The sequence below is a fragment of the Homo sapiens genome, chromosome 5, assembly GCF_000001405.40.
Source record: "Homo sapiens chromosome 5, GRCh38.p14 Primary Assembly".
NCBI lineage: Eukaryota > Metazoa > Chordata > Mammalia > Primates > Hominidae > Homo > Homo sapiens.
Window position 1 is genome coordinate 116,392,023 of NC_000005.10, and position 288,358 is coordinate 116,680,380.

General features: G+C 41.3%; 1 protein-coding gene, 2 long non-coding RNA genes and 1 pseudogene across 10 annotated transcripts, besides 18 other annotated features; 3 read left to right on the top strand and 1 right to left on the bottom strand.

Moving 5' to 3' along the window:
* Nucleotides 1-51,532: 51,532 nt before the first annotated feature.
* Nucleotides 51,533-182,801, bottom strand: SEMA6A (semaphorin 6A). 8 transcript variants are annotated; one of them, XM_006714663.3, is made up of 20 exons: nucleotides 182,163-182,801; nucleotides 112,823-112,960; nucleotides 110,188-110,305; nucleotides 105,305-105,365; nucleotides 104,229-104,291; nucleotides 103,391-103,492; nucleotides 99,718-99,808; nucleotides 96,866-96,985; nucleotides 96,086-96,174; nucleotides 94,727-94,944; nucleotides 90,422-90,553; nucleotides 88,100-88,255; nucleotides 86,520-86,696; nucleotides 85,992-86,132; nucleotides 85,824-85,904; nucleotides 83,523-83,581; nucleotides 81,051-81,071; nucleotides 76,828-76,893; nucleotides 75,561-75,725; nucleotides 51,533-55,789 (listed from the first exon to the last, which is right to left on the bottom strand). In XM_006714663.3, the coding sequence occupies exons 2-20, from the start codon at nucleotides 112,920-112,922 to the stop codon at nucleotides 54,591-54,593; spliced, it is 3,159 nt and encodes a 1,052-aa protein (XP_006714726.1). In that variant the 5' UTR covers nucleotides 112,923-112,960; nucleotides 182,163-182,801; the 3' UTR covers nucleotides 51,533-54,590. The 8 variants fall into 8 exon arrangements, with proteins under 8 accessions (XP_006714726.1, NP_001287709.1, XP_024301906.1 ...); NM_001300780.2 differs by lacking the exon at nucleotides 76,828-76,893 and adding an exon at nucleotides 80,863-80,913; XM_024446138.2 differs by lacking the exon at nucleotides 182,163-182,801 and adding an exon at nucleotides 180,699-180,802.
* Nucleotides 55,476-79,651, top strand: SEMA6A-AS1 (SEMA6A antisense RNA 1). The gene is made up of 3 exons (NR_109879.1): nucleotides 55,476-55,769; nucleotides 57,606-57,795; nucleotides 79,169-79,651. It is a non-coding gene; the product is annotated as an SEMA6A antisense RNA 1 (long non-coding RNA).
* Nucleotides 62,682-62,761: a silencer, noted in NCBI's record as "silent region_16258". NCBI's record gives its function as "represses an Ori minimal core promoter by ATAC-STARR-seq in GM12878 lymphoblastoid cells {active_cell/tissue: GM12878}" and the evidence as "EXISTENCE:reporter gene assay evidence [ECO:0000049][PMID:35858748]".
* Nucleotides 95,972-97,171: an enhancer, noted in NCBI's record as "CDK7 strongly-dependent group 2 enhancer chr5:115823690-115824889 (GRCh37/hg19 assembly coordinates)". NCBI's record gives its function as "activates an origin of replication core promoter dependent on BRD2, BRD4, P300/CBP, MED14 and CDK7 cofactors, with strong dependence on CDK7, by STARR-seq in HCT116 cells {active_cell/tissue: HCT116}" and the evidence as "EXISTENCE:reporter gene assay evidence [ECO:0000049][PMID:35650434]".
* Nucleotides 125,881-127,080: an enhancer, noted in NCBI's record as "MED14-independent group 3 enhancer chr5:115853599-115854798 (GRCh37/hg19 assembly coordinates)". NCBI's record gives its function as "activates an origin of replication core promoter dependent on BRD2, BRD4, P300/CBP and CDK7 cofactors, and independent of MED14, by STARR-seq in HCT116 cells {active_cell/tissue: HCT116}" and the evidence as "EXISTENCE:reporter gene assay evidence [ECO:0000049][PMID:35650434]".
* Nucleotides 130,802-131,376: an enhancer, noted in NCBI's record as "H3K4me1 hESC enhancer chr5:115858520-115859094 (GRCh37/hg19 assembly coordinates)". NCBI's record gives its function as "activates a minimal SCP1, AML or CMV promoter by ChIP-STARR-seq in primed H9 embryonic stem cells {active_cell/tissue: H9 hESC(primed)}" and the evidence as "EXISTENCE:reporter gene assay evidence [ECO:0000049][PMID:30033119]".
* Nucleotides 131,377-131,949: an enhancer, noted in NCBI's record as "H3K4me1 hESC enhancer chr5:115859095-115859667 (GRCh37/hg19 assembly coordinates)". NCBI's record gives its function as "activates a minimal SCP1, AML or CMV promoter by ChIP-STARR-seq in primed H9 embryonic stem cells {active_cell/tissue: H9 hESC(primed)}" and the evidence as "EXISTENCE:reporter gene assay evidence [ECO:0000049][PMID:30033119]".
* Nucleotides 166,795-167,667: an enhancer, noted in NCBI's record as "H3K27ac-H3K4me1 hESC enhancer chr5:115894513-115895385 (GRCh37/hg19 assembly coordinates)". NCBI's record gives its function as "activates a minimal SCP1, AML or CMV promoter by ChIP-STARR-seq in naive H9 embryonic stem cells {active_cell/tissue: H9 hESC(naive)}" and the evidence as "EXISTENCE:reporter gene assay evidence [ECO:0000049][PMID:30033119]".
* Nucleotides 167,668-168,539: an enhancer, noted in NCBI's record as "H3K27ac-H3K4me1 hESC enhancer chr5:115895386-115896257 (GRCh37/hg19 assembly coordinates)". NCBI's record gives its function as "activates a minimal SCP1, AML or CMV promoter by ChIP-STARR-seq in naive H9 embryonic stem cells {active_cell/tissue: H9 hESC(naive)}" and the evidence as "EXISTENCE:reporter gene assay evidence [ECO:0000049][PMID:30033119]".
* RPS14P8 (ribosomal protein S14 pseudogene 8) lies at nucleotides 170,503-171,042 on the top strand (annotated as a pseudogene).
* Nucleotides 180,078-180,859: an enhancer, noted in NCBI's record as "H3K27ac hESC enhancer chr5:115907796-115908577 (GRCh37/hg19 assembly coordinates)". NCBI's record gives its function as "activates a minimal SCP1, AML or CMV promoter by ChIP-STARR-seq in naive H9 embryonic stem cells {active_cell/tissue: H9 hESC(naive)}" and the evidence as "EXISTENCE:reporter gene assay evidence [ECO:0000049][PMID:30033119]".
* On the top strand, nucleotides 182,396-219,178 carry SEMA6A-AS2 (SEMA6A antisense RNA 2). The gene is made up of 3 exons (NR_147170.1): nucleotides 182,396-182,517; nucleotides 198,953-199,080; nucleotides 217,078-219,178. It is a non-coding gene; the product is annotated as an SEMA6A antisense RNA 2 (long non-coding RNA).
* Nucleotides 182,557-182,636: a silencer, noted in NCBI's record as "silent region_16259". NCBI's record gives its function as "represses an Ori minimal core promoter by ATAC-STARR-seq in GM12878 lymphoblastoid cells {active_cell/tissue: GM12878}" and the evidence as "EXISTENCE:reporter gene assay evidence [ECO:0000049][PMID:35858748]".
* Nucleotides 185,497-186,132: an enhancer, noted in NCBI's record as "H3K4me1 hESC enhancer chr5:115913215-115913850 (GRCh37/hg19 assembly coordinates)". NCBI's record gives its function as "activates a minimal SCP1, AML or CMV promoter by ChIP-STARR-seq in primed H9 embryonic stem cells {active_cell/tissue: H9 hESC(primed)}" and the evidence as "EXISTENCE:reporter gene assay evidence [ECO:0000049][PMID:30033119]".
* Nucleotides 186,133-186,766: an enhancer, noted in NCBI's record as "NANOG-H3K4me1 hESC enhancer chr5:115913851-115914484 (GRCh37/hg19 assembly coordinates)". NCBI's record gives its function as "activates a minimal SCP1, AML or CMV promoter by ChIP-STARR-seq in primed H9 embryonic stem cells {active_cell/tissue: H9 hESC(primed)}" and the evidence as "EXISTENCE:reporter gene assay evidence [ECO:0000049][PMID:30033119]".
* Nucleotides 236,772-237,583: an enhancer, noted in NCBI's record as "OCT4-NANOG hESC enhancer chr5:115964490-115965301 (GRCh37/hg19 assembly coordinates)". NCBI's record gives its function as "activates a minimal SCP1, AML or CMV promoter by ChIP-STARR-seq in naive and primed H9 embryonic stem cells {active_cell/tissue: H9 hESC(naive and primed)}" and the evidence as "EXISTENCE:reporter gene assay evidence [ECO:0000049][PMID:30033119]".
* Nucleotides 241,117-241,246: an enhancer, noted in NCBI's record as "active region_22946". NCBI's record gives its function as "activates an Ori minimal core promoter by ATAC-STARR-seq in GM12878 lymphoblastoid cells {active_cell/tissue: GM12878}" and the evidence as "EXISTENCE:reporter gene assay evidence [ECO:0000049][PMID:35858748]".
* Nucleotides 248,226-248,814: an enhancer, noted in NCBI's record as "NANOG hESC enhancer chr5:115975944-115976532 (GRCh37/hg19 assembly coordinates)". NCBI's record gives its function as "activates a minimal SCP1, AML or CMV promoter by ChIP-STARR-seq in naive H9 embryonic stem cells {active_cell/tissue: H9 hESC(naive)}" and the evidence as "EXISTENCE:reporter gene assay evidence [ECO:0000049][PMID:30033119]".
* Nucleotides 260,311-260,605: a silencer, noted in NCBI's record as "tiled region #8609; K562 Repressive non-DNase unmatched - State 24:Quies". NCBI's record gives its function as "weakly represses a minimal TATA promoter and a strong SV40 promoter by Sharpr-MPRA in K562 cells {active_cell/tissue: K562}" and the evidence as "EXISTENCE:reporter gene assay evidence [ECO:0000049][PMID:27701403]".
* Nucleotides 260,311-260,605: an enhancer, noted in NCBI's record as "tiled region #8609; HepG2 Activating DNase unmatched - State 5:Enh". NCBI's record gives its function as "activates a minimal TATA promoter and a strong SV40 promoter by Sharpr-MPRA in HepG2 cells {active_cell/tissue: HepG2}" and the evidence as "EXISTENCE:reporter gene assay evidence [ECO:0000049][PMID:27701403]".
* Nucleotides 260,540-260,589: an enhancer, noted in NCBI's record as "active region_22947". NCBI's record gives its function as "activates an Ori minimal core promoter by ATAC-STARR-seq in GM12878 lymphoblastoid cells {active_cell/tissue: GM12878}" and the evidence as "EXISTENCE:reporter gene assay evidence [ECO:0000049][PMID:35858748]".
* Nucleotides 268,779-269,279: an enhancer, noted in NCBI's record as "H3K27ac hESC enhancer chr5:115996497-115996997 (GRCh37/hg19 assembly coordinates)". NCBI's record gives its function as "activates a minimal SCP1, AML or CMV promoter by ChIP-STARR-seq in primed H9 embryonic stem cells {active_cell/tissue: H9 hESC(primed)}" and the evidence as "EXISTENCE:reporter gene assay evidence [ECO:0000049][PMID:30033119]".

A 288,358-nucleotide genomic window follows, 5' to 3' on the forward strand; every position in this document is an offset into this window, starting at 1 on the left:
TCTCATTTTTTTTCTGCAACATGCTTAATATTGTCCATTTCAAGGAGGGTATTTGTTATTTTCTTGTAGATTTGTAAGATCTCTTTATTCTTAACACATGTCAGTTGCTGTCTTAGTCGGCTCAGTCTGCTATTACAGACCATAGACTGGTCTATGGTTTAAATTATAAGCCATATACTAGGTGGCTTATAAACAGTAGAAATATATATATTTATATTTATTTTAAATGTTAAGTATATAGATTTTAAAAAACATATATACACACACACACACACACACACACACACACACACACACACACACACACACACACACACACACACTCTCTCACATTCTGGAGGCTGGGAAGTCCAAGAAGAAGGTGCTGGCAGATTGCTGTCTGGTGAAGGCCCACTTCCTGGTTCATGGGCAGCTGTCTTCTCCCTTGGTGGAAGGAATGAAGCAGCTCTCTGGGTTTCTTTTATAAGGGCACCAATCCCATTCATGAGGACACCACCCTCATGACCTAATCACCTCCTAAACGTCCCACCTCCTAATACCATCACACTGGGGGTTAGGATTTCAACATGAAATTTGGGGGATATAACATTCAGTCTATAGTAGTTGCCCAGTTTAGCACTCAGCATTGGCTATCCCTTCTGGCCTGTGTGTTCTGCATCCAGTCCAAGTACAACTACCAGACTAATTTTCGTAAAACTCTAACAAAAAGAGGCTGAATTTAAAAGCCTGCGATTTCCCCATAGTTTCACCCAAAGTTTTCTCTATGTTGTTTATTGGATTGCATTTGCTTTCCCATCTCAACTCAACCAGAAATTTCATTTTTCCCAGCCAATTAAAGCAAGGTCATTCCTACCCCTAAGTTTCCAATTCAGTTGTTCCCATTTCTCAAGTTCTAGATCAAATATCACTTCTTCCAGGAAGTTTCTTTGATTTTTCCAGCTCTCATTGTTCTCCCTTTGCCCTTTGAGCTCCTGGAAAATTTGCTGTCTCTATCACATATTTTAGCAGTTTGGCTAAATATTATTTTATATAATTTGTTCATTCATATGTATTTTTTCATTGATTGAAGAAGGACCCAAGGTTTTTTTTTGCATTTTATTTATTTTTTAATTGACAAAATTGTATATATTTATGGTATGCAATATGGTGTTTTAAAATATGTATACATTGTAGAACAGCTAAATTGAGCTAAATAGTATATGCATTATGTCACATATTTAACATTTCTTTTGTAGTGAGAACACCTCAAATCTACTGTCTTGGCTATTTTCAAGCGTACAATACATCATGATTAACTATAGTCACTATGTTGTATGATCAATCTCAAATCTTGCAGTAATATTTGCAAGGACAGTATTTTTAATATTCCTAAATGTCCTTTAGAGATTGAGGCCAAGATGATCAGTTGTTAACCTGACTGGCTAATTCACTGGTTGAGAAAGAAAGGCCATGAACAATATTTCTGTACTCCAAAGCAAAGCTGGAATGCATAACAATATAGAAGGTAACTAGCAATGATGAATTTTTTTACCTTTTTTTTTTCCGGCAGAACATGTACAACACCCTAGTAAATCAGAGAGCAAGATATTTGAAGGGAGATTAAAAGGATCTTCCTAATGGTATCTGATTCAGCTCCACATTGCATATGCTTCATAAAGAATCATATAAAAGTGGGTAATTCTTTGATTGTCTTTGTAATACTTAGAAGGAGATGTAGGTGTGGTTGGTCCATTGCCAGAAAGCAAGTTTGTCCATTCACCATTTATGAGTATTCATGGGGCCCCAAGAATTGTGGAGGGGCATGAGTATCCAGGTATCACACCAGGGAGATGCTGAGTATGTTGCTGTAAGAGGATTTGGGCTCCGCTTATTCACAATAAGTCATCTGCTAGCAAAACAGCCTTAAGGATATTGACTCCCTCTCAGGGGCAAAACTTTAAAAGGCTACTATGATAATGAAGGCTTTGAATATTTGCTCTAACTTCCTGTGAAGGGATGAATAGAAGAAGGAAAGAAGGAGAAGAGGAGAAAAGAAAGTCTCATTTTGCCACAGGACAGAAAAAGAATGTCTGCAGAGTCTGGGGGGATAGAGGGGGCAGCGTGAAGTGATATTAAGATGAGACCCCCAAGATACAAATCCTAAGCCTGAAGGCAGGTGGGGGCTCTGAGCAGTTTCAAACTTTTCCTTCCTCAGTTTCAGTCCATACAATGAAATGAGGAAAACAGTGGATGTCTCTGGTACTTCACAGAGATATGGCCAGAGTATGATGCCATGAGAATACTGAGGTTTTGTAATAAGGCCAATACCTATTATTTCAGCATGCAGTGATGAAGCTGTCATGACTATTTATTTTGAGAGGAGCTCGGATTGCTTAAGGGCTATCATTCTTCCATCATGGCCACATGAGGCAAAAGTGGGTGTCATTTTACCACGTCTTGTTTCAGATTCTGCAGCTGACAAGGATATGGGAACTTGTTCTTGACCAGAAACTGTGATTATGGAGGGGCCAAAATTATTGCTCACATCTGTGGATCTGTGGCTCTGTGGATTCTACATATTGCAGAAAGAGCAAATCTCTTCTTCAGCCTCAAGGCTCTCTGGAGCTGGCTGCTCTACGTGGTTGTGCCCGGTGAGGCTCCCGGGCATTGCTAGTATGGGCAAGGAGGTAGTGGAACTAGCTGGGGTGTGCTGGGGTGTGCAGAACCACATGAGGTGGTTCTGCAGGTGTCACTGTACCAGGGCCTGGAGGAGCATCTCCCTACAGAGCAGAGGGAGCACAAAGGAGACCCCTGCCTACAAAACTACTCTTTTAAAACCTGAGCCAACCATTATAAATGGAACATTTCACTTACAAACACAGATTTCCTGCTTCTCTTGAAAGGTCAGCCGACCTGAAGACATTGGATGTGCATCCTCTCATGAAGTTGCTGTCCATTTGCTTCAGTTCCCACTTGCCTGCTCCAGTCCCTTCTGATACCTGCTGGAGCTCATAGTGGACTTCAGGGAAGAAAAAAGCGGCCTCCTGGGTGGGAGGTGCCCTCTGCTGCCCCACCCCAACCCCTTTAGAAACAGAACTGGGAACAGAGCACACCGTTAAAAAGAGACCGGGGACTGTTGGGCAGCATGGTTTTCCACACACTCCCCTCTCCCTCTGAAGAAGCAGATGACAGCAGCGAAGATGCACTGAGCTGCTGAGAAGAGTGGATCTGGACGCCACAGCGTTTCCTATTACACACGAGCTCCACGAGAACAATGTAGGCCTGAAGCTTTCCTGAATGGCGGAGCTTGTCCAGGTTTGCCTTCCCAAGTGGAGCAGCAGCACAGCTGGGACTCTGCGGGGTTGGTCCTTAGGCTTTAATTGGAGCAAGGCATTCAGCCCTCCCTGCCTCTTCAGTGAGCACTGCCAGTTTTCAAGGACCCCTGGGACACCTCTTCAGGAGGGAGACAGGAGGAGAGGCACTTCTGTTGCCTGAATCCCCATGGCTTCTGACATTGGCTTTTTTTTTTTTTTTTTTTGCGCTGGAAATATTTTGCATCTGGACGCATCCTGTGCTGCTCTCAGCTAGCTCTTTACAATTCTGCGGCTGTCATGTCTTTTCTGGCTAGGGTGGCTGCGGCTGCTCTGAGGCCTTCTGATAGTTCTTGTTTACCTCCAGGAGGTATTCATTCTTTTAAGACAGGATTATGTAGCACACTCAGCTCTGTGCAAGCTGTTACATTCTTTTCCTGAGGCTAGGCAGCGTCTCCTCCAATTCCCAGGCCTCAGAATGCAAAGAGCCTCCTGAGCCTCCTTCTAGGTTGCACTCTGTCCCCAGAAGGCCCCTACCTCAGGGGGTAACCGAGTATCTGTTTCCACTCTTTTAGAAGCTGGCTTTATGAGGAAGAAAGGCCAGGAAGGGTGAGGTCAAGTGTCCTTGCAAGAGTCAGGGAGAAAATGCTGCCAATTTCTGAAAAGCTAAACACCAATTTGGGAGTCATGCCATAGAACCTGCCTGCAGTTAATGTTCCAGGCAGGCAAAAGCAGCTCATGGCTGTCTGGGAGCATAGGGTTCTGCTTCTCAGAAAGGAAGAATGGAGGAGGTTTATCTTCCTGGAGCACAAGTTAGTAACTATTTTTGGATCATGATTCTCCCAAGATATAAGAAAGCTACGGGCCTTATAAGGTCCCAGTAGAGACCAACAGGGGACTAATAAGGTTCCCAAGAGGGATTCTCATTGGTACAGACACAATACACATGAGGCAGACACATCCCAAATAATTTCAGGAAGTTCTTGGACCCATTCACACCTGATCAAAGCTCAGGTGGGGGTCTGGAGCCCAGGAAAAATTTCTAGTTTTTGTTGGTGGGTGGCACAAAGCCCCAAAGGGCAACTCTTCCCTCCTCAAGCCAAGCAGAGGAGGCCATTTTCTGGGTAATTTAGGTAGAACCTCCTCTCCCTCCCTCAGTATTTCTTTACACTTGGAATTCAAACCAAAAGTATGTTGCTTGCCAGGTAAGTGGCACCTTCTCTGCTGGCCCTAGACTCCTAGGAACCACAGCCATAGGTTTATGCACAGCTCCTGCTGGAGAGGGCTCTGCAATGCTGTGAGGACATGCTCTAATCAACTGAGATTTATGAACTAGAAAATAAATCCTGCAGCACTGACTCTGTGTTTGGCCTATGATAATAAGGGTCCCTTATGGCCTTGAAGCTGATGTCTTTGCACTGATTTATCATGCAGACTGTGGGGAGCCATAGGCCCCCTCTGCTAGCAGAGAAAGGAAGCCTTCTTGGCTACATTTTGAGTACATTTCTCTCCCAGTGGCAGGACAAGCTTCATGGACCCAGACCAAATCCCTTGGCAGTGTTGCTGGTGGTGGCCTTGGCTTGGGGCTGTCTATCAGCTCCAGCACCTGGCCAGAGGCCTGGGGCCAGGCCAGCGATGGGAGGACACTGGATGGGCAACATGAGGTGGTTCTGCAGGCTTCACTGTACCTGGAGAGTTACGGCCCAAAGCCTCAGGGCCAGCCAGAAGGGGGAAAAGGGGTTCCAGTCACACTAAGTTGGGACCCAGATTTGGCCATAGGCAAAGCTGCAGAGCCTGAATTCATTTGTTCTTAACTCTTCCGGCTTCTTTCTCAGCCACCTCTGTGACCACCTGCTTAAATGTATATTCCTCCCGAGGACTGCCCAGCTGCTTTTTGGAAGAGCCCCCACTTTGCTCAGCTCCCACAGCACCCCATACCTCCCTCAAAACATGCACGTTAGTAAAGTTCTTGCTTCAGAATTGAAAGGTGCTTCCACATTTGAGCTTCAAAATGGACCTGTGAAGTAGACAGACTTAGTCCCTGCCTACCTTTTCCCCCAAACTCACCCCTGATTTTACAGATAAGGGATTCAAGATGGTGAGAAGGCAGGGAGTTGGTGTTCATTACACAAAGGTGTGACTTCTGCACAGCCTTTCTTTTGGAGTGAAAAGGGCCTGGATTCAAATTGAGGCCTTGCCCCTGGCTTGCAAGGTTGCCTCTTTAAAGTTTTTTGGACTATTCTAAGTGTTTTCTTTTTTTAATCTATAAAATAGGGATAATATAATACATTGGGACTAATATGAAGATTAAATTAGAAAACATAGCAGGCGTTCAATCATGGGGGTCATACTGGCTGTATCTTCCACAGCCCACACACCGTGTTGTTTTATTTTTTGTTGGTCATATGCCACTCATATGCCATATCTTTCCAGGGCCATTTACCATTAATGATAACCCAATGTGAGCATTTCCCAGGGTCCACACTGAAAGGCCCCAGACTCATTTATTTTGTTTCTATGCTACTTTAAGTAGCATGAACACAAAGGCACTTTCCATTCTCATTGATGTGGCAAATCACTTTGTGCATATTGCCAGAATCTCCTTGATTACTCTCAGGTATGGGTTGGTGGAATATGTTAATATCAAGGCAGACAGAGCAGAGCTAAACATTTCATATTTTCACAATATACATTTTTTTCTTTTAACCCAGAACTCTCTATTAAAGCCTCGTATGACCTCCTGTCCTTTGAGTTTGCAGTTGTCAATTCTACCTCCCATACTCCCACTGTCACAGGTTGGTCAGTCCTCTGATCACACACTTGGCACTCCGTATCACCTACAGAATCAAGTCTCAATCCTTAGTTTGTCTTCTCAACTGTACAAACATTCTGCTTAAGTGGCCAAACACAATCTATGATGCCCACCAAAGGATGCTCTTTCCTCCTGCTGTTCACTCCATCCGCTATGCCTTCTTCACCAGCATCCCCACTGCCCTGCCTTCCCAGATAGAATTTCCTTTCCAAAGTCCTCTCTCATCCATAGCTCAAAGCAACCTCCCTCCCTCAGAAGCCCCTAGCACTTAATTGTGTCTTTCGTATACTATTTAATCACTTTCTACTTTGGAGAGTATTCATTTATTCTAATCTACCTGGTTTAGCACCTCTCTCATGGAAATCTCCTTGAAGGCAAATTCCCTGCCTTATTTATCTTTGTAGCCTCATGATACCAAGCACAATACCCTTCACATGTTTTCAGATGAATTAGTGAATTAAATAGATAGATTAAAAATGTTTAAGTACGGAATAAAATGGTGGAACTAGTTTGAATGATTGAAACGTGTGAATATACTTGAAGCAATGTAGTCATATTACTTTTAAGTATATGTCTTCAACTAGGCTGATCTAGTCTTGCTTTAGCCATATCTTTAGGGAACCTGTTTTAATGAATAATTAATTTATTATTAATATTATATACATAATTTATACGTACTTTGTGCTTCTAAAATACTTCCCAGCTCTTTGGAATGTCTTTTCCCCCCAAAGTATTTTCATATTTCTATTGAAAATAGAAATCTGGTTTACACTATTAATTTTTTGTTCCATAGATTGTGCGTAGATATTTCAGCCCAACTCCTGTCTGAATGACCAAAATACATTTGGCAAAACACCAGTCCTGAGAGAAGCTCCATGAGAACAATGTATTTTGTGATCAAATACTTTTAGGAAATAGTGTGTCCTGTTCCTTCCTCTTGGAGATTGCCATGTACTAGTTTTCTATAGGAATGCTGCTTTATTGGGTTCCACAGTAGGGAGGTTTTCGTTTTTACTGACCTCTTATCTATATGAGTAGGCTTCCTCTTCAATGCAGTCACCATTTGTTGGACTAGAGGGTGTGGATTCATTTCTGAAGGCCCCTTCCTGCTCACACTGTGTCCCCCATAGAGGGGACAGACAGAGCTCTCCCTATTCCACTCAGCTCCACTCACTGCCGCCCTTGCCATGCCCACCTCCCACCACAGGCAAATTGCAGTCTCCCACCTTCCCTTCCAAGCCTTTCTAGTAGGTAATTTTAGGTTAAACCATATGAAATTGACAGTAGTCGATCATCTTGTTATCCTAAAAATGGCAGTTTCACATAGTTCAATTCAATGCTTCTTCTCTCGCTTCAGTGACACTCCATTCAGGGTAATGGACAAGATGGAGTTTGCAGAGGCGAGGAAAACACCTGTTCTGTATGGGTGCCTCTCACACCACCTCTCTGATCATCTTCTTCAGCTCCCTTTTTGGAAGCTCCTCTTCTCATTCCTCAGGTAAGAATGTTTTCCACAGCTCCACTTCATTTGGTCCTTGCCTCTTAATACTCAGAGCTCTTCCCCTCACAGTTTCAACTGGCCACTTCGCAGACCCCACAGCTAACCTCACTCTCTCCTGAGATACAGCCCTACATTTTACACTGCCAAGGAGGCACTGCCATAGTCTTGCACAGAGGAAAAGAATGTGATGGTTGTGTCCCACCCTGCGATGGCCCCCACCCACCAAGACCAGAGTGTGGATGGACTGGCACACCTTTCTTCCGCTAGAGACATAGCTGAGGCCCCTGCTCCCCCACCCCCAAAAGGTGTCATGGTTCAATGGCTCTGTGTCCTTCATACAAGTCCCTTCAGGCAGTGACTGTCAGGCAGAGGGTAAATCTCTTTCTACAGACAGGAAACTGAGGCACTGAGGAGTAAAACACCTATTAAGCATAGCAGACAAGGCAGGAGCCTTGCTCAAGGCCAGAGCTCAAGCAATATTAGCTTGAATTAAAAAAAAAACAAACAATGAATTAAAAACCAGCTCTCTTGTTGGTAATGGCATAATTATCATGTGATCATGTGATCACTGCCTACAATATGATTTGAGGGGCCCCAGGAGACCGTGAGGCCTTGCCCAGTGGGGAATGGGTTCCATAACCAAGTGGACAAATCATGCTGGACACATCAGAACACATTTCTGGCTTCAGCTACCTGAGGAATGAAATATTCTCATATGTGTGGTGGTCATATTTTATGCAACAGATGCTGTTTTGAGGGTCTTGCATAACTCAAGACAAATTTTCCCATAGCAATAAATGTAAAGTGGGATGTGTTCCAGGAGAACATAAATCTCTAATTATTGTGTTGCCTTTTTGCTTTAAAGCTGCTTTTTATTTTCTTAGCATTATTTTTAATAATTTGCAGAGCCTTTTCCCACATTAACAGCATATCAGAGAGTGAGGATGGGCTTCATTGTGGCGTTTTACCACATGTAACTTCCTTCGCAAAGATTTTGATTTGGGAGAGATTTTTATCAGCTTTAGCATGAACATCCGCATTCAGGAGTCTTTTAGATGATACCACTCTAATAGATTTTTTAAAGATCATAAATTATATCAGTAAAGATTATAATATTAGCAAAATAGTCACACAGATACTTACAAATTCTTTGCTATATGTAAACAGTAACAAGATTGACAGACGACAGAGCCTGGAAAAGGATGGCTGGCATTTCTGTGGCCTAATGCATGGGAAAAGTATATACTGTTTCCAAGACCTTTGCCAGTCTTGGAATTCTGCAATTCTTGCTGGTTTTTTTTTTTTTTTTTTAATTTTGGAGGATTGTCATTGATTCCAATTCTGTGTATAATATGAGACTTTACCAATACTATTCTATATGGCATGGCTTCATAGCTGCACAATTAAAATCTTTATGAAATGTGGTCATGCTGTGATAAGTAAAGAGGGCCACATGTGCCCTGTCATTTGGTCTCCACTGACAACAAGACAATGAAAACCAATAAACTGCCCCTTCTGCCCCCACTGCAAAACACCCAGGAGGGACATTCTAAGTGTGTGGATTCCCTGAATAGCTCTAGGGCAGGGGCTCTCAAAATGTGGTCCCTGATCAGCAACATTAGGCCCCACTGCGGGTCTAGTTGCAATGGAGATTCTGATTCAGTACTGCTGAGGTGGAGACTGAGAGATTCTGCCTTCCTCATGAGCCCTCAAGGGATGCAGATGCTGCTGGTCCACGGACCACACTTTGAGTAGCAAGGCTGTGGAGTGCTTTGGGGGCCCTTCTCTGCCTCCCATAGCTCTTCACTTGCAAGTTCCTAAATCTACCTTTATTGTACCATTAAAAAAAAAAAGGTTTAATGCAGCTGAAGTAACAGTATCAGTGATGAATTCTTCCTCAGGACAAAATAACTGATGACTTGCAAAGCACTCTCTCTTTTTGATGATGGAGGGAGGATGAGGGCCCTGACTTTGACCTGGGCGGGAAGCCTGATAAAGGAGTCTAGGTAAGCCGGAATCACTTTTGAAGACTTGACTGATCATTCTGTGCAGGGCCAGCCGAACACGTACTAGGGACCACTGCAGCTTAGAATGTCTCAAGTTTCGTGCTGCTTTTGTTATTTAATATGTCTGACTTCATATAAAGGAGCTTTGTTTAGGGGTGTGAGCTAATTGAGCATCAAGGTATATGATATAGACATTGCCCTCAAGGAATGTAATGGAATTTTTAACTGTTTCCAGAACAAGACTTAAGCAAACGATCTCTGTTCAGAAACCACAGCGATTCGTTTTCCGTTTTTAAGTACTTTTTCATTCTAGACAGCGAAGTTGAAAATCATGAAGGAGCATGCTTTCTTCTCCAAAAGCCATGGGTCCATTCTGTGTCAGAATATATTCACCTTCTTGGGGAAATGAGATGACAACTAATTTTCACATAAAATTCATTTTGTTATTTACACAAAGTCCAGCAGGCAATATGCAGTGACGAAGTAGCTGTGCGTGGGATTACTGAGATTGATTTTTCTTCTTTAAACATCCCTTTAACTGTGGATTTAATGATGTTTATACAGTAAAAAACATTCATTTTAGAAGGCCAAATAGTCTCTGAACTGTTTCTATTGTGCATTGTATTGGTAGGGATAGAATAAGCTCATTATTCCCATACAGTCAGGAGAGCGGAAAGTGATTAAACCTTTTGATAAGAAGATAAATGATAGGAAATCCATCTGAAAGCCCACACTGCCCCGAGTCAGAGTTTCCACATGGAGCTAGCACAAAGCCTTCCTTCTGTGCAGGGCGCCCTGGGCAGCCTCATCCTTCCAGCTGTTGTCCCACGTTGGCTGTGACACTTCTAGAGATTCACACCTGGGGCAGTAGTGTTTCCTGAAAGCAAGACCCCGGAGACTAGGCCAGGCTCCTTGCTATGCTCCACTTCAATACTCATCACTCTTGGGAGGATTTGTTGAATGTGTGCTTCCCTGGTGCTATGTACTCCCAGATGTCAGAGATTGTGTCTCATCTGCACAGTCTGTCACATGAGGGTATTTGCTGGGTGGATGGATGGATGGATGGATGGATGAATTGATGGATAGAAGGACAGACATATGGACAGACAGGTGGAAGGAAGGATGGATGGAACCTTATCAAGCTTTAAAGAAGTCTTCATTGAATGCTTGGCCCTAGGCCAGACCTCTAGTTCTAGGGCTGGTAAATGGTAAACTTGGACATAGTCCTGCCTTCTCATTAGACTAGTAAGCTGCATAAGTCCCTTGCCCCTCCAAGGCATAGGCTTCTCATTGGGGAAGTCAGGGGAAGCCCATCTTTCTCAGGAAGTTTGTGTGACCACAGTGATTTATGTGATGATGCATTGAAAATTATATCCATCCATCCCTATGCTGTCAAACAGCTTGAACCACCTTCAGCGTGTCCATTTCTGGCCCCAGAACTTTCGTTCAGGGCCTTGAAGGCACTCAGGGCACGCGGACCCTCCAGCTCCCAACTCCCTCTCACTTCATCTCAGGCCATGGCAGAGCGAGATATGAACTGCCAATCCCAAGTTTAATCTCCATTAAGCAAGGAGTTGAGTTCAGAGATTACAGAAATCCCTCTCTGTTTGTGTCAGAGCGCACCTACCCACCATTGCTGTGCTTTCACTCTTCCAGTAAGGGATTGAGGGATTCGACTTGGGACTGGCCAACCACCAGGATGAACTGATGCTTCACTGAAGCTTCAAAGTTTTGTGTAGCAGGGATACAGATTTTTAAACATCTAGTTGTCGTTTCTCTAAGGAAAACCTTTTTCTTTTCTTATGTACAAGAAAATAAACAAAACAAGAGAAAATCCCCAAACTTCACATTAGGATTTCTTTTGTTGTTTGTTTATATTTAATTCTATTTTATTTTAAGTTCCGGGATACATGTGCAGGACGTGCAGGTTTGCACATTAGACTTTCTACTTATGCTCTTGATCTCGTCTGACAAATTAACAACTTCGTCACTTCCGCAAGCCTTATTAAGCCCTCTTTACTTTTGGAATTAATTGTGATGGGTTGACAGAACTCCAGAGAGCATTGAAGAATAGATTTGACTCTATTGCCAGCTTACTCTAAATTTGTCTCACTCATGTGAAAGCAATGGCACTTTGTAATCTGGAATCAGGAATTTATCAAATTAGAGCTTTCTCTAGTGTCAGAGTAAATTAGAGCACAAATGATTTTTTTTGAATAATACTAATAAAATGAGGCTGATGGTTCCATTTGCTGTCTTGTATATGAAATGATCTTGTTTACATGAGTTTATTTTTAGCAGACTCTTTACCTAAGAGTTCAGGATAAATTCAGTGTTTGGACCTAAATTTACCCTATTTATACAGGATAGTACATTTTAAAAAGAGATACATCAATGAAATTACTTTGTGCCTACGCAAATCTTTGGTTTAGGAATCAAAAGATATAAGTTCTAATCCTGGTTTTGCCATTTACTTCCTGGCTCTACGTCCAGAGGAGACATCTGCTGTTTTTGCCTGTCTATGGCCCTCCTCCCTGTTTCCAAGTAACAATAGCTCTTTCTCACTCATGGTCCATGTTTTCTTTGGAGCTGATTCCTCCAGCCTTAGGGACATTCAGGGTCATGGTGATTAGTTTAGCACTGGACAATGCAATTTAATCTAGGTTAATGAAATTCAATCTGTGACTTTCACTGGAACTACTGAGAAGAGTAGTTAATTTCACTGAGACTACCCAGTTATTTAGACTATAAGGCTAGAGCCTCTGGTGGCCATTTTTTGTCACCTCATAGAAAGGCAAATGCATTACTAAGAAATGGAGAAATACACATTTTGGACATTAATTGAGCACCTGGCTGTGGCCATATCTGCAACGAGTAATGCTTGGACTTTCCAAATGTTAATAAATGATCCCTTTCCTCTCCAGTTTTCTTTTGTTCTCTCTCCTTTTCTCCCCTCTTTCCTTCCTTCTTTCTTTCCTTCCTTTCTTCCTGTTTCTGGTTTAATTTTGTCATTTGCAATGAAAAGAATAGTGACCTTAGTAAATGCCTTAACCTCTCTGGGCTTTAGTATGTAATTGATAAAATAAAATGAAATGATTTTTTTTTTGTCTAAGAGTATTTATGACTCAAATATACATTCTAGTGAAGCACTTTTGGAAGTATATTTGTTCCAGGACACCGACTAAACATTCAAGGACTGCAAAGAGGCAACACATCTCCAAATGTCTCTCAGCTCTGCCTCCAGGATCAGTGGCTTCATTGTCATTATGGGCCATCTCATATGTCCAGCTAGGTTGGTGAATTGACAAAATGCTGTCACCAAATCACATCTGTACCAGAAGGTGGTAGCTTAATCATTGCTAACACACTGTAATCCCTGAAGAGGAAGTAACTGGTACATTGAATGACTTGAGCTCGGGAGAGTGCAGGCAGGTAATAATTTTATTCTTTCTCACTGTAGATAATTTTTCCCCACTCATGAGACAAATGATCAAGCAAATCCCGTGGATTTTCCTGTCATTCTTAGATAAGAAAAGGTTCTCTGGTCACTTTAAGTTATAAGAATAGTTTAATTTCAATAAACTATTCAGTCTGCCCTAATCATTAAAACTTCAAACTTAATGCAAATCTTAAATCTTCTCTTTCCTCCCATCCTGGGCCTGAGCAGTAGGGGAGGGAGAATGGTTGGCTTCTTCTCCGTTTCCCCTCTGCCTTGTCCTTCTCCTCCTCCCTACATCACCAGGCTGCTTCAGGCTCCTGCGGGGCTTTGAGATGGTGGAGAGGAGACGTAAGGAATTGGAAACTGTCATATTTCACTTCCATAGCCGTAACCCACGTTGTTACCTTCTGGTTGGACAGATTCCCAATGGAGACCTTTCGGTTGGTCTCTGTGTGGGTCATTCTCTCTTTGGAGACTTTAACTGCAGTGGAAATCACCTTTCCTCCTTCAGCCCTTGCTCATTCAGTGCCCCACTGGCCCTGTTGGGTCCCATCTCCCTTCCAGGTGGTCCATATGAGACTGGTCTAAGATTTTGCCAAGCCAGCTCCCTTCCTAGGATCCCATATCTAATCCTTGAAAAACTGCCATCGAGGAAGTGTAATTGGCCCTCAATCTACTCTCTCTACCCTGCCACCCAGGCTGTTTCAGCAAGCTTCTTGCCTGTGGGCTTCTTCAGGTGTGAGTCTGACCCCGCCTGCTGAAGGGGACACAGGTCAAGCTCTCCAAGTGGTTCTTTTAAAGCCTATCTCAGCTGGATTGAAAAGAGGGAAGTCACCCTTCCTTCTCAACCCCAATGCAGGGAGAGAGCATTTGTCCACAAGACTCAGAGCACACTCTCAACTCTCTTGGAAGGAAGGCAGCTTCCTTAACCCCAACCATGTTACAGCCTCTAGGCAGATTATGGCCAGGGGACAAAACTTCATAATGGCTGCCATAGGTGGTCTAGAACTTCACTTTGGATTGGGGCTTTCTTGGCTTCTAATGTTCACTGATACTTCTCAGCCTCTGGAGCCTCAGCCAAAACTGAAACACAGTTGAGTCTCATTGTAACATCCCAGTCCATGCCTCATGGTTCATGTCAGAATTTTCTGGCTCTGCTTCTAACTGTAAGTGGAATGTTCTGGGTGGAGGAGTCTCCCATCCTATCCTTGGGATATTCCCCAAATCATCTCTGTCCAGGAACCAAGAGGATCTAGGCCACAGTGGTTCTAGGAATGAAAAGCATTTACCTTCCACAGGACTATTTCTTCAGATGCCTTTTCCTGTGTTTGGGAGAATTTCAGTCACATCTGATGGGACTTCTAGCCAATCTTACTCTAATATAAATTATTGGTCCTAACACTTTTGTAAGTCAGACTCACAAAAGGAGGCCCAGAGAAGTTAAGTAGCTCTCCCAAGGTCACACAGCAGAACCGTGGCAAGAACCCAAACCACAACCACGAGTCTTTTACTCTGGCCTCTACACCTTGCAAACTCCTTCCTAAGCTCATTATCATCTGTTAAAATCCCATCTCTCATTTTGCACACAGCAGCCGAGATGTCTGTGGATTCATATTAAAAAGAATGCAAACATTTCCAGAATTCATTTCCATTTCCATTTCCAGCTCTGAGGAGGTGTTAACTTCAGAGTACTTCGCTGATCATTTTTTTCTCCAGCAGTAATAATTGTTTTGAAGAACTTGACACACATTTCACCAGGGCTCAGTGCTACTGAGGAGTCCGGGAGCAGTGAGGAACTGAATTCCAAGAGCTAAATTTGCATTGTGCTGCGCCTCTAGAGAAAGCCTAACACCCCAGTCCCATTAACAATAATGATAGGTGTGTGCTAAGCTCTTCTTTTCATGCCAGAAATATATCTCATCCTTTGGGGATCTGTTCCGATCCTTGGCCCTTCTGTGCACCTAACCTCCACAGCATTTGCTCTATAATTTATAAAAGATGTGTGTTGCACCTGGGTGCCTCAGAAAATTTAAAATAATTTAAAAGCATTCAACACAAGCGTTAAATTAAAGCCCCCCAAATCCCTTGCCTGACGAGTGTAATTAAACTCAGACCCACACAGGTGAGTCTTTGAGTACATCCTAGGGATCAGGAGGCCTGGGCTGGGTTTGAGGTAGGAGCAATTCCAGAGATTGGAGGCAGCGAATGATCATTCTGCAGGCAGCATGGCATACTAAGGGGAGACCAGGGAGTTTAAAGATAAAGCTAGAGAGAGCGCCATTATTCCAAGGTGCTCTTCAGTGTAACAGACATAATCTTCTTCATCTTACTACACCTGTCAAGGAGGCCCAGCTTCTACTGCCAGCAAGGTTCATATTGGCTTGCCCTCCAGCTTCTCAGCAGAGCAGGAACATGAAGGAGTCAGAGTTTCTCCTAGTGCTGGTCAGCTTGCTTAGCCAAGGGAGTCTTTGATGTGCAAAGTACTTGAGGCTGGGATCTGAAAAATGTGCTAAAACATTAACAAAAACAACACTTCCCACCCTACCTTAGATTTTATTTTCTAGAGCAGTTATTTTTAAGCCCAAGTCCCTGGAACCTTGGAGTGCCTTGAAAAGCACCAATTTTGGAATGAGAGGGACAGTGGTTTGAATCTTGGCCCTACCACCTACTAAGTGAGTGACCTCCAGCAAGTCACCTCACCCGCCTGCCTCAGTTTCCCAATCTGTAGGGGGCAAGAGGATAACAATGCCCATCCTGCAACAGCTGTCTTAACAGTTAAACAAGATCACATATGTGACTCTGCCTGGCACAGGGCTGGAGAGTGTGAGTTTTCACAATTTCAGAGTTGTCCTATCTCCATGGCACAAGCTGGGTAAATTTATATGATGCTGAATCACTTGGCACATTTTCTTAGAGTGGCAAATCATTCCAGTCTTCCTTCGATTTTCAAATCTAAAAGTGAAGGTTGCTCCCTAAGCTCCCAAGTAAGTACATCCTTGTGCTCCAAGATAATTGAAATTTGGATTCTAGACAAACAAAATCGCTCAATTTAGACAGTAAAGAAAAAGGTGAGCTTAGGACCTGAGTGATCTAGATAATGGCTTTAACTGTGTACTTGGTGGGACTGAAGGCTCCCATTGGGTTAGTCCCTAAAGTTGCACAGTCCAATATGGTAGCCATTAGGCTATTGAGCACTTGAGATGTGGCTAGTCAAAAACCTGTAAGGGATACACATCAGGTTTTGAAGGTTTTAAAGTATTTTATTGAACATTTTTGTATTGATCACAGGTAATATTTTAGATATTGGAAGCCTCAGAACTTAATCCCCAGTGTTGGTGCAGCTTACAGTAACTGGATCTGGAAGGTGTTCCTGGATCCACAGTGACTCAAACGCCTTGGGCAGTAGGGTCAGAAAGTACCTCCAATCCAGCCTGGCGCAGCAACTCCTTCTCCTGTCTTCTTGCTCCTCCCACTACCAACATCTCTCCATATTTCCTGTTTCTATTCTAGAGGGAGAGGTGGAAGATATCAGACTGACCTAGTTAATGTCATCATTTGTAGTTAGAAGAACTTTTCCTCTCAGGCCAAAAGTCGACTGGTCATGTGAGTGTCTCTGAGCCGATCAGCTGTGCTCTTGTGTGGGAAGATCAGCCATAGGATTCAGATTAACCATCTCTGATCAGAGAACAGCCTGGGCCACTTCCCTCCTCTGTGGCTATGAGAGGGACTGGTGCCATGATTGCCTAGTCCAATACACTCAGTGCTTTAAAACTATTAGCTAAATTAAACTCAAGAAAATGAGATCAGTTTCACAGTCTGATAGTGAAAAATGCCCTTGAGCGGAGATTAGGGAGGGAGGCAGTAGTGATTCCTCCATGGCCACGTGGCGGAATCTGACCTCCCTCAGCTCGCTTTTCTCTTTGCACCTGATTGTTGTTTGGATTCGGCACAAAGCACAGAGAGCAGCCCAGGTGAGAATGAGTGGAAATCACGCTGCCTCAGAGAGTGACCTTGTTATGGGCTGAATCATCATCTCCTTTCTAAAGTTCATATGTTGGCCGGGCGCGGTGGCTCACGCCTGTAATCCCAGCACTTTGGGAGGCCGAGGTGGGTGGATCACCTGAGTCAGGAGTTCGAGACCAGCCTGGCCAACATGGTGAAACTCCATCTCTACTAAAAATACAAAAAGTAGCCGGGTGTGGTGGCGCATGCCTGTAATCCCAGCTACTTGGGAGGCTGAGGCAGATGAATTGCTTGAACCCGAGAAGCGTAAGTTGCAGTGAGCTGAGATCATGCCACTGAACTCCAGCCTGGGCAACAGAGCAAGACTCTGTCTCAAAAAAAAAAAAAAAATCATATGTTGAAGTCCTGACTCCACTGCACCCCCCAATCCCACTGCCAGTTACCTCAGAATATGACTGTATTTGGAGATGGGGCCTTTAAAGAGGTAACTGAGTTAAAATGAGGTCATCAGGGTAGGCCCTAATCTAATGTGATTGGTGTCCTTATAAGAAGAGGGGATTAGGACACAGATACACATGGGGGAAGGCCCTATGAAGGCATAGGGAGAAGATGGCCATTACAAGTCAAGGAGGAAGCCTTACAAGAAACCAACCCTGCTGAAACCTTGTTCTCAGACTTCTGGCCACCAAAATAGTGAGAGAAAAAAATTCTGCTGTGTAAGCCACTCAGTCTGTGGTACTTTGTTATGGCAGCCCTAGCAAATGAATATAGCACCCAAAGATGAAACTGCCTCATGTCGAGTTTTTTTCTGTCTGCTCAGCTGCCTGGGCTGCAAACTTGTGACTGATACAGACAGCCCATGAGCTTCTAAGACAGGAAGACAGGTGAGCAGACCACCCAGGTGTTGAGCCCTCCCTACAACCATAGCTGGAGGCACTGGCTGCAGTGGGGAGTCTTCCCATCACGCTTGCTGTGGTGGGACGTCAGCCAGTAGCTCCTTTCTTCTCCATTAGCTCCTGGAGGCCGGCTCCAGTCTCCACACCTGCTGTTTACTTCGTTTTTCCCTTCTGAGTTGGCAGCAGGAATACAAGGACTCCCCTGGCTTCTCAGCAACTGAGATGCAGCCATTTTTGCTTTGAAAGTCAGAAACCTGGGAGATGCAAGAACTATCACCTTTTTGATGGAATAGGCCCAAAAGAGCAGGTGGCAAGGAGGCCAAGTGCCAAGAGAAAGCTTAGTTGTCATCTGAGGCCTTGAAACTTTTAAAGTGATTCAGCAAAGCTGTGTACACAAAACTTTATCAATTATGCATCATAAATAGGTCATTTAAATGCACAATGTGCTAATTGAATATCATTTTAATTCATAGTAATAGAGAATAATTATAGACCCCACCCCCATTTCTTTTCAGAATGCAAAGATGAGCAGAATAAACTGCCCTTGAGAGGCCTTGCAATTGGGGGGAAATCCCCAGCAAATATAGAAATGTGGGTCAGTGGAGAGGTGAGGAATGCTTGGGCTTTTGTCCATCTCTGTTCCTGCCTTTCTCTGCCTGTCCTGTGATTGCAGAAATCTGGTGCAGCAAAGCTTCGTTTCTCCTCTCTGTTGAGTTTTTTAGTTCAAAGAAGGGCCAGTGGGTTTGGCTCCCGATAGTATGTGGCCCCTCTCACCAGCATTGGCCACAGAAGGGCACACTTAGGCATGCAATGTGTGTGCCCAGCACCGCCCTCCACAGAGCCTCTACCTTGACCTCTGTAACCCAGGGCCATCTGGAACCCATAGCCTGGGACAGTGTTGGAATGGTCCTCATATAAACCACTTGCCAGGTGTCTTGTTATAGTGAAAGAAAGCTGTTTAATAAGAAATAGATGGCAGAGAAATTTGGTTTTTAATGAGAACTGAGATGCTTACAGATATTCATTTATAGTGGTTATCTCTGGGAGGGGAAATTACTGGTAATTTTTCAGTTTTCTTTCCTTTTCTTAGTATCAGCATATATTCATTTTCTAACAATAATAAAATAAACAAAGCACATAGATGTTTCCCTTCTTGAATCAGATGCCCTGCACTGTGGCTGTAGTCCATCATCCAAACTGCATGGAGTCCCGGATGGTGTCCAAGTCATGTGACCTGCCAAAGCCCATCACTTGCAGTCCTGTTGCCAAACGGGCCTGTGAGTTGGAGAGAGCATCCGTAGGAGGGAAAATTCAAAATGTAACCTCTGGCAAGGGAGAGGTCCCTGGGCAGAGCAGGCTGAGAAGTAAAGCCTTGGCCGCCTGTTGCAGCTCAACTTTCTCTGCCCTTGTCTGACCCTGTCTCCATCTGTGAGGTCTACTCCTTATGGCTGGTTTCCCCAGTAGTGTAGCAAAATGTTGCTGTCTGTAAGGCCTGGAGGGGCAGGGCTGAAAGGAGTATGGCTGCCTGTGAAAACCACAGCTAAGCCTCTGGCCTTCCCTCCATCTCCATCCCCAACCCCTTCATGGCTGCCGCCCACTCTCCTTCCTCCTCCTGCTGGCTTGTACATTGGAAGGAGGAAGGGAAGGGAACAAGGGAATGAACAGTCAGTATTTGTCAGCTGTGAGCCAAGTGCTCTACATAAAATAAACTGTCTGAATTGTCACAAGAATTCTGGCAGATTGGTGTAGCAATCTACTTCTAAAAATGAGGAAACTAAGAAAGACATAAGATCTAAGTCAATGTATATCATGCAGCGAAGAAATGAGATAGTGAAGATTTGAATGCAGGTCTTCTGACTTTAATATTCAGGCTCATGTCTTGACTTCTGGTGCATCCTTTAGGGTTACAATTAGTTCTAAGACTCTAAGTCTGTGATTTTTCTGAAATTTAGTTTTATGGGCTGAGAGTCCCTTTTGCCTGGCTTTGAGATAGACATCAATAAAGAGACATAGGTATATAGTCTACAGAGAATTATTGTGTAAGAGTAACTGGAAGGTGCCCAAACCAGAGCTAGAGAATTGGAGATAAAGCAGGTTGTGCAGCTTTAACGGCTCTTTCCCTCCCTAGATGAGGCCACCAAGAGAGTGGAGAGAGTGTTGTCTTTCCTCCACCAGCCCCCTCCTCTGGCCCCCTCCCCACTATGGCACCTAGTAATGCTACTTCCTTTAGTAGAAGTTTAAATGGTGTTGAACCGCACTCAAAATAAAGCTGTGAACAGATTACCCTTTTATTTTATGCCCTACTGTGAAGTCTACCCATGAAGTGTATATTAAATCACATAAAACTTGTATCACCACTGTGGCACACTTATAATATAGCTAATTGTTCTTTTAGCATAGTTTGGGAAGTTAGTGTGAGCCTAACTGCCTGGTCACCATTCTTACAAAGCCAACTATAACTTTCTGGGTCCAGCCAGTCAGGGGTGAGAGGTGAAAGCAAGGAAAGCAAAACCGGATACTCTGAAGAAATCCGGTCCAGAGAAGCAGACCTCATTGAAGACCTTAGAGTGATAAGCAGGAGCAGAATTTACCAAATTTCCTTTCTTTCTTTATCATCTCTATGATTTTTGTTATTACAGTAGGTCACTGAGCTGTTATTTATTTAATATTTTAATTTAGATGGACCCACTTTTTTTTTTTTTTCTTGAGACAGGGTCTCACTCTGTCACCCAGGCTGGAGCACAGAGGCATGATCATGGCTCACTGCAGCCTCAACTTCCCAGGACCAAGAGATACTCCCGCCTCAGTCTCCCAAGTAGCTGGGACCACAGGTATGTGCTACCATGCCAAGCTAATTTTTAAATTTTTATAGAGGCAGAGTCTCCCTATGTTGCCCACGCTGATCTCAAACTGTTGAGCTCAAGCAATGCTCCCACCTTAGCCTCCCAAAGTGTTGGGAACACAGGGGTGAGCCACAGCTCCTGGCCTGATAGACTCACTTTTAAAGTATTTTGGTTTCATCTTTAGCAATATTATTCATGAAATTACTTATTAGTTATATGTTTTTCTAAAACACTCTGACATTGGGATATTGGGACATGACATTGGGACATTGACATTGGGACATGACAATAAAAAATGTTTGTGTAGCACTAAAAAATCATCTGAAGTGCCACACTTTGGTAATCAATGCCAAAGGGGACCAAGAACTCTTTCTTCAACTATAGGGAACCCTCTGTACTCAGGGCTCTGAGAACTGGAAGCCCTCAGCTGCTGCCCTGTCACCTTCTCACCACCCTCCCTCTCGGCCGTGGGTGAGGACAGTGCAGGCACCTGCACTGAACTATACCTGGCCAGCTCCCACCCTCTATATAGGAACTGCTTTTCCTGAAAATAAAAGCTAGCTTGATTATAACTTTACCTGCAGTAGCTATATTTTCAGAATCCCAAATCAAGATATATGTTTTGGTCACAGGAAAGAATATCTAAAAGTGAGACAGTCCCAGAAAACATGGGGGAGTGAAGCGGTTGTCCTCAAGTGGCTTGTGAGTGGAAACTCTTCTCCTGCCCCATCATGGGCTTTGTTCTTAGGGGAAAACTGGATCCACCTGGAGACAGTTTGTGCTGTTCGATGCTTGCTGGGTTTTTATGGGCTGGCTATCAAGTGGCTGGGCATTTTCCAAAACTTGAATTCCTTGTTTCTTACTACTTGTTGGCCTTGACACCTGAGGCTCTTTCACAAGCATGCACTACTGTGGTCAAAACTAACTGGAGAGAAAGAGAGAGAGATTGAGGGAGACAGAAAGAGGAGAGAAGAAGAGTGAGAGGAGCTGGGTTGATGCATTAGGCTCGGTAATGGGAGGGATGATAACAGGGGTGGTCAGGAGTTGCCTACCAGTGCCGTTTTCTATCTCCAAGAAGGCTGTGAGGTGGCAGGAAGAAAAAACGAAAGAGCGCCTACTGGGGTGGGAGTCTTTGTAATACTTATGCAAAGAATGGAACTATTTACCATGTGCTTTTCCTGCCACAGTCACCTCAGGACATTTTCTTTGTCTATGTTTGTCAGTTAAGACTCTTGGCTGCAAATGCCAAAAAAAAGCCAGCTCAAATTGTCTTCAGCCAAAACAGAATTATATTGATTCATGTAGGCTGCAATGCACAAGGGGTAGGGTGGCTGAGGCCAAGACAATGTCCTCAAGACTTATTTTCTTTCCATTTTTCAGTGAGTTGGCTTCCGTCTTGACTTTATGTATTTATTTAGAGATAGGGTCTTCCTCTGTGGCCCAGGCTGGTGCGCTGTGATGCAATCATAACTCACTGCAGCCTCCAGCTCCTGAGCTCAGGTGATCCTATCCTCCCACTTCAGCGCCGCTGAGTAGCTGGGACTACAGGTGCATACCACTATGCCTGGCTAATTTTTAAAGTTTTTGTAGAGACAGGATTTCACCATGTTACCCAGGCTGGTTCCAAACTCCTGGCCTCAAGTGATCCTCCAGCCTTGACTTCTCAAAGTGTTGGGATTACAGGCATGAGCCACTGTGCTGGCCTTCTGTCTTGACTTTATATGGTGGTGATAGCCCCTACATTGTTTTTGGTCTCCAAGATTTATTCGGCTCCAATCCAACTTTCTTCAGCATTTTTTTGTTTTTAGAAGATGCAGTGTAGCGAGAAGGTCAAAGACCATTTCCACCAAGTTCAGGGATAGCTCTCCATAGCAAAAGAGGAAGGCTCCTGGAGGGCCATGACCAAGCACTGAACCTGGTTCACAAAGATCCCTTTGGTGGTGTTTGCACCTTGATGTGCAAAACAATTTATGAATTGCCATCACCAAATGAGACTGGGCATACCAGGTTTCTGCTCAGCTTATAAAATATACAATACAAATATGGTGAAAATATTTCTTGAAAGACAACACAACAGCGCTTTGCCATGATTGAGACTTTTGGATACTCCCTCTGGGCCAGACATACCTTGGCCGATGATGTCCTGGCATATGCAGGTGCCGGTGAATTTGTCTCCCACTCCCCTAGCCCCTGCCCCATTCTTCAGGCCATCTCTTTGTTAGGCTTCTCCTTTCTAGCCAACTCTCCTAAATTGTTTTCATTTTGGACTTTCTGCTTTTGTCCCTTAATTTATTTGACTACATAACCCAAACATACAGGCCAAGTAGGAAACCAGAGGGACTTGGTTTAGAATTTCCTGACAAAGAATATGGAATAATTCAAATTTACTGCTAGAGACTGACATTTGTTTTCTTATAGAACCTTTAAAATAAAATCAATATTCTTCATGTATCTGTCTGGAGGAAGGGTCCCAGACAACCTCACAGGTCACCTTTAGTCCTGAGGCTTGACAAACTACAGCATTCTGTCCTGGGCTCCTCCTTCTCCATCCTCCCCTCTCCTAATGGGCTCCTCTGATCTCTGCAACCACCTCCTCTGCCCTGAACGCAGGCCAGCTGCTGACTTGGCTCAGAGAGTCATGGCTTTGCTGCCTGTTTACCTTGGAATAATATAAAATAAAGCTGATTTGACTTTCTCTGGTTTACCAAGAGCTTTTACATTTTATGCACTCTGTCTCATTAGAGATAGCATCTATCCCATTAGATTGCCATAATATTTCCATGAGGAATGCTGAGAATAAGAGTGTTCTGGTTATAATTGCATAACATCCCCAAAACACAGTGCCTGAAAACACCGACGATCATTTACTTACCTCATGGGTTTGCAGATTGGGAAGTGCTCCATGCGGAAGCTCATCTCTGCTCCATGAAGGATAAGCTGAGACAATTTGACTGAGGGCTGGAAGCTGAGCTTCCGAGATGGTTCCCTCACCGGTCTGGCAAGGTGGTGCTGGCCATCCAGCTGGGCTTCTCTGGGGGCTACTTGGGTATCCTTACAGCATGGTAATTGGGTCCCTCGAGCAGGCATTTCTAGAGATGTCATGTGAAAATTTGTGGTTTTAAAGACCTAGATCTGGACACTGGCATAGCAGCATTTGTGCCATGTTCTAATGGTCCTGCTGTCACAAAGCCCAGATGCAAGGGGACGGCACGAAGACCTATACGTCTGAATGGGAAGTGTGCCAGAGAATTTGGGAGCCACATTTTAAAATTGCCAAATTGACCAGAGGGAATTGAAGCTTCAAGTAGTTTAGTGACTTGCCTGTAATCACTTGAGTGGACCCTTTCGAGATGCCCACCCACTTCATTGCCAACTTCTCTGAGATTTGCTGTTTACCCATAGGTGGCCCTGAAGTCCTTTTTATTCTCTGGAACTGGGCATCACATAGGCATTTCCATGTTCTGTGTGAATGGTGCCCCCGACGTTTTACAGTGTTGCCAGCCTGAGAGTCTGACTGTGACTGGCTCCCAGGAATTTGGAATTGGGATGCAGAGAGGCTGGCACTGCAATTGGCTACGGTTAACATTCCTTGAGCTCTGTTTCAAGGTCAGGGGATCTAGGGCCCAGAGCAGGTGGCACCACTGATACGTGTTCAACATGAAGGACATTATTTCTTTTCTCTGGGCCTTAGCCTCCTGTATATGAGGAGGTAAATGATGCTAATAGTCTGTTCTCATGATTCAGTGCAGGTCAGGAATATACAAACTTGGCCTCCTAAAGCATTGTCAACATCTTGTCTCCTGATATTTTGATTCCTGTGCTGGCATTGCCAGAGGACTGAGGAGGGGTAAGAGGTAGTTTATTTTGTGATTGATTCAACAATGTGAGGCCATAGCCTCTCGATTTCAGAGTTGAAGGCTGAGGCTGAGCTCCTAGGTGCTGAGAGCCCCGGGCAATGGACAGCTCCAGTGGGGCCTGCCTTACCTGGCAGGGCTGCTGTGTGGGCCCAAGGAGATCATGGCTGGAAAGAAACTTATCAACAGTGAGGTACTTCATGACATGGCTTTTGGTATCATTGCTATATCCCAGTGGTTCTCAACTGGGGTGAATTTTCCCCCATGGGACAATTGGCAATGTCTGGAGACATTTTTGGTTGTCACAAGGTGAGTGAGAGGGTGCTACTGGCATCTTGTTGGTAGAGGACAGGGATGTTGCCAAACATCCTACAATGCACTGTACAGCCCCCCTTAAATAAAGAATTATCTAACCCAAAATATCAACAATGCTGAGATTGGCAACCCCTGCTATATCTGAATACCCAAAGGGAAATTTTGAACCTTACAATCTGTATTGAATCAAAGTTAGATTACAGCTGGAGTTTTCAATACTAGGCTTTCTAGTTTTCAATACCGTACATAACCTTTCTAGGTTATGGATTTTGTAATCCAGAGATGACAGCTGAAATCCTTGCATTTTGAGTTAATGTCATGAGATTAATTTGGATGTTCACGTTCATACCTCCTTGCCCAAGAGTTCACAAACTTCCAAGATTTTGCAAACTTCCATGTCTGAGTTTCTGGTCATGGTGTGGTGTCTCTGTTATATCCCACATCCACTCAGATGTGAAACTTACCTTTTATCTCAATATCCATTCAAGTGTGAGTATTTTCCTTTATGTGCCTGGGCTCACACATACCCCATCCACACTGGACAATGTGTGTGTGTACAGTACCGTGTTTGTGTGTATATATCAGAAGGAATTGGGATGGAGTTGGAGATTTATAACGCACCAGTATCTCTGTTCTTAAGTTTTTTTACCTGCTGCATTAACGAGCCTGCATGGAACCAAAAGAGTGGCATCAGTGAGTGTGTAGAGTAGAGAGAGAGTGGATATAAGAATAGGTAGCTATGAAAAACATGACATTTGAAAAATGGAGTATTCTGCAAATATGAACAAATTAAAGGAAGTATTTTTCAAACTTTTTTTGAGCATAACTCTCAGGAAAAAACAATCTGATATCTCATCCCTGTATACACGTCAATACAAATAATTTAAACAAAAGTTTCATGGAATAAAACCCCCTTATTACATGCAATGCTCTTGGATATTTTCTTTGCTTTTCTATTTTATTTTGTAAGAATGCAGCAGCTGACTAAACTAACCAGTGGCTCTGACCTCCAGTTTGAAAATATGGCCTAGGGTGATATATGTGGGTAAGAGCCTGGGCCCCATGGTGGGTGAATATGGTGAAGACTAAGGCTGCTGGCACTGAGAAAATTGGGAACTGCAAGACTCCAGTACTCCATGACCATTCACTGTGGCATCAGGTTCTCGGGGTGTTGGTGGGACCTGTGGATCAGGGAACATTTGGAATCTATGAGCCTAAACCATCAGTGAACATAGGGGAGTCATCAGGAGGTCAATGGATGGCTAAAAGGAGAAGGGAGAAAGAGCAGGTTGGAATAAGCCTCAGAGGTTGTGGTTTTCTCTGAATATAGAAGTATTCGTGGTTAGAAGAATCCTGATCATCCTTCCAGGCCCAAGCACTCATGGCACAAAGCACAGCACAGCTGCTCAGCACAGGTGGAAAATCCTTGTTGATGAATTTATTCTTTTGACAAATATTTATTCAGCACCAACTAACTTAATATCTGATCCTTACACTTCTGTGTCCTGTTTTGTTTTTCCTACCAGGATCCTATTCAATCTAAAACTTGATGCTAAGGAACTCACAACTACACCTGGGCACTGTCTGACAACATTATCTTCTTTGTCTCATACCTGCATTCTATATTAACACATAATAAGTCAAATGCAGGAAAGCAATTTAAAAATGGAAACACCCAAAGTTGTTATATGGATCTTGAAAATGGCTTCTGATCCTATCATAACACAGATTCTTAGGATAGAATAGTATAAATCATACAGTCCAAGACTGGTTTAAATGACCGAAAGAGCTCTGGGAATAAGCGAGCAGTGGATTCCCAGTCTAATGATGAAGAACTCAGGTCACTGGACTCCAATTATTCCTTCAAGCATAATGTCTGCGTCAGGTCCATTTAAAACAAAGGCTGCATTTAAAATGATCACAGTTTATTTACCTTTTTCCTGGCTCAATATTCATCTATAGCTCTGAAAGAGACAGAAACGACTCCAGGCTTTGCTCTCTTGGGCTCTAATCTGGTGGCATAATCTGGAGTATGTTAGACCTGGCACGAATCCTGGCTCAGTCACTCACCAGCTTTCCCATGTGATGGGAAATCTACAATTCCCATTTGCAATATTGAGCTTTTGTGAAAAAAACATTTGAGCCTGACACACATAGTAGAGTATCTGGTACAAAGCAGGTATCTAAAAATACTATTTCTTTTGCCATCTTTCCCTTTCTCCTCTGTCCCTGTGGTAGGTGGTAGTGTTATTCTCAATTCTTCACCCTTCTCTGTGTACCATTTACCATGTAACTTTGAAGTTCTTTTAACCAGAGACAGAATATATTTTTCTGCCTTACTGATATTGGGGTTGGCATCTTGATTTGTTTTGGGCTTGGCCATGTGACTTGCTTCAGTCATTGAGATATTGGCAGATATGACACAAGTAGAGGCTTGAAGTGTGTTTTTATGGGTGAGCTCATTCTCTTGCACTCCCACTTTTCACCATGAGAACAACACACTTGAAAACACTTCTGGTTCACAGAGAAGGAGAGACATGTGTGGGAGACCTGGACCCAGCCCACAGCTTGAGTCAAGTGCAGCTGAACGTAGCCCAGATCAGCTGAACCCCAGATGATCTGCAGATGCATAAGAGAGAAATAAGTGCTTGCTGTATGTCTCTGAGTTTATGTAGCATTATTGTAGCAATAGCTAACAGATAACTACATTATAGCTTCCACACTCCTTAATAAATGCTGCATATCTTAAATAGCAGAGAAAGTGACTGTTCCAGGGAAGTGGTAGAACAAAGTGAATCACTGGTGCATAGAAGGGGCTAGAGCTTTATTCTTTTGCTCTGCCCTAAAAACATTTTGTGGTGTCATGTACTGAAACTTCTCCATCTTTGTTTGTATGTAGGGAATATGTTATTAGAATGAAACTGTTTGGACATGGCACTATTTCCTTTGAGGCAGTAATTCCATAATTATTGTTTCTCTAAGAGTAAGGCCAAGCTGTTGTTAATAGATAAAACAAGCACACGTTGTGCAAAATCAGATTGTATTGACTTTGGAAGAAAACAAATTCTTATTGGCTGTTTACTCTTAGGTAAGGTGGCCTGATCTATCAATAGTGGGGAAACTAAAGTGGATCCCTCTATGCATGGGACAGAGCCTACCTTTCTCCACTTTGCAGCCAGCAAAGGAAAGCAGAGGACAAGGGGTATCACTGGGCACCACTCTAGGAAACTTCATTCACTTTTGCCCTACAGGCTTGTCTCCCATGGGAAGGGTTGTATCCAAACAGATAGGGGCAAGAAACTGGAAGAAGCAGAGCATAGAGAGGGGCTACAAAAGAAGGGGGATGGAGCAGAGTCCTAGAGATGACCTGGAGACAGAGTCAGGGACCCTGTGTCAGACCGGGCAGTCAAAGCGCTGTGCGTCAGTGCGGCGCTGAAGGGGTGAGTAAAGACGAGAGTCCAGCTGGAGCTCCACTTACCAAGCCAGGTGTCAGGCTCATAGAGCAGTGGAGCACCATCTAGAAGGGGAGATTTCTTTATTTTTCTAATTCTCACAGAGGCACACCATGAACTAACAGCTGCTCTGGGCAAGAACAAAGCACCGTATGTGTGGGACATCCTCAGAAGGTCCAAACTCTGGCTTTGTTCTCCTACCCCCAACCTTGCATGGGGCAAGGAACAACATTAGTTCAATAAAACCTTGTCTTTGGGCTCATCTACTGTGTCTGCCTTAGGATACCTTCAGTCCAACATCCTGCTGAGTTCAGAGTGGGTGCATTCTGGGTGGTGGTTCTTCCAAAGAGGAAGCACCTGTTTCCTGATCACCTGGCAGCAGCGTCCAGCCCTTTCCCTTTGGACTGCTAGAAGGAGTCCATTACAGACCAGAGACAATTTCCCAAGCTCGAGGGACCATAAAGTGTATTTCTTTGCTGGCTCTGGATCCCCCTTAGGTAATGAGGGACATCCCCCTGTCAGACCGAAAGAAGGAGGGTCCTGACACACTCAGGTTACAAGTCTATTCTATTTCAAAAGTAAAAATTGTTAATTTTTGATTTTGTTTAGAGAACACCCATCTCTGGGTTTCCTAGTTTTATTTCTTTCCTCTATTTGTGTTACATTTGGAGAGAGATCCAAATTTTGTGGGGCCCAACGCTTACACAGCTTGAGGGTCTGCTTGATGAAAAACATAGAAAATAACAATACGACATTAGGTATAGAATTGAATCTTTATAAACTATGAGGCTGGAAAGGGGCGGGTGCAAGTACGGGCCTTGAAGCTTGAGCCTTATCAGCCTCCTGGTATGTCTGTGTCTAACCACATTTGATTCCATTTCTCTCCCCTTTGTGTAGGAGGGTGATAGCCAGGAGCCAGAGCCTTGCTCTGAGGGGAGAGGCAGGAACCCTTCTCCTGGGCTCTCCAGTTTGTTCTCTACTGTGCAGTTGGGGCAGAGTGTCCTGCGGATGGAGCAGGCAGCTCTGCTCTTCAGCATCACCTTGGGGAGGGTGACTGGGGAAGGCTTGGCCAGGCTGCTTGGCAGAGTCATCCTCTTGACCATGAGATGAGTGAGATACTCATGCAGAGGCCTTGGCACATGTCAAATGTTTCCCTCAGCCCTTTGATTGACCCCTCAGTGGAGTGTATTGGTAAAACTACAGGGAGACTCTGTGTATTAGTCCATCCCTGCACTGCTGTAAAGAAATGCCTGAGACTGGGTAATTTATAAAGAGGTTTAAATTGGCTCATGGTTCTGCAGGCTGTACAAGAAGCATGATGCTGGCATCTGCTTGGTTTCTGGGGAGGCCTCAGGAAACTTTCAATCATGGTGGAAGGTGAGGGGGAAGTAGGCACATCTTAAATGGCTAGAGCAGAAGGAGGGAAGGGGGTGGTGGGGGAAGTGGCACACACTTTCAAACAACCAGATCTCATGAGAACTCCCTATTGCAACGACAGCACCAAGATGGGATTGTGTTAAACCATGAGAAACCTTCCCCATGATCCAATCACCTCCCACCAGGCCCCACCTCCAGCACTGAGGATTACATTTCAACATGAGATTTGGGTGGGGACACAGATCCAAACCATATCACGCTGAGATCTGCCAGAAGTGTCTACTGGTGTTTTTTGTTTTCTCAGAGAGCACTTGAAACCTCCCCAAAGGCCATTTTGTCTAAAATAGTCTCTCCCAAGGCTTCCTTTTCTTAAGATGGGCCACACTTTACCATCCTTTCAGGTTAAGAAATGGTAGTAGTTTTTTTTTGTTGTTGTTGTTTTGTTTTTTTGTTCTGTTTTGTGCTGCTAACAAATATAAGGGAAAATAAGAAGGGAAGGTACTTCATTGGATGGTTGTTCGGGCCTTCGAAAGGTCAAAAAAGGAAGCGGGCCAGGTGTGGAAAGCTATATGCCCAGAATTAGTGCACAGCTTTTTCCAGAAGCCTCATTTTATATAAATTGGTTATCTTTTTGCCACTCTCCCAAGAAGGCCCTGATTGGCCTGGCTGCGGTCTAGTGTCCCAGGGTTTGTGACAGACCAGGGCAACCCAACGGATAGTCCCATCAAGGTGGCATAAAATGGTGGAGCCAGGGTTCTGCCAAGGGAATATGAGGGCTTACAAAGCATGAGGAAGAGGCACAGGGGGCACACACTACATGCATACTCTAGGAGCAGAAGCATCTTCTTGTGCAGTCCACCATCAGGGATGACTTTCTTGCAACAGCACCACCTCATCATTAGCTTAATTAACAGATCACAGGAAGTGAGGAGATGGGACTCAGGGCAGTTTGCTGGAAGGGTGGACATCGGGAAGAGTCTGGAACATGGGAAGTGGGTGGTAAGAGGCAAATCTGGGTGGAGGATCCAAGAGGAGGAGAAGAATCTTAACCGCAGAGAGTATAAAGAGTATGAGAAGTTGGTACCAAGTGAGATGGGGAGGTTACAGGGAGGATAATGGGCCCCAATCACAAAATGTGCTGAGTTCCTCAGTTTATCTAGGGAGAGCTCTCACTTTCATCCTGGGATTTTCCCTATTAACAAAGCATTATTGTTTTAAGGTAGTCATTTTCTTAACTTCATCCAGCCATCCCAGTCCAAATGGGGTCAGAGAATAAAGGAGCCAAGGCCCAAGGAGAAAGCAATTTTATCTTTATCAGCTGAGTTTAGAGCTCCGAAGACTATCTCTCCAAGGGATTCTGGGAGATCTGAGGTGTTGCATGGCCAGAGGCAAAGCTGGCCTGAGAGATATTTGTAGAGAAGTCATAAAAGCCATGAGACACTATGAAAGATTGGTTCTCAGGAAGAGCAGAGGGAAAATCAATCTTGTCTGGCTTTTAAAAATGCAAACAAATGTATGATATCATGCAGCCCTGTGGGAGGACTTACTATATCAAGCTGTGGGTCACAATTAATGCTCAGGATCTGCACACAGAGGTCTTGATAGTCATAAAATGAAAGTGTCATGGCTGGATTGCAGCCTGCTCCTACTTCAGGGTTTCTGGCATCATAAATCACTTGTATGTTCAAACTTTGGAAATATTTCCTTTCTTACTAGATCCTTTAGGCTTAGAACACATATAATGAGCAAACTTTCACAATGGCAGGTCCAGTGAAGGACCATAAGCTTGGTCTGGGAGGCTGCTGAGGCTGGTCCTTGAGGAGAGGGATATTTGGTTATTGTCAGAAACTGAGCAGGGGTCAGTGGCACCATCTTTCTTCCTGCACAGAGCTGGAAGAGCAGAGCTGCAGCTTCTTGCCCCCTCCTTTCCTCCCTATACTCCTCCCTAGATTTAGAATAGGTATATTTCTTGTCTACACTGGAACCCACTGTCCTGCAGCCACTGTCCTTGGTCCTCAATCCGTCCTGGGCTCCTGTCCCTCACTCGACTGTGCTGCCCTTGGCTTTTTATTCCACTAGAAAACCACTTTGATCATTTGCACTAATAGGAGCTGGCTACTTTATGTTCTTTTAACTACAGAGAAAAGCAGAAAGTACCTGTGTGTCCTTCACCATGGAATGTATTTTTAGATGACTCACAAATGTGTCTTTTCTTTTTTCCTTCCAAAACTCCTAGATTTATTCTTGGAAGCAGCCCCCTGCTGCTGACTTTACTTCTCTTCTTGGCTGTGTCTAAGGAGGAGCGCTGAGCCAAAGTCCCTCGTTATCTGTTTTATTATGAGAAAGGACATACAGTTCTGCTTTGCAAAAGAACACTGAGCTTGTATGAAATGCCCTTGTTTCAGCGCTGGGTTGCTCCAGGTGAGATGTGTTGACCAGTTCTAGCCTCTTCATAAGCCTGATGGGTATAAATTTGAGGATCTTAAGCAAATGCACAAAACCCAGGATCTGAATTCAGCACTCCCCACTTAAAAACCTCTGATGGTTCCCACACCAAAGGCCAGATTCTTTAGCCTTACATAAAAGGTTCTTCACAATTTAATGGCAGCCAAGTTTTCATGTCTCCACTTGTTTCACCATGACCATGCACTCTGTGCTTCATGCACACCACCTCATTCCTTTTCCCTAAAACTGACAGACCGGCAGGGGTGGCTCATGCCTGTAATCCCAGCAGCACTTTGGGAGGCCAGGGCAGGTGGATCACGAAGTCAGGAGATCCAGACCATCCTGGCCAACACGGTGAAACTCCGTCTCTACTAAAAGTACAAAAAATTAGCCAGGCATGGTGGTGGGTGCCTGTAATCTCAGCTGCTCATAAGGCTGAGGCAGGAAAAGTCGCTTGAACCTAGGAGACGGAGGTTGCAGTGAGCCAAGATCGCACCACTGCACTCCAGCCTGGTGACAGAGTGAGACTCCGTCAAAAACAAAACAAAAAACAAACAAACAAACAAAAACCTGGCTACCCAGTTATGTGCTTTCTTTGCTTGTGGGAGGTGCATGTCTTCAGCTGGGAGTGCCCATCTTCCTCCACCCTGGTCTCCTATGTATTGGTATCCCTCCCAAGTAAAGTTCCTGCCTCCCTTCTGTACTCCAATGCCCAGTGTTCATCTCTGTGCTGGGATCTTATCAAGGTCCATTTCAATTATTTGTTCACATCTGTCTTCCTCACTTGACTTATGAGTTCCCTGAAGGAGGGCATTAGGTTCTTATTCTCACTTTTAAATCTTTAGCCCCAAGTCTGGCTGGAGCCAGTGCCCAGTAAATATTTGATGAGTAAAATAAACAGTTCTACAAGGGCAACGTTCCCTTGGACAACAGAAAATTAGCAATTTTGTAATGGGCACAGGTCCCTTCAGAGGCTGGATGTTCAGGGATATTCTCTTCTCTTTGCCTGGCTCTCTGCTGGCAAAAGGGGCCAGAGTTCTTCAGAGGCTGTTAATGCCTCTCTTGACGATCTGCTTCCTGTTGCTAGCTAAAGACAACTACATGCCATTTTGTTTGCTTTCTTCCTTTCTTTTCTTCTTGGACAGAAGGTTCAGAGCTAAGCCAATGCTTTCTAGTATTATTATTCTACAGACTCCCTCCCGCTATTGCCTCTTCTTCTTGGCTGTTGCCTTCTGACAGTTTCAGAGCTTGTATGGTTCTTTCCTACCTGTACTTTGAATTGAAAGCTATGTCACATCCTTTGGAAGCAGGTGGGGTATAAATAATAAATGAGAGATGAACATATGATACGGTGCACTTATGAAGCTTCACTGCCTGCCAAAGCAAGAAGTTTCCCACCCTGCGTGTAAAGGTGTGCTCCTGGTCCCCTGAGATGCACACCTGGGTTCTGGGTCACACTCAGGAGGCTTCTCCAGAGGGTCTCTCACAAATTTGGGGGATGCGGTTCTGTGTATTCACTGATTCATCTTGAATGTGGATGGACCACCCTGATTTGCCTGCCAGCTCCTTTGAGACCATTAGGTAGGGGATTATGAAAAGATAAGGTGATCACAAAGATGTTAAGACTCACAGTGACCACCTTATATACCATCTCTGGACACACACAATTTTACAATTTCAAGAGGATCAGGGACTGCAGTTTAAAAACCTATTCTTTACAAGATAGCTTAACCAGGACGTCATGCGGATGAATAAATATGCAATAAGTGCGAAGGACATGTTTTAACAGAAGAGTAGTGTGGCAGCTTTGTTTTACCTGCTTTAAAACTTTTTATAATTTAAAAAAGCATAGTACTGGCACAAACACACAAATTAATCAGTGGAATAGAATAAGGAAACAGATCCTTATTTTTGTAGATTTGCAAACAATATATGATACAGGTGATGATAATCCTTAGGGTTCAATCAGAGAAGCAGAACCACTGTCAATACTATAGAGTGGTAGTTCTTAATGGGAATAATTTTGCCCCCCAGCGGACATTTGAAAATGTGTGCAGACATTTTTGTAGTAACAACTAGGTAGAAAAGTGCTAATAGCATTTAGTGGGTAGAGGCCAGAGATGCTGCTAGACATCCTACAATGCATAGGACAACCTCCACAACAAAGAATTATCCAACCCAAAATGTCAATAGTGATGAGGCTGAGAAGCTCTGATATAAAGGATTTATTAGCAGACTTTGACCTCATGCAATGGTGGGAGCCCATGGGGAAGTCTATGCAAGGCTGTAGCTGTGTTCTTAGAGCCTGAGCCACCATAGAGGAGTCTGACTAGCAGTTAGGAAGGAAAGTTGGACACGGAGGGGAGGAGAGAAAGGACAAACTGGCAAAGCAGTAAGGACAAACTGGAATCCATGAGGACAAACTAGAACCTGCTTTTGTCTGTCACCACCTCCAATCTTGATACTGTAAGTGACTTGTAGGAGAAGCTGGTTCCCTGAGCTACGGAGCTGTACAGGCATACCTGGTCTAGGAGTCAGAGAAGCTGAAGAAGGAGATTTGGTGAGAGCTGAAGAAGCTGCAGGTCTGAATGCTGTCCTAAGCTAACATATGCAAGAGCTGGCAACAGCACCTTGAGCCCTACAATGACCTTCAAAACACAATGGCTACTGTGTCATTGCCACCTTCTAGGTTTCTCCTGTAGGCATACCTAACCTGGAGCCACACAGTGAAAGGAATTCTGGAAAACAGAGTTTTAGCTTAGCTAAGTTGACAGAATTCAAAGTCACCATACTGGTATTAGAAGACAGTGGGGAAGTATACCTTACTCAGTAAACTGAGTAAGAACCCCTTGTATTTGTTTGGAAGACAAGAAGATGGAAGCCTTGCCTTATGCACATACAAAAATAAACTTAACAAAATGGAGAAAGTTGATGAAGAAAAGAGAAAACATTCTCTCTTTGTTTTTCTAAGCAAATGCAAATTTGCTTAATTTTACTAATGTTCAGAAACGTGGAAAGTAAAACAACAATGAACCTTCTTACCCACAAGATTGGCCACACTTAAAAAGGTGGAGTCACCTCAGTCAGGGTATGAGGAGAATGGTAATATCATTTGTTATTTGTATGATTGTGAATTATAGGAGCATTTTTGAGTGAATTCCAGAAATAATTATTAATATTGAAATACACATACCCTTTGGCATAGCAATCCAACTTCTGGCAATCTAGTAAATAAAAATAATGTCAATTTTAAAAGGTATACATTCAAAGTTATTATGTATTATAGACTCATTGACATGGGATCAACTAAATACATGATGCTACGTTCTTAAGATTTTTGTAATATGAAGTATAATACTATTATTAACTTGACTGTCTGGCTAATGCACATTATAGGATTCACCATATATGGTTAGTGGGAATATACATAGATACCATGAGAGCAAAAGACCAAGTAAGTGAGGGTCCACGTCAGTGTCAGTGGTTACACTGTGTGTGTGTGTTGTGGGGCTGAGGAGGATGCTGTCCAGGGACAAACATGATACGTAGATATTGATTATATAATGTGTGCTGACTTCAGAGACCTTAACATCCAATGAAATGTGTCCATTTTGGGTTTGAAGAATTTGGGTGCTTGCACATTCTTCCAGGACCATATCTATTGGGACTTTATTTATATAGGCTCTTCCTGTCTTATGGAACAAACCCCTCTATGCCACTCTGCCCCCAAACTCAACCATCAACCCCACTCCTGTAGCCAATTCCTACTCATCCTTTAAGACAGTGTGGGGTCCACCTTCAGTCTCACAGAGGGGAGGGGTCCCTCCTGTGGCTCCTCAATGAGTGTCCTGGAGCCTGATCAGAGCACATGGCTCACTGCATCGCATTAGTCTCTCCACCTGTGTACTTTTTCAGCCCCTAGAACAGCACAGAAAATATGATGTGCAAAGAATGTTTCCTGACTACATGAATCAATTTCAGACTTTCTCACAGACATTTGGGGAAAATACGTTTGTTTTGTGTGTGTGTGTGTGTGTATGTGTGTGGCCACAAGAATTATGCCACAATTCTTGTCAACCAAACACCAAAAATCACCAGAGTGAGGCTTACCCAAGGGGAGAGATGCTAATGATTAAAACTCCATTCCCTACCCACTGCACTCAAGACCCCACATCCCCTCAGCTGTGAATACATTTCACATATTGAGATTTTTTTCCTCCTCATCTGACAGCTAGTGCTCTGATATTCTGGGGAAAAAATATATATGTATTTTTATTTTACCATTAAAGAATAAAGATATATTGAGCACCTACTGAGTCACATTAGCCATGCAGTATGCCATGTTTGTTTAAACACATGCAGGTCCCAGAGGCTGCTTACAGCACTGTCACTCAGCCTAATGGTTTTACACGCAGAGCCTGGATGCTAGAGCAAGCTCAGTAAATTTGTGTTTACAGCCAGCACAGCCCTTCAGAAAAGCTAGGAAAAATCCATTGCTACCTGCGTGTGCTTCACAGGAAAGGGTCCTTGTCTTCTGATCCCTCTGATACCCTCTGTATGCCCAGGTAACACAAGGAAAATGGCTTATGGAGACCCAGTATGGGCTGGACACTTTTCTTAAATTGTCTAATTCAATTATCTCCCATAAACACCCTCTTATTTTTTTTACATGAGGAAATTGAGGCTCAGAAAGTTTAAGCAATTTCTCTAAGCTGCTCAACCTGTAAGTGGTAATTACTGAACTCCAGAATCAGGCTGTGCTCACTCCTTCTGTCCTTAGATGGCACTTGAGAAATTTTCCAGAGGGCAGATATTGCCTCTGTGTGCATGGAGGCTCCAGGGAGCACAGGTAAGCTATGGCCTGCTTGAGCAGCATGGCTACCAGGTCTCCTTGCACAAAGGCCACCACAGTTACAGATCCCAGACTCTGGGCTCCAATCCCAAGTCACAAGGCTGAGACACAGAGAAACTGGCCAATCTCTGCCGGGTGCTTGAACTGGAGAGTGATGTGCTTTGGAAGCTCAGGCTGCCTTTCTAGAGCAGCCACATTAGATCCGTGTGCAGAGACTCAGAGAGTGGTAGTTTTGGGGGCTGAACTAAGTCAGGACACTAGAGTCCAGGGTGCCACAGAAAGAGAAAGTGCCCTGCTTCTTGAATTTGTAATTCTAGGTTTCAGGCCCTCATAAGAACCAGTGAATTCTTGCATCAGGTTCTTTGAGATATAGTCATTGCTCAGTATTTTCAGGGGATTCATTCCAGGACCCCCACAGATATCAAAATCCTCAGATTCTTAAGTCTCTGATATCAAATGGTATAGTATTTGCATGTAACCTATGCACATTCTCCTGCATAATCTAAATAATCTCTAGGTTACTTATGATACCTAATACAGTGTACATGCTATGTAAATAGTTGTTATACTGTATTATTTTAAATTTTGTGTTATTTTTAATTTTTAAAATATTTTCAATTAGTGATTGGTTGAATCCATGGATGCTGAACTTGTGGATATGGAGGGCCTTACTCAATAAACCAGATAAGAGCCCCTTGTATTGGTTTGGAAGACAAGAAGATGGAAGGCTTACCTTATGCACATATAAAAATAAACTTAAGAAAATAGAGAAAGTTGATGAAGAAAAGCAAAAACATTTTTGCACCCTATATCCTCATAACAAATCCCGATTTTACCTAATTAAACTGGGCTGAATACGTTTCTATGATTTGTAATCAAATGAATCTTTATGTATGTCATGCTAGTTTGGCCCCCAAGTTGTACTCTGTCCAGAAGGCCCAGTGACCTGTCCTCATGAGTCACCAATGTCTTCTGGCAGGTCTAGGCTGACCTGGCTGAATAATGATGCCTATAGCCCCACTCGTTTGAGGCAGAAGGCTCATACAGTAGCTTCCACCTCCGGTCTCACCACCATGTGTGCCAATATGTGCTTCTCCCTCAAACTGCACTTAACTCCAGGCCTTACTGGATATAAGTATTTCTAGTGCCTTTATTTCCAGAGCTCCTTCCAACTGACAGCCTGGGCCTGGGCCTTGAAGGGCACTTCCAGTGGGTGTGGCTATGTTCAGGCATGAGCACCAATCATTGAGTACTTCCTTCTAAAGATCCTGGGGAAAAAGGTGTTGATTGATCTGGCTTGGATCACCTGCCCACCACTTTGTTAGGAGAGTACCAGCAAGTTTAATTAATGGTCCCATCAAGATTGTAACAAGGAGAACATTAACTCTCCAAGGAAAGATAGGATGCTGTTGTCAAAAAAAGAAGCCAGGAGACATGACGTCCAAAGGCCCACGGTGCCTAGGAAACCAGCTCAGTTCCGTTCTGCCGCTGCCTGAGGATGTATGTGTTTCTTCATGTTCACTTGCCCCTTATGATACCAAGGCAAACGGGAAGGGTTGCCTTTTTCGTTCCCCACATATCCCACAGGGTGCTTTTAAAATTGGATTTTCTGTCTTCACATGAAGTCCTCATATTCATTTGAATCTAGTTCAACCTGCATTAAAAAAATGTGTCGGGTGGGGTTGCGAGGACCACCCCCCCCCCAAGGCCCTGCCGTGTCGTTCGGCATGAGCTTGGGTCCCATAAGGAGGGTCCGCCTTAAGGAGGACCCTTAAGGAGGACCCCCATAAGCCTGGGTCCACCTTAAGGAGGACCATGGTGTGTGCCAGTCTGCTTTTGCTGGTTTGGAATTTCCCATTTCCCTAGGCTACTCCTCACACAGTGTCCCATCTAAAAAGGCAGTGATTCCATCTGTTTCGATGACCCTCAAGACTCCCACGCAAATTCTCTTCCTCAAAGATTCCAAATGAGAAACAATGGTATTGTTTTCAGCTTGAAGAGGTTTCCTCCCCGAATGTCATGTCTACCCAGACTCAGTGGTTGTGAAGAAAGTTGTGGGGCAAGCTAGCAGGGAGCCCCCCATCCACACTGTCCCCTTAACTCACTGCCTTATCCTCAGGTGAGGCAGGACAGAAGCACCTGCAGAGTGAGGAGTTTTGTTTGAGGCCTCAGCTCCTTCCTCCCCTCACCCACCCACAAAAAGGTTCCAAACTTCTTTAAACCAACATTTTGCTTTTCATCTTAAATTTTTGAATAAGTGAAACTGAAGCTTTGACGCCTTATTTATTTTAAAATCAAATTTAACTCCTTCCCACACAGCCCAGATGTTCCTTCACTTTTCCTATTTTGATTTTCTCTTGACACGAGTAATGAATGGTGGAAATCAAGGCCCATAGAGGTGTCACTGCAGACAGCCTTGTGCCCCTTAACATGTTGCTGACCTGCAGGTTCTCCCAACACTTCATCCTGAGCTTCTCTGCCACCTCCAGCCCCTGATGGTCTTGCATCTGAACTTGGGAAATGTGTTAGTTTGCTAATTCGGGCATGATTCTGTCAGCCTGCATATGCTGGCACATCAGAGACGGGTGAAGAGCCAAAGTATAAATAAAGCTAAAATAAACGGTATTTGAAGACCTTGAAACAGATTAATTTAGACATGGTTTGAAAAAGAGTGGGCTGGCTTCTTCCTCTTAATTTTTTTATTGGGATTTGGGGATTTTTTTTCATGGTAGAGCAAAATGTTCAAATTCTATTTCTTTAATTTCTTATTTCAAATTGTACCAAAGACTAATGAAGGTGCAACTTGGCTCACATTTTCCTTTGTGTAGGGTGGGCACTCAGTTAACAAGAGGACACTCAGGCTGCTGTGTACAAGAGAGTTTGTTCAACTTTCTAGGTTTCCACTGTAAGGAGAGGAAGAAGCAGATATTAAACACTGTTTAAAAAAAATTAAATAAGTAAAGAGGAGCCCTGGTCCTTGAACTACCTCTAAGAGATATCGTATTACATTTTTTCAGTGTTTCCTAGGAAACCAGCTCAGGGTAAAAATGTATTCTTTGTCTTCTGCTCTTTGCAAAATTGTTTGAACCATCATATCTCATAAAAGGTTGCTTCACAGGCAATTTGAACAGCATTAAAAAAAAGCTTAATCTGCAGTTTGCTGCACGAATGAAGGCGATACACCTTTATCGGAGGTTGAATGCTTCAGATTATATTTGCTGAAAATGGATAAGACTGTGCCATTATTTCTGAAGCATCTGTGAAATCAAATCTTGTTGTCTTTTTCTCCTCCAAATCATGAGTCTTCTGCCCCTAACAAACCCAAGTTGCATTAAAAAAAACTCCTAAAATAGTTTTAGAAGATTCTTATCAGCACTTACACAGCAGAGCATTAATGAAGAGAGAAATAAACACCTCTCCGTCTCGTGCTGTCTCTCTCTCTCTCTCAGGCTTGTACTCAGCCAAGATCTCTATGCATCTGCTTAGTCTCCAGAGCTGATGTGCTTGTGTGTCCCTAGTGCCATCATCCAGGTCAGAATTCCTTGATGCCCACTCTGCTTTCTTGGGCTACCTCTGATTTATATTCCACTATCTTTGTGTGTTCAGTTGTTATTGTGGTTTTGCAAATGACTGAGGTACTTGACTGTGTGCTAGGGTGGGGTTCTAGTAAGGGTCAAGGGTTTAGGGTATTAAAAGTTTAATGTTTTGTTTTAAACACTTCAAATGTCATCTACTAACTATATCTTATATGTTAAAGCTCTTTGGAAAACAGAACGAGCATCTCTGCAGTATTGATGTGGTTGTGCACATATGGAATATCTGTGGGATTGGCTGCACGTTGTTATTGTGTATTGTTGGAAGAATGTTGCTAAGCGATTAGTCTGACTCTCTTGTGTTATTAATCACATAGGCTCCTGCAGTGTTGCCTGTCTCTTGGTTTCTGATAGGCACTCTTTGTCACGTTAAAAGGATACCCTGTCCCACTTCACCTAATAAGACAAAATGATTAAAAGCACTGGCTATGGGGTCACCCAAATATATACCATGGGCCCACCAATTACTAACTCGGTGAGTACAGCAAAGTTCTTTAATTTCTCTGGCCTTCAGTTGCCTTATCTGCCAAAGGAAGTAACAAAAGGTACTTACCTAATAGTATTCTTGTGAGGATTAAATGACCTAATGTCCAGAGAACACGTAGCCCGGTTTCTGCAGGACACCTGGTGAGTGTGTAATTTATGCTACAACTATTAGGACAACTATGTTATTCACTAGTAGTAATTTTGTTTAAGTGGTGCATGGATACTCAACCTTTACTATGTTATGTCTAATAATGATAACTCCATTCAGCAAATGATTTATTGTGCCCCTTAATTTACCAGGCTCACTGTAGGCTCTGGGCTTATAAAGGTAAAAAAGATGCAGTTCCTGCCCTTGATATGCTTATAGTCTAATGGGGAAGCAGAGCTTTCCAATGCATTGTATGTTAGAAACCTTTATGCACAGGGTGCTTTGGGAGAGGAGAGAAGAGCACAACACTGCCAGGGAGCTCAGGGAAGGCTTGGGGGAGGCAGGATGCCTAAACCAGCTAACAGGCATGTGCAGTGGTTAATTACTATATACATATATAGCACACATATATATACACATACACATATAGACATATATACACACGCATATATATGCATATGTGTATATATACACACATATTTATATGCATATGTGTGTGTATATATATACACTTTCCCTTTTAAAAAAATTAAAACAATTTAAAAAATTTTAATTGACAGAGATGTTCAAAGTGTACAATGTGAAGATTTAATATGCATATATAGTGTAATCATTACATTAATCAAATTAATTAACACTTATCACCACCCATGCTGTACCTCAGATCCCCAAAACTTATCCATCTTATAACGGAACATTTGTAGCCCTTGACCAACATCTCCCTACTTCCCCTACCCTGTCAGCTCCTGGCTACCACCATTCTACTCTCTACTTCTATGAGTTCAACTGTTTTAAAGTCTACATCTAAGTGAGATCATGCAGTATTTGACTTTCTGTGTCTGATTTATTTCACTTAGCACAATGTCCTGCAGGTTCACCCATGTTGTCGCAAGTGACAGGAGACCCTTGTTCTTTATGGCTGAATAACATTCAGTTGTATATATGTACCAGAATTTGTTTATCCATTTATCCATTAATGGACACTTAGTTTGTATCCAAATCTTCGCTAGTGTGAATGTTGCCGCAATGAACACGGGGGTGCAGGTAGTGCTTCATCATATTGATTTCATTTCCTTTGAATATATGCCCAGAAGTGAGATTGCTGGATCATATGGTAGTTCTATTTTTAATTTTTTTGAGGAACCTCCATACGGTTTTCCATAATGGCTATACTAATTTACAGTTCCACCAACAGTGTACAAGGGGTCCCTTTTTCACACCCTCACCAACACTTGTTATATCTTCTCTTTTTCATAATAGCCATCTTAACAGGTGGGAGGTGATATATCATTGTGGTTTCAACTTGCATTTCTCTGATGATTAGTGATGTTTAGCAGTGTTTAATATAACTGTTGACCATTTGTATGTCTTCTTTGAAAAATGTCTCCTTGTGTCCTTTGTCCAATTTTTAATCAGGTTTTTTTTTTTTGCTTATGAGTTTTGTGAATTCCTTGTATATTTTGGATATTAATCCCTTTTCGGTATATGGTTTGCAAATACTTTCTCCCATTCCTTAGACTGCCTTTTCATTCTGCTGAGTGTTTCCTTTGCTGTGCAGAAGGTTTTCAGTTGTTAGTTTTATGTAGTCACACTTGTCTATTTTTGCTTTTGTTGCCTGGGCTCTTTTCTTTTCTTTTCTTCTCTTTTCTTTTTCTTTTTTTTTTTTTTTTTTTTTTTTTGACAGGGTTTCACTTTGTCACCCAGGCTGGAGTGCAGAGGTGTGATCTTGGCTCACTGCAATCTCCACCTCTCAGGTTAAAGTGATTCTCCTGCCTCAGCCACCTGAGTAGCTAGCATTGCAGCTGTGCACCACTACGTCCGGCTAAGTTATTATATTTTCAGTAGAAATGGGGTTTCACTGTGTTGGCCAGGCTGGTCTTGAACTCCTGGCCTCATATGATCCATCCGCCTCGGGTGGATCCCAAAGTGCTGGGATTACAAGCGTAAGCCACCACACCTGACCCATGCTGTTACTTTCTTATCAGAAAAATCATTGACAAACCATTGTCAAGGAACGTTTTCCCTATGTTTTCTTCTAGGAGTTTTACAGTTTCAGATGTTACGTTTAAGTCTTTAATCTCCCTTGTTTACAACAATAATGCACACTCCTGAATTTCAGAAGAGCACAGGGCCCTGAAGTGTGCATTTTCCAGCCTCCCTTGCTGCTCATTGTGGCCCTGGGATTATGTTCCTGCCCATGGGGTGTGAGCTAAGTGCTCCATGCAACCACTGGGGTTACCCCTTAAAAATGACTCAGCATGCTCTTGCACCCACTCTCTCTTTGGCCTTCCTATTGACTAAGAAATTGGCACAATTAGAAGAGCTGCTTGAACCTGAAATGGAAGCTACTCGCTGAAGACTAAAGAGCTGTCCCACAGTCCTGGACCATGGGCTTCTGGGCTGCTACATGAGAGTGAAATCAATTTCTATCTTTTTTTTTCAGCCTCCGCATTCTGGGATTACAATTTACAAGTCTGTACTTTAATAGACATGAGTATGGTCTCTTGCAATGAATCAGAAATTGGGACATATGTCTTGTACCCCTAGATCTGCCACAAATGAGCAGTGTGCATTTGAGCAACCTCTTATGTCTTGGTTTATTCTTCTTTAAAAGGTGGGTGTTGAACTAGATCTTTCAGCACCATGAGAAGTATAATAATGACCATCACATATTTGGTATAATGCTTTATCGTTGAAATAAGGCAGAGCTTTCTCCTTGTAAAGAATGTCACAAACTCTTGGGACAAGAGACAGGGATAAGTTTAGGACTGAGTAACTGCTACTTCTATCCAGACCATCTGTAGCTCAGAATGGAAACACCTGGGGCCTGGACAGGGCAGCACCACAGATGTGCTTAGGGAAAATGGCTGTGAGTGTACCAGTTCAAAGAGCATGGCACCAAAGTAGACAGGCAAGCCAAGGCCACCAGGTTTCATGTACTCATGTCCATGAGTGTAAGCCTCATGGACCGAACACAAGGAGTGTTTACAATTGTGCTTCCTTCAGTGCACCGTGGGCCTCATTCTCTAGGCCTCAGTGTCCTGGCTGGAGGCAAGAGTTTGGGCTGAGCAGTCAGGAAGAGCACCAGGTGGTAAAGGGAGGCAGAAGTCAGTGAGAATGAGGTAGTAGGGGGAGCTCCACTCCAGAGGCGGGGGCTTAGCATGGGACCAGATTGATGACTAGCTAAAAGAGAGCCTAAGCAGAAGCAGCTTTCAATCTTACACACCCACCAGTAGCCACATCCATTTGTCATTGCCATGGCAACACCTAAAGTGACCATCCCTTTCCATGGCAATGAACCAATGACCCCAAAGTTACTACCTCTGCCCTAGAAATTTCTGCATAAACCACCCCTTAATCTGCATGCAATTACAAGTGGGTATAAATATGACTGGAAACCCCTGAGCTGCTACCCTCTGCCTAAGGGGTAGTCCTGCACTGCAGGAGCAGTCATGGAGCTGTAACACTGCCTCTTCAATTAAGCTGTTTGCTTCTACCTCTGGCTTGCCCTTGAATTCTTTCCTGGGCAAAGCCAAGCACCCTCGTGGGCTAAGCTCCACTTTTGGCTCGCCTGCCCCGCATCAAGAGCACAACCAGCTCTCCCTGGACTCTTCATCTGGGAATGGACAAGGAAGACAGCATTACAGTGTGTGGAGCCCCCCAGGCCTTGATGTGGGCATCACGTGGCTGAGATGGCTTCATCTGTGAAAAGGAGCCAGAACTCTTTATCAGGCTAGGCAGGGCTTTTGTTTAACTGGTCCCTCTGGCTGCTTTTGTTGACAGATAAGGAGTATTTACGGAAGAGAAAAAAGACATTTTCATTATCAGCAGGATGGGAACTCAAAGTCATTTAATTTGAAGATATAGAAGGCTGGGATCTCATTTTATACACCACATTGGAGAAGAGGGGCATATCCTGTTAGAGAAGAGGTGGAACATTCACCTCATTTGACTTTTACACACTCCTGTGAGGTAGGCAGGGCAGCCATCATTAAGTCCATTGCACAGATGAGGAAAATGAGGTGCCAAGAATTTGAATGACTGCCCCAAATGATGACCCACAAATGGTGAGGCCGGCTCAGACTAGAACCCAGGCCCACAAGACTCATGACGTGATGCGTTTTCTTCTAAGCTACTTTGCCTTGTGGGAAGGGAAAACTCCAAGCTGCCAAATTAAGAATCACTGTCCCTAAGGGCTTTAGGGGCTGGCCTTTGTGGGGCTGGTCTTGGAGTACCTTGGCCTCACAACACACCTTCCCCGAGCCGCACTCATCCCTGAGCCCAAATCTGTCTGCTGCTCTGCCTAGGTAATTAGAGAGGATTGTTTTAGGTCACCCTTTCCTGAAGACAAAACAATCCCTTTGGTTTCTCGATTAGAAAGCCCAACAGATTGAGTGACAAGGAAAAGTTTTTGATCTTGCTATTACAGTCACCTAATTAAAATGAGATGCAGATGCTCCAACACCTAGTAATTTTCACCTCACTTACTTTGGCTTCAATTACAGCCCTTCCCTACTGACTTACACTGTTTAAATTACAAAGTTAGAAGGAAATATGACTATTTACCTGTTTCTATTCATACATATAAGTCTAACACATTATCTTTTCTCCCCAAGCATGAAATGTGATCACAGGCCTTCTCTTCACCCTGGAAATGAGGGGAATAAATCTTTGGTTCTTAAATAAAGTTAAACACAAATAAGAATTCAAATCAGCCAACACCTACATCAGTCTTCAAGAGACAACTTTGTTTCACACAACACACACACACACACACACCACTTTGGAATATATAATTTCCTTTCTAAAGTTGACTGGCTATGGACTCTGACCCTTCTGATCAGGGAAAGTTAATTGTTTCCAGAGTAGTTACCTTTATTGAGTACATAATTAAGTAATCATTGCAAGGCAGTTGGAATTACATATATATTTTATACCAGAGCTGCCATAATTGATTGCAACCAAGCCTCCCTATTCACTAAAAAGCATATTTGTGTTCTGAGAAAAGGCTTTGTTTACTACAAACAGGGCTTCAATTGTCTCACAAACAAACAGCAACAAGCAAACACAAAGAGAACAGTGGGAGTTCTAAGGAGAATGCCCATTTTCTCCTCCCTCTGAGTGGAATCTGTCTGAGGTCATCTGTCAAAGGGGTGAGTGGAAGATGCTGGCTTATTCAGAGTGCTGTAGCATAGGTCTGTATGATGACCAGCCAGGGACTGCTGCCCCAAGGGCAGGAGGAAGGCTGGGCACCCAAATTCAAGAAGATGGTGCTGCCTCTCTTGCACCGTGTGCACTTACAGCTCACTAAGTCAAGGAAGGCTTGTCTGTGTCAGTAGCAATGTGGAATGAGGGGTAGCAACATGGAGGAGGAAGACAGGTTCCTAAGCAGAGCTGAGCTCTGCCTTCTGTCTCCTACTGGAAGATTTTTCTAGGCACTCAACCAAATCATTCAATCGTCGATATCAGGGGTAAAGTCGGATGGTTGCTTTGGTACCCATTGTGCCAAAGTGACCATGAAGCTGAAGTGAAATGACAACAGTGGATATTTCTTACATGCCTCTTACTTTCAAACTAACTTTACCTCCGTGTTCTGTGACGGGGAGGCTGGACAAGTTCTTCACCCTTCTGGGTACAGGGCATTTCTTCTTCTCTGCTTTGATTCATCCTGGGTCCTTAGAAGCTTCTTAAAAGTTTTTTTGTGATTATCTGTGGCCTGGGCAGGATGAAGCAGCTACAAAAGCTGAGCCTTTCATCCTTTTTCTTTCACAGAGGCAGTTGGTGTTGCAGCCCCTAAAGTGTCAGGGTGCGCCCCCAGAAGGGAGGTCCTGACTTAGGCTCCAGCTCCCTCTTTTCCTGCTTTGTTGACAGTTCCTAATAACACTGCTGGCATCAGGGCTCTGCAGACGCAGGAAGGAAGAGATGTGTTCTTTAACGATGGAAAAATATTAGAGCACAATGCTCTCAAAATAGAATGTGTGTGCCTAGCCTTTATTTTGGGGACTTTATTGTTGTAACGGTCTCTCCTGGGAAATGCTGTAGGAGACTTTTCCCCTTCACTCAAGCGGAGTAATTGTGTAACCTAAGGTGTCCCCAAGACAGCTGAGGGGGGGTGATGTCGACACACAGGTTTTTGAAATATGACTACATTATTATGTTGATCAGTGCTCAATAGATCCCTTCTCTCTAAACTCCTGTTTCTTTGAAGTGGGGACAATCATATATATGCTGCCCACCCCACTAGGCTGTTATTAGGATTAAGCAATATAATGGACGAGATTGTATCTGCAAGCTGTAAAGTGCTACAAATGCAAAATGTCGTTGCTGGCAATTGGAAGCCCTGCCCCCTTCTAGGGGGTGGGGGGTACCCTTCCACTTTTCATTTTTTATTAAATAAACCTTAGCCATATTACTGAAATTCACACTTCTGCTTTGACATGGGACTAGATGTGCAAAATGTTCAGTATTCATGCCAGAGAACTGATACGAAGTTTTGCTAAGAGCAGCCCACTTTCTCAGCACCCCATAATGTGTGTGGTAAGGACAGTTGTCGTGATGCACAGGAAAAAAGAGAGTAGTTGGCTCATGAAATGGTTGTTCATCATCTTTCTCATCCTGGGAAACCCCTAGGAATCTGCATGAGTTTCTTTCATGTTAGTGTCCTGGCATTTGATATTTTATCCAATGTCACCCTCTTCTGTTTTTTTTTTTTTTTCCTCTTGAAATCCATCAATGAAAAGTGCTTCTGATTTCATGGTTACCCACTTTCCCCCTTCATTAGCTTCCCCTTATTTGGACCATTATTGCAGTCCGTTAGCAGGACGGATGACTTGCTTTGGGAATGACGTTAATGATTCTCAAGAGAGTCTTTTATCTGAAGGTGATTAGGAAGAATGAAAAAGTTGTTAGCTGCCTCAGCCAGTGCCAATGGGCTGGCAGGGACCTGTGTCTCGTCTCCTCTGCAAACGTCCTGGGTCCCATTTCTTAAACCATAGTTTATAACACTCACCTTTGACCAGAAAGTGCTTAGGTGGGACCCATGTTTTACCAGAGAAAGGGTAGAAAGCCCTCCCAAAAGGACCACTTGGTCAGTAGACATGGGTTCCAACCTCTGTGACATTTTTGATACTAGACACCAAGAGGAAAAAGCCCCGTGACATTTGTGCATGCACATGTGTGCATGGATGTGTTTGCAGAGGGGAATGGGAAACCCCCCACCATTCAGCTGCCTCTCTTGATTTGCTCAAATTTCATTTCCATTTGCTAGAGGGACATCTGCACGTTTCCCTGCCAGCCACATTTAATGCACATCAGTTCAGCCCTAACCCTCTGCAGAGGTCAACCGCCCCCTAACTCCAGGCATCCCCGGGGGGGTTAGAGTGAGGGATACACAATACTCTAAATGGAATATTGAAGATCCCCATCTGTCTGGCAGTCCCAATCAATAAATGTGAGCCCTTCCTTCCCACTTCTGTACAAGAGACAAGTCATCACCTGGTTTCAAGACAAGGGAGAGATGCGGGTTTCTAAGAGTTACTGAGTCCAAGCACCCAGCTGTCACAGGGCTGAGCCAGGAAAAGGATTATGCTCTTAATCATGTTATTTTGTTACTAAAGCGTTCTTTTAAATTCCCCTCACCACTTCCCCTCAAGCAAAATGTACCAGTGTCTGAAATTAGAGGTGCTTTTCTGACACTTTTACTTGCTGAATGACTTTTTGTTGAAAGAGCTTTTGTTCAGGCAGTAAAACCTAGGTGCTGGGGTCCAGGAGCATCTTATTTGGCTTCTGCCAAATTACAAGGCTGAACAATGAGACCAGTTTGTGTTTATCTGACATGGGCCTTTAGGAAAACATTCAGGTCCAAGATGTCATCTCTGATTCCATGAAACACCTAGCCTGGTAGCTGCATCAGGACAGCCACTGCTTTGGAGAAACAGTCTAAAAACCTTGTAACAATCAAGCTAGCAAGCAAACACAATTAAAAATCAGGGTTGTCTGAGGCAGTTTTCGTGTCTGAGCAGGGACATCCGGGGGGCCCCAGCTAAAATACTGGCTGCACCTGTTCAGCCTCTTTCACCTCTTCAGCAGCCCAGAACAAAGCTGACTGCAGCAAAAGCCACCAGATCAAGTATCAGGTTGCACTGCAGGGACTTTATACCTCAAGCCCATGTGATCCAAGCTTTTTTCCAACCCCATGCCTTGACCCAAATGAGGGGATCTAGGAAGCCCAGCTTGTGAAGGGTGGGTGTGTATGAAGGGCTTCCTGTGAGAAAGGATGACTGAGAAAGATGCAGATGCTGTCTAGATGGGTGAGCAGGATCAAGTCTTTCTAGCTAGTATTGCTCTACTGATCTGAATGAATTGGGGAAAGAGACCATGAATTTGTCTTCAGAATAGCTGCTCTACCACTAGTTTTGGAGCATGAGCAAATCCTTTCACTCAGTGGACCTCAACTTCCCCCAGTTTTTTGTTTTTTTGTTTTTTTTTGAGATGGAGTCTGCTCTGTTGCCAGGCTGGAGTGCAGTGGCACGATCTTGGCTCACTGCAGCCTCCGCCTGCAGGGTTCAAGTGAGTCCCCTGCCTCAGTCTCCTGAGTAGCTGGGACTCCAGGCACACGCTACCACGCCTGGCTAAATTTTGCCTTTTAGTAGAGGCGGGGTTTCACCATGTTGGCCAGGATGGTCTCGATCTCCTGACCTCGTGATCCGCCCACCTCGGCCTCGCAAAGCTTCCCCCATTTTTAAAATGAAAGGGTCATACTAGAGGTTGGCCATTCTGTCAGTTCTAGATAAGACATTTGGGTATAACCGGGCAGGGCTAACCTGTCAATTACATACAGTGGAAGTTCTTTCTGGCAAAAAGGACTCAGCTCTGTGACTGTTCCTTTTTGCATCTGAAATTGGATGTGCGGTTTTCACTTGTGTTGCTCTCACCCACTTGGCATGCCATCTGGCACACTGCCCAGCTGGCCTGCAGTCCCTCTCTAGGCCAATTCACTTCCCACATTATGGCCAGGTAGCTTTCCCAAGCACAAACGGTGTCTGTTGTTTTATTTACTCCAAAGCAAGGGAGCACTCCACTGCTTCAGCTAAATTCCTAGCATATGGGAACCAGGTCCCTCCTGGCCTGTCTCCAACCACCCTTTCCCAGACTTGCCCTGCCAAGCTCTCACAGATCCTGCACAAGGCCTGCTGAACCTTTTGTTTCCCAAAGAGCACACTTGGTGCCTTTGCAAAGGATGTCCCCTCTGCCTGAGCTAGTTGTTCAGAAAACTTGTTCTTTAAGAACCAGCACAAATATTGTTACCCTAACCTCTAGGGAGCTTCATCAGTACTTTGTTCGTACCTCCAAATGGCAACTACAAGGGCCATGTCGGTCTCTCTTTGCAAATGAGGAGGTAGAAACTATATTCTAGTCAACTTTGTGCCAGGCGCTATGGATGTAATTCAAGAAACACAATTGGAGATGGCAATCTAAAGGTTACTGGGCCACTATAGGTATGAACTGAGGCCTCAACCTGCAGCTTCCCACACTCAACTGACTTAAAGCATCAAAAAAAAAAAAAAAAAATTTCAGAGGGTCAAAAGTAAAATACTGTAGCTGAAGACTTATTTAAATAATTGTTTTAAAAACACCCCTAGAGGAAAACCTGACCTAGGCATTTCATAATGCTCTTTTGCAAAAGAAATAATGCTCTTTTTGCAAAATAATGCTCTTTTTGCCAAAGAAAAATCAAAGGCTGTGTCCCAATATACCTCCAATATACCCTCTGTGTTACAAAAGATAAATGCTAACAAGGAGTAAAATCCAGCCCCCTCCACCTTATTAATATGTAAGAAGACTGAAGTCACATCTGTGCAAGGATCTATTTTTAGTGGACCCTACATACTAAAATCCTAGCCTTGATCTCTTAAACTATCAAGCCTACCATAAATGTTTGATGATGAACAAGCCCATAAAAAGAAAATGCATAAAATGAATAGAAGGAGCCAATGCATGCTCTGCTTTTTAATTACCGGTGGCTTCTGCTAAAATCCTGCTCCAGGCTGGGTTTGAGCAGAGAAACACGTCAATAATTTGGGTGGGGGTGGCTGGGTGTGGACACTGCAAACAAATACATCAAACTATACCGTTATGTATGCTTTGGAAGCCAGATACAAATGGAGGAAAGAGTAGCATCATACCCACAAAGGGTGGGGAGGAGAGCAGCTTAAAAAGGAAAAATTAAGAGATAAATAAAAGCATTCAGGACACAAAAGATAATATAGAACAGTCAGGTTTTATTACTTTTAAGTAATAAAGAGCCTTTTCCTTGCTTTTCTTTTTTCCCTTTTTTTCTTTTCTTTTTTCTTTTCTTACAACATACATTAAGTCGTGAATCAGATGTTAGGGGATGTGGAGATGGAAGGAAAATTGGTGACATCACAATATTTTTACAACTTTACAACAAATATAAATCTGAGTTTGTTGCATCTACCAGTGTCTAGCAAGGGTGGAAAGCAAAGGCACACTCGGGTTTATGGACCCTCCCCCCACACACAGTGGGGAAAAAAACTGGGGAGAAATACTTAAATGCAGAAGACCAGCTCAATACATGTGGGTATTTTAGGGTTAACACCAGAAGTGATGGGTTGTGGGGGTGTAGGAATGTGGATGTAAGTTTTGACACAGGTCTCCTTAACAGCTGAGGCAGTGATGCCTACAAACACTGGACAAGACAGCCGCTTACGTCAATGATGGGTGCTGCACTGCCAGTACTCTCGGGAGTCAAGCATGGGAAAGAAGGGGGCAGGGGGATACAGACCCATCACCTTCCTAATTTCTGCATTTCTAGAGAAAATTCAAGGAAGAAAACAATATTTCAGGTTCTAGGAAATACTTCAGGGTTTCAGGAGACAGAGTTCACAGGATGTGAACATGGATTCCATTACAAAAGCCAAAAAAAAAAAAAGTAAAAACAACAACAACCACCTACTCCTAAACAACAGCAAAACTAATGGACTTTTGGAACAAAGGGCTCTCACCCACCCTCAGCTAAGTACTCAGGTCTGAAGGCAACCACACTGATTATGGAGGCTCCACTTTTTCACTATCCAACTCAAAACTGTCATTGTCAGTCTTTTTTTGAATTCTTTTTAAAGACAAAACTAAACCCAGAAGATCGAACTGGAAATAAAAGCAGACAAAGAGACCACCAAATATACTGTTTAAAAAAACAACAACAACACTGCTCATGGTTTACAGTATGTGGACAGTTCCTTTGTTCATGATAGAGTAAACAAAAGTCCCTTTTGTGTGCTTGAGCAAATGAAAACCAAGAGGAGAAAAACACACACCACCTCCCATCCCCTAAAAACATAATTAACAAAATAAAAAATAAAATAAAAAATCCTTTGCCCCAGTCAACGTTTTTGCAGCATCCATTGTGGTCGGCCTTGTACTTGGAGTTACTCGTTAATCACAGCAGGGACCAGCCTGCCTGCATCTATTTCCATGTCATTTCTTTGTGTGCACTGCACGTGTGTGCTGTGCACATGGCTTGGAGACTCCTCCCAGGTGTCTGCCCAACCGCGCACCGCCTGCTCTCTAGCCAGTGGACGCAGCAGAAAAGAGGAATGGGACGTTAGTCCCTTTTCTGCTAGCAAATAAGGATATCACCGTATTGAAATAATCTAAGGGAAGCAGGGAGCTCTTGAGGATGAAAGGGGATTTGACACACCCACAACAACACTGGGGTCCATGCTTCGCAGCACAGCCAAAGGGTGGTTCCAGTTGGCACAACTAGAAGGCAGTGTGAATTGGAGGGTGTGGTGCTGCCCAGCGTTCTCAGGCTGTCGCATGACAACTATCACCACTGCATTCTTCCATCTGCTTGACTCCAATCTTTCAGAGGGCTGGAAGTGGGGCAGAGGGTGGGGAAGGGAGGGTTAAATAAATATCTGCACTTATTTCAAAAGGGGGAACAGTTGATCATAAAGAGTTTACAAGTGTACACAACTCAAGGTGTAAGGCACAAATTTACATGTGGAAAACAGGCTATTCACAGATGTAACCCCACGAAGAACCCGTGTGATCAAATCATTAATTTATGCAAGGTAGCAGCCAGCATATTAGTTCACACCATTTGTGGATTTTGTTTGCTGTCTCACATGCAAGGTGAAATGGGATGGCATATTGCAAGCTGGTGCCTTCACAGAAAGTCAGAACCATGGACAAAACCATGTTGGCATCAATGAGATATGATGTGCCATTCTAAAAGCTTTCTCTCCTGATTGCTTTAGAAATTAGGATCTGGAAGGACTTTAACATGAATTAGTTTTTTTGCATGTTTATAGGCCAGAGACCTGACCAGGCAATGAACTGATAGATTTAAATAAATATTCCCCTCCTAACTTTTTCCTTTAGCTACAGACCAGACAGTCCAAACACAAAGCTCAGAATTCCAGCTCCAACTTATTTACTCAGTGAATTTATTGTAAAAATAAAGAAACTCAATTATTCCAGTTAATGGATTTCACGTTAAATAGTTTAACTTTCAATGGGCTTTCTGAAGAGCTGTTCATAGGATGATATTTGGAAGAGTCCTTTCCTTAAGGAAAAAAAGGGTGAACAATAAATAAAGAGTTACTTGCGTTAACGGTCACGTTATTTCATTAAAAGAGAGGAGGAGCAGAAATCTATGACATAGTTGCCCAACATGGCATTTATCTGCTGCAACAGAAAGCTGTAACACTGGCGGGCATTTCACAGTATTTGCGCATAGTAAACTTCTGCCATTGTTAAAGTCTGAGTTAGAATTATCAATGAATTCTTTTTTTTTTGTCTTTTTAAATTTTCTTGATTTTAAAAAATGTATTTGTGTTTTGCAGGTTGGAACGCAAACCCAGTCTGGCCACGTCCCGTGAAGTTGTGGACAAAATGTTTCAGTTTCTGTTCACCTCTGTGCGTGTGTGTGTATGTGTTGTGTGCATGTGTGTGTGTGTGTGTGTGTGGGGGTGGGGGATGGGGTAGGTATGTGCTTTTGGCTCATGTTTGTGATGATAACTGAAGTCTTTTGTGGGTCCGACCTGTTGTAGGGTGTGGGGGAAAGTGAAGGAAGAGAATGAAGGTGAGTCCCCGCCGTTGCAAACCTTCACCAAACCACGCGGCCCAGTTTTCGTGAGTACCCCTGTGTCCCAGAGAGGAGGACCCAGCGTCCTCGGCTCTGCCGCAGGCCTTCTTGGTCTGGTGGGTACTCGAGGCAGTTGAGAACCTTGCTGAGCTGAGCGGGCACCTCGCCTTGCCTGCTGGTTCGACACCTGACCCCCTCCCCCTGGGATTATGTACACGCATCATTGGGCTTCATGGATGTGGAAAGGGGAGCAAAGGATGGTTTGGGGGGTACGTCCGGCTTTAGCGAGGGCGTACGCTTCAGCCCCGACCTTGTCAGTGAGTTGTAGGCGTTGAGGCTGGGCTGCCTCGAGACAGTCACGGCCTGGCCAGATGGCTGGGAGCTGTGCACCTGGATGGAGTCCACCCTCTGCGGGGCGGGCGGCGGGTTGTCTCCCCTGCCAAAGCTCTGGTTTCTGGAGAGGTGAGAGGAATTGGAGGAGTTAGTGTTGTTTCTTTTGAGAGTGGTGGCCTGGTGGCTTCTCGTGAGCGAGTTCGTGGGGTAGCTCCTCTTATAGTCAACCCCGTAGGAAGAGGAGTGGTGCATTTCCAGCCGCTTGCTTAGACCGGTCTGAGACAGGGAGGCTCCCGGGGGACCCAGGGAGGCCTCCCGCTGTGGAACTTTGGGGGGCAGGCTGTCCAGGTTCTCCACAAGGTTCACCCCATGGTTGGGACTCTTGCTGCTGAGATGTTCCTTGATGGTCTTATACTCCAGTGTGGCGGCCTGGTCCTCCAGCGCCATCTGGGCCACCTCGCTCATTTTGGGCTGGTCCACGTACTCATGCTGGTAGCCCTGCTGCGTGATGGGCAGGACCACCACGCTGGGGATGTGGCTGGGGGAGGCCCGCAGGGGCAGGTCCGTGGGAATCACAGGGGAGCCCATGGGGGGCATGTCCTTTGTGCAGGCATTGATGAGGTTCTGGTTCCTCTCCCACTCGCGGCTGCCGCGGCTGGGCTTCCGCTTCTGCTGCAGCGTTGGGGTTGACTCTGGGGTGGGGAGGGCCGTCAGGTCCAGGTGGTGCTGGTCTGCTTTAATGAGCATCTTGGCCGTGTTGCCGGGAGTGGCGAGCTTGCCGTTGTGCATGAGTGGCGTGAGGATGGCCTCCGGCTTTGGGTCTTTGGATTGAGTGTCCCCAAAGAGGCCGCTGAGCTTGGTGACGCTGCTCATGGAGCCCCGGCGCGAGTGGGTGAGCTCCTTCTCCTTGCGCTGCACCACAGCCACGTCTTTGCGCCGATGATCACAGACGCAGTAGACGGTGATGCCCGAGAAGACGGCCCCCATGACGAAAGCCAGGATGACTGCAATGGCCAAGAGGGTGACGGGAACCAGCTGGTCGTGGCCTTTGAGGTAACTTTCCCGAATCACTCCTGCAATAGACATCGCATATGGCGTTAAGAAATGAAAGCACACCCCGAGGCTTGTTTTTGCTTGGCATTCACCTTGTTAATTAATAACAGTAGTAAGTGACAACAGCACCTCTGCACAACTTGTCTTCCAAGCTCAGCTTGCCAAACATTAACCAATTAATCCTCCCCAAGCCCCTCGTGTGCAGTATGTAAATGGACTCCATTTGTAGCCTTCTTTGTTGTCTAAAAAAGTGCTGTTCAGGCCGGGCACGGTGACTCACGCCTGTAATCCCAGCACTTTGGGAGGCCGAGGCGGGTGGATCACGAGGTCAGGAGTTGAAGACCAGCCTGGCCAAGATGGTGAAACCCCCGTCTCTACTAAAAAAAAAAAAAAAAAAAAAAAAAATTAGCCAGGCGCGGTGGCGGGGGCTTGTGATCCTAGGTACTCCGGAGGCTGAGGTAGAGAATTGTTTGAACCTGGGAGGTGGAGGTTGCAGTGAAGGGAGATCAGGCCACTGTACTCCAGCCTGGGTGACAGAGCGAGACTCCGTTTCAAAAAAAGAAAGAAAGAAAAGTGCTGTTCACTCTTTCCAGTACCTGCACTTTCTACTCTGCTTCACTCCAGGGAATATGGGAGGTTTTGGCTTTCAAAAGTTATCTTTCTTTCCTTCTTTATGGCTTTTTAACCTTCCCTTCCTAGAACTGGGATAACCAAGTTATCCTGAGTCTGGAGGAAGAGGCAACAATTTTATGCATGTTAGACAAACAAATCACACACTCTGGGCTTCCAGTTGGGATCTTTTCCGACGGCCCCCTTGTGGCCACCGGAGCCTCCGTCTGGGGAAAAGTGTTTGCCTTTTAAGCAACTAGAGGAAAGAGAGTGTGTGTCATTTTTATTTACACTGAGAGAATATAGCTAAAGTTCACAGACTACAAATGTTTGTGCTGATTTTGCATCACCTCTCAAAAAAAAAAAAAAAAAAAAACAGTGCAAACTCAATTTCAGGTAACTATCCTGAATATTTGAATGAAGCTTTCTCACTGGAACTGAAAGAAGATTCAGAAATAAGACCATTTGGGGCCCTGTAGTGGGTTTGAGAAGTGTTAGGTACCATTATTGCACCTAGAGTTTGCTGTCACAGTGGGATTTTTCAGCAGAGCTAATCTCTTCAATTTAATAAAAATTATGTGACTACACCCATCCGTAATCTTACACTACATTAACCAGGATTCAGTGTTTCTGAAGGAAGGTGCTTTCGCTATTCCTGCTTAATCAGCCACCCAGCTGAGTGACTCTAATCAAATGCAAACACAGAAGCTTTTATTTTTTAATACCAAGTGAGAATACACATCACAGTTGTCAGATCTTAAGTGCTTGATGCAGTCGCTAAAAAATAAAATCTCTAATACCTCAATTCCTGCCTCTGGAGAGTGAAAGAACATGAATACATTAGAGGCACTGCATGGGCTGAGGAAATGTAAACATTGTTCCTATTATGGAAATGATAGCAAGACAGAAAAGGTACCTTCTCTGGTCTCGGGAGACGCATTTTTCATCTACTAAATCAACTCTTTCTGGAATATGTTTCATGTATTTTACTGGCAGGTATCAGTGGCACAGAATTAGAATGAAAGGAAATAAAGATCTCTACCCCTTCCCAAGCCCACAACACGCAACCTTAAACTTCTACTGAAATGTTGTCTTTGTCACAGCCGAGACCTTGAAGCTTTCTCATGGGGGTTTTTCTGCTAAAATATTTTGATTTCTGAAGTGATGGTTTTAAAACCCAGAAACCTTAGCCTGAAAAGTACATTCTCTTTTTCTTTCCTTCCTAAGGGTCCTCCTCCCTTCAATTGTGACATCACAGTTGGTTGCTGTGGAAATGATTGTCCTGTGACAAAGGATTGTGACTTAAGTAGAAGCAGCAAATATCTCTTAAGAAATAAAGATTCTGTGATCCAACAAATACCCTTGGTAATAAAAGGCAGTCAAGGCAATTCACCATAAGGAAAGAGTGTACAAGACGGTAAGATATCAAATAATTTTCAAATGTGATACTTTTCAAATATTTCCAGATTTATCTCCATCAGCTTTTAAGGGGTAGAAACTGAGAAGCAAAAAACAGCCGGAAATTTGGCTGTAACTCACACCTTTTATGTGTGAAGCTCCCCAAACAGTGGGGTGTCCTGCATTCAAATATATTTTAGTACCTATTCACCAAGGAAATGTGCTAATGAAAATTTTCTTTCTTAAATTTGCATTTCCTTATTATGCTAAAATAGCTACTGATTTTTCTTCAATTTTGATTATGTATGGGGTTCTACCGAACACCGTTTTTAACCCCCTACATATAATTGCACAAAAATGTACACCTGTGGATAAAATGGTTTTAATTTCTCTCATTGACTTGGTGATTTCAGTGGGAGTTGAACACAGGCTAGACGGCCCCAGTAATGGGGTGGGGGTGTATTAGGTGTTTTTTTCATGGCAATGAGTATTTCATGAAACCCTTCCAGGCTACCAAATTTAGGGGGACTGGATATTCCCAATAAATGTGTATTATAATAGGAAGCTATTTACAATTGACTTTGGCATTCTACAATTTAAACTGCCCTCTCAGTTTAAAAGGAACGTGGAAAGAGTAAAGCTAGAGCAATTCATTGGTTTCACTGGGAAAACTGCAAATTTTTCACATGTATCCATTGCTTCTTAGCCTTACTTTTAGCTCCCAAATATCATTCTTCTTTCATGTCTGAAGGTCCTTGGCTATTTTAGACTCATGAAAGCTACTTATTCTTTCACTGGGAAGAACTCTTTTTTAGTGGATGATATTTGAGTTCAGGTTTTTGGTTGTTAACAAGTTAAGTAGGATCTGACCTTTCAGGAAAATGGTATCTCAGACAGATTTTTTCCCCCGTCTCATTTTGTTATATAAAGAGTGGCCTTAAAAACATTTTTGCATGTCTTCATCTATCCATGGGGAGGCAGAGGGCTTTCCTCATCTGCTTGTGTAAATTCAGAAACGTCCAAAGATGGAAACAGATCAGAGAGTAAGTTGAAAGTGCAGTTGAAGAAGATAAGGTAAACGTTATTTTTGGAAATGCCTTTCAAACTTAAAGCTTTCTGCTTATATCATGAAAAAGGCCAAAGAAGCATTCACAGAAATGATCAAGTCAACTTTGTGGAATAGCCATTGTGAAGGCTTGGAAACAGCAGACTTGTCAGTAGTGGTGATAAAAGCAGCTAGAGAAGATCTCAGTGGGCTTGGAATTGCAGGCTCCCACTTACTGGCTGGGTGACCTTTTGGCAAGTGACTTAACATCTCTGGGCCTCAGTTTTTTTATCTGTAGCATGAGGTGAACACACCTAATCTTACTGCCTTACTGGATTGTTACAAGAATCAAAGGAAATAAAAAATAGGAAAGAGCTTAAATGCTGTAGTTTGCTGGACAAATCTAAAGCTCAAAAGAAGCCACAAAGGAGAAGTGGTGGGTTAGTGGCTCACAGAGGGCTTCCAAGTGATAGTCGCAGCTGCTCCATTGGATTCCATTTGCTATTGGTCTCCCATGGGAGAGGAGTAGACCTGTGCTTCCAGGTCCAAACTTCGTGCCTTCTAAATGTAGTCAAAAAGGTGATATGAGATTTCGAAGCAATATAAGGGAATGCATACTGTTTCAGGATGCCTATAGTTACTGAATTTTGAAATAATTAAAACAACAGAAGTGGAAAATGTTGGCAATTATAGTTGGATTCTCAGTGGAGTGCAAATCCTGGGCAAGTACCACATTTTTTCGGCATTTATAACCCTTGCCATCCACAGAGCTCTTAGTTGGGTAACTCAACAAATGATGGCTGAATAAATGGGTTTTCAATACATTGTAGAGCTATTTTTAAATGAACTTCTAAACTTGGGAGGTAATCTTTAGAGTGACTATCACCCTTGCTTTTGAAGTCATGGAAATAAATTCTATCTCCAATCATATAAAAGAATTTTAATAGTAGCATCTATCAGACAAACAAAAATAAATCTATAATGGTGCTCAGTATTTGCTCAAAACAATAAGAAGAGAAACTATTTCAAAAATGAAATTAGTTCTGGGAAAAATCCAAAAGAGTCGATGACGATAAATGGGTTATTTACAACAACAGAGTGCCCCAGTGGAACTGAATAATTAGAAAAAAAAAAAATGCATCTCTGCAAAGGGCAAAGGGCAAAGGGCAACAGGCTAGAGCTGAGTATCCCTTGCTTCAGATGCTGCCTGGAAGCCCTGGGCAAGTAAAGGGCCCTTGGAGGGTGGTGTACTCCCCTCCGCAGGTATCCTCCCACTGCAGAGAGAACAATCAGAGTTGGCTTCTCTACCCTAGGGTCTTGAAATTCCTTCCTCTGCCAACCCCTGCATCCTCTTCTGCTCTTACCAATTGAAAATGGGGCATTAGTAATGAAAACAGTATTTGAAAAATCCTTTGCATTGATTCATTAACCACCAGCTATTTCTCACCAGTCATAAGGTGCTAAATGGTTAGTCTTTCCACCTTCCTATTGCAGGAAGCAAGGCACACCCTGGCTTAGAGATTTCTCTGAAATCATGTCTTAAATTGGCAGAACTGAGAAAGAATAGAATCTCCACTGTTTTTTTTTTTTTTTCCTGAGGTGAGAGTTTTCAGATGCTGGAGGGAGACCTCAGAGAGGAAATTTGAAGTTCTTTAGAGTCCAAAGCAATGAAAAGATTATGAAGGACCCTGCCCCTAGACCCTGCAACATGTGATTCAAAATAAGAACAATTGTAAACTGAAAACTAAGAGGAAGCCCAATACAATTCTGACTTTTCCTATGATGACCATGTTAATAAATTTTGAAATATCAAACACTACATTCCTTATTTTAAAAAATGTTTTCTAGTAGTCCTGCTCATGGATACTATTCCGTGCAAAGGGAACCTAGCACCAGGCTCTGAGACAATTTGCTTTAGAAATGATGTTTTCCCCTAACTTAGGGTTGGGTTGTTTCTTTATTATCACTCTCCTAGTATAACAAGGTTTTGGCTCCAAGCATCTTTGTGGCTGCCTTCAGCAAACATTTACCAAGCACTGCACTAGGTGTCGGGGAAGGACAATGATGAATGAGGCATAAACCAGCAGGGAAGAAGGCAAGTGCTTGCATACAACTCTGTCCAAAGTGTGGCTATGTCATGAGTTACATCACTTCTGCTTCAACAGTGGGCAAAAGCTTTACATTGGAAATGGCATTTGAGCTAAGCCTTAAAGATGCACAGGATCTTAGCTGGAGCAGAGAGAGCAACAAGAACTGAGCCTTGGAGGGAAGGAAAGGGAAGGCCGTAGTGAGTAATAGCAAATGGTCTAACTCCCTTCTAGTCTGTTAGGCTGGAGGCATGAGCCACCCTTCCATACTCAAGCTTGCTTCATGGCTCTCATACAGGCTGTTCTCTCTGCCTGGAATGTCCCTACTCATTTTCCCACTCATCAGACCCTATCTTTAGGGCTCAGCTTAAATGGGGAAGCCTTCTCTGACTCCTTAGGCCAGTTAAGTTCTTCCTTCTAAAGTGTCCCCAGAGCTCTGCATTCCCTTTATTCTAAAATCATCACTAGTATGATACTTGTTTTTCTCACCTAGACTGCTAAAACTCACCACTGAATCTTCAGGCAGAAAGGTGCTCAGTAAATATCTTTTAAATAAATAGTAAAGGAATGCATACATGAATGAGCACTTGTAGAGAAAATACAAGAGCAAGAGCTAGAAATACCATTTGGAAGGCTGTGGACAGCCTTGAATGATTAAAAAAGAGGTTTAGAAGATCTGCCACTCATAGAAGGAAAGTTCTTGGTTAATTTATCTGCAGTTTCTCTTGCCTGAGAAAGCTAACTTTCGGCTTGCTCTGTTCCACATTGAATCCATTATCGCAAAACTCTTGGCTTCAAAGAGTCAGTATCATTGCATCAAAAGCACAGCTAGTCTACCTGCATTTATTATTACTGTTTTTAAAATTAAAACTCTCAATCTTAAAGTATACTAATGCCCTGCACCTTACACAAATAGCTGGGAGATGTTATCTGTCCTATCAAAATGTGAAGCAAACAGACAAGCAAAAATACGTAAAATTAATCACACCTATTAAGCTAAATACAAAGGAAGAGCTCTACTCACCCCCACCCCAATTACCACCCTAAGCGTGTAAGACACAGGCAACCAGTAACCTAACTCGAAATGGTTAAGTGTGCACTTTCCCCTCTCACCCCCTTTCACTGGACGGCCCGTTTCTGAGCTGCTGTGATATGATGGATGTGTCTGTCTCCATAGTGAAGTGATTAATAGGCATCTGTGTAAAGTGGACCCGGTGACCACAAAGACAACAAAGCCTCTCTGTGTCCTTTAGAGAAATATGCAAAGGCAAAAAGGAGGATGGACATTTCCTCCATCACTGAGCCAGAGAGGGTTTGTGTTGGGTCTGAGAGCTAAGAAAGATGGCAAAACACCAAGAAAAGCCCCGGAGTAGCATCCCCTAAAAATAGATTCTTGATTCTGCTTTATAGTAAGACAAGCCTACAATTTCCTTGAAATCCTCATAACAACTTGAGTGAATGGAATCTAACAGCCCAATTTTTCTTGTTTGCAAATCTTACTGCAACAAAATTCCAGGCTCACGGTCCTGCAAGACAGTATAAATGAATGAACTAATCACTAGCCAAGCATCGCCCCGCTAACCACACAGGGCCCGCTGTAATCCCTATTAAGAAGAGAAGAAAACAAACAAGGGAAAAACCCTAACTGGAGACAATTTATTCTCAAAGCCACACCCCAGCCAGTCGAGGTGACCACGCTGAAAGTGAAATGGGAACTCTCTGTGGTTATCTGGGCAGGAAGCAGCCTTCTTCTTGTCTTACGGCATAATGTGAACCAGATGGCTTAGGAATAAACTGACATGCCAGCAGCCATGGAAATAGGCTTGGAGTTTATAACTTAAAGTTTCCTTTTCCTTTAAGTGTGTGTGTGTGTGTGTGTGCATGTGTGTGTGCGCGTGTGTGTGTATGTATGTGTTTTTCCTGGCAGGCTACAGATTAGGTACCAGGAGGGGCCATGGTCTTCAAGATATATAAAGTTAATGACTGACCATGCCAAAGTGGAGGTAGCTTCCTGGCCTGGCTGTTTAATGTCCTGAATTCAGAAGCTATTTTAAAACTCACATATTGAAATAATGCTTGGAGTGGTTGACTGTAGATGAACCCACTTCCACTTCGATCACCTTTAAAAGTGATGCATTTTTGGTTGGGATGTCATCACAGGGATAGAAGGGAGAATGAGCCTGGAATTCATTCTATTTCATTTTTTTAGAGAAGAAACAGCTTCATTTTTCCCTGTGTGCTGGGAACGCTCAGTTCACTGTTCCTCCACTGCTCTACTGCTTTAGAAATGGCATTGCCAATGGGAGTGCTACAGCCAGAGCACGGGCTGATGTCTAGACTAAGAGTCATGATAAGATAATTTTTAAAAGCCATGCCCTGGAATGCTGGTTTGTGGTTTCATGTGTTAGAACTGTTACTGTCCCCGTAAAGGTAATGATTCTTTTACATTGGCAAAGTTTTAGCAGAGTCTGCAAGGCGTATTTTCCTGCTTTTTGAAGTTTTCTTTCATCAGCTTTCTTAAATAAGACGAGAAACACAACATCTAAGTGATTTCTAAAACCAGACAAAGCATTTCTATTTTCCAACTTCCTGGTCCCATCTTTTTCCTTTACTCTCTCAAAAGGCATCAAAGCCACAAAATGGAGAAGTGGACCTCCTTAAAAAATTGTGAAATTTGGGCAAGTCTTTGCTTGGATTATTTGATTACTTGCTTTGAATTTTCTCTATAAAGCAAAGATAAAACAGATATGAAGAAACAGGTCTGTTTCAATACTGCTAAATCTTCCAACTTGAATTTTCTAGAAATGTAGTTCTTGAGATCTGGGTTAAAGATGAGACTGGGTGTTACTGGTTAAGAACATACACTTTGAGCTCATAAAGACCTGGGTTTGCGTGTTGGCTCTACAAATAGCTAACTGTGTGACTTTGGGTATGTCACTCGGTCTCCAGGCCCCAGTAGTGTTGGCTATAAGATGAGCATTGTTGGAAGGACTAAATAGGTTGAATAAATGAACACAAAGCAGTTGGCATTGTGCAGAAAACGTGTTAATGCTCAATTAATAATGTAAGGACAGTATTTCTAGAATGTTTGACAAGTTGCCTGTCTTGTACAGGGTCCAAGATTAGACTATTTTAAGGCAACACTTTGGTAGGGTTCAACTGTGTTAGCCAAAAGTGTAAAAATAAGGATTTACAACTACAACAAAACCTTGACTAGTGAACTTAAATAAGACAGCCCATCAGCAACGTGGAAAATGTCTGAATCAGTGCCACTCAGCATTAACATCACCTGGAACTAATTAGAGACAGAAATCCTCAAGTCCTGCCCAAAGTTTCAGCCTCAGAATCTCTGGGTTAGGCCCAGAAACCAGAACTCCAGATGATTCTTAAGTTCTCTAAAGCTTGAGACATGCTGTCCTGAAATAACATAAATAATATTCCAGAAAACATATCTAAGGTCTCATTGGATAATTTCTTTACTGTGGGTATCATGCTCTGACAAAGAATAGAAATCGACCTTGTTTTATTGGAAAGACAATCAAATTCCTAACAAACACTTTCCCTTAGTATCTGTCAAAAGCATGGCATATAGCTCAAAATACTGGGCTGCTACTCCTGCAAAAGAATCAACCCAATTTGCTTGCACCAAAACTGCTGAAACAATGCTTGTGGTCTCTATTTGCTCTGGTAGGAAGACTTGGAGGAGAATTTCTAATACTCCTCATCTCTGTAACTGTGGCCGTCAGATAGTGGTTGGTACCACAGAGCTCACGTATGTCCTAGATTGGGTCAGCCCAGGCATAACTGGTTCTCAAGTGCAGAAGAAGCAGAATGCTTGATGGAGCCCACCATTGGACAGAGTGGCTTCCTTTAAAGGCCTGCATCTAATATCATCTCAAAACCCACTCCCTCAACTCAACTTACAGCTATTAAGCAACGTTTGAGAATGGTTTAGGGGATGCCAAAATCTTTACCTTCATCTCTGCATGACTAGACGAGAGAAAAGAAACTCACGAAGGTTCTTCTCCTTTATATTCCCGGGGTGAAAAGAGGGACTTGAGTTCATGTGTCATTCACCAAAGTAAGGTCCTGCTTTATAATAATAAAAGATGCCTAGCACAACAGTTCACTCAACAGAGCTCTGTGCTTATTGATCTGCTGAGTTGAACTGAATCTGCAAATCCATAGAATTACATGAGACATTTTAAGTTACATTAAATTTCTGCTGTGTGCTTTTAAATCATGGAGTGCGAGACCCATCAGCACTTAGGGTATATTTATTACCTTAACAAATGTCAGATGATTGTGTCCAGTGCTATCTATTATTTATGAATAACAAGAGGCTGTAAGACTGGAAATGACATGCTTTAATACGTCCAAAAGGTTAGGCATAATGCAGTTTGCTGCCCTATAAATTTCTCGACACCATTTTCCTTTCTAATAAAGCATTGTCAGTGGTTGACTATACCGAACTTCCATTATTTCTATACTGTTCATAATGACTGCCTCTGATTTCAGTAAAAAAGAAGTAATTGCAGATATCTGTTTGAAAAGGAATGCATCCTTTTAAAAAATATGAAATTTAAAAATAATTGGAGTGGAAAAAAATTTATTACCCCATTAAAAATGAATCTCTTTACAAAGATAGTTGTCAGGCTGTAGACTTATAAGAGCTTAAGAAATATTAATTAAGGGTGACAAACCTTCACATTGCCTGTAATTGGCTTTCTGACACCAATTAAGATCCCATCTACTGTGCACCCAGTATATTTTAATATATCCACTACATTTCGGTAGTATACTTCAGGGCGTTTCCACAATTTAAAGTGCTAAGAGATTTACATATGATGAGGTTCACATGGCTCCTTTCAGTCCCTAGAGAAGCCCATACACTTTGCAAGAGTTTATCTATTACTTGCATAACCTGTATCTCCCTGGAACCAACAAATGAACACACCTTTTTCATCCTCTGTCTTTCCAGGATAATGGCATGCGTGATGTAGTTAGTTTGAGCAAGCCCTACGTAGTTTGAGGCCAGTCTCAGGTATAATGTCAAGAAAAGAGAAGCTATTCTCAGGAAATTACCTGATTTCCACTGTTTTGCCCTCTGTGGACTAGTTTGTCTATGGAGCAGTGAAGTTTGCAAAGTAAAACTTCTAACAAGCCTTTTAAAAAAAACTTGGTGAAACTAGGCTATCAGAAAGAAAGGTCTGAGACAAAGCGGATATTATTTTCCCACTTTTCCACATAATGCAAACTACTAATTGATTCTTCACAATTTTATCGTTAGGACAAAACAAAATCTAGATGAACACAGTGCCGTTGAACCAATTAAAGAGCAAATTTTTAACCACTCCAGATGTTCTGTTAATAAGATCACACTTAACCTAGTCCCCGTAGTCCTTGAAAGTTCCATTAAGCTGTCAGAAAACTTTGTCATTGTGTGTGTTTTTGTAGAAAAGATGGGAGAGAATGGAAAAAGAGACTGAGGGAAAAGGGTGGGGGTAAAGTGTCATGTCAAGTAGATGCAGCTTGAAAAAGTGGCTAGAGATTAAAGGTGAGAAGCACCTCTAGAAGGTGAATTGATTTTTTTAATACCCTAAGGTTTAAGTTGGCGTTTTAAAAGCAAAAGTTCAAGTCTCCATAATCATAATTTAAGTCCTTCATTTTTTGAGAAAATGAATGTTAGGTTAAAAAATAAAAGGTTAGTGGTATCCCTAGAAAAGAAAACTCAAATACGGGTGTGCAAATTCAGGCAGGCAGAGAGATGAAACAGCTTTCTACATGGCTGACATTTAACTTTTTTTTTCCTGCTACCCTTTCCACAATAATCTCATCAAGACCTTAGATAAATTCAGCAAGTTGTCAAAAGGATACAAAATTAATTATATCAAATCTACATCTATGCCCACACTACTGAAAGAACAATTACAGCCTGCCACTTGGGCTTCTCGGCTCTGGACCCTCTCCCCCTGCACACGTTCAAACATGGAAACCCACATCATCCATTTGAGAGCCCAGCACCTGACTTGCTCACAATATCATTTTCCTCAGTCCCTCAAAGAAAAGACGGAGACTACATATAGATTCCTTTTCTCGTAGGTGACCAAGAAATATTAATATAGTAAAAATAAACAGTGGCATCCTGGATTATATTATTAATTAAGCCACCGTGCTCAGCTGAACCCCACTGTTTTAACTAAAGAGAGGAAGAAGTCCAAGTTTGGAGTTCAGCTTGCCTGGGGTTTTACCTAGGATAGAGCTAGATAGGCAAGAAGCATCTACCAGGAAAATGCCAGCGATGTGTAGTAACAGACACTTTAGATCCAAAATTGATGCAAAATTCCATTTCCCAAACTTATTGTGTACATGTAATTAATAACCTAATATGATTAAATGAACAATTTATTATATATGTATCACCTGTCAATCTTGCTATCTTTGTCTTTCCCCACTTCTACCCTCCTGTGGTCCCTTTCTTCCCAACGTCTACCTTCCCATCCTCCACTTCCTGTTGCTAAAGCCAAAACTCCTTGGCATGGCATTTAAGGTTCCAGGCTAGGATTTCAATCTCATTTCCCATTCTAGTCGTCCATACACTTAGTCACCACACACTCCTTGCCTCTTTATTATTACACTCTGTAATTTCACAGTGTGGTATCTTGGTCATGGACTTTATTCAGCTTGGAATGCCCTTCCTCCTGTGAAATCTAACTTTTCCTTCAAGACTTTGAAAGGTCTTTCCTGTGTCCCCCACTTGGAATTAGTTGTGCCACCCCTTAGACTCCCTTAGTACTCTCCCTCCCCCTCTTTCCTTGACTTCCCTTACTGTCAGACTTCACTCTGCCCCAGCATTTAGATCACCTTTGGGTATCCCTCACTAAACTGTAAGCTGTCTGAATATCAGGTTTATGTGAAATTCAAATTAGTATCTTCTGTAACACTCAGCATAAGGTTTACATATAGCACATGTTTGTTCAATTTCTGTTGAATGCAGGAAAAAAGAAACAAAGGAAAGGTTGCTGTCTTGCCTTTCTTTGAGATGAGATTGTCAGCATTATTAAACTATTATTTTTTAGTGCTTTCGGAATTCCAGTTCTACCCCTCCAAAGCCATGAAAATGATAAAAAAATAAAAATAAAAATAAAAAGGAGGGCAGCCATATAATTTAGGAAGGAAAAAGGAATACATATGGTTAACATAACAGCTGTTAAAATTTTGAGGTTAAGTAAAACATAAAAGAACCAATAGTTTTAACCATGCTCCTCTTTAAGAACAATTTGATTTCTGAGCCTTCCTTACTTGAAAGTGGCATTTGAAAGCCTGTTTTCAATAATAATCTTTAAATTACTCTTTATCACATTTCAAACACATATATAATATTTCATAGACATTCTCTGAACTCAAGTATGCTAAGAATATTTTTCGTGGAATAAGATTTTTTCTTAAACATATCAGAATATGGATTATTCTAGATTTCTAAGAGTTAAAGGCCAAATGTAATATATAAATTAGATCTTATATATTCACTGAGTAAGTTATCAGTGACATCTTCTATAGAATTGTCAGGTAGCAAAAAGTTTAAGTACTCTCAGTTAATTCGGATAAACAAAAATGTTTTAGTTAAAAGTATGTCCTATGCAATATTTGCGGTATATTTACACTAACAATTATTTAGTTTTGTTTCAATATTAAAAATATTATTCAGGTGTATCTGCAATTCAAATAAACTGAGCATCCTGTATTTTGCCTAGCAACCCTACTCTTCTTTTCCCAAACAGTGTGCTTTAAATGACTCCCACAAATATTCTTTAAACCCACCCAAACTTTCAGAGGTTAAAATTGTTAATCTCTTTTTTTTTTTTTTTTTTTTGAGACAAAGTCTCCCTCTGTCACCCAGGCTGGAATGCAGTGGCACGATCTCGGCTGACTGCAACCTCCACCTCCCTGGTTCAAGTAATTCCCTTGCCTCAGCTTCCCAAGTAGCTGAGATTACAGGCAGTTTAGAGTAATAAAAATGATGCTAAATCTTTACTCTCTAAAAATTAAACTTTTTAATCTCTAAAAGTTTAGAGCAATAAAAATTATGATAAATCTTTATGGGTCGTGTATAGCACAATTTATAAATAAAATACTGATGAACTAAATATTAAGAACTGTATTTTTCATAGTCAGCAACAATACCAGCTTATGTACCAAATTTCTTACGAACTTTGAAGATGCCTTTCCTCTAACCTTCAAAATCAGAAATAAGTGATCTCTAATTCAAAAGAGTTTTTGGAACCGTCACAATCAATTCACTATCTCTTCGCGTTCCTTGCCTCTGACCATGCACGTTCTACCTGACTCAGTTAATTTTCCATTGTTGAGTGGAAGTGAAAACCCTTACCCTCCCATTATTAGTACTCCCCAAGACAGGAGCCCTTTTTCTGAAGTCTCCTTGAAACTGCCTTGCTCTACTCTCACATTTAAAAACGACTGCAATAGGATCATTTTTACTAATAAAAGGAATGCAAATTAGTATGAGTTTTTTTTTTCTTGAAATAAAGCTTAGGCTTAAAAAAAATAAAAGCCTGAGTTTGCCAACACTCCCACAAAAATTTTAAATATGAGTCTTTTACCAAACATCCATCACTTTCCTCGTCTTCCTTGTCAGGTGATGTGTTATTGCTACAATATTGGTACTGAGGGAAAGAACTGAAGGAAAGGAGCTGAAAAACTGTTTCACAGTTCTATGTCCTTGATGTGTTCAGCCAAGTTGTCTTTACTTGTCTAATATATTTTTTTAAAGTCTGTGGTGTGTGGTTTTGGCATTTCACAAAGAGAATGTTGGTCATAAAGGCCTTTTGGTGTGCTTTTGTGTCTACCTGTGTTCCATCTGTCTGGTGTTTGATATTTCTTGGACAGGAACTACGTCTATCTCTAATACAGCCTCTTACTCTTTATTGGCATCCAAATTGCACCACAGAGCCAGTGATAAATTCTGCTTGAGACACCTCAGAAAATGTTTTTGTTAACGGTAATATTACTGAAGAAATGGCAGAGAAAATTAAGCCCAAGTTTAAGAGTCAGGAAAAGAGGAGAGGCCTATTTTTCTTCCTTTATTACTGTCATCAGGAATAATTTTCTCTGTCCATAAAATCACTTACATATGACTTGATAGGAGCCAAAAAATTACCTTCTGTGTTGGGAGAACCAGGGTGCTTTAAAATCCCAAATCCATTACATTTTAAGCATGGGAGAGTGTTAAAATGTAAGAGTAACCAGGGGGTAGGATCTATGATTAACTATACTCACCTAAAATGAGATTTCTCAGTCTGTTAATAAAGACAGCTGACACTGAAGGCTTGGAACTTAGAATAGGTAAAGTTTGAACGGGAGAAAAGGAGAAGGGTCAAGGGTAAGCTATTGCCAGGCCGGGCAACACTGTGTAGCACAAGAGTCCTTCTGGATATCAGCAAAATAGATGAAAAGTGGAAAGGCTTTTCATCAACTTTCCCTAGGCTACAATTTGAGTAATAACTAGCGGCAGACCACACTAGGGTGCTTGCTGCTGGTGTGGAGAAAAAACTTGCCAGATGCTTAACAAGCCTAGAGTGGCTAATTTCTTATTAGTCTAAATCCATGTTACTTTAAATTTCTATTTCATGAAACTTTCCATCCCCAAACACAAAGCTCAGTAGGTAGCAAAGAAATCAGAAGGGCACTGGATTGTATAATTACAACACTTGGAGTGACGCATGTATTCACTTGGTTTTGCAAGCCCAGCCAGGAGAGGGTATAGTGGTCATCAAACCTCATTCTTCCAAATGTCAGAACAAAGTTCTTGGTAATAGTTTAATCTTCCCTGGACTCCTTCAATTGCTACAGTACACAGTCACCTAAACTTTGGTCATTCAACTACCAATACTACAATTTTAGTCATAACAATGAATCTCACCTACCATATTATTTACTTAGTATTTTTATATCCCTCATAACTCCTGCATTATTTACTTAATATTCTATTTAAATTACCTTTAAAATGTATTTCAAAGGGAAACTTGATATCATTATCACAAATAAAAAAAAAGTGTCACTTTTCAACGATAAAATGTAACCAGTAAAACAAAAATTAACTTAAAGCAAAACAATGTTAATTCCAGCTAGATCCAGTTGGAAGACAAAGCCCCAGTGTAAACCCTATTCTCTCTTTGTCAAAAAGAGATAGTAGCAAGTTTAGGGAGTTGTTAATGAGAAAACACCAAACTGAGACTTTTCCTTTCACATAATCAAGAAGATAACGCAGAAGACTGAAAGAGCATTGAAAAGGGCATAAATTTCCACCACATGACTCAATACTCTTGAAGGCCATCACATCCCTGCCACCTAAATCATGCCATGTAAGGTGCTACTCATCTCCCTCGGAGGAAATACTGCTGTAGGCTACTGCAAATTTAAAGATTAAATAATTAACTATAAAGAGAATTATTGATAACATCTGTGATTTATAAAATTCCATTTAGGATTGTGAGATGTGGACAATACTAATCATCTTTATAGATCTTATGAATCTTACCGGAATATTATTTCCCAAACTAAAAACTGCTTATACAAATAGCTTGTACATTGATTAAAATATATTCAACATTTGCTATCCATTTTAGCTTATTCACTTAATCTCTAATTTAAATTCTGTTTCTGTAATACATCTTATTCTTGTCTTTAATGTGCATATTTTCTGGACTAAATGTAATAATGTGATAATATCTCACTTTAAAGATTTCCCAAAAGATAGAAGCATACTACAACTCTGGCATTTCTGATTAAATGGGAACTGCTCTATATTTACTATTTTGTCTGTTTTCTGAGAGCTCACAAGAACTCTTTATTATAAAATAAAGTCTGAAGTAGGGGATTTTTATTCTATTCAGGATATATTCTTGTGTCCTCATAGCAGTGGTCAGCATTTACATTTTATGTGTATGCTACACAGCTCTCTTGGCTGCTCTGGATGTGGCTGATTTCCTTACATACCTCATAGACTTCTTGGAAATCAGCTTTAAAGTATTGTTACTTTTGGTAAGGAATAAGAGGCACAAGAATAGCTATTTGTTCTCAGTATTGTTTAACCTAAAAAAGAAAGCTCTTATTTCTTTTGCTGTGGGAAGCGGTGGTGGAGAATAAGCCAGATCTAAAAATAAACTGGATTTTCTTTCTTATTTATATGTGATTAGAGCCCCTTTGTAACTACCCATTACGACCTCAATAGTTATAGGAGGAATAAATAATATGTATTTTTTAATGTGGCAAAACCAAGACAGAAGTAGTCAGGGCTGCATCTCATTTATCAACTTGGTGATTAAAGGGCTCGCTCTAGAGGCTCCAGACATCTAGAGAACCAGAGATAAAACAGAGCAGTTGGCTGTGTTTTTACTAATGAATCCAGGGCTTGAAAGATATCAGGCAATTTTAAAGAAAAGCAGCAAGGACAAGAGACATTAGACAAGGCCAGTAGGGTAATGAAGGGCAAGGCCAGTTACTGAGAGAGAAAATTACTTCATTTTCTATGATAATGCTTCCGCGTGCTGTGCAGGTCTCTTCTCACGCTTTGTTAGTATGACTGTATATACATACAGCATCAGAATGCTACTCACGGTGTAGAAGGAAAGAGCCTTGGAACATTCCACAGAGGGGCAGAGGGTTTGGGTCTGTTATTTTGAAAGGGGGAGGCTAAGAACAATGGTAGCAGAAGGGGGTTAGGCTGCAAGGTGAGGAAGGGTGTTTCGACAGAATGTGAGGGACGCACAGGATTAAATCAAGACGAAAGACATAGCAAGGAAAAGAAAGAAAAACGCAGCAAACATACTCTGGAAATGGAGAATTGTTTGGAGGATGAAGTGGACAAAGAATGGGACCAGCTCACTGGCAGTCAGCATATCTGCAGAGTAGAGCCATGGGCATGCCTTGCTCACTGGCATTTTTACCAGTGGCCAAAATAAAATGGGCAATGGACACTTGACTCCTCAGTGAGCTGGTCAGCGGGCACATTTTCTGCTTAGTGAGGAAATGTGATGGATTTTAGAAACAATTCCAGAGTATATTTAGCTCCTAAAGCTGGGGCACACAAATGTCACATTCTCATGAGACAATCGACCCAGTAGAAAGAGCACCCGTCACAGGCCCTTAGAAAACCCATGAAACTCTTGCATCCCGGGAGATGCTGCATACACGGATGTGACATCATTAAGGCACCGACATCAGGGAATGAAAAGAAGCGAGGGCATCACAGATTCGTTCAAGTTAAGGGACGCCATCATGAGTCAGAAAAGGAACAAGACTTTTCCAACGGAGTAACGCCATCACTAAGTCATAACACAGTGCTTGGCAAAATGAAACAAAAGTTGAAAATAAATCATGAACATTAAACAAAAAACAATTTGGAGCAAAATGGAAATTAAAATCATAAAAACTATGATAAAAGGAACATTAAGCTACATCTTTTCTTTAAAATTTCTGCACAACAACTCATTGGCATTGCCCCATCAAACATACAACCAATCACAGAAAAGAAACTCAAATTTGACAGGGCAAGGCAAGGAGTTACTAGCACAAGAACAGTGATCATGTTAAACACCCATGCAGTCACCTCTGCCACCATTGTTTGACAATATGTAGACTGCTTCCAGCTTTGTCAGTATAATAAGACCCAAGAGAATGAACAATGCCGAATTTTAAAATGATGTGTCAAAGTGTTAAATGGACTTTTTGAGAACCTCCATTCCTTGGGGGGAGTTAACGATTAGAGAAAATTCACGCTACCCCTCTCAGTGAAATGAAAAGAAAATTACTGCAACCAACAGCTAGATATTTAGTTGGCATATTTAATGCTTTATTGGAAAGGCTGTTTTATTTTGTTTCAGAAAAAACGCAGTGGGCAAAAACAAAGTGATTTCTACTGAGTTTTCTCTTCTTGAGAATACAGTCAGGACTAGCACATCTGAGGTCAGGAGCCACACATAACAAATAATGGCATATGCTAAGGCTTGTAATCTGTCCGGACAGTTTCTCTTCTACCTGGAGCTTTCTCGGGATGGAAAGAGCAGGGAATCCCTCAAACTGAAAGAAGGAGATGAGACAAAACCAGCTTAAAAAAAAAAAAAAAAAAAAAAAAGATTTGGCCGGGAGCAGCAGCTCAAGCCTGTAATCCCAGCACTTTGGGAAGCCGAGGCGGGTGGATCACCTGAGGTCAGGAGTTCAAGACCAGCCTGGCCAACATGGCAAAACCCTGTCACTACTAAAAAAAAAAAATACAAAAATTAGCCGGGCATGGTGGCGGGCACCTATAATCCCAGCTACTTGGGAAGCTGAGGCAGGGAGAATCTCTTCAACTTGGGAGGCGGAGGTTGCAGTGAGCTGAGATCGCACCACTGCACTCCAGCGTAGGCAACAGAGTAAGACTCCATCTCAAAAAAAAAAAAAAAAAGATTTGAGTCAGGGCTTATTACTAAGAGGAAGTCTATAGAAGAAAATAAAATCAGTTAAGAGGACACGCTCAAGAACAAGACAAAAGGGGCTCCATCTTTATATTTTGACTTGGCAAATAGAGCAGCAGAGTGCCCAGCACTCTCAGGAGATGAGAAGCAAAAAAGCAGATGAAAATGTAGCCTGAGAGTCTGACCGGAAAGCATTGTCTAAAAGTGAAGATGGAGATATGTATGCAGAACACTCTGGGGGAGGGTGCAATAGCGACTGTCTTCCAAGGGTCACAGTGGCTGCTCTGCCCTTGAAACTCAAACTCCCGCTTGGATGAAACTCTTGAAAACATATAGAAGTAAACAATTCTGAATGGGGAGAAACAGCTCAGCAACATAACTGGGCTTTTCAGTCTCTGATTTACAAGACTGTTTTTTGGACAAGTAAAGGCCTCTTTGGTTGCAGCTGCAACTAAAGTAGGATGTGTTACCAGAAGCAGCAAATGGCAAGAAAAGAGATGACATTTCCTGTCTGCAGCTAAGCAAAGAAAGCAAAGGAGAATTTAGGACAGTTCACAGTAGAGTCCCTTTCATTTAGTGTGGCTTCCTTTCCGTTGTAAATGCATAGCAATTCTGCTTGATTAAATAACATATTTTTGTCTTAGCTACTATCCTCTAAGGGCAATTACAGTACGTCTGAGGAACATGGCTCTATTCAAATTCAGCACCATGCAACAGTGAGAGATGCTACCAGCCAGAAAAGACTTTGTCCTGCTATTTCTCAATTCACTGATTAACAGGGCCTTTACTTCAATTGCATTCACTTGCCAAAGCCCGAACTGCATTCCATCACATTATGGTGGGAAAAGACGGTCCAAAAATCACAGAATGAGACTAAGAAGAGTGGCAAGGGATGTCAGAAGCCAGCATCTGCTTCGGGCCAAGCCACACCTTTTTCGGGTAGAGGAAGCTCAGAGGACATATTATTTGTTTTGTGTGGTTTTTCCTTGGTCAGAGAATAATTTAGGATCAAGCCTCACATAGAGGATGGGGTTGCAGTCTTTTTCGAGAAACTTTCAATCATAGCGCATTGGAGGTTCCTTAAATGCTGCCAAAATTCAGCTGGAAGCAGTTACACAGTCCTCCCCACTTTTCCCTCCCTCTCCCCCGAGAGGAAGAGGCATTTCCAAGGCCTTACCCTTCTTGTCTTGGTGATTATGGGAAGACACTGCCCCCAAAGGGTCTGTGCTGTCAGGTGAGTCAAGCAGATGCTTCCAGTCCAGCATTCCTCCCCTAGACTCATACCCCTCTTGAGCCGTCGAATCTGATGTGGTTGTGCTGGGCAAGAGGGAACTGGAATGCCCTGTTTTCATCACAAATACAGTTAGGAAAACATCACCAGAGAGACCCACATTCCCTTTGCGCAGAGGCCTGGAGGTGGGACACCCAAGCTGGCTGTAAGACTGAGAGGAGATGGCCCTAGAAATGACACGGCTTAGTGGTGGTGGTGGTGGTGGTGGTGGTGGTGGTGTGGGGTGTGTTCAGCAGAAAGCCCATTGAACTTGTAGTTAGAAAATGAAGGGCCAGATCCTATCTCTCATACTTGCTGGGTGGGCCTCAGGGAATCACTTAACCTCTTCCTGTGCACCCAGTGGGGATAAAGATACCTCTCGGTGTTGGGAGGATAGTGACATAATGGTGAAAGCATCTTGCACAGTGTCTGACACATAGGTGCTCAAGAAAGGCCAGTGTCCTTCTTTGATATTCCCATGGCAGCACTAAACACAGAAAGTGTCCACTCTGGGAATCCCATTTGTGACCGATGGGGCAGGTTTCTGGTAGTGGGTAAGTCTTGTCCCTATCACAAGTAACTCAGTTACTCTGCACCCTTCCTATGGAGGTTCTACAGTGTGTCTAGTCTTCAGGTTCAACTCAACTTCACAGGCATTCCTCTTTCTGGGATTAGTTAGTGGTTTCCAAAGGGATCTATTCCCACTGTCTTTTCATTGGAATGGAGGCTTCAACGGCTACACGCTATTACGGCTGTCCCTTTTGTGTATTATTTCAATAGATGGTTTCCGTTTCTGAGGCTGCGTTGACTAAAATGATTCAAATTAGAAAAGGATAGATTTCTGAGGTTCAGATAAGCTACCATAGGATAATATGAGAAGAATGGCTAGGTTGAGAGTTACAGCAGAAACTCTAGCCATTTCCTGTGAATTCGTTTGTAAGCTCTCCCTCCATCATTCCACAAGGTTAAATACAGATTGTATCAGGTGCTTTGATCCAAGCTGGCACAATGATACCTGTTCTCTCTGGCAGAAATAAAATATGACCTCCTCGTGATTTTCAAGTGGAGTTATTGGCTTACACAGAACAACCTCTTGAACAATTTTTAAAAGATACAAGGGCAACTACTGTGCATGTATAATTGGTGCCTTTGGTGGAAAGTAGGGCAGACTCACAACAACTCCAAAAGCTCCAGCCTTGAAGTATGATCACCATGCACATGATAAATAAAATATTGGCCTCTAGAAAGACAGATTAAAAGAATAAGTACAGTGCATTCTTTTTTTTTTTTTACAATTATTATTGGAAGTTGGATTTCCCCCCAGGAGACTGTAATATTGCAAATTAGACAAAACATATATAACAAAGATAGCTTTTTATCTTCTTAAAACTTTGATTAGCAGGAAAAAGCAAGCCAAGTGGCTCGTCCATGCTATAGTGACTTCTATGGAGCCACCACACTTAAATGCTGCCACAAAGCTTTGGTAACATTGAAGAGGTCCCTTTCTGTATGGCACTTGTTTGGCTCTCACACAAGTGGGAAACATTCAATTTGTTGAAAATAGTCTGCTTCGTATCCAGCTGCTAAAAGCATGTTCATTTAAAATTCAAGGAATGCTTTATTCTAGACTTTTTGTTTTTACATTTCTGAGGTTCACATCTCATGTCATGATACAGATAAGAGAACAGGGGAAGGAAAATCAGCCTGAGAAATGGAAATATAGAAGTTCCTTTATTTCCTTTCAGCTTACATTGAGGTCTAAAACATAACTTTTTTTTTTCCACTCCTGAATTCAAGACTACTTTAATAAAATATATGGTCAGCCTAAGAGAAAATTCAGTGCCCAGCATAAGCAAATAATTAGAAATAGCTTTGTAGGGAGTTAGAAAGAGAAAGTGGGGAAGAATAAAAAATACCTCCCCTCCAAGTAGCAAGATTTCTTTTACCTGAATTGATACGCATTTTGAGCACTTTCAATTTAACTGTGTTCAAGAGGCAATTTTATGGTAATGCCATAAGTATGGTTTAGGGAGAACATTTCTTAATACGGTAATCTAGGGGAAATATATGCCTAAGGGACACATTCTCTGTAGAAAGATTTCCTGGCCCATATGCTGTGAATACATGGAAAACTCATTGGTAATGGAAAGCTATGGCTATGAGAGGAAATTAATGTGGACCAGATGGTAGTTAGGTAAGAGAATGTTTTACACAAATATGAGAAATCAGTCTCTTCTTCCTATCACTGAAGTGTTAGTCTAATACCCACCACATCTCGATTTTCTATATGTAAATCTAGAGAAACCATGCATCTGATTTACTGGAAAGAAAAAACTGAGCAGCATGAGGTTTGTAATCTTTTAAACTTATGCTTGAGGATAGGAAACACGTGCCAGTGGTGAATTAAACAGTCAGAGAAAGCAATACCTGACTCTCAAAAATTTTAGAACCACCCTGTAAAAGCACCATTAAGCAGCAGTCCTCAGTTTGAATTCAAAGATGTGTTATTACCTCTCCAAGCTTAAAAAAAAATTACAAGGAAACCACTTATATTCCATCTTCTAGTCTGATTTTTAAGGTTGTATTATTTTTGTGCATTCCCTAAGAGACTTTGCAACCAAAATAATGCTACAAAAATAGGCAAACATTTGTGGATGTGATATCATATGTCAATAGATTTGGAATCTATATTTTTGTCTTATCAGTCCAATAAGAAAGGTCACCTTTTAATCAATGGAGCTTATGCTTTATCATTCTCATAAAATACAAATAAATAGGTATATTTTGAAAGTTAACGTTAATGCATCATATTGTTTCTCTATATCTACAAGTCATTGTAATTCCAGAGGTTAGATACCCTTCATACTACTCTAACCTATTAACAATGTTTGTAGACAATTAGACACAAAACAGAGACACTAAATCAATACAAGAGAGGAAGAGAGAAGGAAAATAATCAGGGCCCAATTCACTAAAAGGGATTCTTGCATATGTAACTGGTGTGATACAGAGCTTTTGACAAGCAGAAACTCTGCATCGTTTATTGAAATGATCCCTTTTCCTGGGTTGGGCAGTTCTGGTTTTGTAGTTGGCTCTATGAGCCTACACTCAGCCACAGAGTGCAGGACATGCAGAGGATACAGCTAGAAACAGTGTGCATGCACTTTTTACTTTGGAATTGGCTTTCTTGTCTATATCCATGCTCATACAATTAGCAATTTGTTTCTTCTTTCGATGCTACAAATACAGTGCCCAGTACAGTGCCTAGGACACAGTAGTTGCTCAACAAGTATTTGCCGAATGAATTAGTGAAATCTATTCTGGGTTTATTAACTCCAAAATTAACATCCCTTGCAATGGTTTATTTTAAAAAGTTGCCAATATTTTTGTAAGTACTGTCTGAACCAGCTCTCATTTTGATGGTCAATTAATCATCTAACTGCTTCACACTGAATAGATTTAGCCTGAAATGGATAGGATCATTAGCTGAAAGAAAAATTCCACCTCTTCTTTAGTTGCCTCAAGACCTGAAAATGAATGAGCATCATCCCTTAAAGTGTTAACACGGAAGCATTAATAAGTAAGTACCTTTCCTTTTGTAAAGGAAATAAGAGAGAACATAGCTTAGGTAGTGATTTTTGTTCATAAGAGTATCTCATAGTTTAATTATTCTGTCTATTTAAGAAATTACCTGGGAGTTAAAATTGGTCTTGGTATGATTGATGAATGCTGGGGAGGTTGCTGGTTCAATTCGTTTCAAGATCTTAATTTCTCAAAATCTGATGAAGACTATTCAATTATAGGAAATGATCGCAAAGTATCATATTGGAAAAAAGCAGATGCTAAGTGCGGTTTTTTCCTCAAGGCAGTCTCAACTAGGTGACATTTGCCTTCTGAGCAATTTTTCTTCTAGTCTTTGGTGTTCAATATTCTGGTTTCAATCATAGATGAGGGAACATTAAAGTTGGATGAATTCTGTGGGCTTATCTACTCCACACTGCCTTACTTCACAAGGAGGCCAGTCAGGAGAAACCAAGCACTGTTTTCCATACCTACACAGCTCCAATGTATAAGCCAGTCTTTAAGATATTCAAAAAGGCTATTTATGTATGCTAATTTGACACAGGGAGTGAGAGTTTACAAAGAGCTATTAAACACATTTGTAGCCATCAGGAACTATTTCTTTGGATCATAAACCTGCATTGCTTTCTTTTCCTTCCCCTTTGTTTCTTTTCTTTTCCCTTTTTTAAAATTTATTTTTCTCCCTCCCTTATTTACCTATTTCTGTACTTAAAGACTGTCCTGGATCTGTTGCTTGATTATATATCTTAAACACACAAACTATAAAATGGCTGTGTATACATGAAACTCACAGCTTGCATTATAATGCAGAGGCTTAAATTTGCCATCACATGGATGTTTTTCATATCATACTTTAAAAAAACACATGGATAGTTTACCCTAATAAATATTTGGGGGTACCTTGAGAAATGTAAATGGAACAGCTCCATTTCAACTTCTCATATAAAGAGTTCAGAATATTCTGTTTATGGGCTTAGTAGCTTTGTTTAATATAGTGATTGTGTATTTCAGACCAAGAACAATGAGATAAATCCTGTTTGCACATCATTTCCACTGCGTCACTCTTCCTTGTCTACATTCTGAAGAAATCGCACTGAAAACATATCTAAATATTCATACTCTTTTTGAGCTTAAATTTCAGTGGCCAATTTCATACTATATTGGAAAGTTTTGTCTAATAAGAGCCTGACCTGTGTATCCTGTATAGATTTTCGCCAGCAGAGGGTATTGTCCTGAGTGCCAGCATTTTGGGGGATGGTGAACTGTATCAGCTGAGGAGCTATAGTCTATCAGTTAGGAGCATTATTCCTTTGTCTTGGATATACTTATGTTCAAAAGCAATTTCTTCTCCCTCAAGAACTCATTAAATGTATTCACCAAATTCCCTAAGGTTGGCATATTTCATGTTATCTGGATTAAAAATTTAGGACTCAGTCTCCCACATCAATTGTCTCACATAGGCAGAGTAATTTTTGAAGGACGGTGAAATTAATAAATAATTTTAGTGAATTGGGGCCCTAAAGTAACAAAGAATCTGGTCCATGATGTTTAGGAATGAAAACTATAAACTACTGCTGGATGAATGACTTCACGAATTTAAAAAAAAAAAAAAAATCCGTAAACTGACCATACACTGTGTTGTAAGACATTTCATTATCTGGTAGAGGAGTTGAAATGTCTATAAAAAAATGATGAGGATAAAAAATTAATTAAAAAGAAACTTAAGATTTGAACATACTCAAGAGGATTAATGAAATAGACATTCTCAGATAGGTTTCCACCAGTATGGAATTATGAGAGTAATATCTTCCTTACCATTCAGTGCCACAAAGGAATCTGAAAGACAAAAGGGAGGAGAAGGTTACTTAATGTTTTACGCTCTGCTTGGGGCGACTTACATAAGTGGGAATGAGCTAACACAGAACTATGCCAGCGTATGGTCCCCGATACTAAGTAAGTGCTTTTTAATTTCTGCGTGTAATGTAAGATGCCTTCTACTCAGTCCGATTTCTCACCTCCATATCTCTTCCACCAAGTGAATTTCCTCCAAGTCACTGCCTTTGCCAAGAGGCAGAGAAAATGCAAGAGTTGGCAGACGAAATGGTAACTGCAATTATAGGTGACTTCGAGAGTTTAAACCCTTCTTTATACAGAGGGACATGCATATGCATAAGTGATACCTGGACCACACTTACAAAGAAAACACTTATTCTTTACATTCTCTTTTTACTTCATCCTCACAACCATGCTGTGAGAAACTGTCCAGTGTTACAGTGTTCTGAAATCATCAGGGGTTTTAGTTTGGAAGTTAAAACAAAAAACAAACCCTTACACATATTAGGCAACATATCTGGGTGTGTGCTGTGTGTTGGGGTCAGATCTCTGGTTCACTCAGCCTCTAACACTGGCTCTTTGTGATTTCCTCATTTCCCTTTAAAATCCTGTTAATTTTGTACCAGTTATAATGATTGTACCAGTTAGAGAAATCCTCCCTGAATACCTATGTGGGGATAGGTCTGTCTAATAGAGGTAGTTCATGCTTCAGCAGGAACACGGGGAGAGGAGAAGCCATGAGCAAAGGCAGGCAGGCAGAGGGGCAGCCTTACCTCCTGCCCCGAGCAAGCACCCTTGGCAAGTGCCTCCGCAAGAGTGGGGTTAAAGGTCAAAGGCACACTACAAAGCACGAAGGCAGATCCAGGGGCTTGCTTGACCACTAAGATTACTCTGGAAATAAAGAGTAAAGCACAGGGTTGGGACCTGAGAGCGTCCCCTATGCTACATACAGAGGCTTCCTTAGGTTCTTCTGCCTGAGAACACAGATAAGGGTGTGAGCCTACTGGTATAGTGGACATTTTATAGACACAGTACCAACCATCTTTACATGTTTCACGTATTTTCTGATTTGATCCAAATCTACACCCCTATTTTTCTACAGACACCACTATTGCAAGTAATATAAATATGATGAAAATAGCTCATTAACATCAGCTAACTAAGCTGTTAATAAAGCGTGCACGCATGCACACACACACACACACACACACACACACACATCTTAAAACCTGTTTCCTTGCAAATAAAGCTATAATGCACCAAGATGATTAAGGTCCACTGATCAAACATCAAACTATTTCCCTGATACGGATGAACGCACACACGTAACATACATCTTTTAGTGATGACACTTCTCCTATGCTTATTTATTAACTCATCAATTTTGTGTGTAAGACATAATAAGAATTTTTGCCAATATATAATATTTGTAAATGAAAAATATGTATATGGCAAAGATTTGGAGATAAGTCTGCCTTTAGCCCTCTTTATTTGATTATAACTAATCTCTAAAAAAGATAAGGTAGAAAGTTGAATGACACTTTAGAGTCTGAAATTTCAGTACTTATGACTGAAAGATTTAGAGTTATGTCCGTGACTTCCGTTATAGAATCAAATATCAGGATAATATAGCTTCATTCCCTTAGAAGCTATTATTTGGTGCCATTTTGAATGCAAGCTTCTTGAAATTCAGCATATATAACATTCGAAACAGCACAAACTAAACATATTTTCCAAGAGTATGGTATTATTCTTTAAATTAGCATTAATAAAGCATTTTCAGGAGAATATTGATATTAATCGGGTCACATGACAACTGGGCAGAAATTTGAGCCAGATCCTTTACGTAAAGTTCTAACTAAAATGTTACCATTTAATAACTATCTCTGAGATTTACATAGTAGGCCAATTCCTATAAAAAGATTATTTTGAATTGCCTTGTACTTGTGGGTTATTTCTGAAATTTTTTTTCCTATTACATATGGTAATAGACACAAATCTAATTTAAAAACATAATTGCTTTTGTTAGTCGATATGTTCAAGAATAAAACAGGCCCACTCAATTAAAAAGCTAGAGTACAATGATCAATCTTATTATTATTTGGCGGAAAATGACAGTATAAAAGCATGTTTTTAAAAACAGCAAAACTGTCATTTTGTAATGGAAATGCTGATTTAACTTACTGCTTTGCTACAATTAATATCCTCTAGGGTGAATTTTTTCCCCTGCATTAGAATTAATGAAATAGGTGCCAGCATTTATAGTGACAACATTGACAACACTGGCTTTAGAACGCACTGCTTTCTTTGTTTGGTATTTAGAAGATGATTTCCGTCATTTACGCATGCTTTAGTGTCAGCTGCACTCAGTTCCACATGTGAGCTGATGTTTCTAGGCCATTCACTGAAAGCATCTTTGCCCAAAGATAAAAATGGATAAAAGACTGTACTTACTGTGACAGTCCCCCAGACCATCTGTATTGCCACGCTCTATGTCCTGCTCAAAAGTCAGTCTTTTAAAAAAGGAAGGGAAAGAGAGACAGAAATGAATACAATAACGTGAGTCTTCAGAAATGAGTCAAGCTTCACTAAAGACAGTAACACAGTTTGATAAATTGAGTGGCAGGTGCAAAAAAGAAATACATAACAGCTTTAAAATTTATCTCTGAAGTTTATAGAAACGAGTCTTAGGTGACTCTCCAAAGAGAAGCCATGGTTTAAGCAGTGAATTCAGATATTATTCAGGGAGATAATTAGCTTGCAGATTATTTACATCCTTCTTTACTCTAATTCTCTGAGCATTTCTTAAACATTTAAGAAGTTTAGATGTTAAAATACACGCCTCATAGAAACAATATGGAAGTCTATAAATTAAAAAGAAAAATCTTTTTTTCTCTATTCTCTTTTTCACTCCTACCCTTGCCTTCCTAGGCAAGGTTTTTTGCCTAGACATTTATCTAGCCAAAAACTTGGACGATAAAGTGTTCAAAGGTCCAAGTGAGGGGACAGGAGCCGGTGGTGCATTTTGTGGAGACTGCTTGGTTATTTGTTCACTCCCAGCCCTGCCCCAGTCCTTGGGAGTATTACTCTCATTCTCTTTGACATGCTCATGTTTCTTCCAAGTCTACTAGGTCACCATTGGGCTGTACAAGCAACATGACATTAACAAAACCAATTTTAATAAAAGCTATTTTGATTTTTAAAATAAGCACACCAGAGTCACCTTCCTTTGGGGGCACTTTGTACATATTCCCATAATATAATTGAAACTCTTATTTTGCAACTGCTTTCAGAGTTTATTTATGAGCCGTATAGGAAAACTATTTTGAAAGTCACAGCTTGATCTAATAATCCACCGTGTTTGGTTTCTAATCTTTTTTGCCACATTAAAAATCAAATCCCTCAAAAGATGAAGATTTCTAGTGGTAATGACAGCCAATATTCATCATGCCCTGGAGCCCACTCTCCAAAGGGAACGCCCCATGTTTTAAGCAATGCCAGCATCATTGAAATATGAATGCAAACCTTAAGGAAACTATTTTGGGGTTCTTATATTGACTTAACAATAATTTTTTAAAATTCAGTCTTATAGCCTTCGGTCACATGTTGAACATAGAAAGGACATAGGTCATCTCATAGCTCCCCTCACCATGCTTTGTGATCCTTTCTCCTCCACCTTGAGGGTTCCCATGCAAAGGTACAGAGCTCTAAGATTATAGCATGTCAATAATGCTACTTGCAAAGCTGTTCTAATAATATACAGAGACTCAACCTTTTGCATTAGTCAAATTTCTAGGTCAGATTTTATAGTTATCATCAGCTCTGTTTACGAGAGTACTTGTCCTCAAATTATGCAGGTAGTGGTCATCAGATATGCCCTTGATCTGTTTGTTTAGCTATTCTGAAATAGGAAGGGAGGCTCACAGTGATTTAAAGATGGTTCTGTTCCCCCTTTGGATCTGAGGAGGTTGAAGAAATGGCTGTGTTGAAGAAAGATCTGTGCTGTCTAACCTCCTAAACTGCCTGCCACAACCCATCAAAGATAAACATTGAATACTTCTGCAAATTTATTTTGGATTTCACATCCACTGAAGTAAAAGCATAAAAAGAAACCTCTTAGCTAATGCCATCTAAGCATTTAAAGCCAGGGTAACAATTTTAAACACCAAAATCATAGGCATGGTGGACTGGCCTCATCTAGCTGATCTGTTGGAGAACTGCCAAGAATTGATTGACGGCCTGATGAGTAATAGGGTCAACTGTTCTTCAGCGCAGGAAAAGGTTTATTGGATGTATACACCATGCTTGCAGTACAATTACATTGCTTAACAAATGTTCTGCAATTTCTTCTCAGCCCTGCACAGTCAATTACAAAAGCCGGTTTTGCTATGGCTGGACAAACCACTCACTAATCTAATTGGTATCCTATTGCTCCTTTTCTCTGCTTTTCTCCCACCATGATGATCAAGGCAGGCACCTTCTTGTCTCTCTCTCCAGGGAATACATTGAAGCCCACTGTGTTTCCATTCTGTGTTTTTAATCAGTCCGAGGATGATTAATCAATTGGAAATCTGCCACATGTGATGTGGTGAGGCTCTATGAAATGGGAAAGGGTAGGAGAAAGGCTGACAGTCCCGTTGCTGGAGTTTGCACAGAAAGCTGTGTGGTGGTGTGTGTGAGCAGAGCAAATCTTACATCTAGAATACACCTTGGCTGGAAGCCACTTCACCCTCTCCCACACCTCAGGCTGCCTACCTGCTGTTGGGTGATAAATGGCTGCAGGCACCACCTTCCTTTATCCATCCACAATATGGGTCTCTGGAGGCAATACAGGTTCTGCAGGAAGAGGATGACCATGAGCTACCTAGGACTGTTTCCTAGCCACCATGGACTTTCTAATTGTCAATGAGGCAAAATACATACTTTTTACACTTCCCATGTCGTTCACACCGGCCAAGGGGAACCTTTATCACACAGGTAGAGAACGCAACATACAGAGAGCTGCTTGCTCTGTCCAGCTGCATGCCCATGATCCTTTTGTCTTCGACTCCATCATAGCTGCATCTAATTTCATCAGGCAAGATAATATCATTAATAGACTCTTCTCTTTTTCTCGGCCCCACCCTCACATCCCACTTCCCAGCCCACAAGGCAATCTCTTAATCTAACTGGCGGTGAAACAAACAAACCCTTCTGCTCTTGCACACACGTAAACACACACATGTATATGTATCTATATAAACACACACACATATATGTATCTATATAAACACACACACACACATTGGCAAGGAGAAAATAATGCTTTTTAGGTGTTAAATTTTTACAAACAGCACTAAAAAGTCATCTAAAAATGCATAAAACCTCAGTCGGTCATGATTTTCTCTGAATGAAAGGGGCCATAATAGCATAACAAATAATTACTAAGAAAGAACCAAATATTCCACTTACTTTTCAGAGTTGTAAACACTCATCTCCTCCAGGAAAAGGCTGTCATTTAGAAAACCACTATTTCCTATTCTGGCCAAAAACTTCAAGATGATTCCCTTCTCTGATCCCAGAAAAACCACAGTGTGATTCTGATATGGCCCAGCAGCTGTGTCCACTGCAATTTTGGTAAGGCGGTATCTAAAATGACAGGACCACATTTCTTATCTCTTTGTTGGTCTATCATTAAAGTGTTCCCTGTTCCACTTCAAACAGCTGCGACATAGCCTTCTAGTAATAACCTCAAGAAAAATATATGCATATAAATAATGTTCTCAAGTGGTTCTGGCCCTTTATTTCCATTTGCAGAGCACTAGTGTGGCTCCAAAGGGGAGGAAGGAGGTGTGAGAGAGTGTGTGTGTGTGTGTGTGTGTGTGTGTGTGTGTTTGCAGGCCAAGTACTATAATAGCCAAAACCACCTGAAACCACTTAGCAATAATCCCCTTCATGAACAAGGAAAAGACTAATGTCTCCTATGAGGAGGGTAAGAAGTAATAAGAAATTCATTTAACCTTTAATTTAACATTGAAAAGCAATGACTGCGATTTCTCCATACTCTTCCTCTGAGATACAAGGCCTTCATCAACAAAATGTTTGATTGGAAAGCTTTCTGAAGGATGAGGAGGTAGGGTGCTAATGGCACTACTAAAAACTGTAAGGACCTGCAAGCCAAACAATATCCATTTAAAGCTAAAGGTGAAGGGCATACCTGGGATAAGTCCTACTAGCAATTTGCTTTCTCTGAAATCCCTTGGACATTTGACACTCCATGGGGACCTAGTTGTCCTAAGCACCATAGCTGGAACCAGAAAACATAGACCCTCCTGCAAGTTATATACCATGGTTTCCATTTTGTGTGCCAGAGCTATTACAGTGCTTTAATATGTTTTAATAAAGTCATAGTATAAAAATAGTGGTAAAGTTAATTAACATTTTGTTTGATGGCTACCACAGTGGGATGGTACTTGGGAAAGCCTGTTGAACTGCTTGGAAATAAGCTCTGAATAAATACAAGGAAGAGTTTTTTAATACTACCACAGATCTCTAATTGGCTGTCCCTTCGCTGTTGGCCACCAGTTCAGAAAAAGAATATTAAACTATGAATCCTTCACACCAGCAAATGTGGTATCTGTGCTCTGTGTGACAGCAAACAATCCATGAGCCATGCTCAGGTGGAATCTGCTGCAAGTTTTGTAATCATTTCCAACCAATCAGGTATCCACATCCATTCACTGGTTCTCCTTCACTGCTCCTCTATTTTTGCACAGATTGGATCAATGGGCTAATCCAGAAGGAAAGGTATTTCCTTCCTCTAATTGCTGGCATGTGTCCAACTAGCCTGAAAATATTGGAACTCTTCTCCCTGGGAATGTGTGTATAGGGGTTTAGTGGTATCCAACCAATCGGCCACCATTTCACAGCTGAATGAATGCCCAGGATAGCAGAAGATGTTTGTGGCATTTCAAAGCATGATCCACTGATTGGTTCTCCGACATGAGATGAAGTTAGGAAATCCATCAGGACACGGTTTGTTTGACACCCACCTGACCATTGTTCTCAGGAACCATGGCCTGTTGAAGATGGAGGGCACTGCCTCATCCATGAGCGGGTGCGTCTTGATGAAGTTCAGGGTATCATCAGGGAACTCATTGGAGGTTGCATATCTTTCTAAGGAGGATGAGCCAGCACAGCAACCTGGCCTAAAATGAAACAAAGGGTGAGGAAGGAGGGAGCTTATTTTCTGCCTTATGGCAAATTCTTTGAATGAACTGCTTCTCTAAGCATCTGGAATGGAGGAGAATGTACTGCAGCCTGAGAGGAGGAAGTTGAACAATGCAGAATGCCACCAAGCACAATATGCTGAGATTTCCTCTGAGCCGCCTCCTCATTTCTGAGGAGCCTCAGCCAGCACAGTTCAGCCTCAGCTGGGGGCAGGCTGGCTTCCTCCCAGAAGCACAAACAAACCTCAGTAAACAGTGATGGAGCTTGAAACAAGTGAGTGAGTGTGGTTTGCACATATCTCGGGGATGGTTTTACTTATCCAAAAAGGCTGCTAGAGATTCCTCATGCATTTACTCTACAGAGGGAAAGAATTAGGTTGACGTTTTCGCAAGTGTAGAAAGAAAAGACTCTCCAAAACTCACCAGGGTATGTGCCAGCAAGACTCCGTGTAATCATGTTTCATTACCTGGGGCTCGCTCAGAGAACATTTTGGTTTTGTTTCTTATTGTTGTTTTTATTTTTGTTTGATTTTGGCAGGTATGAAAAGCCAATTATATCAGATTCTTTCCTGAAAGGTCATTTCTTGTCATTGAATGACGACCATAAAAATTTGCTTCTACAAGAAATTCTATGGTTTCAGGAGTCAAGGGTCATCCCAGCAAAGTCAGATTAGGGAAACACTGAAACCCATCTTGTCCAGACACCTGGTTTGCCTGGGTGGTGCAGAAGAGGAGATTGGACCCTCACGACACCAGCATGAACCACTCCTATGTCCACACTGTCTCAAGGCACTAACCCAGCCAGCCCCGTAGAGCATCCTGACTGCTGCAAGAGGGACGAGGCAGGCATGTGGAAGGATGTTTAATTAAACTCACTGCCATTAGTAGAAAATCACTTAAAGTATGTGTGCTGGTATTGGTTGAGTGACACCATCTTTACATACCAAGGAGAGGGTATTACATAAGAACTTACTGAAACCTGATCCCTCAGGCTGAACTCCCCTTCCTGCTAGAAGGAACTATCTAGAACTATCTAGAAGGTAGTTAACAATCCCAGGCAATGACTTAAGACTATCTGTCTGAGGTTGCTGGGGTGTGCTTTTCACACCTAGTCTGCTCTCCATAAGTAACAGAATATCAACATGCCAGATAATTCAGGTAATGAAGATGGATGAGTTTCTCCTCTGGGTTTAAGTGGTTCGTATTATCTAAGTTAGTTCATGTAAGTGTACTTGGCTAGGTATGTTGTGGGGAGGACTGGAGGTTGCGGAAGAGAGTTGAAAAACAAAAAAATTAGTAAGACATTGGGCTTCCTTCCAGAGGCACACAACTCCTGGGGAAGACAGACACCATGGGTTGTTTCTATGAAACTTGGAGTGCAAATGCTGCAATGGAGGTGTGAGTGCGTGCCACAGAAGAGAGGCACGCAAAGGGCTTAGCGGGGACTTCCCTCCTGTCCCAGTTAGGATGAATTAGCCTGTTTGGGAAGAGACTACATAGGACTGAGAGGTCTCTGGGTTGCCTCTGGACCATAGTATCCCATGAAAAGAATTCTAAGCCATGATTTGGGGAGGAGGACACTGCACTGTATTTGGACCCAAAACAGACCAAAACCTGGCAGACCAGAGACATCTTAATGGTCCACTGTACCCGCTGGATTCTTCTCACCCTCGGTCTAGAGTCCTAGACTGAGCTCTGATCCAGCTTGGTCACAAATCCGGAAAACACTATTTATATTTCATATTTTATTTGGGTTTAAAGACATGGGTCTCTATAAAATTGAAAGGAAGCATAAAGAAGCAGCGGAAATCACCACCCCCAACCCCCGCTATTGAACTTGTACAATACCCTTTACCTCTCCAGGCCTCAGTTTTCCCAACTATAAGCCAGTGACACCTCAGATGGTTTCCACCATTGTAGTGTTACGTTGGATAAATAACATATATGGAGGTTAAGCAGAAGACTAGAGGAACATTGGTTTGAGTATATGAGAAGGTAACTTTGGGTTTTGGTTAATGAGATGAAGGCAATCTGCTTGGCTGGCATGGAAGGCACTGGTGCGCAGTTCATAGGATGTTCATTATCAGAGGTGCAAGCTTTGCCATTTCTAAAGTTTAAAATAGCCATATGAATATTTGCACATACCTGGGCTTAGGAACTCGTTCATCAGGAACTGGTGTCCAGGTGGAATCAGGAGACTTCTGTTCCTTGAATCTCCCAGTAAAAACACTGGCAATGTCAAGCATGTCATAGGCACAGACTGCAGACCCAGGGATGCTACAACATGATATTTCACATCAAGTGTTACTCATGCAATGGTTATGCATGTGGTTTGGAACATACTCCAGAGAAACTTTCCTGGTACAGCAAATGAAATTTAAAGTTCATACCTTGGACACTATAAATATAAGGGATCTTAGTACACAAAGAAAATATTTCTCTCAATCAAATTTGCATCAGTTGCCTTAAAGAATGGGGTAGTTATAGGAAGCTCACAGAGAGGAAAAAAACTCTTCATGTCTACATTGCTTCTTGAACTGATTTTATTTATAAAAGAAGAATTGTTGAGCTAGTGATAGAAGTTTCATGAATTCCCTGGTACTAATTATCAGTTAATGACCTCTCTGAAGTCTCTGGAGAGCGTTCTGTGTCACTAATATTGGTGAAAATTTGAAACAAAAATGCTCTCCCATTGTCCACATATTGCTTCTTTGAATTTGGTTTTTCGAGCCAAGAACTTAGGGTGTGAGAATATGTTTGTGGGGAAACCCACACAAATTTTATGTTAGTCTCTGTACATTTAAATTTTTACCTTCCTGATTACTTACGTAAGACTAAACAATTTAAGTTTCTAAAATGCCATCACTTTGCAAATAAAGTACTTTATAAAGTGATAAATAACAATAATGGCCATCAGCTCCACCTATAATTATATCCTTGCCTGGCACCCCTGGAAGGACTTAGGCTTCTTTTTTTAATCAATGATGGGAAGGAATGAATTATTCATTCATCTGGGTGCACAGTTTACATTTGGACCCACATTTGTTTTTGACTAGAGTTGCTCCTTGATTTTGATCAAATAAATTACAGGCACCAGCTGGCCAAGAGTTTTAATCAGGCTTTGAGATAGTGGGTCATTACATGGCAAGAGCGCCCAGGACAAGAGACACGGGTGCCCTGCAGTGTGGGAACATCATCCAGGGCAGGGAATATCATCCAGAGAGAATGATTTTGTCTTGAATTTTGCAAATGTTGAACAGATATAAAAATAACTTCATAAATGATTAGGAGAATTTATTCCATCTTTAATTTCATAAGAAAATTATTGAATAATAATTGCTTAATAATAATTGCTTAAAGCAAGAAATAGGGAGAAGCTTAAAATGCTTATTTAAAATAAGGTGGCAAAATAAATTTTAAATGCTTATAAATTTATACATGTACATATGTTGTTCACAGAATTAAGTGTATAAGACAGTGATAGGCCGGGCGAAGTGGCTCACGCCTATAATCCTGGCACTTTGGGAGGCTGAGGTGGGTGGATAACTTGAGATCATGAGTTCAAGACCAGAGTGGCCAACATGGTGAAACCCCGTCTCTACTAAAAATACAAAAATTAGCCAGGCATGATGGTGGGCACCTGTAATCCCAGCTACTCCGGAGGCTGAAGCAGGAGAATTGCTTGAACCTGGGAAGTGGAGGTTGCAGTGAGCTGAGACTAAGCCACTGCACTCCAGCCTGGGCGACAGAGTGAGACTCTGTCTGAAGAAAAAAAAAAAAAAAAAAAAGACAGTGATTCTCATTTGTTTTGGAATTTCAGAACCTTTGCATTATTTATTTGATTTCGTAACACTCTCATCACATATTCCTTTTCGGAAAGTAACACATTTACATATAGTATTTTCTTTATATATTAAGAAAAATAGGATAAATACTATTTGAAGTATTTTCTGATGCACCTCGTAATAACTAAAGATATCCTAGGGTTTCGTAGTCTTCCTGAGGTTAGAATCAGTTGTGAAATCCTTTCTTCCTCCTTCCTTACATTTCTCTCCTTCGTTCCTTTCTTTCCTTTCAATTTTCCTTCATTCCTTCCCATCTTCCGTTCATTCAACATATGTTTATAGAACCCCTACTTAAGGCAGTAAGTGCACCACAAACAACATAGGGTCTTGCCCTCAGTTGGCTCACACTTCAGTGTGGAGGCAAATATAAGAATAATGACAAAAATAAGGAGAATTGCTTGAACAAGGAGGCGGAGGTTGCAGCGAGTAGAGATGGCTCATTGCACTCCAGCCTGGGTGACAGAGCGAGACTCCGTCTCAGGAAAAAAAAAATAATAATAATAATAACAAAAATCATAACAACAACATCTTCAGGACGGTCTGGTAAGAGCAGAGTATGAAAGAAGTATGCACAAGGTCCCATAGGAGGTGACTAGCTGACATTTGAAGTACCCGCAGGGTTTTAGTGGGCAGATGTTGGTCAGGTGGGCAAATCTCGCAGAAAGCAATGAATGAGCAAAGCATGGCACATTCAAGGAGCAGATCTTTGCTCCGATCAGCCCATGGCACAGGCTGCATGGCAGAGGATGGGAGGGGATGAACTAGAGAAGGAAATGGGGCCAGACCCTGTGGGGGCTTGTGTGTCATGCCAGAGAGCTAGGGCTTTATCCTCAGGGCAAATGGATTTGAAACAATTTGACATGACCAAGTTTGCATGTGTAAAGCATGAAGTAGAGGGATGAAACCAGAGAAAGTGAAAACAGAGGGACTATAATTTATAGATGACAATGGGTATGTATATTTTTAGGTGGGTACAGATTACCAAACAAATATGATTTCTGAGACTGCATAATCATGCACTAAGTGGATATTTCTTAGGGGCCGTTTAAGAAAATACTGTAAATGGAGTTATCTATAATATTTAAGGGCTTACTACTATATTGTAATCACAAAGTAACCCACACCCTTAAAAAACAAGACAAAACAAACAAAACAAAACAGAAACTAGAAAACTAGAACTGGTCTTAGATTCCGGTAGCCCCTGCATTTCCATGTGCCAAGACAGTATACTTTTTCAAAATCCTAGAGAGATAGGCTCTGATGTATGAGCAATAAAAGCCTGAATTTTTAAATATCGTTTTTATCCACAAGTCTAAAAATCCCTACAGATGTTTAAAGCTTACTTATATCTAACTGAATACTTCTTGGTGCAATACGGGTTCGTATTTTCATATTATTTTCAGTGGGGAGCTTGACTCTCATCCGCTGTATAATTGAGGAACATGATTTCATCCTTCATGAAGTTTGCTCTGTTCTTAAGCATTTCTTTCTAGATGTTATCCTTTAGTTTTATCATTTTGGTGCCTGTCATTTAGGCACTCATCAAGTTCTTAAAAGTTTTTGTAAAAAGTTTTATAATTCAAAGCAAAACAGTATTACTAGAGGAACATACTCAATACAGAACACCCAAAATTCTGCACAGAAATGAGAACACAGTGCATGAATTTAGATTTCACGACCATGCACACTGTTAGGATCATTTTCACACAACAATACGAGGACTCTGAAATCTTGTTGGCTTAACAGAGAGCTGAGTACTAAGGAAAAACACTAATGCTTATCTTCCTTCTGTTCTATACACATTTTCACTGCTCTAGGAACAATTACCAGTGCATCATTTAGTTGCTCAAAGTCTTAGTTTTAAGTAAATACAAAAATAGGAGTGACTAGGCTGACACTCATAATTTGTAGGTACAATGTTTGATGATTTATAAATTCTCACTAGAGCCTTCCAGAGTCAGATTCTGGTGCTGTGGTTGGGGTCTGGGTTGTGGCCCAACTTGGTGAGTGAGCTTGCCCAAGGGTGGCTTTGTTGGACAGGTTAATAACCAAAGTCCTTTATCTTGAATCCTAGATTTCACCCTGTAGCAATTTAATACATTTCCAATGTTTTAACTTCAAAAGGTACTGATCCCGTCATGAGAATATTAAAAGTCAAATACTGCAAATTATTAGATGACCTAGAAGAGACAGGACGAACATTCTTGAGTTCCAAACTGCCTCTTCCATCTACTGACTACTTAGACCAGGTAGTATAATATGTCGAGCTCACTTTCCTTAAGTGGAAAAAGAAGACAATATTATCTAGTTTCTAGGATTACTAGAAGGATTTATAAATAACACATAAAAAGTGTTTATATACCAGGCTTATATAAATAGAAGATATTGTCATAATTTATCTAATTACTTCCCCTAAAACCTAACTTAATAGTGCTTATAAACTACTTTTAATTTGTTGATGAAAACTAAGTGTTAAGTGCTTCTTAGCTACACACAATGAATGCAATTTTCAGTCAGTTGCAAATATGGTTTATTAGAAGAGAACCCCCTGGGAGAAGGAAGCCAGGAAGAATTGATGAGGTCAACACAGCTAGGGCATGATTACCTGTTATAAGGTGTAGAAAACGTTGCCAGGACAACATCACGCCCGTTGATACGAATCACATCTGTAACTGCCTGGAGAATGTTGAAATAAAAATGAGAGTCTCCAGGAACTGAGCAGTTCAAGCGCGCCTTCAGGAACGACGTCCACTGTTTCTCCAGGACTCTTTGAGATCCTCCCATATCATTCTTACAAACCTGAGCCACTCTTGGGAAAACTACCTGCAGAGGAAAAACACATAGGGAAAATTAAATGCATTCATTTTGCAAGGAGATCTTAGTAGAATCTGCATTCCTTGAAAACAGAAACAAAACAACAAGGTGCTTAATACTGTTTCTAAAATCAGTAACAAAAAAAAAAAAGAAAGAAAAGAAAAAAAGAGGAAAACTCAGCATTAGAGTAGCATGTTTTAAAAGATAAGGCTGTGGCATTTAATACAGAGTCATAAATCCTTCAGGGAATCAGCTCCGAGCCACATAAAGTCATTTCCATACAGACTGCTTAGCTTTTTATTTCCTCAAACAAAAGCACACTTTGTATGCACAATCTCTGCCATCCTCACTAGCTGCCTCTGGGCCCTGAATCTGTGCAAGCCACCCTGGCATTCTATGTTACCCTCCAACTTAGGGACCTTGATCTACTCTCTGGTAAAAAGAACTAAAATGGACATCCCCTAAGTGTTGTATATTGCTTTTTGCAATAAAGACAAAAATCAAAACTCAATTTGATTAAAGATACTGCATAGTTACAGTCTCTGTGGAGCAACTCAATTAAGAAAAAAAAAACAAAACTGTTGAGTATACCTGGAAACCACATCTCAAGACACTTGAATCTCGGGCCAGGTGCGGAGGCTCATGTCTGTAATCCCAGCATTTTGGGAGGCTGCAGCAGGTGAAATTACTTGAGGTCAGGAGTTCGAGACCACCCTGCCAACATGGCGAAACCCTGTCTCTACTAAAAATAAAAAAATTAGCTGGGCACGGTGGCGCATGCCTGTAATCCCAGCTACTCGGGAGGCTGAGGCAGGAGAATCACTTGAACCCGGGAGGTAGAGGTTGCAGAGAGCCGAGATTGTACCACTGCACTCCAGCCTGGGCAACTGAGTAAGACTCCGTCTCAAAAAGAAAAAAAAGATACTTGAATCTCAGCATGAAACCAACCAAACATAAATTTTCCATAGAAATACTTAAGAAATTTCCTGCGATTTCGTTACTGTTCTGAAACAGCAGATAGGGCCTCCAGACCGCACTCTGTTATTAGATTTATGGCTCTCATTTCAAGATCATTTATAACAACATTTGACCAAAGGTGTGGGTTTCTGAAAATGTTACAAACTGAGCCAAGGACAGCATCCCCTCTTACCTTTCCCATGGTGTTATACTCCACTGCTATTTCCCTGAAGAAGAAGTAGATATAATCTCCGTAATCCACGGCTTGAACAAAGTATGGTTCTGTAGACAAACAGGCACTTTAATTGGGAACATGTCAAACAGAGTTAACAGAATTTCAATCAAGTGTAGCCAAAGACATGTTATTAATTAAAAGTGTAGCACCATTAGACATTTGGTTAACACTAACCATTTCAAATGACTTCACACATGCAAGTGCTGGTGATTTCACAAGGCATTCACACTTACACATTATCTCTTTCAGAAGCTTTGCAATCAACAATGAAGAAATATGGAATTTTGCATATCTCTGTAATTTTATTTTCCACAATGGAATGCCCCTATTACAGAGAAGATTTTGTATACATTGCCTTGTCACCCTGACTCATACAGGGTTGTGAATAGCTTTTCTCCTCTTCTCCACCACCTCCAAGCCCCTGTCCCCTTCCATGAATACATTGTTCAGTTCTTTTCATGCAGAACTCAGAAATGAGAGCTTGAAGCAAGAAAACATGAATGTAATGTATTCTATTGTTGTGGCATTGGTAGTTTTGTTAATACTCCAGAAACTCAGGGGAAGGAAAAAAGGGAGGTAAATAAATCAGTTGAAGCCAAAGATGCAATTTACATGTTTCTGTCTGTCAGAAGCCATTACTCAAATGAAGATACAGTCTGGTCCCTCCAGACTCTAAATCTCCCACAAGATGTGTATTCCCCTCCCCTCCGACCCTCCTTCTTTTAATTGTTTGTTCACCTTTCAACCATTTTGAATCGTGCTTGACGGTCCGCAGGGTAGGGCTTTCTCCAAGACTCCGGTAAATGACTGCGTCAATGGCAAGGAAGTCAGTCACTGTGGCTGAGTATAGTTTTCCATCTTAGAAGAAAAAGAAAAGAGGTGAACAGGGTGGGAGCAAGTCAGTGGGGGTGGAGGAATAATAAAGACATCCCCTAGATTGCTTTCCAACATCAGGCAAATGAGATAGCACAACTGGGAAAAATCCAAGAGTCGCTGGGAAAACTCTTGGCCCACATTCCTAACCATTTTAAATTGGGATCATGAGAGATGAAACATTTTTCATTTTAAAATTGCATGGCAATTTTTTTTAAGCGGCAGCAGCAGCAGCAGCTCAGGGAACAGGGTAGATGAAAGATGTCTGCTTCACTTGATTAGCTGGACCTTGACTGAAACCTCAAGGCCAAGGATCCTTGGACACTACTACTGCCACCACACCATGGTAAACTGGATTAGGTGAGAGCCCAGGGAAAGATAGATGCTGATTGTGTCCCCAGAAATTTTAGGCACATGCATAAGTAAAGAAGTCCTCAGCCTGATCAGGTGAGAGAAGTTGAAGAGAGAGGGTTCATAAGCAAAAACGGGCTGACTAAATTGCTACTGTCCTGAGAGTAACAGCTCCTCTTGACCTCAGGCTTGACAGTTCACTAAACCCTCGCAATCTGGTTTCAATAACAGGTATTTGCTTCCGCATCTCCAAAGTCACAAACTAAAAACATTCCGAAACACAGCTTGGCTAAAGCCAAGAAGAAAGGGGAAGGGGTTACGCTGAGTTCAAATAGGTCTTTCTTTAGTAATTCATGCTTTGGGGGAGATACGATTGAGGGTAGATCCCAGGCATAAGAGAATAAAGCAGACTGAAGATTAGTCTCTAGACCTTTTTGGTTCCTTCCTGGCTCAGCAAACACTCTGCCAACAAATAATCAAAAGGGGTGTTCTAGAATAGCAAAATCTATGTTGATTACATGGAAACAAGAATTATATTCAAAATAAAAAAATTACTTCCGTGATTCACTTTTAGTGGATTGCAGATATTCATTAGTTGTATGTCAAAGTGACTTACATACAACATAGTACTGTTCAAGCTCTTTTATATGTAGTGTAAACATAATGGTTTATTGTTTTGTTTGTTTTAAAAAAACTCATATCCAAATATATTTAAACAAAGATCTCGATGTCTGTCTTTGGTCTTAAAATAATTAAAATTTGTCCAGGTTCAATTTAGAGATGTCTTAATATCTGCAATATTAACAGCTATATATCAATAAGTTTTGGTAGATTTAAACTGCAGAGAGCAAACCTTTAAATTGGCCCAAAAAATATCTACGAATCATAACTTTTCTTATGGATTTTGAGCCCCAGGTCATAAAGACATTCTTTATATAAGACTATAGAATATGTATTCTATATTCCTATAGCCCCGCCTTGGCCTCCTACAGTGCTGGGATTACAGGTGAGAGCTACCACTCCTGGCCCTACAGTTAAATTTAAATTCTCCCCTGCAGCCCACATTCTCCAAGGCCCCAACTAATGCAGGTTCCAAGTGTCAGTGAGGACCTCCAGCAGTAGTCATGTACTTGGGAGTATGCTCAAGTACTCTTTCCACTAGCCTTGCTCATACCTTACAAATAGGTCTACAAGACTTTGTATTCTTGACGGAACTGCTTCTCAGTAATCCTGTGCTCTCATTTAGGGGGAGAACCCGAGGAACCTGCCCTTCTTAACTTGACAATCTATCACTGCAGATCCAGGCCCACAAATGAATGACACTGAGGGAGAGGTTCAGGAAGCCAGGAACTAATCTTGTTTCATAATCAAAGCCCTAGGGTCCCTCATCCAGCTAGTATGTGCCAGTTTTTAGCTGTTGTGATGGAAATTATAGCTAACTGCTTTATTACAAGCTATAAGAATCACTATTATACCAACACTTCTCTTACACCCACCTCCACATACACAGCTGGTAATGAATTCCTAAATAAATTTCTAATTAAAGCACACAAACTCATACACAAAAATCCCACTACATCTGAAAATGATGGTCTGTTTGCTATTTCTTTATATCTTTTGCAGTGGAAAGAAGGAGTAGTGTTGGGGAGTAGAGGTCAGCCTAAGCAATTAGCACCCTCCCCTCACCCACCATAGTCTTTTGGTCAGAGATGGGTGTGTAACCTAATCAGGTCAATGATATTTGAGAAGATGTTTGTTGGAAGCTTGGGGGTATGTGGCCTCATTGCTCTGAGAGAGCTTCCAGAGGCTTCCTTTTGTTTCTTTCCCTTTCTTTTCTATATGTGGACAGGAAGACATGTAGCCCTAATTGGGGCTGGCAGTCATCCTCTGACTGTGAGAACCACCAGTCTCATCATGAGGTCGACATAGAGCATGGGAATGAAAAGGAGCTGCCTCCCGGATGACACTGTTGAGTTGTTGAACCTAGCCAATCCCAAAGTCCATCCTACCTTAAACAATAAAGGCACATCAGTAGGGGATTTTAAATTTAATTTTTTTTTTTTACATTGGTGGTTTGAGGTGGGATTTTCTATTATTTGAGCCCAAACATTCCCTAACTGATCCATCACATGTTCAGCGCTATGCTGTTATCCTTTCCTGAAGGCACAAACACATGGGTAAGTGAAGCAAAGACTTGCAAAAGTACAATTTTCATACTAATTTCAAACAGAAAGGCATTCTTAATTACAGTATTCACCAGAGAATCAAAGCACAACTGTGACTCCACGAATCCTCTAGAGCAGATTCACAGTGACAGGATGAAACAAGCAAAAGCAAGTGCAACGAGGAGAAATCAGGTCGCTTACCTGCAAACAGTGCAACGTTGGCATGTTTGGCATCATATGGGCATCTGGCCATTCCGCTGAATTCATCCCCGAATGGTTCCAATGTATCCATCTAAATGAAATAATCAGACTTAATTACAAACAACAACCTTTTCTTTTGCCCTAAACCCTCAGAAATAATTTCCAGGATGTGACAGGCCTTTTGTAATCTGTAATCACTTTGAGATGGACCCTGTTGAAGCCACTTTTAAACTGTAGTTGAGAATCACATAAAATAGCTGTGTTAAAAACATATTTTTAGGGGAAAGATGGTCAAATCAGACATTCTTTCAAGCAGTGTACTCTTCCACCCAGCACATTTTTTTATGAAAGTCCTTTTCAGATATTTTATACCAACCAAGAGCTTTTTGTTGAACTCTGACAGACTCTGTGGTCTGTGGGTCTGGCATGTATTCAAAAATGATGCTTAGCACACAGTGATGCAACGGAAATGCCCTTATCCTAAGCTGTGCACGCTCTAATCCTAGCAAGGAGGAAACAATAGACAAGGGGTATATGGTTTTCTTTATAATGTAACTAACCTAAAAAAAAAAAAAAAGTGGCTATACCTATAGCTGGTCAAAGGCAAGAAGTAGTGAAGTACAAATGTTTCGGTTTGTGAGGTTGGAAAGGTCCAGAGGCAAAAGCCATGGTGACTTCCTCTTTCCAAGAAGTGAAAACTAACCCTTGAAGCAGTCATCAAATCTTAGACTTCACAGCAGCAGCTCCTGGGAAGTTAAACAGCTATCAGGTACAGATAATTATACAAAGACCCAGCCTGATTTTTGCAGAAGTTCAAAAGGTTTAGAGAATAGGAGGAAAAAGGCAGGGAGTGCACTTTTAGATTTATAGTGGGTAGCCTTCAAAGCTCTCCCCTAGATAATCTTGATAATCTAATTTGGGGCTATAACCTTTCTAACACATTCAGCTTACTTGTGTTATAAAAATTAATATAGATCAGGGCATGGTAGAGAGGCAGATACTGAAAATTTGTCACTCTCTTGCTTCATGTCACTCTAATCAACTTGATGCTTGTGTGCTATGATAAGACTTGGGTTTTTCACTGGAAGACTGGTCATTGTTTTCACTTTGAACCTTTGTCCTGATCTGTTGATAAAAAGCACTTAAGACAGAAGCTGTCGTTTTCCCTGCAGCCAAATACATTATGTCCCATATCATCAGCAATGTCACACTGTCCCCTGAGTCTAAAAATACACTTTTCTGAGCAATGCCAAGGGTTCTTACTACCATTCACAGCGCTAGGCATATTGTTGGGAACTGAGCATGAGCAACATCCCATCTGTGGCTTCTGAGAGGCCTGGGCTACTGGAGCATGTCTCAGCAGGTGTGGCAAGAACAAGCAAGAGGTGACGGCATTATTATAAGTGTAGAATCATGGGAAATGGAACATGTACAGGAAGAATAAGCCAGACCATTCATGGCCTGTATATTACTGTGCCAAGAAAACCTGTACTTTGTCATAAAAGATAGCTTTCCATCTAGGGAATTCCTTGGGATTTGTTAGAAGCATTAATCTTAATGAGTCCTAAACAATGACAAACAGGGATGGAATATTAAGTGGTAAATTAAAGTTGAAACCTTATCTGTATGCTGTCACTAGCTAGAGTAAATGCTGGGCTAGACTGGCTACCTCTATTATAAACTGATGAATCTTGTCTTTATACTTAAAAACTTGATCTTTGGTTTATGACAGACCTGTATGTATTAATTAATTTTGATTTTTAAAAAATATTGCATTAAAAATCTAACATCTTAATTACGGAATTTTTTGGTGAACCCTTCTATTTTGTGCCTGAGCCACATGCCTCACTTGCTCCACCCTAATCCTGGCCCTGTTGGTGCCCATTTCCAAGTGTAAGATGGAAGATAAGTATGAGGGTCAAACAGACCCTCCCTTCACTGTACATGCCAAAAAAAGACAGGGGGTTTTTCTGGTGAGCTTGTTGGTGCGGATTCCAGCCTATCATTGCTTTTCTCATTCTTCCCACTCCTAGGGTTTCACTTTATGATGATGAAACCCAAATCTATATTTCTCTCCACATCTGTCTCTAAACCAAAGCTTACTGATCCATCTTCTTGCTAGATAGCTCTATTCATGTCCTATAGGCAGTGCCGTTCACAGTGCTTGGCATTCTCATACTGTGCAAAATGGAGCCCATACCTTCACACTCCCCCAACCCCCAACCCCAATCTCACAACTCTTCCTTTATTTCCTGTCTGAATTGGTGGCAGCCCCATCCATCTACTCGCCAAGAGATGGCCTAGCAGTCATTCTTGACTCACCTCTCTCTCTCTTTATCCTGTGCTTATCTATTATTAAATCCTACCGGTTTGGTTTTATCTATTCTCTTCCCTTCATCCCTGGGGCTATCTACATCTCCAGTTTTTTCTGTTAACACTTGTCATTTCACAGTCACACAATTCAGAATCAAATGAGATTTCTCAAGCTCAATAGGCCATTTCTTACTCCATGCCTTTGTTCATGCTGTTCCCTGCTAACTGGAATGCTTTTCTTCCTTCATTTGGCTAACTTCTCCTTACCCTTTAAGACAAAGGTTAGGCATTGCCTCATTCAGTGCTTTACAAAAATTAATTAAACGCCTGTTTGGGAGGCACTATGTTAGGTTCTGGAGAATCACAGATGTGATCCCTGCCCTTGTAGAGCCTGTGTTTCTTAAGGGCGGTGGTATTTGTGTTCCCGATGTGGGAACAACAGGTAGGAAAGTTTGAAGACACGGGGTCATCCTCTGAAGCTTTCCCAGACTCCTCACCTCATGCATGGCAGGAACTTTTGTGTTGTGCTTCCATAATCCATTGCATGATGTCACCATGGCAGCAACCCCATGAAATTGTTGTTTTCTTCTCCCTGCCTGGCTTCCCTAAGGGTTGAGGCCTCCTGTCTGTCTTTACAACCTCAGCGATGGGCCACAGTAGAAACACAGTACATGTTTCCTGAGACAAAGGCTGGCAGAAAGATGTACAAGGAAGGCTAACAGTGGTGCAGCCAAGACCTCAGATCACTGCCACCTCTGCTTCCAGGCCTGGCGAGGTCCCTGCTCCTTCATCAGCACCTCTGTTAGCTGCATCAAAACCAGCTAGATTTACTAACTCTTTAAGAGGGCTTTTTCCAGCCCTTGCATAAAGCCAAAGTAAGCAAGGCCGTGGTCAAGAAAGCTGAGTGCTCAATGGAATTAAATTCCTGTGTTCTTGTAGGAAAGTCTACGGTTTCAAATGCCGTGCTTTTGAGATACCTTTTAGAATAGAAATCACTCACCATATAAGTGTGCTTTTGTGCTCAGAGGTTAGATAGTGGGGTGGGAGGGAGAAAAAAAATAGAGGAAATCCACATGGTGTACGTGGTAAGTATGTCAGTCTTCTGAACAATAGAGAAAAGGGTCTTACAGAAACTAACTTTGCTAGGCAGGCTCTTTAAAGATGTGTCAATCAATCCTGAACAAACAGGAAGCTTAGAAGCCTGCTTAGGATCACTCATGTGGAGCAATACATTAAGTTGAACAAGTGAGAGGAACTCAGGTGGTGTTGAATTACCCCTCTTAGGTTGCTGCAGGTACAATCACAGTAAATTATGAAATGCCTCCTGGCAGTGTGGTTCCAACCGACAAATAGCATTTACCTTATAGTTTCTGCAGGAAGGGTTGAAGGCATTAGTTCCACAGACAAACAATGCATCATCGTTTTTCTTTAGAAGAACTTTAATAAAGTTGTGGCACTCATCCTGAAAAATAATTCAAACTGTTTTGTATCATGTCCATTCAGTACAGAAACTGATTCTTCACTGTATGCCATGGTTGGCTGACAGTAAGGTTAAAGTGGAGGTGGCTGAGGACTTCTCCCATTAAAAGTTCAAGTTCTTCCTGATGTTAACCACAAGATGATGCCGACATCAACGATTACTCTTTCAACGTAAATAAAAACAAAGCATAGAATGGAAGATTGTGTGTTTATTTTATGTCACAAAAGGAAGGCAAGCCTGGAAATGCCAACCTCCCATCATATTAATTTTAATGCCAGATGCTCCAGCGTTCCCTGATGTACAAAGCTGCTGGTTGAAGTGTGTTTTTATGTTGTTATATGACCACAGGCACAAAACCCTGCATGTCTGCGGCAGCCTTTTATGAGCTCTTCCACAGACTCCCTGTGGGCCTTGGACTGCGGAGGTGGGCATCGGCGTACACTCAGAAGACAAGACTCTGGGCAGCCGGCTTTGTGTCCATAATCCTGTGTGCGCCTAAGTAGTTCATGATGCAGGCCTAGCAGCTGTTGTAATGTTTCATCACATTAAAAGCAAACTATTTTTGCAAATTAAAGCCTTCAGTAAGTTGATGAAAAAAGCAATTACTGAGGGAAAAAGGAAAAAGCACAATCCATTCTACATCACGGTCTATGGCTGGAGATAACAGTCAAAAACTTAACCCAAAGTGGCAGCTGCAGGAGAAATGAAAATTGCCTACCTTATGTTTTCCCTTCATTCTGCATGTGTCTACATCGGCCTGTCTAGATTTCCATGTCAGTTTCTGCAGGGATCAAGAAAGAAATCAATTAGAGCCCAGAGGTTGTTGCGTTTGATTTTAGAAGTAAGAGTTCCCTTGGGGAGACTAAAGGCTGAACATATATTTATTGAAAGCTTTCTGCACCCTTTCTCCATGATTAATTCACCGTAACAACAAAAGATTCCAGATGAAAACGTCCGTTTAATTTTGAACTCCTATCTATTCATTAAACCACAAAATGGTCTTCTTCTGTTTGAGATAAAGATGAAGGAGAAAAGAAAGAAGAATAAACAAGAGTGTGGAAATTTTTCATAAACTATCCAAATTAATTTGCCAAATTATGCTCATTTGGATAAAATATATGTCCTTGCCCTTTCCTTTCAGTTGATAAATCAATTTTTATAAAGAAGGCTTTTTTCTTAAAATACAGAAGTCATTTTCTTAAACATAAAGAGGACATTCACTCTAGGTGGACAAAGATTTAATTCAGGTTATACTCCTTCACATAGATTAATGGACTGAAGGGATCTTCTACTCCTATGGCACAGGTTTTATTAACTAAAATATCCCCATGTGGAGTTATGAGGAAAGCTTAGGTTATACTTTATGTCTGTCTGAAATGGGTAACGATCAAGTTCCTGAACCACAGCAGTCAAATCAAACTTAATACTGCAAGACATGGAAATATAACATTGAAACCTTTGTAGAATACATTTGTGGAACAAAATTTTACTTATGAAAACTGATGTTTTCCTGGATAAATGAGGCAATATTTTTATAAAAGAAATGTAGAAATTATGTAAAACTTCAAAATGTATATGTACACATATATTTGATGAATAAAATATGAAGTACATAACTGTTTCTGAACATGTATCAAATCCTAACCTATTCCCTAATTAGGATTTCACAAAATGCATGTTGGCATCTCTAAATTATGATTAGCTACATCATCTTAATGCACTTAAAATACATATTCTGTTCAAGAACTATCCAAAGGTCCTTCATTTTACAAATATAGTTTTAAAACAACTTACTTTGCTACAATAAATTTCTTCCGTGTGTGATGTGTCTATATCAACAGTATAAATATGGTCCCTATAGGCAAAGAAAAATTAATACAAGGTCAAACACAGAGTCAAAACAGTTCATTTTCTGCTTAATGAGTTATGTCTTATCAGGGCAGATAAGCCCATATCCATGTTCATGATATCCACATGCAAGAAGAAAAGAGCGCAGCCTTCAAGAGATGTCTCCGGATCCCATTTAGCACCTTCTGATAAATCATGGCATTGTGCTCCAAGGAACACCGTTTATGAAAACTTTCCTGTATTAGCTCTTCTCTCTGACACTAGAACTATAGCATCTGCATATATGTAGCTCAGAAGGGAGGGCTCTGAAAGTTAAATTGGCCCAAAGACTAGAACACAGATGGATTCGTGTGCCCTTTCATTATCTTCAAATACACGTACCAAATACTTGGTATTCAACATGCCACATCTGTTCATCAAGAGGGCTAACAAAAAAAATGATCTCCATCGCCCTCTCTCTTTTGAAAATATATTTCCATCTTAACTGTGACTATTTGATCGACAGGATGGATGACGACAAAGGTAAAATTATTTCCAGAAGCCACTCTTTTCCCTCATAATGATGGTCAATTAAAGTCTAAAATGTACTTAAGCTAAAGTTTACATTTCTTGCTTCTGTTCACCTTCCTGTTTTGCTGAGAATTGGGTTGTCTTTACAATTTGCTGCCAATCTAGCCTTGGAAGGGGAGAAAGAGAATCAGCAGCTCAGGTGTGGGGCTATATTTAAACATCCCCTTCTGTGTGAGCTGAGTACAAGGGCGTTTTTGTCTGGAATTTGTAAGAAAGAAAAGAAAAGAACTACACTCAACAGAGGAGATGGGGGGCTACTGAGGGAAAGCAAAACAGCTCATTTTCCCTTGAAATAACATTGACTTTCTCTAAAATGCAGGAAGTCCTGGGGCTGAAAAATTACCCACAGCTTTAAACCAGGACCTCGTCTCCCATACAGACTTTTAAGTCCCCTCGTTACTTAAAAGAAAGAGCGGGGAGGTGATAAGAAAGGAATTATTTGCAGGATTCACATATACATATATATAATTTTTTTCAGTTCATGGGAAATCTGTTTGCTTTTTGTTTTAGGAAAAATACAACAGAGAAAGATAACAGGCCGACTCACGTGAATATAAAACGAGCGGGAAGGGCAGTTGGCTTAGAAAATTCCCTTGCCAGCTACTGTGAGTGTGCATGGGGGGAGGGGGTGGAAGGGGGTGGAAGGGCGTGGTAAGGGGTGGAGGAGTAGGGGCCTGTTTTGTAAATTGCTGAATAGGCAAGTTTCTTCAAACTTCAGTAGGCTGCCAGAATCACCCTGCCCTTTAATTTCAAGGCAGTTTTATTGCATTTGTTTATTACTTGCTTGACTTTATTGGTGGTGCTGTGGTCAGACTCATTATTGGAATGGAATTGCCTATTACTTTGCTATCAGGTTTGAGATGACTCGAGGCTTTTCCTTGCCTGCCTCCCCTCAGAACTTAAGTTTGAGCTGAACATATGAATTGTAAATGAACAACTGATTAATATGCATTGGCAGCTCCTCAGAAAGCTCTCAGATTGCCCCCTTTTGGCATGGCCTGTTTATGTTAATTAGCAGTTTAGAGATTAAAAAAGAAGAGGAATTTACAAAGTGGATAATAATAAAGCAGAATTGAAAGGGGTTCTTGCCACCAACCCTCACTCAGTCCCCCGGGTTCTGGATGGGACTTGGCTTGCGATTGCTGACAGCAATTGTCTAGAAGAACTGGGAAGCCTTTTAAACACAGAATTCTGTGAATGAAATCTTCTTTTGGACAATGACAATCTTTTTCAATATCCAAAAGCTCACATGGCCCTAGCAAATAAAAATGGTGCTTTATGGTAAACCACAGACCAGGGTCAGGGGTCATTCCCAACCATCTTAGTGTACATCCCAGGTCTCATATGCTGTTCTTCCTGAATTAAGTTATTTGAACATAAACTGACTTAATCCTAGGACTTCCTCTTCCCCCTCCAGCAAGCACCACTGAATTGTGTTGCCATGGCTTGAACCTGGGCGGGCGGGGGTTGGCCGGGGGGTGGGGTGCGGGGAGGGATTTAGCTTTAAATCGTGTTACTTGCTGCCTAGAAACCTAGATCTCTCAGAGCAATGTTGAGAAGTGTAAAATTAAAGTGAATTAAAGTTGGAAGTGTAAAAATAAAGTGTAAAATTAAAAGGAGAGAAGAGGTCCTAAATATGGTGGGCATGGAACTCCTTTAAGAATTTTTCTAAGGTTGTCTGTTGAGAGGAAGTGGCTGCGTATGGTGTGAAAACAAACATGTCAATGCTACAGTGATACAAACTTGACCTTTAGTAAAGATGAGCTTATTTGATAGTTTCAAATATTAGTGTGTTTCTTCTTTTTATCCTTCTTTTCCTTTCCTTCCTTGGGGTGAGGAGTTAGAATAAAACTGTCTTGGTTTTAATGAGCTAGACTAATGGTCACTTTTAAGTCTGCATAGTACCTTGCTCCTAACACTCATGTAGCCCTGGGACCTATGGTCCACGCCCTGCTAAATCATCGAGTACAAGGGCAGTCTGTTATACCATTTTTTCCCCCGGAAACTCAACTGGAAAGTGAACAATTCACAAGAGATTCTTAAGTCAACCTATTTCTCACAGATTCAATGTTTTATCATTTGTTTTGATCAGCCCTTAGATAATTGAGTATGTCATTTTCCAACCCTATTACGTTTAGGAAAATAAAAATGACATCTAAGAAGGAGCTGGTATTCTATCAGAGAGGTGACTACTGAGCATCTTATGGAAATGCTTTATAATGGCTACTCATAATGACCATGTTCTTGGGCAACAGCTATTACAAGGGTATTCTCAGGACAAACAGTACCAGCTCTATTCCTCAGTATGCAGCATAGTACAGGGAATGACAGCATGGACTCTAGAGCGAGACCATCCTGGTTCAAATCCTGCCTCTGTCATTTTGGCCCCATCATTTCACCTATCTGTCCCTTGGATTCCTCCTATAAGACATGGGAATAATAATAGCTCCTTCTTGTAGGGTTGTTTCCAGGATTGGATGAATTGACATTCATAAAGAATCTACAGCTATGTTTGTGAATTGTATGTGCAGAGCATACTAGTTGTATATACTGTATAAGTATTTGTAAAGTAAAACTTTAGGAAAGTATTTGGACATTGCTTCCTGTAGCCAAGTTAGGGGCAGTTTCAGGATGTTTTAGTCTAGCCCCTTTTTTTTTTAACTTTATGTTGCACAGCTTATCACCTCAGAACATCTAAGTGCTTTAGAAGAATCAACCACTGTTATTTACTTGTTCTTTCCTTATGCCAGATAGAAACGATCTCCAATTCTAGACCGGGCATGGTGGCTCACACCTGTAATTCCGGCACTTTGAGAGGTCGAGGCGGGTGGACCACTTGAAGGTCAGGAGTTTGAGACCAGCCTGGCTAACATGGTGGAACCCCATCTCTACTAAAAATACAAAAATTAGCTGGGCGTGGTGGCGGGCACCTGTAGTCCCAGCTACTCAGGAGGCTGAGGCAGGAGAATTGCTTTAACCCTGGTGCGGGGGAGGAGGTTGCAGTGAGCTGAGATCGCGCCACTGCACTCCAGCCTGGACGATGGGAGTGAAACCCTGTCTCAAAAAAAAGCATAATCTTCATTTCTTCTCCCCAGTGTGAAATGATTAAACAGTGTAGAGCCAGGAAAGACCACAGGGGACACTACAAGATAGTGCTCCATGTTGCTGTTCATTTGGAATTATTTTGAATAGCTACACACTCCCAAAATGGAGGATCATATATTGTTGGACTCCTTAGGGACTTCATTAAGGTAATCAAATACAACATCTCATTTGGCAGAGGATACTTATGGCCAGACAACTTGTGGTCCGGCTAAATTAAGAGCAGAATTATAACAAAAGCCTAAATTTATGTGATCCCTGTTTGAGCCGTATTCTTACCATGCCATTCAGCCTTAAGACATCAGCCTGTCTGTCTAAATAACATTTCCCCAATGGATGAGTATTTTTTTTTTACTAAAACCAAATAAAAACCTTCTGAAATATATATAATGCTTTCTTTGGTTGTCATTGCCGTTCTTTCAAAGTGATGATATAGATTATCAATGATATATATGTTAACTGCAAAAATACAAATAGGTTTAATGCACACACCTACATTCACACTATATAATACATGTTTACACATTCACCTTAATTTAACAAATAAGTATTAGGCCAGATGAAGTGGTTCATGCCTGTAATCCCAGCACTTTGGGAGGCCGAGGTGGGTGAATCACCTGAGGTCAGGAGTTCAAGACCAGCCTGACCAACATAGTGAAACCCTGTCTCTACTAAAAATACCAAATTAGCCAGGCGTGGTGGTGCATGCCTGTTACAACAGCTACTTGGGAGGCTGAGGCAAGAGAATTGCTTGAACCCAGGAGAGGGAGGCTTCAGTGAGCTGAGATTGCACCACTGCACTCCAGCCTGGGCAACAAAGAACGAAAACTCCATCTCAAACAAACAAACAGAGTATTAAGGAGCAGAGCATTCTAATGGGTGCTTGAATAAATATTTGCATATATGTTCAAGATAAACAGTGGATTATTTGAGTGTAAGTGCCCAAATATGCTATTATTTCTATTTAAATCCACATAGGGTTAAACAGACACAGACAATTTTGAAATAATGATTGCTTGATAAGTTAAAGGAGGCTTTAAGTTAAATAACACTCTATTTAGAAACCTCAAGATCTTAAAAATAATGCATAGCTGGTAAATTTAGGACCTTGGGCTTTTGGACACTCTCAAGGCAGACATGGGGAAAAGGCCCCTTACCTAGCAGCAATGTAGAGGGTTCCGTTCATGATCATAATCATCTGGATGTCCAGCCTGTGCCTCTGTGTGGTGTTCCGTCCTGGCTTGTGGCCCACAAACACCGGATACTGTTTTGTATCTGTGAAAAGAGGAGATGGGGCAAGAAAGGAAAAGCAAATCAAGCCAGGAATTGACAGGGTAGGGAGGGGAGGGAGACAGGTCACAAAAGAAACCCGTGTTTAAGTCAGACCATGCCACCATTTTCCATTTCCATATGAGTCTGTTATTTTAGGAAATATGATAGAAGAGTGCTCCTTAAGGTTCATCAAGTTACACTTTCATTTCTAGATAATTATAAGCCTGGATTTATATTTCTAAGTGTCACAATTTTTGATTTGTCTCTCTTTCTCAGGGCTCAACTCGCTAGTGAACCCTTTGCATGAAGGTGCTCTTTTCTTCCACAGTTTTCTTTTCATCTTCTGTAGAGCTAAGCCTGAGGGGGCAGTCTGCCAAAGATCTTGTCTCGGGACAAAACTATTTCAAAGCAGCCTTCCCATCAATCACCACAAATGCAATGTGGTCTGGAGGCGAGAGCCCTTGTCCAGGAGCCAGAAGAAAAATACAGTCTCCACAGGCGTCCAGTTGGAATAATCCACTATTGAAGGCAGCCCCTGAGAGGTTGGTTGGCATTCTAGGAACTGTGGGAAGTTCACCCTTGAGTTAAGCAATTGGCTAACAATTTCACAGAGATGTGGGCTTTGACAGGACAGGGTCAAACTGAGTGTAGCCAGTCAGGTGATCTGAAATTTTCCCTGACTTGGTGAGTCAATGAGCATATTTCTCTTTTCCTACACTTCTCTTTGGCTGAGAGTGGCCAATCTGTATTGAGATCTGGCCTTTAAAAATACCTACATCTCAACATCTCTGCCTTTACACCTACGATCTCCAGAGCACTGGCGAGCCTCCAGACAAACTCAGGAGGAAAGAAAGATGAGCCACATTTAAAAGGCACTTGTTTTCTGGAGAGGGGTGGGGGTGTAAATGATGACTAGAAAACCATTCACAGATTTATGCTTCGACCCTCACTTTACACCCTTGTAGTATCTGACCATTACTCACAGTGGGTATCTTATCAGGAGCCTTACTATATTTTATTTACAAGGGAGCTTGGTATAAGACAATCTTGTGCTTTCCCTTCCACTGCTTTGAAATTTCATGTACCCATTCATCAAGGAGATTGCTAAAACAACTCAAATGTCTCTACGATCATGGATTTGAGTGATCACTGAAGGGTGGCTTACAGTAGTCCATTTGGGCTGGAGTCCCTTCTTTTTTTTTTTTTGAGACAGAGTCTCGCTCTGTCATAAGGCTGGAGTGCAGTGGTGTGATCTCGGCTTACTACACTCTCCGCCTCCCCAGTTCAAGGTATTCCGCTGCCTCAGCCTCCTGTAGCTGGAACTACAGGCATGCACCACCATGCCCAGCTGATTTTTTTTTCTTTTGTATTTTAGTAGAGACAGTTTTCACCATGTTGGCCAGGATGGTCTCCATCCTCTGACCTCATGATCCGCCCACCTCGGCCTCCCAAAGTGCTGGGATTACAGGCGTAAGCCACCGCGCCCTGCCCTGGAGTCCCTTCTATACTCGGGCATCCAAGACAGAAAACTTACCTCAAATGGAAATAAATAAATGTTTATTAAGTTTGGAACCTTGAGTTAGGTGGACTCTGCTATTTCAGGAATGATGAACTTGAACTACACATTTGGTCTTAATAATGCCCTTTGACTCTGGACTCTAATTGTTTTGTGTGTCAGTTTTGCTACCTCATTTTCTTCCAACCCAGAAAGAACAGCTGAACACTGGGCATATTTGGATCTCCTTAGTATTGCATATTAATGTTAGACACCTTTGTATGGCTCACTCAGTGTTTGTTTTGGGGTCATTACTATGAAAAGAGATATTTAGGAAAAAAATGCTCTCTTACATTTTTACTGTAATAAAATACTTAAGCCTTTTGAAGGGCATGAAAAAAAAGTGGTAAATTGAATGTTCCATCCAACACATAGGCAGGACTCTCCTCTTTTGAGGAGACAGCTGAATTCTTAATCATGTTAGTATCTACTCCTGACAATGAAGCAGAGACCAAAGGAAAGTTATAAACAGTTAAAATGGGTCCTCTATAAATTAATTTCTCTTTACCAAAGTCTATTAACTATGTAACTTCTAAGTCCAAAAAAAATTTTTCTCTGAAGTACTCCAAAATGGTCATTACTTTTTGTTCATATTTTGCAACAGTCCGGATATATGAATTATATATAAAAGCGAGTAATACTGCCAATACCCAGATCATAGCGATATTCTCCCACAGAGCTGATTTTAAGGCATGAACACGGCAGCCTCGATGTAGTAGCTGAGACTTCATCAGGGTTACGAGGGGCGTTTCAAATCCTCACACGTGTCCCCACAACAACATCTGATGGAGTTATAGAAAAATCATCCTATCAATTTGACTAGACTTGAATTAGCCACCTTTGCCACATACAGAGGACTAATAAGTCACCTATTCTATTTCATTTTTCAGTTTTATTTTTTGCTAGGCTGATTCAGGCTAAAATGTTCTCAAAGGGAGACACTGAGTGAGACCATGGGTACTTACAGTTGCCATGCGAAATACTGATTGGCTCAGAATCTTCTGGGAAACCAGCCCCAGCAAAGTGTAGCAGTGTGAAATATAGCAGCAAGGCTTCTGACCTCATAGTAGTTCAGCGGGGAGACTTTATTTCTCTACTTCACCCTGCCAAAAAGTAAAGAACAGATTTTTTTCCAAGTCAGCTTTGTTCAATGCCATAAAATGAAATACCCTGAAAGATAAATTCGAGAGAAAAAAAGGCTTCTGCTTTACATCTTCTACATGGTAAATTCGTTGATTTTTGTGTTTGGAACTTGTACCCGTTACCTACTGCTACCTCCTTCCCCACGCATCTGAGCCCTTTTGCAAAGTTTCTCCAATATGGAACAAAGAGCTTTAGTTCCTTTATCCTGAGCCATCTTTAGGCTTTTATAGATGGCTATTTCACAGTCATGAAACTCTGCCTTCAAAATCACTCAGAAATTTGAGGTGACTGCCAATATTGAAAAATAGGAGATTTCTGATATTAATCTAGATTTTTCAGCTTCTTTGTAAAAATCAAAATACCTGCCATACTGACCTAAATGACAGTTTCCCTTTGGCACCACTTCCAACACACAGGTACACAGACACACGCACGCGCACACACACACACACACACACACACATCTATAACTCATCCTGTTTACTAATTTCCATTACCTGCTTGACTTCTTAATTGAGATATTCACCCCTGACTTATGTCATTCTACAGTGACTTAGGCATAAATAAATAAAATCACACAATCTATAAAGAGAAGTAGGCAGATCCTTTCACACTCTGAAGATTACTACAAGGAGAATCTGAAACTGCATTCTGAAACGGTATTGTTGATTTAAAAAGTCATATCTCTATATATTTTGGTCTCAATACTTCCTTGCAGTGAAATCGTAGTGAATAAAAATGTCAGATATACTGTTCTACCCATCTGTATTTTCTTGACGAAGCTCTTTATGTGCAGAAAAATTCTCCTAAATCTTGGAAATAAAAACAATCCCATGTGGGACTGCTGGATACAGTGAAAAAAAAAAAAAGACTCATAATACAGTAAATATCACTTAATTCTCAGGCATATTGCAAATAAGCATTGCTCTATCATGAAAATTAATGTAAAATGAGGATTTCTTTTCATCTTTCCAGAGCAGTAAACTCTTTGAAGTACCTGCCAAAGATTATCTTTTTTGAACAAAGCTATTTTACAGTAATCCATCAATCATTTAAGATTTGTGTGTAGAAATGTCAAACTTAGTAACCTAGATGTCTTTGAAAGTTAATTTGGCAAACTGCTAACTTACGCTTTTTGGAACACCATTTTGATTATATACCTATGTCTCTTTTCTTCATGCCAAGAAAGTATTAATCAGTCCCAAGTGTTGCACTGTAACTTATAATTTCACACACACAGCTGGGTCTTAATCATTTCTTCAATTGAAAAGTGCACATTAATTAATTTGCTTTATCTTGAAAATCAAAGAGGGAGACAGATTGAGAGAAAAGCCTAAACAATTCCATGTCTCCATCTCTGATGTGTACATTAAAATTAAACTTTAAATGATTACTTGTTCATAAGGGTGAACCATTATGAAGAGACATAAACATGTATTTATTAGACAGGTGAAAAGCAAGAGTCTACTCATTCATTTATTTGCCAGTTCTTCCTATCCTAGAAAATCTGAACTCAAAGGAAAGAAGCTCTGAAGTGCCCTGATTTGCTTCTCATGGCTCCTGTTCAGTACAGCATTAAAGGGCAGAAATAAATAACAAAAGTAAAACATAAACAAGACACCAGTCAGCTGTTAGATTTTAGGAGAGAAAGCATCTGGCGGGAGGGGGAGGGGGAGGGGTCAGGGAGAACTGGCAACTTTTACCAGGAGCTCAAGAATAGTATTATAAAGAAGCATATTGCCTCAGAGAATTTGCAGCATATAATGAAAGAAAGGAAACTCAAAAGGCTAATTCTCATTCCTTTAGAAATGTTTAGAGATGTATGTATGCTTTTAAGGCTTAATTTTTCTTGACATGACAAACGAGTCTCCATCCTTCAACAACTGCATTCATCTTTGTACAAATGTCCTATAAGCTAACAAGACAATGTCCTGCTACTTTATTATATCCCCCAATTTTAATTTTTTCCATCTTAAGATTGCATGTGTCAAATGCAAAATTCTCAACCCCAGAAGCTGGCAGGAAGAGCAATGCATGCAGAAGAAATCTGTTATGCAAGTCAGTGGCTATTCTGGCTATCCCTGCAGCCAGCATCATTTAAGTATCTCCAGGTTTACAGCAGGGCTCTCTGCCAGGAAAAATAGCTGTTTTATATGTCTTTCTATCATTATATCATCAGGTAGTTAACATGTACATCATACGGGTGAAAGTGCTCTGGAAGTATTGGTTAATCTTGGTCAGTCCACATGAACACTTTAAAATTTTCTTCAGTTGAAGTTTTGATGTATTATTCCCTTTCTACTCAATTTTGGGCCCTAACCCTTGTAAATATGTAGACAATAAATTTTCTTGTTGAAATGATTACTTTGCGGAGGGATCCCAATTCCATAACATTGTCATTTCTCATCCAAAGAACACAGGCTTGAGTCTCAGGATTCCTAAGATGACGCAATACAGACTTGCACCAGCCCAGGAGAACAAAAACCAGAACTTAACACTGAGTTTATAAACCTTGAGTGAGCAGTGTTGCTGCAATTTAAGAGGCTGTTTAAGTCACTTTCAAAACTTTGAAAAGTGCTACCCACATGTAGCATATTTATAGGTATCTGCAAACATTTGTCGATTTCCCTGTCTGTGACTGTGCTTATATAGGCTAAATATAACTTAGACTTAAGCAGCTATTCAGAAAATTAGATAAAGGAAGACTGTCAATATAAGGATTCTAAATGAAAACATTTACTTCATAAGTAAGCCTATTATATCTGAATTTTCCATCTACTTGTCTCAGCCTTTCACTCTCCTTAGCCTGAAGTGAAATGGCCTTTGTAAAACATACCATTACTACAAAGTTATAATCCTAATTTGCCCCAAACCCCCAAATTCACAGAAAACCTTAAGAACATTCTTCATTTTAATAGGCATCTGCTTGGTGAATTTGTCAGGTCTATTTAGGTTCATCTGAAACTAATTTGTATTGACTTTCTACACCCAAATTTTTTTTCACAATAATTTTTCCCTACAGTTTTTAAGCCCAAATTGGATCACAGAACTGTGATGTACAAATGGTGTTGTGATTATTGGTTGCCATGAGCCAAATGAACCATGCAGAATGCTAATTGGGCAGGAAACCAGCTTTCAGGTACTCCAGATTGAAGACGAAACAAAGGAGACCAAAAGGACTGTCTGAAAACCGTGTGAATGCATTCACGCTGATAAATTTTTTAAAAATAATAAATTCTTTTCAATTACTAGAGCTTCCATTTATGCGCACCCTTACCTCCCACACCCTTGATGTACAGCGGGTCATTGTGTCAGCCAAGCATGAAGCAAAAGGGATGGCAGCGGAGCTGGAAATGATTACAAAGTCAGAGAATGAGTCCATCAATTGCCACATCTTACTTCTAATGAGTCAGTTTAACAAGCCACGAGGACTGGGAAGCCATGACAAGTGGACCCAGCCAGAGTACCACGCAGGCTCACCCCTGACACTAGTTCTAATCCTCTGCCCAACTATTCCTCCAAATCCTGCCCTGGAAAATTCTACGGGGGCTCACAAACTCGTAGTACCTGGCAGAAGCTGACTCAGAGAGAAGAAAACAACTAAATTAGCAATATTGAGGGAAAAATAGGAGATTTAACAAACTCCAGATTTTTGACTTCTTAAAAAAAATCAGAGGTTTGGCTTTGCTAGTCCAAGACCCCACCTGACAAAACTCTGGAGTTGAGCATTGGCTGCCCCAAATAGGGCTCTCTCCAGACGGAAACATTCCCACTCCTTCCCACTCTCTTAGGAGGCCTTCCTTACCCATTAACCTCACCTGCCTGCCCTTGAAGGTTCTGAGGGAACCTTTATACTACCCAGGTACAGGACATCAACGTTGCTGCGTGAGGTATTCTGTTCCTCTTGACCATCATCTGCAAGTGGCTGAGCAGCCTTAGCAAGTGGACCATGTGGAACCCACTGTCTATACACACAAATTAATGAACACTGCTTGTTTTAGAGACCCGGCTGGGCTGCCCCACCAACTGTCTACATGTCCGGTTGCAGCAAACGGTGCATAAATGCTTGGTGCATCAAGTTGCATGGAGGACTTGACTGTATGAATACAATTTGTGTCTGATTTGGTAGACATGGCAGCATCTTCCAGAATGTTGGCACACAAGGAACATTTTAATAATAAGTGATAGTGACGTGAAAAATAATATATCTGGATTTGCAAATACAAAATGCTTTTAACAACTCCAAGTGTGGGCTTGAAATAAAAAGGAAATGATAATAGTGGCACTATTTTTCCCTGAGCAAAGTCACTTACTACCATGTTTCAGTAATTCTTTTAAAAAGCTCATTTTCTAATATCATATGAAGTTTTAAAGATAACCAACAATTCATGCTGTCATTAACAGAGGGAAGAGCACATTAATGGCGTTGACCTTGGGCAAGTTAGTCAGCCTCACTAGCTCCTAGTCTCCTCACCTGTAAAATGAAAGGATATGAAATGTAATAGTCTATAAGATTCCTCCGGCTCTGTGATGGTACTGTTCTAAGGGATTCTGCCCCAGTGAAGAAGGGTGTCTCTGTGTGTGTGAGAGAGAGAGAGAGAGCATGCGATTAGGAAGGATGGTACAGGGAGTGGCCTGCCTCTGGGTCATGTAACACATTCCAAAGCCAGGAACATCACCTGGAGAGATGAGGTAGGGGCGGCAGGGGGAATAAGGGGACCCAGGCTGAGGTGGGGTGAGGTGCTGGACCTCCACACAGCTTTCCTCTTTGTCCTAAAGGCACTGGAAATGTAGTTGGGCTCTTGTTGTTGTGTCAGCCACTCTCTGAGATCACCACAGAGGGCAGGCAGAGAAAGTTCTATGCAGTGGGGCAAGTGACCTTTCCAAAACAAACTGGGGAACAGGGCTCATTTTTCCCTCTACACTCTTTCCTGGTTGCTCCTAAGCAGCATGTGGTTTGGAAACTCTAGGGATAATCAGCGTGTCAATGTGTGGTACTGTTTGTGGCAAGCATGAGGGGTAGAACGAACTCTCTTCCATGTAGCTCTCACTGGACTGCAATAGGCACATCATGAAAAGTGGTGAAAAGTTCATCAAGCGAGAGCAAAGAAATCCCAGCATGCTATACTGCCTAGTCTCAACTTCAGGACCCAGTTCAAGTAGATAAGCAGTTCTAATCTGACCACAGAGAACACTGTTGTTACCATGTAATCTTATTTAGACTTCAGTTGAGTTTTACACTAAATCTAAAATTTTCATTTTTATTAACTCAAATTTTTGGACCTCATCATCTTTGTCTGTACAGTGTGACTGCCTCCAAAAGTGAATTGAAATTGATTTAAAAACTCCTACGTGACATCAAACTATTGCAATAACATAGGAGAGCAGAAAAGAGCAGGGGGTGAAACCTGGGCTTTGAAACCCTCTGCCCCCTTACTAGCTGGGACCTCTAGCAAGATGCTTAAGCTCTATGAGCCTCAGTTTCCCCTTCTTCATATGGGTAAAATAGTGTCTTGGAGACTCTCCATAGTCCTCAATAAATGTTTATTTATTCTTCAGCTGAGACACTAAAAATTACTTTTTAATAGCTTTTCTTGGACTCCTTACAAAATTCTCGGGGAGGTCCTAGATTAGCTTCTAGTGTTCTACTGCTTCAGTGAGAGAAGTCTCCTTCTCTCCCTCCCTCCTTCTCTCTCCCCCACCCACTTCAAGTCACTAAGCTTCTTATCTCTGGAGGTGGTCACTTGGAGAGGCTGGAAAGTTTGTCTTGGGAGTCACACAAACATGGTGTGGTTTTTAAAAAATGTAAATCATGGCACTCACACTAATGCAAAGAAATATAATGATGTGGAAAATAAAGAAAGGACTGGGTGGAAGTGGGGGTCTACTGAGTATCTTCTGTGTGCAAGGTACATATGCCTATTACTTTATTGAAACAGCACAGCAACCCAGAGAGACAGGCCTTATTATCTGTGTTGTAAACACAAGAGTAAACTGCAATTCAGGGAGGTTAAGTAACATGTCTAGGCAGCACATAGTAAATACAGTCGTCCTTCAGTATCTGTGAGGGATTGGTCCCAGGACCTCCCAAAGATTCCAAAATCTGGGGATGCTCAAGTCCCTTGAATAAAATGATATAGTTTTTGTATGTAACCTATACACATCCTCCTGTATACTTAAATCATCTCTAGATTATTTATAATACATAATACAATGTAAATGCTATGTAAATCATTGTTTCACTGTATTGCTTAGGGAAAAGCAACAAGAAAAAGAAGTCTGTAGATGTCCAGTACAGATGCAATTTTTTAAAAAAAAATTTCTATCAGCGGTTGGTTGAATCCACTGCTGTGGAACCCACGGATAGAGAGGGCCAACTATATTTACAGCACAGTAGTCAAAGGGTAAAGACAAAACTCAAAGCCAGGTCTGTATAATGCCAAAGTTTATGTCCTTCCCAAGGCATTAAAGAAAAAGGAACAGAAGAAAGGTTGGAAAGAGAAAGGTGATGGCATAAAAGGAAACTGCACTTAAGTTCATATATAGGCTGATGCATCTATGCTTATGTGGACGAAGTGGCTGAAAGTCCCTAATGGCTTCGGTGATAAAAATCTATAAAGGGAGTACACAGTTGCTCCCAAACATGTAGGCATGCAAAGCCTCATTCCACTTTATGGCCCTGTGATTGCAGCCTTAAGGTGATAGAAAGATGCAAATGCTTCTCAACCAGTTTTAGGAGAAATTGATTCTCTCATGAACACCACTGTGTTAAGTGGAGCCACTTGCCTGCTTGCAGCCTCCCTCAACCGTGATGTTTTAACATCAACACATCATAGAGAACAGTGTCATTTGCAAAGGGTAAGAAAGAAGTTGCCTGCTTCAGTAGCTGATAGGATAAACAGATGTGGACATATCTCAAGTGAGTAAGGAACCTCTGTCCAGAGAGAGATGGGAAAGCAGGTGTTTTTGCTGAATATCCAGCTGGAGACCTGCTTCACAGAGGCTGGAACTGCTGATCATTCTTGCACCAGAGGAAAATTTAAAGAAGTAATGAGTGTTTAAATAGTAGGTATCCTTCACTGACCTGGACAGCTCTGTTTCAAGGACCGCAGCATTAAGAGGGTGCTGCTGTCCACAAGATGCAGAGCTGGGTCAAAGAACACATCCCATCGTAATTAGAAACAACCTGGGCCCATTGATCCTGTTTGAAACCTTTATTGTACCCAGTTTGCAGGAACCACGAGGGCCGCCTGTTCAGTGATATTTGCATTAAGATATAAGGTTCGGGCAAATGAGAAAAATAGCTCCAGCCTCTTAATAAAGCATCTGGTCTTTCTTTCCTCCTTCTCTCAGCCATTAAGAGAGACATAAAAGCACCCATTTTGGAGGAAAGGGAAATGCCACAGACCTAACTTCAACACATTTTGGAGAGTGATGATGGCATTCAATGGAGGATAATAATAAATATCGACTGGGTGTAATAGATGTTCCATTTTAGATCTGAAACCACTATCACAAAAACGTAGAAAAACTGAATTCGTAAGTACTTCTAGAAAAAAATATCTTTTCAAAAAATAAAGGTTGGTTGTATACGTATTATCTTTTGAGGGAGAAGGCAAGTCTTTTCTTTCAGATGATTCTGTTATGTTCGTTTTCTTTCTCTCTACCCACCACCCCCACCCCAAACACACAGCCCTGAGCCAATGCAGTTTACTTGGATGTTTATTGCACATTTATTGCACTTTACTTGGATGTTTCAGATACAGTCTCATGGCCCACTGGGACTCTGCTGCTATAGTCACGACCTTAGTAGGCCTGAAAGTATTGTGGCAAACTCTGTCTTTATCTCAAAAGTCTGCAACAGTCTCAACCAGGCTTACCTGTGGTATGCTCTAGCTTTTTGCCATCACCATCTTTGTAAACGTTCTTTGTTTGTTTGTTGTTGGCTTAAAGGTGGCTACTTTGTTTTGAATTTTATTTTTACTTTTTGTGGGTACAAGGTAGGTGTATATATTTACGGGGTACATGAGATGTTTTGATACAGACATGCAATGCATAATAATCACATCAGGGTAAATGGGGCTATCCATTATAAAGGCAGCTATCTTTTTTTTTTTCCCCCGCGACGGAGTTTCGCTCTTGTTGTCCAGCCTGGAGTGTAATGGCGCGATCTCGGCTCACCACAACCTCTGCCTCCCAGGTTCAAGTGATTCTCCTGCTCCAGCCTCCTGAGTAGCTGGGATTATAGGCATACATCACCATGCTCAGCTAATTTTGTATTTTTAGTAGAGACGGGGTTTCTCCATGTTGGTCAGGCTGGTCTCAAACTCCCAACCTCAGGTGATCTGCCCGCCTCAGCCTCCCAAAGTGCTAGGAGTACAGGTGTGAGCCACCGTACCCGGCAAGGCAGCTAATTTTTACCTCTTAATCTAAACCTTTAGTTTTAGAATTCCAGACCTGATTTTGTACAATTCCTCTGGAAAACTCTACTTACATGTATGGCTTACTTGTAAAACTCACACAGTATGTCCCCAGACTGTAATCATTACCTTCATTCCCAAACCTTCCTCTTGATTTTCTTTTTTTTTTTTTTTAATTTCCAACTTTTATTTTAAGTTCAGGGATACATGGGCAGGATGCTCAGGTTTGTTACATAGGTAAGCGTGTGTCATGGTGGTTTGCGGCACAGGTCATCCCATCGCCCAAGTATTAAGCCCAGCATCCACGAGCTATTCTTCCCGATGCTCTCCCTCCTTCCATGCCCTGCCCTCTGACAGGCCTGAGTGTGTGCTGTTCTTCCCCGTGTGTCCATTTGTTCTCATCATTTAGCTCCCACTTGTAAGTAAGAACATGCGGTATTTGGTTTTCTGTTCTTGTGTTAGTTTGCTAAGGATAATGGCCTCCAGCTCCATCCATGTCCCTGCAAAGGACATGACCTTGTTTCTTTTAATGGCTGCATAGTATTCCATCATGTATATGTACCACTTTCTTTATCTAGTCTATCACTGATGGGCATTTAGGTTGATTCCATGTCTTTGCTATTGTGAACAATAGCAGTGCTGCACTGAACATATACGTGCATGTGTCTTTATATCAGAACAATTTATATTCCTTTGGGTATATACCCAGTAACGAGATTGCTGGGTCGAATGGTATTTCTGCCTCTGTCTTTGAGCAATCACTACACTGTCTTCCAGAATGGTTGAACTAATTTACACTCCCACCAACAGTGTAAAAGCGTTCCTTTTGCTCCACAACCTTGCTAGTATCTGTCGTTTTTTTACTTTTTAATAATAGCCTGGTGTGAGATGGTATCTGATTGTGGTTTTGATTTGCATTTCTCTAATGATCAGTGATTTTGAGCTTTCTTCCATGTTGCTGGCCACATGTATGTCTTCTTTGAGAAGTGTCTGTTCATGTCCTTTACCCACTTTTTAATGGGGTTGTTTGTTTTTTTCTTGTAAACTTGTGTAAACTGTTTACAATATTGCTGAACTCGGACATCTGCTTCAGATGCAGAAACAAATGCCTCCTATAATTTGCTGTTAAGAAAACTGAGGTCCAAAAAGGTCACTTGCCGAATGTAGGACAGCTCAAAAGTGGCAAAGATGAGCAGCAGCTGAGAACTCCTGACTTCTCTTAGTGAGCTCTTTCCCTGCCTTATGCTACTTTCAGAAGGGAGCCAAAATTCATTCACTTCTCCTTGGCTTGCTGCCTGATGTTCATTACTACCACTGCCTGATTTCCATCTTACCAACTCCCTGTTTTCTACTGGGAGGCTCTGTGCTAAGATGCTGATGCAGATAGAGATGGAAACAGCCCCTCCCCTTGCATCACCCCCAGGACCTCACTATTCAGTGGATGGGCCCCATAGCTTTTGCTCATTATTCCAAAATAGAACACATACACAAATTAACAATAATCTTCCAAAAAGAAATTATTACTCTGTTGCCAAGAATACCACCTGGAAAGTGAAGATGTTGCAGAGGCATGTAAGGTGGGATGACTGGCAAAGGCTTCTGGTTGGAGAAAGCCTTAGAGGGTTGCATGACTGTTCACTGTGGAGGGGGCAGGTGGGAACTAAGACATTTCAGGTAGAAGGGCCAGGCCAAGACAGCAGCGTGTTAAAACAGACAACTCCATGCTTATTGGATTTGTAGACACTCAAATTAGACTAGTTCATTCTTTGCTTAAGGAATTTCAAGCATTTGTCTGAAGTAATGGATGGATGTTTTCCTTTAACTGAAAGTTTGGTTTAAAATATTACAGCTGAGAATAAAGATTGTGTCTGATTACTATTTTTTCTAAGAATATGACAGAGAAGAAGGGGTGGGGGAAGCTCTGAAGTATAAGCTCAGAATATTGGTATTTATTTGCTTGAGGTGTTGAGTATATGGGTTATTTTTGCGTTGCTCTCCCTAACTTTTTCTTTGTAATTTTATTAAAAATGAAGCAAACTGCAAAAAATAGTATGCCTGAATCCAAGCATTTTTCCTAGCCAGTAAAAAGATATCTGGAGAGTGACTTTAAAGGAGCAAACCAGAGATATTTTAGCACCTAGAGTTTTCCACATACCTTTGTCAAAGTCCTTAGAGGATTTAAACTAAAATAAAGCAATTGCTGAACTTTGACAGGACGACTCTCCCTAATAATTTCTCCTCTGTTTACTCTCAGTATAGTTAATAGAAATACAATCTCCCAGTCACAACTTGAACCTTCCTGATCTCCACTCTGCCTGGGATTGCTCAGGCCTAAACGGCTGCAGGGATGTGTTCTTTCCCCAGTTTTAGAGTAGAAGTCAACTTCAAACCTGGCTCCTACAGAATTAATAACAACCTGCAAGTCGCTCCGTTGAGCTCTGAATAACAGCCCCAAATAACAATGTCATCAGTCACGAATGATTTAAACTTTGACCTAACCCTATAAATCCTTACTGTTTTCTTGTTGTTTGTCAACATTTTTGGTAAGACAGTCTCAAGATCAGGAAGAAAGTGAAAACATTTCCTTGAACTAAAATGTTGGCATCAGGTCCTTTGGTGTTTGCTGCCTGTGTCAGCCCTCATTGTATTTCCTGCCTCTTTCGATGAGCTCTGATGCTTTCCCAGAACCCTGAAAGCCAAAAATAGAGTTTCTATTTGATTACAAGCTTCTGATTATACAAAAAGAGGCATAATATCATTTCAGGATCTGCTCCATAACCAAGCATGATATTGATGCTGACTGGTGCTTATCATCAGTAAAGTATCTATATACACAGTACATTTTCTGTTCATCTGTGTATGTCCAGACACATCGAGAACAGACATGATATGGAAGAATTATATCTTGAATTTCTATAATTTTCCCACATTTTTGGGGAAATTCATTTCGTTTATCCGAAAAAAGCCTGCTTTATGTCTCAGTGAGCTCAGTGAAAACTGCAAACCCACACATTTTAACCTATTATTAAATTTGATAGATATTTCAGGTTTTTTTTTCTGAAAATTACTAATATCTTTATTGGCTTTGCTCATTTACTTTTATGTAAAAAGTGACTCATTAGCCTGGCTTGATTTACTTAGCAAAATAACGTAGGTGTTTTCCAAAGGCAGTTTATCAGTTTGAATTGTGGTGGAGAGAAGACGATTCACTAGGTGCCTCTTCCCAAACCAGAGTCAACTCTAGGATACCACCGCATAAAATGTTCATTTGCTTTTAATGTGAAATCTTATCTTTGGAATTAATAATTATCCCCAAACATCCTGAAAATATGCTTCCTTAGAGCGAATGAAAATAAATTCTACGAAATTATAGGTTTGTTTGAATGTCTCTACCACTTGATGACTTGACTCCTTAAACAGGTGACTTCAGGGTCACCGCACAAACAGAACAGTCCTGTTCTTTGGCAGCATCTGGAGGAATCATTTTGGTGTTCATTGTTTTTGAAGTCTGCCCTGAGGCTCCTTAAGTTTAAAGAAAAATACGATTTGCTATCCCCTGTTTCTCTAGATCTGGATGAGGCCAAGTTCATTTCAGGAGTATAGGTACACAATTTCTTATCTGCAATTACAAACAAAACAAAAACAAACCCTGAAAACCAAAATGTTTTTTCTACTCATTGTGTGACAAGCTTGAGTTGGCATGAGACCATTTGTAGTCCTTATTTATCCCTCTTAGGATGAATATTTATGCATTTTGCTGCAAATTATGAACAGGTATGATTATTAAAAATTGCTCCAGACTCCACTGGTGTATGTTTCCCATGTTACTTTTCCAAAATCTAAAAAATTTCAAAAAAAAAAAAGATTGGGACACTACATGCCTTCGTTCCTAAAGAGATTAAAAACAGGATATAAAGTGATGGAGAAAGGAAATCCTTGAGAGTAAATTCCCAACACTGGTTTTGCTAAAATGAGAACGTCTCTTAATTATTCCACAGTGTGTTGTGAAATTCTCACAGAATTTAAAAAAAAAAGTAATCTGATTTCACATATTTTTAAAAGTGTATGTCGTATCATACTTGCAAGAATAATTCAGAGATGAGGAATTGCTGACTGAGTTACTTATTTTTCATTTCCTATGTTCTGGGCTTATAATGACAGTTTTCCAGGCCCCTCTCCAGACAAAGGACCGACAAGAACAGACTTCCACAAAATAAGTGATGTTCCCAGAGCAGATGTAATCTTGGTAGCAAGGTCCCAAAGCCTCTCCTAAGTAAGTGATATCATCCAGAAGCAGCAGAAGTGACTGCCTCCCCAGGCTCAGCAACCCCTCCACCTGAGTGAGCTGCATTTCTTCCCATCTGATGGCCAACTACAAGGGAGTCAGCACTCCTTCCTCTCTCTGTAGAAAATGGACAGACTTCACAGGCTTTTTGTGCACTTGGTGATGGTGTCTCCAAAGGAGATTCCATGATGTCAGAGCCTGTAATCATTTTCTCCCCAATGGAATATGCCTGGTCACGGCATTTTCCAATCCCTGGCATCAGAAGCAATTGTCAACTGGCAGTATCTGCCCTCTGCTTTGTTACAGGTACCTGCCTTTAATTTTCAAATATCTGTAATTTTCTTTTGATGAATAACCCCAGAAGTTTAGGAACTAGTTACTAAAATTAAGAATTTGGATTTCTGGAATATTTGGGGAGGACAACTGTTATCTTGGACAACAGGTAGGGGTGGTAGAGAAGGAAGACAGACTCTCCTATTCCTCTCTGAGGTGCCCTCCACTGGCTGTCCCTCACCTTTCTTTCTCCCAAAGTGGACACTGGGCGTCAGACAACAACGTAATCAATTTTAAGTCTGAAATAAAATGGAGGCAAATGGTTAATATCAGATAACTTGGATACAAGGTTAATTACTGCAATCCAATTATCAGGAGGGAAGACAGCACATGAATATCACCAATTAACCCCTAAATCAAATTTAAAAATCACCATTCCCATAATTAATAGCACAGCAATCACTTTAATTACCATCTCTGCCAGACCAGAATAAGGAGGAAAAGTGAAATTATCCAATAAGTTTGAGTGTGACAAGAAGAAACCAAACTAAAGTGCTGAGGGTCAGACAAAAGAGAGGTGATAAATCAGAGAGAAAGTGAGTGTGAGACACACACCCAGCCCTGCAGGCATGCCTAGGCGTGTCACTCTAGCATAGCACAAGGATCCCTGCACGTGTGTGCTTGCCTTTCTTTGGGAGGAAATGGAGGCACAGAAAATGGATAAACGTCTCTAGAAGCTACTTAGCCCTGGTTACTGGGAAGCAGAGAGGTCAACCTGCATCATCCAGGCTTTCACTAGTAAGGATTTCAAGTTCTGAGCAATGAGAAGGAAAATACACACCTATGGAACACATGGAGAGTAACAACACATGAACGTCTTTCAAAGAGGAGATTCCCCACGTTCACTTTGAATAACTAAAAGACTAAGGCAGAATGACTTTTTTCTCAAACACGGTATTTTCCTACTGGGTTAACATAGTCTTTATCTCTCCTAAGAGTTAAAAAAAAAAAAGTCATTCTAAAATGTTATGCAAGAATAGGCAGATGTGTTCTTCACATATCTATTTAATCAGCTCTTTCCAGCAGCACTAAGACATGAAAGAAAGGTTGAGTGTCGTCCAGAATCCTCAATGAGAAGAGAGCAAAGTGCTGTGTTGAGCTCCAGTCTTGCAAGATTCCCCAAGCTGGAACACTGCTCCACTATTTGGAAGTAAGGGAGCTAAGGGCACCTCCTCCATTCTCACACAAAAGGTACATTTGAGGAGTCATTATCAATAATTTTTCCAATTTTTTGAAAGTAATTCTATTCCAAAGGAACACTGCTTTTGTACACCACAGGGTACTTTTTTAGTGTTTTGGGAGGTACAAGCAAGAACATGAGATGTGAGAAAATATCGTACAAGTGTGTAGGCATTGAAAGGATGTTCCTTTGACTGTTCAATTAAACCCAGAAACAGCTTTTGTTAGTAATTTTCCTGTACTCATTCATTCACTCATCGAATTCAGTCACTTTAGAAATGGCTGAGTTTCTAATATGTGCAGGCAAGGCACTGTGCGGGAACAGTGCGGATATTGGGGTCATGGGCTCACCCATGGGTTCTGCCCTTGGGAAGTCTCCAGACCACTGCAGACTATACATAAGTGGCTATAACGATGCTGTGTGTACACACACACACACACACACACACACACGCACACACATACATTATACATATAATACAGACTTACATAAAACACTGTGAGTTAAGAGGACCAAGAGACGTAATATCCAAGTATGGATTCTATTTCCAAAGTACATGCCAAATCTGCCCACTTCCCTATGTTCTACCTACAATCCTCTTAATCTAACCTAACCTCAGCTCCTGCCTCATGACAATTGCTATCTACTTAGTCTTTCTACTTCCACTTGGCCCTCCTTCAGTTTAATCTCCACACAGCAATCAATGGTCTTTTAGAAACATAGATCATGTTATGTCCTCCCTTCCATAAAGCCTTCCAGTGGCTTCTTAATGTATTAACAACAAAATTAAACCCTCTATTCTGGGCACAAAAGGCACCACCCAACTGGTTGACCCCATCATGTTCCATTCCCACTCTGTTCCAGCCCCTGTGCCTTGCTTTCCTCAAATGCACAAGCTCTCATTCCTGCCTCATGGACTTTCTGCTCTCTCACCTTGGAATGATCTTTCTTCCAAGATCATAAAATGTCACTTCCTCAGACAGGCCTTCCCTGAGCCCCCAAAGCAGCCTGATGCTTTTTTTTTTTTTTTTCATCACTTTATTCTACATTTCTGCAATGGATTTGTTCCTAATTGAGATTTTCACTTGCTTTTGTCTGTTCCTCCCCTCCACTAGAATGTAAGCTCTATGTGGGTAAATTGGTCTTATTAATCACTGTATCCCTCCCATTCAAGAACAAAGTCTAATGTACAGTAAACTCTTAACAAATATTCATTAAATAGTGAATGAAGCTCTAAAAAAAGAGTATCAGGACAATTTCTGAAAAATCAGTACTAAAACAAGGAAAAGGGGAGATGCAAGGGGCAGAGACTGGCATTTTTCAGATATCTGAAGAGAAACCTAGAGGACAGTTGTGAGGGTAGACCTAAGATCAATGGGTAGAAACTATAAAGATGATTTCTGCTCAAAATAGGGAGGAACTTTCTAGCAGCCCCTGTAACACACACATGGACTAGCCTACCTAAGGGGATGGGGAGGCCAGATGAGTGCTAGGACAGAAGGAATATTCTCCAGGAATTTAGACGCAGGATGCAGGGCTAGACCAGACAACATTTAGGGTCCCCATGGAGAACCTGACTGCCTATGGTTCTTGGATCCTCTGACAAGTCTTTCCTCCCACGTAGTGAGGAAGTACTGTTCAGAGCAGGAAGCCACAGATGGTCCAGAAGGATCCTGCTGTGGACTCAAACTCTTGCTGGCAGCTGCTCCTAGGGCTCTGTTGTAATAATGTCCCTGGAATCAAAAGACCAAAAGAAAGTCCTCAGGCTTTGGCCAATCCTCATTCATTGTCTCCCAGTTTGACCAGATTGTATAGGATATAGATCTACAGCCAAAAAGCATTTGCAAGGAGACAGATGGCAAGAACCTAATGAACATCATGGCCAATGACAGAAAGTCTCTAGGGATGGAGACATCCAGCATCTATACAGCTCTACCTCTTTTTCACTACAAAGCCCAGAGGTGTGGATTGTGGAATACAAAGTGAAGCTCTGGTTGTGTGGCCTTCCTGGGACTGTCAAGCACTGGCTTGTTACTAAGGCTCGATTGCCAATGACACACAGACCCCAGGAGATGGTTTAACTCTACTCTTGTCTCAAAGCCCTTCCCAGTGACTCATAACTTTCTTTGACACCAGAACAGCTGGGCCAGCCAGCTGGAGAGAAGACATACAGATGTAGCTGGCTGGAGTTTGAGGGGTAACGGGGCTGTGCAGTCAGCCTAGTATCCTGCAGTGGGCTACAGACTGGAAGTCTCCCCCTCTGCAGACAAGTCATGGGTGGGGACACTGGCTCTGTCATGACCGTCTCTCATCCTTCAACACATGTGTGTTTAGAATAGAAAGCACTGCAGCTCTTCTTCAATGGCCAGTTGGGGGATGTTTTATTTCTTTGGGGAATATTAGATCCTTGAGCCAATCCATCTGGGGAAGGTATGAGAGAGAGTACTCTGGCCAGAACATACCACCTACCCAGATGTCTCGGCGTAAAACAGAACTCAAATGAGAGAATGTGTGAAAGGCTGAGAAGTTAGAGGGGTGAGGGAGAGAAAGAGATCATTTTTGTTTCTGAGAAAAACATTTAAAACAAAGACTGACTACCCTTTCACTAACATAATTTTAGATTAGTTGTTATACACCAGAAAAAAAGTATGAAACATATATGTGTAAAATCCTCATTAGAAATGGCTTGTTTAGGCAACATTGTGCACATTGAAGGTACTTATTAAATATTTGTTGATTTTGATCCAAATAGCTTTGGGTATTTTTAAATATCAGTGCATTCAGTACCCCAGTGATTGTAAAGGGGGCTGTTTTTTGTTAATGAAACTTGAAATACAAGCCAAGATTGACTGATTTTTTAAAGTGTCGTGAATATTGCAGTTCTCATATATAAGCAACTAGTAACAGTGTCTCTGAGGGAGGAGGTGTAGGAGGTCAGATTTGGGTAAGAAACTCACTTTTTATGTTGTACATTTTTATGTTTTATTGACAATATTTTTCTTGTGCATGTGTTTTTTTAGAACAAAATAAAACTAGTTACTATTTTTTAAACTCTTTGTCTCTAGAGGCAAACCTAGAGCTTAGACCTACTGATAACCTGCCAGTTCCCACTAAACTAGAAAGAAAAAAGGATTTTTCCCAGGATCCCGTCTCTTCGCAGTATGGTCAGCCAATAGAAATATTCTGGAATACAGGATGCGGGTGAGGGAATTTATAGGCATTGTGGTGTCAGTAGTGATAATTCTAGTCGATCTGTGATGCAGATGGATGTATATGGTGGCTGGTGGTTTACACAGCACTATAAACCCGCCTGCGTGCCATATGAATGGCTAATTTATTAGCTTTCAAATAAAAATGTAGCAAACTCAGAAAGGCAGGCCACAGTGCAGTCTAACACAAAGAATCAGATGAGCTCAAAGCAAATAACCTTCATATTTTTTATTTTATGCTCCATAAGTGGGATTCCAGTACTGCAGATGGGAACTTTTTTTTTTCTCCCTTCTCTATCTGCACGTTGATTTCTGGGCAGGCACCTGCCCCCTTGTTCTCTGTCTTCACTGGCCTTTCTTCCTGTTCATTTCCTATGGCAAAGGAAGCCCAAATGCTGCTTTTGAAGCATCCCCAAAGGACACCTGACATTTTAAAAGCTGAATGAGTGTCCTCCCCTGAGACAGTCATCTTCGACCATCTCAGAATGACTGCTCCCAGAGAAGACAGGAGATTGACTAAACTAGAGAGAAAAGAAAGAATTCATCAGGAGAGCGAGGAGGGCAGTGTGGAGAGGTGCCCACTGTGCAAGGATGTGGTCAATGAGTTTCCTCCATCCCATCCCAGTACCCTTTCTGGGAACTGAGCTGCACATGACCACCTCCTCTTTTCTCTTTTTATTCATTTATTCAACTAACACTGAGCTAAGCACTAAGAAAGGAGCAAAGGCATGTTTCCTCCTTTTTTGGTTCTCCTTCTCCTCAGAGCTGAGTCTATTTTGACCACTTTGAGGTTGCTTTTCTCACCGGGTGGGTCACATTATGCTTTTTCTCTTGGGGTTTAAGGTCTTACTGGGGTGGGAGACAGCAGTTTCTTTTCTTTTTGAGACAGGGTCTTGCTCTGCTGCCCAGGCTGAAGTGCAGTGATGCAATCTCTGCTCACTGCAACCTCCACCTCTCGGGTTCAAGCGATTCTCCTGCCTCAGCCTCCCGAGTCTGAGACTACAGGCACGCGCCACCATGCCCAGCTAATTTTTGTATTTTTTGTAGAGACGGGATTTCATCATGTTGCCGAGGCCGGTCTCGAACTCCTGGGCTCAAGTGATCCACCCGCCTCAGTCTCCCAAAGTGTTGGGATTACATGCATGAGCCACTGCACCCGGCCTAGACAGCAGTTTCATATTTTTATGCAAAAATATGCATAAAACTGAGTATAGACCAGTGCTTTCCAAACTTGCCTGCACATTGGAATCACCTAGAGAGCTTCAAAAATTAAAGATGTCTGTGTTCCATACCCAGAGATTTTGACTTAAGTGGCTTGGGTGTGACCTGGGCTGTGAAAAATTTTAGTAGAACCCCAGGTGATTCTAGTGAGTAGACAAATATCGGAGCCGCTGATACAAATACAAATGGCATCCATATTACAATCCTAATCCCTTTCATTTCAATGCCTTCAGCCACAGCCAGGGATAATTAGCCATGATTCAAAAACCTTTACTTGTGCCAGCTGCATGGAGTGGCTTTAAAAATATCTAAGTTTATTTCATGTCCAATAACAACTGGACATTGAAACCTACCCTCATGCCAACCCACTTACAGAATATAATTTAATCCATTAAAAATTACAGGGAGGCATACAGAAACTTCTTTTCCAGCATGGGGCGTGCAAAGTATTTCTAATGCAAACACAGACAATAGGTATGTTTTCTTTTATGACAAGGTTGAAATAAAGCAGACCTAATGATCCCACCCAGATGCTGTGGAGAAGAAGCCATGTGAATACTGCACGAGGAAGCCTATCTCCCAGCCTTATCAAACCCACTTTTCTCTTCAACTGTGCCCTGGTAACCTGGGAAATATAAATTTTGATTACTGATTGCTGCATTGTTAGTAACTGACTATTTATCATCAGTAGCTGGTCACCAGTGTCAGTCCAGACTTAATTATCTCAGCTGAAGGGAAAGTAACCCCATGAAAGAATTGTTTTCCAATTAAAGCAGCATGGAACATGTGATTTGTCTCTCTGACCATATCCAGTTCATACTCCTTTTCAAGTTATTTGTATTGTCTTCTTTTCCTCATTACAAGCTCGGGTTGTGAATCTTAGGTTCCCTAGCAAGAAACACATAAATATCAAGAGGGCAGCTGTCAGACCTTTAAAAAAAAAAAATCATGAACAGTCACCACCAAAAACATTACAGTAATTACAGAGTTTCCACTAGCAAATGCTACACTTAGGGTTAAAGACATCTTTCAACATAACCATTTATTTTCATAGGTTCCTAACCTCCTATAGAATGTGTGTATAATTACATGGGTATGTATACACACACACACACACAGACACACACACACACACAATTTTTAGAGCTTATTCTTTAGGGGTTAGGATCAGATGCTCTATGCTGTGTTATAGCTATTGGGTCAATGACAAGGAAACAAGGAAACCATTTTTCTACTAGCACAAGTATTTTAGGTAAAGATCTAGACAATGGCATCTCTGAACTCTTCATTTTTCTTATCTTGTTTTTGCCATTAGTTTGATATTTATTTTGCATGTCTGCCCATTTGCCTATCTAGACAATTCTTTATTCCTGGAGCAAGGACAAAAGTTTATCTTCTCTGTGACTAACTCAACCCTGATCACTTTGTAAACATGGCCTTTGAAGTCTGGGTTGTTTAAGAAAATATTTATTCAGCACCTACTGTGTGCCAGGCATGTTCCCGACACTGAGTATTCCCCATGAACAGAAGAGGTCTCTGCTTTCATGGAGCTTATATTCTAGTGGGCTTCCACCCTAGTCCTTCCATTAGTGGCTGAGTGGCCTTGGGTTATTTAATCTGTGTAAGGCTCAGGTTTCTGTGCTCTAAAGTGGGATAATGATGTTTTCCCTTCGTACAGCTGTTATTAGGATAAAGAGCTCCTGGCCCATGAAGAGTTATTTAATTAATGTAAGCTTCCATTTTCTTCTCAGTCTCCTGTATCCTTTGAGTTTCACTGGAAACTCAAAGTATCCTCACCTTTCAGCATTTTGAATTTTGTATACTTGTTTCCTATACCTATATACCATCCCTTGTTTCCTAAAAACATTTTCCTACTGTAGTTCCAATTTCCCCCTGTCCTCAAAACTTCCCACCCACAGCCTTCTGTGTCTTGCACTGGAGCTGCCTATATTTCTTAGAAGATGGTAACGGCAGTTTGGTGTTTAACCAAAATTTTGTGGAAACTTAAATTATTCCTTTGGGAAAAAGAGGGCACATTTTTCAGTACCGTGCCAATGTAAAAAGGAGGAATAGCCTATAGTCATTGGTGGTAAGTCATTATCTACTTGGCTTGTAGTTCTCTTCCCAACTGCATTACAAACACCTCAAAGGGAGGGGCCGTTTTACTTCTATTTACTTTCAGCAATTCAAATTAAGCATTTATTGTCTATATGAGCAAGGAACTGTTTCAGGTGCTGTGGCCAGTACAAAGATGAAGGCTGGCTGGAGGAAGCAGCATTTAAAAACCTCTCTGGAATCTTTTCACCTAGCAGCCAGCTGCCCTAGGTTAAGAATATATACCAGAATTTCAATAAACTGCCCCTAACAGAAAGTTTTAAGAATTTTTCACTCTTCGATTGACTTGGGTGGGTGGGTGAGGGCTTTGGAGGGATGGCTCTTATTGGATCTTCCTTTGCCTTTTCCCCCCTTCTTTTTTATCCTTTGTGTCTTGAACTACTCTTCCCATGACTATGGTTTTTCTTTTCAATCATTTTCCTATTAACAGCCCCTCCCCACTCCACTTTTCTATCCTTTCCCTTTTCTGCCTTGTGAATTTCTACCCTTTTCTTAAGACACTCTTCAAACATCACCTTCTCTGTGAAGTCTCCCCTGATTCCCACTGACAACTAACCACTAATGTCTCTCTTTTTTCTTTCGAAATACTTGAGTGAGCTCTATCATAGCAATCAAATTGACATTATTTGTTTACTAATCTATCCACACCATTAGTGAACCTGGCAAGGGCAAATGAATGTTTGATTGGTAAACAAACGGATCAATGAATGATCTAAAATACAATCCCTGTCCTCAGAGGATTTACAAATTATGGGGTAGACAGGTATACCAATAAAAAGCTGCAAAATAAAGTATAAACACATACGTCGTATAAGAAAGAAAAACGCTATAGATTTTAAGTTTTAACTTTTCCAAGGGGCTTATATTACTTACTTAGCTCACTTTATAATGAACTGTCGCCCTTGAAGAAGTTACTATAGATTGCACTAGGCTTTCTTTTTTAAAGGCCTTAGTGCTAGCTCAAAACTCCTGTTCTATATACACGCCCAGGTAACGCACATCAGACTGACACCCAGCATTTGCCTTTCTACTTGCAAATACAGGTCTTGAAATATACATGAAATGTAAGATGCTGGTATTCTTACAGTAACACAGCAGTTTCACATTCTATGAAATCCCTGACCTAGTTACATTGCTGAGGGCACAGCTTAAGTGCATATAATGCCCAGCATGAGGAAAAAACTGTTATCTTGAGAAAAGTAAATTTTGCATTCCCCAAGTTCTGTATTTTTAAATCTGTGACCTTAATATTACATTAGATATTTTATTCAATTATATGGACAATGAAATAAGAACTGAGAAAGATATAGCTGGCCCCGAATCTCCTGGGTGTGAAAAGATGATATTTATTGTGTCTACTCCCGACAATAAAGTTTAAACTGTTACTTAAAGCTCCAGCAAAATATCAATTCAAACACAAGTTAATTCTTCACAGTCATACTTAACATTATATATTTTTTTCTGAACTAAAAAAAAAGAAGCAATTGAATATTTCTGCCCTAAAAAATGGATAGAGTTGGATCTTTCAAAATGTTGGAAAAAGAAAATTAAACATGGCCAAAAGACGAATATTGCCAAATTAAACAAATGGATTTGGGGTTTGCAAAATAAAATAAACTATTCCTAATGCTTCAATACGAGGAAATACATGCGCTTTTTTCTACTTGCATGGAAGTATTTCTCACATAAGCACTTTCAAAACAATGATCTTTTATACCCAATAAGCCATGAAAAGTTGAAAGTATAAGGGAGGTTGAGGAAGAAATTCTTATCCACCTTCTTCCTAAGAGCTGATGTCCTGTGTGCTGGGAGAAAGAAGTCGGTAATGTGTACGTTTAACCTCAAATGTATACAAATGTTTTTCTAACATATTCTTTGTGGTTCAACAATTCTTTTATTTTTTCTTGTCAAACCAGTTGGTTCTAATGAGTCTAATGATTAGTCTTCGTAGTCAGAGTTAACAGTATAACGTGACAGTTAGTAACGACTTTCAGTTAAAAGTCAACCCTGTGATGCACAAAACCTTGGATAAGATTAAATTTTAACAGCTTCCAACTAATCTAAAGGCAGAAGTCCAACTCAGGTGTTACTATTTTAATAACACTCAAATCTAAAAAGCATAAAGCAAATGCATATTAAAAGAAGAACAAAGATGCGAATTAGAGAACCAAACAAAGGAAGGAAAACAATACAGGTTTTTCCTTAATTAACAACTTTTGCAAGACATAAGTTGCAGATACAATTTCCTGTAGGTCATATCATTTAGGTGAATCTAGTTGTAAAGCAATTTAGAACTCTCCAGGAACAGTAGAGTTTAAATAACTAACCAACAAATGTGCAGTCTTTTCTTTTGCTTCCTTTTCCTTTCTTCGCTTCCTTAACAATTGGAAAAATATTCTTAAATTATTAATATAGTACCCGATTTGCTTCTCATTTCCCAATTTCATTCATTGAAACTAAAAGTAAATAGCAAGCCTTAGTAAACTTCCAGCCAGGTTTCTTGCTTACAAATATAATGTGGATTTCTGGAAGTGCCCAGTTAAAGGGAAGTACAATCCCACAGACCCCAGTACCTTGCTGACCAATGCCTCCTGCCCAGCCCCATCCTCATTCGCCTTTACAATATCAAGCTGATACTGCAGAAGCAGTTGATTGTCAGGAGAGCCAGCTCAGGTAAATTAACTTAATGAAACAGATGACTTTGTATGTATTGAAACTGACTAGGCGCTCAAATATCCACTCAGCTAATGAGCTTGCGATAGGACCCTGGCAGAGGTGTCATCATTCTGCCACTAAAAGCCTTTCTGCAGCCCTGCATCCTATCTTCCTGTCTGAAAAGCAGGCAGAAGCTTAACAGCCGCCAAGCTTCCAAAATGCAAACAGCAGCAGTTGCCTAAGTTGTGATTGATGGTACACAAAAATACATGGCTACTTCACAGATATTCTAGCCTGCAACAAATTAGGGATCTAAACCTTTGTGCTAGGCAGATAGCCAGTGTATTGTGGGGGACTGCTGTGGCTCTATAATTATATCCAGCCTGATAATCATCCGTTCTACCGCTGTGAATGGCTGTACCCTGGGACTTTAATTTCGCCGTCCCCTTCCAGCAGATAATGCCTGACCCTGTGTCACTTTGACTGTGAAACACATGAAAAAGACAAATGAGTTTTTCTCTGACCATGTTAAATTAACTAACGGATTCAAGTTGTGAAACTGGCATAATAATAAGCCAAGGCTCTGCTGGTACTGGGTGGACATTCAGACAGTCTCTAAGGGTGTTATTAACCTCATGCATGAAAACAAAACACAAACACCAAAAAAGAATCTGGCCAGTGTGAATAAAGAGTCTGTTTAGTGTGAATAGGGATTAACCAAATATTTTATATTCCAACCAGTTATTTTAGTATTTTGAGACACAGCTATAAGAGAGTGTTGAATTACTAGAGGTGAGGAAGGATGGGAAGAAGGAGAGCTTGCTAGAGGTTGGTTAACAGATACAAAAGTACAGCTAGATAGGAGGAATTAATCCTAGTGTTCTATAGCACTGTAGGGTGACTATAATGAACAACAACAACCTATTGTATATTTTCAAACAGCTAGAAAAGCAGATTTTGAATGTTCCTAACACAAAAACACAGTAAATGTTTGAGGTGATGGAAATGCTAATTACCCTGATTTGATCCTTACACGTTGTATACATGTATCAAAATTTCACACAGTATCCCATAAATATGTACAATTTTTATGTGACAATTTAAAATAATAATAAAGGAGGGAAAAAAGAAGACCACGCAGCTGGAGAACATCAGAAGCAGGATTAAAACTCAGTTTTCAATGGTTCCAAAACCATGAAGAATTTCCACAAATCCACACTGTTTCAAAAAAGAAAGAGAAAGAAAGAGTTGTTTTATGGTTTAAAACTAGGCATTAGCTGAAGGCAAACTAACACAGGAACAGAAAACCAAATACTGCATGTTCTCACTTATAAGCAGGAGCCAGACACTGAGTACACATGGACACAAAGATGGAAACAATAAACACGGGAGGCTGCTTGAGGGCGGGTTGGGGGAAGGAGCATAGGTTGGAAGGTTACCTATTGGGTACTATGCTCACTACCTGGGTGACGGGATCATTCATATACCAAGCCTCAATGACACACAATTTACCCATGTAACAAGCCTGCATGTATACCCTCGGAACCTAAAATAAAAGTAGAAGAAAAAATAAAAATAATGACAACAACAACAACAAAAATTAGGCATTAATTGAACGATTTTATAATCAACATTTCCCTCTTTTCTTTCAGAGTTGTATTTTGTTTTCCCAATCAGAAAGTGGCTATAATTCAATATCCTTGAAGATATACTCATTTGAACTAAATGTTGTAAATGTTAAATATCTTAGAAGAGAAATATCTCAGTGTTTACATTACTTTCATGCCAACATAAAAAGGCACTATTGCTTCCAGTAATTAGTAAAAGACATTATAATCTGTACGGAGAGTAATTGTGCAAATTCCAGTCTTGTAGTTATGTAGGCACTCCCTGTTATGCATGGTCTTAATTTTTAATATGTATTTTCTCTTAGCTCACTAAAATATCACGGATTTCATATTAATGCAGCTGAAAAGATAAATGTCCTTTCCCATGTTCCCATCAGAGGTCTGTGTGTTCTGGGAGGTTAAAAAATTATAACTCAGCTGTTCCATACCGTATTAAGATTGAAATCTGGCATCCCAGATGTGAATTTGTTTCCAAAATGAAACAGAATCTGGTAAGCTTTTTTTAAGAGAAAAAAATATTTTAGAAGCTTATTTTTAAAGTAGACTCATATTGCGTTCATGGGTGCTTTTAAGATAAAACTGTATACAGTTTTATTTAAAACTGTTTGGACTTCTGATGGGTAAAACCCCACATTTATCTAAAATTTTTACCTTTAAAAACAGGCCAATGAAAATGCAGAAGTTGTATTACCTTTCTTAATCAGTGACCAAAAATACATGCTTGCCTTTTCTTTAGGTGGTATATTTTCAAAAAAGCTCTCTCTGCCCAAGAGGAATTTATTTTTGCAAAGTAATATTTTATTGTGTGTTTACTGTATGACAGACACAGACCTAGCTCTTGATGTGTAATGACTCACTTAATCCTCACAATAGCTTTAGATATATGCCATTATTATCCCCATTTGACAGATAAGGAGACTTCCCAAGGTCACCTGCTAACTAGTAAGTTGGGGAACAGGGATTTGAACCTGGGACAAACTGGCTCTGAAGCTCACATTCTTAAGTACTATGTGTATTGCCCCTCTGATCATAGTCATTTCCCTAATCTTACCTTCACTAAACATTTAATAAGTGCCAATTAATCTATGTGCAGGGCACTATACTAGAGTTGAGTGTGGGGTTGGGGGAGGCGGTGGGGATTGGGGGGATCCAGAGTAGAGAAAAGGGGTCAATAAAGTTTTTTTAAAAAATGCAATCTCTACACAGTTCTGCAGGTCAGATGGACATGACTCAATGACTACAACACAAAGTAAACGCTGCACTTTGCAGATTGGTCCCTCCAGCTTTTGGGAATTGTAGGACCTGTAGTGCAGTGTCTCTGAGGCACGTGGAGCCCTCTGGATGTTTCACCCGGGCCCAATCTACCTTGTGTAAAGGCCCTCCTGTTCGACTGGAGACATTTCCCAGGACCTTCCTAAAAACATTCAAAATCTGGTGGTGAAAGTCCTTGTGTAAAATTTTGACGCTAGGTGTCCTCCATCCCTTGCTCCTGTTAGATATAGTGATTCCCAAGTTTCTCTTCAAAGAATACTTGGGGGAAGGGGGTTCTTGTTGAATTATTTCAGTATGTTCAGCCCTCTTATTCTTTGATTCTCCATTTTAAAGTTTAACGTCCTGGTTCTGTTTGCCCCCTTGCTTCTAGTTTCAGTAAACCTTTTCCACCAGTTTTAATCAGTAGTTCACATCTGTTCCCCTGGTCACCTGCTCTGTCCTGACTCATCCCAGTCACCTGCTTTGACCTGAGTCACCTCTGGTCACCTGCTGTAACCTAAGTCACCTTTAGTTACTTGTTCCTAACTGTCCTTCCCACCAAGCCACTCACCCTGCCACTCTGGCTCATACCCCTGCTCTCTTTAAAAGAGCCAACTGGAATTAGCTGAGACTGTGCAGTCCAACCCTAGCCAATAGGGGAACAACACAGAGGTAGGGACCACCTGCATCAGGAATAAGAACCCCTTCCCCTCCCTTGTTCAAGTGTGCTCTCACCATTACTGTATTTACAAGTCAAACGCTTCTATAGAAGTAAAAATTGCCTTGCTGAGGAAATTAAATTTATGTTCGAGTGCTATTTCTTTGTGGCACCGAGGAACAAGCATTTCTAACATTCCCAACCTCCTGAGTCAACACCATTTCTTGATGTGATTTATGCCAAACACTTAAGACACTGCTGTATTTTGGATGGATCAAGCCTACTTAATCTTTAATCCTAAAGTAGAAAGAAGCAACTGGGGGCCTTCGGTATAGAAAGTGGGGTCAGGCGGCCAACAAAGGGAATATGAATGTATATCCAAGTCACTGAGATACTTTTATGCAGGTGCAAGAAATTTATGTCAAAGTGGCCACAAGACTGTTTAATAGGAGACAGACAAATGTAACTCCATGTTTACTGCTAGAAACCAAAGTTTTGTGTGAAATCTTGAATTTATGGGGAGGGAGAGAGGGTAGCCTGTAACCTGCCTGTTCTTTTTCTGATCCCTCCCCCCCAGTCCTGAACTGCAGGAGATGGAGCCCCTCTGGGCTTCGGTGACCCCATCACTGGGGTGTGTTTATTTGATGGTTGATTTTGCTGTGCTGGACACTCCCTTTCCCATTTTCTAACCATCTTGTAACACATGCTGACTCTTTTCCCTTCCCTTCTCTTTTCCCTAGGAAAATCAATGAATCAGTAAAGACTTATCGGTACTGGAAAAGAAAAAAAAAAGTCCTCTGTATGTCACGGTGCTTTGTTATTCTCTCAAACTCCAGTGGACATTAATAACATCCCTCTGGATGTGGTTGCTCTGAAAGTGCCAGCTCTTAGCATTTTGTCACACTTAGCCAATTGTTAAGGTATCATTAACAGGGACACAGACAGAGATGACAGGTGTAAACAGTTTATAATTTACAAAGTGCAGGATCAGGTTTCTCCACCCCCTCTGCCAAGAGATCACAAACACATCTTAACTTGGCCCTGTGTAGGCATGGCAGAAATTCTTACAGGACTGTTTGAAAATAAATCCTATCACACATCTATTTGGTAAAGTTTTGGCCTTTTGATCTTTTACTGTTAATTCAAACTATGCAAAGCTTTGAGTTAATTGCTAAGTCAACATTTCAAAATGCTCTGTACAACTAAATACACACATGTGCCCTGGAACCCTCTGAATGGGCTTTCTACTCTATGTCATAGATTTCCTTCTTTGTTTTTCCTTTTTTTTTTTTTTTCCACTAGTCGTGCATTGGAGATGGCAGGTTTGAAATGCCTAACAGTTGAAGAGACTCGACACTGCTGCTCTGTGCACAGATGTGGGATTTCTTACACCTTTTTAGTCAGACCTACTTAGCTGCCTTTTGCATTTTTCAATGCTGACATGTTTCAGTAAAACTTTGACTAACTAGAATACTTGGGGGAAGGGGGTTCTGGTTGAATGATTTCCTGGTTAAACTAAAAGTTATTTAGAAAGCCCTTTTTATTGAAAATCTTTCCAAAGTATATCAGCATACTTTTCTCTGGAGCGAGGCGGCACTGTCAGAGAAAAATTGTACAGTATGTAGCTGTTTGGAAGGACTGTGAAACAAATTTAGCAAAGCTGCTAACTGCTTATCACTCCTTTCTCTAGCTGGAAAGCAGCACCTCTCAGTATCCTGAGGTAGCTAAACCCTACTACTCTCTTCAAAATTTATTTTGCCCTTTAAGCAGAAGCCTGGATCTTTATCAGGGGACAAACAAAGGTCCTGGGGCCAGCAGCCCTCACCTTTCATCCCTCACACCTCCAGGCTTCACTCCCTCCAGTCTCCACTTAGGTCCATGGCTGCCTCTCCTTCACCTATGCTGGGAATTCATTCTCTCCAGCCTCCACAAGGCAGCCATCTCTATGCCCTTTCTCTGGTAGTTTCATTCTCTCCCAATTCACTGATACTCCCTAAATATGCCTGTCTCCCTATTCCAAACGAACCTTTCTCTCCACCTTTTCTTCCCTTGAGGGAAAAGTCCTTTCCTTCATTGCCAAACACCTTCCAAGGGTGGGCACAACCTACATTTACTTCCTAACCTCTTATTCATTCTAAAACTATCTTTTTCTTCCTTCTGTAACTTCACCAAAACTACTTTCAAAAAGGCAATCAGACTATCTACTGGATCCTATGGCTTTATCTCAGCAAGCCTTATTGATTCTTCCTAAATTTAACTAGAATTCCTTCCCTTCCCTGTCTTTGCTGCCACCATTTTGTTTTGCTGAAATTCACATGTGTGCAGCATAAATCAGACCATGTCACTCACCTTCAGTGCTTCCCACTGCACTTATAACAACACACAGACTCCACATCTACATGGCTCACAACTCTGATGCTCAGCTCCGGAGAGCTCATGCCTCCTTCTCCACCACATTCCAGCCTGTCTTTTGAGTCCTCAAATATCCTGGAGCACACTCCGCTCCCTCTCCCCAGTGAAGTCTTCCCCTCACTGCTCCTGGCTGGCTTCTCCACCTTCAGGTCTTAGCTTAAATGTTACTGCCTAGGACAGAGCTTCTTTGACCAAATCATCATCTATGTGGGTTCCTGATAGCCCCTCCTCACCACACTGCTCTTTTTAATGTACCCCGTTCTCTCCTTTCATACTAGTGACCAGAAGCTGTAGTGGGAAATGAGCTTGTATGTTTACTGGATGGTTGATCTTTTGTCCCCGCTAGGCTATGAGTTCCTTGAGTCCTTGGATCATGTCCCTTTTTTCACTGGACACCCGCTGCTTAGCCCAGGAATGGGCACGTTATTACTGAATGAATGAATGAACAGATGAAGACTTTATACTTTTCTGCAGAAGGACTGTCTAGAAGGACTACAGAAATCTGACCAGACAAGTAACTCAAAAAAGAGTACCTGAAGAAATTCAAATTTTAGGTTTTGTAGCATTTGAAATGTCAGAAAAGATGCTAACTCATCCTTGCATATACATAAATCAGGCCTCTCAGCCTGGGGAAGAAAAGCATTTAGCATAATACAAATACATATCCTTTTGCAGGAAATACACAAACATTGTGTTGGGAGCAGTGACTAGGATGGCCTGAAGGAAGGAAGGAGGGCAGCCTGGCAATGGACTGCTGCTAGCTCAGTGAGAGGAGCACACAGCACAAAAGCCTGGAAGGAGAAGGAAGTGGAGTGATGGTGGGGAGAGTTTTACCCAGATGGGGAGGCCAAAGTTAGACCAACTAATAAGGTCACTGACCTGCGGGAGAAACAGAGAAGCTGGGTAGAAAGTGGGATGCAGAACTGCAAGTCCTGCACAACACAAAATTGTGTTTGCAGCTGGTTAGGGGAAGAGGACAGAAAGGATTTGGGTGGAGATAAATAGAAACTGCAGTGATGAGCAAAATGCATGGTGGCATGAGGAGGTTGCAGTAAGCATGTATGAGTAAGCAGCAGGAGTTCCTAATAAGTATGTGATCTTTGGAGTTTGAATGATTAGAAACTGTGATCAAGGTAATACCACAGTTATGCTAACTGTCCTATCCTATCAGCTAAGGTTCAAGGGGACCCACAAAGAATCACCATTTATAATAGATGTCCTACTAATTCCATGCGGTCCTGACACACCTTGAAAAACAGGCTAAGACTGAGCTGAGGGGGATGTTGAAAGAGGCAGCACTTTCAACAAATGTCCAGCTATTATATAGGTCATGTTATAACTGCAGGTGTGGAGCTTCTGCTCCAGAGACTGCTCCTATAAATGATTTTGTAAAACAGATTACACCTACTCTCTTGATTTTTCAACAATTCAGATTTTCATATACTGAGACTGCTTAAAGCAGAAGTCTTTTATGCCATTCTAAAGCAAGAAGATATGCTGGTCATTTTGCGTAGCCTTTTAGTTTTTAGGCATTTTTAAAATGCTTAAAAAATTAAATACCAACCCCCAAATAACTCAGTCAACTCAATTCTACTGACTCAAAAGGAAATGGTTTCAGATAAAGATGCCCACATGGCTTTTAGTTCAGCCAGTTCTTTCTAACTACAAGTAACATAATAATTTCCTTTGCATAGGAAAGTTCTTAGAATCATCAGTCATGAAAACAGATGTTGGGCACAGAGGTGAAGCAGCAGCCAGCATCAGTAAATTTGCCATTATTAACCGCCCACCGCCACCCTCAACCCCATTCCCACCCCCTGTTGGAATTGGATTAGCCTTCTGGTATTATTTTAAGAGTGATTGGAATTTAATTTTAGTTAGGAAGAACTGAGTCCATTGTTTACTTACAAACAAAAAAAAAAAGAATCCTCTCTCCAGCACTAGGATTCCTGCTTGGCTGGTTTTAAATAGATGAAGCTAACCAGATATTTACCATCAGCTTGGTGAAGAAAGAGACATTGTCCTGGGGAGCCCGAGTCATGGGAACTCAGTCCACACAGTAACGCATTGCGAACTGTAAGTGGACTATGACCAATCAAAGTCTCACTGTACATTTCACGGAGGTGGGACCAAAAGAGGAAAGAACAAAATCCCCTAAGTGCCAGCATGTTGGGAATGCATCATTGCAATAAAATTGTGAAACTAATGCTGGCAGGCAAACAACAAAAAACAACAACTGCCACAAACTGCAATATGCTTATCAGGGTCTGACCAAGAAGAAAGGCCCCCGATCTTCCACAGAGGACACTGGCACCAGTCCCAGGTCCTGCAACTCTTGAATAGCTCCATGTGCCGTGTTCTCTTCAGGTACTGCATTGTCCGCGGGAGATGTTCTCAGCAGTCAAGGAACAGCTGCACAATGCAAGCAGCCTCTGAATGGTCGAAAAGCTTTTTATTCAGTCCCCGTGTGATTTCTTAAAAAAAAAAAAAAAAAAAAAAAAAAAAGCAAAACTGGTGTTCTTTTGTGCTGTACAAAGGCAGCACTTTGCTGACTCCAAGTTCAAGACTCATGGGCTATTAGGAGAGGAAAGATGGACATTGTATTAGCATGTGTGAAAAAAAGAATAGGCGTTCCTTTAAACCAAGTCCATAATAAGAGCAGCCTGGTATTTGGAACACCTACTTAGCTGGAAGCAGCTCCAACAGCAGTTAGAAGGTAAGTGTTCGCAACAGTTACACACACATGCACACATGCATGCACACATAGAGACCCACCAACAGGGAAACTGCAGCATGTGTTCATAATAAATACATTTCTTGAGAATAGGGCAGTAAAAGAAAATACAATCACAGAAAAGTTAGAACTGGGAAGGATGTGTGAACTAAGAGGCATGTGACCTTACTTTGTAAAGAAGCTGTTCTTCCAGAGAAGTTAAATGACTTACTCAAAGACACATGGATACTTCATCAGATCAAGTTCTTAACACCACTTAGGAAGGATGTCCTGGTGCTTCCTGCTCTGCACGTGAAGCAGTGTTGAGGGGTCTGTGGAGACCAGGTCAGGGGTTCTAGCATCAGTCTAATCTGAACTAGAACCCCTAGGATATATCAGTGCTAGGGGTTCAAGTCCAGGGTTTCCAGTTGCATGACCTAGAGACAAATTCCTTTCTTCTTCAGAGTTTCAACAGATTTAACCCCCAAATGGAGATAAAGTAACTTGTGCCTTTACAGTTGCCACAAAGATTAATTGAACAAAGAGCCAACATTAAATAAATGTTGGTGACTACGCTTATTGCCATTAGGAGTAGCCATAAAGGTGGTATTTTCATCTTCTCAGAAATTTCAATACATTTAGAAAAAAAGAGAGAAAAGAAACAGGAAATACACAGAGAATAACCATATAAGTATGCAAGTAAGCATATGGGGAAAATACAGAGAATTAATATAGACAGGTGGCACAAACAAAAAGTTTAACAGCTTCATCTGCTCCTAAAAACTTGGAACAGGCCAGGTGCGGTGTCTCATGCCTATAATCCCAGCACTTTGGGAGGCCGAGGCGGGCGGATCATGAGGTCAGGAGATCAAGACCATCTTGGCCAACATGGTGAAACCTCGTCTCTACTAAAATACAAAAAATTAGCTGGGTGTGGTGGCGCATGCCTGTAATCTCAGCTACTTGGGAGGCTGAGGCAGGGGAATCGCTTGAACCCGGGAGGCGGAGGTTGCAGTAAGCTGAGATCACGCCACTGCACTCCAGCCTGGCTACAGAGCAAGACTCCATCTCAAAAACAAAGCAAAACAAAACAAAACAAAACAAAACACACAAAAAAAACTTGGACCAAATACTTTACACATGAATATTATGCCTCTGATCCATCTGTATGGGCTCATTGGTTTGAGTTTTTTTTGCAATGATAGGTATTTGTTGATCCTTTAAAAGCATTTTGTCTTCCTCAAAACAATTTATTGCTGAATATTTAATTTCATATTTTTTTTATGAGCAGTGGGTGTCCTCAACTTGGACTGCCAGGACACAACACCACTTTCTGTCCTGAGATGACAGACTCACGTGGAGCCACCTCAGTGTGCTGGGATAATGAATTATTTTCAGGTCCATGTTTTCCAAGGTACTTCTAGCCCTATTATTTTACATATGTCTTGAAGATCGTTCTGCTCAGAGGAACAGAATTTCAATTAGATGTGTTTTTGCCTTCAACAAAAGTTTGAAATTTTTTTATCTGTCCTTAAACTCATTATACATTTGTTAGAATGTACTTCTTAGTAGCTACTCTTTGTGTACTTATATTAAATATACAAATAATACATGGCAACCTTCTAATGATAAAATAAATAAATAAAATAAACATTTTAGACAAAACTAAAGTCCTGCTTGACCATCACCTTGTCACCATCACCATCATCATCTTGAACCTTTCACCCTGCAATACCCCTGGCCTATTCCACAACAGGGGCACCCTATTACCATGCTGTTTCCTATGTATTTTCTAGAGTTTTCTTTTCCTTCTTTGCCTTTGCTTGTTTGTTACAAATATCCTTTTTTTGTAAATAAATTATTGGAGTTGGCATATTTTTCACTGGAAGTAATTCATAGCAACTAAGAAAATATTTTCAATTGTGTGTTTGCAATCAAGCAAATTTTTCTCCATTATATAGAAGATAATTTCAGACATCTACACCCTATTCTTCTTATCTACCACAACCCAATGTCCCCAAAATGGCAGTGCTAGAGTTCAAGCCTAGACAATATTTATTTCTTTGGCCCTAGACAACTTTTCTCAACAGGCTTTTAGCTGTGACGATCTGGGCAAGCTTTATACGGTGGTCCTGCTTCCTAAAGTTGGAGGCAATCCTGGTTTGATTCTGTAATTTTTGTTTTTGTAGCTTTCCTTCTGAAGTATATGTCACATATTCCTAATTCTAAGGTTGCTAAAGATCTATAGACTATTGAGTAGGCACATAATCTGACGTGCTATGAAAGCATTTTCCTTGTTTTGCAATCTGAGAACAAAACAAATCATTGATAGTCATGACTTGTAAGAATCCTCTTGCCTCTGCAGCTGTACTGGGCAGTGTGCAGAGCTTCCATCCTGCTTCTTAGGTTGTACTCCTGAGAAATGGCTCCCTAGATTCTAGTATGGTTAACTTGTCCTTCAGTGCAATACATTTTAATAATTCTGTGCGTGTGTGTGTGTGTGTGTGTGTGTGTGTACTTTCTTTAATTTTACTCCTGTAATCCCCTTCAAATCACACTAAAATATACATAATAACTGATGGATTTCCTTCAACAACTTGATCTTCACCACTAGAATGGTTAAAACCATTTCCATCAGTGGTGGAAATTATTTTTCAGGATTTTTGCAGTTCAGATACTTTACATTTAATTATTATTTTACTTCTGGCCTGAACTTTTTGTTAACCTCTTGGTTTTTATATAAAATTTTAATTATTTAAGTCATGAGTCATGCCAATTTTTCTTCCCAGTGTATCTTAAACTCACAGGAGATATAGAATGCATTTTGCTTTTGTCTGGTTAAAGTAAAGTTTTAGTTTATTGAGTAAATGTACTTGGGAATTTTCTCATCTCACTATTTTCTGTTCGTTTTCCTTTCATTGCAAGTTCTTTTTTTCTTATTTTCTTGCGCTAAACTGCATACGTTTTACAAAACCCCTTTTCTTCCACTGGTTGGTTATGTAAAAGATTGATCTTTATATGCTCAGTCTGATATTTTTTCCAAAAAATGTGATAGGATTCAAATACTCATTATTTTCAAGGCATGTAGTTACATATATAAAACAGTATATTTTAAATTGGGAAAAGTATGCATTATCATGCCTTTGATTCACAATCACTTCAAATACCACTTTAAAAGTAGATGAGTAAAAATTACGGTAAATGCAAACCAAACTAGGCTCTGCCATCAGTACAAACTTATGCTTGCACAGCATGGAGGCTGTTTTCTGTCCCCTGCCTGTATGTTGCTTCCACCATTTGGAGATCTCTATCCCTGGATAAACTCCTGCTTTAGGTGTTCACAAAAGATCCCTTGATTTCTGGCTATAGCTTCAGTTTCTGGCCATTCCTCCTGGGAAGGCCTGGTCCCTTTCATACTGTGAAGTCTAGAAGACATGAATCCCCCCATCATTCCCACATGTCACTTTCATCTCTACTAGAAACATATATGGCAAGATAGGGGCTGGGGGCAGAGTTTGGCCCCACATGTCCCTGTTTGCTTGTAATCAAGCATCCCTCATATTTCCTATAGACTGATGTTGTGTATATGCATGTTAGATACCTATTTCAAGAGTGAGAGAGAGAGGGAAAAAAACTTGGCCCAAACTATCTTTTTTCACTCCAGTGTCTTCCTTGGCAGTTTATTCTCATCTAACTGGCACCAATACCTGCCAACAACTTCTACTTCGGATCAGCATCTTCTGGCACTTAAGATGGTAGTATATTTCTACATGGCTGAATGCAGACAGGAAAAAGTCTTGTGTAAATAATATATTCCATTAGCAATACTGAACTGATGTCAAAGTTCTCGATCCATCTCAAGACAACAGAATTCACAATCATGATAATATTAAGATGACAATGTAAGTGACTTACGGGGGATATTGTTCTGCCGCACTTGATACTATTTGGAAGAAACTACAGGAGTCAAATCTACATCATGTCTTTTTCAGGCTGCAAATGCTTGATAACATTCATGTAGATCAGCGGTGATGGGTGTTGGGGTGGAGGGTAAACACAACAGTTGAATCACATGCTAGCCTGGCTACACAGAATGCTAATTGGTGATATCAACGTGTCCAGTGCATTCTAAATTCAAAGTATGGCAGATTCAAATTAACACCACACATCTTTATCTAAACCTACTGTGTCAGTTTTCAGAAACCCTAGAGGTAAGAGGGGTAAGAATCACCAAAATTCTTATTTATTTTTTTCATGTTTACTAACATTCAATAACACTTGAAAGCAATGTTCTGAAAGGAAGCAACCACATACTAACATGACATAATAAAGTGTTAAACACTGTACATGTTCCTATACTAAGAGGTCACTCACACAAGTTCATTCTGTCAGTACTAAGTTCGCATTATTGTCATTACAAGTTCAAAGACTAATTAATAGTTAGAGCAGGCCGGGTGCAGTGGCTCACACCTGTAATCCCAGCACTTTGGGAAGCTGAGGTGAGCTGATCACCTGAGGTCAGGAGATCGAGACCAGCCTGGCCAACATGGCGCAACCCCATCTCTACTAAAGATACAAAAATTAGCTGGGCGTGGTGGCGTGCACCTGTAATCCCAGCTACTCAGGAGGCTGAGGCAGGAGAATCATTTGAACCTGGGAGGTGGAGGTTGCAGTGAGCTGAGATCACGCCACTGCACTCCAGCCTGGGCGACAGAATGGGACTCCATCTCAAAACAAACAAACAAACAAACAAACAAAAAATAGCGTGAACTCGGTAACATTTTACACATGAATGGGTATCTAGGGAAGAAAAAGAACGTAAGTTCTTTAAGATGCTTTATTTATCCAGTTATGAAGTCTCATGTGCAGAAGCACATGTCATATCTTGGCAAATACATTGGTAGTGCCCATTCATTTTCTTCTCCATGTTATCTAAGGACTCTGTCCCTGCTGCTGGGACAGTATCCTGGGGAACCATCAGGCATTTTGTCTCTTTGTATGCCCTCTTCATTTGAGATACAGAAATTGGTGTAGAATTTTTTTTAAGACTTTGCATAGGGAATCTCAGATAATTATTTCTTACATCCTTTACAGCTGTTACCTGCTAACCAAATCATGTGTCAGTCTGAGAATTGTGCACCAAAGTCTGCTACCATAACTGATCAATATTCTAGTGTTTATATAAGTTAGAATTCTGGACACTTCTTTGAAAAATAAAGTATCTTTTAAAGGACATTCAGCATTACCGTTTTTCTTCTTCATTACTCTATTGCACTTTATTTCTTCCCATGAGATCCCTCCCCGACCTTTTACAGGCATATATCATTTTTAATACCCTTTTCTAAAGGACCCTCGCTGTCCCTTTGTCTTTCATTAATGGGGTCCAGAGAATATTTGTTTTCTTCCCTGTCATTTACTTTAGACTGCAGAGAATTTAAAAGCACCATGGGCCATACATCTACTGCATCAAAGAAATGAAAACAAAATTTAGAAACCCAAAAAAGTCAAATATCACACTCTGCTAGGATTCTAAGAGAATCTGGATTTCTTTGACAGTGAAGTTTGATCATTTGCAGAAAGTGGAGCACCGCAAAACCTGTGAGGGTTACCATTATCTTAAACCCTGGTCAAGCTAGTTTCTGCATCACACTTAGAGAAACAGTAAGTGCCTGGGCTGAACAGCACAGTGCATAAGGAAGTGAGGGCAGCGGCTGTCTTCTGTTCAGGACTATTCTGTTTGCTTCACTTCCCCGGCCTGGCAATCACTTCCTTTAATTCCAGAGGCTGCTACTTCAGCAGCACTTGAACCCTTTCTCTGATTTTTTTTGGGGGGTCATTTTGAAGACAGCATCATTATTTTCCATTTGCAACACTGAGATTCTGTAAGTACATATATTTGAATACTCACAGAGCTCAAATAGCATATCATAAAGTTGAAGAATTTTTTTTCTTCTAAGCTCATAAAATAGTAGCTTTTCTCTTTCAAGAAGATGTCAATTTTATCTTTCAACTACTATGGGAGGGATGATTGGTTTTTCTGTGTTATGACTATAACCGGATTCCTTGAAGACATAGAAGTGCTAACTTTCTACTTCACAACTAACTAAATTTTACTTAATGTTTTTGGAAAATTCTTACAAGGCGCTTGGGTCCAGTAAAACCTCCTCCCCTGCTCTCTCCTACCTGGCCTGTGAGCAAAGCAACCCAGTTCAGAAAAGGTTCTCTCCCACTTCAAACTTCACTATGCTCACGTTTTCACGTTTTCCTATGTTCATGTTCACTGCAGATGTGTATTAAACTTCCATTTTTCTCTTGTTTAGTTTATACTGAAAATACTTTTTTCTTCTTAGAATAATTCTCACTACTCTGGAAACATAACTGGCTACATAGAAATACTGACTAATATAAAAACAATGCTTATCTCTAACATCTAGACCTGTCATCTTTTAGAATAAGGCCAAGAATTTCACCTTTTAATTCACAACGTGGTCAAGACTGATTAATACATGATGACTGTTTAATCTTCTCCAAAGGTTTACAATCCGACTAGTTGCATGACCCTTCAGGGCTGTTTTAACACAGATTAGGTAGCAGAAATACCACTTCCACATGCTGACACAAGTTTGTGCTGGCAGAAGAAAAAGAAAAGTAAATGGGACAATATGATAAGGCAAGCAGATGTGTTTGGATAATGTGGTCAAGCCTCAGTGCTCCTGACCAAGTCTCCAATGTGGTTAAATTGATGCCAAAACTAGCACGTTTTACTTTTACAGTAGACTTTGCAGGCTCTCTCTTCTCTACTTCTCTGTTAAGTTCTTTAGTCTTCTGAACTGCTGTTAAAATACATTTGCAAGGTCTTTGCTTATATGACAGTAAATGTTCTCTGTGGCATTACTAATACAGATTAAATGCACCCTAGTAGAAAATAGGAAAAAAGAATTCTCTTTGGCCCCTAATGAAATAACTGGGGTACTTGAATTTGAAGGCTCACCTTCCAACCACTTCCACTATGGGTGGTCTTTCCTTGTCAAAGTTAGTGTCTAGGATCACTGAGACATTTCCTTTCTGATCCACTTTCCTAAGGCTGGTGGATGCAGCACTGCTTGGATGCGGGGTCTACGGCATGGATGCAGTTTACAGAGGTCTCCTGAGGTCTCCCATCTGCCACACAGGATTGAGGTTTTTTGTTTGTTTGTTTGTTTTGGAGACATGGTCTTACTCTGTCACCTAGACTAGAGTGTAGTATAGCATGATCATGGTTCACTGCAGCCTCGACATCCTGGGCTCAAGCAATCCTCCCACCTCAGCCTCCCGAGTAGCTGAGATGACAGGCATGTGCCACCATGCCCAGCGAAATTTTTGAATATTTTTTTTTTTTAGAGATGGGGGTCTCATTATGTTGCCTAGGCTGGTCTCAAGTTCCTGGGCTCAAGTGATCCTCCCGTCTCAGCTTACCAAAGTGCTGGGATTACAGGCATGAGCCATTGTACCTGGCCAACTGAGATCATTATGTCAAAAAGTTGCAAGGACAAGAACAGATTTGTGATTACTGTGATATCACCATTTCTAGTCAATGTTTCTCTAACTTGGTATTTATTGCCTTTAGACTTTGGCATAAAAGGTGAAGTGGCAGAGGATTTATCTGCAGCCTCACCCTCCACTGATAGAGGCAACTATGCCAGGGGGAAAACAGTTTATTTACATACCACTGTTAAATATAGTGAACCCCAAGCTTCTCTTCAAAGAATCAATATGTCAGTATGTTCAGCTGTCTTATTCTTTGATTCTCCATTTAAAGTTTAACTTCCTGGTTCTCTTTGCCTTCTTGCTTCTAGTTTCAGTAAACAACTTTCCTTCCAGTCCTAATCACTAGCTCACATCTGTTCCCCTGGTCACCTGCTCCATCCTGACTCTTCCCCAACACCAGCTTTGACCTGAGTCACCTCTGGTCACCTGCTCCATCCTGACTCATCCTAGTCACCTGCTCTGACCTAAGTCACCCTTAGTTACCTGTTCCTAACTGTCCTTCCTGCCAAACTACTCACCCCACCACTCTGGCTCATATCCCTGCTCTCTTTGAAATAGCCAGTCGGGTTTAGCTTAGATTGTGCGGTCTGGCTCCAGCCAATGGAGACAGGACACAGTAGCAGGGACAAGCTGCGTAAGGGATAAAAATTGCTTCCCTCGGCCAGGCACGTGGGTCATGCCTGTAATCCCAGCACTTTGGGAGGCTGAGGTGGGCGGATCACCTGAGGTCAGGAGTTCGAGACAAGCCTGGCCAACATGGTCAAATCCCGTCTCTACTAAAAATACAAAAATTACCCAGGCGTGGTGGCAGGCACCTGTAATCCCAGCTACTTGGGAGGCTGAGTCAGGAGAATTGCTTGAACCTGGGAGGTGGAGGTTGTAGTGAGCCGAGATTGCGCCATTGCACTCCAGCCTGGGGGACAAGAGCGAAACTTCATCTTAAAAAAAAAATTGCTTCCCTCCTTTGTTCAGGTGTGCTCTGGCCGTGTTCCATCTGCGAGGAGCACCCTTTCTGCAGAAAGTAAAAATTGCCTTACTGAGAAAATTAATGTTCAAGTGCTATTTCTTTGTGGCACCAGGGAACAAGCATTTGACATTTCTAATACCACCTAGTGGGCTTGGCTGCTATGGAAAAATGGCAGCTCCAAATGGGAAAATGGAGACAAGAACCAATCTAGTCTTTGGATGAAGACTTGGAGATGCCATTCAAAAGAGGTGCTCCGAAGACAGGCATCTTTTTATCCTGCCATCTTCATGGCCCTATCTAGTTCTGCCATTCATCATAACTCTGCAGGGTTAATGGCATAAGTCCTCATTTGCCTTTTAAAGTCAAGGGACACAGTAGAGCTATTTCAGGAGGCTAAGGTGGTTCATTTTGGAAACAAGATGCTTCAGTAAAATAATAAATCATTTCAATAATAAGTATGTGTTGGAAACCAAGGGCAGAATCTTTGTTTACCAGAGTCAAAGCTCTAAAACCTGGTGATAACCATAATCCCAAAGGCCACTGAGATTAGGATCACTCTTCATATTATCAGGCTTTCTTATCTCAGCTCCATTTGCCCACATGGCCTTGGGGCTCTTACGCAAGTACTGGCTTCCTATGACACAGAGTCACAAGCTCAGAGTCACAGGCTTGTAAAGGTCCATGTAATGACTTCCCTGAGACACTCTGATTGCTTTACAACTTGAAAGATAAACTACTAACAAACATCTGTACATGCCTATAATGAGTTAGCTCACTAGCTAAAAAGTCTGCTCCTTCTTTTCCTAGGATAACCCTACTACTGCACCCCACACTGTATGTGTCCTCACATCTTGTGTCCATGTGTTCCTTCAGTCAGTGTCTCTCAAATATGAATGTGTATGCCAATCACCTGAAGATCTTGTTAAAATGCAGATTCATATCCAGGCACTCTGGTATCAGGCCTGAGCATCTACATTTCTAATAAGCTTTTGGGTGATGCTCATGCTGCTGGTTCAGGAGCAAGGCTTTAAGATTACTTGCCAAGCTGACTGTAGGGATGTAACTAGGTAATCACTGGGAGTTCTTTTGTGCAGCCATCAGACCACTGCCTGGAAAGCCCCCACACTCATTACAGATCCTGATCTTAACTCCCCTCCAATGAACATAACAGCACAAGGGAGAATTACAGGGCTTCCAAAACTCAGAGCCTGCAAACTATACTGAGCCCACCCATTTTCCCTGATTCCCTCTCCTCTCACTTTAACCATTACCACCTTTTTATTGCTCATTATCGCTAGTCTGAGCAAACACAGGCTTCAGCCTGATAAGCAATCAACTGACTTTTCCATATAGATTCTCATGAAAAACAAAAAGGAAAGGGAACAAAATGGAAAGGTGTTATATATTGAATTTATTTTAGGTTCCAACCCTATTTTTTTTCCTTAGGCTTATTGTCTGATTTCCATTAAGTCATTTCTGTTTGCTGTTTGCCTTTGAGTCAGATTTTCCTGGTACTCTAAAAGGACTTTAAAACAATTTTTTAAAAATCTATTAGCCTCAACAAAATTTATCTTTTTTGTTCTAGTGGCATTAAGTAAATGCTAGGTAGTACTGTGGACATGCATACAAGTGTCCTGAAGAGGTATAGCATTGATGTTGCTGAAATATCTCATATTCAATTTTATGGAAATCTTTGCTTTGATCCTTCCAAGTCATCTTTATTGAATTGCTAGCCAAAGCATGCACTAAACCCTCTGAATGTATTCATCCTACATTTGTATGTTTCTTTTTAAAGATTCAAACATAGAAAATTAACTCCTAAGAATTTGAAATGCCAGCAAATTTGAGACATGTGTTGTAGAAAATAAGTGGTTCTGACACATTATTAAGGTGAAAAGGCCAGTATTTTTAAAGCATTCATCATTTTCCCCTCATTTTTTAACTATTTCATTAATATTCTCTAAGTAACGTACTGGTTAAAGGCCTTTGTTTTATCTATTAAGGAAGCTTCTGCAACAGAAGCTTTTATTTCATAACAGTATTACTAACAAGCAAGCATTAAGACTGGCCAATAATGTCTTTGGATCTAAACCAGGGGATAAAATCCAATGATGTAAACTGCTATGTATCTGATACTTAAAAAAAAAAAAAAAAAAAAAAAAAGCCAAATGATCCCCTGAGTCAACACCCGTGAATGTAAAGTGTTCTGCAAATAAGGAAGGAACATGATCAGCACTGTTAATTAAGGTATATTATACTCAGATCCTTGCAATATGTAAGCTACACTTTGAGAGGAGCTAAAGTGCTTTTAGGGGCTACAAATTAATGCCATCTCCAAAAGTGCTGAACCTTATCCCCGGCCTCACATTTGTGCTGGGGACTCTGACCTTCATGGTAGCATGGTTATTTTGAAGACCACCTATCCTATCACTTACATTTACATCTGCAAACAGGGATGTCTGGCAGCCCTGAAACTTAATTTCCCACTTTGGGGTTGACCAGTCTTGAATTGGCTCCAAAGCTCTGTGGTATCAATACAGCTGGACACTACAGGCCAGTTATAATGCCTTCGCCTTCCTTGACGGCTTTCTTCTCTTGACTTGAGATTTGATTTATGGACCTTAGTTCTTGTTTCCAGGGAAGGCTATCACACTCTCGATACTGTACATTTAGATGCCATGCCCAAGGTGGCTGAACAGTAGTTCTCCAGACTCACGGTGCATTTCAGTGAACATCACATTTCTCATCACACTGGAGCAGAAAACTTGCTTTGGAGTGGTATATGGAGTGAAGTTCCAAGGTCCTGCTTGGGTTCTGGAGGGTGACTACAGGCTGTGAATACATCTCAGGGTTTCTGGGAGTCAGGAATTATAAAACAGGCTTCATGGTATTTGTGTTACTTTCAAGGCTTTTCTCAACTTATGGTGTATAAATATAATGCTGCATACCACGGAAAAGTTATTGTTGTGTTTAAACAACACATTTTTCATTGATATAGCTTCTTCAGCTCAAGAGTTTTAAGATATGTTTCCAAAAATCCCCTTTCCAATGGGAAAATTGAGGCCAAGGAACAACTGCCCACAGATTAGACCAAGTCAACAGAAGAGATAAGAAGACAACCTTATTCTCTCTGCCTGGATGGCTTCAATTCACCTTAAAACAGTATTGCTTTGCACAGTTCTGTTCTGCAAAAGAGTTTTATCCAATGGCATTATCCAATATCATTTTAAACGCTATGCTTAAATGAATGCTGCCTTGGAAACTAAAAGAATAATAGGACAGGCCTGGCCTTCTCTATCTGCAATTTCTACTTCTAGAAAGAAGTATACAACAAGTAAAGCATGATCTTGTAGATAGAGTACTCTAAACCACTGATTTAAAGGTTCTCAGTGCTAGCTGATGGAAAGACCAAATAAGCACTTTTCAGGCTCTCTGATGAATCAACGAAAAATACAAATAAAAATCACTGTAAGCAAACAACAAAATGGACCTGATAAATCATCTCTTAAAACCTAGATGGAAAAAACATCACATGCTAAATTCCCTTAATATCGCCAGGGACCTACTAAAAGCATACTTTACAAGTCTTTATAAGCCTCTACCATTTGAGGGCCTGAATCTAGAAATAAAAATTTCTCTTGGAGTCAGAGAGGTGAGCATTCATAATGGAATAAGTTCCCCCATTCCATACCCTCCCATAGCGTATGGAGAGCTCGGCACTAGAACAGAAGCACTGAAGCCTGGAGAGGAGAGATTAGAAGCAGGAGGATCTTGATCATGCTTATCTCCTGGAGAAGACCAGACTACCATAAAGCCCTCATGGATTTGGAAGGGGAAACAAGAATGGGGAGCTGGTATGGAGGTAGCTCAAGCTAAAACCCCAGGGACCCATGGTTGTCTATCCTCTGACTGCAGGTTAGGAGGCTAATTTTCTTTTCATCTCCACCAACATTGCCCAGACAAAACAAAATATAAACAGGTGGAAACAGAAGACATGAAATAAGAATAATTTTATTTATAATAAGTGGGAAATTACCCTCTTCTCTTCTAACAAGGCATACATATCCAATTACTGTTAACAGAATGTGCCATATCAGTACTTTTCTGGTGACAACAGGAATGCAGTATACTCTTTATACAAAATTCACAAGGGAGTTTCCCTCCACCAAATCATTCATACTATGTACAAATTATAACACTTTTCAGAGCATTTAGTAGTATACAAACAATAGTCAGAACACACAAACGATACTTATGCACTTTCACAAACACCTCTTTGCCCAAGTGCTACCTGTACGATCGGTCACGGCACACATTCCATTCAATTAGCTGTGACCCAGAAATGCCAGTTACATTGCTCTTGGGCCTTCTAAATGGTCGTCTAAATGATCATGTTTGAGTCAGTGATGGATCCTAACCTTGTACAAGCAGAAAATATGAAACTGCATTGCTTTAGGATTTGAGTGGAAAGGGACTGATGGTTAAAGAGTTAATTTTTTTAGAGGCACTTTAAATCACAGTCATTGTCATTTTAAAATATAAATGTTATACATATCCATTGATTACTTTAGGTCATTCATTTTCAAAATATTTCCTCTTATGGCTACTTCTAAGCATCCTTGGTTTTTATTTTAAAAGCAAAATCAACATATCTACTGAAGGTTAGTCACAAATTTCACATTGTCAGCAATATCTAGTTTATTTTAAGAAAGGAGAGATTACCAAGAAAATGATCCTCTCTAAGGTTATCTGACACCATTTCTCCACCTTTTGGTTCTGAACATTGAAACCATGTCTGTGAAATAATACTCCAAAAGTGCTAATGTTAACAATATCTAATGATACAGGAATCCCATGGCAGGCTCTGAGGGCTGGAAACTTTGCCTTTAACTGGGTTTACTGAACCAATGAGAAGGCAAAAGAGATGCTTTTCTCAGAAATGTTGATCTAATCTTCTTTAAGTACCATTTTTTGAAGGATCTGTCAGCATGTGCCCAGTGGACATCTCTGCACCCTGTAGCCTGGGGACCTTCCACAGCACACAGGTTCTCTGCAGTAATAACAGTAATAACAGTGCTTTAGGTTTACCTGGGCTTCAGGCTTTGTAAAAACAGGACATCATTTGATCTGCACCAAAACTCTGAGAGAAAACTTGGCTTTCTAATAATCTTACACATAAGGAACATTATTCTCAGGATGATTAATTAAATCAGAGGCTGCCAATATTGACTGATCATCACAATCACCTGATGGGCATTGATTCATAGATGCCCATACTTCAGCCCTGGAGATCAGGTTTGTCTTGGGCAACCCAGTACCTCAAGCAGCCTCATGCCTAAAATTCTCACTCTGAAGGATAGGAATCTAACATTGTCAGAAGAGGTCATGGATCAGCACCATTTTCAAACGCTGGCATCCGTTAGCACATTTAACAACTAACACTGCACAAAAGGATCATTAGGGAATAGTCTCTGTTCTTGGAGACCTCAAAGATGAGTGGCTTTATGGAATTCATAAAGCATCACTTAGATGAGGTACACATACAGGTCATGACCAAATAGAACATGGGTGAAATAATCTGAAGGGGAAAAGCAGAGGAAGCGAGTGACATGCAGGGGCTTTGAGAGTAGGGGAGGTGTCAAAATGGATAACGTAGGCAATAACAGCCAAATATGCCCGTGTTACAAGTGTAGAATCAATTCTGCATGATAGTCTTAGCATACACACACACACACACACACACACACACACACACATTCTCTTTGCAGCTCATCCTCTATCAGCAGAAGATTTACCTTTACAAAGCAGAAGATTTGGGGGGAAATATAAAAATAGGAAACACTTATCTAGTGCTTATGATGTAATGGGAACTCAAGGGAATGTATACATATGGACTAATTTAATCCTCACAGCAACCCTATAAGGCAGATGCTATTACTACTCCATCTTACAAAGGAGGAAACTGAGGCCCAAGGAGGTTAAGGAGCTTGCCTGATGTCACACAGCTAGAGAGTGATGGATTTGAACCCAGGCACTGGCTTCTCTGCAGGTCAGTGACATGCAGTCTCTTCTCCCATGCACATAGTTTCATTTGCGGACATCTTTTCATTCCCACCCACCACTAAGTTTTGACCTGATTGTTAAGTTCAGATATAATAGGTATCTCAGAGGTCGTAATCACAACAAGCTTTCTCTTTCAGCTTCCTGTCTGCAATTAAACACAGATGTGCTACAACAACATCAATAATCCCACTAAAGAATTAGTGTGTCTGGACTGACAATGTAACGTATCAGGAGCCATCAACTTTCTGACAGCTATCGTAGGACTTTAAAACATATCTGCCAGATGTTTGTCACAAGGATTCTCCTGAGAACCAGTCACAGGATCTTGTCTGTAGATTCTGACTGCAGTTTTCTACATGAACCTGAAGAAATGGTGACAAAGGAAAATACAGGCATGCCAATCACTACCCACCAAATGTCCCTGACACCAGTCAAAGAATCACTGATTAACCTGGAGAGCACTGCAAGGTGAGCTATAGGCTTGTTCTTGCTCTTTAAAATGTCCTAGAGTGTCTAAAATAACACTATTTACGGCCTAACGCTTCCTCTGATGTACACATTTCCTTTAAAAAAGGATTTTGTAGTCAATCATTTTTTTTCAGTATGTTTTAGCGTGTTAAGTTGAAAATTACAAAGAACAATATTTGGGTAAAGTGATAAAACACATAACTTTACACAGACTAAGTCTTTTTAGTCAAGGGGAGAAGTTCTATTTTTCCAAGCCAGGGTAAAGGCAGGTGCCACAGAGGTCTATGGGAATGAAATGAGATGGTGCATATAAAAAAGCTCTGCAAAACTTTACACTAATTACCTGGCCACTTTCTGGGTCAACTGATGATTTGCTAATAAATGAAATACTCCGGGTTCATTAAAGGGACGCTCTTCTCCATCCTTCAGCATAGCTACACAAGGCCATGGAGCAATTTAGTTAAGCGGCCCGGGCAGTATGAAGGTGAGACAGCCACCGTCTTGTGAGGGAGCATCAGGCCACATCCTCTGTACTGGCAGGAAGGTTCAAAACCGATCTATTTCGGTGAAGGGACAGCTATGGAAAAGCCTATTTACACTTACAGGAAGTGTTACTAATGGGGCACTTTTACAAATCCAATAGAAAATAATTTCATAAGAGGTGCCAAAATGTTGCCAGATGGGACAAAAATGAATACGTTGTCATTCCACCATTGCCAAAATATGCTGGAAAATTTTAAAGAGTAAAATCTTTTGTGGATTGGGTGTAGGGATAAGTTACTAATGATGGCGATCCTGTCTCCAGGAGAAAAGCATCTTCTAGCAAGACAAGGGCCCAAGAGGAGTTGGCCCTGCTCTAGGGAGCATTCGCTCATTGTGAATCTTTGTGAGTCACCAAAGGACACTTCTCCATTTAGAAAAAAGCAAACCGCTTAGAAAACTATAGAGGGAAAATGAGTACATACAGCACATATGCACATACAATATATTATTATTAGACAACTATATTACTTTGAATAATACGTTACATAATTTTGTATCAGATCTATTTTTTGTGACTGTGTTTGGAAAGTTTTATTAACATATTCACTTTAAACACAAATACCTTTCAGTACTTGAAAATCCATTAAGTATAATCTTAGCCAAATTTCTTATAAACCTCAGTGAAACCACCTCTGAACTCCAGGTTCAGTCCCTCAAAGGGATTAAATCTTAAACACACCATCACAACCACAGCTCTGGCGGCTCACACTTGGTGTCATTAGCGTCTATTTAATATGGCAGCTGATGCCTTGTGGTCCCTTGCAAAAGGGGGAGAGCAGAGCCTTGGAGAAAAGTGAATTATAATTGCCTGCCACAGGACTGTGTGGCGCTGCCTGTGACAGCAGCAAATGGGGAAAATAGGAAGGCATTAGAGAAGGTCTGTTGTACTGATGAAGTGGAATTCCTAGAACACACTGTGCTATAAAATGAGATTTGGCTCCACAGTGCTGGGAGCAAACAATGGACTCAATAGTACCCGGCCTTGGTTGCTGGGCATATTCTAGCTCCTTTAGTCAGAGCAGCCTTTCATTCAAAGGAGCAGGAGCCACACTAGAGAATGGGAAAGAGGGGGTGGATTCCTGGTCCAGAGAAATCCTGAGAGTGAGATGTTAGGGGGGAAAAAACCAACATCCTTTCAACCAGGATGAATAGTACCATGATAAGATAGCTTCTCACACTCCATACGATACAGCAACCATGTATACCATTTTTTAAAATAAGTAATTATAGAAATGACTGATAAAATGTGTCCAGCCTGGGTTAATACCAATTGTGTTTTGGAAATATCTGTAGTGGAGCATGGATCGTTCTTAAATCTGTATTCCTGGAGAGGAGTGGGAAAAAGGAGACTTCAATAGGTAATGATAGGAGGAGGGCCACAGAGAGCCCTATAGTAGGAAAGGGCTTTCTACTGTAATAAACAGTAATAAACAGTAACATCAGTAAAAGTGTTTTAAACCATGCATTGTAAAACTACATCCTGCCTTAGAAAGAATTATTATTTGCCGGCACATAGATGGGAACAGATTCCAATAGTATTAATAATAAGCCAGGAGTTAGAGTTTGTTCCCAACTTGCAAAATTCAGAGGAAAAAAAGAGGAGAGAATGCTTACTCAAAAAGTGTCTCTAGCACTAAAAAGACAGTTGAACTGTTGAAATCAAACTTAATTGTATCCTGTACAAGTAGGAGCAAGCCCTATCTAATGATTTATGGGGCATAGTCAAACCAGTTTGCCCCTGAAATATCCACTTTAAAACAGCTTTAGGTTTTTAAAATCCATCTAGCAAAAATATTTGCACAAAACTACATCACAGATAAAATAAAATACACACATTTATTTGGAGGGGTTCATATTAAGATAATACGTAACAATTTGTATAAAGTATTTGTTCAAAAACTACTGCATAGAAACCAACTTTGTGGAGAAAATTCTGCATTTTAAGACTTGCTTTGGTGAGAGGTGGGTGGTGAAGTCCAAATGATCCTTCCTTGGCCTACCTTCTTAAAAGGTTTCAATTAAGTATATACATACAAGCATATATACATATAAAACAAATATTCAGTACCTTTTGGGAGTTTCATGTCAAGAAGCCCTGGAACCAAAAATCTCTGGCTATGGAGAAAGCTCAGTTCCCCAACAGGGCCTCCTCCCTAAGCCAGGAAAGGCAGGCTTGGGCGTTGAGATGGTCAACAGCAGATACAGCCCATTCCTGCCTTATTTGTTGAGATTGTCAGGAGGGTGCCAATTAGTGCCTATTTTGATGAAGCCTTTTGTGTTGTGAACATCTGTCCACTAGCATCTGGTCAGGGTCCAAGTCCATTTCACAAGAAACACCAAACAGCTGTCAGATGGTTCTGACTTTGGGTAAATACCAAATGAACACAATCCTCTCTGCCACCGGGAAGGAGGGGCCCCAGTTCCCATTATCCAGCTCCAGAGACACCCAGTCTCCAAGCTTTTGTTAGCACATTCCCTAACCCCTGACCAACAAGTTCCTTATTTTTGTGAATCAGGCTGTGCCCACCTGAGTAAACTAGAATGGATAAAGCCAAAATTAACTCTTGTTTGCTTGAGAGCTAATGATCAGCCCTTGTTTCTCTTCTTGACTCACCCAACTTCTTTTCTATCTCCTCATTACACCTCAGTGAAGTAGGGGTGAAGGCAGGCTCAGAATAGGGGTTTACTTTCCAATCTATCCACTTTGCTGTTTAGCAGTTCAGCTGTTTGGTTTTGTGAAAGACAAGTGTTTAAACCCCATGACTCAATCTGAAAATTCAGTTTATTGGTACGAGTAGTTAATGCCACATATAACAAAGTTTTATTATATAAAATAAACTTGTTTGTATCTATACATTGGTTTTGAGTCAGACATTAAGTTAACAGAGCCAGGTGCAGTGGCTCATGCCTGTAATCCTAGCTACTTGGGAGGCTGAGGCAGGAGGACCATTTGAAGCCAGGAGTTCTGGAGTAGCCTGAGCAACATGGCAAGACCCCCCCTCAAAAAAAAAAAATTGTAAAAATTATCCAGGCTCGGTGTGCACCTGTAATCCCAGCTACTCAGGAGGATCACTTGAGCCCAGGAGCTCGAGGCTGCAGTAAGCTATGATCATGCCATGCTACTACACTTCAGCTTGGGCAACAGGAGACCAGTCTCTAAAAGATAAATACATATTTTTAAAAAATCTAATTAATTGACAGAGATCTTTGGGCCCTCTTTGTTAGTGAAAATCCCTGAGTATTGTGTTTCCAAATACACAATCTACATTACCTACAATCTAAACACTGCATTCAGAAAACTCACCCAGTGAGGAAATACTTGATATTATGACCTCGGAGTTTCTTCCTCTGAGAACAGAAGACAGGAAGGCTATAGCTCAAGGCACCATGGGCCTGATAAACATAGGCTCCTAACTGGGCACTGGACCCAACAAAGGCAAATAACAACTGTAGCAAAACATAGTCACCTAACTCCTAATGCCTTATTTAATATTTTAGAAATATCCAATAAGATCTAATTTAGCACTCTGCACATAGTAGGCATGTACTATATTTCCTACATAAAATGAAATAATGATTACTTACTTAGTTATTTTAAACCATGCTCTGACACACAAAAGAACATAAAGAGACAGAAACTGGCAGAAAGATTCATCTGGACACTATCATCTCCTCATCATCTTTTTAGTTTTACTTGTCAAGAACCCATATCCTGCTGGTGACAAAAACATTGAATTTAGCTCATTATATTAGGAGGGTTTGGTGTCAAATATTAATAGCTAATTTTTATTGAGTGTTTATGTACCAGACATCATTCTGGTGCATATTGTTTCATTTAATCATCAGACTCCCTTTATGAGGAAGGTACCATTAGTATTTCCCCTTTACAGATGATGAATATGAGGCACAGAGATGTTAAGTAATGTTCCCAAGATCTCACAGCCAATAGAATAGCAACCTCCAGAGCCCATACTTTTAACTACTCTATCATAACACCCCTCTAGAAGAAAAGCTGACTTCCAAGTGTCATTTTGGTGTTCAGCTTCATTTTGTGTGTGTGTAGCGCTAATATGATTTTAGTTGTTCTTCCTGATCTGAGTTTCAGAACTTTGGAAAACCACTGTTACCAGTAACCATTTTTATAGAAAACATGTCAGTCACTCTGCTGCTGTAAGCTGGATGTACTTGGAGTGTTGCAACGTTACCTTCATAATCCACTGAGAATGCCATCATTATACATGCAAAAAATAGCTACTGTGTCTGAAATTTACTCTCCCCACTTTCTGCAGACTCTGGAGTATGCTTATTCTTCATCCAAGAAAAAGCAGAGTTGGCACTACTGTGAGAAAAGTACTTAACACCACCATTTAGGTTGTAGGGTGTGCTTCTCTTCTTAATATCTTTAGAGAATAATCTTTAAAGTGCTTGGATCTACTCTTTGAAGGTTTGTAATAGAAAAATGTGTTGAAGTTTGAGAACTCTTCTCTGAGGACTAATTATATCATAAATTTTGAGGCTGTCTGGTCAAACACATCCCACCCAATGGTGGTTGAAATACTTTTCTTTTTGTTTTTTGAGACAGAGTCTCATTCTGTCTCCCAGGCTGCAGTGCAGTGGTCCAATCTCCACCTCCTGGGCTCAAGCGATTCTCGTGCCTCAGTCTCCCAAGTAGCTGGGATTACAGGCATGAGACACCACTCCTGGCTAATTTTTGTATTTTTAGTAGAGACGGGGTTTTGCCATGTTGCCCAGGCTTGTCTCAAACTCCCGGCCTCAAGCCATTGGCCTGCTTTGGCCTCGCAAAGTGCTTTTCTTAATACTTATAATTTTTATTTAAACTAAAGAAGTTCTTATAGCCTTATTTAGAGAGAGCTTATTTTATCACATGTAGCTTTTTTGCACATACAAAATAGAAAATAAAAGTGAAGTTAATTGGTTAAGGTAGTCCTAAAACCTGTGTTAGACTTGGTATTCCGGATATGGCTTCAATTCAGTCATTGGTGTGTGTTTTTTCCAGTGCTGTCTTCTATGCCATCAAGAGCACTGGTGATGTGCACATTTTAATTTATTCAAAATCTTTCAAACTATGTATCATAAACTTAACACTCTAGCTGCTGACTAGATGGTAGCATTCTGTGTGTTTTGTCACCTTTCCGGGGATCTAAACAAAAGTGGTTGTGCTGAGATTCAGTAACACTAGAGGGCAGCCTCCAAGTAAAGTTAGAAACAAGCGATAGCACAACTATGCAATAATGTGGCACGTAATAGATAAATAATCTATAATTTGGTTTCTCGGCATTATGATACCAACTCAAATATGGTGTCCCAACATTTTTTAAAAATCAAATCGTTCCTTAATGTTTACTTCTAATATGCCTTTAAAATAAGACATCCAAACAAACAGTTTCATAAAGGTTCTCTAGAACCTTTCTAGATATTCAGTTTGTTAAAGCCCCCTGAAAATAGTTGATTTTCCAATCCTGTTTTGTTTTCCTTTTGTTACTCAGCTTCTTTTTAAAATACAGAATGAGAATAAAACATTCATGTTACAAGTTTTATTTAGAAACCCCACAAAGAAAAATGTAACATGAAAGATAAATATAGAATACCCATCTTTTTTAATTTTTACTTTTACTTTAAGTCTTGGGATACATGTGCTGAATGTGCAGGTTTGTTACATAGGTATATATGTGCCACGGTGGTTTGCTGCACCTATCAATCCATCATCTAGGTTTTAAGCCCCGCATGCTTTAGAGAATACCCATCATTTAAGGATTCTTTTTTTTTTTTTTTTTTTTTTTTTGAGACGGAGTCTCGCTCTGTCGCCCAGGCCGGACTGCGGACTGCAGTGGCGCAATCTCGGCTCACTGCAAGCTCCGCTTCCCGGGTTCACGCCATTCTCCTGCCTCAGCCTCCCGAGTAGCTGGGACTACAGGCGCCCGCCACCGCGCCCGGCTAATTTTTTGTATTTTTAGTAGAGACGGGGTTTCACCTTGTTAGCCAGGATGGTCTCGATCTCCTGACCTCATGATCCACCCGCCTCGGCCTCCCAAAGTGCTGGGATTACAGGCGTGAGCCACCGCGCCCGGCCAAGGATTCTTTTAAATAGTATAAAAACAACACAATTTAAGCGTTATTTGTTTTGTGAATTACATCGTCTGCAACACCTCAGTTGCACATGGCAATTTAAGAGACAAACACTCATATAAATATGCCCAACATTGAGCCGGGGGGAGAGGGAGAACACATGTATATCTAATTTCAGAATTTAAAAACTTTCATAAAGTAAAATTGTTTGGAATGAAATAAACAGGAACTAGGTGGCTCCATATATGCCCCGATTTTTACATGAACAGATCATTTAGCGCTTGGTCCTCCTGCCCATTTTTAACAGTGGTTTTTATAGATGCAATGAATGTGCTTCCGTCTTCCTCCTATTAGCCACCTCATATTATGGTATGAACCTCCCTAAAGTTGAAGAGTGGTCCCAACTGCAAGACCAAATGCTACAGTTTAAACATACTCAAAAATTTCAGCAGTCTTTGTGAAGAGCTGAGGGTGAGCACAATAGGACTAGTGAAAGATTCTCTCCCCCAGCCTGGAAGCTTGGGGGGATGAATAACTCCTCCCTCCTCAGGCCCAGTCCGCAAGGCCTGGTGCGTCGCCCAGATAGCAGAAGCAGGAAGACAGCTGGCCGGAAGACAGGTACCCCCTGGAGATTGAGAGGGGCCGTCAGGGTACCACGTAGCAGTTACAGTCAGACTGGGACACTTCCTGTTTACAGAAGACTATAAAACCCCTGCCCCATCCGCACTTGGGGCTGACGCCGTTTTAGGCCTCAGCCCGCCTGGGCTCATTACAACAGCGCGTTACTCCACACCGCCTTGTGTTGTTTGTTGGTGCGCTCTCGGGGTTCGGACCAATACAAGAGCCTTGCAACTAGGTGTTGGACTTTGGTGTTTTGCTTATTATGTGTCACTTAAATACGGTTTATGACAGCAGTTAATTAAATATTTTGTCTGTAAACCTGGGTTCCTGTCCTGGCCAATGCCACAACCATCCACTCAGCTCCCCAGAGGTGATACCTTGGAACCATTTTTTACTCCTTCCCCTCCCTTACCCCACACATCCAACTGGCCTCAAATCCTGTTGGCTGTACCATGCCAACATACCCAGAATCTGTTTCCTTTTTCAACTCACAGTCCTAGCAGATTTATACTTCTAAAACACGGATCTGGTGACATCATCCTCTTGCTGAAAAGCTTCAGCCACCTGCAGCACCCTGGGCAGAGCCCTCCACAAGCTGCCTCAATGCCTCCTCTGTCTTCAGGGCTTCACCACATCACCTTGTCCCTGTGCGTCAGTCACCAGGAGGCCCCTTGCTGTTCTGGGGCCAAGTCCTACATTCCCCACCTCTGGGCTTTGCTCCTGCTTTTCCCTTCACCCCACTGCTCCTCCTCCCCCTTGCCTCCCAAATACGGAGACCTCACTCCGCAATTGAAATGCTTCCTCCTTCAATGGAGCCCAGCCTGACCTCCCAGCTGGACAGAGCCACTTTTGGCCTTCTTAGCATCTTCTGCATTCTGCATTTGGGACAGAGAATAGTCAGGCCTTAGACTAGAAAGACTTTTCACATCTCTACCTTCTTCACTGAAATGTGGGCCGACAGTAGGTACACAGCCAGTAAATTCTGAACTAGTTCATCGCTGCATCTCTGCAGTGTGTAGAACTTTTCCTTGCCAAGAGTAGGTGCTAAATAAATTATCTATTGAATTAAATTGAACTGCTGCTTTCACTAGATCTAGTAGCCTGAACCAGAGTACAATGACTTTTGTCAGAGGGAAGATCCACTTAGGTTGTGCCATGCAGTCTATTTCATTCCTTGCTAAAAACGTGTTTCTGTTTTATAGGTAAGAGTTGCAAGCCCCAGGAGGATATTCCTGACAGAGTATCTAATTCAACCTTCTGTCCCTCCAGTTCTACCCTGCGCCAGGGTCAAAACTGCCACCCTTATGTAACTATTTATTTTTATCCCGACCATAAAATAGGACTAGAATCCCAAATAAAATCACCTACCATTTGCCATTTGATATTTCTTAGGGTGATTTTGACTCAAGACACTCTAAGAACCTCCAGAGACAGTGAGTGTCCCCTCCTAGCAATGGTATTTCACTGAGAAGTAGGAATTTAGGTCCCAGTTGCACTAAAGCCTCAGACGAAATCCTCAAAAAGCTACTTCTAAACTTGTTCTATGTCAGGACTCACTTCTATGTAATAGGAAAAATGTGAGAACTATGATTGGACAATTTTAATATTTTTTTAATTTTAAATATTGAGTACACAACACAGCTATATGGAGGAGCACAAAACTCAGATTCATATGGTTTGGGACCTTGTCCACACCCTTCCCTTACCAGAGGTGTGCTCTTAGGCAAATTACTTGACCTCTTTGAACCTGTTATCTCATCTTTAAATTGGGCATAATAATACCTATCCTGCCTAACCTAGAGGGTTGTGATAAGATGAAATAAGGCAATGTTTATAAACACATTTTGAAAAATACAAGCACTATATAAATAGTCTTTATTATTAATAATAACACCATTAAATACAGTCAGTAAGCTGACTTCTAATTCTAATGTAGAACTCAGCAAGACTCATTTGGGGAAACGTTATCTCCTTACTGGGCAAAACAGCCCTATCTAAACACCTCAAAGCTGGGAGCCAATCTATTCTCTCCCCAACAAGGTGCCACCCAGGAAGGTGTGTTGAGCACTTTAAACATGGCCAAGGAAAAACAATAAAAGATGCAAATACATTATGGTTACTTTCCACAGAACAAGCAAGTTAAGACTAGGTATGGTTGATGACATGCATTGTCCTATTCGTACATTTAAAACTCTTTCATGTTCTACGCAGAATTTGCATTTCAATAACAATGTGATAATGTCAAGTTATTCACAACATTTCAAAGGCTTGTCTTGCACACCTGGCATGTTGGAAGATCTGCTAGAGAACTGGATGTAGCTGTTTTCTAGCAGCAAAGGCAATTACATTGTCCTTTTAATTCTTGGGAACGGATGTGTTTGGGCAATATTAACAGGTTTTGTGTTTTTGACACAACAAAATATGAAAACGAAAGCATCACCCTCGGAGATATCCCTGGAGAATTAATTAACCAGCATATTCAACATGTTGAACTTCCCCTCATCACAACTGAGAGGAAACACCTTGTAGATAAAAGTTGACTTTTTAATAGAAACCTTTCCCTGTACTCTGAACATCCCTTTATAATTTAAAAAAAAAAAGTATCCAAAAGATGTGTTACCTTTTCTCTTGGCTACATGTGAATCTACTCTGCTCTTTCTAACTTTTGACATCTCCTCCTTGGACAAAGGTGGGATCATGCAACAGGGAGGACTTTTTTCTATTAAAAATAAAGCCATACTGCTATGCAGTCAGACACATACTCTAAAAATTATTTTAGACAACCACTACCCTGGAACACAGTACATCAAATATTACGAATCAATTTAATTTCAGTAATTTCTCATTAAGGTGCCTACAGATCAGTAAGTCTAATTGTAAAAGCTAAGCATTTATAATTCATAAGCATAATTACACTAAACTAGATGGGTTATATGCTATTAGGGTTTTGTATAAGCTACAAAATAATTGTTCACAGAGAAATATAATTCATAAATTGGCATTAATATATCATATCTAACCTTTATCAGACCCTCTAGTTAAAAGTTGAATGTAAATAGCACATTAACATCCTAATTCAGGTTTTTGATATTTGTTCTAAAACTCATGACACAGGAAAAAGTACTTTTAATCAAAAATAAGGCCCACTCTTTCCGGTGTGGAGTCTGGAGACAACGTGCAGAAATGGCACCTCGAAAGGGGAAGGAAAAGGAAGAACAGGTCATCAGCCTCTGACCTCAGGTGGCTGACGGAGAAAACATATTTGGTGTCCGCCATATCGTTGCACCCTTCAATGACACTTTTGTCCATGTCACTGATCTTTCTGGCAAAGAAACCCTCTGCCGTGTGACTGGTGGGATGAAGGTGAAGGCAGACCGAGATGAATCTTTGCCATATGCTGCTATGTTGGCTGCCCAGGATATGGCTCAGAGGTGCAAGGAACTGGGTATTACTGCCTTACACATCAAACACCGGGCCACAGGAGGAAATAGGACAAAGACTCCTGGACCTGGGGCCCAGTCGGCCCTCGAGCCCTTGCCCCCTCGGGTATGAAGATGGGGTGGATAGAGGACGTCCCCCCCATCCTCTCTGACAGCACCCGCAGGAAGGGGGGTCGCCGTGGTCGCCATCTGTGAACAAGACAAGACTCCTCAAAATATTTTGTTAATAAATTCCCTTCATGAAAAACAAAGGCCCAATTCTCTACAGTGTCTACAATATTCCCTAGTTGCTATGTTTAGTACTTTATAAAGGGTACACTTGGGCAAAGGAAATGCTGCTAGGTCCAGCACTTCTGCAGTATGCTTTTATTTGAAAGAACTGGGGCACCACTCAAAATCCCATTCAATCTTTGGAAGGAATGGCCTCGAATCCAGCCAGAAGCCAGTAAATATCAGCAATTTTGATAGGTAAATTCCTTTAAAATTAGGAATGGTTCCTCTGAAGATTCAAATACTCCACACCACTTACAAATTTCAGTTGTTCCCCAAGTGATATTTCATTCTTTGTATGACCATTCTGAAATGATGCAGAATCACATTTTTCCTTGTAATGAGAATCTAGTGTGGTTTGCATGGCAAGACAAAGGAAGCAAGTTCATGTCACTACTGGCTGAAAATACTCTACCTAAATACAGCCTCCAAGGCACACAAAAGAAAATCTGTAATCAGAAATCATTAATTAAGGTTAATTAAAGTCCACATTGTATTTGACTGACATCTACACAAAAAGTACTTTTTACTTTTCTTAAGCTACGTGTGCAATGTTGTGTCTAACCCGACACCCAAGAGTAATCACAATCTTGTTATCATTTGAGAGAATGAACTCAATTCAACAAAATTCTTTTTAATGAAAAAAGCTTTGATCTTACTCCCACTGTTCTCCTCCATTCCATGTCTTTTGTTGTTGTTTAAACATCTAGCCTATGCGAATACTGTAAAATGAACAGAACCTATTTTCTTACCCTGCCAAATAATCAGGGGTCCATAATACTGAATTTACAAATGCACATTTTCTTTGCTTCTCAGAGATATCTGAGGGGAGGTGGAGAAGGGCTGGGAGATAATTGAAGCCTCTGGGTGAGCCAGACCACATGATCAAAAACTGCTGTGACACTTAAAGTGTTTCTCCACAAGAAATTCCGGTGCCTAGAAGCCCGGTGAAACCAGTAGCAATTAAGGCCATGTTATCCTTTTAATTTACTTCACATTATTGGCCTCTAAAATCAATCCTTTAATGTGGTTGGGTAACGGATGGGTCAACAAAATAGGCACGTGCATTAAAAATGCTTGTTGATCTTACACAAAAATGTTGGCAGGCTGGATCTGGAGAAATTTAAAACGCTGCCTTGAAGCTCATTCTGAAATAAAAACTAGTCATTTTCTAGTAAAAAGGAAAAAAATGACTGATTTTCTAGATTAGTCCCATTTGTAAGGAATTCAAAGTTTCTTCTTCTAAATCAGCCTAGATTTTCACTTATGCTTTGCATGTCTTGAATTCAACACTGTTTGCTTCCAGTGTGAGATTATTTTATGTTTTAATCTACAAAGGAATTAAATTGCTTGGCTTAGACTGGTAGGAGTCCTTGAAAGTCCACTTGAGAAATGGAAACTGAAACATGAAGTGTACCACTATCCGTTGCACAAGGCCAAATTTGCCAACCAGAAGCAAGCTGTGTTCTGCATCACACGTGAAGCACATAAATCGCCAGAATGTGTGTATGTGTATCACCCTCTTACAGCAATTTACTCCCCAAATCCTTTCTTGACCAAGTCACACAATATATACACCACTGGAGAACATTCTCTAATCAACTCTAAAGTCACAAACCTAAAAAAAAATAGCAAAATATTGAAATTATTAAATAATTGAAAAATGTTCATATACTATTCACGAGTTGACAAAGCAGTAGACCTACAGTCCAAAATGTATGAGCCTTTTGTTGCAAAATACAGTAAAATGGTCTCTAGCTCCTTAGCAATGAGTGTCAAGTGTAAAAAAGGAAAGGTTAAACCTGAAGTAAAGCTCTACATGTTTCCATTGCCAAAATAACACACGGCACACAGCAATCATGATGTCATTTTATTTATTTAGTAATCTGCAAAGCCAAAGCCAAATTATGGAGCAGAAATTTTAAGCAAAGTCATGAATGGCCTCATTTACCTCCACATTTGTGAATAGTCTTAATGAAGAGTTTGCGTCCCTTTGCTTTCTTGTTGAAATATGAAAGTGACATCAGCCTCTGTACTGTATTTTTATTTATTTATTTTTTTTGCCAGCAAGACTGAGCAAGAGGCAAATCCTGGATTAAATACCAGCTGGATGTGCACATAACAAGGTCCAGGGAGACACTCTCAGAAGTTGCCTCTTTTAATCCAACACTGAATTATACGAGAAGCGGTTTTCAGTCTTTCAGAGCACAACTGTCAAAATAACTGCAAGGCTTGCAAGCCCTAGTATATCTCAAACCTTTCCCAAGACACCCCAACACTATGTGAGGCACTGAAACTATGGCAACCGAATAAGAAAGCAGCCTCCATGATTAACAGATGAAGATCCCAGCGACAGTGTCTAGCTAGGGCCATCATTCATGATACAAGAAGAATTAGCACAGAATCCGTCTCGAAAACCATTAACAAGTATTCTTATAAAAATCAACTCCACTGCCATTCTGCCAATATACTTGAGTTTAGAATGCTACAAACAATTTGGTTTCTATTTATCGCTCACTATGCAGGAATGAGAATGTTCTTAGAAACTCAGATGCTCATGTTTTTAAAATAGTGAAAGGCTTAATAGAATGGTTTTCCACCTGGGTATTTTAGGCCTAAGAACAAATACATTGAAAAACCAAAATATGTGAATGAAATCAAGTGGCTCTCTGGGTAGAAAGGAGGAGGGACAGTTGTTGAATTGTTTTGAGTGTTTTTTTGTGGAATGCAATTTTTTGTAAAGCATTCCATTTTCAGGAAAGGAACGTTTCCATTCACCAGCTCAATCAGTATTCTCTCAGTTTCCTCATTCAAGGACAGTAGGAGTCTGGGGGAGGGGCGGGGAAGTGCTGAAGTCGCTGCAATATTAATGAAAAGACTGAATACTTTTCTTTAAAAAACGAATCAGGAATAGGAACAGGGAAAGAAGAATGGATCTATCACAGCTTGTCTGTAAAACCCTCATAGAACATTAAAACATAATTAATACAATCTTTATTTCTTCGTAGTCTCTAACAATGTTTATTTTCCAATGGCATGTTTTCATTGTATTTAATGCCAGATCCTGTTCTGTTCTATAAATGCTTCTAATCAAATCATGGCCAAAGGCTGGTCTTTGAAGCGTAGAGGGGCAGAAGGGCTAAGAAAGGCGTAAACAGCACCAACTTTAGAGCTTCTTCTGCTAAATTTTTTTAATTGGCATGGATTCTTTGAATTTAATGTTCTACAGATGACAATTATAGGTTAGTTGGAAATTCCTAGAAAGCACCTAGGAATATTAAAAGAAAGCTTCAAGTCTAAAGGCTGCATGAGGAAGTATCTATTACTAACAATGCTTTCTAAGCAAAAGTCACCATACTGGCTGCTAAGAAGGATCTGAAACTTCGGTCCTTGCAGCATGTTAATTACTGATTTATCTCACACTCTTTCCATTCTGTTTCCACTTACAGAGTTTGAGAACATTTTATTTCCTAGTTGAAAATAACTGTAACTCTAAGCCATGGAGGCATTCCTGGAAAACATAATGGTAGCAGGGAATTGTGGTGATAACATCAATTTATTTCCCCTTCTGCTGTGCCTTTTAGAAGTCAGATTTTTCTCACTGATAAGAACTTGTATGACTATCATTTGAATCAAATTTCAGGTTTTGTAGTAGTGTGTCTGTCAGCAGAATAACTGCTATCTCTACTGGGGTCAGCCAATTATTTCCTACCTTTGGTGTGGAAGGCAGTAGTTTGCTTTTGCTCCCAAATTGATTTCAAGCTTGGCCAGGGAAGAGTGACCTGGCAGATGCATGCCCAACCTGAAGACCCTCTTGCAGAAGTCCTAGCCACAACCTCCTCAAGGGTTCCAATCAGCAGCCGAGTTTCTCTCCTAAGACAGGTGTGGTCCTTGGGAATTCAACTCATCCCTAAAATTGTCATTATGAGTTGCTTTCAGATTCTAAATGTAGGTGCAGAGTGTACATTTTATTATTAAAATGTTAATAAGTGATAGCTATCATTTTTCAAAAACTATCCCTTGGGCTCCTATTTGATATAAGGCTCTGCTTGTTATTATTATTATTTTTTATATATAGTGGTTTTTTCCTTCCATGTTTTGGGTGTGATATTTCAAATTCCAAAGTTTCCCTGTTTCCTGTTTCCCTGCAAGTGATGTATTCACATGCTTCTCAACTTAAAACCCATGACATTATGGCCTGTTTATGGTATGAATGTTTGTTTCTAGTCCAAAGGTTGTTTTCTTTTGCATCATCTCTTTATATTACAGATTCGTAGCCATTTCCTTTTCTACTATTTCCCCTGCCCCCCAGAATAAAAGTACTATCTGCTTTTTCAAAATCCATTCCTAGGACATTTTTCGTAACTACTGTTACTCAAGTAAAAATAATACCTTATGTTGAATGACTGCTTGTTGTGTGCCCGGCATTGTGACATGCATTTTACAGATGTTAGCACATTTATTCTTCTCAAAACCATAACATTATCATCATACTAGCACTTTGCAAATGAAAACTGAAGGAGAAAGGAAACTGGCATAAAGTCACACTGTTGGTAAATGGCAAAACAAATCCACGTGCATTGTCTGTCAAAAAAGCATGACCTCCGCAATGCCTCTAGAGTTGTCCACTACCTTCCCTCCAACGGTCCCTTCACATTTATTAACCTCACGCCACAAGATCTAACGAATTCGGCCTTGTTATGACAAAGATGGAAACTTCTACTAGTCCTGGTTCACCCTGACATATTAATCGTTACACTGATTTGAACTATTTCAGAATTTAACTGAGCAAAAACAATTATCTTACTTTTAAACTAATTCCTGGCAGAATGGTACTCCTATGACCTTGCCTGATTTAATGATAATGTTGAAAGCAATGTTTCCTTGACATGGTAGGTGTTCTAATTAATAAAGTTGCTATCCATGCTCTAGGTGAACTGTACAATTTCAATGAATTTGAACATATTATTTAGTTGCATAATGTGATTTACATTAAAACTACATGAACAGTGTATATTCTACCAAAAATAATTTAGAAGATGAAGTAGGATCTCTGTTATATCCAGGGTCCAGAGTGGGAAAGAGGGGGTTAACATCAAACTTCCCAAATTTCCACAATGCGTGTAATATTTCACTAAATACATTCACATTCATGATTTCGTATTATTTTCCCAGTAATCCTATAAGTTAGGAAGAATAGGTTTACTATTTATAATTTTCAATTAAAATAATGCAGCCACAGAGAAGTTAAGTGACTTGTCCAAGGTAGTGAGAGTCTGGAACTCAGGTCTTCTTGTCTCCAAGTGCAGGATCCTCAACAGCAGATATACTGTACGGGTACAGGGCAGAAACATGGGTTAATAAAGTATGCTGTATTCTCCTGATAGAAAGTTGAATTTTAAAACTACTATTAGCAAACTCCAAAAAAACATGAACGTTCTATGGCCAGTGGTTAGAATGCAGAACAAATGAGGCCAGGGTCAAAAGCTCAATCCCCACAAATGCTGGCTGTCTTCTTAGCTCTGTTTCTTGGCAAGTTGATTTTACCTAACTCAGACTCCCTCCAGCTACAACCAGGTGTCTCACAGATGTGTGCTCTTGGACACAGGAGGGGACTGGGTGAGAATGTGGGAATGAACAGGCTCCAATCCATCACTACCACTGGAAAAACAACACAGTGAATGTTCCACTAATGATGCATGAGCCATACCACCTATGTGCTTGGAAGATTGTACACACACACACACACACACACACACATTCATGCATGAAGTACACACACACACATGCATGCATGAAGTATCTCATTTGATAAAAACATGATATAGAAAAACAAAGGCAGACAAAATAGATAAAATAAAGACTAGTTGTTTGCAAAAATGATTCACTGTTTATTCATTCAGCAAACACTTGTTATGGATGGCCCATGATGTGCCAGGCACAGCTTTAGGTGCCAGAGTGAATAAAGCCTAAAAATGTCTATCCTTATGGCATTATGTTCTAGTGGAAGACAGAAAATCAACAAGGACAACATATAGTTTGTCAGACTGTGAAAAATGCTAAGAAAAAAATAAGGACTGCCAAGAGGTGGGGAGTGCTGTGGGAAAGAGTAAAGTAAATAAGGGGATCAAAAGGCTTCACTGAGAAAGTGACATTTGAACAGAGACCTGAAGAATATGAGAAGCAAATCATGTAGCTATCTGGGGAAAGAACCATCCCAAGGCATGAAAGAGTAAGTCCTTGCAAAGGACCCCAAGTATATGCCATGCTTGACAGATTCAAGCAAGCCCAAGGGGTGGAGGTCAGAGAGGTTGGAACCTGAGTGCAGATCATGTGGGGCTGCAAAGGCCATAGGAAGGACTTTGGCTTTTATTGGAAGAAGATGGGAAAACATCTGAGCAAAGTAGTGATCTGATCTGGTTTAGTTTAAAAAAAAAATCACTGCTGTGTTTTGGCTGCTGTGTTGAGAAATGGGCAGAGGCAGGAATGCTAGTGGGGAAGCTGGCATGAAAACCTAGCAGGAGAGGACCATGGCTTGGCCAATTTGAGGGCCACAGAGGAGGAACACCTGAAGGAAGCCTGCAGGTATTCCAAAGGTGGAGCCAACAGCATTGCAGCCACAATGGATGTAGGTGTGACAGAGAAGCTTCAAGGAGAACTAAATTTGGGGGCCGGCAACTCAAAGAATGGAGTTGCCATTTACTATGATGGAGAAGACTATGAGAAAGGCAGATATGGGGGAGAAAGATACAGAATTAGGTTTTTTAAACCTAAGTTTGAGATGTCTATTCAGGAGGAGCTACCTACCCACTAAGCATTGGTTATTTGTGAGGTCCAGGAGAGAGGTCTAAGCTGAAGAGGTTATTTGGGAATCATCTGTGTATTATGGTTTTATATGATACCCTCTATTGGTGTAAATGGAATTATTGTAATAAAGTTTTGCAAGAGCTCATCTGTTTCACAAAGCAAGATACCCTTGTGTATAGACTATATGCAGTAGTCCCATGGTGAGAAGTTGTCCTGAACTCCTCCCCTTGAGGTTTGTGTGGTATGACATCTCATTTGCCCATTTCGAAGGGATTAAATGCCTCCCTCCTTTCTCTATCTTACCATATCCCCAAGAGGCAACCATGTGGTCGCCAGCAGAGAATAGCTCAGTTGCTCTTGCAGCACATTTTAAAGCAGATGAGAAAAGCCTTCACGCTGAAATAGAAATATCTCAGAGAAAACTTGGCTCCAAGGCACCCCAAGAGAGTGGGGGGGGTTCCTGATATGGGAGGGCCCAGCAGAACGCCTCAAGGCATCACCTTCCTCAACATGCACAAATGTGGCTGCCATAACACAAAGCTTCTATATAAATATGTCAAGGAGCACTCCTCTACTCTAGGAGGACAGAAAATTGTCTAAACCTAAAGAAGGGTGTGGAGAGGGGCAGTGCAGAGATAGGCTTTCCTAGGCATTGCCTTACACAAATGGCAGATGCTTAATTAAAGCATTTGCAATTAGCTTAGCTTGTTCTGTGATTCCTTCCTGCAAACAAATAAGATGGAGAGACTATATTAGCTCTTGGCAATCTAGTTCTAAAAAAACTTTCATCCCATCATCACTCTTTTGTCCTGTTCTGAAAAGCGCTGAACCACAATGTACACAGAATAAACTATCTGACTTAACTCCTGGTTCAAAATAGTATTTTTCCTTCCATTTCATATAGGAGTGCAACTACCCATTTACTTTTAAAGCATAACTACTTATTTTGAATTTAATACAAGTTCTTAATTTGGATGCCTCATTTTTATTTGGTGAAGATAACAGTCTTCCTAATTCTTGCTACACTTCTGATTCAACACATTAGACTTCACTAGTGCAATGTTACCCGCCTACTCAAAATACAACTGCTATATGTGTTTAATGTTGGAAAAAGCATTTACTAGATTTTGGAAGAACTTGAGGGGTGTGTGTTGTGTGTAAATAAAAAGGTGCACTTATTGCCGCCTTATCATAACCACTCACTTGAAGGCATATATTTTTTTTTTCACTGTAGGGAAAATAAAGAAGTCCACTTTAAGTGGACAAACATGAACCATGTGTGACTATTTATTTCATTCATTCGACATTTACTTGAGTGTTCTATACTGGTTCTTATAAAATTTTTACCTATTTAAGCTTAGTTGTTATGTCCAATAAGTATATTCAGCTGATGGCTCCTCAGAAATGATTTTCGGTATCTGCTTAACATTTACATATGTGGATTATATGCGTTATTGAAAATGTAGCACATCTCTAAAAGGTGATAGCTGCAAAACCTAACATATGGGGAAGGTTGTCACCCACAAACACTGTACATCAGAAACATAAAGTAGAATGCTTCTTTACATCAAGTTGAAAAATGACTCATAACCAAAAGTAAGATTTTAAATTTGATGTTCGTTCTTTTCTGCTTTAAACTGGTTTGCAAAGTGCCTCATTCAAGAACGTCCCAAAACCAAAATAATAACAGGGAGTAAGGGTTACTCAAGATTCAAATAAAAGTTACCATACAAACAAGCATGGGTAAACCAAATTCAAATAGCTAGTGCAATTATTTTTTAATAGATAGTTTAGGTTAATAGGTGGAGACATAGTTCTGCCACTGTATTTAAGGTTAGGTTAATAATTAACTTTGGTGCCTGGAGTAGTTTAATCAAAGCTTACTGTAAATCATAAAACTGCTCCATGTAGACTAAACACAGCATTAAAAAGTCATACAAAATTCTTGCAATCTTGACCGCTGGTAGCCATTTGGGTACGGTATAAAAAAGTGTAGAGTATTTTTAGTCAGAATTAAACATAGGCATCTTTACTTTGGGGAGAAAACATAATTAAATAATTAATTAAACCACCAGTCCTCCCCGCCATCACTGTAGCATACCACAGACTTGATGCCCAAGATGTGTCCACCAGGGGAAGGACGACGAACAATTTCAGGACTAAAGAAAGACAAGGCAAAGGCACTCGACCTTCCCATCCTGGCAAGACTTAAAAACCAGCGCTGGGGGGCATTAAATAGCTTTTCTGAGACCTGCTGGCACAACACTGCAAGTGGGTTAAACGGCTTTTCAGATCTGAGGTAAAGAAAGTTGTGCGTACAAGGGCGAGTGTGTGCGTGTGTGTGTCCATGCACGCCTGTGTTTTAAACCTTTCACAGATCGCATTCAGTAGCGTAAAAAAGCTGAGCGTAAAAAAAGGAGCGATCCCACTGTGGCTGTGCCTGGCCACCGCAGTTCCAAAGCAGCCACCTTTCTCCCAAAGACCGACGCGAAAAAGCCTGCAGGGCTCCCCAGTGCGATACAGGCCGGAGACTCCCTGGAAGTGCTTGCCCCGGCTGTGAAGACAGCGCCTCCAGTCTCCCATTCCTCTCCCGCTCCACGCACACCTGGCTCTGCTTCCTCCCTCCCTGGATAGCCACGCTGGGAAATCGTGCGCAGGGAGCAGATGGCTCGGGATTCTGCACCTGAAGCTGCCTACTTGCAAGCCACTGAGCCCCGGCCTGTGTCCACACGCACCTTCCCCACAGCCTCTGTCCACAGTGGCCGCACCTGCCTCCGGGGTCCTGCTTCCCCATTCATCCCTTCCCCGACTTGTCGAGCAAGTACCGCGGGCCAGGAGGTTCCACTCTCCAAAGGGCCGGGATCTAGCTCCTAGCTGCATCCCGAGCTGTCCGCATGATTCCCTCCAGGTCCGGCTTCCCTCAGACTGCACATGCTGAGCCCCAGTCCGGTCGTGCCTGCCGCCCCTGGCTTTCAGGGAAACTTTCCAGGAGCGCCTGGTCTAGTGACCCCGCCGCTGTAAAGTGGGAGGAGGCGCTGGGCGGAGGGGCGGCGAGGGAGCGGGAAAAACAGCGGAATTCTGTTTCCTTTCCCGACGTCCACAAGCCCGGGACCGCTCCCTGGCTCCCCCCGTGCCGCTCGGGTCTTGCGAGGAGGGAGGAGACCTCAGGATCCTGTTTTGCACCATCTCCCACAGCGAGGAGCTGAGCAAAACGCGGAGAATCGGGACAAGAGACACTTCCCGCCCCAGAAGGATCAGGCAGGGTGGGTGGGCACTGCCCGGCTTACTCTCCAGCGCCCCATTGCCCCCATGGTAGCGCCCTAGGACACAGTGAGGAGTCGGAACAGAGCCCTAGTCTGGGTTTCAAACCCAGGGCCATCTTCTGCCAGGTCTCTCACCCTTCCCCCTCCTGGGTCATCTTTCCAGAGCGAGACCGCGCTGATCTGGGAGGAGGGCGTACCGTGCGCCAGCCCGGTGCAAAGGGCTCGGTGCTTCAGGAGGGACGCAGCCGCGACGGGCTATATCCTTGCCGCTCGGGTTGGGAGCTGCGGCGGGGGACAGGACCCATGGCGGGGGCGCCGCGTCACCCGAACGGCTGCTCCCGGACACTTATTCGAGCAAACAAAGCCCGGAACCTCTGGTGGCAGCGGCCACAGGAGCCAGGATCTCACCGAGAGACAGGGCGCGCGGGTGCCTAGAGCCATTACAAGTTTCTTGCACTCCACGGAGCCCAGCCCAGACCCCACACTGACAACAAAAGATTCTCTCCGCTTCCACACCGTCTCCGCGGAACCCCTTCTCCCACCTGGCACTGGACGAAAACAGCGCTGTTATACCCAACCCCCTCCAGCCCTCGAGGGCAGAACCCCTTCCCCTGCCTTCGACACACCGGGCCAGGGAGCTTCCGAGAATCCCACCATTTAGGGCCCGCTCTGCTCCCTGCTGGGCACGCGGGAGGATGAGCCTTGGGTCTCGCACACACACCCCCAGGAGGAACAGCCATACGCGCCGTCGCGGCCCGGGGCGGCGCCGGGCGTGTGCGCAACGCGGGTGGGAAAGCTCTCGACGTGGAGCCGGACGCACTCTGGGGCGCAGGGCAGAGAGGAAAGGCAGGCAGGGCTCACGGCTGCTCCCCCAGGACCGGGCAAGGCTCGGGAAACAGAGACACAAGACAAAATAAAACGCAGGCACCACAAAGCCGACAGCACGCGCTAGCCACGGCCCCGGGACCCTCAGGCTGGAGTCCAGCTGCCCGGGAGGTGGGGCGCGCCCGGGCGCCCGGGGCGTACCTTTTCGGTGCATCGACGGACAGGCGGCCGGGGCTCGGAGCGAACTGGTACAGCGTGTATCCCATTTAGTAATCCATTATCGAGGGGATCTCTCCGGGCCGCGGGCTGCGCTCTCTCCTTCGCAAGCCTTTGTCATTCCTACATGTGTGCTTGTCTCTTTGGGGGAAATAGTCGCGGCGACTACTTTCTGGGATGCAAACGCGATGTGTTCATCTCCAATGACGAGCGGAGAAGGGGAGAGGAAAAAAGAAGCCAAAAAAAAAAAGAAGAAAAAGAAAAAGAAAACCAACAAGGAAGAGGGTAAATGTTCAAGAAACTCTTCTCCAAATCCAAATTCCACTTGGATTCCACTTCGGTGAGTCCCCTTGGTGGTGTCTGCGCCGATTAACAAGTCATTTCAGGGCGGGGGGCGGGGTGGGGGCTGGGGCAGGGGTGCAAGGCTCTGGCCCGGCTCTGCGGCCGGCAGCGCGGTGCCGCGGGTGTGGTGATGCTGGCCGCTGCTACACGCTGCTAAGCGGGCATCGCGGGCGACCGGCACCGCGGAGGAGCGCCGCTGCTGGGTTCCGAGCGCCTGGGCAGCCGAGTGCGCGGGGAGCGGAGTTGGCTGCAGCCTCACCCCGTGCCGCTCACTACTCCTCTGTCACCGGAGAGGCCGCCGCTCCCGGGCGGAGCCAAGTCCCGGACTGGATTGCGCAGATCGGACTCTCCTTCCGCAACTCCGCCTACTTTGGCTGGCGTCTCCTCCGACCCAAAGGAGAGCTGTGGTGTATGTGAGTGCGAGTGAGCGAGGCAGAGGCGGAGAAACTACGCGGTGTGGCTGCAGGTGGAGCCTTGGACCAACTGGCCAGCGCCGCTTCCTTCCACCAGGATTCCTGGCCCCACCGCGCGCTAGGCGGAGGCTCAGCGGGGGCGACTCTGGCTGGAGCCCAGCCCTCACCTCCCCCACCCCCACATCTGCTCTAGCTAGGAAAAAAAAAAAGAAAAAAAAAATCCCGGACAGCATTGCTGAGTCCTGCCAAATCAGAAAAATAAATAAAAATAGACGTAGTGCAGGAGCGAGTTACAAGAAAGGTTTTGTTCATCGATTTTCTTAAATGGAAAAGTTTTAAAGGATGAGGGTAAGTGAACGGCGAGCTTTTCTGATTCTGATTACTGTTATCAAGAGGTAGATTCCAGAAGCGATGGACGCTCTACGTAGTTAGATGAATTGGATAGAAGCCGGTGCGGTTAAAAATACACTTGGAAGATAAGAACACAGCTATTAATTACGCACATACACACGTTAATAAAGCATGTGAAGTAAGCAAATAAACTACAGTGCAGAGAATGGCGTTTTTAACGACGGCGATCTATTTTAAAACTTAATGAAGTTCACATTTTGTGGACTGGTCTTAGAAATAAGTAAACTTCAGAAATAACACGCATACAATTCCAGTGAGAACCCAAAAGGTTTATGGAAGAAGAAAATCGCAACCACTTCCAAGGCGCTATTGTTATGATCACATGAAGAATGGCAGGCACAGCCTTCTTTCACCACTTGAACTTTCAATAGCTACAAAGTCTTGCAGTTACAGGCTTGTGCCAACTCGTCGGGCCACACCACGTTCCCCTCCCCCTGCCGCTGCGCCCCGAAATCAACTGCGCGCCGCGGCTCTTGCTCCCCAAGGGGGCTTCGCAGATGGTACGGATCCTAGTCGCAACCTTTAAACAAAGTAACATCGGGCGGCCCAGCAGTTCTCGGAGAGATATTTACTAGTCATGGAGTTGGCTGAGAAAAGCAAGTGCGGAGATCGGGGTCTCAGTCCCACTTAGGCCGAGTTTCTTTATATTGGAAACTGTACCTGTTCCCTAATTGGGACTAAGACCACTAATAAGTCCACGTTCCCTCTTTGGTCGCTTCTCTAAGTACAGACATCTGCTTAAGAGGCTTCACGAAGAATAAATGCACATGGGTCAACACCCATTCCCCCCGCACCACTACCACCACCTGGAAAAGGTAGGGAGAATGGTAGGAAAAAAAGAAAAAATCAGTACCCCTGCTGTTCTCCAGAGCTGTCAGCAGGGGCCGCTATCCCCACCTTTCTCGGGCAAAGGCCTCTATAGACCTGGGGTAGTGGGGGGCGCGGCCCTAGGTGCGCGCGCAGCCCCCGCGGCTTCAAGAGCCAGCCTCGGGAGGGGGTTGGGGAGTGTGGGGCGGTGGGTAGGATTGCGCTTTCCCGCGGGTTGGGTGGGGGCCGGCTCCAGGACGTCTCCTCAGAATCCCGCGGGGTTAGGAGAAGGATCTGGCGGCCAAGACGGCTGGATCCCCGGCTGCGCTATTTAACACCCAGATTTTGGCTGATGACTGCAGGGTCAGTGTGAGCTGGTCCCCTGGCTCGTCCGTGCGCCCCAGGCGCGGTACTGCAGCCCCTTCGAAGCTCCGGACCCTTCGGCCTCCGGGGTTTTTTGTCCCGCGCTCCACCCAACCGGGGTCGCCGAGGCTCCTTCTTCGCTCCCCGCCGCCGATTTACATGCTAATTGTGTCTGGGAAAAGTTCTTAAATTGGCAGAATTAGGCAGAGCAAACGAATTGTTTCACAGGCCGAACTAAATTAATTTCGGGTTTAGCTCCTTCCCTTAGAGAAACAAACAATTAAGTTGTTTTATTTGCTTTATGGATATATTGGAAATGCCCCACAACGAGTTTCAGGATATTGTTTAAAGGGACATTATATTCAATATTAATACTTGCATGTTTAATTTGTAGTAACGCTGAGCCAAGAAGCGAGCGATTAAATTTACCTAATTTAAAATTATAGAATACGAGAGTTAAAGAATTGGAGTCTACTTTTCACAGTGAAGAAATACCACCCAGAATCTTCCTGGCAATTACTAGATCCTAGTCTCACCATCCAAGTAGGAGCCCTTCCTTCTGACCACGTGATATTACATTTCCACCTGCCAGAAAAGATGCTCCCGGAGCTGGAAGAAAAGCCAGCTATTGTCAGGCTCCCGAAACCCCCAGGGGAGCACCTGTGGGGAAGCCAGGCTATGAAACCTCATGATGTCATTTCCCCATAAGTGCGCCTCAGACTCACTTCCAGAAGCCTGCAGTAAGTTTTCAGTAAAACCACTGCCCCTTCAAAGCCTTTGAAGTCTGCAATTTATACCCTGTCCCTTCAGGAAAAGAAAGCCAAAGAGTTAAAGAATCACAGAGTGATGAGAAGGTGACTTCAGTGGTTTTTTTTAAAGTGACGTAAAATGGAGTGTTTGAGGCCCTGGTCTCTGGAGGCCATCTGCGGTTAATGTAACTTAGCTGGTGATCTTGGGCAAGTCACTTATCTCTGTGAAGTCCCAGTGGATTCACCTGTAAATGGGGATTCTTATTCTACTCACTTCCCGAGGAGCTCGTGGATTACATTAGATGATCTTCGTAAATTCGGAGTCTAAGGCTGACACTGCTTTATAAAGATTAAGTGTCACATTGTCATCCTTGCCATCCTCCACATCAGTCCTACCATCACATTTTACAGGAGTCACATGGAAGCACAGCGGACAGAAGTGGCTTGACCTGTGTCAGCGATTGGGTCAGGGCTGGGAGCTACCTGTAACAACTCCCCCTCCCCTTCTTCTTCTTTTTTTTTTTTTCAATTTTTGAGACGGAGTCTTGCTCTGTTGCCCAGGCTGGAGTGCAGTGGCGCAATCTCAGCTCACTGCAAGCTCCGCTTCCCGGGTTCACGCCATTCTCTCTCCTCAGCCTCCCGAGTAGCTGGGACCACAGGTGCCTGCCACCACGCCTGGCTAATTTTTTTGTATTTTTAGTAGAGATGGGGTTTCACCGTGTTAGCCAGGATGGTCTCGATGTCCTGACCTCGTGATCCGCCCGCCTCAGCCTCCCAAAGTGCTGGGATTACAGGCGTGAGCCACCGCGCCCAGCCACCCCCTGCCCTTGTTAACTACATGACAGTTCCCGCTTTCCTCAGATCACCTGGAAAAGTGTGGCGGAAGATTAAAATAAAGCAGAAAGATAAACTCAGGTTCTCTGCAAAGACCACATCTAGCTGTTTGATCAGAATCTCTGCTTTGAGACAAAAAGGAGTAATGAACTTGGGAGAAGAAGGGGCTGCTGCTACTCACAGTTCCTTGAGGGTTCATGGGGGCACACTTGGGGAGCACAGTTTGTACATTCAGGCCATTATAATTTATAATCAAGAAATCTATCTGTACCCTCAGCCCCTTCTCCAAAGTTCCCTCCACCTCTTTGCCTTAAGTCAGTGGTTTTAAAATCCACTTGCACATTAGATGACCAGGGGAGCTCTTCAGTGATGCAAATCCCCAAGCTCAAGATTCTCATTCATCAGTAAGGACTGGGACCTCGGCATGGGTAGGTTTTAAAACTCCATAGATGATTCTCATTTGCAGCCAGGGATGAGAACCACTGCCACAATAAATCCTGGCTGTATTCTAGACCAATTACTTTTCCCTAGCCTTTTTCTTGTGGGGGCTGTTTCTTCTTCTTGTCCGTTTATTCCTCTTCACAAAGAAAGGTCCGTATCCTTGCTCCTCATGCTGCTTTCAGGCCATTTCTCCTCCTCTAAAAACCTCTGGCTGACTTTGGTAGCTAAACTCTACAAATACATTTGTGGTCTCATTTTATCCGATTCTTCAAAGACTTATTGTCCTCCTATGTGTCCCTCCACCTGTCATGACTCATGGTAGTGTTAACATCCATATAACCACTGACCCTCTGGCTTTTCCATTTCTTGCCTTCCTCATCTATGCTGTCTTTCTACTCCCCTCCTCCACCTACTCCAGGCTTCATTCTGGGCCTTATTATCAAAAATGCCCCATCTTCCAAATCACTAATTCTGACATCCTGCTTTCCAATCACTTCTTCTCCTTCAATCTTCCTTGCTCATGCACCCCCCTGCATTCACTGATTTCTTGAGGACCTCCAGATTTTGAGTTTTGCTTCTCTCTCGATCACCTATTCCCTCCTTATTTCATTCCTCTCTATGTCTAGCATAGCTTCATAGTATCAGTCCCTCTCTCTTGCAAATACTTTCAATTCTGTTGCTCCTCTATCTTTGGTCAACATCTATCTGACTAAAAGCTAGTTCTGAAGTATGTAAACATCAGCCGTCTCTGCTTCTGAACTGGGCAGCTGAAGCCTGCTGGAAAAAAAAATGTAGATAGATTGTTATCAACCTCAATCTCATCCAAAGCACCGCCTTATCTCAGTTCGTTTCTAACTTTCTCCCCGTAATCAGATATCTCACACTTCATACCTCGTACTTCCCTGAAAAAAACGCAGTCCATCAGAAGGGAACATTTTTGCTTCTGTACTCATTATTTTTTCTTTCTTTCTTTCTTTCTTTCTCTCTTTACTTTCTTTTCTTTCCTTTCTTTTTCTTTTCCTTTCTTTCTTTTCTTTTCTTTTCTTTTCCTTCTCTTCTCTTTTCTTTTCTTTCTAGATGGAGTTTAACTCTTGTTGCCCAGGCTGGAGTGCAATGGCACAATCTTGGCTCACTGCAACCTCTGCCTCCTGGTTCAAGCGATTCTCCTGCCTCAGCCTCCCAAGTAGCTGGGATTGCAGGCACCTGCCACCATGCCCGGCTAATTTTTGTATTTTTAGTAGAGACGGGGTTTCACCACTTTGGCCAGGCTGGTCTCGAACTCCTGACTGCAGGTGATCCACTCGTCTTGACCTCCCAAAATGCTGGGCTTACAGGCGTTAGCCACTGTGCCCGGCCTGTACTCATTATTTTCTAAGTGTCTCTTCTTATGAAGGAGGCAGTGTCCCTCCTCCAGTAGGAGGCCAGTCCCTCCTTATGTTCCCAATAATTCACAGGTTCTCAGAAATTCTGTCCTATTGTCTCCAGACCCTCTCCTGCATCTGCCCATCAGCATGTAAGCAAGCTTCGGTCTTTCCCATCTTAGAAACAGTCCGCCTTGGTCGCCGGGTGTGGTGGCTCACGCCTGTAAACCCAGCACTTTGGGAGGCCGAGGCAGACGGATCACGAGGTCAGGAAATCAAGACCATCCTGGCTAACACGGTGAAATCCCATCTCTACTAAAAATACAAAAAAATTAGCCGGGCATGGTGGCAGGCGCCTATAGTCCCAGCTACTCAGGAGGCTGAGGCAGGAGAATGGCGTGAACTTGGGAGGTGGAGGTTGCAGTGAGCCGAGATTGCACCACTGCACTCCAGCCTGGGCGACGGAGCGAGACTCCGTCTCAGAAAGAAAAAGAAAAAGATAAAGAAACAGCCCACCTTGGATCCCATTTCTTTCAAGCTACTCTCTTCTCTCCTCTCTTCCAAAGCCAGACAGCCCCAGAGATTGTTGATAACCAGTGCTGCCACTTCGTCCTCTTTCATCTACTCAATCCCCTTTTGCTAGTCTTCAGTGACATTCATGACAGTAAATACAGTGGGTATTTTAACGTTTTCATTTTATTTGAATTATCAGCAACAATTGTTTCTTGTGACATACTCTCTGCTCTTGGCTTTGATGACACACTACTCTCTCTTGGTACTCCTCTCACTTTTTTTTTAACTTAGTTTTTCTTTTGAGGAAATTGAAACATTGTCAAAGAATAATATAACCAACATCCCAATTTTCATTACTCAGAATTAATGACTGTTAATATTTTGTCATTTTTGTTTACTGTCTGTATTTTAAGAAATAAAACATGGTGGATAAAACTTAACTTCCTCATCATCAACATCTCTTTCTTACTCTCATTTTCTTTTTTTATAAGTAATGATATTATGAGTTTTCTGTGCATCCTTACATTTTGTTTCTGTACTTTCACATATACCATATGTATCTGTAACCAATATATAGTAATATTTTTGGTTGCTTTTTCTCCCAAATTAACATTAAATTCTATTCTCTCTTGTCCTCTTATTCATTCTCCAGATTGTAGTCTAAGTGATCTTTGAGAGATGCACATCTGATCACATCAAGCCTCTCTTAAAACACCTCAGAGGCATCCATAGACACCCCTAAACCCTAATACAGCCTTAACATTGTGCATGATTAGTTTCTTGCCTACCTCTCTGGTCTCATTTCTGCCGTGCTCCCATCACTGTCTCCCTTTCTTGCAGCATCACTGGTGTTTCAGTTCCTGGAAAGCTCCATGTTTCTTGTTTGTAACTACAGGCCTGCCCTTGTGCTCCTGCCTGGAATACTGGAACTTCCCCTCTCCCTGTTTACCAGACTAACCTCTACTCATCCTTCAATGTCCCTGCCTCCAACAAGACTTCCCTGATAGTCTAGAATAGATCATATTCTCCATTATGTATTCTCAAAGTACCCTGTGAATTTACCTCATAGTGCATATCAGACATTACAGCTAGTATTAATATTTGGTGCAATTATTTGTTGAATGCTTCTCTTTCCTGTTAGATCACAAGTTTCTCAAGTCTTCGGACTATATCTCTGTCATTTATCTTGTATCTCCAGCACTTAACTGAGAGTAAGGGTACATAAGTGAGGGCATGAGTTAGTGAAAGCAATTAGTTCCTTTTCAAGGATTCAGTAGGATAAGGAATAGATCCTTGGATGGAATAGGACCATTTAAAAAGGAAAAGGGGAAAAAAAAAACTCTAGACATATATCATGCTCTTCAGATTTTGAGATTCCAGTTCTAAGGATAAACAAAATCTAGGCTTTCTCCCAACACAGAATTTCGACTATAACGTGTCTAATTTGCTTTTTGAATGGGGAGAAAAAGATTTATGGATGAAAGTGACGAGTAAATATAACAATTTCAAAAACAAGATGCTTAAAAATAAGATGCAATAAGAATATAAATAGAACTCTAGAAGGCTTGTGGAAGGAGATAAACTGCAATTTGAATTCACTGGGAACAATGTCAGAGCATCTCCAAGGACCAGCTCTCCCAGCAAGCTAGAGTTTGCTAACAGTGATTTACTGTCTGCCCCTCCATGAATAGCTTCATGGTGGGACCCCACCCTGTGTATAACAATCATTCCACTGTACCACAGTGGAGTTTGTCTCCATTCACTTCTGATATCAAATTATTGTTTGGGAAATTAAGAGAATGTTAGATGAGAAATAAGGTAATGAATGAACAATACATGTTAAGTAAACCAGAAGTCCATTTTTTTCCTCCACAAAAGCTCTTTACATTTAGTTGAAATCTCTAGTTATGTAACACAGAGTAAAGACTGTGTTTGGCCCTGTTTTCTTCTTTCTGTTGCAAAATAACTTCTTTTAATTGCCCCACCTACTAATATTTAGACTTAAAGATATCTACTGGGATGTGAGTTTGTTTAAAAATGCAGTTACCTAAATGTAATTTATACTTTTCATAACCAGATAAACTGGTTGATTAAGTACCACTTTGGAATTTGCTATTTGGCCAAAAGAATGATGAAAATTAAAATATACTTGTTTTTGAGAACTGCCTTTCAAGGCCTTTGCTTCCAGGTAGTGAAAGCCCTACTAGAAGAGAAGATTGTTCTGGCACATGCTTAAATATAAAACTATGCTTCAATTTGTTCCAATTCTAGTTTTTAGATTATGTGAGAAAACTCTGTACTGATATCAACTGAAAGATTTTTCCAGGCTGTTTATTATAATGAATGTGTATTTAAGAGTAATTTTATAACCAGAGAAATGAAGACAACTAAGGATGTTTTGTTTGCTTTAACATTGAAACTTTAAAACAGAAGACAGCTGTTTTAAACATCTAAACTTAGGCTGGATAATTGGGAACAATGAATGTTCTTAAAAAAGTGATATGCTTGGATCTAAAGTACGTTCTTAATGAAGTATAAAAAACTACATTGTTGAATATAAATTTATCATCTGAAAACTCCCCTGTATATATAATTATAAAATACAAGGATGGTTTCCCAATATCTTAACTTGATCTTGAATTTTGGATTTTGTGCCTGGGACAAGTCTCTAGTTAATTGTCCTATAAAATACTGACTAAACAGCTAGATTTAAGAGTGTTTTCAGATATAACTTTTTGTCTGGAATGAGCTTAAATGATACATTTCAAAATAAGTTATATATAATACAGTACTTTCCAAAGGTTTCAGATTATTCAGTCACTAGTTACCAGTGCCTGATTTGTACTTCACTAAATATAAGACAAGTGGAACAACTGATGTCAGTTTCTTTGTGAAACCTCTTAAATATATCTTTATTCATAACCAAGTACTTATTAACATAAACTAGAATGTTACATTTTAATATTTGAACTGAAAACCTACACACCTGTTTTCTTAAAAACTACTGTATTGTGTAATTTAATTGTATTATTAAGACTCTTATAAAAACATACATGTTGATTTCCTCATAATTCCTCTCCCTTTCTTTGCATGCCTCAAAGCAATTGAGTCATTTCCTTTCTCCCAGTCACCTTTTAAAGCCTTTACTTCTGTTGAAGCAAACTTTTGAAAGTCCCTAAACCTTTACTCCTCCTCACTGTTACTGTTCCCTTCTATTCTCTGCTTTCTGAACAAGATTGCAGACTTGGATTTTTAAGTTATTACAGTCCAATGTTTGACTTTTTTTTTTGGCTAGATTCCCTTGCTTTAGGGAATTTCCTCTTTTTGTTTAATTCCTTAGTCAATACATTACTTTTTTAGGTTTTTTTTTTTTTGTAATCTAGTTAGCAGTTTTTCTTACAAAACACAGCAAATAAACTTTAATAAGATGGTGTATGACAGTGTTAATTCACTAACTATGGATCAAGAATTAGCCTTAGACTCTCATGTTCCTTTCAGTGCATTGTTGATGAAGGTGACTCAAGATGGAGTGATACTTATGAACATTGCTTCTCCTGATCATGTAACAACATCCTCCTTCCGTCTGCTCAGACCTCACAATCTTGAGCTGTCCTTGACTCCTCCTTTTTTCCCATTTGTCACATCCAATTCATCAGCAAATCCTGTTAGCCTACCTTCAAAATATATCCAGAGTCTGATCACTTCTCCGTTTCACCATTATCTCGCTGGTCCACACCACCATCATTTTCATCTGGGGTTGTGCAATAGCTTTAAAACTGGTCTCCCTGCTTCTGAACTTACCTCACTAGAATCTAATCCCAAATAGCAGCCAGAATAATCCTTTAATTCATTCATTAAAATCATGTCCATCCTCTGGTCACAATCAGTGTAAAAGCCAAAACCCATACCACCTGGCCACTTTTGCAGCTCTCAGGCTTTGTCTTCTCCACTTTTCCCCCTCGCTCACTCTACTCTGGCCACCCTGCCTCCTGCCCATTCCCACCTCAGACTCTTGTTTCTCCCTCTTCCTGCAAAACCATTTCCTCAGATATCCATAGGGCTCACTCCATCATCTCCTGCAGGTCCTTGATCCAGCGTCAGTGTCTCAGCCAGGCCTTCCCTGACCACATAAATAGCAACTCCCCATACTTCTTCCTACTCCCCTTACCCTATTCTACTTTTCTTCATAGCACTTATTGCTATCTGACCTTGTATGTATTTACCTGTTTGTTTAATGCCTGTGTCCTACCACTTAGTGGTAAGCTGCATCGGGGCAGAAATGGACTCCTTCATTAGCCACCATAACCCCAGCAATTAGAACAGCACCTGGCACATCCTATACCTGCAGTCAATATTTGGTGAGTGAATGAGTGAATAACCACACCTTACCACATTTAATGCCAATCACATTAAGACCACTGAGGCATGTACTATAAACTAGGTAATATTTAAAACAAATGAGCAGCTTTCTGTCAAGAAATGCTCCCAAATGTAGAGGTTTTTAAAAATGTACTTTATTTGTCTAATGTTGCAGTAGACAGCCTGTGGTACTTTTTTTTTTTAATCCACTTTGTTGGATGATGCTACTTGCTGGTTACTTCAGAAGGTCACTTCCACAGACCACGAGGAAAAGGAGAGCTAGCTTTATGTCATCGCCTCCATCTAGGCATCTATGATCTATGTTAGTCAGCTGGAGCTGCTAAAACAAAATAACACAGGCTTCATGGCTTAAACAACAGAAATGGATTTCCTCAAAATTCTGGCGACTAGAAGCCTAAGATCCAGGTTCTGGGCAATTTGTGTTCTGGCAAGGTCTCTCTTACTGACTTACAGTTCAACACCTTCTCACCATGTCCTCACATGGCTTCTCTTTGATGCATGAGAGCAGAGAGAGAGGGATGTTGAGAGAGAGAGTTAGTTCTCTGGTGTTTGTTCTTAGAAGGGTACTAATCCCATAGAATCAAGGCCCCACCCCATGACCTCATTTAAGCTTCCTTACTCCTAATACAGTCACACTGGAGGTTAAGGTGTCAACATATGAAATTTGAGAGAACACAAACATTGAGACCTTAACAGCCTCCCTTTCAGGCGTAGCTGAGTCCTGTGGTATCCCAGGCCCGCTCTTGCCTGGGCTGGCTTACATAAAGGAGGGGCCGGGAGGGCTAGTGGCTTGAATCTCACATTCAGAAAAGTTCTCTAATGATCTATTTTGACCTTTTCTTCAAATAATGTTCACATACACCATATACATTAAAATGTTATATATAACGTATTTATATGTATATGAAATATATAAAAAAATGCATAACATACATACCCCAAAGCATTGCATTTTTATTTTACAAATTAAATATTAATATTTGCACAGGTGAAGCTTGTTTTAGCACTTCTTATTTTTTCATGGAATGGAAGGATGAAAGGTCTGGCCCTGTCTCAATGTCAGAGAGTCCTTTCCTTCTAGATTTGGGCACAGTGTCCACCAAGCTGGCCATCCTTATTAACCTTATCATCCCAACATTGACCCTTCCTGGCAGAAATTCTTTCCTATGTTTTGATGTCTATACAGCTGTGTGCTTCTTGTCTCCTAATTGTGACTCCCACCCATCTCTTGCCTTTCAAACCTCCTTTTTATAGTCTTTTCTTCTCTGGGGCTTCTCCAAAATGAACAAGGTCTCCCATATCCTCAGTGTCTTCACTGACTCATCTTTCTATCTCCTACTTCACCCCTACTATGGCAGGCAAAAGGATCCCAAGCACTTTGTGGCCATTTTTGGGTGACAAGGACTTTATCAGTTGTCAGGGTAGATGCAAAAACATGAAACCTGCTCCACCACGATGGAGTTCACAGAGAAGCCCCTACAGGGGCACAGAGACCTGGTTCTATAAAATGAGGGGCTCTGCTGAGACGTTGTTTGGCTCTTGGGGAGGCAGCATATGTGTGAAAAAGCAAAGGCTTGAGACCTAGAAAATCCAGGTGAGCCCAGGCAACCCTGAGCTTCTTTTTTTCTTTTGAGATTATGTGTCTGAAATCTCCAAGCCATAAGTGTTTGGAGTACAAAAAGGACCCTAGTGAATAAACATGGCAAGCATGCTCTTGAAGCTTTATGGGGGAATGTGTGATTTCCCCATCAATTGTCCCAGTGTCTTCTGCATTGGCGTAATTCAGGCCTGGGGTCAACTTTCCAGGATGACTGTGAGAGAGCCCATAATTGAGGCTCACATTTCCTTGGAATCAAACCGGGGTGTGGGGATCAAGGTGCTTGCCACAGACACCTTGCAACTTTCTTTGATAATGAATTTGGGACAAAGACTCTATTTTAAAAAATACACACGAGAAAAGTAGTGATAATGGAAAAGAGAAGATAAACTGAAAACATGCAAAGTTTTAAAAAAGACAAAAGTAGGAGATTATCAAAGCAGCACCCTTCTGGCCTGAAATCTTCCCCAAACACTGAAACAATGGCCGTGTGGATACTGTTCAAAGAGCTTTGGAGTGTTATCCCATTCAGTTTTTATAATAATGATTCTAATATGTAAGTATTTTTATGATTTTCATTCAACAGACAGGGCAAATGAGGCAACCAAATATTAAGAAGACTTGGCCAAAATTTTATAGGTGTGAAGTAGCGAGGCAGAGTCAGCACCCACACACCTACTGCTCTGCGTGCTCAGGCAAAGAGGGTACGCGTCTTCTATGCAGTTGGTTCCTTGTTTCAGCCCTTTGGGAAAATACACATAAGTCCAAAATGTCTTTGAGGCATGTGGCGTTTAAGGTTACCGCTAATTTAACAAAATATAGGTTGGTCCAAAATGTGTGTAATGTTATGGCAAATCTTTCTCTAACACAATTTTAGCAAATTGTTTACATTTAAATGTGTACTCATTCAAACAAAAACCAAATTATAGGAAAATCTTAATTACAAAGGAGATAAAGCAGAGGTTGGTAATTTGATTTATGAAAACGATTATTTGCTTTTGAGAGGGATCAATGTTGAAGAAAGCTCTTGATTCAGGCTTAATGTCTAACCTGACTAAAATTATACTTACAACCTATGTCTGTTGCATGAAGAATGAATGCACCATAGGTTCTGCGCTTCCAAGTGTGTGGTCAATTTCTTCGGGACAGTGTTGGGCATGGCCGTGTACACCAGTTGATTTTCCTCTTGAGCTGGTTCCAGAAACAGTGAAATACAAAAATGTTTTCTCTTCTTAGAGTATGAGCTTCTAACAACAACAACAACAACAACAAAAATCAACCTCCTGCACTGGGATAACTGACTATCCACTTGGAAAATAGTAAACTTAATTCCTATCTCACGCCACTTTGGGAAATAAATTTCAGATGGATTAAATATCTAAAAGTAAAAGAACAACAAAAACAAAATATCAGAGTTAAAAATATGAGGGTTTAATGAGTACATGAGATAATGCAATTATGATCTTGGGGGAGAGAAAGCCTTTTTAAGACACTAAAAGCAAAACCTGTAAAGGAAAAAAATAGAAAGTGTGACTATTTCCAAAATAAAAATTTTCCAAGGCAAAATATACCATAAATAAAGTAAAAAGAAGGCACATTAAGAGAAAATATTTGCAACCTAATTTGCAGACAAAGGATTAGCATCTAGAATATATAAGGGAGTTATACAAATTTAATAAGACAGTGATAAACAATTTGATAGGAAAAATTGGGAAAAGCACATAAAGGGGCAATACTTAGGAAAACATGAAATTGGTCAATATATATCCCAGATGTTCACCTTCAACATCAATCAGGAGAATATAAATTTAAGCAGTAATATAATATTTTCTTGTACTCATCAGATTGGCAAAGATATTAAAGGTTGATAATACCAAATGTTGACAAATATATGTTGATAATGCCAAATGTTCAAACAGCCTCGTAAATTACTAGTGAGAATATAAATTGGTATAGTCACCTTAGAGGACAATTGGACAATATCTATTAAAATTGATAATGTGCATATTCTGTTACCCAGCAAGTCATCTTTGAGAAACATTCACCTTTGTACACAAAAAGGCATGTATAAAGATTCTCATTGCAGAATTGTTGGTGATTGAAAAAAAAAGAAATGACTTAAATAATTATCAATATGGTGATAGTTATTTAAAATAGTTAATAGACTGGGTGGAGATCAGTCAATGGTTACAAACTCACTTAGATAGGAATAAGTTCTGTGTTCTATTATATAGTAGAGACTAGAGTTAACAGTAATGGATTGCATGTTTCAAGTACTTAGAAGATAGGCTTTTGAATGTTCTCATCACAAAGAAATGATAAATGTGTAAGGTGATAGATATGCTAATTACCCTGATTTGATCTTTACACATGTACACATGTAAGAAAACAGCACATTGTACCCTGTAAATGTGTACAAATTATATGTCAATCATAAAAAATAAAATAGTTAATAGAATCTGGTAATTATGTATTAGAATATTATGCAGCAGATAAAAAATAACAAGCACCCATATACTACTATGAAAATTTACCAAGATACATTTTACAAAAAACAAGTTAAAGAAGCCCATGCACAGGAGGATTTTTTAAAGTGCACAGAATAAAAATAACTTCATAAATCTATGGGTACATTTTATTTTCTGTTTTAGAAAAAAAACTGAATACATGCTTATACTTAGAAATTGATTATGGAGGTCAGACAAAAACAAGAAATGGGGAAAGTATTCCCTATTTAATAAATGGTGCTGGGAAAACTGGCTAGCCGTATGTAGAAAGGTGAAACTGGATCCCTTCCTTACACCTTATACAAAAATTAATTCAAGATGGATTAAAGACTTAAACGTTAGACCTAAAACCATAAAAACCCTAGAAGAAAACCTAGGCAATACCATTCAGGACATAGGCATGGGCAAGGACTTCATGTCTAAAACACCAAAAGCAATGGCAACAAAAGCCAAAATTGACAAATGGGATCTGATTAAACTAAAGAGCTTCTGCACAGCAAAAGAAACTACCATCAGAGTGAACAGGCAACCTACAGAATGGGAGAAAAGTTTTACAATCTACCCATCTGACAAAGGGCTAATATCCAGAATCTACAAAGAAAAATCAAATAACCCCATCAAAAAGTGGGTGAAGGATATGAACAGACACTTCTCAAAAGAAGACATTTATGCAGCCAACAGACACATGAAAAACATGCTCATCATCACTGGCCATCAGAGAAATGCAAATCAAAACCACAATGAGATACCACCTCACACCAGTTAGAATGATGATCATTAAAAAGTCAGGAAACCACAGGTGCTGGAGAGGATGTGGAGAAATAGGAACACTTTTGCACTGTTGGTGGGACTGTAAACTAGTTCAACCATTGTGGAAGACAGTGCGGCGATTCCTCAAGGATCTAGAACTAGAAATACCATTTGACCCAGCCATCCCATTACTGGGTATATACCCAAAGGATTATAAATCACGCTGCTATAAAGACACATGCACACGTATGTTTATTGCGGCACTATTCACAATAGCAAAGACTTGGAACCAACCCAAATATCCATCAGTGATAGATTGGATTAAGAAAATATGGCACATATACACCATGGAATACTATGCAACCATAAAAAAGGATGAGTTCATGTCCTTTGTAGGGACATGGATGAAGCTGGAAACCATCATTCTGAGCAAACTATTGCAAGGACAGAAAACCAAACATCACATGTTCTCACTCATAGGTGGGAATTGAACAATGAGAACACTTGGACACAGAGTGGGGAACATCACACACCGGGGCCTGTTGTGGGGTAGGGGGAGGGGAGAGGGATAGCATTAGGAGATATACCTAATGTAAATGTCGAGTTAATGGGTGCAGCACAACAACATGGCACATGTATACATATGTAACAAACCTGTATGTTGTGCACATGTACCCTAGAACTTAAAGTATAATAAAAAAAATTAAAAAACAAAAGAAATTGATTATGGAAGTCAGAAATGGGGAAAAAGCATCTAGGTACAGGGGGATATTGCTATGGACTGAACATGTATGTACCCCCAAAATTCATATGTTGAATTCCTAACCCCCAGTATGGCTGCATTTGGAATAAGGAAGTAATTAGGGTTAGATGAGGTCAGAAGGGGCAGGATGGGGTCCTAAGTCGATGGGATTATTGTCCTTATAAGAAGAGACACAGCTAGGCACAGTGGCTCACGCCTGTAATCCCAGCATTTTCGGAGGCCAACGCAGGCAGATCACCTGAGGTCAGGAGTTTGATACCCACCTGGCCAACATGGCAAAACCCTGTCTCTACTAAAAATACAAAAATTAGCCAGGTGTGGTGGTGGGTGCCTGTAGTCCCAGTTACTCTGGAAGCTGAGGCAGGAGAATCGCTTGAACCCAGGAGATGGAGGTTGCAGTAAACCAAGATCGTGCCATTGCACTCTAGCCTAGGTGACAGAGTGAGATTCCATCTCAAAAAAAAAAAAAAAAAAAAGACACTAGAGAATTCTCTCTCCTCTCCCTCAATCCCTTTCTTTTTCTCTCTCTCTTCTTGCACAGCAGGGAGGAAAGTCCATGTGAAGACACAGTGAGAAGGCAAGAAGGCATCCATCTGCAAGTCAGGAAAAGAGCCCTCATCAGAAACCAAATGTTGTGAGAACTTGATCTTGGACTTCCCAGCCTCCAGAACTGTGAGAAAATTAATTTATGTTGTCTAAGCCACACAGTCTGTAGTATACTGTTATGGCAGCCTGAGCAGATTATGACAGATGTCAAAGAGAACTTCAGCCTTAGCTGATATGTTAGCTGTAATCTTTTAATGTTTTAGAATGAGAGTGTATGTATGTATTACTCATGTGACTAAAACATTAACTTTTTAAAGTCAACTTTGTCTTCCCTCTTGCCCCATAACCATGCTTTTCCCCTTTATCTTCCTTTGAACAATATTAATTAAGGCCTGTTGCAGACATATGCATTCTGAGCCTTCCAACAAAATTTTTCAAAAAGACCTCTCTTCAGGTCAGAGTCCCTGAAAATAAATCTTCTCACCACAGAACTCAGGGGTGTGTTTATTTATTTTTGTTTAATAAAATATTTATTGAACTTTTATTGAAGTTCAATTAACTTTATTTATTATAAAACAATATTATACTGATATTGTCAGAAATTTAAAGACAAGACAATATCCTCATCACCCCTGCACTGGAAACACTGACCTGATTTCTATTTTTAGGTGTTACTTTCTGGGCTATCTATACGCTTAGCTTTTTTTTGGTAGTCATCAAATGGTTTACATAATTTTGTACATAACTTTTTTCACTTAGCATAAAACCTTTATAGTTGCCATTTTAATGGCTACTTAACATTTTATTCAGTTTTAATTGACTTATCTATTCCCCAGTGGTCGACATCTAGGCCATTTGCAACTTGTTATTATAGATAATGTTGAATAAACATTTTCATATACATGAATTTTAAAATTTGAGTTATTTCCCTAAAATGAGTTCTCAGGGGTATTACTAAACCACACGATACAAGCAGATTTTATGACTATTGATCAAAATTACTCAATAGAGTTCCAAAGCCTCATGCCAATTGATGATGCCACCAGCAGTGTGCAAATATACTCCATTTTCAGCATGGGTAATACAATGTCAAAGTTTTTGCCGATGTAAAAACTTCAGAGGGGGATTCCTCAGATCATCTAAGACTGCTCGGTAAGCTGATTGAAAACCATAGCGATACATAAAAGGGCATGGATTATCTTTTCCATCTGGGCATCCATCTCCTTTCTCTAGGAATAGCACATTGAGGTCTTCTGCTCTCTCAATCCCTGTGGTTTGACAGGACCCCAGCCCCACCCTCAGATTTAAGAATTAGCATATGACCCAGCTTGGTCACTGTCTCTTTCTCCTTCTCTCTTCCTTAATTTCTCTCTATCACACACACACGCACGGGGTAAGGGGTGGATCCAGCAACAACCAAAGCAGAGCCAGGAGGAAAGAGTAAGTCCTGGTGACAGTGTTCGAGTCCATCCATCCAGCTGGCAATGATGCCAGACTACCCCAGGATTCAGAGCCACTATACAGAGTTGAGCCAACTGTGAACTGCAAAGCATTCCCAGCCTAAGGGGTAAACAGGTGCTGAAATCTGTTGTGTGCATCTGGGAGTAAGGGTATGTCTATTCAGAGAAAGAGACTTGTTTATTGTTTTTTGTTCGTTTGTTTCTTTTTCTTTTTTTTTTTTTTTTTACTAAAGGTCCCCATTGCTTGCCAAGCCAAATGCTCACTCTGGAGCCCCTTTTTTCCATTCTCAGAAGGTGCTATGCAGGCTGCCAATAGCTTTGCAGTTATGGGAACCAATAAATCTCCCCTCTTAACTGAAGTCAGTTTGAGGTCTCTTTCTGTCACTTAGAACTGCATGAATCCTGATTAATACATCAGAGTAAGGGATTTTAAAACTGGGAGAGATCTTAAAAATTCCTGAGTACCTAGTGAATACTCTACAGATGAAGAGACTGAGGAGTTTAGCAACTTGCCTGAAATTATTATACCTCTATGTGAGCAGCAGGATAGCACTAAGAGACCGGTTCCCAAGTTAGCTTTCTTTGTAACAAAATATACTGCCCTTCTGTTTACTACCTCTGATATTATTTTATAAGTTTGGGTTTGAGAATCGAATCCTGCAAAGGTGGTTTATCTCTTCTCAGCTACTCTGGCTACAACGTTGCTGTTCCCAAGTCAATATTGGCCCCTTGGGTATAACTTTGTGACTCAACTACCAGTATTTCTTAATGACATAAAGATTTGAAAAATAAAACATAATATGTGATTTGGTAAAATTATTGCTGTATATAAGAAGTCAACTCAGAAACTGCCAAAACACTTGCATTAATTTGTGAGAACACGATGATTAAGGAAATTAAACACTTGTACCCTTTCGCCTAAGATTTCAAGAAATAATTTTTAGATATATTTACACCTATCCTTTAGCTGTTATTAAATACTGTTTAATTTGTGTGTGGTTATTTCCCAAGCCTAAGCAGAAAATTCATCATAGGACTTAGGAGACTCACAGCTAAAGTTCCAGAGTGGTAGCCCCAGGCCAGGGACCAACGAAATGCTAAAAGACCTTAGTATGTCTTCTGACCACGCCCCATTTGGTTAATCACTCCCGCTTGCTTCTGATGTTCCTGAATTTTATTTATCCTGGAGAATCTGTCTTCTGCTCCATATGCCTGCTTAAGCTGAAAAAGCAGGGCGCTTTCAGCTTTTTGATCAATATAATGAAAGGCTGCCCAATTTCTCTGGGATTCTGTCAAAGCCTGTTGTAGTCTCTTCCCAGACAGAAGGGAGTAATTTTCTTCCACCAGACAGCCTTCTCTCAACCCACATTTGCCCTGTGACAATATTGAATCTGATTATCTGCTAAATTCTATAGATGTCTTCTTGTTTTGAGGCCTAGTGTTTTTGACAGTGAACTTTGAACAAATTACTTTTCAAGGAGTAGGTCCTTTGCCTTCTGCTCATTGTGAAACGCATCTCAACAGAGCTCTCAAACTAGCTCCTCCTCTTATCTCATTTTGCCAGTGAAATGGTATTCAGAGAAAGGCATGGAGTGGGTGTTATCAACCCGGAGCTGGCCTTCCTCTCACTAGGAGCTGGACCCTGCCTCTGAGCTTGGATTTTATCTCATTCTGTATCTCAGGAAACTTCCATTATCTATGCATCTTTGTATCATGTTTTAATCATGCTGGAGTCTCACCTACCTAAAAAAAAATTCTTAATCTAAAATTTCCCTTTAGATATGGCCCTACCTTATTTTCTCCCCTTCAGCCCATATTCACTAAAGATTTGTCTGCATGCACCATCTCTACTTCCGGATTTACACCATTCCATATAGGCCCCCTTTTGAAAAACATTTCCATAAAAACAGCTTTGGCTAAGGGCATTAACCAAAGACACCTAAATGACCCAAATACAGTAGATCCTCCCTGAGCACTTGTTTATAATTTCCCTGCTGACTCCTTCTCTTCCATCTGGTCTCCAAACATTTGGGATCTGTAATGGGCCCCCTTTGCCTTTCTCTACATTCTTATTCATTCCCATGATTTTAAAGACTATCCATATGTGGTGACTCCTGAATATGCATCCTCAGTCTGTAGCTCTTCTCTGAGAATCAGCTCCATATGCTCAATTGCCTGTTTGATACCTCCATTTAGATGCCACATAGACATCATCACCCAAAGAGAACTTTGCTTTTCTCCCCAAAAACCTGATTCATGCTTAGACTTCTCCATCTCTGTTTCTCGAATAGAAACTCAGGGACATGACTTGATTCCTCTTTACCCCTCATAATTAATCTATCATCAAATCCTGTCTGTACCATTTCCAAAATATGTCACATCGCTCTCTTCTTTTCTGTTCCAGTGCCACCAGCCCTCTTGAAGTCACTATAGTTTCTCAATTGTTTTGCAGCAACTAACTTGTTTCTTGAGTCTAGTCTTGCTTCTGTCTAACCCATTATTCATACTTCATCCAGAATAAAGATACAAATTTCTTTATCATGCTCTGTTGCATAAAACCATTTAGTTATTTGCCACTGAACTTAAATACTTGGCTTGGATAATCCTCCAGAATGTAAGCTTCCTGAGGACAGTTATCACTACTGCCTTGTTCTCTATTTTATCCATAGTGCTTAACATCATATTTAACACACGGAAAGCATTTGATAGATATTTTTGAAAAAAATGAATAATAAGTACTCACCATACTGTATATGGGGTTTTTAAAATGTTTTTTCTAAACTAGTATGTGAGCTCTGTGGAAAGGGAAACCATGAATTTTCTTCTTCAACCCTTTATATCTAATAGTTAGCAAAAGGGTTTGTAATAATTATAAAATAATTGAAAATGATGGACGAGCTGTACATGGCAATAGAGTTGTATCCAAAAATGTAGTGCAGAGTGTAAGAGGTATGAAAGAAATTAGATATCTAACACAAAAATATCTAACACACAAAATATAATATCTAATACACAAAATTTAAAAATACATGCATACAGACAGCAATATACATTTTGCAAAAGCACAAACACAAAGATATACATTACACACATCAGATTGGCTGCTTATAAAAGAATGTGGATGGGCTTGGGAAATAAAATAAAATAGAAAAATAACTGAAGTGAGGGAAAATATTTGTTAAATGAATGATGAATGGATTCTGCAGGTGGAATGAAACTCCAAGGTGAGTAAGCATGAATCTTTAAGGGACGGCAAAACAGAGAACTGACTTCATTTATAAAAATCCTTTTGTTAGTTGGGGATTTCCTCCGAGGTTTTGAGAATAAAGATGGAAATGAGGTTGCAATGGCCTGGTCAAGTTGTAATATTCTCAGAAAAGTGATTCCCAGATCTGACGTTGCTGATCTCTAGGAAAGCTCCAGGCATGCCAACACATTCTTAGAGTTTATTTTTAACTCAATTTAATTAGGACAAGTAAATATATGTCATGTAGCACTCATAAGAGAAAAACGGATTATCACATTATATTAATGAGGCTAGGCATTCAAAGTGTGGGACAATTGTCTTACAATCAAAACCTCAGGCTCTGTACTATATAATTTAAGATTTTTCCAAGGTCATCATATGATATATTTGTGGCTCAGCCTGAGTATACAGTCTGCACTTTTCTGTTTGAGAACCACAGCCTCCGGCACTTAAAGCACCAGAGGAGCCAAAGCAAAATTTAAAAATCTAAATAGACATTAAAGAACAAAGAAAAAGTAAGAAGGCAAAATTGCAATAAATCTCATTATAAATAAATACTAGTATTTTATCAAGGAAGGCCAACCTCACTATCACACTATCATGGGCACATACGTGACACACATACACACTCTGTTGTATAGCTTAAATTAGACAAATGTAATTCTGAAAACATTGTGCAACTGCAACTTTTCTTATGAGGTTTACTACTTGGTAACTGCAGCTGTGTTGCATAATTGATCATGAAATATTTATAAATTTGGGGGATTTGATTTCCAAAACTCATCAATGATTCTCACATATCAATTTAATTGCAATCATAAACTTGACTTCAGCATCTGGATTACCACATCCTATGTTTCTTCATCATCTTAACCATTCTACTATCTTCATTTCCAAACAGAGAAGGTATTAACTGGGGATCAGACTCCATTTATAAAATATAACCAACACATTCTGTAGTGAGGAATATAACCTGGAGTGTTTTTACTTAGTTGCAGTATCGAATTTGTCACAGGTAGTTTATCTAAATAATAATAACTAGCATTTCTTGAACACTATTATGTGCTGGATTTGGTTAATCAGAATGGTTGATACAAGTGGTTCTCAAACTTGAGTGTGCCCCAGAATTCTCAGGAGGGCTTTGTTAAAACACAGACTGCAGGTCCCATCTTCAGACTTTCTGAGTTAGCAGGTGCTATGGTTTGGACATGATTTGTTGGCTCCACAAAGTTTCGTGTTAAAATTTGGTCCCCACTGTTGGAGGTGGGGCCTGGCGGGGAGGTTTATGGGTCATGGGTGTGAATCCTTTATGAATAGCTTGGTGTCATTCTTGAGGGAGTGAGTTCTCACTCTGTTCCCATGAGAACTGGTTCTTGTAAAGAGCCTGGCTCCTCCTCCTCTCTCTCTTGATTCCTGCTCTTGCCGTATGGTCAGCTCATCCTGCCTTTCACCATGAGTGGAAGCAGCCTGAGGCCCTCACCAGAAGCAGATGCTGGTACCATGCTTTTTGTACAGTCTGAAGAACGATGAGCTGAATAAACCTGTTTTCTTTATAAATTACCCAGCCTCAGGTATTCCTTTATAGCAACACAAATGGACTAAGACAACAGGTCAGGGTTGGAGCTTGAGAATTTACATTTCTAACCAATTCCCAGGTAATGGTGATATTGCTGACCCAGGGACCACACATTGAGAACCACTGGTTTCTACTATGCTGCAGTAGGAACTAAGCTCCAAAGTCTCTTGCTTTTGCTAAGTCCTATGTGGGTGGCAGCCCTCCCTCATCTTATGGCTATGCCATGTGCGTACACAGCTTCCATGGTAGCTGCAACCTAGCAAGAGAGGGATGGAAGAAGCATGGAAACTCCTTGACCCACCTGGGACGTGGATCCCTTGGCTCCCCATCCATTAACTAAAACTCATCCCAGGGGCTTCTGGAGATCCCACGAATATTCTTTCTGCCACTTGGGTGCTTTACATTTACAGTCCTTTCTTTTCACCACAAAGCTGAAAGGCAGGTGTGCGTATACTGGATTCAGAGATAGAAAATTTGAGCCTCAGGGTAATTAACTACCTTCATAGATCACACAGCTACAAGGGGTGGCGGAACCAGGATTTAAATCCATGGCTGTCTAACCACAGAGATGGTGTGATATCCTCTTCAGACCACTACTCCAAACATGCTAAAGTGGCTAATTCAGCTCAAGGTTGGCATGGAGTACACTGCCTAAGAAATGCATCTGACATCAATAGAAAAGATCCGCAGTTGAGGGCTTGTAGCAGGCTCCTGCCTCAACTTTCTTTCCGTTTTTCACCTCCAAGACAGAGTCTTTCTCTGTCACCCAGGCTGCCAGGCTGGAGTGGCTCAACCTTGGTTCACTGCAGCCTCTGCCTCCTGGGTTCAAGTGATTATCCTGCCTCCGCATCCCAAGTAGCTGGAGTTACAGATGCGTGCCAACATGCCTGGCTAATATTTTTGTGTTTTTAATAGAGATGGGGTTTCACCATGCTGACCAGGCTGGTCTTGAACTCCTGACCTCTGGTGATCCACCTACCTGGGTCTCCCAAAGTGCTGGGATTACAGGTGTGAGCCACAGTGCCTGGCCTTTCTTTCTATATAGAGTCTGCAACCTGAGAGTCTTTCAAAGTAGAATGAAATGATCTGTGTATTTTCATAGTGTCTTATACTCATGTGGTGGCTAGATATTTTGAGGAAAGAAATCCTGAAGAGAGACAAAAAAGATATTTAGAGAATAAAACACTAGATGATGGCAGAAGAAAGGTCATCACAAGTCATTATAGATGGAGTTCTTATTTGGAAACATTGAGGAGAAGTTGAGAATGCCCAGCTCTTAGTCTAATTGGTGGTTTTGAGAAGCTTCCAGCCATGCACCTCTTTTCCCTCTTCCTCTGTCTACAGCTTGATCTCATCACAAATAATATCTATTTTGAGTTTTAAATACAAATTTTAATTGAGTGACTTGGAACACAGTGATACCTACATAACATGTGTGGAAGAGTTTGAACACAATGTTGATGTTGTGTTGAGAAAAAAAAAATCAAAAAAGTAAGTTGAAGGGTGCTGTTGGGTGTCTCCCACAATGCTAGGGTTTCCCATGCTTCCCAGCCTTTCCTGAATATATACCCACCGCAGCCCCCCATCCCCTCACCCCTACCCATCTTGCTTGGATAGCTCCTACTTCCTGCTTCCTCCAAAACAAACTAGATCATTCACTGTGCTTCCCACCACTCCTAAGCCAGGCACACTGTCCAGTTGATCTGTATCACATCATATTACTATAGTGGCTGTTTCATTTGTGAGATTCTTAAAAGCAAGGCCTGTACCTTTTACTCGGGAATCCTTATTTCTAAGCATATTGCCTACAGCATGGAATAATGAGTGAATGAAGCAGATTGTTTAATTAGATTCACTAGGATTCATGTGAGGTGGCCAGACAGTCACATGGTTCACAGCTGAAGAAAGTTACAGACAGTTCATCTTTTTATTCTTTGAAGGTCATTAATGGTTTAAAGAAAATGATGATTTTCCAAGTGCACAGAACCTCTGAATGTAGTTAAATAAACATACTGTTACACTGGAAACAGAAATGTCAACTCAGATCCACTTTACTAATTGGGCCTATAACTCATTTAAGGTCGATTTCTGGTACCAATTAAAATCAATTTTAAAATTTCCTTTTCTCTATTCCTTTTTCATATGGCAACCACCTTTTGGTTTACATATCAAGAGTTTAAATATTGACCTTAATTTTTCTGAGAGTTGATTTTTTTTTTACAGCTTTGATCACAACTAGATTGACTTCTTCAGTCACATAATTTGGGGAGATTTGTCAAGGTATGCAATCCATGTATGGACACTGAACTACTGGTAATTACCCTATGGGTAGGACCTTTCACTTGAGGATGTTGTCTGAACAGTAACATTGCTCAGAACAATTCTGAACTTATATACAGAGGACATTTTCATATGGATCTAATAAAAAGCCTTCTTGAAATATTGTATTTTCATTATTATCAACCTAGACCATTGCTTCGTCACAGAAATAGGTCAAATTCCACAATCCCACCACTGCTGCTACTGCTACTACTACTATTGCTACCACCACTATGATTACCCACTACCTCTCTTACTCCACGATGACTACTATACCTATACACACACTCACACATACGTGAACACACTCAATTCCACAAGCACCCAAATTATCTTGCAGTGGGGTCTGGTTTTAATAAGTATTAATTTATGTATGTTTTCAGTCATTCATTCAACAACGATCCACTGAGTGTCTACTCTCTCCGGGTAACTTTTACCTATGAGAGATGAACGAAGCAGAGTCTCCATCCTCATGAAGTGTAAATCCTGTTGCAAACAATAGACAAGCAGACAAACAGATGAGAAAGCAATGCAATTTCCAGTAGTGGGAAATGCTATGAAGACAAATAAAGCAGAGTGCTGGAGTCAGAAGTAGCCTGGTGGAGACTGGGGAAGGCAGGTTATTTTTAAGTTTCCTATTGCTGCCATAAGAAATTACCATATACTTGATGGCTTAAAATAATGCAAATTTATTATCCTACTGTTCTGGAAGTCAAAAGTTCAAAATGGGTCTCACTGGGCTAAAATAAAAATGTCAGCAAGACTACATTCTTTCTGGGGGCTCTAGGGGAAAAACTGTTTCCCCGCTTTTTTCAGCTTCTAGAAGTCACCTGTATTCTTTGGCTCAGTGCCCTTTCTCTGTCTTCAGAGTCAGCAGCCTAGCATCTTCAAATCTCTCACTTACTCTCACCCTCTCATGAGGACCCTTATGATTATGTTAGGCCCATCCCAATTATACAGGACAATCTTCCCATCTCAATATTCTTAATCATACCTGCAAGGCCTCTTTTGCCATGTAAGGTAACATATTCACAAGTTTCGGGGATTAGGATGTGGACATCTATCAGGGCTGCTAGTCTCCTTCCTATGGGGTGATCAGGGAAGGTCTCTTTGAGGGTTTCACCTTACAGCAGAGACCTACATGACCTGAGTGAGCCACTGGAGGACCTGGTGGGAGGCTCTTCCAGGAAAGAGCAAGTGTAGAAGTCCTTTGGCACATATGAAGTGCCAAGCAGAGAAAAGGCCCATGTGGCTGGTACAGAGTGGGGAATGGGGATGGGAAAGGGGAGGGTCTGGGGTCCCAGAGGAAAGCTGGGGCTGCAGATGTGGGCTTTGCAGGTCCTCCTAAAATGCAATTGGGGATTTCATTCTGAGTGGAATAGGAAGCTTACTGGAAGATTCTTAGAGCGGACAGGCATGATCTCATATATTTATAGAACTCAATGAACTGGTAGAAATTCCTTTCTTAGCAAAGGGTTTAGGAGCATATTGAACTGCTTCCCAGGCTCTTTGGTGAGTCACTCAGTGAAGAGGGCGATGTGTCCTAAACCAGAAAGGAAGAGTGAGATGTCATGAGAGTCCTCTGCCCTCCCTCCTCTCCCTCCTCTGAGGGGCTGAAATCCTGTGTTGACGGGTCTGGCTGGGTGTTAAGAATGTCAGGTGGGAAGTAGAGTGGAAAGTGATAACTTCTTAATACATACTTTAGTAGAGGAGCTGAGATGATCTTGGCTCTTTTTCTTTATTTTTATTTTTTCCAACATCAGCAAAGAACAAAAAGATATCTAAATGTTGGGAATATAAGCTTTCTGGCACAGACCTGAGGAAGCATGTAGTCTATAAAATAGCTTCTTATATATAATTAATCTAATTAAAAATTACTGTCATCCCTTTCTATCCCCCAAGATATTAAGATAAGTTAGCTATCCAGAAATATCTTTATAATATTTTTGTAATGGCATACTTGGTAATGTAATTTTACCTGCAAATTAAATTGGTCTGGCATGATTTTCCAGTCATACAACCATACTGGTTGTTATTTTATCATCACTACTTACATTCTTCAAGGATTTTTGTATTAAGTATTTCCATGATCTTGGCTGGCACTAAAATTAAACTGATGAATTTAATGTTATAAGCATAACTTTTTTCTCTTTAATTATAAAGGATTTTAGGAAAATGGTGTGTTTGTAGTGATCTTTAACTAAATGGGAAACTAAATGTTTGTATGAACATAACATAGCTCCCTACCTCTGGAGATCATACAATAATTGTTTTAAAATCAAGATACTTTCTATTTTCTTTTTGAAGCTCTTTTTTTTTTTAAGCATGAAGTCAGCAGCTTAGGACCAAAGACAATAAAATTCACAGTTTTGCAGCTGCTATTCTTGTTTATAGGATCTGGGGCTATAGCTAAACCTACAGTTTTGTTTGGAGAAGAAAGAGCCCTCCCTGGGAATGTGCAAAAGACAACCTGACAAGAGCATCACAGATTAAATGCTGTGTTCACAGCAAGACTTCATAAAGGCAGAGCATCCATCAAGAATTTAGGGGAGCAAGGAGAGATGATTGCATTTATCTTGGCAAGGTCCATGTTATTACAGCACAAGACTGTAGCCCAGTGTGGACCATAACCATGCCTCCTGAAATAGCCCAAGTCAAGGAAAAGCATAACTGCCATAACTGTAAATAAGTGGTCCAGAGAAGTCTGCATTATATCACAGGGTTTTTACATACAATTGTAACATCAAACAGATTGTTAAAAATCAATTGAAATTAATAAAAAAATGACTAGATAAATAAAGCTGTCTCTCTGTGACCTTTCCCTTGAATTCTGCCATGGACGTGGTGTGGTAAATTGTACACAAAGCAGGCTCCCAGCAATTAAGAAGCCATTTATGCCTTATAAAGCCTTGAACATTGGGTTTTAATTAAGAATTTCAATTATTGTAAAGCAAATCATTTTTCTTCCTTGGATAAAAGGGATTGAAAAGAAGACACTCTTAAGAAGTTTTGACAGTTAAGATTGTGCTAGAGGAACTAGAGAAAGTTAAGAAGAAAAACATAGGAAAGAAAAGAGGTGAGAAATAGAGGATAAAATAGAAGAAAACCGTCAATGTACTGAATAGGAAGAAACAGAAGCAGCAAGTTTATCTTAGAAAGGTGAAAGGGAGAGTGTTTTCTCACATGTTAATATTTAGAACATGGCTAATGTTTGCCTGTTCTTATTAGCTGAAATAAGCTGAATGCCAAATCTAGATGAAAAGTGAAAAATGTAATCCGTTATCCAGATGTTTCCAAATATCTGGATTTTTGGCATCAAATAGTTAAAACATCTCAATGATCAACTGAACTTGTTGTTTTGTGTTTATACATGTTGACATTATTAGAAAGCCAAACTTTGCCTGGTGGCTGTCCACACAAAATAGGAGTCCAACTCTGAACCTGTTTAACGTATAGTTACACTTTACGGCAGATTCTTCAAGCATGCTTTTGCTTGGGCTCTGGTGCAGTGCTATGCCACCACTATCTCTGTATATTAGAAGGAGACTTAATGTTAGGCACATTGTCATCACCCTGAAAAGAGGTGACAGTGTTTTGAAAGATATTGCAAAATACTTGGAAAGGATAAGAATGCTTGTCTTTCAACAGCTTGATCTTCACTAGTGTTCAAGTATTTTAAAAATCATTTTAATTTGGAAAAGATTGAAGAACATACTCTGAAACTAGTGAGAAAACAAAACAAAAAAACACACTAAAACAGGGGTCTTCAAGTGCTTTCCATAAAAAGCCAAATAGAAAATGTTTTGGGCTTTATGGGCCATCTCATCTCTGACACTACCTCTCAACTCTGCCACTATCCCATGAAAGCAGCCCCAGACAATACATACATGAATGAGCATAGCTGTGTGCCAATAAAACTTTACTTATGGACAATAACATTTGCATTTCATAGAACTTTCATGCATCACAAGATAGCCTTCTTTAGATTTTTGTCCAACCATTTAAAATATAAAAATGACTCTTAGCTCTTGCACTATGCAAAAACAGGCAGTAGGCAGCATTTGGCATGTGAGTCACACTTTGCCAACCTCTACCCTAAAACATGAGAGATTTAGATAAATAATAATAATGCAATAATAATAGTAAACATTTGTAACATGTTTAAAATGTGCCAGGACTATACTAAACACTCTACATGTTCTATAGCAATTATGTCCTCAAAATAGCCCCGTCAGACAGATACTGTTATTTTCTTCAATATACAAAGAAGAAATGAAAATGCAGATTTCAAGTAACAGAGCCACTGTATCCAGTTATGTGGATTGCATACTGTGCATGGGTGCCCATTCAAGGGATTGAGTCAAAAATGATCCCTCCAGTCTCCTTGGACTTCATCTGCACAAAGGGGTACCTGTCTCTAATTTGCACCAAGGTCCTAGGGCTAGTCTTTTAAGTAACTTGTCCAAGGCCACATTTATCAAGTGTCAGGGTTGGGATTTGAAGCGAGGACTTTCAATCCAAAGACTCTGCTAAGCTGCTGAGGCAATTTCCTGCCTACGTTTTGAATGTATTTTATGTTCTAGAGGTAGTTTTTGCACAAATCTTGTTTGTTTCTTCATAAGTTCTCTCTTAGTTACCTAGGGCTAATAGATTCAGTCACTCTAAGGTGACTTTGTTCCTGAAATTAGACATGTTTGTCCTCATAGTTGCTTCATGCAACAATGTGTCAAAGTATCAGAAGACATAAACAGCACTAGCACCAAACATTATAAAAATGAAAATATTGTGACATTGCAAACACTTGTTTCCTCTTTACTTCTGTAATTCTTTCTCAACCTAGTCAAGACAACGTATTTTCAAAGGGGCTAAGGTGAACAGCAGCTTAAAATAGCAAACTGAAATATATTGTACATTTTTGCCTGTAATATTACTTAAATAAACTGTCATCCCCAGTGTGATCAGCTGATTGTGAGCTCAGCTAAACAGCATGCTAAAGTCATAATTCCAACTTGCCAAAGTGAATTCCATTCTTCAAAACATTTTCTTCCACTATTTCCTGTACACATTTCCTTCTCCATCTATCCCTAATGCAGGCCTTCACCTCCCTTTTTTCCTAGATACTAAAATGGCCTCCCCTATACTAAGCTTAGTTCGAATTTCACAAGCTATCAATAATCTATCATAGTGACTTTATGTTAACCTTAGAATGCTGTTTTAAAAATCATTTCACAGTCCAGTTTGAGGCTCTCCACTGGGGTCCTGTTTATGGTGTCCATATAAATGTCTGAGCCAGGCACTCAAGACCCTCTAAGGGTGGTCCAGCTTTATTTATCTAGTTGTTTACTATTCCCTCAGTTCAGTCCATCGAATGCATTTCCTTCTTATCCTCACTCTTGAATACATATGCACACGCCCATCTCTGAGTCCTTGCTCACGCTGTCCATGTTTGGAGAGCCCTGCTTCTTCCCCTGTGCATCTGTACTTTCACACCCTCTGCCGAGGTGCCATGCCACATTCTACCTTCTCCAGAGAGTTTCACTGGGTTCCCAGCTCAGGATCTTATCTCTTTCTACCACAGGTTCTATTATTCAGCTACTTTCTGTTTGGGATGTTCTCAGATTTGCTTTCCCTCTGTATTCTGTAGGCCAGAAGATTCTAAACTCTTACGGCAGGATTGCTGCATTCTCCTGCAGCAGCCATGAGATCCACATGCCAAACTCTGATCTGCAAACAATGCTTCATCTTTTGCTTTTTGTATCTCAACCTAAGATCTGATTATGATTTTCCCATTCTGTGGGGCCTGTGAAAAAACAAGCCAACAAGCAAAACACCACTAAATTTTAGCTTGTCTTGGGATAATCTAACCTCTCCCCTGGGGCTGTTCTGGCATCTTCCACAGAGCCAAGTGGTGAGGAGGTTGGAGACACTGGGTCCTCTGTTACGGCACACAGGGTAGGCCTGAGAGCTTGTCATCTCTGTCCTCAGTTTTAATGATCTTCTGCTGTTCCCATGTCATGCTGTGAGCCCAGGAATCTTTGTGAAGGCTGCTTATATTTCTGTCAATGTGCACAATGTAGCCATCCCTCTCCAGGCTGGCAGGCTTCCTAGTGGGCTGCTTAATGCGGGACACAATTCCTCTCTGCTCTTGAAACTGGTCCCAGACCTCCGCCTCTTCCACCCTTCCCCAAGCCCAGGGAACTGGAGTTTGGAGGAACTTCTCCATTCCTGTTTCTTTAGAATGTGAATAGAGAATCTCTTTCCCCAAGGGTTTAGGCTTTTATAAAACAAAGACACAAAAGCTTGTGGTTTGCCCTGTTTCCCACTCTTTCCTGTGTCTCTTCCAATTGAGTAGGGATCTGATCTTGTGCTAGAATGGGGGTGAGGTGGGAGAGATTTACTGGAAAGGGAAGAAAAGATGAGATACAGAGAAGAAGTAAAATAAATGAGTATTTAAAAATAGTAACCATCTGTATGCGTTTTTTTTATTTCCTACTTTATCTTATACACAACATTGTTGGCAATGCAGAAGGAGCTTAATAAAGACTTTCTCCATTAACTCGTAGAGCTCAGTCTTTGCATTTTCAATGAAAATGATGAGAACTTCCATTTCTGCCACCAGAATTTTTAAGGCATTCTTTTATGTTTTGTTTTCTTTAATTTTACAGCTGCATTAGGTTTAACCAACATTGTTACAATTTTAGCAAAAAGGCATCCTTTTTTTTAAATAGATGCTTTTTTCATCCTAATATAACATCCTTTTCTGTAGAAAGGCATGAGGAAGAAATGTAGAATCTGTTTACAAAAGGGAACTTTGGCTCTCAATGAAATCACCAGGTAAGTAGGTGGAGGTGAAGTCTGAGCAAGCAACTGGCAGAAGAACCCCCTCTGCTTACCTAATTCCTTGGCATAATTAATTCATTCACAAACAATGCCTATGTGGGTTCTGTCAGGTACATCCCTGTCTGAACACCTTGTTTCATCCAGATGAATCCTGGGTATTTCTGGTGGATTTTAAAGGATGCTACAAACAAAGCATACTCAGGGAACATTCAGTATCAGTAGATGGATACTTCTACATCAGCCTTAAAGGACCCAAATGGCAAAAGCAGCAGAGGGTAGTGGTGCCAGCACTGTAGCCAGACCTTGTGGCTTGAATTGCAGGTCTTATTAGCTGTGGGTCCTATGGCATGGGCACCTCTGGTCCCTCTGTTTTCTTCTTTGTAAACAAGTGGGGATAAATATACTCGTATTGCAAGACTATTAGGAAGAGCAAATGAGAAAATACGTCCTCTGCCTTGAACACTGCTGGACACATGGCAAATGTAATGTAGCATTAGCTATTATTATCATCAAATCTTTGTTCTCTCCTTTTTGTCTGCCATTCCCTTCCTGATTACACCTCTTTACCCAACAAAACCTCTGAAAAAAACACATCTAAAATTTTACCATTTACCATTCTGTTCAACATAATTGGAACTGCAAATGACTTCATATAACCTGTCATTTTAGGACACTTGGAATCATGTCCTGCTTAAAGCCATTGCTTTGAAATGGACAACTGCATTCTGATTTTTGCATTCCATCCAGGTCTTTATGCAACTGTATTTCCAGTCAGTCTTTAGTTATGTTAGTTTAAGCATGTTAGATATAAGGAATCAGAAGCCCAACAAAAAGTAGCTTCAATATAAAATAAAAGCACATATAGTGGTCTATATATCTAGAAGTCTACAAGTAAGAAAAAACTCTGGATTGTAAAATTCAGTGACTCAACAATGTCATTGAGGTTTCTTTCCATTTTTCCTCTGCCTACCACAATGGCAGATTGCCTCTGAGGCTAGCCTTACCTAGGTGGTAATATGACTTAGCCTTACCTCACAGTGGTAATTTGACTGCTGACATTTTCTCAAGATACTTGCTCTTACATATGTCCTTGGAGAGAACCAGAGAGATGCCCATTTCCAGAAGCTTTCAGAAAAGAGAAAGGATACTTCTCAGAGGTTACAGAAAATTTCTTCTCCAGTCTTATTGGCCCACATATTGTGTCATCCACGCTTGAAGCAATCACTGTAGCCAGGGGAGGGGAGCACACTGAGTAGGTTATGCCTGAACTACATACCCCACCCTCAGTGGGAACAGGGGACAATCAGTCTCCTTCAATGGGCAAGGACTCATGGGAGGTGTGGCTACCCAAAAAAAAAACCAGGACAAGTATCCAAAGAAGGGGGAGTGGACCCTATGGTGGTGTATTAGTTCATTCTTGCATTACTATAAAAAAAAAACTTGAAACTGGGTAATTTATACAGAAAAGAGGTTTAACTGGCTCATGGTTCTACAGGCTGTACAAGAAGCATGATGCTGGCATCTGCTCAGCTTCTGGGGAAGCCTCAGGAAGCTTACAATCATGGGGAAAGCAAAGCGGGAGCATGCACATCACATGACCAGAGTAGGAGCAAGAGAGCAAGGAGGAAAGTGCTACACGCTAAATAGCCAGATCTCATGAGAACTCATTCACTATGATGAGAACAGCACCAAGAGGATGGTGCTAAACCATTCATAAGAAAACCATCCCTTGGCTGGGTGCAGTGGCTCATGCCTGTAATTCCAGCACTTTGGCTGAGGTAGACGGATCACTTGAGGTCAGGAGGTTGAGACCAACCAGGCCAACATGATGAAACCCTGTCTCTACTTAAAAAATACAGAAATTACCTGGGCATGGTGGAAGGCACCTGTAATCCCAGCTACTTGGGAGGATGAGGCAGGAGAATTGTTTGAACCCAGGAGGTGGAGGTTGCTGTGAGCCAAGATCGCGCCACTGCACTCCAGTCTGGGTGACAGAGTGAGACTCCATTTCAAAAAAAGAAAGAAAGAAAGAAAGAAAATCACCCCCATGATACAATCACTTCCAACCAGGCCCCACTTCCAACACTAGAGACTACAATTCCACATGAGATTTGGGTGGGGACACAGATCCAAACCATATCAGGAGGCCATTTCAATATCAATTCTAATAACCATGCCACCTGACTAAAATCATTCTTCTGCTCTCTGCTAAAAATCTGATTTCACCTCTGCTAAAAATCTGATTTCACCTCATCATACTCAACACAGGACTGTTTCTATTTTTGTTTGCTTATTTGTTTTGTTTTGTATTAACAGCAAATATCATGACCCATACATGTCTTGAACACACGGAATTGTAACTGGCCACAGCATTGAGTCAAAAGACTCACTTGGCAAATTCATAGTGGAAATGACTATAAAGAGTAAAGTGCACACAAAGGCCTATTCATATATTTTAAAAGTAATTCTATATGGTGCCCTGCTTTTAAAAGTGGATTTTAGTGGAATTAGATTTGAACAGCTTGAACATATGTTTAGATACATTCAATTTTAGTTTCTAGCTAATTTGATGAACTAGCAGTGAATAGTATATGTCAAGGTGAACAGGTGCTTCGGCCTCTGGCCTACCAGCCCCAGTATGATAATCTGCTGTTCTGCTGTTGTCGATCTGTTCCCACCAGGTCTCACATGAAGGAAGATGTTCACCCTGAGGACAAGGCCCCTGCATGCATTCTCAGGACGTTCATGTTTTCTTTACCCATTCCCTTCCATTCAAATGTAAGTAAATAAGAGACAAATTTTTTTATAGGTATGAATTTGAATCAGCTCTAATTTATAAAAAGAGAAAGGTTGTTTTCAAACTTTAGTTTTTGCATTAGATAGGTTTGGCTAGTTATGCTGCAACAAGAAACAACTCTTCGGGGCTTGCCACAGCAACATTTTGTTTTTCACTCAATGTGAACTTATAGCGGAGGGGATGCTCTGCTAATCAAGACCACCCAGGCACCCAGCTGGCGGAAACACCATCTCAAAGCAGCTCACAGGGTCACAGAGCTGAGCGAAGGTGACATCACCAATCACAAACTCATTCTTTATGTTTTTGCCCTGGAATGACATATCATTTTTGTTCTCATTTCATGACCAAGATAAGTCACATAGGCCATGCCATGTGGGGACAAGGAAAAGCAATCTTAACATATGCTTTGAGAAGGAAAAATGGAGTATTTGTGAGTGTTCTAATTACCACTACAGATTTAAAAAGAGAAAAATCATTAGTAACAATGAGTTAGGATATACATCACTGTTCTACTTGTTAATTGCACCTCCTGCTAGCCAATAAAAGCTTAGTTGTGCCATCTCTTAAGCTGAGGAGGTTCTTCCTGGACCATATATTCTCCATGTTTACTACACGGAAAGGGGGCTTTTTGGATATTTTGCTGATGTTTACATATTGTTAAATTCTAGTTTAGCAAAATTTAACATTGTACATATATACCTATATATTGTAGCATATTGTATAGATAAGCACAGGGCCACTCTATAATAGGTTCAAAACCAAAAGATAAAAATAGTTCTCCCATAACACAATGAATAACCAGACTGAAAATTCCACTTAAATGGTTACCTAATATTAGTCTGTATAGCATCGTCTTCTTTCTAGAAATACCTACATATGTATATTTATAATGCTTAGGAAAAACCTGGAAGTAAATTCATTAAAATGCTAATTATATCTGGTTATAATAGTAAATAGTATATTAATTTTTATTTTACTTTTCTTTTATCCGCATTTTCTAAATTTTCAATGATGAATGTCCTAAATAATAAAATTATTATCTCATTGCATTTGTGGTCAGGTGAAATAACTGAAAGCAACTGTGATAGGCAGGATTCTGAGATAGCCCCAAGATCCCAAGATTCCTCCCCACAGTGTACCTTGTATATAAGGAACACACCTTGTATAATCCTCTCCTATTGAGTGTGGGCGGCACTGTGAATACCGTGGGATATTGCTCCTGTCACTATGTTATGTTATATGACAAAAGGGATTTTGTGGATGTAATTCAGGTCCAAAATAAGTTGAGTTTGAGTTAATCAAAAGAGATATTGCCTTGGGTGGGCCTGAGCTAATACAGAGACAAGCAGCAGCAGAGGCCATCCTCTACTGACCGTGAGGAAGTAAGCTGCCCAGTTGGTAGAGGAGGGGACCATGGTTCAGCATGAGAAGGTGGCATCTGGGAGGCCTGACTGACAGCCAGCAAGAAAACTGGAACCTCAGGAATATAGCTGCAAGGAAATGAATTCTACCAACAACTGGCGAGCTTGGAAGAGGGCTCTTCCTCTCAGGTGAGCTAGCAGCCCTAACCTGCTACTTGATTTTAGCCTGGCAAAGTCTTGAGCAGAGACCCCAGCTAACCCATGCCTGGACTGCTAACCCGACAGGATCAATAGATAATGAATTTGTGTTGTGTTAAGTCACTAAGTTTGTGGCCAGTTTGTTACACAGTAAAAACAAAACAAAACAAAACAAAATACACAGCAATGTCAACAACTGTCAGAAGATTGTTCTGCATAAAGTCAAGAAAAAGTGAGGATAAACACATATTTAAAAAAAATTTTTTTTCAAATGGAAATCAAAATTGCAGTTACCTTTGTGGGAAGTTTGTTATTGGGAAGGGGCAGGCGGGAGCCTGCTGGAAATGTTCTACATCTTGATCCAGGTAGTGATTGGTGCAGATATTAAAATTCATCGAGATGTATACTTAATGACCTGTGTGCCTGTACTTACATCCCAATAAAAAATAACGAACTAAAGCCAGTGAGCTTGACATCAATCATTACGAACATTCTCTTAGGTAAGTCTATGTGTCTTGAGCATGATAGGCACTCAAGAAATACTTTTCTTTATTATAGTAAAATACACATAACATACACTTTGCTATTTTAATCATTTTAAGTGTACAATTCAGTGACATTAAGTACACTGGCATTGTTGTGCAACCAGCACCACTATTTATCTCCAGAGCTTTTTCGCCATTCCAAACTGAAAGAAATATACTTTATTGTTGAGACACCTGGCTCTGTTATTTTTTTTTTTCTATGCAAACAAGTCAAGGAACAATACCAGATGATTATCCAGGCACTTCTCATATTATGCTTGTTTTTGTGTGAAGTTAACATGAGCACTGCTATGCTTCTAGGTTTTTGTTAAGTAAAAATTCTTGGAAGATGGCCATTTATTTTACCCAATTTTATCAGCTTAGTTTTTTATAATCCCTTGCCAGCCCCCTCATCCATCACTTCCTCGCTCAAACCATATTCTCCATTATAACAAATTACTTGTGATTCTCAGAACACACTAAGACCATTTGGCCCTTGCCCGTGTACTGCACCCACCCCACCCCCCGAAATGCTGTCACACCCTTCCATGCTTGGCAAACTCAATTCAGGAAATTGCATTGAGCACTTGCTCTGCGCTGGGTGCTGGGTACCCACTGATGAACCTGCCTCAGTCTTGTAGGGAGGTGGGCACTTGTCCTTTAAGTCGTTGTGCAGATACCAGCTCCCTGTGACACCTTCTCTGACTGCCTTCCTTCTATGCCCCACTCTCCCATTGCCATCTCTTGAGGCTGTCTTAGAAATGTGCGCATACAGCCCCCTACTTCAGAAATCTCCCTATTTCTTGACTTTTTAAAATATCCTGTCTCCTCTACTTAACTGAAATTTACTTGAAAATCAGGTTGTACCTAGTTCACTTTTGTGTCCTCTGCATCTACCATACTGCCGGGCCAATGGTTGACCCTCTTTTGATATTCATTGAATGACCGACTTGAGTGTTGGGTAAGAACATTAAGGTCATAATTACATTGGAGGTGCTAGCTAAAGATCAGGGCACCTTAACATCTGAAGGTCACTGAAAGGTTTAGTTAATAGTTGTGACAGGTAGAGAAAATGAGGAGGGCACTGTTAAAGTCTTTTCTGTATGACGGGCTTGTTAATTAAACAGCAGAATGTAGGAACCTGTGAACATTGACTCCCTCCCCTAGAAATGGGCTCCCTTTCTTATTAATTAAGTTGAATGCAGTACACTGTAAATCTCCCAATGCTTATTCCACTCAGTTCATACATACTAATGAGGACACACGTATGAGTGTGGTGGTGGAGGAGGAAATCATTTATTCAGCAGTAGGAAAAAACATAACATCAGGACGTGGACCCCCTGCTGACTTTACACACAGTTTTCTTAAAGATTTATATTGGCAGACTAGTTAAGTAACTGAGTGCATTAGATAAAGAGCATGTCATTGCAAAGGTTACAAGAGACTCTTCGTGTTTCTCCACTTAACATCCTATAGATGAGGGTGGAAAGTGTGGACACAATCTCTCCGGCTCTTTCCTCCACACGTAGCTACCATGTTTAAGTTTTCTACTTCTATCAAAAATTTACAACAGAATGTTCAGAGAACTTTCACCATTCCCTGTAACTATAGAAGACAAATTTTGGTACGAGATGACACAATTACGTTTGTCTCCTTTACACTGAGTGTATTTAACATTTTAAAATGTAGGCGATAGTCTCATTAGCTAAGAGAGAAAGTATTCTGAAAACATAATCTCAGATTTTATGACTGGGCTTATGTTATTTACTAACTTCCAGAAAGAGGAAAAAGGGTAAGAAAAGTCCTCAAGTTATTGTTTCATCTGCAGGAAACGACTTGAGCTCCTCCTGGAAGTGAAATATGCATTATTTTCTACAAGCCCACATGCTTGGTCAGCTCTGTTTGTATCCTGCCTGATGACAGTTTAATGATGGCAAAACTGAAACAGTGCATGTGAATTTCATAGTATATCCACCTACTCTATTGTGTTTTGAACATCAGTCCAAACAAAATTTTTAAAAACCTACAGAGAAAGCATTTGTATGTGTATATGTGTGTGTATGTATGTGTGTGTGAATATATAAATATGGCTTTTAAAGTATTTCATAAAGATATTGAAATGAAACAATCTTCTCATAAGAAATCGGGTGAGTTGGTATTACAGTTTTCTTCCTACCCTTTTTCTTTTGTGTATATTATGGGCATAAAGGTGTAGGAACAATTTACAATAGGCGAGTGCCACTGGGTTGATTAATTGGTTGAATGGGTTTCTTTTGATTGTGGCCAGAACAAAACCTGGAACTGAGGGCCAGAAATGGGCAGTGTCTTGGCCAGTGTCACATAGCCTGTTAGAAGCACAGCAGAGGCCAGCCCCTCAGCTCTCCTGATACCCAGTGGGTTGTCATTTCACTAGAGAAAGAGATGTAGTTGCTAAAATTTTCCCTCTTTCTTTGCTTTTCTTATTTATTTTTTTCCCATATGGTGTCTTCCATCTGTATCTTGATACTGTTTCTATTAGCAACAACAAAAGAACTCACTTTTGTTTTGATTTTTAATTTCTCTTGATGCATCCAAATCTTTTTCCCACTGGGTTCCCAGCTAACTCTGTCCACTCTTCTCGTCAATACTCTGTTCCTGGGAGGTCTGGGTCTGTTTACTATGCTTTCCTGGCTGAATCAAGATAGCAGGAAGAGTTGGAGTGCTGACTTTGTTCCGTTCTCTATTTTACCACAAAAGTAGAGGGAGGTGGGGTGGTGGGAAGAGAAATTTTAACTACGGGTGAGAAATTCTTTGCTTCCTTTTATAAGAGAGGGGGTTTTCCCATCACACCAGCTGCTGTGTAGTACTAACTCATGAATCAGATCACATTCTTTCACCACCTCGCCCAGTGACACCTTCCTCAAGGCTGGACCTCTGCTGAAGAGAAGCAGGAGGAAGCTCTGCAAGGTGTGCAGAAAATACTCAGCAAGTCTTGGAAGAAATACAATATACGGCCAGGCGCGGTGGCTCACCCCTGTAATCCCAGCACTTTGGGAGGCCGAGGCAGGCAGATCACCTGAGGTCAGGAGTTCAAGATCAGCCTGGCAACATGGCGCAACCCTGTCTCTACTAAAAATAGAAAAATTAGCCGGGCGTGGTGGAGCATGCCTGTAATCCCAGCTACTTGGGAGGCTGAGGCAGGAGAATTGCTTGAACCTGGGAGGCAGAGGTTGCAGTGAGCCTAGGTTTGTGCCATTGCACTCCAGCCTGGGCAACAGAGGGAGACTCAGTCTCAAAAAAAGAAAAAAGAAAAAGAAATACAATATACAACATGCGAGCAAACTGTCAAGCTTTGATTGTTGGCTCTTCCCCTCTTCCCATTGTAGGCCCTTGGGTAAGTCGTGACTACTTTGGACCTCATTTCCTCGTCTACAAAAATTACCTCCCTCACAGGCAGGATGTGAGGATTAGCTAAAGCATTTGGCATAAAGCCTGGTCTGGAGTTAATTATTCATTTTATCAGTAGCACCAACAGGTGGGACATAATTTCTTGGGAACATTCGCAGATTTTCTCTGAATCAAGAAGTCAAGAAACAGAGCTCTGGCACCCAACATCCTTCCCTCTCTATCCCCGCCACCATATACAAGTTTTCTTTCTTGGGAATAATGGTAGGAGAAAGAGTTTAGGCTCCTGGGAGGATGTCCAGATAAGACATCAGGGCCTCAGCCAAGAGGTCTGAGTCCTAGGTGTATTCAGGTCCTCAAAGAGAGCTTCAGTGCCAGGCTGGGCACTGAGGCAAAGCCCAGAGAGCCACCGCAGCACGGGTCCTTCCACCAACTCCATGGTTTACTGGCAAAGGACTCCTGCTGAGTTGAGGAGAGCAGAGCTAAGCCTGTGGAGCAATGGCATCACCTAATCCTTCCTGGTTGGCTGTGGCTCCCAGGTTCCCTCACCACCTGCTTGGGGGTAGGTTGTGCCTTCCTGCCATCTCCATGTACCTTGTGATATAGGCCCACTCCCTTCACACGCGAATATTGCCCTCTTGGGTGCTTCATGCTGCTGGTGCTCTGCTCCATCACCTGTATCCCCATATGCCCCAGGCTCCTGCCTCCAAGCACGCAGATGGCTTCCCTGCGGCATGAAACAGTGTCTTCCTTCATCCTTAGACTGAAACACTGGCATTTCTAAAGTCACTTCCGTATGTGCAATTTGAAAGTGTCAACGCTGGCTTTGTAGACAAAAACCCCACGTGGAGGTGGAGATGGACAACTCAGACAGCAAAAAGTAGCTGCAGGCTTTCACGTGCGTCTGTGTGAAGAGACCACCAAACAAGCTTTGTGTGAACAACAAGGCTGTTTATTTCACCTGGGTGCAGGCGGGCTGAGTCCGAAAAGAGAGTCAGCGAAGGGAGATAGAGGTGAGGCTGTTTTATAAGATTTGAGTAGGTAAAGGAAAATTACAGTCAAACGGGGGTGTTCTCTGGCGGGCAGCAGTGGGGTGGCGGGGGGGCGGTCACAAGGTGCTCAGTGGGGGAGCTTTTTGAGCCAGGATGAGCCAGGAGAAGGAATTTCACAAGGTAATGTCATCAGTTAAGGCAAGGACCGGCCATTTTCACTTCTTCTGTGGCGGCATGTCATCAGTTAAGGCAGGAACAGGCCACTTAAATATCACTTCTTTCGTGATTCTTCAGTTATGTCAGGCCATCCGGAGGTCACAGGGGATATGATGGCTTAGCTTGGGCTCAGAGGCCTGACACAGGCCTCCATGGATTCCCAGCTGCCCTGGAATCTCCTGTTTCAGGGGGAGTTCACAGGAAGCCATGTTAGGGCATTTCCATGTCGTCCTGGGCCCAGACTTCCAGCCCCGAGCAAGGACTTCAAGTCTTGGTCAACTGCCATGACAGGGCCTCAGCATGGCAGCTCTCACTGCAAAAGCTGGCAGGCCTTCAGAAGAAGCTGAAGGTTCCTCTGCCATTTCCAGTGTAATTCTCTGAAGCCCGGGCCCATCCAGTTTAACTGAGTAGCTCCCCTTCTCATACTCCTCCCACTGTGATGAGAGGCAGAATGAGGCTCGCTATAACACATTGTGAAACAGGTAAGAGGAGGCAGAACCGAGGGTACAAATTCATTTTTCTTGTTGCCATATTTCCTTGCTCGTTATAGTTTCTTTGCACCCTAGAGCTCTTGTCAGCGACCCATTTTGTGAATGGAGACATTTCTGCTTTGAAGTCATAATTTATCCTGCAAGAGCTGCTAAAAGAAGCACTTTTAAACTCAGATCTGAGCGAAGGCTGGGAATTGTAAGTCACCTACAAGCACTTGGGTAAATTGCAAAGAGTAGAGTCTTTACCTCAGGGAGTTAATTTTAACTTATTGCTTTTTCGTCTGAAGATGGTTTTCTCAAACATTTTCTCCCTCTTGCTTTCATTGCAAATTCTGGCTTAGGTTGTACAAATTAGTGGTCTGTGATTTATTTATGACATTTAGTTTGCTGTAAGTTAACTTGGACTATTGCATCATTAACTATCTAGCTAAACAACAGTTTTAAAAATTAGCCCATGGAAAGCCTAGGGAAACATTATGTATTTTTTGACCTACTCAAAGTCAATTACAATTACTACCAGCCATCCCTCTTCATAAGTCTTAGAGAGGGAATATGGAAGAGAAGTCAAGAGGCTTCACGCACTTGCATAAGCCTGGATTCAAATCATGTCTTTCCCTGTGATCATTTCTGTGACCTTGGGCAAGTTACTTAACCTCTCTGGGCTTCAGTTTCCTCAACTGTGAATGGAAGTAAAGCTTCTGCCTTCCTCCTAGGGTTGTTGCAAGTAGAAAATGAGTCACAGATGTACAAAGACATTAGAAGGCTGCCTGCAACATAGAAGCAAAATGTAAGTACATTTTATTATCAAACTGTCTTCTAAATGTGTTCAGAATATGTAAATACATGGAGATGAGAGACATACAGAAAGTATTTATTTGTAAAAACAGGTATCTTTTGCTTTTATGGTTTGATTAATAATTAAATGGCTATTCAAAGCAGATCAGATTTAATGCAAAGGCATTCATAGTTTTACCCACTGAAGGTGTTTTGTTTTTTGTTAAATACAATCAGGTGCATTATCTATTTAAATCTTCTGGGTCTTGTGACAATGCTGTTTTGAATCCCATGTTTTAAAGGTTGACAGAAAATGTCTTCAATGTGTGAGTTTGCATAATAGAAGCTATCTGACTGAATAGGGCTATATTAAGTGGCCAGCGTCTCTGGAATCTCCTCACCACTCTTCCATACCTTCCCACACACTCTCAACAGACACATGTGGCACACTTACTGTAAGCGACAGAAAAGAAAAGTAATAAAAACACATCTCTGTCTCCATATGTTATTGCATTTTCTACACACTGCGTTTTCAGAGTAACTATCTTGTTGTTAAATTTGCTTGTAGCTGACAAAGCTATTCAGGAATAAACAATACCCTCTGTCAGTTGATAGGTGGCCAATTTTCCAAAGAGGATTCTTTTGGAACCCCTTAAAGTATTCCTTTGTTGCCCGGGCGCGGTGGCTCACGCCTGTAATCCCAGTACTTTGGGAGGCCGAGGTGGACGGATCACGAGATCAGGAGATCGAGACCATCCTGGCTAACACGGTGAAACCTCGTCTCTACTAAAAATACAAAAAAAAAAAAATTAGCCGGGCGTGGTGGCGGGCGCCTGTAGTCCCAGCTACTGGGGTGGCTGAGGCAGGAGAATGGCGTGAACCCAGGAGGCGGAGCTTGCAGAGAGCCGAGATCGCGCCACTGCACTCCAGCCTGGGCCACAGAGCGAGACTCCATCTCAATATATATATATATATATTCTTTTCTTGTAACCCACAGAAAGTCACAAGAGAGCAATTGAAATGTGTAATTGAGTTTTATTAAGAACCCACTGGAACAGGGATAACTGCTTTCTTGCTTACACACACACACTCCTTTCCCTTCATTCCTTTATTTTTTTGGGGGGTGGCGGGGCTTTCTTAACAAAGAAATAATTTGGGCCGGGCGCGGTGGCTCACGCCTGTAATCCCAGCACTTTGGGAGGCCGAGGCGGGTGGATCGTGAGGTCAGGAGATCGAGACCATCCTGGCTAACAAGGTGAAACCCCGTCTCTACTAAAAATACAAAAAATTAGCCGGGCGCGGTGGCGGGCGCCTGTAGTCTCAGCTACTCGGGAGGCTGAGGCAGGAGAATGGCGTGAACCCGGGAAGCGGAGCTTGCAGTGAGCCGAGATTGCGCCACTGCAGTCCGCAGTCCGGCCTGGGCGACAGAGCGAGACTCCTTCTCAAAAAAAAAAAAAAAAAAAAAAAAAAGAAATAATTTGGAGCTAAATCTCTACTGATTGGGGGCCACTTCGTCTTCACAGTGTGGATTTAGCAAGGCTCTATTATCATATCCATTTTATTGCCAGAAAGTCCAAGGGATTTGGCCAATTTTGGTATAAATTAGATTGATCACCTGGCAGTCACAATTCAGCCACATGGATTTAAGCAGCTCTTTAATAGTTTGGGGACCCCTAAAGGAAAGGTCATGCAACTCTAATTTTAGAGAATGGGAGATGGGAGTAGCCAGAGGGAAGGAGGTTTGCAGTCTTAACCTGGAGGCTCCAAGTTCTGTTTCCAGCGCAATTCTCTTCCTTCAAACCCCAGGGAAACAGGTCCTCCTGTTTCTTGCTTTCAGAGCCCACATGATATCTTTCACGCACATCCGTGTGAAGAGACCACCAAACAGGCTTTGTGTGAGCAACAAGGCTGTTTATTTCACCTGGGTGCAGGCTGGCTGAGTCTGAAAAGGGAGATAGGGGTGGGACCGTTTTATAAGATTTGGGTAGGTAAAGGAAAATTACAGTCAAAGGGGGGTTGTTCTCTGGCGGGCAGGTGTGGGGGTCACAAGGTGCTCAGTAGGGGAGCTTTTGAGCCAGGATGAGCCAGGAGAAGGAATTAGACAAGATAATGTCATCAGTTAAGGCAGGAACAGGCTATTTTCATGTCTTTTGTGGTGCAATGTCATCAGTTAAGGTGGGAACCGGCCATCTGGATGTGTACGTACAGGTCACAGGGGATATGATGGCTTAGCTTGGGCTCAGAGGCCTGACAATATCCTTTTTTTCTTTTTCTTTTTTTTTTTTGAAATGGAGTCTCATTGCACTATTACTCAGGCTGGAGTGCAGTGGCGCGATCTCGTCTCACTGCAACCTCTGCCTCCCATGTTCAAGCGATTCTCCTGCCTCAGCCTCCCGAGTAGCTGGGATTACAGGCGCCCACCACCATGCCCAGCTAATTTTTTGTATTTTAAGTAGAGATGGCATTTCACCATGTTGGCCAGGCTGGTCTCGAACTCCTGACCTTATGATTTGCCCACCTCAGCCTCCCAAAGTGCTGGGATTACAGGTGTGAGCCACCACGCCTGGCCTGATATCCTTTTTTTCTAATGTGTATCATGTTGCAAACTTATATTAACTTTTATGATCACCTGAATACGCTCTATCTCTACCAGGAGGGCAGGAATCCCATGAGAGCTGCGAGGGTGTTTTACTTACCACTCTATTCTCGACATCTAACCAAGTGCCTGGCATACAGTTGAAGCTTAATAAATAATGACCAGTGGAGTGCTGTCCTCTGTGCACATTTTTTGTGCCAATTTTCAGTGTCTTCTGAAAGACACTGACTTTCAACTGTTGCCATTGACTGAGGTCATACATGATAGAGGTGGCTGAAATTACCACATAATCTTCTGGTCAGGCAGGGAGGCATTCCATCGATCAATAATTTTAAAAGGAAGTATTAGATTCACACCATTTACTTACTTTGTGCTCAGTGCTAGAAACTGAGGGAAATATTAAAAAGTCTGTCTCTTTGGCCAGAGAACTTCAAAATCTAGCTGGCAAAATGAAACTTACACAAATGTCATAATTAAATGCTAATTTTTTTTTTTTAAATTAAGACTTACTCTAGGGGAAGTAAAGTTTCAGAGAATGGAGTGATGAAGGTGTTCTGAAATGAATGGAAAAGGTTTACACGGGATTAAGATTTAAACAGGAAAGACGGTAGGCTTAGAATATGTCAGGGTCAGAGGCAAGACTTTCTATGTGGAAGGGAGGGGATAGGGTGAGCAAAGACACAAAGCCTGGCATGAGCATGGCTTAAGTGAGCAGAACAGAGCCACTGACCAGACTGGAGTGCATGAGAGAGAAAAGGAGGAGACCAAAGTCAAATTATGGAGTACCCCAAAATGTGCTGTGTGATCTTGATAGCAGCCCTGAATCCAACCTGGTCAGTCTGAGATTGTGATACCCAGCGTGGGAGGGATGGTAGTATGGGCAGTGGTAGAGCTTGGAGAACAACGAAGGAGTTTATCCTAGCTCTCCAATCCACATTCTCCTCTTGGTTTCCATTTCACTGCAATTAATTTTTTTACTTTAAAGTGCTCAATTTTTTTACTTAAAAATAACGCAAGGATGAATCATTCTAATCTCCCTATGAGGCAGTGGTTCTCAAAGGTGGATGTACATCAGAATCCTCGGGGATCTCATTTTACATGGTGATTCCTGGAACTGCCTCCTACCCCACAGCCAAGTTATGATTTACTAGAGTAAGATTAGGGTCTAGGGGTCTGCATTTTTGCAAAGGCCTAAAGTGGTCTATGGACAACATTTTGTGGATATGGCCCTAAGGGGTAAATGACCTAAGGAAAGAGCAGGAAAAATCTCAGAAGTTGGGTAGCCAGAGAAAGGCATAATAGAAGCAAACTGCACAGTGACCTGGATGAGATTGGAGACTATTATTCTAAATGACATAACTCAGGAATGGAAAACCAAACTTCGTGTGTTCTCACTGGTATGTGGGAGCTAAGCTATGAGGACGCAAAGGCATAAGAATGATACAGTGGACTTTGGGGACTTTGGGGGAAGAGTAGGAGGGGGACAAGGGATGAAAGACTACAAATATGGTGCAGTGTATACATGGATGAAGGGTGCACCAAAATCTCAGAAATCACCACTAAAGAACACACTCATGTAACCAAAAAAAAAAAAAAAAAAAAAAAGCATGCACAGTTAGTCACAATGACACTGATTTTTGCTAAAATTTAAATGCCACCCAGAGCAATTCTTCTCTTTTCCATCATCTAGGGGCTTAACTTAATCTGATGAGTAGGGGTGATACGTATGATAGGTATAGAAATTATCCAATTTCCAGAAGCCCAGGTAGTGAGCATACTAAAGCTCACCTTAATCCAAGGACGTCCTGAGAGCAGCCACTTGAATTTATGCTTTGCTATCAGCTGGGCCCAGGGTAGCTCATTTTAAACTACAATTAGTAGCAAATTACAGTCAGACTGACTTTCAAAAGTGCTGGTTACATTGTGCTAGGAAACAATTTAAAGGATCAGATTGGTGCTGCCACTAAATCAAACAAGCTCATCTAGCTCCAGAGACTTGGGCCTCTCAATCCTGCGAAGTCTACAAGTCAGCATCTCTTTTAGCAAAAAGCTTAGCTCTAGGCTTTGGTATTCTAATCAGTGCTCACTCCAACAATGGCCTGATCTGCTTGAGGAGGGTGCAGTAAACTGATGGGCAAAAATGCAGAAATGGTGAAAACATGTATTTGTTCTCCACCTCCGGATGGTAAACCTTTGCAGGACTTTTGTAGTACCTGACCCAGTTTCTCTGTAGGTTCTCTTCAAACTCACTGGGGAGTGAAGAGACCTCAGAGGAGACACAAACTGTCTTCTGTCAGCTGTTCTTTCATTCAATACATAGCGAAGAAAGCCGGACAGTGCAGAGCGAATTTGTGCCACTGAGCCCTCCACAAAGTCAGACGGTTTGACTGTGGGAACTGGAACACCTACAGCTGATACGGTCTGGGACCAAGCTGGAATGTGGGGTCACAGTGAGGGGTGCAGTTTTGAATGGGTTGAATGGGTTGAGTGAACTTACTCAGAGTTATAATTCGAGAAAATTGTAAAAAGTTTTCCAGTTTTTACCACACAGCTACAGGGGGAAAAAGCCTCTGTAATACGTATTTCACTAGAAATCTTTATTTTCTTTGTGTTTCTCACTCTCTCACAGTTTTATAATGACAGCATGGCCATTTCACCTGAGTTAAAAGCAAAGAAAAGAACCCTACTAGTGAAGGAAACACATTTGAGGCCTAATCCCGCTCCTTTTATTTTTATTTTTAATCTGCAAGCAAATAATGTTTGGTTTTATTTTCTGTGATCCTGGCCGGATAGAGAGCCCAGTGTCCATGAGGGGATGTGCAGAGCCATCTGTCTGCAGCAGAAATGAGCACAGTCCGGCTGCATTGGCTCTTCCATGCGCAGGCACAGACACCTCTCATGCCTGGAGCTGAGGAAATGAAATCCCCCATGTCTTTGATTTACCAACTAAAGGCACCAAAGGCAACCCTCATTTTCCTCAAGGACAGGCAACCCTCAACACGAGATGGGGGAAAGAATGCTGTTGAACTAAACTGAATTTAAATAAAAGCCAACACCCTTTCCAGAAATGCAAGAAATTTTGCTTGTTTAGAATATCTACTGGGCATTGAATGGGCAGGTCTCTAGCAGTTGTCCGGGACCACCTAGTTTCTGACTACCACCCAGGCATCTCCCAGTCTCCAGTTCAAGATAACGCCTATCCTGCAAGACATCTTGCCCATTCTGGCCAGTGTCTGGTATTTTCTTCACTCCCTCATATGCCTCATAATAAAATATCCTGCCCAGCTCTTTCCTCATTTCACCAGTGTCAGCTAGAAAAGAAGGGTAAATTCAGAATGACTGATTCAAGGAGTCTGGGCTCTGGAGCAGCCTGGAGGAAAGCATCTATATGATGGGGATCTGCTTGAACCTCTGCTCCATGCCCCTCTCCTGCCTGCCCCCTCCCCTGTAGTTTGGCTGAACAGCCATTGTGACAGAAACTAAAGAGGAAGAAGCATTTCCAGCCTTGATGAAATTTTGTTTGTGTGTACATTGCTGAACTTGTTACCTATCTGTTATGGGAAACGGTCTCGATCCAGACCCCAAGAGAGGGTTTTTGGATCTAGCACAAGAAAGAACTCAAGGCAAATTCATACAGTAAAGTGAAAGCAAGTTTATTAAGAAAGTAAAGGAATAAAGAATGGCTACTCCATAGACAGAGCAGCCCTGAGGGCTGCTGGTTGCCCAATTTTATGGTTATTTCTTGATCATATGCTAAGCATGGGGAGGATTATTTATGCCTCCTCTTTTTAGATCATATAGGGTAACTTCCTGACATTGCCATGACATTTGTAAACTGTCATGGCGCTGGTGGGAAGGTAGCAGTGAGGATGACCAGAGGTCACTCTCATCGCCACCTTGGTTTTGGTGGGATTTAGCCAGCTTCTTTATTGCAAACTGTTTTATCAGCAGAATCTTTATGACCTGTATCTTGTGCCAACCTTCTATCTCATCCTGTGACTTAGAACGCCTAACCATCTCAGAATGTAGCCCAGTAGGTCCCAGCCTCATTTTTTCCAGCCGCTACTCAAGATGGAGTTGCTCTGGTTCAAACGCCTCTGGCATATCTACCATTTGTCGAGTGGCATTTATGCTGGCTAGATCCTATGTCTTCCTGCATCCTCTGGGATTGGGGCCTCTGAGGAAGTTGGAAGGAATCCCTGTCAACCTCTCCAGGAAAACCTTCTTATTCTTGTAGGTGTTCTGGAGACTGTGATCCCACCTCCCACAGTCATTCCTGTGTCCGTTTACTTCTTTTCTCTTTCTCACAGATCAATTCAGTTTTTCATCAAATCTCAAAATCATGCAACCCAACCTCCTTATTTTATAGATGAGGTCACTATAGTCTAGGAAGCTTGAATGACTTTATGTACCACTAGATGTGTTCCTCTTATTTACTCCTCTGTCCCTTTTTTCTTGTCTTGCCTTAAGTGTGTGTGTGTGTAAGACAGAGAGAAAAAGGGACAGAAAGAAAGGCTGATTTATTCATTCAGATTCATTGACTATTTTATGCAAGACAGAAAGCACTGGTATTTTTTGAGCTCTTACTGTGTGCCAAACTAGAAGCTTTTTGTATGTTATCTTTTCTGAGCCTCATACCAGCTCCGTGAATTAGGTGTTATTATCCACACTTACCACATGAGGAAATGAAGGCTCCCAGAGGTTAAGTAATTTGCAGAAGATTGTACTTCTGGGGAGATCTGGGCTTGGGCTCCACGTCTGACTTAGCCTAGGACTGTTCCATAATACCACATCTCTAGATCTCTGTGTAGAACACTACCTTGGACTCTAGAGATAAGAGGCTGCACGGTGGGGGATGAGGGGCAGACTGAGGCTTGATCAAGGGGAGAGGACATAGGCAGAGCGGTCCCTGAAGGATCCCGACACATATGAGAGGGGATATTCTGCTGTTCAGTAGGGCACTGCGCCTAAGCCATCTACCCTACTTCTCTCTTTTGAGGCTATATATATACATATTTTTTTTTTGTAAGAAGTGACAATGGGAGGAAAAAAGGGATCTTGCAGAGGTGTTCAGAATGACAGTACTAGGTGTGATGGTGCTGCCTATGTTATCTGATTGCATAGATGCTACCAGGAATATGGGTGGGGATGTGGGGCTGGAAACGAACTGTGCAAACATCTTCACTCTGTAGTGGGATGAAACTCTCAGATCACCCTGCTGGATGGGCAAATAAGAAACCAGAGGACATCATTTTCTTGTGCCCTTGGTGGGGAGGGTGTTCATGGAGCAGCCCTTTCACTCACATTTTTCTGGGCATCTTTTTAGGAACTGGTTTTCTCTCCAAGTGGCCCTCTGAATGGAGGTGGGGAAAGAGATGTTGAGAAGGAAATCTACAATTATTGACAAGGACAGCAGGTCAGGCACAAGGCCCACTGGTTTACCGGCATTTTTCAGAACAAGGAATGAAGTACGTGCTTCCTCTCTGCCCAGATAAGCAGATTTGGAGCCTCTACACTGGGCTGCTAAGACTGGAGTTCCATGAGCTAAATGTTTTCTAATGTGGACTTCTCTCGGAGAAAGACCTCTGGAGAGAAAAACACCCTGCTGAAGTTAGAACATGACTTTTTCTTTTCTTTTTGCTTGCTCTGTGCCCTAATTAATTCCATTTGTCTTTGAAGGCATTGGGACTACAACTCTTCCCACTTTCTCTTTTTCTCTAGGGATTTAACTTTAGCTCATTTTAAGATGGCAAGTTGCCTAAAAACTTTTTCCCCATCTTTCCAGAAAGGTTTGCAAACTGGTAGAGCTATTTAAATGCAGGTAATCTGAAGATATGCTCATGTGTTCTGTTCATACACACTTTTATTTTTTTAAGAATAGTACAAAGTGATTTTTAGGAGTTGAGAGGGAACTAATGAAAGTTATTTTATTATTTTTCATGAAAAACAAAGACCTGGAAAGGGCAGAAAGTCTCATAAGAGTACATCAGACTGGGATAGAAGTTTCTCTAGGTTCTCAGTGCTTTTGATTACCATAAATACACACTACCCTTTTCCACAAAACATTGTTAGAAACACTGGCTTACTCCTGCTGTCTTGACAAAGGTGGAAGAGTTAGTTCACTGACATGAGGTTGACTTGCAGGATTACCACCAAAAGAAAATCTGTGAAAGTGTGTCTTATCATGGACGGGACAGGCTTTTACGGATATCTTTATAATTCCTTCACTATGTTCTGTTTTGGTACAGCTGGGCCTGACCTACTTTGTGCCTTCATAACAGGATTTTGCATAGGTAATAACAAGTAAACAGATGAGGAGGCTCTGATGTTAAAACTCATCCCTGAAACTCAGCAAGGCTTCTCAGCTCCCAGTCCCCAGGCCAGGTTCATACATTTTATTTGTGTATATGATGTCTGGTGCTGAGACAAGGAAAAAAAATTAAAACACAAATTCATCAGAGGGACCCTTAGTGGAGCTTGGTTAAAATTGGAACCTCTGAACTTCCCGACACCTCCTGCCGCAGAAATAACCAGATCATCACTGAGCTGCGAAAACAAAGGAAGAGCTCTCCTCCCCGCATCAACAGGCCAAAAGGCAGACTTGAGAATACTCGCACAGCTCACAACATCACTTATGACGTCCCAAACCAAAACAAAAGCAACTCGCCAAGCAGCCAACAAACGGAGGAGAAGTCGGCCTCCAGCGAGCCTTGGTGAATTGCCAAATTTGGCTCTGGCTGTTTGCCCATGAGGAATTACGTAATTCTAAAATGAGGGCTCTCAACTGAGAGTTTCAGCCTCTCATCTTTTACTCCCAGGATCTGGCAGCAAAAATAGGCGAGAATCTCACTTCCACTGATGCAACGAGCCTGCTGATTTTGATTAAGTAATTCTGTTGTTAGGGTAAACTGCGGATGACGTAGAAGGTAATGCTGTGTTTATGAGATTATAGAATGAACTTCACTCCTCCCTCTCCAAAAAGTAAAGTACCAACCCTCTATTTCATATTCTAAGTGATCCATGTCTCCAATTCTCTGAGGTCAATAAATATGAATATCCAAAGCAGGAAGCCCTGTTGACTTTCTTCTTCTACAGTGGGATAGCAAGCTCAGACTAAAGAACTGGCTGATATTTTACGGATTCACTAAGGAAAAGCAGAAGTAGAAGAACATAGAGGTTAGAAAGTTGAGGCTGGGGTCTGGTATGAGGGGGTGTTAATAAAATGACCCCTATAGACCAGACATCTTACAGGTGTTCTCTCATTAATATCCACAACTGCCCTGTAAAGTATTATTCTCATTTCACAGATAAGAAAACTGAATCTCAGAGAGTAAAGTGCTTGCTTGAAATCACACAGCTGGTGAGCAGTGATGTGGGGCCTGAATGACTCAAAAGCCTGTTTCAGTGGATTTAGGTGAAAGTGCCTGTGCTCTCATTAGCTCCATGGGAAGGTGTGATTGGGGTCTAAGGGTGTTTACCTGTAAAGTCAGTGCCTACACATTCCCTAGTCTCTGTGCTGTCCCGTACAGTAGCTATTAGCCACATATGGCTGTTTAAGTTTAAATAAATCAAAATTAAATCTAAAACAACTAATTTCCTCTGTCGCAGTAGCCACATATAGAGTGCTCAGTAACCACATGTGGCCAGTGACTCTCCTGGACAGCACAGACTTTTAGATCATTTTCATCTCCACAGAAAGTTTTGTTGGACAGCACTGGAGCTGGACAGCACTAGAACATTCTAGCTGTTAATGGGACCTCCCCTATGAGGCTGCATTTAGTTCTTCTGGGCCTGGAGAACCGGATCCATTGTGCTTACTGGAGCAGGAATGCTTCTTTCCTACTGGGTTTCCATTAAGAGGAATTTTCCCTAAGCATACTTCTGACCTCTCTCTGCCCCTTTACTCATTCTATTCCTGGGAAGTGGACGTCATTTAATGATTGATTAATCTGGGAAGAATTATTGGGAATGAGCTACCCACCGGAAACACAAGTTCTACTCTTCCTCCAGGGCTCTGCCCTGTAGTGGGCAGGATTTAGGGGTGACCTGAGTATCTTCTGTCTGCCTTTAATCCACTGTCTACTCTTCTCCACCCGTCTCCAGGCTCCAGGAGGCTGACCTGAATGACATACATCAGTGAACTCCTTTGGCCTCTGTCAGACCCACCAAATCAGAAAATCTTACACTCCTACAAGAAATTCATGGTAAGATGAAAGAGCCACATCTGGGGCTGGGCACCTGCAGGCACAGACCCATTCACCTGCCACTTTTGCAGTAGTGTCTTTCCCTCAGCTCACACCCACATCTCCGTGGGGGCAGGAGCCCCTAGGATCGGCTGATGAAGGAGGTAAAAGGCCAAACTTGGTTTACAGAGGGGTTGGCTCTTTATATGGGTATAAGCAGTATAGGGCCTGCTTACTACAGCTCTGTTCAGGGGTGGTCTGAAAGAAAGACTGAAGAGAAATTCTTCTAACAAGCAGAGATCTGGGAAGTGTACATGTTTATCCACTTCGTGTGCAAAGAGAAGTGGTGTACAGTAAGAACACATGTGGGCTCATTGTCAGTAAAAAAAAAATGGCTTGTCCAGTTAACCAGAGCCAGGAAGGAGAAAGTTTGGAGGATTAGGGTTGAAGAGACCTAGGGAAGAAGTGCGTGAAAGCCTCTTTGAGAGAGATAATGTGTGACAAGGTTTGTATCAAATATTAATGCTCAACAGAGAGTATCTTCCAGGGAAAAGGCACTACAACCCAGTAGGCAAAAGGACCCAGCCAGTTGACATCAGTCATTGGTCACTCTGATGCTAACAAATGGACCTCACACCATGGCAGCAGAGATGGAAGCTATGCATAGATCCAACAGCATGGGCGCCCTCTTACTAAGACTGATCTGCCACCCTGTATGTCCAGCCTTGTAGGAACATAGACCAATACTGAGCCACTGATTCAGCACATCCTCTGTGGAGACCAACCAGCCACTTGGTGGCAAGAGATTACATTGGAACCCTCTCATCTCAGAAGGAGCAGTGCTTCGTGTTGACTGAATCAACATGTGCACCAGATACAAGACTCCCTTTTCTGCCTGGAATAATCTGCCAGTATGACTCTCAAAAGGCTTAACTCACGGACATAGGATCCCATGTAGCACTGCATTGGATTGAGAGATAGAGAACTCAGTTAAAAACAAGGAGGTGTGGCAGTGGGCCCTTGACTATGGTATCCCCTGGCCTTATCACATCCTATGTCACTCAGAAGTTGAGATCTGAAAGAGTGAAAAAAAAGCTGCTTACTAGCCACTGAGGACCCAGCTTGGAGATGATAAGCTGTGAAGATGGGCGCTGTTCTCCAGACATAATATATATGTCCTAAATCAACAACCTTTCCCTAGAGCTGTGTCCCCAGTAGATAGCAAGTGCGAGTCTGGAAATCAAAGAGTAGAAATAGGCATAGCTCGGCTTATATCACTTCAAGTGACCAATGTAGGGAATTTATGCTTCTTACTACACTCCCAGGCTTTTGTGGTTTAGAAGTCCTAGTTTCTAAAGGGAGAACATTTCCACCAGGAAACTCAGCAGGAGACCCATTAAGCTTTAAGCTATGCTTACTGAATGTCGCTCATGCCAAAGCCTATCAGAAAAGGGAAATAGCCTTCATCCCAGCAGGAGTAATGGGCCCTGATGATCAGGAGGAGGTGGGGCTGCTGTTACTCCCTGGGATTCTCTTGGAACCCTCTTGCCTAATTTCAACAAAAAATGGACAAATGCAGTGGTCATGGCCTGAGAAAGGCTCAGATCTTACTGTTGAAGGTGGAGGTGTCCCCAACAGGTAAGCCTCTTAGACCATCAGAGGTGTTAGCCAAGGGTGAGGAGAATCTAGAATGAGTAGGGGAGGAGAGAAATGATGTGTGTAGTTACCTTGAAACTGCAGCATGGGAGTTGGGGGGGTTCTGGGGCTATAATTCCTGTCACTGGCCTTCCTCTTGTTAAGTTTACCTAGGAAAACAGGCCAGCGAGAATCTTGGAGGGGCTGTTCCCAAGTTTTGCTATAAAATGAAAGTGAATCCAAGTGGCCTGGGGCTGAATCTGAGTTCATGCTGTGGGCACTGCCCAGATGCCTTGTCAGAGCTAAGATCATTCTCCCAGCTACTGAGAGTGTGGGTAACCTGTGATGCTTAGCTGAGTCCCTCTCCAGGAATTGCCTTTAGCAAAAAATGAGCCACCTCTCTTCACCCAGACCACACTCCCCTCCCCAGGGAATGTACAGCCCAATTCAGTGTGTGGTCAGTGCAGAAGCAGAAAGGCTCAATTTGCCTGCATCTAGTGAGACATCTAGGAGGGTTCATCCTACTCCCTGAACTCCCCATGGGGTTGACTGAGGCCTTCGTCACAACTTCATTGCAGTTCATACCTCCCTTTGCCCCATCCCACTTCTTTCATTCTGCATGGGCATCGATCTTGATCGAGGCCACTCCCCAGAACACTCCCTGCCTGCATGTCTCTCTCAGGAGTCTGCTGCCTGGGGGTTGGATTTAAGACACATGCTGGTCTTCCCCTAGGAGTAATTTCCCTGTCCACACTTTTGATCAAATTTCCTTGAATTATCTTAATTTGAGTGTGCCCTCTGAATTTTGATGGGATCTGGACTGACGGGGCAGGGTATTGGGCTAGGGACATGACTGGCAGGTAAGTCTGCCTAATTCTGAGGCTCAGTATTAGTAGGACTCTTTACTGACACATGGAATTTGTATTCTCAAACGTACCAAAATCAGCTTACTAAAGATATTTTGGTCTCCACCTTAATTCTTTGTTTGTTAAAAGTAATGGCAAAAACCACAATTCCTTTTGTACCGACCTAATCAACTATTCAGAACCTGAATGGAAGCCACTCCTTGGTGGTTCCCTTAGAAACCTCAGCCCCATCCAGAGCCCTTGTATCAGATTTGGATGGAAAGGGCATGTGTTTAGCCCGTTCAAGGGTGACTTTTAGACAGTCCTCTCTCTCTCTCTGTGTGTGTGTGTGTGTGTGTGTGTGTGTGTGTGTGTGTGTGTGTGTAGGTTCAGCCTTTTCTCACTAAGACAGTTATTTTCACCCATAGGCAGGCACCCTGATGGGAGAGGCAGGATGAATGGATCTCTTTGATACTCAAAGTTTTTTAAGCCATTGATGTGTTATGTGTCTAAAATAATATTCTTTTTTGAAAAATTATTGTTTCATGATATGATTAATAAATTATTTTCTTTGTTAAATATCGATTAAAAATTATATTAATAATTATGTTAATAATTAAGAATTATAGATAAGGATAAAATTCCTTTTGACTGTTACAGCAGTCCACTCCCAAGAGAATAAACTGTTACCTTCCAGACCTTTTCAAAATTGACAGGATCTATTTAAAGTCCTGTATTTTATTTGACCAGAAAATTCTATTTTTCAGATGTTACATTTAAGAAAACTTCTTGAATGTACATGACAAAGAATGAACAAGCATATTTATTGCAACATTGTTTATAATAGCAATAAAGGTAAGCAACTTAATAGGGGACTAAATAAATTGTGGTATATTTTTACAATGACAGAGTATACAGTAGTAAAAACAGTGAGGTGGAGCCCTAAGTGCTAACTTGGAAAAAGCTTCAGGAAATATCACTGAGTGAAAAAGGAGATTGCAGAATGATAAATGTAATGTGATGCATTTTATCAGGGCTATTTAGGAAAATTATGGCCTAATAGAAATGACCTGGGCTGAGTGAGAGGAGCAGAAATGGGGAGAGTGATTATTGCCCCTCGCTTGCTTTGCCTCCTTTAGCCATTTCTTCCTGTTCTCTCAATCATTCTTTCCCCTCTTTCACTCCACATTCTTTCCTTTCTTCATCACTTCTTTTCATAGTTAAAATTGAAGCCAAGTCTACCCTCTAGGAATTGTATGTGTTTGTGCTCATTAACAACCAGTTGAACTCTGTTGATTAGCAATATGGTCAATCCAAACTGGTTGTTAAAGTGTCAAAATAAATGGATCCAATACCTGCACCCGGGCTCACATGATCTCGTTGATGAATAATTAATATAGCCTCAATATGATGCATTATATGGAAACCTGCCTGCTTTGGCTACTGTGAAAGCTTAAAAATAAACCAACCACTTGACAAAGTTACAAAAAAATATATAAAAAAGAAATTTGCAGTATGGGTTGAATGAATAATAAATATATAGTGTTTGCATTAAAGAAAGTACCAGTGGCATTGTACTTTGTGTTATTATTAGAGTGTGTAGATTATTTGATTTGAAGAATTCTAGTTTAATGACTTCCTTTTGCACTGAAGGAAATAGTGGCCCAGGGAAGTAAGGTCGTAAAGCAGGCCTGTTCAGTGGTCTTCCGGTAACACACTTTGTAGGTAATAGAGATGGTCATTCTCCTTTCCTTTCGGAATAGTTCCATCTCTCTCTGCTATGGTAGGAACCAAATGTGTGGATCCTCTTTTACTCATAGGTCTGTATCTGGGGCACAAGCCTTATGGCGTGGATAGAAATGGCTGACACAGTGCTGAATTGGCTTAGGAAAAGGAAGACCGATGCTGGGTTTCTCTGGAGCTCTGTGTCATAGTTTGAAGATGACTCCAATGCCAGAGCCTCTGGGAACAAAATAATATGAGAAATGATCACAGAAGCGGTCATTTTAAGCTAGAAGAAACTCAGAAGAAGGGTTACCAGATTCTTACAAAGCATCTAATTAAACATGAATTTTAGATAAACAATGAATACTTTTAAAGTATAATTATACCCCAGATATTGCATGGAACAAACTTATACTAAAAATTATTCATTTCTTATCTAAATTCAAATTAATTGGGTCTCAAGTGTTTTTATTTGTTAAGTCTGTCTAGCCCAACAAGATCTATGTTGAAATATGTAACTCAAAATGTCTTATAACCTGAAGAACACACTATTCTCTATGTTTCTTTGTCTCTTTGACCCCAACGTTTTAAATTATGACCAATACTTTAAACTCCAAAGGTATTGGATATTAGATCAATTCAAGGACAAATTTTGTAAAAACTGGAGTGTTCTGCAGCAGAACAGATTGCCTCAAAAATAGTGAATTCCTCTGCCAAGGATACGCCTGTATCAACATTTGTAATGACAAAAAACTGGGAGAAACATAAAAGGTCATGAATAAGCGACTGTTTAAAAAAAATTAGGGACACGTCTACGCAATGGAATTCTCTACAGATTTTTTTTCTAGCCTCAGCTGCTGTTATAATAGGACTGTCACCACTGTCATAACCTGACCAATCAACTAGTTTCCCAACAGACAAGCTGGTCTTTCTGAAACCTTAGAAGCATTCATCATGCACTTCAGAATGGTTTTCTGTCTGTACATAATGGGGATTTCCAAGCAGATCTTTAAGTAAAAAAAGCATAACAAGCAGTATGCATGTTGACATAGTTTGGGTGTTTGTTGAAATGTGATCCTTAACATTGCAGGTGGGGCCTGGTGGAAGGTGATAGGGACATGCGGGTGAATCCTTCATGAATGGCTTGGTGCCATCCTTGTTCCCCTCTCTCTTGCTCCTGCTCTGGCCATGTGACGCATCTGTTCCCCCTTCTCTTCCGCTGTGACTAAAAGCTTCTTGAGGCTCTCACCAGAAGCAGACGCTGATGCCATGCTTCTTATACAGCCTGCAGAACCATCAGCCAAAGAAATCTTTTCTCTTTTTCTTTTTCTTTTTTCCTTTTTTTTTCTTTTTTTGAGACAGTCTCACTTTGCCACCCAGGCTGGAGTGCAGTGATGCAATCTCGGCTCACTGCAACCTCTGCCTCCCGGGTTCAAGTAATTGTCCTGCCTCAGCCTCCCGAGTAACTGAGACTACAGGCATGTGCCACCACACCTGGCTAATTTTTTTGTATTTGTAATAGTGATGGGGTTTCACCATGTTGGTCATGCTGGTCTCAAATTCCTGACCTCAAATGATCCACCCGTCTTGACCTTGCAAAGTGCTGGGATTATGGGTGTGAGCCACCACACCTGACCCCTTTTTTTCTTTATAAATAAACTAACTGTATGAACCTCTTTAATATATTTATCTCCTAATTCATGATCTCTCTTCTATAGTTTCATTCCCAGGCTTCTTATCTATCCCTTGTTCTTTTGAAATTTATTTTCCTCTTTCTTAGTCTCAGATATTTATAGCAACCCAAAATGGACGAACATATATGTTAAATTCCCATTTGTGTAAATTCTAAAAAGCATAAACATAAATACAAGTGAAAACATAATAATTTTTCTGGTTAACTACCTGGGAAACCCTTAAGCATGTTTATTTTAGGGAAGGAGATCAGTTATTGAGGATAGGTGAGGAAGACTTACTATTTATTTCATACCTTTATGGATGGATTTAAAAAAACTTATTTTGCACATTGAAAAAGGGCTAGGCTGGGTGCGGTGGCTCACGCCTGTAATCCCAGCACTTTGGGAGGCCGAGGCAGGTGGATCACGAGGTCAGGAGATCGAGACCATCCTGGCTAACACGGTGAAACCCCGTCTCTACTAAAAATACAAAAAATTAGCCAGGCGTGGTGGCGGGCGCCTGTAGTCCCAGCTATTCGAGAGGCTGAGGCAGGAGAATGGCTTGAACCCGGGAGGTGCAGCTTGCGGTGAACCGAGATCGCACCACTACACTCCAGACTGGGAGAGAGAGCGAGACTCAGTCTCAAAAAAAAAAAAAAAAAAAGAAAAAAGAAAAGGAAAAGGGCTGGATATTTCCTTTGGGAACACTGCAGAGGCACTCCCTGGGATAGGGGGCAGGAGGGAGAGAATGTGTGCTAGAGGAAGGTCACCTCATATTTCTTTCAGTTTAAAGATTATATAAATTTAAACTTTAAGACTTGAAGAGAAGGCCCCATTAGTTAGTTCGGATAACATCATTGATGCTTCAGGCCGTCCTCAGTCACCCTTGCCCACTTATACGTTCAGGCTAGAGGGAAATGTCTCCTAATACACTCATGGCTAATCATACATATGTTCACCAATGAGTGTCTGTGGACCATATGAGGGTTAAAAATTACTCGACAGATGAGCCCAGTGTCCACAAATCCACATGCAATTATTGGCCTTAGGTTCAAGGCAAGCCCTGGTAGTTCACAACCAGGAAAAGCAAACTTTTTGATGCCCCGCTTAATAACAGCTTGAAACACGTGAAATTGCTATAAAGAAAGGTTGAATAGCAATAATTTGATATGGTTCAACAATACTATTTCTGAGCATCCTTTTCTACTTTCTCCCTTGATCAATTAGAGAAACAAATCAAAGTAACTAAAGTATGTATTTGTCCAGGCTTCCAAAACTACCTTTCCTTTGATATTACATGATCTATTATCTTAGATAGGGCAGCTATAACAAATACCATAGACTGGGTGGATTACAAACAACAGAAATGTATTCCTCACAGTTTTGGAGGCTGGAAGTCTGGTATCAGGGTGCCAGCAGGTCCGGGTTTTGGTGAGGACCTCTTCTGGGTTGTGAACAGCTGATTTCTGGTTGTATCCTCACATGGTGAACAGCAGAGGGAGAGTGAACTAGTAGCTCTCTGGTCATTTTCTTTTTCTTTTCTTTTCTTTTTTTTTTTTTTCGAGACAGAGTTTTTGCTGTTGTTGCCCAGGCTGGAGTGCAATGGCATGATCTCGGCTCACCGCAACCTCCACCTCCCGGGTTCAAGCGATTCTCTTGCCTCAGCCTCCCGAGTAGCTAGGATTACAGGTATGCGTCACCACGCCCAGCTAATTTTGTATTTTTAGTAGAGATGGGGTTTCTCCATGTTGGTCAGGCTGGTCTTGAACTCCTGACCTCAGGTGATCCACCTGCCTTGGCCTCCCAAAGTGCTAGGATTACAGGTGTGAACCACCACACCCAGCTGGTCATTTTCTTATAAGGACACTAATTCTGTTCATGAGGGCTCTAACATGAGGACCTAATTACTTCCCAAAGTCCCCACTCCCTATACTGTCACCTAGGGTAGGGGTCCCCAGTCTGTAGCCTGTTAGGAATTGGGCTGCACAATAGGAGGTGAGTGGCAGGTGAGAGAGAAAAGCTTCATCTGTATTTACAGCCACTCTCTATTGCTCGAATTACTACCTGAGCTCCACCTTCTGTCAGATCAGCAGGGGCATTAGATTCTCGTAGGAGTGTGAACCCTATTGTGAACTGTGCATGTGAGGGATCTAGGTTGTGCAATCCTTATGAGAATCTAATGCCTGATGATCTGTCACTGTCTCCCATCAGCCCCAGATGGGACTAGTTGCAGGAAAATAAGCTCAGGGCTCCTACTGATTCTACATTATGGTGAGTTGTGTAATTATTTCATTATATAGAACAACGTAATTGTATTAGTTCATTTTCATGCTGCTGATAAAGACATACGCAAGACTGAGCAATTTACAAAAGGAAGAAGTTTAATTGGACTCACAGTTCCACGTGACTGGGGAGGGCTCACAATCATGGCAGAAGGCAAAGAGGAGCAAGTCACATCTTCTGTGGATGGCAGCTGGCAAAGAGAGAACTTGTGCAGGCAAACTCCTATTTTTTTTAAGCCATCAGATCTCATGAGACTTATTCACTATCACAAGAACAGCATGGGAAAGACCCGCCCCATAATTCAATCACCTCTCACAGGGTTCCTCCCATGACGTGGGAATTGTGGGAGTTACAATTCAAGATGAGATTTGGGTGGGGACACAGCCAAACCATATCATTTCACCTCTGGCCCCTCCCAAATCTCATGTCCTCACATTTCAAAACCAATCATGCCTTCTCAACAGTCCCCCAAAGTCTTAACTCGTTTCAGCATTAACTCAAATGTCCATAGTTCAATGTCTCATCTGAGACAAGGCAAGTCCCCTGTGCCTATGAGCCTGTAAAATCAAAAGCAAGTTAGTGACTTCCTAGATACAACAGGGGTACAGGCATTGGGTAAATACAGCCATTCCAAATGGGAGAAATTGGCCAAAACAAAGAGGCTACAGGCCCCACTCAAGTCCAAAATCCAACAAGGCAGTCAAAGCGTAAAGCTCCAAAATGATCTCCTTTGACTCCATGTCTCGCATCCAGATCATGCTGATGCAAGAGGTGGGTTCTCATGGTCTTGGGCAGCTCCATGCCCATTGATTTCATAACATCTATTATTTACAATATTTATGTTAACAGCTAAAACTTACATAACACTTGTATATGCCAGGTGTTTTAAATTCTTTAAATCAATGTACTCATTTAAATTTTACGGTAACCTTATACGATGGTTATTTTTATCCCATTTTGCAAATTAAGGAGGCTAAGACATGCAGAGTTTAAGCACTTTGCCTGGTTTGGTGCAGCAGTAGATTTTGGAGCTGGGATTTGAGCTCAGGTAACCTTCTGCTGGTAACCACTACGTTACACTGCCACTCACTCCCCTTTTATCACCTGACAAGCCAACTCTGCCCACAAGACAAGTTGGTCTTTCTGACTCCAAGAGGCATATCTAGTGTACTCAAGAATGGTCTCCTGAGGCAGTATAGAAGTTTCTCCAACTGCAGTCAGGCCAGTGTGGCCCCATATCCAACTTTTCGAAATGTAGGCCCTCAGGCAGACAGCATGATTTTCATTGGCTTCCTTGCCAATCTCATGACAAGGAAACCGTGCCTGATAAGAATCATCTGTTTTCTTGGTTGCTGGTGTTCTTCAGGGCTCATTGCCATGGACTTCAACTTTCCCCAGTCTCTCCGGAGACATCCTGATTTTACATCTCCAAGAACATGTTCTCTACCCCTGCCCAACAATGAACTCCCTTTGTGCCTCTGTTTATTTCCTCTTTCCTAAAACAGTAGGTAGTGCTGAGGCAGCAGCAAGGCAAAGTGGCTGGCAGCTGCTACATAGATAGGAGAGGATCCACCACTCAGAAACTGAATGTTAATTCATTTTTCTGCAATTCAGTTTTTCACTTGTAGAATGAAAATAATAATACTAATATTATGAAATGGTGGTGTGATTCCACTAGCTCTTGTGTTCAGAGCCCAGCATTAACTTGGGACATGTGGTCAAAGACATGAGAAAGCCCCATGAGTCTGGTGTCTTTGTGTGAGGCTGGGCCTGCCATGTGGACTAACAAACAGATTTCCCTGGCTTACAAAATGTCCTTTTATTTAGCAAAACCATCTCCTTAAAGGCACCTGTGAATTTATTGATTAAATCTTGGTATCTGTAAGTGGGGATAAAGAAGCTTAGATGCCACTCTTTAATATTTTCTGCAATGACGATTGAATTCCACTAGGTTTGACATCTTGCCGCTCACGGGAGGGTATGAAATTAGCTATTTGGTGAATTTCTCCTTCCTCTTGGGGTTTGTCACCTATGCTGGTCTCTTCTGCTCCACCAGAGGTAGTATTCCATAACTCACTGGTTCAGAATTTGGGCAGGGAAGACAGATTCTATATTACAAGTTATGTTGAAGTGTTATAGTATCGGCTTTTTCTGAGCAAGATCTATCAGAATTCAATTTTCCCTTTGCTCCCAGACCATGCTTTGGCATGGCCAAAATTTCAAATGCTAATTAAAGACATGAGTTGCGTATATTTAGTATTGTAGTAGGTAATAGCTACCAAATTAGTGTGAACATTAGAGATTTGATATTTAAGATGTTTGAATAATTTGACACTAGAATATTATAGGCATTTATGCTGATTTTAAAAAATGTGATGGTGTAATAGATTTTTCATTTATTGTTGTGACTATTTTTTTCTTTAGGCTACATACTCAATTTTGTAATGGAACTAGGACAATACTCATTTTAGTGTGATTAAACTTCTGGCTTACTGATGAAATGAAACAGTCCATTCCTGCAAAAGCATCTCACAGTTTGTTTTTAAATGAAGTAAGACAAACATACAGGAAAGGCATTATAAGTGTAACCAGCACCCAGATAAAGAGGTATAACATCACCAGCACCCTGCTTGCTCCCAATCACTGCCCCCCACCAAGTAAACTACTACCTTGACCTCTCACATCATACATTAGTTTTTGCCAGCTTTTGAACTTCATAAAAATGCAGTCGTACCATTTGCACTTTTTGGTGTCTGTCTTCCTTTAGTGAGCACAAATATTGTTTCTTGACTCTGCAAATAATGTGATGGTTTCTGAACCAATTCGTGAAAAGGAAAGGAGGGAAGCAGGAAAGGAAGAAGGAGGGTGAGTAAGAGAATGGGAGGGAGACTGTGTTTGTGGGTACTGGTTATCTGTAGCTACTCTGAAAGTGATGCAGCTCCTGAACAATTTTGGGAGAATATCAGTTAGTTGTATTAGCCAGTCAGTGACTACCTTAGTTCTTATTTACAAAGAAAGTAAATTAGATTTGAAGGAATATCTTGTTGAACTGACTTCCTTTGGCTATGCAGTGGGGGTGTGGACACATGGTTTCATTGCCTGTGAACCTTAAGAAGGCCCCAGGGGGATTAGCTTGTACAGATTTTACAGCCCTGCCCCCGGGTCTCCTTTGCCTCGAAGCTATGGTCTTGGACTGTAGTCATCTGCCCAGAGTCTAAAATCAATTTCTTTTGGGACATAGACTTTCCTACTGAGTTTTCATCATGGTCTCAGGGCAAACGAATGAGAAGATAACAGCATCTTCACTCCTTCATTACGCATCCTCTTTGGAACAGTAGGGCTTTTTCAAAATGAGAGAGTCTATGTTTGTCATAGCCATATTCACATCACAGAGACGGGGTTAATGATGGAGGTGGCATGTTTGTCTTTTAGTGCCTCCCCCAATTCTTCAACTTCTGTTTCCAAGGACACATCCTTAGCATTCTCTTTTGGGGCCTGCGGGCTTTTATCATGCCCTCCATTCACAGTGGAAGGAGAAGTCAGGCAATTGTCTCAAGCTACTAAATGAGAAAGAATTTGAATCTAGCTGTCTCATTTCCAGTCTGATGACTGGACACTGGAATTCACTACATGGATGAAGTGTAGTGCTCATCATACACCCCTTTACTTTTCGGATGAGAATGGGAAGATCGTGAAACTCTTCCAAGGCCCAGTGTCCTGTTTGCCTCATCACTCTGTCTCTTCCCTCCCTTACCTCTTTGCCAACCCCAAACCAACTCTTCTCTGAGCTCCTACCAACATCTCAGAGCAAGCATATGTTTTAACTATTTGACTCCACTTTCTGGACTAATCATTACTGATTCCAAAGGTGGGACTTTTAGGCCAGAGAAGAGGAGACAATGGTGGCATGGCATTGCAGTGGGACAAAAGAAGCCCAGTGATGTCCCTCAAATCATATGATGTAAGTTCACCTCTATTCCATTTCTGTATAGCTCTTGTCTTCATAATATTTATTAATTCAAAATTATTCATTCAATGCCTATTGTTTTTTCTTTTTCTGAAGATAAGCTTCAGACAAGACAGTACCTATTATGCATCAGGCAGTATTCTAGAGGCTTAGGACACATCCATGAATAAAATAGACAAAAAGTCTTGACCTTGTGAGGCTTACATTCTAGCAGGAGTGATAGAGGACTAAAAATGTAGATATTATAAATAATAAATGAGTATACTAGGGTTACTCAGGGAAACAGAACCAACAGGATATATGATACAGAGACAGAGCAAGGTAAGAGGGATTAGTAATGCTGGGGGTCAGAGGTCACTGCAGGTTTAACAGAGTGCTCAGGAGGGTAGCATCTGAATAAAGACTTGCAGATGACAAGCCATTCAGATATTTAAAGGAAGAGCTGTCCACAAAAGGGATGATTCAAGGCAAAGGCCTTAATGTAGAAGCATGCTTAGAATATTCAAAGTAAAGCATAAGGCCAGTGAAGGTGGTAGCCTTCAATCAAAGGTGAAGTCAGAGAAGTAACCAGGAGTCAAATCACGAAGTGACATGTGGCTCATTGTTAGGACTCTGGCCTTGCCTCTGATTGAGGTGGGGCAGGGGAAGGGTATCACAGAGCTTTAAGTGACAGAAGACATGAAATAACAGACATTCTAACTAATCATTTTGGTTGCATTGTTGAGAACAAGCAGTACGGGAGTAGGGAGAGAGAAAGAGAGGTCAGGTCAATTAGAAGGCAATTTCAATAACCAAGACAGAAGATGGTGGTGACTTGAAACAGTGAAGAGAAATGGTCATAGTCTGGATACAGGACTTCTGGATACAGGACTTCTTGATGTTTAGGCAAAAGAGAAGTCAAGCATGACTTTCAGGCTGTTGGTCTAAGCAACTTGAAGAATGGAGTTACCATCCACTGAGGTGGAAAAAACTGCAGGAGCAATAGAATGGGAGGTGGACTGAGAGTTCAGTGTTGGATATGTTAAGAATGAAGTCTCTACTAGACTTGTAAAGTGGATATATGGAGTCTGGAGTTTGGAAGACTATTCTAGTTGGAGATATAGTGTAGGAGTTGTCTGTACATAGATGGCATTTAAAACTAGGAGAATGGAAAACTACAAAAATAGTGGAGGTAGAGAGAGAAGAGGTTCAAGATGTGTGCATGGAGTTGTCTGCATATAGATCACATTTAAAACTAAAAGAATGGAAACTTGACAAAAATAGCAGGTGTAGATAGAGAATAGGTTCAAGAACTGTGCATGCATGGAGTACCCCAACATAAAGACACAAAAGAGAAGAGTAGGAGGAACCAGGAAAGGAGAGAGAAGGAGTGTCAGGGAGATAGTGGGAGGGGTGTGGAAATGCATGGTGTTTTGGGAATGAAATGAAGAAAGTGTATGAAGAAGAGAATACCAACTGCCTCAAATTCTGCTGATGGGTCGAGCAACATGAGGACGAAAATTAGAAACTGGATTTAATACTGAGATGTCCCAAGGTGACCTTGAGAAGAACAGTTTTGGTGGAGTGGTAAGGGCGAAAACCTTGTTGGGATGAATTTAAGAGAGAATATGAAGAGACATAGAGGAGACAGTACATGTAAACAACTCTTTCAAGTGATGTCTTTAATGAAGAAAAGAAAAATGGACTAATGGGAGATGTCAAGAGAAGCAGTTTTTAAGATGGGAGAAATAACAGCATATTACTATGCTGATGGACTTGTTGGTGTAGAGGACACAGGGGTGGACTGCTGGGGCACTGTGGGGAAAGGAGATGAGACTTGGTATCAGAGCATTGGGACTGGTGTTAGAATGGACAGGCTGGCCCAGTTCTGCCCCAGGTGGGAGGCAGAAAGCCTACGTGCAGAGAGGGTGGTAGATGAGAAGGCAGAGGGTGTTTGGGGACTCTCTTTCAACTGCTTTGTTCTGTCAGAGAATTAAGAAAGTCATCAACTGAAAATTAGGGTATAGGAGAAGATGTTGGAGGCTGAAATAGACATCTTGAAAGGGAGCATCGTGAATGGACTAGGGAAGTATAGCACAATTGTCCGGCAGCATTTAAGGCCTATTTGAGCTTCTTGGTCATGGAACTCTGTTAAAATGAAACCTGTCAGCATGATTATGTGTTCCAGGGATTTCCAGCTGCACAGCTGATGTACATAAAAGGTGGAAAATTGGATCTCTTCTCCACTGGAAATTTTTTAATGCAGCAATTTAAATGTTTTGAGAATCAAAGAGTCACTTCAAACAATTATGCCTACCTGTTGAGCTTCCATCTTTCCTTCCTTTCTTTCTTCCTTCCATTTTTTCCTTTCTTGCTTGCTTTTTCCCTTTTTTCTTTCTCTCTTCTTTCTTTTCCTCCAAAAGAACTTGTGAATGTCTCCTAGTTGTATAATAATTGCACCTGAAACTGGTCTAAAACAGTCCACATTTCTTCAATAAACTTTATTGTGTGTTTATTAAGTGCCAAGAGCTCTGTTAGGTACTGTGGAAGACACAAAAAACAAAAAACAAAAACTCAAGAAGTTCACAGCAGAGTGGCAAAGGTGAAATATGTCCATAATAACTGCATATAAGATAGAAATTGGTGAGCACCAATTTGAAAAGTGTGAGACTTTAGAGAAGAGAAAGATTTCTAGTTGGAGATGGGGAATCTGGGAAGATTTGAGATTGTAGTTTTCAAAGATGGAATATCTCCTATCCCACATACTTTTCTATGATGAGACATTGGTAGTCCTACCATTGAGAGTTGGAATTGATATCTTCCCTTGAACCTGGATGGGCTTGTGACTCATATGTAACCAATACAGTACACAGTAGAAATAACGCTTTTAACTTCTGGGGCTAAGTCAGAAAAAGAGGTTCAAGTCTCCCCCTGTTTACTGGGACATCAGGTAAAAAGTCCATCAAGTGAGAAATTCAATTCCTCTGGGGCCACCATGCTTTGAGGAAGCTCAGGCCACATAGGGAGGTGATCTGTGGGTGCTTTGGTTGACATTCCCAGCTGAGGTCCTAGCTGATGGCCAGCATTGACAGCAGACATGTGAAGAAGGCACCTGCACATGATTCTAGCCCCCAGCTCTTGAGTCACCCCAGCCATTAGGTATTCCCAGCTCAGTCCCCAGACATCATGGAAAAGACGCAAGCCATCTCTGCTACACACTCTGAATTCCTTACCCTCTGAATCCATGAGCATAATACAATGGTCGTTTTACACCATTGAGTTGTGAAGTGATTTGCCGTGTAACAATAGTAACCAGAACAGAAGATTTCTTGAAAGAGAGAACATTCAAGCCAAGTTAACTTCAGATGTAAAAAAAGTGTAATATTAAATGAGCCTGGGTAATTGTATTCTCAATTGCGTAGGAAACTTTTTGAATTTCCCTTTTGCATTTGATGTTCTGGCTATTGAACATTCTTTTGTAGAAATATCTCTAGATGTCTATCTGATTCCAGAGCATTTACAAAGATTTTGGAATGCAGCTCTTTCTTGTGATTTGATTCTGAGATGACACAGCACCATCAAATACAACTTAGCAGAACCTAGCTTTTGAAGAGAGTAACTAACTTTCATACAAAAAGTTGACAACTTCATTAGCAGAGTTACCAGTACACATTTTATATAAAACTAACAATACTATTTACATGGTCACATAAAAAGCTTTGTAGGATATCTATCTATATCTATCATCTATCTATCTATCTATCTATCTATCTATCTATCATCTGCCTATTATCTATCCATCTATCTAAACAACAGGAACATATTAATGCATTGTTAGGCAATTTCATCATTTTGAGCAGTGGTCCCCCACATTTTTGGCACCAGGCATTGGTTTTGTGGAAGGCAATTTTTCCATGGACTGGGGCAGGGGAGGGGGATGGTTTTGGGATGATTCAAGCACATTACATTTATTGTGCACTTTATTTATATTATTATTGTATTGTAATATAATGAAATAATTATACAACTCACCACAATGTAGAATCAGTGGAAGCCCTAAGCTTCTTTCCTTGCAACTAGACAGTTCCCATCTGGGGGTGATGGGAGACAGTGATACCTGAAGTGTGTTGCTTATGTCCAGTCTACTCCATAATCTCGTTTTGGTTGCTGTCACTGCAGAAAACCCTGCTTCACAAAGATAGGATGTTGGAAATGGAAGCAGACTTTTCAGTGCTTCTGTGGTAATCTCAGGATATTCCATCTCGACTTTAATTCAGAACGTATGAAGATTTGAAGTTGCGTCAAACATACTTTTAAGGGCACCGCCATTTGCAATCTCAAGCAGTTGTCCTCTTCTACAACGGACAAAGTCAATTCCCCTGGCTTATTCACAAATGGGTGATGGATCCATTCCTTCCCAGTTCAGGGTCTTTTATGGTTGGGAAGCGTATAATCAGGGTTCTCCAGGGGACAGAATTAATAGGATATATCTATATATGAAAGAGAGTTTATTAGGGAGAATTGGCTCACATAATTACAAGGTGAAGTCCCATGATAGGCCATCTGCAAGCTGGGGAAGAAAGAAGTGAGTAGTGGCTCAGTTCAAGTCTAAAAGCCTCCAAGCCAGGGAATCTGACAGTGTAGCCTTCAGTCTGTGGCTGAAGGCCCGAGAGCCTCCAGCACTCACTGGTGTGAGTCCCAAAGTCTAAAGGCTGAAGAATCTGGAGTCTGATGTCCAACCGCAGGAGGAGCAGGAGGAAGCATCCAGCACAGGAAAAAGAAGGCAACCAGGAGACTCAGCAAGCAAGGTGTTTCCACCTTCTTCCCCTGCTTTGTTCTAGTCACGCTGGCAGACAATTGGATGGTGCCCACCCACATTGAGGGTGAGTCTTCCTCTCCCCATACACTGACTCAAATGCCTATCTCCTCTGGCAATACCCTCACAGACACATCCAGAAACAATACCCATCATCCAGGCATCCTTCAATCCAATCAAGTTGACACCTAATATTAATCACCACAGAAAGTAACGTTCAAACTCTTGAAAGCTGAGATAGGTGATCACGCACCAGCTGGGAGAAAGAAGGCCTTGGCTCAGACTCTTTCTTTCAAAATTTCTGCTAATGTTTGAAACATGTTAGAAATCCCAAAGTTCACTCATCAACCCATTGTTCCAGTTTGGTTTTGAAAGCAGCCACTTTATCTGCTGACTTGAACACAGTTGTTGTTGTTATCCCCTGAAGTGACAGATTGAGTTCGTTGAGCAGGTTGAATGTGTCACACAAGTAAGCAAGTTTTGCAACCCATTCTGTGTCACTGAAATGTGCTGCCAGTGTTGCCTGTTTTTCTAAAAGAAATCTCTGGAGTGGCTCTCATAACTAAAAAACTCTGGCCAGTGATCTGCCTTGAGAAAGCCATCTCACTTCTGTGTATAAGAGAAGACATGTGTGCTCTGTATCCATCTCCTCTCAGAGCTGTGCAAACAGATGTGAGTTATGCGTATGCACTTTATTGTGGTTGATAATTTTAATCATATCCTACAAAATGTTGTTAAGTTCAGGTGACATTTTTTGGCTAGCCAGCATTTTTCTATGGATGACACAGTGCATAGACTAATATTCAGAGGCAACCTCTTTGAACCAAGCAGTGAAACCTGAAAGCTGTTTGGTCATGGCAGCTGCTCCATCCATGCATACAATGACACAGAATGACCAATTCCATTTTCCTAATGTGTAATCATTCAAAGACTTGAATAGTTCTGCAGCTGTGGTGTTAGTTGGCAACAAAAGCACACATAATATACCCCCATGCACATCCTCCTGAAAAATATATTGCACGAAAACAAGCATTGTTGCCTTGTTGTCAACATTGCTAGACTTGTCAACCTGGAATGTGTACCACAGTGACTCATTAATCCTCTCTAACAATTGTGCTTCAACATCCTCTGCTTTTTCATCAATTCATCCAGTTATGGTGCTAGCTGAATGAGGAACACAAGGCATATTTTGAACCGCAGCCTCTCCTAAAAGTTCACAACAAATGTCCTTAGCAGTGGGCAGGATCAACTCTTCACCAATAGTAAAGGGCTTCTTAGCTTTAGCAATGTGGTTAGCCACTAAGAATGATGCTTTCAGTGGAGACACATTTGATGAAATGGTGGCCTTCAATAATTGCTTCTGTTCTTTGTGTTCACAGTTTTTTTTCTTTTGAAAAATTCCACAGGCTTGTCTTTTAATGCAGGGTGCTTGGTCTCTATGTGGCGAAGCAGTTTTGAAGGTTTCATGGCTTCATTGAATAGCTGGTTGCCACACGCTATACAAAGCAGGTTTGGAGAATGTGAATCACCTGTTGCAATGAACCCATACTTTAAGGAGGACTCTTGGTATTGTCAAGTGCAGCTTTCTTTTTGTTGGCAGTCTTAGAGTCTTCTGCTGTCTCATCATTGGGTGTTTCCCCCTTTTGGAAGAAGCTCTCCAGTGATATTTGCTTTTTACTCATTTTGGCTAGGGTTATCTTGTGGACTTAGCAAAACTGTGACTGAGACAAGTGCACAGTGCAGAAAGAGGCATGAACAGAAATGGCAAATAAAATAATGGGTGGGCCACGCGTGGACTAAAATAAGTGTCAGATTCTGACTTAAACCCTGCCACTAGATGCAGCTGTACAATTGAAGTACATCAACTCACTTGCAACTATAAAGCTTGGCACCAGATGCAGTTTAATTGTCACTTGTCACTCACTGATAGGGTTTTGATATGAGTCTGCAAACAATTGACGTATTATGGTGTCTGCACAGTCAAACCTCTCTACTAATGTTAGTTGGTGTTTGCAGCCACTCCCCAGCACTAGCATCACCACCTCAGCTCCATCTCAGATCATCAGGCGTTAGATTCTCATAAGGAGCATGCAACCTAGACCCCTCACATGCACAGTTCACAACAGGGTTTGCGTTCCTACGAGAATCTATTGCTGCAACTGATCTGACAGGAGGTGAAGCTCACGCAGTAATGCGAGTGATAGGGAGTGGCTGTAAATACAGATGAAGCTTTATTTACTCACCCGCTGCTCACCTCCTGTTGTGCAACCCTGTTCCTAACAGGCCATTGACCAGTGCCAGTCTGTAGCTCAGAAGCTGAGGACCCTGTCATAGAGTGTACTTACATACGTAGATGGTATAGCCTATTACACACCCAGGCTATATGGTATATGCCTATTGCTCCTAGGATATAAACTATTACTGTACTGAATACTTCAGAGAATTGTAATACAATGGTAAGTATTTGTGTATCTAAACATATCGAGGCATAGAAGAGGTACAGTAAAAATATGGTGTTATAATCTCATGGGACCAGCATCATATATGGAGTCTGTTGTTGACTGAAACATTGTTATGGGCACATGACTATATATGATTTTTATAATTTACTTTTAAAACTAATTTTTGTTGTCACAACACTCATGCTTTTATTTTTTCCTTTAATTGTTTAAACTTTTGTTGACTTACCAAACCAAAGGGGAGAAATTTTTTTTTTTTTTTTTTTTTTTTTTTGAGAAGGAGTCTTGCTCTGTTGCCCAGGCTGGAGTGCACTGGCACAATCTCGGCTCACTGCAAGCTCCGCCACCCGGGTTCACGCCATTCTTCTGCCTCAGCCACCCGAGTACCTGGGACTACAGGCGCCCGCCACCATGCCCGGCTAATTTTTTGTATTTTTAGTAGAGACGGGGTTTCACCGTGTTAGCCAGGATGGTCTCGATTTCCTGACCTTGTGATCCACCCGCCTCGGCCTCCCAAAGTGCTGGGATTACAGGCATGAGCCACCGCGCCTGGCCGCAAAGGGGAGAAATTTTAAGTATGGTGGCTGTATACTTATTATTGGCTCATTTATCCTGGGCTATTCTGGCTTTTCTTGTGCAGTTGATTAACAGGTAATCAAACGGTTTGATTTCCGTGATTTCCTCTGTCTACCTCCCTGTGACTGCACAGATCTGTTCGTGTTGCCAGGCTGATTTTATAGTCAGGGTGCTCTGTTTGCATGTCTCTGGGACCAACAGTAGCCAACTCAAGGAAAAACCAGGAACAAAAAGAGGCTGCTTTTTTGGGATTTACTGCAAAGTAGTAGGAGAGTTTATGGAATCAAAGAAAAGGATGAAGGACTAGACCTGGGCAAGAAGAGAACCAGAGCAGCTCCAGGAATATAGGAGACAGAAAAAGTCTCTTCCAAGTCCTATCCTGGAGGCAAATGATCTCCAGCTGTTCTAGGGCTGCACGTATTCTGCTCACAGCTCACATTCCAATGAAGTGTGACTAGGGAGTGTGGGTCCCTTGATGAAGCTCCCTGCAGGTCTGCATCCAGTGGAAGAAATTTCCCAAAATAAAAACTGTACCTTTTTTTTTTTTTTTTTTTTTTTTTGAGATGGAGTTTTGCTCTTGTTGCCCAGGCTGGAGTGCAATGGTGCAATCTTGGCTCACTGCAACCTCCGCCTTCTAGGTTCAAGTGATTCTCCTGCCTCAGCCTCCTGAAAGTAGCTGGGATTACAGGCATGTACCACCATGCCTGGCTAATTTTGTATTTTTAGTAGAGACGGGGTTCCTCCATGTTGTTCAGGCTAGTTTTGAACTCCCGACCTCAGGTGATCCACCCACCTTGGCCTCCCAAATTGCTGGGATTACAGGCTTGAGCCACTGTGCCTGGCCAAAACGGTACCTTTTAACATCAGAAGGGAAATGGAAGTTAGGCAGCCCAAACAACAGATGTATAGTCTACCATTAGTTCCTGCAGTCATCTAAATGGCCGGTAGCAGATTGGATCTTAAAGGCATTTAGGACATTCATTCAATACAAGTGCATCTTTTAACTAGCGATATATCTTATTTAAAAAAATCATCTTCATACCTACATTTGGAAAAGAATTATTATTTTTAAAAACAGCTTCATATTCATTAGCTGCTACTATACTTAAAAACTTGTTGAGGTAGATAGAAACAGAATTAACATGCCCTCTTCTGAGTTGAAAACTGGAGGTGCTGGATATTCAAGGCACTTGTCCCAGGTCACACTGATGCCTTAAAATTATAATCAGGGCTCCAGCTGAGTTTCCTTATGTATAGTTTCTGCACCTCCTGCCCCATCTAAAAAAGTCTCAGCATATATTAGGAAGCTGCATGACAGAAAGAACAGTGCTTTGGAAAGGTGAGATTCAAGTTTGGCTTCAACATCTGTGAGCTGGATGGTCTGCTTACCTGAGGCCTCCTGGCTGTCTCTCTCCCATGGATGACAAAAGAATAAGATGGCATAATAGATAAGACTTTAGAAAGTGTCACACAATTGTGAAATGTTATGATTTTCCTCATTCACACTCTAAATTCTCCTTATATGTGTAGGCATTTAGTGACATTATCATTGACTACTACACCATCTGCTAGTTGAGCATGTGAGCAGTATCAATGCAAGGTGTATTCTCTATGCTTATCAATATGGTTGAAATCAATGAACTCAGTGCTTCAAACCTGAATCACATTTTCTTCAATTTGTGTTGTTGCTACCTGCTAAGAATGCAGTAGTAAAGGTGTTCAATTTCCAAAGAATAATTAAGCAAGGACACTGTGTCCCATCTTTGATGAAATGCAGATTTCACATTAAAATCAGATCCTTCATTTTTAAAGGTTGAATAGAATAACACCTAAAAAAAGAATTCCAACTGGTTAAATTTAGGCTTCTGAAAAAAAAAAGTTTAATGTAAGATTATTCTTGGTACAGAAACATTTTCGCTTGGCTGTGAATTGGATACATTTGAAAATCATTTTAAGCTCTTGCTTTTGGAATTGTGTGTGATCAGGGAGATCATCAAACAAATGTCAATAGGCATGGTAGACTCAGTAACACTGCTTCCCTCATTCTAATGAGCTATTTTATGAGAATAGGTTAAGGTAGTTTCTGCTTTGGAAAAGGGGGTCTTCTGATTGCAGGTATGTTTGCAGTGATTGGTCACAAAAGGCTGATAGTATTATTGTAGGTGTTGGCCTCCCCATTCAAGCTTGGCTCACTCCAGCGCCTGGAACAGACACTTGTCTTGCTTATTTAAAACTTATCTACCTATCCCTATGAATCTGAAGTACCATATGGCACATGTAGCCTTTTCAAGAGACATGCCAACTGATGTCTCTGTTGCATATCTTATGCATATAATTATAATAATAGATTAGATTTAATGAACTTATTCTATGTACCAGATACCTGGCTGATCACTATACATATTTATTTTTACCTCGTGCCATGAACATAGAAATCATTGAAGAAGATAAAGTGACTTACCTGGCCATTTTATGGCCATTTAGCACCTATAAACTTGGCCATCGCTGGCTTAGAGGAGGAAAAAAATATTTAAAAAAAAACATTTTTTCTTCAAACATAGAAATTTTTGTTTTCTTGCTGCTTTGCCAAAGAAAGAGCTCTAAACAAAAAACGAGGATAGTTCTTTCCCATCCTATCCTGTTGCGTTATCATCTCCCAGATTGGATGAAGAGGGTAAAGACTCATGCCAGCCCCTCTAATGCCTCAAACCCTGTGTGCTGTAATAGACTCAAAACAGGAAAGAAAGGAGAACAGTTCTCATCCCTGTCCCATGCCACTCCTGCCAGACAGAACTGTTGGCATATGCCCAACTGGGCAGGCGGCCCTTTTTGTGACTCTTTCCTTTGGCTACCCGCGAAACCTGGTCATGGCGTCAGCCTTGGAGGACCTTTCCCGGAGAGCCATGAAGCCACTAGGCTGCCTTCCCTGCTGTGGGCCTTGGGGCTTCAGTCATGGCTCTGTTGACAGGAGAGTAGCTGAATTATAATAATAACCTTTCCTTCCACCTCACGGGGGTGTCGTTAGCATGAGATGACATAATAGATGTAAAAGTTTTTTTGAACAGTATAAAAATATAAGTCAAAATAATAAAAGAACGAAGAGCATTATGATTACAATGATGTCAGAGTGCTCCATCCCAGGATCGTTTGAGCTGTCAATGACAGAACAAATTCTCTCTGCAGGCCCCAGGGTTTTCACTCAAGGTTTTAGCAGATTTGTCTAAAACTAGCCACTCTCTTAGTCAGAGAAACAGAAGAATGGAAAAAGTTCAGTGAGCTGCTATTTGGGGCCAGATACTACCCCAAAGTTTCTCTCACACATATACACACACATTTGCATATCCACAGGTACGTAAGACATACACATAGGAAACATGTAAATGTTGACAGAGGGGAAAAATATAATCCAGATGTAGTGGCAACTTCTCTGCGCCTATAGATCTGGGTCAGATTATCTTAAGCCCCAACTCTGCAGCAGGCATAGCACCCCTAAGTCTTTCCAAAATTTCTGCAGTTTCCCCAGGTGTCTAGTGGTTATGCCAGCTTTTATGGTTTCTGTCCTTGGGTTTCCATTTCTTACAGGCAGCAGACTCTGCTGCCTAACATGGACAACACAGAGAAGCTCAGGCTTTGATTTCAACAATCAACATAATCCGTCCCAAATATACTAGTAGATTTTGCTGGAATGAATAGGAGTTAAGTGGATGTGCAGGTGGGATTGAATTTACACAGCAACAGTGAGGTTTATGTGGCAACACTGATCAGTTCAGGAGGTACAATCCATGCTGAAATGTCTGTTGATCACCCCTTTCCAGGGGGTATTGAGAGCCTTTCTCCAAGCGCCTGCTCTTCTCCCTGTTCCTCCTCACTTCTCCCCACGCCCCACATTCCTAATCCCACATCCCATATCCCCATTTTAGAAGCCAATAACTGGTTTTCTTTCCCTGTCTCAAGCAGAACAACCCTCCCAATCCCTGAGTGGTGGGTGGGGCTACTTCTGTTCCACGGATGCTCTTTCAAAAACTGAAGGAGGCTTCCCAAGTGAATCTAGACAATAAATTGTCTTTGCCTCCTTCCACAAGTGTGAAATAATTACATATTACCCAAATCCTGCAGCCCATCAGGGCTGAACACAGATTACAAAATCATATTCAATACTGTTTAACAGTAACTTTAAATGGATCACTCACTGAAATCTTGAGGTTTAAACACAATCGTTTTGAAAATCTAGCTGAGCTCTATGTTGCTCTGTTATTCTGCTGAGAGAAGGAGGGGAGACGGGTTTATTCCTGTCAGTAAAAAAAAAAAAAAAAAAAAAAAAAAGATGAACTGTGTAAAAATAATGTAAGGGGAACACCCACTATTCCTGTCCCTTCTCAAATGTCACGTCACATTGATCCTGGTGAGCCAGGAAGTCACTTAATGCATTCTTTAAAAAGTCAGACTGTCCAGGGAAAGGACACCTTCTTTCACTTCCAATCAGCCAACCCATCACTCCTTTCCTCCATTTGTAAGTCTGTGGAGTAACTTAAAAGGCATGAGTCATGTTCTGAAAATCAAACATGCGCATGCAGAGCATGCAAAATGAACCGCGGAGAGAGTCGGCATTAGAGACACAATGCGGCCTTTGTGAAACATGACAACATCCCTGGGGACCGAGGCTTCTGAGTGTTGCTGAACTGAGGAGAGTAATAACAGGGTCCAGGGTTTGCCAGAGAGTGTGTCATAACATGGAGATTTTAGGAAAAGTGTGGAGTCCCTTTAATCAGCTCTGAGAGGAGCTTGCTAATAGTGCCTTTTTGTCAGTTGTTTATGTGGTGGGTGGGTCAACATCAGAACTTTACCCTTTTATTGTTATGAAAATTTGTAGACTGTTTATCTATTTTCTTTCCCTTTTCCAAGGAAACATTTGCAAAATGTTAATTACAGAGATTCTAGCTTTACCTTTCCTGAAAGATGAATTCTGAAACATTACTTTTACTTGGGATCACCTCTCTTAATTGGGGGACTTTAGTTTCAATGACTTTGCCTGTCACTCTGAGCAGGGTTTGTGCTCCAAAGGAATCTCTTGGGATCTACCATTTGTCTGGGAGACAGGGATATTATTTTGGGCTGTGAAGTCTGTTTGCTAAAAAAAGTGCTGGGAGGATACCAACCACACACAAATGTAGGAATTTCTACTTGTTAAGCCTTTCCGTCTGCAGGGGAGTTGTTGCATTATTTCTTACAGCTGTTGTTCAGTGAGAGAGTAGTACGTTTGAGTCTCTGATCTCATCTCCCAAAGTTTATTGTGAAACTTTCATATGAGCACCTGTGTTCCTGGATTACAAAATGACACCATTAGGCAATTCTTATTGTCGTGGATAATTGCCATAGAAAGGGGAATAGGATAGAGGACTAGAAAAAAGAATGAAAGTAAACACTTATGGGGAATATTGTGCTTTAGAAAAAGGCATTGCAATGTAATAGCATGATGATTTTAATCCCAGATTCATAGTGATTTAATGAAATAAGCAGCATCCATAGGCTCAAAACATATGTTTACAGAGGTAGATGGAATAGCAGATATTTCTGTTGTAGTGATTTTTTTGTGTCCAAAGTGTATCTTCAAAAGGCATATAGTCCTTTGAGTTCTGAAAATACCAATAGTTTTCTTTTTATGCTCGTTGTGTTTAGCACTCATTGTTTTATCTTGGAAGACACTTTCTATTTCTATGTACAGCCATCATAGTAGGATTTACATTTCAGCCGGCAGCAATCCCTAAGACTATAGAAAAGCTGGAAGGAATAAGAAGACTTCTTATTTTAGCTATCATAGATGATGATTGGGTTCATAAAGGACTTAAGATATAATGATAGGGAAAATTCATAACCTAATGCTTTCAAGTCAATTTCATGTTCCGCTTTTAATTAGAATCAGCCTTCTCTCTTTTTCATTTGCTATGTAACATACCTTTCCTTAATTTCTGGGGGGAAAACCCTCTCGAAACAGGGGTGAAAACTGTTGATTTAGAATCATGTCATAAAATAGAACTAAAGGAAAGGGGTGAACTGACTGCCTCAGACTGAAACAGAGCTCTTCAGGGTTGATCCCACTGATTGTACTGTTGATGGCAGAGAGAGAGCAAGGCAAACACAAAATTGTTAATGTGGCAACTAACACAATCCTAACCATAAATACTTGCCAAAGCCGGAATGCAGAATTTCAATGAACCCACCTAGTCTTTTATCCCACTGACATAATTTAAATCATGGGGCTGGTTTCCACACATGACTAGAAACCCCACCTCAGTGTGGTTTTCAATATAATGTTCACCTCATCATATATTGATTTCCAAATCTTTGGTCCCTAACTTTTCTTTACAAGGCTTTGGTTTTCTCCAATTACAGAATCTTGTTTAATTTATGCATGTAATTCTCAATGTTTCTTTGAGTACAGACCTCAGAAAGTGTTAGTGAATAAAAAGATTCAGCAATTGCAGTTTAACATTGTCCTGTCCCGAGCTCTTGAATTCTACTTCCTTCAGTCTTCATTTACCCCTACACTAGGATACAGTGGCCACTTTTTCCCCATGAACTTCTTCATGTTTTTTGACTTAAAGAAAAACTCTTATTTTTTGGTATTTTTTCAAATTTGAAGAAGGAGATTAGAAGATTCTGATGTTATTCTAAATGAATGTTAAAAAAAAAAAAAAAAGCCCAGCTCTCAGAAATGAAGGTAATATAGAACTGAATAAAAACCAAAACACAGTTTGAATAAATAAAATTCACCAGATTTTTTTCTTGGATATCAGCCTTTTTATGATTTTGGGCGCCTAGTCACTGAAAAGCTTTGTTCATTTTTTTTTTTTAAACATAGTAACATATATAGATATTGCAGTAGCTAATTGCAATTATTCACCCTAGACAAAGACAAAAAAATGAGTTTTTGTTTTTCTAATTTCTTAGCTTGTGTGCAAAGTTGCCATTCCAGATGGGGCCCATTATGTGATGTTGTATTTCAAAGGGAAACATTTCTTAAAGTTGCTGAAAAAAATGTTTATTAAGGAAATAAGAGCTGCTGAAGCAAAGACACGTGTTATCTATTTCGTCAATTAGTGGCAAAATTCTGGTAGTATTCCTAAAGAGCTGCAGGGGTTCTAATTGAAATATTCTAATCCTTCCTCTTCCCAACCCACCGAATACCATTGTCAGTAGGGGGAAAGAATCATAGAATTAAATTCTAGGTAAAACCATTTCTGATTTTGTAGCAATGAGAAAGGGTTGCACTATTTTTGGTTCTTGCATCATTTATTAGAAGTTTTTCTCAGTAGGACAGCAAGCAATTATCTGAAGCAGCTGGGTTATGTGAAGGACTGATCACATGTTATAACACACAGAGGAATTAAGGATTATGGAAAGATGAACAATGTAATTATGCTCATGGAGTGTCACTTATTAATTTTAAGGTGAGATTTGTAATAATTTCATAATAGCTATAACAGTCGGAGCAAATGTCTGGATTTGTAAGGGTCTCCAAGGTTTAAAATTGGTTCATAAATTTAATTTTGTTAAAATGTGGTTCCAGTTGCTAGAAAGTTTTTGTTTCAAGGAGAATGAAATCCTGCAAGCGATGAAGGCAAAATCTAAAGCTTAAAGTTCTTGTTTTAACAACTTTTATTCATCGCAACTCCATTTCCTTCCTGGGTTAGTGTAGAGATGGATTCATAAAGGATAGCTCACAACTATCTTGTATTTCCTATGAGTAATTGTGCAAAGGTGAAAAGATGACATAATCACAGCAATTAACTTCTTTTCTGGCTCCACTATGGTAATTATTAAGAAACATCACTTGTGGGAAGCCCAGCAATCACCCCAAAATCAGGGCTACCTCTGCTTTTCCGAAGTACCTTCCCTAATCTGTTTAGTATAGTTTCTCTCTGTTACACTTTTAATTGCCTCTTTCACTCTCTTTATTCCAGTTTTCTTATTAACATTATTGCTAATTAGGAATCTAAAGTAGGCCGCCTTTTCAAAACAGAAATGACGACCGTTTCTTTTCCAGGTAAGTGGGTGGTATTTGCAGCAAGCAATTAAAATGCACTTTACCCAATTAAAAAAAAAAGACTAATGATAACAATAGTTAAAAAACAACATCACAAAATGACGGTGAAAAACTTAAGTGATCTCGAAATTAAGCTATGTTAGTCAGCTGTTATGTGACCAGAAAATAATGCGTTACAGATAACACAGTTTTCTAAGCAGTGGTTGTTTGGCCATCTGACATAAAGTAAAAAATGAAAGAAAATAAAATCATAATTCTCCCAAGTCTATTATATTTTTAAATTTTTTACAGCTACTAGATAGCTATAGGGTTTTAATTTTCATTTTTGAGTATTTTTTTTTCCAAATGGAAATAGCTTTATTTTTTTTAGCCTATCAATGTAATGGGTACTCACTATTAATAATTCAAATAAAGTAAAAATTACCCCAAATCCCCAGTGAAAAACTGCTAAAATTTAGTGTCTATATTTACAGTACTTTTTATTTGACATATGAGTGTAGAAAACAGGTACAAATAAATGCAAATATATTTTAGTAAAAATTCATTTATTCAACAATATTTATGGAACACCTACTATGAACATGCAATAGAAAACCATAGTGAGCAAAACAGACATGGTCCTTTTACCCGTGGTGCCTACCAGCCTACCACAGGATAGAGATATGAATTAAAGAATCTTAAAACTGAATATAGTATCACAAATGTGGCAACTGCTACGAAGGAGGGGCACACAGTATAAGACCTTATATTAGGGGAAAGAGACTTCATCGGGGATGTCAAGGGAGATTTTTCTGAGAAAGTTATTATACTGGGTGTGGATTTCAAGGAAGAGTCAGAGGACAGATAGTACCTAGAAAAAGATGAGGATGAGGGGAAAGAAGGGATCTAGAGCAGCTGAGCTTTCCAGGCAGACGAAGCTGCTTGATTAAAGGTTTTCTGAGAGGAGAGAGCCTGTGCATTTGAGAAAGAAAGGCTAACATCCAGAGAATACGTTTGTCACATTAGAAGACAAGCCCAGAGTGGTGGATAGAAAGCAACACCTCAAAGAGCCTTGTGATTCTGCTGGGAACATGGTTCTCAACCTTAAGAGTAAGGGAAAGCAGTGACTGAAGGATGGAAGTAATATGTGTTTCATTAAGTTTCAGTGTGGAGGACTGATGGAGAGGGGCAAAATGCACGCAAGGGAATCCAGTTGAAGGCTATAATGGGTGAAGGGGAAGAGAGATGATGGCAGCATGAACTAGCGTCGGGGTGGTGGAGTTGGAGATTCAAGAACATGGCAATGAATTTTATGTGAGGAATAAGAGAGGTGTCTTTAAAACCTTTTGCTTTTTTGACTATAATGCTATTTTTTTTTTCTTATTGATTCACAGGATCTATTTGTCTATTTATATATTGTGGCTGGCTATTATTCCTTTTTTTTGTTATATGTGCCACATATTTTTTTTTGGTTTATTTTTTGTCTTTGAATTCTGTTTATGTTTTTTTTTCCATCGAGAGTTTGTTTTGCACAGTTTTGTCAATTTATTCCTCTTTGAGATTTTTGTGTCTCCTAATAATGCTTTTATGATAATATTTATTTGGGTTTTAAAAATCTATTTGAAATCTATTTTGGGGTTTAAACTCATATTTTCTAAATGGGTAAACAATTGTATTTATACATTTATCATTCATTACTCACTAATTTGAAATAAACTTACACACATGCAGACACACTCGCACACATGCATACATATAGCAGGTATTTGGTAAGTTATTCTAGTCCATCGTTCTGGCTGACTTTTCCTGTCTTAATTATGCACTGTTTTAATCAGGATAGCTTTATAGTATATATTCTTTACTCTTCTTGTGTGTTTTCTACAGAAATCTGGAGACCCAGCTTGTCAGCTCCGTAAAAGGAACTGTTGAGATTTTACCTGATATTGCACTAGATTTATAGATTAATTTGGAAAGAATCGACAGTTTTTACAAAACTGGGTCTTCCTAGATAGCAAGGTGATATGTCTCTTCATCAAAGTCTTCTTTTACGTCCTTCAGTAGAGTTTTACGATTTTATCCATATAGGTCTGAAGGCAAAAGTATTTTGTTTGCTTTAAATTATCTTGCAGTTTCCTACTTCTTGACTTCAGTCAAGTGTGCATAAATAAACCCATCTTTTCTGTTGAAAATATTTAGGCTGATAATTTTGAGGTTTGTATACAGCAGATAATTAAGATATCTCCCCTCTCCAAAAGGTTTGCCATTTGTTCCAGGCAGGAGCATGTGAGGAAGGTAATTTTTTTTTCTCTTGGAATTAATGCCTTTATGGAGAATTTCAAACCAACCTCTCTTTGCAAGTAAAGGCTTGCCTTCTCTAGTACAAAGTTTAATGTGGGCAGGAAATATGTATCTATGGCTGTATATCTACATCTTTAGAGACACACTCTATGATGATTTGGAAATATTCCAGTATACTTCCTCTGCTGATACATGTTCAAGTTCCCACTGAAAAATTACTCATTTTCACCCTTGTATGTTTATCTGCTTGCTGGTCTTTCTCTTGCCTGCTACCTCTTGGATTCATTGAAGGGTTAAGACAGTCCAGCCATAAGCCCTTAAGCAGTGACCCTAAAGTTTATCTTGTATGTTTTTGAAAGACATTCTCTTCTTTGCCGCCTCCTGCCGAGATAAAGAAGGAAGTTATTATTAGATGTTATAGTTGATAATGCACATAGAAGTATGCAAAAAAAAATCAAAGACTTCAAACATATTTATCTGTTTAACGGATTCAGCATTCCTTGTTCAAACAGCTTTGCTTAAAATTGTTCATTCAGCCTCCAAGTTAAGCTTGTGTCTGGTAGCCACAACTTGATTTAAGTTAGAGGCACGGTGAATTCCCTGAGAGAGCTGGCAGGGACAAAACTGAGTTTTCTCAACCTTTTCATTTCCTCCCTATTTGTCCTCAGACTCTACAATTTTGCTTGCATGTGAAGCTCCATCAATGATGCTCATGTCTTCATTTCATAGCTGTAGCCTGGGCTCTGCAATGGTGATGGCTTGCAGTTTACTATCTATTTCATTTGGGGTTAATACTTTCCTGTTATACTTATTGTTCAGCCCCACTCTCCTGCCTGGTACTGTAATACACTGCTTTCAGTATTCTCATGGGATCGCACAAGTCTGCCATCACTAGCTTGATTTTTAACAGGAAACTAGGACAACAAGAGCCTTGAGAAAGTGAATATGAGAAATGTATGCTTCTGTCTAGGGACATTAGTGCAAAATGAAAACAACACTATCTTCTATTGCTTGCTTCTGCCACCCCATTTTCACCAGTACATAACTAGAGCCCTTCCCTGCACTATTGGCATGAACAAAGAAAAATGGCTTCAGCTATCGGGGGCTGCACTTTGAGATGTGAAATATCACTTTCCTTGTAAACATATAATTGTCACCTGCTGGCTGCTTTCTTTCCTTCCACTCAATACTCAACTCTAAGCAAATTCTTGGTTCAAAGAGCAAACCTTGAGCCAAGAATAAATAAACCTATTATTATTATTATTATTAACAAATGACATTTTAAAAGAAAAACTCAGGAAACCTAGTGGCAGATAAATATTAACAACTCCTTCATGCATTAATTGAACTTAAGTGGATAACCAGTAAAGCTTTGTGGGAACCAGGTCCAAGTAGAGCTGGTCTTTGGGGAAGGGACTTCTGGTTCTTTCCAGACCTGGTTAATGATGCTCCAGTTAATAGTGACAAATTAATGGGACTATAAACAGGATTTGGGGGCTCCTAGGGAAGAAGAACATTTAAGTGAGAACCATAAATTTTCACTACTCTAAAGAAAGAAAGTACAGAAAGCCAGATATGATTTCTACTTTACCAGTGAGATAATGTCAGGTATCTGGTTTCTAGCTTTCTTTGCTGAGTCTCTCTTATGTTTCTCCACTGCAGTTAGCCAGTTGCTCTTGCTGACACCCCTTTCTTTACCCTGGGTCTTTGCTAATATAGTTCCCTGCCCTCAGATGCCTTCTCCTCCCATCCTGTATTGACAAGGATAGACATTTAGTTATTTCCAAAATTCTATTCTCTTCTTTCATAATAATAGACTTTGGGGTTGGCACATGGTTGCTGACCAAGAAACTACATTTCCCAAGCTCCTTTGAAGCTAAGATTTTGGATATAAATTAGATTCCACCAATAGAAGTTCTCTGAAGAGATTTAGAAGAAGAAAGACAGGGGCTTCTTTTGTATTCTGGCTATCTTCACTGGCCAACAAGATTGTGGGTTTCATGTGTCAGCTGCCAGTCTTCCTGATTGTCAAGGGGCAGTCCAGAAGCAGTGGTGGTGGTAGTCACATGTTGATCTGGTCTCTAATTCCTGAAAAAAGCACCTCATGTCCATTCTCTGACCTCCAGCTGCAGCAGGGACCTCAGACTAGACTGCTGTGGTTCTAGTTGTGGCTCTGAGTTGGCAGCTCCTCTACTAGGCTGGTTCTGGGTTGTTCTGAGAGTCATTCCATGACTCTCACCATTTCAGTGGCTTTGTTTTGTTTCCTGAAATGGCCCTATAGCAAATAACATTAGTTATATGCACCTTCATAGAATTTGAGGGCAGGAACATATTCACTGTTCTGAATAAAGCTGGCATATAATAGGCCCTCTCACAGGGAATGAACAGATTCCATATGGCAGGCATTGTGCAGGGCACTTCACCTACATCCTTTCCTTGAATCACGCCAACAACCCTAGGAGGTAGGCATCACTGATGGCAGTGGTAGCTGGTCTGGAGAGGCCGCTGGCATGACACTGGCTGCAGTGGGGAGGTGTGCCTGGGGCAGTGTGCTCCATGGAGCAAGCAGGAGCCTGAGACAGGCAAAAGCCCCTCTTTCTTCCAAGTTGGAGGGGTGGGAGCCCCGCCCTTCTAGGTGCAGCTGGAGCCACTCAGCCCTGGCTGCAGACCTGGGCATTTCTGCACTCTTGGGGGCCTGAGAAGTCTCCCTGTCCTCATAGGCTCGGAAATGCCTTCTCTTGCTGACTGGCCTGTCCCGCTGCCTGTCCTGTCCCTGGTCTGGGTGCCTGTTCCAATTTCAGAGCAAAGTTGTGATTGAGCTCGGGTGCTGTCACTATCCGGCCAGGTATGTACACACTTGGGACAGCCCTGACATACCAAGCCCCTGTTGCCTCAGCACCCTCCAGACTTTGGACACCAACAAACACTGGAGGGAGGCTTGGGAGAGGGACTAAGGGCAGCTTGGCATGGGTCCGTAGGCACCTCTTGGTGCAAATAGCCTGGGCATTGTGGGCACTGTAGACAGCAGGTTAATGGCAGCAGAAGGCAGACAGGCTTCTGGGCAGAAAGCAGTGGGTTCCAAGTGAAACCCCTGCTTCAGGCCAGGCATGGCCTGAGGCCTGGGGGCTGGGCTGCCAGTTCCACAGACTAGAGTGAGAACTTACAGTGCTTTTTCCAGACCTGCCTATGGCCACCCACAAACCAATCAATATTCACTTTCTCTCCTCTGAAGACCATAAAAACCCCAGACTCAGCCAGACTCAGGCAAACAATGGGACAGCCTGCCTGAAGAGAGGAGCTACCCACTGTGGTGTCCTCTGAGCTGTTCTGTCACTCAATAAAGCACCTCTTCACCTTGCTCACCCTCCACTTGTCCGCATACCTCATTCTTCCTGGACATGGGACAAGAACTTGGAACCTGCTGAATGGCAGGGCTGAAAGAGCTGTAACACGAACAGGGATAAAACATGCCCCTTGCTTGCCATGTTGCAGGCAACAAGAAGGAGAGAAGAAGAGAAGAGCTGCAGCCCTTCAGGGAGTCCAGACCCAGGAGCTCCCTGAGCCATGGCTGTGGCACCCTCTTAGGGGACCTGCGGTTCGTGGTGTCTCCAAGCTTCTAGGCACCACTGTGCTTCCTGGTGCCAGCCATGGAAGTTGTTTGTGATATGCCTGTTCCAGCCACACCCTCACAGGGAGCTGGCGCCCACTCTGGACCCCACACTTGCTTGCTCACACACCCACCGCTGCTCTATGCCTGGCTTGCCTTTGGCAAGTGTGGGAACCAAGTTGGTAGCATGAGCTGAGTGCAGCCTGCCAGGCCAAGTGGGCAGAACAAGCCCCATGGGCCCAAGCAAAACTCAGGCAAAGGTGCCACCTGCCACAGAGAGTTTTGGCCAGGAAAGCAACACCCGAAGGATCCTGTGACATCACCACTATTTTACTGAGGTCCAATCTCTGCAGTGAGGGTCAGGGTGTTCAATAACTTGCCTAAGGCCACAGAGCTAAGAAGCGAAGTCCCATTCTTCCTGTAAACCTTCTCTATCATTCCAGCTATGAGCAGAAAATGATTAAAAGTCAAAACTAAATGTTGCTGACTAGATTTTAACATAATTTATTTCATTTTCAAATGGGGAAAGTGAGGCTGAAAGAGGAAAATCTTATTTCTTTGACTCTTCATTGTAAACTCTCTGTTCTTCAATGCTGAATTAGACTACGACCCCTGAATTCACTGTGGAATTTTATGCCTCTCGCCCCACCACCCTCATTCTACTCTAAGGAGGAGTAGATGCTATGAATCAGTCCCTTCTAAGGACTAACAGTGGCTGAAGATTACACTATACTCTTTTAAAAATAAGTGAATAAAAGCACCTGTGCATGTATTGTGAAAATTTCAAAGGATCCCACAGGCAGGAGGGGAGATGAGGGTAGCCTGATTGCCTCTCTGGCTCTTTCCTGCATCCTTCTCTTCCACTCCTAGGGCTAAAAGTGCCAGGCTTGCACCCTCAGGAGAAGCCCAGGCCCCTTCTTGCAGGCTCTCCCATCCCTCTCACCTGCCAGCCCCATGCTGCCTAAGGCATTGCAGCCTGTCTCTTTCTAATTGGTTCCTTTTTCTCCTGCACTATATTCTGGATTTGCTTTCCCTCAAATCAGAGTGGTGAGACATACAATTTGGCTTTAGGTGAAATAGAGGAAGCCTTCTATGCTGTTAGGATTCTAGGGCACTTCAACCATCTAGCTTAGGTAAAGGCCTTCTCCTTGGGCCCAGCCTAGCTTCTCAGAGTTTACATAGGGTTTGGGGTGGAGGGGCAGAAAGTTAAAAAGAAAATATTGTTGACTTTGTGTTTTTTTTTTTTTTTTTCTGTGTGTTTGTGTGTGTATATACCCTTTAGGGACCTTTGAGGGAAAGGACTGGAGAGGCCAAGGCAGAATTTAGGTACCACTGTAGAGTCATTTCATTATCACCCCTTATTAACTCCCTGTATAGCCATTCCCTGCAAAGCCCTCCCTCTCATCTATGACCCTCCCCTGGCCTGAGTGAAGCCTGTCCAATGTGGAGGCTCAGCCCAGTTGTTCCCACCTCTGTAAGCATCTTTCAACCTGCCAGGCAGAAATAATCCCTTTGTCTTTGGAAGCCCACGAGGTCTGTTGACACAATAGAAACAGTGCTATAGCACTCACCACAGTGTACTGTAATGAGCTGTTTACTTATTTGTGTTTTTCACTACATATTGACCTCCTTAAGGAGCTTGACTTGATCTTATTTATCTCTAAGTTTCCACAGCTAAATAAATATTTGCTAAGTCAAATTGAATTCCCACCCCCAATTCATTGCAATATATCAGGTAGAGGGACGCCATAGAGTTCTTTGATTTTAAGGAAACCTTGATTGTAAAATGTACCTTAGATTTACTGTTTGGGGGGTCGATATGTTATTCAGTGTACTTGTGCACATGTGTACTAATGATGCACAAGAATTCCGGCTGAGAATTGAACTCTGGTTTGAACACTGGCTCTACCACTGACAAGCTCTGAGGCCCTGGGCAAGTGCCTTAATTTCTCTGTGCCTCAGTTTCCTCAATTGTAAAATGAAGCAGATGGATCTACCTCATACGGCTGGTTGTGAGGATTAAATGAGTTAACATATGTTGAGTATTTTGAGTGTATCCTAGCACACAGTAAATACTTTTTAACTGTTTGTACTGATATAATCAGAAACAGTAAAATGTAAATATATATACCTTAAATTCATATAAAATTTAATATTCTAAAAGCAGACTTTCACAAGTCTTAGTTCAGGACAGTTTCCATAGCAGTAGGTGCCTTCGTTATTGGCTGTTCTTTATCTGGGCACTTGAAGGGTTACTCTTTGTTCCATCCACTGGGACCTTGCATACTTTTCTTGTATTATCATCCTTTTTTCTTTTCATCAGTCTTGTTTTCACCTGAAGGGCTGGCCCAGTATCTTATATACTTTAAAATCAGCTGGCAGGGAGTCTAACAAACAGTAAGTACATAATAAAACAGTAAATGAACAAATGAATCACCAGTGGAACCCACACATAACACCTGGAATCAATGAATAGATAGTACATATTCGGATAACTGGAGTTACAGTCAACAAATTAACAAACCCTCACCTTCTTGTTCCACCTCTGACAGGCACATACTCATATTTTGGGGACAGACTTAAACAGGTACCAGATTATACATGCATTTTGTGCCCATTTTCCCTATTGCTGGCCTTATCTCTTATCTGAGCTGGAATGTGGACAATTTTCTCCATGCTCATCTTCATTATTGATCCAATCACACTTTTTTTCTCTGTTTCCCATCCTAAATTGCATTTCCTTACATGAGCCTTTGCCCTGCACATGACAACCTTTTACTTATTCAGAATTTTCAATTGACTGTTTATATTTTGATACTATATTCTTACTCATGTGTCCTGCTCTGTTAAGGTATGAAGTTTCCTACATTATTATTATTATTATGGTGGCATTATTATCGTGGCAGGAGTCCTTCATGTGCTACAACTGGAAACTATTTAATAAATGCTTTTGGATAAAATATTGACATTGGCTTGCGTGACTTGTTATTTGAGAGATAAAGAATATGGAAAAGGTAGCCAGTACAATTATTCAGCCTTCTATTTATTAAAAACCTATAAAGCCTGTGTGACAGGTATGATGCCAGGTGCTGACAGTCTAACTAGGGAGATAAGATGGAAAGGTATTAAAATATATCATTACTTGCAGTATTGTTGAACCCAGCATTGTAGGCCTTCAGCAAAGGGTCCATCCGTTGAGAAAGGCCAGAGTGTTCACAGTCAATTTTTGTGAAGAGAATGGAACTTGAGTGACCTTGAAGGACTAAAAGATTGAAGCTAGCGATGGGGAGGAAGTCAAGTATTCAAGCAGAGGAGTATGGCAGAGAGGCAGGAATGAGCATGCCGTATGAGGAAGTGAGACCAGTTTGACTGGAATGGAGACCAGGAATCTTCAAATGCTAGGCCCAGGCATTTGATGTAGACTAAAACAGGTTTCTCAGAGGAGAATGATGTAGTGGAATCAGTTAAGAGAAGATAATCTAACGAAATTTTGCAAATAGGATTGAAGAATAGAGGGCATTGCCTTGGGGAGGCCAGCTGGGAATCACATTGTGAATGAGTCGAGATGGCAGGATGGGAATGGAGAGAAGACAAGGACATGAAGATGTTTGGAAAGACATGCAGAGCCTAACAGATCATCCTTCTTGTGATTTGCTTGGAGTTCAGCATATGTTCTTGCCTGTGGGACTCCTGTGGTGGTTTTACTTCACGTTTCCCTATTTACCCCGGCCCCCATCTTACCCCATCCATCCTTTTGAACTATTCATATAGAGTACAGCCACACCACAGCATGACAGGTGGGGACCAAACATTCAGTCATGTAAAACACACATTACTGTCATTAGGTTGAGTGGTGATGCTGGTGCTAGGTGTTAATAAAATGACAGGAAAGACTCTGCAAAGCTGGCCAGTAGCCTAGGACTTAGGTGAATTTGTCCTTATTATAGCTATGCTTTGGCATAATGAATGGCAGCTGTCTGACACCCTTATTCTCTTAGCCAAATCCCTCCCCATTTTGAGCAAGAAAATCAGAACTGGAGGATGGGAGCCAACCAACCATCAATCCTCCCACCCCCAAATTCCCAAATGCACATCTTTACTATCTATCTTTGTGACATGAATTCTCCAGAAGATGAGTGAAGCTGCTGTGGTAAGGACCCTCAGCCTTCTCAGCCACACTTAGGAACTTGAAAAACATCATCACTGATGTTTCTTCCCTGTTCTCCTGCCATAACGGTTAGCCCTCATAGAAACTCATAGTATTCCATGTGGTTGTTTCATGGTAATCAATTTTCTCTCCCGAACTCAGTTCAGCTTCCTTTGAGGGCCTTCCATGTCTTATACTTTTCTTCCTGCCTGGCAGAAGTGCTCACTAAGCAGTGGTTGGAAGAACGAATGAATAAACGATCACTAGTAGCAGTGAAGAGCTCATAACAACAGTCTTTTTGATTGATTGCAATTTTTGAAGAACTAAAAGTAAGCATATTCACAAGTATGCAGATAAGGTTACTTGTAACACAGGATGAATATCCCTTATCTGAAATGTTTGGGACCAGAAGTATTTCAGATTTCTGATTTTTTTAGATGTTGGAATATTTGCATATACATAATGAGATATCTTGTGGAGGGGAACCAAGTCTAAAGATGATATTTATGTTTCATATACACCCTATACACACAACCTGAGGGTAATTTTATAAAATATTTAAAATAATTTTGTGCATGAGACAAAATTTGTGTTAAGCACTTGTGTGTGGAATTTTCCAATTGTGGTGTCATGTCATCCCTCAAAAAGTTTTGGATGCTCAACCTGTATGAGGTTAAGTGTAGCATAAGCATCAAATATAGTTATATGGACCTCAAGTTACAATAAATGGAGGAATAGCCAAGTCTCAGTCAAGAACCGTATGCTTTAAGGATCATCTACTGAGAACTTCTCACTTTTAAAATGAGGTCTAAAGGAAAGAGGTGACTTGTCCAAGATCCCATTTCTGGTGGAAGAGCCTGAAATAAAACTGAGAAAAGGCTATTTCTAAGTCTGCCCTCAGACTACTGCCTCTGGAGACTTATCCTTCAGGGACCCCTCCAGGAGATCCGTGGGTGCTGCCAGAGCTCTCCATGCCAAAACCTCTTGCTCCAAACTCTTTTGGCCAACAACTCTTCCAAAGTCTTGCCAGTTGATGAGTCAGAGAAAAAGAAGTGGCAGCAACAGAAGAAGAACTAAGAACGGAGGAAGGAGCTGGCCAGCAAATGTGGGACAAGGGCTGTGGGGAGACACTGGTGACAGTGGTGAGATGGGTCTGAGACTCAGGGCAGTGGAGACTCAGGCATCTGCTCTCAGAGTTTGGAGAGCTCCTTTCTGCTGCAGGAGCAGAAAAGAGATGCAAGTTTCCAGTGAACCAGATATTTCCAAAGAATATCTGCAAACCTACTCTGAGATTTTCGTTTAAAATACATTTGAACTGAGACATGATATAAACAGGGCATTTTGTGCCCTGAGTGTGGAGAGTCAGAGAAAATTATCCTCAGAGAAAGAAGAAAGAAGCAACCTCACAGAGCAGAGTAAAGGTGAGAAATGAATCATCTGAGCCGGGGCATAAAATATTAGCTCCTGACAGCTTTTCTGTCCCAGGCCTCAGTCCCCGTGTTCCTCCTTTTTTTATTTAAACAAATTTAAATGAGTTTTTGTTCCTTGCAATCAAATAGTTCCTGACTAATATCTGGAGTCATAAATTGCAATTCTTCACCTTCTGTCTCCTACCAACTTGAACACCTAATCCAAGAAAATAAAGACAAACAGAATAGCCAACAATTATGCAATAGTAATTAAACACTTTCATGCAATCCTAGTTTTGTTACTCATTTGTAAACTAGTCTGTGAGTCTAATCACCATTTGCAATATTATTTCTACATCAAAATGCATTTTGAGCTCCCAACATCCAAGTTAGTAATTTTAAAAACTAGCTTAAAGGTTAATTTCTGCGCACGCATGCATGCATGTGTGTGTGTGTGTGTTTGAAGTAACTTTGTCCATTTATAGATTAATGTTACAGTGCAAAAAACAAAATGGATTTTGGACTCTGTTGGCTGAATCACTAGTGACTGTAGGACTCTGGACAAGTCAATTCAATTTTTTGAACATCAGTTTGTTTCATTATTCCTAAAATGGGTTGGGGGCCATAATACTCTCACCTTTGGATTGTTTTGATGATTAATTGACTTAGTTCCCATTAATTGCTGGTGTTTGACACATAGCAGGCCTTCCATAGATGGTAATTCTTTCCTTTTTCTTTTTTGTCTTCTTTTTTTTTTTTCACCATGGTCAGATGAGTCCTATCCACTGATATAGTCCCTCAAACACACTAATTATTTGGTTTATTTTTGCTAAGCTGGAAGCAGATGAAAGTTGACTTTTGCATTACTGACAAGCCTCTTTCAAACTATGTTGTCTCCTATTATTTCACCAAACCCCTGGATTATTTCCTGATCTTGGGAAAAGAAGAGAGGGTTTTTTTTGTTTTGTTTTGTTTTGTTTAAGGCTATTGACTAAATGCAAATCCGAATTCAAAGAGTTACCAGTATAATTTATTTATTTTATTGAATGATAACTCTAGCATGTAGAACTAAGATCTTCAGGAAAGCAGCAGTGATGGCATCCTCTTAGATTCTCTTTATAGTCAGCTAGAGGGATCCTGATGCGATTTAGGTGTGATTTAGTTTGTCAGTGGATTAAACTTTGAACTCCATTGTAAACAAATCAGCTGACTCTCCCTGCAGGAATTTTGCTTTTATGAGCAAGACTTCATTTCAGAGCCCACTTTTTTTTCTTTTTTTTTTGAAAGAGTTACATAGCCTACAGCTTTCCTGGGTCACACTTATTGGTGTCTTCATATTTTAATTTTAATAAGGACATGAGTAAATTATAGAATCCCAGTTGACTATGTTTTGTTCTTTGGAGTGGAGATGAATTTCTCAAAGTTCTTCTCATCACTTATGCTGTGAATTATATCACTGAAGAAGTTGAGAATTACTATGCAGAGTGTAAGAGTATGAATTTAAGAAGAGATTGGAATATGTTTTAAGAGCTGATGCAAAATAATCAGTATGTAGAATATACAGGGAGAAACTTGGTGACTCAATGGGACAAGGGAGTCCACATGACTGATTCTTCAAGTCTAAAGCTCATAACCCTCTCTCTTCTGTATACATCATACCCAAATGTACATACTGTACATGTGTATTGGTTTGATAAATGTGCTTTTTAATAATGTTGCCTTTTAATTCACTGACAATAGATTTTTTCATGTGACAGTGCCACTAGGTGTTCATTTTAGGAAATCAGACCTCATCGTTTTACAAAAGAAATAATATTATCAACAGAAATAAGACTGAAAAACAATGACTAGACTAAGGAGAACTAAAACTTACTAAGCGCTCACTTTATGCTGGGTACTGTGCCAAGTGTGTTAAATACTCATTACCTCTTTTAATTCTTGGAGCCACCTTATAAGTTCTATTGTTATTTCCTTTATACCATTGCTGAAATTAGATTAAGTTACTCGCCCAGGGATATACACAGTGCAGTGAGATTCAAACAGAAGCCATTTGTTCTGCTGGGCAATATGTACTTTGTGTCCGATCCCATAGAAGAGTATTATTTTAACAAAGTCAGATTGAACTTATTAGTGATGTGGGAACTATTTAACAGATAGGAACTTCAGAGCAATTGGAAATATCTCAGTTAGTGACAGATGTTGTTGATCACAAAAGTTCTTCCAGATCGCTTGCTTCATTGGTCAAACTCAATTTTAGAAAGGTGCCGATTCACCAACACAGTAGTTTTGTATTATGGCCAGATGCTTATTCAATACTTGAGAATGTTTTCTCTCAATTCAGTCTAATGGGAAATTAACCAATGGCTTTTGGGGAAAGCAAAAAAATGAAAGGGCTGGGATAGGATACAGATAATAATCTTGTTCATAAAGGAGCTGCCAATCCCCCACCCTCTGCTGAGGGCATCCCAGGGATTGCCAGTTGCTTTGTCTTGCTTGACACAAAACTCTGTTGTTTGTCCAACTGTTGCCAAGTGATACTTTGACATTTGCATAGCCAGGAAGTACTAGAAAATAGAGCTCCAACATTTCCCTGTATTATTTTTATAGTAATTAGGAGTAAAAATTATTTTTAGATTTCTGGCAGTAACTATTTTTTGCAGTTCCTTTTTTAACTTTGTAAATAAAATTCTATTTCCTGGTTGCCTGGAATGAGAGATTTATGACAAATACTAGCTCCTGGAAGACTGAGTGACATTCTGTATATTTTTGTGAGACAAATTCCAGGATTCTTGGGTAGGAATTAATTCTTCATGGAAGAACGTTTTCAGTGGGAACATAATATGGGAAGAATTACTCATACTCACTATTGCCCATCATTACATATAAAAGTACAGTTCTTTTCTCGTTTTAATTGTTTAAAATGTGCAAAGATTGGTAATTTATATGGAATCAGAAAAACCCCTATGTTGTTCCTACAGGTGCGTAGAGTGAAAGAATCTATATGTTGTTTGGATCTAAATGTTGCTGGGCTACACGATAGCACTTGTTCTACTTTAGCATACTGAGTATACTTCATCTTTAAATCAAGCAATATTTCATCAGGAGCATATTACAATGTGCCTATGTATGTATTACTTATCTTGCATTCTTAAACATTAGGCACATTTTATTTCACTGTCTATTGGTCTCTTTTATAAAATTGCATTAGATTTTTTTGTCTGGGAAAAAGGGATTGCTTAAAATTCAACCATCTTGTGTGCCTGGTATACACTTACATTCTAATAAGCACTGTGAGGGGGATCCAGAAATGAAATAGACATAGTCCCTTCTCTTCCAAAAAATGGTAGTAGAAAAGTTACAAATGAGTGTCCTGCATGGAAAAATAAAGGGGGAAAAAAGAACACCCTAAAATATGCATAGTCACTTGGAAATCTACTCTGCTTGTCTCCAAAGTTGTGGGTTTGAAAGATTGACTTCTTGTCTGTAGAATCAGCACCCCAAAATATCAGTGAATTAGCAGCTATTGACCTCCATCTTGGGAACTTTCAGAATTGAATGTTTCATATTCTATTCCCTTGGCAGGTTAAAAAATGCTTTTCTTACTTGATATATTGCATAAGTTAACAGTTTCTGAAAAACGCATGAATCAGCTTATCAGAAATACTCTAAATGCACAGCAAATGCAAAGTCATATTCAAAGAATTCTACTGCAAGAAATTTAGTGCGATGTGATTTAAACATGCCCCTAAAATGTGAGGCTTGAGCTTGGACTTTTCTCTGGGATTAGGAAGACATGATGAGCTTGAAACTGAAAAAGAAAAAAACCATTGATAGTTCTGTTTGCACTCTACCCCATTCTCATGGCCTCTAAGTGCACTTGTTTGTGTTTTGGTTGAACAAGGGAGGTGATTATTTCTTCAGCATGTGACTCTTTCAGTTTCAAGCATACACACAGGCTTTTCTCATCTCTGTGAGGTCACAGAGATATGCCTTTTACATGATAGGTTACTGAGGTTGGGGCTTGGTGCTGTGGGGGTGTACCAGTCAAACCTCCTTTGTCTGCTATGTTGGTTTCAGTTCCTTGCTGGCTGTTGGCTGGAGGCTTCAGTTTCCCTACCACATAGACCTCTCCATAGGGTAGCTCACAACATGGCGGCTGGCTTCCCCCCAGGGAGAGCAATGAGGGATGGGGAAAGAGAGAGAGAGATAGTTTGTGCAAGCAAGCAAGAGAGAGCAAAGGCCAGTGGCAGTCTTTTGTAACCTAATCTCAAAAGTGACATATCACTTCTGCCACATTCTTTTGTCACATAGACCAAACCTACTGTGATGTGGGAGGATACTATCCAGAGGTGTGGATGCCAGGAAGGATCAGTGGTAACCATCAAGACTGGCTACCATAAAATGCTTTTGTTGGTTTGGGAAACTTTCTGGGAAAGCTTTCCTGTTTACGTTGTGTTGGTAAAGTCTTGTTAAGCTTTCAGTCTGATGGTTTTGAATACAGGATTAAATTTGACGAAACTAATAGTTGACAAAGCATCTCAGAGAATGTGAGTTTATAACTGGTTGCTGACACATACATAACATCAATGGTGTGAAGTATGGATATAATGCATGTACACTTAAAAATAACTTTGTATAGTGAGCCAAGATCGTGCCACTGCCCTCCAGCCTGGACAACAGCGAGACTCTGTCTCAAAAAACAAACAAACAAACAAACAAACAAAAAAAATGCTTTGTATACCCAGATACTTTCTGTAAGTTTTAGTATATGAGATTTAGACTTACCTAGTCTTTACTCTTTCAAAGTTGTTAGATTTTTTTTTCTCTTGAATTGTCTTCAGTTGGCTGTAATTTTATGCAAGTATAAATATGCAAACAGCCTACCTATACTGAAAGTACCTTAGTTTAACTCATTTGATGGACTTTAACTGTTTGGGACTCCAGTGTTCAATAGTGCTTTGTACAGCAGAAGGAAGTATGTGTGGTAATAGGTCCTGACATCATACCACATTCCATTAGCTACTTATTCTTTTATTAATTAACATCCTTTGGCATATGGTATATTGATGGGCTGTGAAAGAAGCAGAGAGGTTGAGAAATAATATTTAACTAACTTGGACACTAAGCAAAACCTTGTTTTTGTGCAAAAGAATGCTCCATGCCTTAAGGGAAGAAGATGGAATGTGTTCCAGTGATTAAATAAATCATGTTGAGCTTGATTTTTGTTTCCTTGTTTTATCCTTCAAGGTACTAGGAGATTGGCATCTTGGAGGAACACAAATAGAGATTTCAGGTGACAGGGAGGGGCTTCTGGATTTGATACCTCATATATAAGGTGAAGTGATAATATGAGTGGTTTTTTTTTGTTTGTTTGTTTGTTTTTTGAGACAAGGTCTCACTATATCACCCAGTGATATAATGGAGTGTAGTGGCGTGATCTCAGCTCACTGCAGCCTCGACTTCTGGGCTCAGGCAATTCTCCCACCTCAACATCCTGAGTAGCTGGGACCACAGGCACATGCCACTATGCCCAGCTAATTTTTTCTGTACTTTTTAGTAGACATAGGGTTTCACCATGTTGCCCAAGCTGGTCTTGAACTCCTGAGCTCAAGCAGTCTGCCAGGCTTGGCCTCCCAAAGTGCTGGAACTACAGGTATGAGCCACTGTGCGTGGCCTGATAATATGAATTTAACCAAGTGTGTATGATAGATTATCACAGTTTCTTTAAGGAGGTACTCTGTCCAGCCCTTGGAGTCATTGGCAAGGATGACTCCAGGTTTTTGGAACTCTTTAGGAAAAATAATACACAATTACATATATAAATAAGGTATGAAAATAAATATTTATTTCGAATGAGAAAAGAAGCAACAAATAATTTATTTAAAATCTATTAATTACCACACACATCATGAATCCAGAAAAAAAGTCACGATAGCTTTTACCTCCACACATTTAAGAAAGCTTTTCTCTTTTACCACCCACAAACTTTTGGTACTGGGCACTGTGGGACAACTTTCTATCACAACATGACTTCAGGCCTTGTATCTTCACATCTCAACACTGGGTGAATTGGCACTGTGGGTGCTAGGACTATTCCTGAAGTTATTAATTGGGGATGACTAGTGATAACTGCACACAGAAGTCACTGCAAACCCCATAAACATATCACACTCAAACCCAGCCAGGGGATCCCCAACTCAACATCCCCTATCAGATACTGAAAATGCACATGGCCACTCTGGCTCCTTCCAACATGAGGGGAAGTGTGTTGGAGGCCAAGTCAGAGTGAAAGGGGACAATAGTCTCTGTCCATGCTAATAGAAAGATCTTGCTTTTAGAAGTTTTACAATAACGTGACAACAAGAACACATAGGTAGGGCCCTTTTCAGGGTCTGTGTAAAGTGAAGAGCCATGAAATTTAAATGCCATTAGCTTTACTGGAAATCCATTTCTGATCCTTGGACTCAAAATCGCTATTCTGAGACATGCTGACTGGCCCAGACAAGCTGATCACATTTTGCCTTTAACTTAAGTGTTAACCCTTATGACCAGAATCGGTGACCCTAGAGCTGTGAAAAGTTCAGCTGTCTTTGTATCCCTGCTCAGCTGACCTGGATTCAGTATACTTTTCTTTGTTAAATTCATCATTTAGGTTCTGTGTTTTGGAAAATGAAATTTTGGTATTGATAGAATATGGCCAGGGTTGGCTATGATATCACTTTCTTTCTGCCTCTTCCCCAATGGGCAGTGAACCTTGAAAGGCAGTGAGGAATGCTAATTCAGGCCTTGTTTATTGTCATTGTACACCCATGGAGTGCTAAATTGCAGATCTAAATGTATGGCTAATCTTCTATGCTATGTGTTAGATTAGTGAGGATGATAATTAGTTGAAATTAGGAAAATAGAACCTAAGACAGGAAAGTGATACCCTGGAAAATCAGAGTCCTCAGAGTTCTACTTGTCCTGTTGTTACTGGCCAATTCTTGCACAGTTCTACCCAGGGTGGGTGCAATACAAAAGTCGTTATGCTTAAGAGTACTTTTGTTTTTCCTCTGGAGGCAGAATTGAAACAACTGACTTCTTCTCAATGTAGACAAGAACTACGCATGGGCAGAAAGTGAAATCATTAGCTTTCTATAGATCTTGGGTAATATAAGCTTTAAGCTTATGAATTTTAAAAAGCAGGCTTGACTCATCTCTGCCTCCCATGATAAACATTTTCTACTAAGTCCACGTGTGTTAAACATGCTTCTTGCAATGTAATGGGTATCCAAGGTTAGATTTTAGTTTAATCCATCAAACACGTCCATAAGCATAAGGAATTCTGTGTTGCACTCACCCTAGGAAAAACTGTGCAAGAATCAGCCAGTCCCAACAGGACAAGTAGAACTGTGAGAAATCTAGTTTTTCAGGCTATCACATTCCTGTCTTACTTTCCATTTTTCTAATTTTAACTAATTTCATCCTCTAACACATAGCATGAAAGCTTAGCCATTCGTTTAGATCTGCAGTTCAGATTCCCGCCTGGTTTTTTTTTCAGTCTCCTCCTCCTCCTTCCTTTTATTAATCAATTCCTTGGTGAACAAAAATCTAGTCTTTCTAGTCCAAATTTGAATTTTCACTCTATGTTGGCAAGATTTTCTTATCTATCCTGGTGAGAGATTTCGGCAAAAGTCAGACCGCCTGCTGCCTGAAACACCTGACTGAACTTGGAAGGTAAAATAGGTAACATGTGACCAATTTAATCAGTAGGCAGGATGATGTTTTTGTTTTCCTTTCCTCTTCTCTTCTTTCAAGCCCTTATGTGCTATATAACCCCAAATAAAATCATGCACAACTTATGTATATGTTTAATTCAAAAGCATTCTGTGTAAAGATAAAACTGAAATTTCATCTTAAATAGATCTATTCATTCAGTGCTTTGGAGGCCAGCCAGGAATGAACTCCAAATGTGAGACTCTGCAACAGCAACCAAAAGCACATGCTCCATGTGACTTAAACCTATATTTTCAAATGGCCGATAGAACAAGTTTCAAATGCTTTCAAGCTGCGACTAGGCTCATGTGGAGAGATAAACAGAGGCCCCAAACTGTGGGCTGAATATATAAGTCATCAAAGCAATTTTAAAATCAATTCAGCGTTTGACAAGGAGCCAATATGGTTCCCTTGTGATTAGAATGACATGCTCAGGCTACTACTGTGGGTAAAATTCTGACAGCAGTGTTTTGTACATGTTGGAACCTATGAAAGATCCCCCTCCTGCCTCCCCGCTCCAAGGAAAACGATAATGAAGCATTACAATGGTGTATCTGTGAGATCACTAACACATGGGCGCCATTTGACTATGAGGGCATTGATGAAATTCTAGTGACTGGGCAAAAGAGCCCAAGACCCGAGTTTATGGTATGGCCTCAACCACATTTATAAAAACAAACAAAACAATCATCTCTGAATCTAGAGATAATTGAAAACATGCTTCTTCTAAGGATAAGGAGTGTTTTTTTGTGTTTGTGGAGAATCAGGACAGAGGGAGAATGGCAGTGACTGAAACACTATAATGGGCCCTCACGTTTGTTCATTTTCACAAGGGAAAATAAAAAAGAACTTGCTAATCAGAGGCCCATTTGCCACTGATAGTTTTCTTCTTTATATAAGTTCCAGTTTTAAGTCCCTTTTTCTTATCCTAAGAAGTTCTCTTGGCTCCTCAATGTGTAGAGAAGACCTGGTGGAAAGTGGGGTTCACTGTACTTTCATTTTATAGCCTAACTTCAATCATTGTTTATTTTATTTTTTTCTTCACTTTGGAAGTGATTACCTTGATTTCTTTTTTTTTTTTTTTTTTTTTCTTTTTGAGATGGAGTTTTGCTCTTGTTGCCCAGGCTGGAGTGAAATGGAGCAATCCCAGCTCACTACAACTTCCACCTCCTAGGTTCAAGCAATTCTCCTGCCTCAGCCTCCTGAGTAGCTGGGATTACAGACATGCACCACCTCGCCTGGCTAATTTTGTATTTTTAGTAGAGATGGGGTTTCTCCATGTTGGTCAGGCTGGTCTTGAACTACCAGCCTCAGGTGATCCACCCACCTCGGCCTCCCAAAGTGCTGGGATTACAGGCGTGAGCCACTGTGCCTGGCCTACCTCGATTTCTTGTTGGTAAATCAGAAGAGATAAATGTCCCACAGCTGCGATTTTGATGGTAAGCTCCTATCTCATTGTAACAGGCTCAAGGCCAAATTTTCTCCTTGGCCTTCATGTCCCCATTCTTTCAACCTCAGACTCATCACCTGCTTGTGCACTTTTGCCACCATCTGGCACTGCCAGTGTGCCAGCCTCCTTCTCTTTTTCTCCGTAAAGTACTCCAGTCACAGAAGGCTTAGTTGCTTCTGTCCTGCCCTGGCCCACGTCTCTGGTCCTCATGCTCCAAGGAGAGCAGGTAACAGGGGTAAGGGATCCGTACATATCAGGCACACAATAGGAACATTGTTCATTGTTCAGCTCAGCTTCTCCTGTTGATTCAGTGCACTGAACAATCCTGTACCTGGATCAATAATAAATAATATTGCTAAAGATGCTGGAGCAAAGCCCAGGCGAAACTGTACTGAATGAAGCTCACAAACATGGTTTAGCTGGTTCCCTGGGAAACATTCTTGGGAGAGGCAAAGTTATGGAAAACTACTCTTGTTTTTCCAAGAATATGTGGTACAGGCTTGTGACAACCTTTAAGGGGGAAAAAATATCTCCACAGTCACATCAGGTCAATCTCCTGTTAAACATCCAAACTCGTTTTCATGACCCTGAATGAGCTGCCCAGCTTTCTGAGCTCATCTGCAGGTACTTTCTTTACCTTCTCTTTAAGTTCTAGACATACAAATATCCACACTTTACTGTTCCCTCTGCCTAGAACACTCTTCCCATGTATTTCATCTTCTTCTTATCACCCAGTTTTTAGATTAATTATTACCTCCTTGGTTGTTTCACTTCTTACTCCATTTTTGCTCCTTAGCAATTACACCTATGTGAATTCATGTGTTATTTTAGTCATTTATTTATGTTTGTCTTCCCAGTAGAATAAGCTCTGGTGAGGCAGGAAGCTTATTTACAACTGTATCCTCAACATCTAAAACAATGCCTGGTGTGTGGGAGACACTCAGTAAATAGTTGTGGGATGAAAAATGCATAGGTGCTCATGGAATGACACAACTGTAGACCTTTCTCAAGGTGGTCTTCCTACAGAAGTATTTTTTTCTTTGAAACAGAATCTTGCTCTGTCACCCAGGCTGCAGTGCAATGGCGCTATCTCGGCTCACTGCAACCTCTGCCTCCTGGGTTCAAACAATTCTCCTGTCTCATTCTCCTGAGTAGCTGGGATTACAGGCACCCACCGTGATGCTAATTTTTTCATTTCACGTTGGCCAGGCTGGTCTTGAACTCATGACCTCAGGTCATCCCCCCCACCTGCCTTGGCCTCCCAAAATGCTTGGATTACAGGCATGAGCCACCGTGCCCAGCCCAGAAGTATTTCTTTGAAAAAAATAAGTGCCCTATCTGATCATAAATTCAGCTTCTGATGCAGTACCATGGAGTTGTATGAAATTTAGCAAATGCTTACTAAGACCCGACTTGGACAAACTATAACTGAAGGCAACATGGAGGATCTATAGCTAATCGAGAAATTATGCCTATTATCAGGGACCTGAGACTTTGCTGAGAGTAGTGCTACCTCTTTGTGGGGGGAGTTTGACAAAACAAGACAAAATGAAGTGAAAGCTAAACAGAGACCCAGAAATCCAGCATTTATCCTTTTTCCCTTCTGTTCATACTCAGGTTCACCAAATTTGAGGTTTCTACTTCCTTAGTATTTTTTGAGTCTCTTCACCAATCTTTGCACCCACTGCTGTATCTGTGGTTTTGTTTTAGCCTCATAATAAGTTCCCCTGCCTCCACCCTAAACTGGCTCTCATCTTTTCTCCACACTGTTACTGTAATGGAATTTCTTTTTCTTTTTTTTTTTTTTAAATACTTGAGGGGATGGATACCCCATTTTTAAATTATTATTATTATACTGTAAGTTCTGGGATACATGCGCAGAATATGCAGGTTTGTTACATAGGTATACGTGTGCCATGGTGGTTTGCTGCACCCATCAGCCTGTCATCTACATTAGGTATTTCTCCTAATGCTATCCTTCCCCTTGCCCTTCACCCCACAACAGGCCCTGGTGTGTGATGTTTCCCTCCCTGTGTCCATATGTTCTCATTGTTCAACTCCCACTATGAGTGAGAACATACGATGTTTGGATTTCTGTTCCTGTGTTAGTTTGCTGAGAATGATGGTTTCCAGCTTCATCCCTGTCCCTTGCAAAGGACATGAATTCATTCATTTTTTTCTTTCTTTCCCAGACAGAGTCTCTCTCTGTTGCCCAGGCTGGAGTGCAGTGGTGCGATCTCAGCTCACTGCAACCTCCACCTCCCGGGCTCAAGCAATTCTCCTGCCTCAGCCTCCAGAGTAGCTAGGATTACAGGCGTGCACCACAATGCCCAGCTAATTTTTGTATTTTTAGTAGAGATGGGGTTTCACCATGTTGGCCAGGCTGGTCTCAAACTCCTGACCTCATGATCTGCCCACCTCGGCCTCCCAAAGTGCTGGGATTACAGGCATGAGCCACCATGCCCAGCTGAATTTATTCTTTTTTATGGCTGCATAGTATTCCATGGTGTATATGTAACACATTTTCTTTATCCAGTCTATGATTGAAGGGCATTTGGGTTGGTTCCAAGTCTTTGCTATTGTGAATAGTACTGCAATAAACATACGTGTGCATGTGTCTTCATAGTGGAATGATTTATAATCCTTTGGGTATATACCCAGTAATGGGATTGCTGGGTCAAATGGTATTTCTGGTTCTAGATCCTTGAGGAATCGCCACACTGTCTTCCACAATAGTTGAACTAATTTACACTCCCACCATCTGTGTAAAAGTGTTCTTATTTCTCTACATCCTTTCCAGCATCTGTTGTTTCCTGACTTTTTAATGATCGCCATGCTAACAGGTGTGAGATGGTATCTCATTGTGGTTTTGATTTGCATTTCTCTAATGACCAGTGATGATGAGCTTTTCTTCATGTTTGTTGGCTGCTTCAATGTCTTCTTTTAAGAGTGTCTGTTCATACCCTTCGTCCACTTTTTGATGGGGTTGTTTGTTTTCCTCTTGTAAATTTGTTTAAGTTCCTTGTAGATTCTGGATATTAGCCCTTTGTCAGATGGATAGATTGTAAAAATTTTCTCCCATTCTGCAGGTTGCCTGTTCACTCTGATGATAGTTGCTTTTGCTGTGCAGAGGTCTTTAGTTTAGTTAGATCCCATTTGTCAATTTTGGCTTTTGTTGCCATTGCTTTTGGTGTTTTAGTCATGAAGTATTTGCCCATGCCTATGTCCTGCATTGCCTAGATTTTCTTCTACGGTTTTTATGGTTTTAGGTCTTAATTTAAATCTTTAATCCATCTTGAGTTAATTTTTGTGTAAGGTGTAAGGAAGGGGTCCAGTTTCAGGTCCTAGCCAGTTTTCCCAACTGTAATGGAACTTCTAAGCTCAAATTTTCAGCATGTCATTCCCCTGCTTAAACCTTTCATAGATTCCCCACTGACCTCAAGATAAGGGCCACGTTCTGAAACATAGCCTGCAAGGTCTTGCCTGACCTGGCCTTGGCCAGCCTGTCCAGGTTGATCCCTACCATGCCCCACCTTTCATGCTACGAAGCAGCCACAAAGTTAAATATTCCTTTCTCTAAGTGGCCCATGATCTCACTGGCCATATGGCTGTTCGACAGGTAAGTCCCTCGGCCTGGAGCTCTCACTCATGTCAGGACTTAGCTTTCATGTCTTGTTCTCTGGGTCATGCTCCCATTCCCACACCCCAGGCTCCCACAGCCATCCACTTTTAGAGCATTCACGACTCTGATTGCTCTTTGTGTGTGTGTTTTCTCTCATTACACCAAAACTTCCTTGAT

Bases quoted from the DNA above. Each gene is read 5' to 3' on its own strand.
- SEMA6A (XM_006714663.3), bottom strand. From the start codon at position 112,922: ATGAGGTCAGAAGCCTTGCTGCTATATTTCACACTGCTACACTTTGCT. The intron at 105,366-110,187 runs GTAAGGGGCCTT...CTTTGCCTATAG, and splicing joins ACCCTCTACATTGCTGCTAG to GGACCATATTTATACTGTTG. The intron at 96,175-96,865 runs GTGAACAAACAA...GTTTGTCTACAG, and splicing joins CGATTCAAAATGGTTGAAAG to AACCATACTTTGTTCAAGCC.